At 38.1% G+C, this 288,358-nt stretch overlaps 2 protein-coding genes across 4 annotated transcripts; one reads left to right on the top strand and one right to left on the bottom strand.

Moving 5' to 3' along the window:
* Window positions 1-67,937: 67,937 nt before the first annotated feature.
* CASQ2 (calsequestrin 2) lies at window positions 67,938-163,163 on the top strand. Its single transcript, XM_074188515.1, has 11 exons — window positions 67,938-68,420; window positions 103,918-104,002; window positions 108,592-108,692; window positions 109,328-109,439; window positions 113,597-113,670; window positions 121,902-122,032; window positions 128,123-128,168; window positions 138,229-138,283; window positions 155,233-155,333; window positions 159,544-159,618; window positions 160,851-163,163. The coding sequence occupies exons 1-11, from the start codon at window positions 68,187-68,189 to the stop codon at window positions 161,076-161,078; spliced, it is 1,242 nt and encodes a 413-aa protein (XP_074044616.1). The 5' UTR covers window positions 67,938-68,186; the 3' UTR covers window positions 161,079-163,163.
* A 164-nt stretch (window positions 163,164-163,327) lies between these two features.
* VANGL1 (VANGL planar cell polarity protein 1) lies at window positions 163,328-240,824 on the bottom strand. Of its 3 annotated transcripts, none has more exons than XM_074188513.1 (9): window positions 240,764-240,824; window positions 224,244-224,464; window positions 214,475-214,607; window positions 209,552-210,159; window positions 186,033-186,166; window positions 184,951-184,989; window positions 184,476-184,608; window positions 179,143-179,377; window positions 163,328-175,194 (listed from the first exon to the last, which is right to left on the bottom strand). In XM_074188513.1, the coding sequence occupies exons 2-9, from the start codon at window positions 224,312-224,314 to the stop codon at window positions 174,934-174,936; spliced, it is 1,614 nt and encodes a 537-aa protein (XP_074044614.1). In that variant the 5' UTR covers window positions 224,315-224,464; window positions 240,764-240,824; the 3' UTR covers window positions 163,328-174,933. The 3 variants fall into 3 exon arrangements, with proteins under 3 accessions (XP_074044614.1, XP_074044613.1, XP_074044615.1); XM_074188512.1 differs by having other exon boundaries at window positions 224,244-224,509; window positions 240,764-240,802; XM_074188514.1 differs by lacking the exons at window positions 184,951-184,989; window positions 240,764-240,824 and having other exon boundaries at window positions 163,329-175,194; window positions 224,244-239,976.
* Window positions 240,825-288,358: the final 47,534 nt, after the last annotated feature.

Here is a 288,358-nt window from a genome sequence, read left to right as displayed (position 1 = left end):
ATATTTAACAACTGGTTCTCCTTTCTTTCTGCCCCTCCCCTTCAAGGAAGCAGGGCACTTTTAAGTTTAGTTTGTACTATTAACATTTTCCCTATCACTTCTTTGTTTTAGATGATCCACAAAATAATATCCTGATTTCTAGCATTTGCCCTTTTGGAGATGTGAATAGTTACAATAAAAATTTAACAATCAGCCCACCTGAGCTAGTCTAAGATGGCACCAGTAGATCTTTGTGATTCTTTTTTTCATAAAGGAAGAGAGCAAGACTATTTGAGGAGAAGGTATCTGCTTTTAATCTATGGAAATATGATAGGAATATAAGGAAAGAAATAGTCCAGGAAATCATAGGAAAAAGAAGTAAATGATGGTGGTTGTTGCCCGTTTAGAGGTTCTGGGGCACAGAGGTGGATATTTGCTGATCATACATTACAAAGGTCTTCTGTTTTCCTAGTGTATATAGAGGTGTCTAGGTGGTCAATTGGATACAGCTCTGACCTTGGTATCAGGAAAGGAATTCAAATCTGGCTTTGAACACTCACAGCTTTGTGAACCTGGCCAAGTCACTTGAACCCATCCCTTTCCTCAGTTTTCTCAGCTAGAAAATGGTGATGATAAATAGCACCTACCTCCCAGGATTGCTGATTGGATCAAATAGAATACTATTTGAAAAGTGCTTAGTAAACCTTGAAGATGAAAACACCCCCCCCATATAATTTTGTGTTGTGTGTTTATTAAATATTCCAGATATCTTGGAGGACATCATACCTGATGCCCACTACTGGCTTCTGGTGATTTCAACAGATGAGTTCAGAAAGAATCTAAAGAATATTACTAAGGATTAGAAAAGTTCTGGGCAGCAAGTTGAGGATCTTGGGGACACAGGTGGTGTTTTTATTGCTGCATCTGATTGAAGGCAAAAGCTTTATGAAGAGTTAAGACAGATTTGGAAAATGAACAGGTTGCTAAGGAGATGGTTTGTGAGAAAAGGATTTGGGTTGATGGATCATGACTTAAAATATCAGAATAATTAACCCTTTGCCAGGGATGGAGGGTACCCCACAAGGGCTAGTGAAACTATCTGGCTAGAGTCTTGCAAATCTAATGAAAAGGCTGTAAACTGAAAAAAGGAAGAGAGGAGAAAAACTTTCTAAATATGTTTGCCAAACTAGATACCAGAAAGAGTAGCTACAATGTAGATTGTTGCTCCCTATTACCTATAAGGGACTAAATCCAAAAAAGAGAGACAGAAAAAAATCTGTGGCTCAGATTCCATAAACAAATGTATTAAAATATGCATGAGGCACAAATTGAACTAAATATCTTAAGGCAAGAAAGTCTATTTAGCCTAATGGGCCTCTCTGAAACTTGGTGAAAGGGAACGCTGTGGTTCTAGAAGACTATGCTTTATTGAAAATGAATGTACTGAGCTATTCTTGTATAAACTATATTAGATTATTTGTTTTCAAGGGGAAGGGGGAGGAAAGGGAGAAAAATGGAACTCAAAACCTTAAAAATGATTATTAAAAACTATCTCTGCACGTAGTTGCAAAAATAAATAAATTTATTAAAATTTTTAAAAAGAAAGAAAATGAATGAACTCTATGGGGGAGGAAGTAAGGGAGGAAGGGATATCATTTATAGAATATTAAGAAAATACATTCATATGAGGAAATTCAGTAACCAGGCAGCAGAAGCAAGGTGGAGATCATTTGGGTGAAAATCACCAGAGGTGGTAACAGCAATATCACCAGGGGAGTATATTATAGCCCATCTGGGTATAAAGAAGAAAAAGATGACTTTCAGTCATGAATCCTATACTTGACAAGGAAGCATCCTATAATAGTAATGTGGGATTTGAACATTTGAATATTTGCTAGACTACTCTCTCTGACAAAAGCAGAGCCATTAATATTTCTTGATTTGCCAGGATAATTAAGTCCTTCACAAAACAGAATGCCAAGGGAGGGGAACCTCTTGGTATATGAGTATCTATCATCAATGAAGAGGAACTGGTTGCTGAAGAAGAAATGATAAGAAGCTTTGGGGAAAGTGACAGCTTCATCTTTGAATATGAAAAATGAGAGAGGAAAGCTAGAAATCACGTGTTATTCAGCCTAGATTTTGAGAGAACAGATTTCAAAGGCTTCACAGCAAGGACAGATAGGGTAACATGGCCCTATATTCTTCAGGGAGGAGCCAGTTAAGGAAAGCTGGGAGGCAGAAGAGAGGTTGAGCCTGGGGGACTACACATCCAACAGAGATTTCAAGCTGGTCCATCAGAGATCCCCAGACTCAGAGGCGCAATATACTTGGGAGCCCATGCTTCTGAGGACTGAGTTTGGGAATCAATTCCTTTTGTCATGAAAGGCCCAATATTTTGGCTGTGCCTCATTCTCTTGTCATTTGGGGATGTGGTTATGGGAATTATTGCCACATGTGACTTCAGACCAGCTCCCAGGGACTCTATTACTATATTTGTCATTCGTTGCCACTTGGTTTTCCTACTTGAAGTCTTAGAATGATAAGAGATTCCCAAGTTTCAGGTAGGCAGATGCAATAAAGAGACTGCCAATAATTGTAGCAACAAGAACAATAATTATGACAACTGAAATTTATATTAGGACTTGGGACTCCTGTTTATACTAGCCTAGCTTCAGGATGCATGGTAGAATGAATCTTGGATCACTGGTTCCACTCACATGGCCCCCACCCTAGCTTACATCATCATCACCTTTCACTGGGACCACTGCAATAATCTTCTGGTTATTCCTCCTGACTCAAATAATTTTTCTAAAGCACAGGTCTGACCATGTAACACAAACACACAAATACACACACACACACACAAAATAAAAAAAAACTCTAAGGCTCTCTATTACCTCAAGGATCATTTTTTTAAAAAAGTGTATTTTAAAATACTTGTCAAATAGCTTTCTGTACTGGTTAGAATTGCTGTTGTGCAGTCACAACCCATTCTTTGTGACCCCATTTGAATTTTTCTTGGCAAAGCTACTAAAGTGATTTGTCATTTCTTATTCCAGCTCATTTGGCAAATGAGAAAACTGAGACAAATAGGGTTAAGAGACTTCCAGAGGATCCCACAACTAGTGTCTAAGACTGGATTTGCATGATGAGTATTCCTGATTCTATGTCCAGAGCCTTATCCACTCAGTCATCTAGCTGCCCTCTTGTTGCTTAGCTCTTCACAAACCAGCCCTCCTACTGACTTTCCTGTCTTCTTATTCTTTAGTTGCCTCTATAGACTCTGTGATCTGCACATACTGGCTGACTTGCCATTACGTACAAAAGATGCCCCATTTCCTGATGTTGTATCTTTCTGCAGTCTGTCCTCCATCCTTGTAATGTTCTCTCTCTCCTCATCTCTGACCCTGGCTTCCCTGACTTCCCTAAAGACTTGGTACTAATCCCACCTTCTTCAAGAGACTCTTCCCAGGGCTCTCTTTTGCTAGTGCCTTCCCCTTGGGATTTCTTGGCCTTAACTCTGCCTGGATTTTGTTTATAAACTTATTTGCCTCCCCCATTAAAATATAAACTCTTTGACGGTGGTAACTGTATTTTCGCCTTTGTTTGCATCCCTAGCACATAACACAGTGCTTGGCAACAATAACAACAAAAATAAATACTCGTTGGCAGGCAGACAAGATAGTTACTTTTACTCAACCAACCCAAAAGGAAGCCTTACTTTAAAACAAAAGATGTTTAGCCAAGAAGCAAAGCAAATTAAGCGACAAGTTTCGACTATTCCTAGAGGGGACAGTCCCACAGATTGATACAGCATATTATGTGGAACTCATACATGTAGATAAAACATAGAAAAGCAACATATCTGCCACATATACGAAGGGACACAGAAAGAACACAATGCCTCACCTGAAGCCATGAGAGCTACCTCAAGGCAATTGGCCAGGAAAGATGGTCTCAGGCTAAAAATAAGTTCTCATCCAATCTATTTGATGATTCCTCAATCTCTTTTACTGGGTTATCATTCATGTCCTGTCCTGGAACTCAGGGCTCTGTCATAGACTCTCTTTTTTCCTGCATTTCCTCTCTTGGTGACCTCATCAACTCCCATAGATTAAACTATCACCTCTATGATGGTGATGCCCATATCTATACATCCAGCCTTCAAGCCCTCATTTCTCTCCTGAGCATCACCAAATGCCTACTAGATATTTCTACCTGGATTATAGATAAGCAATTCAAGCTCAGTGTGTCCAAAACAAAAAACATTATCCTTCCCTCTAAGTCTACCTCTCTTCTTAGTTTTTCTTGCCTTCTTGAGGCTATCATTATTTTTCTTTTTTCTTTTAATTTAATTTTTTTCAAATTACTTGACAAGGAAGTTTTCAACATTCATCCTTTTGCAACTTTATGAGTTCCATATTTTTCTACCACCTTCCTTCCCTTTCCCCTCCCCATGGCTGTGAAAATCTGGGAAAAGTTGTATATATAAAATTATATTTAACAATTTCCATATTAGACATGTTGTAAAAGAGGAATTAGAACTAAGGAGGAAAAACAACAAGAAAGAAAAAAGTATAAAATTTTTTTAAATGAACATAATATGTTTTGTTCTGTATTCAAATTCTGCAATGGGTTTTTTCTTTTTTGCTTTTTTGGTTTTTTTTTCTAGATATAGTTACATTTTTCTTAACAGGTCTCTCAGGGTTGTCTTTGCTCACCGAACTGTTGAGAGGAGCTGTGTCCATCATAGTTGATCCATCTCGAAATGCTTCCATTAATGTGTATAATGTTATCTTGGTTTTGTTCACTTTATTCAGCATCAGTTCATGCAAGTCTTTCCAGGCTCTTCTAAAAGTGAGCCATCCATGGTTTCTTACAGAACAATACTACTGCATAAGATTCAAATATCATAACTTTTTCATCCATTTACCAGTTGATAGGCAGTCCCTCAATTTCCCATTCTTTGCCATATATTACAAAAGAGTTCCTCGAGGGGCAGCTAGGTGGTGCAGTGAATAGAGCACCGGCCTTTACCTAATCGTGTGGCCTTGGGCAAGCCACTTAACCCCACTGCCTTGAAAAATATAAAAAAAAAAAAAAAAGAGTTCCTCTAAATAGTTTTGTACATGTTGGTCTTTCCTCCTTTTTTCACTCTTTTTGGAATATACATCTAGGAGTTATCAAAAGTTATGAACAGTTTCATTGTCCTTCTTCTCTTGGCTGCATTTATTCTGTTTACACAAAAACTTTTTAATTTAATATGGTCAATATCATCCATTTTGCAATTTATAATGTTTTCATTCTTTTCTTTGGTCATAAACTTCTCTCCTCTCCATAGCTCTAATAGATAGACTATTTTTTGTTATCTTAATTGGGGAAGGATATCACTTTTTACATCTAAATCCTGGACCTATTTCAACCTTATTTTGATATAGGGTGTGAGGTGTGAGTATATGCCTAATTTTTGCCATACTATTTTCCAGTTTCCCTGGCAGTCAAATAGTGAGTTCTTATCCTAGAAGCTAGAGTCTTTGGGTTTAATCAAATGGTAGATTACTTACTATTTACTACTGTTTCTTTTGGAAACATTATCTTCCCAATCACTGTGGACCCCAAACTCAGAACCATCCTCACCTCTTCACTCTTACTCATTCTCTATATCAAATCAGTTGAGTCTAACTGATTCTCCTTGTATAATACTTCTTGTTATCAGGGCAGCAAGGTGGCACAGTGGATAGAACACCAGCCCTGGAGTCAGAAGTACCTGAGTTCAAATCTGGCTTCAGACAATTAATAATTACATAGCTGTGTGGCCTTGGGCAAGCCACTTAACCCCATTTGCCTTGAAATAAACCTAAAAAAGCCAAAATATTTCTTATTATCTACCCTTTCCCCCTTTTCCTCATATTCATTAAGTCAGGTAAATAGAGATAGAGTCATGGATAGAGCACTGGATCTGAAGTTAGAAAGGCTTGATTTTACAATCTTCTCTCAAACACTTACTAGCTGAATGACTTTGAGAAAGTCACTTAATTTCTCTCTATTCCAGCTTTTTTATCCGTAAAATGGAGATAATAATACCACATGACACCCAAGATTGGGACAGGTGGTAAAAAGGATAGAATGCCAGACCTGAAGGCAGGAAGACTCCTCTTCCTGAGTTCAAATTTGACTTTAGATTCCTGAGAGCCTACATCACAGATCAACAATTGCCTTTTAGATATTTCAGTCCAGACATCCTGAAAACATCCTTAATTCAACATATTAAAAACAACTCATTATTTATTCCTCTTACTAATAGTGTGACCCTGGGTACCTGCTTGCTTCAGTTTCCTCATCTGGAAAATAAACTGGAGATGGAAATGACAACTCATGCCAGTATCTTTGCTGAGAAAACCCTAAGTCAGACACAACTGAAACAAATGAACAAATCACTATAGAGATGATAATTCAACCCTTGAGAATTGATGAAATCACCATGAGGGAGAATGTAGAAAGATAGAACAAAAATACAGCTATTGGCAAGCTGAAATTCCAAATATGTAAGGATATAGTAAGAGAGCACCTGCCTTCCTCCATCAGTCTCACCCCTTTTCCCTAAAGGAGGAGACCAGCAGTACCTGTATCCTTTAGGCTGTTGTATAAATCCAGGCCCAGAACTCTCAGAAAGAAGTGAGAATGAGGGGGCAGCTAGGTGGCGTAGTGGATAAAGCACTGGCCTTGGAGTCAGGAGTACCTGGGTTCAAATCTGGTCTCAGACACTTAATAATTACCTAGCTGTGTGGCCTTGGGCAAGCCACTTAACCCCATTTGCCTTGCAAAAACCTAAAAAAAAAAAAAAAGAAGTGAGAATGACATTACTTATGTTCAACCACTCCTACAATCTCATCCCTTCCTATAACCACTACAATGAAAGAAAAAACCCAGGCTCTGCTTTGTTCTATCTGCAGCACTCCTTAGAGACTGAGTTTCCCTGTCCAACTGCCACCCTCATGGCTTCTCCTGTATCTTTTTGTCTCCCTACAAAAATTAATTGTGGACCATTGAGGAAGAAAATGTATTCAGTACTCACCCTCACCCCACATTCCCTCACCAGGTTCTCTTGGTCTTATCTCCCTAAATTGTACTCTACCCAAGTCTCAATCCATACTTTTCATTTTGCCTCCTGGAATTCCTATTCCATAATAAACAAATTCCTTCCTTCTTATACCTCTTTCTTTCCCACTCTTTCCATTTATTAGCACTTGTTTAGAATAGGCTCTCCTCTGATGACAATATATTCTGTTTAGCACAGTCTATATTTGTTTTCACACCCTCCACCACACTTGTCCTGGAGAGGAAGTTGAAAGACAAGACTTTTGAAGTTCACACATCAAAATTTTCTACCTAAACAAAATTAGGGTAGCTGTAATATCAACCCTTAACTCAGTCTCCATTTCTCATAGAACTCAGTACCTGACTTATTGTCTTCCTTTCCTGTTCAACTCCTAGCTAAGGGATTTTAATTTTTAATGTAGATGTTTCTTTAAACTCACTAATCTCACATTCCTCAACTGAATTAAGTCCTATGGCTTTTATGGTTTTACTCCATCTTAGTCACACATAGGGATGGTCACACACTAGATTGTATCATTACTAAAAAGTTTCATTTTCCTAGTTAGAATTTCTTCTTAAGTTCTCATATCTGACTAAGCATCCTATTATTTCAACTTTGCTTTTGCCTGCCTCTAATGGCTCTTCTTTGAACTCACAGTCTCCTCCAATCCCTCCATCCCTGAGTATTTTTTTCATTACCTCATCACTTTCTTTTTTCTCTAACTTCAATCCAATAGTTGACTATTTCCACTCAACATTATCTTATCATGACTCTTCTCTTGCCAGTTCTCAGCTTTGGGTGATACCCATACCTTCCATCTTTCCTGCTTCTCATGAACTAATTGACAAAGCTCACAAATAGGCTTAGTACATTACAAGTTTGTGTAATCCAAGCTCAACTGGATCTCACTAAAGCAATTCAGTCTTTTTTTTTCTTCTTACTAATTACCATTCACTTCTCATGGAAGCTATCATAAGTCTTCTTTACTCAAGCCCTCCTCACCTCCTCTTTGGTGAAGTCCTTGATTTTTTTACTTTTAAAAAATTTTACTCAATATTTATTCCTCAAATCCCCATAGCAACACCTCCTACTGTCTCCTTCATTCCTATTGTCTCTAAGGAAGAAATGCTTCTCATCCTTGCTCAGGTCATCTCTTCTATATGTGAACTTGATCCTATCCCTTACCATTTTGTCCAAAAGTCTGAAACCTTGAAGATCCAGCACTTTCCAAATCTTTCACCTCTCCCTATCAATTGGTTTCTTCCTACTGCTTTTAACCTGCCCAAGTCTCTCCTGCACTCAAAAACCAAACTTCACTACTATCCCTTGAAACTATTGTCCTATATCACTCTTCCTTTTCTCAACCAAGTTCTTTGAAAAAGCCATCTCTCCTTGCTGTTTCCATTTTCTCTCCTCTCTTCTCAATTCTGCAAGATTATTCATCCATGAGCTTCAGTCACAAATCAACAATTTATTGAACATTCCAGACATCCTGAAGATATCTTTAACTCAACATATTCAAAATTCATTATTTGTTCCCCTAAACCATCCCCTCCTCCAAATTCCCTTTTTTCTCTCAAAGGTATCATCATCCTTCCAGACTCCCAGATTAGAAATCTTGGCATTCTCCTGGCTGCCCCATTTTCTTTCCCTCATATATGAAATGAGTTGCTAAAACTTTCCATTTCTGCCTTCACAGAAGCTCTTTCATCTGACCCCTCCTGCCTGGTCCCAGAGCTGCTTCACTACTTCTTACCAAGAATATTGTAGCAACTCATAACTGGTCTTGTTTCCTCAAATCTCTCAATATTCCAATACCTTTTATATACTGCTGTCCATATTATCTTCCTTGAGAGCAGATTGGACCCCAGTCAGATTTGAATAGTCTTCCATACAATTTTTTTTGCCATTAGACAGAGAATTCTTCAGGAACCCCTCTTTCTTGGGAAAAGGTATATGTAATGACTGCCAGGGCTAGCCTAGAATCAATTCAAATTGACCTGCAGGGCTGAGCATTAAATTTTCAGGTTGAGAGTTTCCACCTCAGAACTCAATCCCTCCAAATCAGGGTTTGATTTTTGTTATCCTGATTATTTACATTTAAGAAGATGTCACTGTAGATGAAACTTAAAAATGTAACTGCAAACATGGTTTTCCCCCAGAGAACTCAATTTTTAACAATTACCAGAATACCCCTATGTCTACTTCTCTGGATTCACAGGAAGCAGGGCAGTGAGATCTCAGGGAATCAGGAAACAAAGAGAATCCTGGGAAAGATTATCCCACCCATAACGAAAAGGAAATATCCAATAATAGGGTTAGGAAGTGGGGGGTTTCAGAGGCAGAAAAAAGTACTCCCCATGTATGTTTCTGACTCCTAGATTCAAGGACCCAACTGCTAAGCCAAGATTCCTTTTAGCAGTAGAGATGGTGGAAAGAAGATGGGTCTTGGAGAAAGAGGGATTTCCTAGAAAAACTTGGAGTACTCAGGGAGGAGTGTGTGTGTTAATAGGGTGGCAGGTGACTCAGAGCTGAACCTCACTTACCTCCCCCTCACCCCACATCCCTGTTAGCTGTATCAAAAATGGTATCTCTGGGTCAGACACAGGCCATTGTTTCAAATTGCTTTCCAGAATGGCTGGACTAATTCAGAACTCCACCAAAAGGGTATCAATGTACCTGCTTTCCAATAGCCCCTCCAACATTTATCATTGGGGGGATCAGTTTAACCAAATGAGTTGAAACATTTATTTTCATTTGCTTTTCTCTAATTATTAATTATTTGGAACATTTTTAACTATGATATCAGTTGCTTTAATTTGCATCTCTCTAATTATTAATAATTTGGAACATTTTAAAATATGACAAGTTACTTTAACTTGAACTTCTATAATTATTAATGATTTGAAACATTTTTAAATATGAACGTAGGTAGCTTGTCTTTCTTCCTTTGAAAACTTCTTTTTTTAATCAATAATCAATTGGAGAATAGTTCTTAGTCTTACAAATTTCAATCAGGTCTTTCTATATCTTGGAAGTGAAACCTCTATGAGGGAAACATTACAAAGCTTCCCCCATCCCAGTTAAATGTTTTCTTTCTAATTTAGCTGTATTGGATTTGATTATGCAAAACCTCTTGATTTTGTTTATGTAAAATTGTACATTTTGTCCTTTGTAATTCTTTATCCCTTGTGGACTCATAAACCCTTCCCCTTTCCATAGATATTTAGAGCAATTTCTTCCTTGATCTTCTAATTTGTTTAAAATGTGACTTTTTATACCTAGGTCATATATACATTTTGAGTTTATCTTTTTTTTAAGGTTTTTGCAAGGCAAATGGAGTTAAGTGACTTGCCCAAGGCCACACAGCTAGGTAATTATTAAGTGTCTGAGACCGGATCTGAACCCAGGTACTCCTGACTCCAAGGCCAGTGCTTTATCCACTATGCCATCTAGCTGCCCCCTGAGTTTATCTTGATGTAAGTATTATACCAAAAAGTATTAGTCTAAATCTAATTTCTGCCATACTGCTCAAAGCAAACCTGCAAAGGGTGGGCTGGAAAGTAATCCCTAATTCATAATCAGACCTAACAATCACAGGATATGCTCCAGGTTCCAGAATTCTTGGTAATATATTTCCTCATATCTTGATTTTTATAGTTTTTTATAGTACCATAATATCACATTCTATTAATATACCATAATTTATGTATCCATTCTCAAACTGATGCTCTTACACATTGTTTCCATACTTTTCTCCTATTGGGTCTTTTTTCTTTTTGATGATGTCTTGGAATTAAAATCAGATGAGTGCTGGAAAATATTTAATAACTACCTCCCTAAGGAAAATATACATATATTTTTTGCAAGGCAATGGGGTTAAATGACCTACCCAAGGTCATATAGCTAAGTAAGTATTAAAGTCTGAAATCAGACTTGAATTCAGGTCCTCCTGACTTCAGGACTGGGGTTCTATCCATTACACCACTTAGCTGTCCCCAAAATTCATATCCTTTTAACTATAACCTGAATTATCAACAGGTTCTGAAATAAAACCAAAAAGTCAAATGTGAATTGTAGTGATTGACAAATTTCCAAGATTTAAATGTGTACATTGAAAATTTAATGAGAGACTTTGACAAGCATCTTTGAGCTGACTTTGGTTGAAAGGGATGATCTAGTGATTCTTACTGTATATCAATTGGCAAGTTAATCTACAATGCTTTCACCAGTCCACAGTTTCATCCAGAAGACATTAGGATGCTTTATATAATATTAAATTAAGCTTATTGCAAGTTTATGTTAGGTTCTTAAAACCTAGGCTCAGATTTCTTTCACAGGGGGTCACATATCTAATTTTGTGACATTAATTAGAAGATATGATTCTTTTAACAAAATTTAATTTTACAAATAGCTTTTTATTCATTTGTTCTCATAAAAGAAGGACATCTAGCCAGATATGTTTCTCAACTGTTTTTTTTTTTTTCAAAAAATAAAAAGAAATAGTCAGCACTCCTGTTATTTGCTCATGTGGGGAGTTTGCAGATTACCTATAATAAGTTTAATACTGGGCCAACTTTCCCATATTGCTCAGCATGCTCCTGGACAGCAATTCCCACCCCACCTCCCTCTAGACCATCACTAAGTAGGCAAAGCATATGTAGGTTAATGTGGTGTGTTGGAAAGAGTACTGGCAGTCATATATCCCAAGGAGATCAAAGACAGAAAGGTTCTGCGTATAACACAATATTCACAGCAAGATATTTTAGTAGTTAAAAAAAGGAAACAAAGTAGATAGCCATTGATATCAATCCATCTGCCAACATATATTTCCTAAACGCCTATTATGTCTAAGATACTGTAACTGAGCAAATTCTGATACATGTAATGGAATATTATCATACATTATATCAAACAACAATATGAGAAAATGTTGGAATAATCATAATTAACTGATGCAGAGTTTAAAAAGCAGAACCAATAGCTGTTGGAGGCAATAACCACAGTAACAAATAGGAAAATAACACTCAATTATTAGAATTCACATCAAATACAATGACCCATTTAGGTTGCAGAGGACAGATGATATCCTGCTTCTCTCTTCTCCTTAGAAAGCTGGGGAAGGGGCGGCTAGGTGGCGTAGTCGATAAAGCACCGGCCCTGGAGTCAGGAGTACATGGGTTCAAATCCGGTCTCAGACACTTAATAATTACCTAGCTGTGTGACCTTGGGCAAACCACTTAACCCCATTTGCCTTGCAAAAAAACATAAAAACAAAAAACAAAAAAGAAAGATAGGGGAATACAGGGGCATTGATAGTGAGTTTGATTTCACTGTTTTTCTTTCTTAACAAGAAATGTTGGAGGATGGGATAAAAATGTCTTAATAAAACAGTTTTAAAAGGAAGAATAAATGAATAGAAAGATCACAACACTGAGCATCAGAAGATGAATTCTAATCCCTGTTCTGAGATTATCTACCTGTCTGACATTGAATAAATTACTTTACTTCCCCAAGTAAGCCCTAATTTCCTCATCGTCCAAATGAGGACAGTGGACAAAGTGATCAGGTGCCTTTCACCTCTAAAAATAGAGTATTTTCAGTTGAAGGTAAAATTTTCATCATTTGATTCCATAGCACATTATTCTCATATATAATTATTATATTCTAGTTTAAATTTATCCATATGAATGGCTTATTTTCTTTTTGTAAACTTTTCTAGGCAGATAACCTGCTTTATTTTTCTGTGTCCTTTTTTGGTGCTTAGTAAAATTGTTTGGACAAAATAGGCACTTCATTGAATAAATGAGTGACAAAGGTAGAAAAAAGTGCAAAACAAAAGAACTAAATCTCTTAATTGGCATAGGAAAACCACTATAAAAATAAAATGATAGATCCCAAACCAGATATAAATGATTTTTCACCAACTATTGTTCACTATTATCTGCTTTCCCCTCTATTTGAATGGATAATTGAGAGTTGACTGCACAATAAAAGCTTACAATTAAAAGAAGACATTTCTAATAAGGTTAGGTTAGTTGTGGTTAAAACCCTATGCTTGACTAAATTTCAAAGTAATCACTTTATTTTTTTGAACTTAAAGATCCTTGGAATTTATGTCACATCGATTTATCTTCGTTAGTTTGTGAGTCTACTGGGATCATATCATTTCTTCTGTCTTGTGTGTTCCATAAGAGAATAATAATACTTATCAATTTTTTTGATCTTTCAAAATTCCCAACATTTATCATGATGATATTTCTTAAAACTTAGCTTGTTTATGATCTTCCTTTCTCCTTTTCTCTTTCTCCCCCTCTCTCTCTTTTTCCCTCTCAACATTCCTTTCTTTCTTCTCCCCCCTCCTCTCTTTTCTCTTCTCTCTCTCTGTCTCTTGAGCTTTTTTTTAAAAAAATAGCATCCCTCCTTCTACTACCCCCAGATCCTATTCCTTGGGGTTCTCACTTTGCAACGATATTAATTTCTTTTTCATCTTCATTTTCGGGTGATTGATAGCTTCAGAATTAGCTGGGGTGGGAGCAGAGGGTGGGGGACAGTGAAAGCAGTATTGCTTCCAATGACCACAAGAAGGGGGCTTTAGAAAGGATCAATCAATACAGGCTGAATTCACACCATAATAGCACAGGTTGATTTCATTTCTTTGGTCTAGTTAATCGATCAATTCAGTATAAATTTCATGTTATTTGATGTCTAGTTGAGAAAATTAATGCAGTGATTTGGCTGGATTTTTCATCTCCCCCAGCGATATTGTAGTACAATAGTTTCAACTTGAATTCACTGCAAAACCATGGGGTTTTTCCTTTCCTTTCACCCCAGAGAATCTGTAAACCCAGCAGACAAATCTTTCTAGTTTGTATACTAACATTGAGAAGCCATTTCTGTTTTCTAGCTTAAAGGAACTGTTCCAGGGGAAATTATTCTCTTGCCATGAAGTGTTCTCCATTGACCTCATGGACAAATACTCAAACGAGGAAGCTAGTGGAGAAGACTGACCTCATACAGAAATGGGAATGGGGGGGGGGGGGGGATAGGCATGGAGATCCCATCATTGGGTCCTGATATTAATTACCAGGACCTTGAACTTCATGAAGGAACAAGCAAAAAACTGAACTCCCAGAACCCATTGTATAAGTGGGGCCACTCAGCAGATCCTATAATCAAATGGATTTTTGTCAGAGTTTCCATTTTTATTTTCCTCTGGATTTACAAGTGTGCTCACTGAAAGAAATAGCCTTTGGGCCTAATGCATCTTTTTTTATGATGATGATTATTTCTTTTTAACCTGAGCCTACATTGGCCTGGCTTTCTCTGGTCTGAATAAAAGCTTTAGCACAGTATAAAAGGGCTGCATGTGCTGAAATGTTGCCCAAGGATGTTTGTTATTATTCCTCCCCCCTTGACCAGCAGGGTCTCAATTCTCTTTCCCTTTCAGCCTTTTGTTTGAACAGATGGGATTGGAAAAGGGAGGGAAAGAACGCCATTCTGTTCTCATTAACTCTCCCTACACATATACCAACCTGAGCTTTGGGGACCCCAAAACAGGACAGCTCCCCCTCCCTCCATCACCACTGAGACCCTCTGTAGTAAGGTACAAAGAAACCCCAACAGAGGACATATCACCATGTCAACCACATAGTAGTCCAACAAAATAGGAGGCTGTATTTTTTTCATTTCTAAATTACAACTTGGTATATGGATATATACATATATGTGTGTTTGCATTATAATTAGTTGCACATGCAAAATTTTGAATGTACCAGGCCCAAAGATACTTTTATTCTGCACAATGTTCACAAAAACCCTGCTGATTATTTTTCATCTTCCTGAAAAAAAATGCCTAGGTCCTTCTTAGCTGTACTTCAAATTGTATGGTTATGGTATTTTCTTTTGTTTTGTTTATAAAATGTTGTCCATGTATTGAAAACCATCTCTTTAGCTACCCTTACAAAATAGTTTAAGAGACAAGTGTCCAATTTATAGGAAGCACACCTGGGGCAAATGAAAGCTTTTATTTTTTTATATTAAAAATTAACTAAAGAAAGCCATTTCCCTTCAAGTGAGCTTACCCTGGACCCCACCCACTCAACCCCATCCCAGCTCTGTGGTGGTGTTTGTTCCAGAAACTGGATTATGAACTGGTCTAGCCTGTGGGGGGGAGGGTGTCTCACATTTGCCTTAAAGTCTCAGTCTCTTCTCATTACTGGGATAAAGAGAGAAAGGTAGAGGTAAACAAAGATTGAAAAGATGTTTTCTCACGGCCAGATGCTGCTAGATGAGCCTTTTACTCTTTAAGCTGTGGGTCCCAGCAGTAGGGGGGGGGGATTATGATGACCCTGATGTCTCTGTCCTGTAATAGATAGATTTCTCTTTCCTAGCACATCCTTGCATCCAGTATCCAGTCCCCAGAGGAGGGAGATGCCATCTCTCTACTGAGGTTTCTCTAAGTATGGGGGATGCAGAATAAAGAACAAAACAGATTTCCCCAGGAGGATATTCATAGAGAAATCCCAAAGAGGGGAGGGGGGTCAGCATATGTTTGTGTCAGAAGATAAAAGCAGTTCCATGCACAGAAGGTACCTTGGCACTTCTGTCATATCTTCCACCGAGGCTTGTCAGATGTGTTGTTAATACGATTTGGGCAAGCCTCTAAAAGAGAGATGGAATTATGCTGCCTACACCTGGGGGAAACTGAGATAGAAAACAACATAGGTCCAAGTTTGAAGCCCAAAATCAAACCAAGGCAAGCAAATCACTCATAGTAAACTACTGGAATTGCCAGCAATAGGTATTAGCTGGTACCCATACTCTGCCAAACAGCCAGGTAAATAAAGAAAAAACTGACTTGGACAGATTATTTCCAACATTATGGTGTTTTTTTTTCTGTCGACAAAGCATTTTGATATTTGACTGAGTTGATCCATTTTTCACTGGCTTGTTTACCATTGCACAAAATGGCCATAGACTTGTACTTTCTCAAGGCAGCTCTGAATTATAGTTTTTGACATTTTCACTTTTAAAATGGGTTCAGATGCTATAGAAGGATGCAGACAGAAGGCAGAAAAATTGGCCAAAGGATTGAGGGAGGAGGGATAAATGTGTGATAAAAGGCAGCAAATCCCAAGGGAGGTTATAGACATGGTCTGGCAGGGGTCAGTCCTGTTTCATATATTTATGAGTGGTATGAAGGGAGGGAGGAAGAGGTGGGAGTGAAATCTGCAGAAAGCTCTTTATTTGGGAGAATTGGAAAACATGGAGAAGAGAAAACATTAAAAAGAGAGGCACCTTGTGCATTTGGGAAAGTAGTCAGAAAAAGAATCACATAGGGTATGTTAGAAAAGTGTATAATGAGTCATCAGAATGAAATGCAACTCAAATGCTGGGGTTAAAAAGGATAGAGTTGTGAGGGGCTGGAGGAAGGCAGGCAGGCAGGAATCCTGAAAAGAGCCCTGGAGGTGATAGTAGAGAATTAATCAGAAAAGTCTAACCTAGATTATTTTTGGACCATATATATATAGAGGTTTTCTTTGTGGAAGGGCAAAATTGAGCTTCTAAATTTGGGAAATTATATCCTTAGAAAATTAAATTACATTGAGGATAAAGGATGCTAAACCAAATTCAGATCAAGCTAGCTATTTTAGGTGGAGATGGTACAACTAAGAGTGAATTAAGGAAAGACTTAAAGATTGACCATTCACCTATTATCTTACCTATGTGACTTTTAGTAAGTGACCTAATCTTTAGTAGTCTTGATTTCCTCATCTACAAATTGAGGAATTAGTTTCCATGACTTTAAGATTCCTTCTAGCTCTAGTTTTAAATTTCTGATTCTATGATTATTGTGTGAGGGCAACTTCAATTGTCATTGCTTCTCCCCAAACTAGTCACTGTGCCTCCCTCTATTGCTTAGACCCGCAATCAGCCCCAAAACTTTACTGACAAAATGCCAAACTGATGCCTTTGTTTCTGTTGTTATCCTTAACTGAGTTTTCTGGCTAGAGCAAATCATTTAATCTCTCTTTTTCTGATCACTTTCCTAAATGTACAACGTGCCTCTTTTTTTTAAAATGTTTGTTCTTCCCCATGTTTGCCAATGCTCTTTTTGTCTCTTTAAATTAGAGATGATGATGATGATGATGCTATTATTGCCTACCATAACAGGCAGCTAAGTCTATGAGCCTTGGAAATAGGAGTACTTCACCCAGCCCATCCAGATCAAGTGAACTTCTCTAACCCAATGTGGAAATCTTTGTCCCATCCCTGTAGAAATGTAAACTTGCCTTCTTAGCAGTAATGGCTACTTGAAAGCCTTTGTTACCAAAGTCCTTGTCACTCTCAAATGGTTTAATATTAGAAATAGATACGGTTTATCGATGGAAATTACACTAAATGAAGATTCTTGGCTCTCTTTGCTGATGCACCCAAAAGGTTAGGGGGGCCCTCACAGATATCTTGGAACTGAATCTCTTGTCTTTCTAACTGTATCTCCAGGTCTTTACAAGTTTCTTTGTATACAACAAATACTTAATACATGTTTTTCCTGTTACTGATTCATTGATCCTTGGCAGCAAAAGGTGTGATATAGGGAATGAATAGAATGTTAAACCACAAGTCAGGAAGATTGAAATCTTGACTCTAATTCTTTCTATGTGACCCTGTTCAGGTCATAAATTATCTCAACCTCAGATTTCTCACTGAAAAAGCATTAATAACAACACCTGTAGCACTTATTTGGCACAATGGTCAAGAGAATAAAAAGAAAAAATGCACATCAACCATTTTTATAATCCTTAAAGTAGAATAGAGATATTAGATGAAATCATTGACATTCCCAATAAACATCTATTAGAAGGTAGGATGCAGGGGGCAAGAACCCTGGATTGAAAGTTCAGACCTGAGTTCACTGTTACTCAGGGCTGATGAGAACTTGTGATATGAGCCGATGATTTTTTCTTACTGAATCTCAAAAAGCACAGTTTGGTTGGAACATAGTCTTTTTGTATGAAATGATACCAGAAAGGAGAGTAGGACCAGATCTTCAAGGGCCTTCAATATTGTGTAATGATTTTGAACTTGAGAATAAGCAGTTACAGAAGATATTTTTGGCCCGAGGAGTGACAAGAAGAAGGTTAAAGTAATAAACATTAGTCTGGCAGAGGTGTGGAAGATAAATTTGAGGAGGAGAGGTCACAGAGTCACTGTGATGAGCATCTCTCTCAATTTTGCTAGAGAAGACTTGTCCTGGGACTTGATTGCTGAGGATGGAGTTAACACATTCCCCAGAGTTGCTCCATCCCTCAAAGTGTCTTTGTGCATAAGGATTATGTTTTTACTATAGAATCATTTTTCAGCATAGTTCTCCTCTGTTTTGTGCCAGTTGTGCCATATTTATTCATGGCTTAATTTTGATCTATCCCAGGGGTCTAAAGCATGAATTCTCAAGGGTCCAGTAAGCAGGAGGCTTAAGAAGAGCTAGGAGGGGCACCTAGGTGACACATGAATAGAGCACCAGCCCTGGAGTCAGGAGGACCTGAGTTCAAATCTGACTTCAGATACTTGGTACTTACTAGCTGTATGACTTTGGACAAGTCACTTAATCCCATTGTCTTACCAAAAAATGAGAGAGAAGAGCTAGGTCAAAGAAGAAATTGTATCTTGATGCTCAAGACATACCAGAGACTGGAATCTAGGACATAAGACAGAACAAGATGGTGGCACCAATGACATAAAATAGGAGTTATCCTGATCATGAGGCATTCTTTACTATTTCCTGCTATATTGAGAGAAGCCTAGACCCAAAGTTTGAGAAAGAGAGTAGTAATTCTATGGTAGAAGTTGTTTTCGGTTTCTAATATCTGGGATAGGTATAGCAGAGTGGGGACTATGAGCACATTATCAGTCTAGAGAAGGCTTTGATTAAGCCTATCAAAGATCACATAAAAATGCTCTAAATCTCTATTGATTAGAGAAATGCACCTCACACCTATCAGATTGGCTGACATGAAAGAAAGAAAAATGCTAAATACTGGAAAGAAAGTAGAAAAATAGGGACACTGATACACTGTTGGTGAAGTTGTGAATGCTCAAACAACTGAGAACAATTTGGAACAAAGAGCTACAAAACTGTGCATTCCTAGATTTATATCCCAAAGAGATTAGTCAAAAAGGGAACAGTACTTATAATTTTTAAAAATACAATAAACATATTTATAGCAGCTCTTTTTGTGGTGTCAAAGAATTGGGGGGATGTTCATCATTTAGGAAATGGATGAACAAATAGTTGTATGTGATATGATGGAATACTATTGTGCAATAAAAATCAGTGAGGAGAATGATTTCAGAAAAACTGTGCTAACTAATGTGAACTGATGCAAAGTGAAATGAGCAGAGAATTATACATACTAAAAGCAAGATTGTAACAATGACCAACTGTGAAAGATTTAATTACTCTAATCAAGACAATTCCAAGGACTCATGATGAAAAATGCTATCCCCTTTCAGAGATAACTGGTGAACTCTTAGTGCAGATTTTTCACTTGATTTTGCTGGTCTTTTTTTTTGCAACATGACTAACGTGGAAATGTTTTTCATGACATTTATTTCTTGTGCTCTTTTTCTGTCTTACTTGACTCTTCTTGATTCCATTTGGATCTTGGCAAAGATACTGGAGTGGGCTGCCATTTGCTTCACCAGTTCATTTTACAGGTGAGAAACTGAGACAGAGTTAAGTGACTTATACAGGGTCACATAGCTAGGAGGTGTCTAAGGCTAAATTTGAACTAAGGAAGATGAGTTTTCTTGATCTAGTGTTCTATCCACTGTGCTACCATCTTATTGTTTGTCTTCTCAAGAGAGAAGCTAAATGAAGAAATATAAATATATATAAAATATAAAAAATATAAAAAATGCTGAAAATAATTTTTAAATGTAAGGCTTTGATTTTAGGTGTAAAAAAATGTATCTCATGAGACTTTTCCCAACTAGAATAATAGCACTAATTCCCATTTCTATAGTACTTTTATTCACAGCAACCCTATAAGGGAGGTGATATAAAATAAAGGAGATGGGAAATCTAAATATATTTTCATTTCTTTGTGGATAGAAATGATTTGTTAGAATCATTAGTGCAGGAATTGATTTCAGGGCATAGTTGACTCTTTTTCATAGTCAACAACTCTTGAACAAGGAAGTGTTAAGCTATTGTGATGGTCTGAGTCCCACTCAATCAAATAACTGGAAATCTCTACCTTTAAACAATGTGAAAGGATATTGTTTAATGAGAACTTACAAGTATATGTACCTCTTCAGAAACTTTTTGTCTTTTTAAGCTCAAAATTTCACTGGAAATCCATATGTGCATGCATAAAAATCACATATAAATTAAGGATATCATTATTTTTATAATATAATTTCAATTAATCAAGCATTTTCTCCATTCCCATCACAATTCCCCAATTAAAAAAAAGAGAAAAACAAAACCTTTCAAACAAAACTAATGCTCACATTATCTATGCCTCCAAAATGCAAAACTAAATCTGTATCCTGAGTCCATCACCTCCTTGTCAGGGTATGTGAGGTCTAGTTCATCATCTCCCCTGTAATCATGGTTGGTCATCATACTGATCAAAGAATATTATCCTTACCAATAGTATTGGTATAAATACATTCTCGAAATGTCAATGTAAATTGATTACAAATTGGTGCTTTTCCTAAGGCTGTATTGATCTTATTTGTTAAGAGATCAAATAGGTGGCACATGAGAATAAGGAGAGAAACGGAGAGACAGACAGAAAGAGAAGAGTGAAAGACAGACCAACTCAGAGAAAGAGAAGGGGGAGAGGGGGAGAGGGGAGAGGAGGAGAGGAGGAGAGGGGGAGAGGGAGAGAGAGAGAGAAATAAATTTGGTGGGAAATTCTCTGAGTTTCTTCCCTCCCCATTATTTCTAGGCTGGTTAAATCCTAAAGCACCTCAATTCCACCTAAGGTTTGGAAGGGAAATAACAGTTTTTGAATGCTAGTCTCCTGGCTCAAAATCCAGTACCATATTTCTCTAGAGTTTGCTAAGTCCATCACTCGAGGTCAAACAAGCAGAAACTTCATATCTGCTAGTAAAAAATGACATAGATGGGATGGTATACATGCAGAAATATTTTTTACAACATGGCTATATAGAAACATATTTTGTATGACTTCACATGTATAATTTCATATACATGTTTATATATATGTACCTATTGTGTTGGATTAGATCAACTCAATAGGTCTCTTAAAAGTTGGAATTTTATAATGTATTTGAACCATAATGAGCTAATTCTATTAATAGAAAGCACCTTCCTCAATCCAGTTTTATGACCTATTTTACATTTTTCAAGACTTATTCTTACAATCAGAGATTGAGACAGCATGCATATTTAAAACTACTGTTAGGAAACAAGTAGAAAATGAAAACCCTGTTATCACAAAGACCTTGTATGTCTTTACCAAGAAGAGGTCATGTCTAAGTCCAGTAATATCCTTTTTTGATAGTTATTAGACTGATCCACTTGGGGAATACTGTTAGTATAATTTACCTAGATTGCCTAAATTTTTCCAATGCATTTGACAAACTCTCTTATTCTTGTGGATGAGATGGAGAAATGTGGCAAAGACAATTGTCCTAAATAGAGATGGGTGGATTTAGATCTGGTTGAGTAGTTGGACCCAAAGCATAGTCATTAAGGTTTTGACATGAACTTGGGAGGAAGCCTTGAATAGATGCCCTAGGTATACATCTTTGGCTCAGAGATGTTTAACATTTTCACCAATAATTTGTATAAATGCATATCAAATTTTCAGATGACACAAAGTTGGGAGGAATTGGTACTCTGTTGGATAATAGTCAAAATTCAAAACATTTCAAAAGGTTGATATTTAAAAGATCAAATTTAATAGAGATAAACATAAAATATTATGCTAGTTTTCAAAAAGTCAGCTTCCTTAATTCAAGATATAATGATTTATCTGAAAAAGATATGGGATATTGATCTACTAAAGCAAAGTAACATGGCAGCCAAAACCCAAACATACTCATATCATCTTAATTGCATTAATAAAAGAAATGGAGTCCAAGGGTTGGTAGATGATTATCCCACTGTAATTTAGTCTGAATAGAACAGTATAAAATATTGTATTCAGTTCTGAATACTGTATTTTAGAAAGGATTTTGATAAGTTGTAGAGCATCGTGAAGGTTTCTGGGATAATGAATCAGCTGTTGAGCTCATTCTTTGTTGGGATCAATTGATAGGGAAAGGGGGAAGAGGGGTTTTAACTTGAAGAAGAAAAAACTTAAGGAGGGACCTGAAGAGCTATCATTTAGAAGAGGAATAATAGCATTTATAGTTAGTAAGAATTCTTTTAATGTCTAGACTAGCCACCTTATTTTACAGATAAGAACCCTAGATTTTGCCTCAGTTTCTCATCTGTAAAATGAGCATAGAAGGAAATGGCAAACTACTCCTATATTTTTGCCAAGAAAACCCTAAATGTGGGTCACAACGAATTGTACACAACTGAAATGACTAAAAAAAGAAAAGCTTGGTCCCAGTGCACAGAATCAACAAAGAGGGAAAGAGGGAAATCTAGGTCTGATGTAAGGAAAATACAAAAATTAGCTTGACCTAAGGTGGAATGGACTTCTTTTGGAAGCAATGGATTCCTACTCACTTGAGATCTGTAAGCAAATGCTGAATGACCACTTGTCAAGTACATTATGGAGGACTTTCTTATTTAGATATTGGTTAGGCTAAATGGCTACTGAATTCACTTCTCACTTTGAAATTCTATGATTTTATTTCAAAAGTCATATTTACAAAACAGGTAAAGATATGCAACAATCATTTGCATTGCAAAAAGATGTAAGGCAGAGTTCCTCTAATAATGCCAAAGCTGACATTCACATAGCTTTTTCTATGTTACTTCATTTAAAATTCATACTTCTATGAGGTTGCTACTCAGAGTGAAAGTTCTCATTGTCTATTTTACAAATCTAGTTTAATAGATGAAGAAACTGAGCCCTGAGGAGGGAATTATTTGTCCAAGGTGACATAGCCAGTAAAAAGCAGAGGGAGTATTTGAATCCATGACCTCTGATTTTAGAGGCAGTGCTAATTTGCTGATAGCCACATAGCTGGTTAATGACAATCAGAATTTTCCCTTCATATCCAGTGTTCTTTCTCTGATTCTCCTCAAATTCATTTATGATATATTTAGTTTCTCCCTGAAATGTCTTTAGTAGCTATTTGAAGCAATCCTGGGTCCAGTCAGAGAGACCTGAGTACAAATCTGACCTCAGACCCTTATTAACTGTATGATCTTGGGCAAGTCAATTAACCCTTGCCTCAGTTTCCTCCACCGTAAAATGGGGATAATAGTAGTACCTACCTCCCTGGGTTGTTGTGGGGAATCAAAAAAGATAATATTTGTAAAGAGCCTTGTAAAGTGTCTAGTACATAATAAGCAATGAGTAAACACTTATGATTTTCCTCTTTTCTAGAATTGGTAAAAATAAAGGCAAAACTAAAAAAATTTGCAAAGAACTTTATTATTTCATTTGATTCTCACAATACAGTTATCCTTTCCACATTGTTGGGATAAGAGGCATGGCACTCCCATGATCTAAAAAGTCCATGTAAAATTTTTTGACCCACCATACTGGGGAAGAAGTCTGAATTATTATGGTGTTAAAAGATAAACAAAAAGAAACTATAAAATGCTCCACACATATTTCATACATTTTTGAGTTTCTAAACCTTTTCTCTGTAATCTACTGGCTTTCACATGTCATTTGGGGCTTCTGCAAATCTCCCCCCCAAATTACCATTTAATTTCTTATGCCAACCATCTCATTGAAACTGAGATGGGGAAAGGTCATGATGGAGAAGGCATAACTAATTTTACAAAATAGGTAATGCAAGTATTATTATACTCCTTTAATGGATAAGGAAACTAGGGTGATTGTCAAAGATTGGCCACCATAGAGAGAGGGAGAGCTGGTGACAGAATCTCTACCCAGATCTTCTGACTTCCTATTTAGTGCTGTTTGGAATTCACCACCTTTTTAATCTGTCATCTAAAGTGTTATCATCCATAGACACTAAATCATCTATTTCCTAGGCTACTTTTCTATATACAAGAATCCAATGCCAGGGCAGGGACAGTCATATGGGCTCTCCAGTGAACTTTGAAGTATGGTGCTCTTGGATGCTTGGGTTGGTGAGCAAAGGGACTAGAGTAGTAAAAATCCAAAGGGAAATGCTTTCATCCAAATAGCCTCAGCCCTCCAAGAGTGCTACAGCTTTGGCCCCAGGACAGGCACAGAGATTGTCTAATCAGGCTCAGCTGGCAGTTAGAAAACAGCCAAACTGGCAGAGAGACTGGAAGGCGTCTCCTTACTCTTGATAATGTGGTCTTCCAAATCAACATTAAGAGCCTTGATGATGGCATCCAGGAATAGAAAACTGGCCACAGCTGAGACACAACACCTGGTCAGTGAGTTGGTTTCCCAATTCTTATTCACAGTCACTTGAAACCTCCAGCCCTCTAACATAGCACAAGCTTCTCAAAAGATAGCCTTTGGTGTCCCAAATGCCATTCAAGGAAGAAAATCCATGGCTTTCATTTGCTTATAATCCATTGTGAAAGTGAGAAAAAGACTTCTTTACAATCTGTGGTGATATCTTCTTTGCACGGACAGCCACCCAGGGCTGAATTTTAGGATTAAATCTCATTGGTTCTGGTAGAGTTCTCCTTTACTCAGAATTTTTCTTTGATTCTCTGTGGCCTACTGCATAAACCTAAGGCACTAGTCTCAACAATATGGTACCATCCCATGTCTTCATTTTTATACCACTCTCCTCAATGCATTCTAGGTGCTACCCCAAACATATCTTGGATTTTCCTAGCTGTACACCGCACTGTCACACCAAGAATGTCCTTCTCCCTTCCTATCACAAAACTGAATGTCCACTCAGCCTTTAAAACCCACTTATATGGAACCTCCTCCAGGAAACTTTCCCTGATTCCCCCATTTAACCTTATCTAGGATCTCATATATTACTTTGATTTGTATCTCTTTAATTCATTTAGTATATTAATTCATTTAGTATATTGTATAATATGACTATCATCTGCATTTGTAATTTTCCTTCAACTAGACTAAAAGTTTCATAAAGTCAACAAGCACATTTCAGCTATATTTCCTATTTCCCCCATTTATTATTCCCTACTATCTTCTGCACACAGGAGGTATTAATAAATGTATATTGAGTTGTTTGTACTGAATTAAATATCACCTCTACTTATCAATAGGATCCCTTATTGTAAAGGGCTGGGTTTTTTTTATTTTTTTGTTCAAATATGACACACAGAAAATGAAGTTTTCTAAGGTACTAAGCTTCCCATCACTGGAGAATGTTTAAGGAGCTGAATGATCACTTTTTAAAAAGGGATTTATTCATTAGATACTTTCCAACTCCACAATTTCTTTTTTTGAAATCCCTTTGAGAAATTTACTTAATTTTTTATTTCTATTTTGAAACATTCCAAAGTTTCTTGTTATTCTGAGGTTATATGCCTAATTTGTCTTCCTGTCTTTAAGAAAAACAATCCAAATACTATTTTACTGAATCTTTTGCTCTTATATTATCATTTAGAATATCAGCTTCTCCCTCAACTCAGTGAGCTATCACTTGTAGCAGATTTAAAAAGAAAGAGAGGAAAAGTAATTTGGCCAAACCCAATCCATTAGTTATTTATGACAATATGCAATATTCTATATTCCTAGTTGCCTTATTTCTACAAAGAAAGGAGTGAGGCATACTTTCTCAACTTTTTTGCTATGAATCAATCTTGTCATCATAATTATTCAATTTTCAGCTGTTTTCTTTCTATTTTTTTCCTGGAACTTGCTTTTTAGTAATAGAATAATTCAACTTAATCACTATGGATTTGGGGGTTTGCAGCCTTAGATTTGCTTTTTGGGCTTTGTTCTTATTTTTTTTTATTTAGAATATACCTGAATTCTTCCAATTGGAATTTTATTTTCTATGTTCAAAAATTTTGGGTAATTCTCTTCTATTATTTCCTTCATTATTTTTGTCCTTTCATGTTCTCCATTTTTTTTTGTTTGTCTTTGTTTTTTGAATTTTTGCAAGGTAATGGGGTTAAGTGACTTGCCCAAGGTCATAGAACTAAGTATTAAGTATCTGAGACTGGATTTTAACTCAGGTCCTCCTGACTCTAGAGCTGGGGCTCTATCTAACTGTGCCACCTAGCTGATCCCCCTCTCATGTTCTTCTGGGAGACCTATGGTCCTTCCATTATTTCTATGACCTGTTTTAGAGATCATTATGCTCACTTACATGATGAGCATATTTTTTAAATTATTGTTTTTCTGCTTTTCTTCTTTTTAAGCTTTCCTTCTCTTCTATGTATTTGCATTCCCAATTTATTATTCTCTCTTTCATTTTTATGTTGAGGTTTGCCATTGCTGATTCAATTTTTCTATTCTACTCTCTTAATTCTCACATAAATTCTGTTATTGTAATTCTCACCTCTCTTTTAAACCAATCAGGACTAATGTGTTGTGGTTTCATGGTCTCAGATTCCACAGGGTTCTCTGTCTCATCATGGATTGGATCCTTTATTTTGCAGTATTTATTTATACATGCCTGAATTAATTTATTAAATCTGTAGACCATATTTCCTTCTGTTGTTACTGTTGATTTATCTGTTTATGTTCAAGGTCTTTTAGTTTTCTTCTACCTGAAATCTTTGGTATTTTCACTCTTACCTCTCCCCACCCCCACCCCCACCTTATTTTTCTTATCACTCACTTCCTTATCATACTCACCCTTCTATTTGTGGTTTCCTTTGGAGTTGGATCTCAGAGTTTCAGTCTCCTGAGACTGGGCAGTTCATGGTTCACCAACCTAGATCTATCTATCTATCTATCTATGCCCCAACTGACTTTAAGATGGTCAGAAGTGGCCCGGGCTGGATTCTGTGATCTTTCCCTCTGGCATGGTGTAATGCTGCAAAGCTTCCTTCAATGCAGGCTGTCCTGTCCTGCCATCCTGTCCCATTCTCTCTCTTCCTCAGGTCTCTAGCCTGGTACTGGCATTACAGAGTCTGTTTTCTCTAACACCAGTAACCCTCGTGTTTCCAGCCCTGGTGTTCAGCAAATTTTTGTTCCCAAAAGGCTGTGTCCAAGCTAACTGTTGAGGCCCAAGCAAACTTCCTCTACTGATAACATGGGAGGCAGGGAAGTCATGCTTGACCATCAGTTTGACAAGTGGCCATCAGTTTTTGAGATTTTTTAAAAAAAATTTCTTTTGAATTCTGGTTTTCTTAGACATTTGAACTTGTCTTATCTTTGGCATATCATTGTTATTTTGGAGTTTTAAGAGTTCATGCAGATTGGTGAAAATGTCTAACCTGCCATCCTGTCACTCAATGATCATGAAGTCCCTGTTTTATTTCCTTTGTTGTCATCATTGTGTATATTGTTTTCTTGGTTGTGCTTAATTCATTCTATATAATTTCATATGTCTTCCTATGGCTTTCTGAATTTTTCATATTTGTTGTTTATTGTGATTACAGTAACATTTCATTATCCTCATCTACCACAATTTTTGTATTTAGCCAGTCCCCAATCAATGGGCATCTACTTTGTTTTCAGTTTTTGTTAGTAGAAAATCTTCTATCTTTTCCAATGGGGTTCTTAGTTCTATTTTCCTTTAACACATAATGCTTGATTATTGTTCTAAGTCCTTTTGTATAAAACTTGGTCATTTCCCCTTCCAGCTGTTCATTTATCTGTTTGAGAACTGAGTTTTTATTCAGGCTTTCTCCATTGTTTTTTTCCATTTCCACTTTTTTTTCCTCTCTATTCCCAGTAGTTGGTATCCAGTGTTCTCCCTCAATGTCTGGTCCCTCCTTTTTATATGTACTTCTTTTCTTACGGACCAAAATGACTGAATTACCTCAGCCTCTTCATATTATGAAGTACCAAGGCCCAGCTGAGACCCTGAACAATATAATCTTTAGCAGGAGAGTACTGCAGCTAAGTTTATAAAACTCCTTCCCTCTTCCTAGCTCTGTAGTACCAGGTCCTCTTTATTTTATTCATATTTGCACCCCTTTCCATTCCCATAAGACTGGGAAGGATGAATATTTTCCATATATTGTAGATAAAGATTAAATCACTCTCATCAAGAGAAAGGATGGAGTTATTTCCAGTCAGTTTTAAACACAAACCTGGTATTTGTTATGCTAGAGCTGGCAATGGTTAGGGTAAGTGAGAAATTTATGTAGGAAGGAAATAAGAATTTAGTAAATGCTAACTATGTTCCAGACAATGCTAAATAAATACTTTCAAAATATTGTCTCATTTGAACCTTGGGAGATAGATATTATTATTGTGTCTGGGGTTAGATTTGAACTCAGGTTTGATTTGGAATATGATTATAGATAAGTCATCAGCTCTATTTCCTCATTTATAAAATGAAAAAACTGACTTAAATTATCTCCAAAATGCCTTCAAACATCAATTTCTATAATGCAAATATTATGCATTAAATTTAACTGTATTTATGTTAAGAGCTACTTCTCCAAATAACCTCAATGATTCCAAGACTTGGCTTTTTTTTTGACTGATTTCTGCAGTAAATATAGACCAGAACAAAGCCTCCATTCCTAATGCCCCACAGTAATAGGGACTCAAGAAAAGAAAGAACACAAAGGTGAAAATTTTATAATATTTCTTTAGCACCACCCATGGGAGAGGATGCTTTTATCCTCAACAATCAAAACTAGAGCTTTACTGATAACTTGCCAAGTGTTTGGACACAAAGAGAGGCAAAGACATCCCTTGCACTCTTGCAAATACTACTGTTTCAGTACTGCCCTGGGGGGCCATGAGTTCCCCCAGCTGAGAGATCTTCAAGTAAACACTATAAGACCATTTGTTTGGGATGTTGTTGAGGGGCCTCTTCATTAGTTATAGGTAGGAGTAGATGGTCTTTGAGATTCTTTCTAATTCATAGTTTCTGTGATTGATCTCTGTTTCCTTTTATTCTTAACATTCTGTATATGAGTTGTTGAATAGGGATAATATGATGCAATTAGCAGAAAAATGTCACAGAGGACTTGGATGATGCCATTGGATGATAGTGTAAGAAACCCTTCCAACTCATAGACAGATTACGACCCTCATTCAAGGTCATCTTTTGTACCTGCTCCCTATACACTGGAAAAACATCTACTGAAGAAGCCATCAGAGAACTCATTAGTTATTTCATATACTGTGTCCCTGTCTGATGAATACTAAAGTAAACTTAAGTCATGTGTCATCCTTTATAGAAGATGACATCTCAAGGTTAGCATCACAGAAATAAAAACTGTCACTGGACTCTGTTTCCTAGGCAGCACATTCTCCAACAATGCCAAGCAGAAAAGTGCACTGAGAAAGTCAGTCTATCTCACAATTCAGTTACCCACAGATTTGGATGATACCATATTCCATAGCAATAGTAAGGGTAACCAATTAGAAAGATGGAACTTGGACCACATGCAAGCATCAAATCTGCTATTTTGAATAGAATTTTATCATCAACCATTACCTTCTGGCCAAAAATATTTATTGTATTGTCTGTGAGGGAATGTATTCTCTAAACAAAGCTTTTTTATCTTTTTGAGCCTAGTAAAGGACTCTATACACAAAAAATTAGTAAATATCTTTAAATGGATAAATAAACTTTGAAGTGGTGGTCAAGATTCTGTAGCTGTTGGGAAATATTATCTCCATCTTCTTGGGCAGAAATTGCTCTATGGAAAGAAGAACCAAGAATTTTTGTAGGAGACATTCAGTTATTCAATTAGATATCCCACTTTTCTGATCTCCTAGCAATTAGTTGTTAACTTATCATATTCATCTCATATTCAATCAAACAATTAACTGCATTAAAATTGCTATTATGTTCAAGGGGCAACCTTTCTTATTTAAATTCGGTTTTTGAATTGTGATTTAACTTTTCCTTGTGAATTTCATATCTCCTCAAATGAACTACAAGTGCCTTGAAGGTAAAAATTTCTTCCTGTTCACTAACCAAACTTTACTTAAAATTGCCAATTAATAAAGTGTCCATTCTTCCATTGACTGATGGGGACATTGTATATAGCCATACAGAACGAGTCTCCCAACATGAGAGATGCTGTAAAAAAACTCATGTTTCTTGATGATCTCCTCCTTAGGTTACTACATCTAAATCCTTAGATTTAAAGCTGGAAGGGACTTAGGGACTCATCTAGTTCAATGCCCTCATTTTATAGAGAAGAAACCCAAAGTTGAGAGAGATAGTGACTTGCCTCGGTCACATTGCTAGTGAGTATCTAAGGTGGAGATTTAAATCTAGGTTTTCCTGACTGCAAGTCCATTGCTTTATCCACTATACCACACTACCTTTTGAGAAGCTTACAATTCACTGAGGGATGAAGAAAAAGCATAGATATGTATGTGGAAAAACAAATAAGCATAGTACATGAAAATGTGAGAAGGGCAGAAGAGAGGACTAGAAAATGTTATAATAATCACAAAGGAGAGATTCTAAGTAGGCTTATCAGGGAAGGTTTTGTGGTGGAGATGATCCTTAGATCTCAAATAAAGAAAAATATTTTAAGAGGCAGAGTTTTAGGGCTATCATGAACATACTAAGAACCTAATGATTGCATAAGACTAATACTATTACACACACACACACACACACACACACACACACACACACACAGCAATTTCCAGTTAGTGGTTAAATCTCTTCTGGACAAGATAAACAGCCTATCCTAAGTATTCCTAAAAAGATGTACCATTGGCACACTCACTAATCTAATGCCTCAATTGTGCCAAACATAACACTTGCAATCTCAATACACAAGCCCAAATCACAAAATTCTTTGTGACTCCTCAGGGCAAAGAATAATATTTTACTGTGAACAAAAAAGAAACTTTTGAGAATTACTATGCTATTTATGGAAGATGAAGAGAGGAGAAAAGATGGAGAACTAGCTTGAGGATCATTTTGCCTGAAATGTAGAGTTTGTGACAGGACATGCTTAGCCTATATATCAGATTACTTATCATCTCAAGGAGGAAGAAGGGGGAAAGATGGAGGGATAGAATTTGGAACTAGAAACTTAAAAAATGAATGCTTAAATGCTTAATTGAGGAAAAATACAGTATTATTTTAAAAAAGATAAAGGAGAAATAATGAAGGTAGCAGAGTATTTGATTACTGGATGTAAAGTCACAGAATCTGAGTTCAAATTATGAATTTGCTATTAAATGTGTGATGTTGGGCAAATTAAAAAAAAGAATATAGGACAGGCAGAATTGAAATAAAAAGGTAGATGGGAACAAATTTAAGGAGAATTTTAAATGCCAAGGTAGACCATGTATTTTATTCTATAAACACCAAAGAACCCTGAAGATTTCTGAGCAGGCAATAACATAATCAGACTTGTTTATTAGGAAACTTATTTTGGCATCTTTGGGAAGGATGAATTGAAGAGAGAAGAGACTGGAGACAGGAGAACAATTGAGACACTTGACCCCTAAATGCTATACATTCGAGTGAAGAAGAGGCAGTAGATATAAGGAAGAATCTGAAGGATTTGGCAAATGATATGAATGGGTGGTAAGGGAGAAAGAAGAACAAAAAATGACTCAGTTTTGGAGTCAAAGATCGGGAAGATGGGTTGAACCATAAGCAAAGTTTCTTCAACAGCGTTGCAGTTTAATGGACAATGCTGAATTTGGAATCCGTCGACTGGATTCATATATCTGGTTCAAGACATTGGCTGAGTGAACATTGATAAACCTCTTAAACCCTCTAAGTCTCATTTTCATTATCTGTTCAAAAATAACAGTATGTATCACATAGGATCAGATGATATAATATATGCACAGTGGTTTACAAACCTAATGCAATATAACATTTTTTAAAATATATTCCTTTTCAACTTAAATGCAAAAAAGAGAAAATTTCCATCAACACAGTATAATATAGAGAACTCAGAATAAAACCATGAATTTCCATTGCAGACTATTTACACAAAAACAGAACAAAACCATGTAAAAAACATTGTTTTCCAAGGGTGCCATTATCGCCACTACTATTCAATATTGTATTAGAAATGTTAGCTTCATCAATTAGAGAAGAAAAAGAAATTGAAGAAATTAGATTTGGGAAGGAAGAAACAAAACTCTCACTCTTTGCAGATGACTTGATAGTCTACCTAAAGAATACCAAGAAATCATCCAAAAAACTACTGGAAACAATTAGCAATTTTAGCAAAGTTGCAGGTTATAAAATAAACCCCTCATAAATCCTCAATTTTTCTATATATGTCTAGCAAGATACAGCAGAAAGAGCCAGACAGAGAACTCCCATTCAAAGTAACCTCAGACAATATAAAATACCTGGGAGTCTATTTTCCAAGACAGACTCAGAAAATTTTTGAAAACAATTATAAAACACTTCTCACACAAATTAAATCAGATTTAAATAACTGGGCAAATATCAACTGCTCATGGATAGGTAGAGCTAATATAAAAAAATGACAATTCTACCAAAACTAAACTACCTGTTTAGTGCTCTACCAATCAAAATTCCAAAAAATTACTTTAATGAGTTAGAAAAAGTTGTAAGTAAATTCATATGAAGAAATAAAAAGTCAAGAATTTCCAGGAATTTAATGAAAAAAAGTGCAAAAGAAGGGGGCTTAGCTCTACCTGTTCTAAAATTATTTTACAAAGCATCAGTCATCAAAACTGTTTGGAATTGGCTAAGAAATAGAGTGGTGGACCAGTGGAATAGACTAAGAGCAACAGCAGGAAATGATTATAGTGATCCGCTGTTTGATAAACCCTAAGAGTCCAGCTATTGGAATAAAAACTCTCTCTTTGATAAAAAAAAAAACTGCTGGGAAAATTGGAAGTTAGTATGGAAGAAACTTAGATTAGACCAACACCTCACACCCTTTACCAAGATAAGATCCAAATGGTTACAGGATTTAGACAACAAAAACAAGCATATTAAAAGATCAAGGACTACTTTACCTGTCAGATCTATGGAAAGGGGAGCAGTTTATGACTACGGAAGTGATGGAGAACATCACCAAAAACAAACTAGATGATTTCAATTACATTAAATTAAAAAGCTTTTGCACAGATAAAACCACTGTAACTAAGACCAAAAGAAATGCAGTAAATTGGGAAACAATCTTTACAACTAATAATTCTGACAAAGGACTCATTTCTAAAATATACAGAGAACTGAGTCATATTTAAAAAAAAAAAGCCATTCCCCAATTGACAAATGGTCAAAAGATATGCAAAGGCAATTTACAGATGAGGAGATCAAAGCCATCCATAGCTATATGAAAAATTGCTCTAAATCATTAATTATTAGAAAAATGCAAATTAAAGCCTCTCTGAGTTACCACCTCACACCTCTCAGACTGGCCAATATGACCAGAAAGGATAATAATCATTGTTGGAAGGGTTGTGGGAAATCTGGGACACTATTACACTGTTGGTGGAGCTGTGAACTCATCCAACCTTTCTGGAGAGAAATTTGGAACTACACCCAAAGGGCAACAAAAATGAGCATACCCTTTGATCCAGCAATACCACTACTGGGTCTATACCCTGAAGAGATGATGAAAAAAGGGTAAAAACATCACTTGTACAAAAATATTCATAGCAGCCCCATTTGTGGTGGCAGAGAATTGGAAATCAAGTAAATGTCCTTCAATTAGGGAATGGCTTAGCAAACTATGGTATATGTATGTCATGGAACACTATTCTATTAGAAACCAGGAGGGATGGGAATTCAGGGAAGCCTGGAGGGATTTGCATGAACTAATGCTGAGTGAGATGAGCAGAACCAGAGGAACACAGTACACCCTAACAGCAACATGGGGGTGATGATCAACCTTGATGGATTTGCTTGTTCCATCAGTGCAACAACCAGGGACAATTTTGGGCTGTCTGCAAAGGAGAATACCATCTGTATGCAGAGAAAGAACTGTGGAGTTTGAACAAGGTTCAAGAACTATTCCCTTTAATTTAGGGAAAAAAACAGATATCTTATTTTCTGATCTTGTTATCTCTTATATTTTTTGTTTCTTCCTTAAGGATGTGATTTCTCTCTCATTACACTCAATTTGGATCAATGTACAACATGGAAATAAAATAAAGACTAACAGATTGCTTTCTGTGGGGGGGGGAGTAAGATTGGGTGAAAAATTGTAAAATTCAAATAAAATCTTTAATAAAAAACATTGTTTTCAAAGCTACCCAGCTTTTCTGTGCTTCCTTCTAAGTTTTCTTTTGTTCTCTGCTGTGCACTTTTTTCTCTCTCCCACCCTAGAGATGGCTACAATTAAATACAAATTTCTGTCTCTGTCTCTCTCTCTCTCTATCTATCTATCTATCTATCTATCTATCTATCTATCTATCTCTATCTCTGTCTGAATACATTCATCCATCCATCTATCCATCTATCTATCTATCTATCTATCTATCTATCTATCTATCTATCTATCATCTCTGTCTATCCATCCATGCTATGCCTACTTCTATTTATCAGTTCTTTCTTTGGAGGTAGATAGTATTTTCCTTCATAGATCCTAATTTATGATATTAAAGAAATATTAGTCATTCAAAATTGTCCTTAGGACAATATTTCTGTTACTATGTACATTTTCTCATTGCTGTTCATTCACTTTTCATTATTTCATTTAAGTCTTCCCAAGAAATATATAATATGAACTATTTCTATTGTTAACAAAATGTATACGTCTTATGACTTTTCATGGGTATAATGACCAAGTAATCCTTTTCTTCTATCCTAACTCAGGTATGGGAAACTCAAACTTACAAATGGAATCTGGCCTTTGGCTTTATTTCATCTGGCACTCAAGATAAAACTGGCATTTGTGTGCTATGAACATGGTTGGAAAATTCTATCCTCTGTCTTTTGCTTTCCCAAACTTCAACAATACCCTAAGGTTTTGCATCCTCTTATTCATATTTACTCCTATTCATTTCAAGTTTCAGATCTTGATGCCCCACAGTTAATCTGGCAACAGACTGGGTTAGACCTAGACTTCAGATTACATCTGCTCTCTTCCCATTTTGAGCCTGGGGGTTTAACCATTGCCCAGTCCTCCTTTCTGCTAAGACACTCACTACTGTCCAAATTTTCAACACAAACAGCTTACAAAGTCTATGGCTCTGGTTGCTATCATGCTTCCTTTAATCCTGGTCCTGAGTGCATTTCTGGTTAAACAATGAAGAAAATGAAAGAAGGAGTTGTTCATAGTCAATGATACATGTGGTGGATGTAGATACCATCTAGAGAGACCATAACACCCCATCACAATACTGTCCATAAGAACCTGTCCACAGTCAATGCTATTCATGGTAGATTGAGACACTAGCTTAAGAGACCACAATACCCCATCATAGGTCAAAATTATCAGAAGATCCTAAAGTATCTATAGCCAATGCTACACATGGAGGATGAAGGCATCACCCAGAAGAACTACAATGCTCTATCAGGGTCTATGGTTATCATAAGAGCCTGAAACTTTCTGCCCAGAAGTTTGACGACTATTTTATCTTTAAAAGAATTTTTTTTTTGCAACACAGCGGGGTTAAGTGACTTGCCCAAGGTCACACAGCTAGGTGATTATTATTAAGTGTCTGAGGTCAGATTTGAACTCAGGTCCTCCTGACTCCAGGGCCAGTGTTCTATCCACTGTGCCACCTAACTGCCCCACTGCTTTATTTTTTAGCCACTACTACTTTATCATCATTTATATCCTCAGCTATTAAACTCTTTGAGCTTATTGATTATAAAAATCTAAATCTTTCCATCCATCTCTTCAATGAATCCTTATAAAGAATAAAAACTTTACATCACCACATAGGATCCCATCCAGATCTAATAAAACTCTTAATATTCTAAGAGAATAGAGTCCATATGCTAAGACCTTTCTTAGATAATGCTCTTCAAATGGCCATCCAGGAAGCATTTATTAAGTTCTTTCCATCTGCTAGGCACTGTGTTAAATGCTGTTGATGCAAATCCAAGCAAAAAGAAAGATAGTCCCAAGATCATGAGAAGCTTACATTCTATTGGGCAAAGACAAAACACAAAGAAGAAAAAGTATGTGGGGTCTATAAAGGTATCTATCCTGGTAACATGGTTTTGAAATCTAGAAAGTCAAGAATAGAGTTAGTTAGGGAATTGGAGCCCTGGGTGGACTGGGGCCTTACATAAAATGGAGGTCTCAGAGGGAATTCAACAATGAGTGAAGCCATATGCCCCACCCCCATCTTTTACTTAAGTTGAATTTTAAAATTCCAAATAGATGACTTTAATAGGGGTAAATGTTCATTTACCTAAAATGTTCATCCCAACATTCTAGCCTGTTGAGATTTTTTAGACTTCCAGCTCTTCTTTTCTGTTATTTTTGCAAGGCAATAGGGTTAAGTGATTTTCCCAAGGTCACACAGCTAGGCAATCTTTGAGTGTCTGAAGTTGGATTTGAACTCAGGTCTTCCTGACTCCAGGGCCAGTGCTCTATCCACTGAGTAACCTAGCTACCCCTGGGATGTTAACTAATTTAAATAGCATTGTGTCATCTACAAATTTGATGAGTGTGTTCATTATTTCCTTATCCAAGTCTTGGAAAAAATGTGAAATAGTCAAGGACCAAGTCTGAATCCCTGAGGAATTTTCCTGAAGACTCTTTCCAAGTGTGATTGAATCATTAATGACTACTCTTTTGTTCAGACTTCCAAGTAATTGTAAATCTACCTCAGAACCATTGTCCAGGGGCAGCTAAATGGTGCAGTGACTAGCACCCTGAGTCTGGAGTCAGGAAGAGACTCATCTTCATGAGTTCAAATCTAGCCTCAGATGTTTTACTTGACTGTGTGACTCTGGGCAAGTCACTTAACTTTGCCTCAGTTATCTCATCTGTAAAAGGAACAGGAGAAGGAAATGACAAACCACTCTGCTAAGAAAACTCCAAATGGGGTCATGAAAAGTTTGACAAACCTGAAAAATGACTGAACAACTATTTTCCAGTCTGCATTCTTTCCATCTTGTCCACAAGAACAGCATGAAAGATTTTATGAAAGTTTCAGCAAACTAGATCCATGGCATTCCCCTGAGTTGCTGGTGTATTAATTTCTGGCACAAAAGTAAAGTTAGCTCGCTATGACCTCTTGAAGACACATGGGTTCTTTTTGATCCCTGGGTCTTTTTCTAGATATTCAAGACTACCTGGCCTCTATTTTATAGGTGCAACTCAATTTCTTTTTTGAAAATCTGAGTATCTGATCTTCCCCAGTCCCCCAGTACTGTTCCTTTTCTCTAGGGTCTTCTGCATATTACCAACAGCAATTTCTTCTGGTTATGCTCTTCTTAAATTCAATTCCTAAAATCTAGTTTGCAGAAATGAACACAATCATCCAAATCTGACTTCATCAAGGCAGAGTATAATAAGACTATCATATCCATTATTCTGGACTTGCTTACATCAATCCAGCCTCAAGTTACATCAGGTTTTGTTTTGTACTATTTTATCATTGTTTTTGTGGGGGGGGGCACCATATCACACTATTGATTCCTATTAAACTTCTAAGCTACTAAAATCCTTGTTCTTTTACAGAATGAATTTTCATCCACTCATGTCATTGTCTTTCCCCATTCTATACTTGTACACTGATTGCTTTAATCTGAGAGCAGGACTTTAGATTTACCAATTACATTTCATATTATTCAATTTGATTCTTCTTTCAGTCTCAAGATTATTTTTTATCTTGATTCTGACATCCTTCAGATCAGTCATCCTTCTAACATTATTATATACTCCACAAATTTGATAAGCATGCCACTTGTAACTTGAAGTTTCTGATAAAAAATGTTGAACAGAATAAGGGCAAAGACTGCCCTGAGGTATTCCAGTTGCTTTTCATCAACCCAGTCCTGTTGATAGCTATCTATCAATCACTATTCATTAACTCTATTCATTTAGCCAACTCTGAATCCTCCTAACTATGGGTAAGATGGAATTTGTATCCATCCATCTTTTCTATAAGAAAATAAAGAACTACTTATCAAATGTTACACTAAAATCCAAATAGATATATTATATCTCCAATATTTTACTTATCTATCAATATAATAATCCTATCAATAAAGGAAATGAGGTTAGTTGACATTTCATAATCTCCATAGTTTTCATGATTACTGACTCTTTATGATCATTACTTTTTCCAATTTTTTTCCCCAAATCATTCTTTTAAGAATGCATTCCCAGGGCGGCTAGGTGGCGCAGTGGATAAAGCACCAGCCTTTGAGTCAGGAGTACCTGGATTCAAATCCGGTCTCAGATACATACTAATCACCTAGCCCTGTGGCCTTGGGCAAGCCACTTAACCCCATTTGCCTTGCAAAAATCTAAAAAAAAAAAAATACAATCCCGAATTTTGTCAGAACTCCAACTCAAATCAAGTTCACTGACTCAGGTCCCATTCTATTAGGTCCAGGAGCTTTGACATTCTCCATTTCAGACTTGGAAACTTTGTCTCTCTTTAGGCAACCTGGAGGTCCCCACTACCAGGAATTCACCATATTTATGTTGAATTTGGTATAGATACCTTGCCAGCATAACCCACTGTAATGAAGCATTCCCAAACTTAAGAAAACCACCATCCTTAGTTTTCTTCATCCCCGGGATTATATACTACCTGAATTTGTACCACTATGCCCAGGCTGACCTATAGTTTTGAGAATTTGCCTTTCTCCCTTTTTAGAAAATTGGGCTCTGTCATAGCCTGAGCCCAATTTCCATTTCTCTTGAAGTCTTTAGATGCAGGAGCACTTATCCTCTCTGATAACCTATGATACATCATCATATGATACATACATTCATCAGGGATAAGCAACTTGAATTTATGGATAATAGCTAAATGCTTTCTAAATGTCTTTCCAATTATTTAGGGCATCAATTTCCTTGTAAAATATTATATTCAATTCCTAAAAGTCAAAGGTCTTGATACAAATACTTGGAACAGAAAACAAAAGTATAACATGAGTTAAAGATTTCTGTCTCCTCTCTATTGTTTATTATCATGGACCCATCCATTCCGAGCATTTTTATTCCTTCTGTGAATTTCCTTCTATTCTCAACAACAAAAGACAAACAAGAGCAATGACAATGACAACAACAATAAAGTTATATAGTCCTTTAAAGTTTACAGAGGACATTATATTATCTCATTTGATGCTTATAATCACTTTGTGAAGTGGATGATATTATTCTCCTCATTTTATTTACCTGTAAAGTAACTGCTATTGAAAGCTGTAGATGATTTACTCACCATCACAAAGCTAGTAAATGCCTTCCTGACAGGTCTTCCTGACTCTCCCAAATGGGGAGGCACTAAAACCCTGGATGCTCAGGAAGGTCTTATATATAAGAAGAGGTGATCCTGAACTTTGAAGAAGCTTTGGGTGCTGACATAGAAGGAGGTACTATCTGGGGGACAGATAGTACCAAGTTCCAAGACACCAAGAGAAGAAAAGAAAAACACAAAAAAATAGTAGATAACAGCAATAAGGTTATTTGATTAGATTGTAAAATGTGGGGGAGGGAAGATAAACAAGTCTTCCTGAGTTCAAATCTGATCTCAGACACTTAATGAGTGACTCTGGGCAAGGCACATAACCATGTTTGCCTCAGTTTTCTCATCTGTCAAAGGATCTGGAGAAGGAAATGACAAACCACTCCAGCATCTTTGCCAAGAAAATCCCAAATGGAATTATGAAGTGTTGGGCATGATGGAAACTGACTTAACAACAAAAGTTAATTATTATATTAAGTAAACATTATTATAATAAATAATTATGACTAGTATAATAGGTTGGGGCCAGTCAGTAAAAATCTTAAATTCCAAATCAAGGAGTTTGTGTTTGATCCTAGGGAGATTGTAAGCATGGTAGGGGCCATACATGGTCAGACCTAGACTCTAGGAATATCATGTTGACAGCTCTGTGATGAGTGGATCAAAGAGGGATTTTACTGGAGATAGAAACACCAACAAGGAGGCTATTGAACAGCTCATGTGTTAGAAGTCATGAAGGCCAGGGTGAGGATGGTGGCCATGAAAGTGGAGAGAAGAGGACAGAGGCAAGAGATAGCATGTGGATTGAATTGACAAGCTCTACACACCAGTTTTGTGATCTAGCTTTATAAATGAATATGCTTTGGCGTACATGCATTTGATACATTTTTATAATTGCCTATATGTCCATGTGTTGGTTTCATGATGCCATGAATAAAATATGAGAATCATGGAACCAGGATTTGATTATTGATTCCACCATGGAGAATGATGGTTGAAAGTGGGCCTGTTGCCAAAAAAACCCTTCCTGGCCATTAGACCTATCCCAAAGTGGAGAGAACATCTTCTAGCAAAAGAAGACAACTCTTTTCATGTTGTAGATGGAGCTTTTGCTTGTGTGCAGGTGGGACTACATGGCGTTTGGGGTTCATTTCAACTGTGAGATTCTGTGAGAGGGCCAAAATGATCCCTAAGCTCCCTTCCATATCTACATCTATGATCCTATGATATATTAACAAGTAGTGACTTTGGACAACTCACATCATCTTTAAATGAATGAGTGTGTATTTATTTAATTAGTGGTCTCAGAGCCCAAGTCATGTCAATTGTACTAACCATCTTATAAGTTTATTGAGACAAAAATGTTTTTTTCAAGCTTCAAAATCTACAAAAAAATTAACTAGTGTTATGATGATAAATGAAAATTTCAGTATAGATTTGTGTTATTATTATTCCTACTTTTTAATCTCTCGGGGTCATGGACATGTCAGGACATAGGAACATATTAAAACTGCATCAGATCATCAGACATGTGCCAGGCAAATGGCAAGGGGATTCCAGAGAATTTCCAATATGGACTGCTGATGTAAAATGGGCAGAAATCTTGATCTAAGGACAATACAAAGCCTGACTTTGAGAAGAGTGGCAGAACTATGAGATTCTGGAAATGCTTGGTAGGCAACCACAGGAGATGGGGTAACCATGCTGAGACAAAGTTATCCTGTAGCTCATGAGGCAATGGGGACAGGCTACATTTTATGGGCAGCAACTACAGCCCCAAACCAAAGAGCTGATTTTATATGTTCCCAATATGGAAAGAACTCCTGTTACACATTTGTGTTTCAGCCACATTTTCACATATACAGAATGCCACCATCAACAGAATGATCTTCAAATAAGGGCAAAAATATGGCATTAGCCAAGACCGTAGCTATTAATATCTTTGGTGAGAGGAACAGAACAGGCAAAATAAGTGAACCATATTTTGATTGCCTAATGGATTTACTAGTTTGTGAAATCCTCTCTATTGAGTTTAAATCCTGGTATGCCATGCAAGACTTCTTAAAATTCAAATATATTTGTTGACAGCTAAACACACTTTCATTTACTAATAGTTATAAAGACAAAAAGCCTTTATACTTGTGCAAACCTACAGTTTGATCAATATCAAATTAGACCAGTGGTTCTTAACCTGGGATCTATGAACTTGTTTTTTAAAAAAATCGATAAGTGAATTTCAATGACTTTCTTTGTAATCCTCGGTATTTCATTTAATGCATTTTTTTTAAAAGATTGTTTTGAGAAGAGGTTCATAGACTTCACCATATTGCCAAAGGGGACTATGACACACAACCAAGGTTAAGAAGCCTTGAACCAGAGAAAGAGCTGGTGAATTTGACAGCTTGGCTGCTGTTATGGACATACTAAATGGGTAAGGCTAATTCTAATACTAATGATAACTGACATTCACTTGTAGCCCTTAAGGGGCTAAAAAGCCTTTTAAATGCAGTGTCATTTGATCCCCATGAAAATCTTGTAAGGTAGGTGCTATTATTATTCCCTTTTTTTTACATGAAGAAACTGAGACTCAAAGATAAGTGACTTTGCTCAGCTCCATACACTATTAAATATGGCTCCTGCTAAAATCCAGTAAATTTTGGATTTTTGAACATTAAGTCTATAGAAAGAGTTGGATATTTATTTATATGCTGTCACCCCATTACATTGCAGAAGTTAAAAGCTTGGCTTCCCCTCAATCTGGAAAATTCATATAAAATTTTTTGACTCCCTTCGTACCAGAGGAAGTCTGAATTTTTTCTTTTTCTTTTATGGTACTATATTTATATTACCTTATTGTAAAATTTGGATTAAATATTTGGTCATAAGATATATGAAGGTCAGTGTTGAGTAAAAATTTGTTTTCTATGTCCTCTGTTGGTCTTCTGCAGATTCTACAAAACTCCCCCCCCCCCAAATTCTCATTTAATTTCTTATGTCAATTGATTATTTATTGAAACCTTGATGGAAAAGTTGTAATGTGGAAGCAATGACTATTCACCTTTGAGATAATTATCCATTGTCTTTATCTACTTTGTATGTACCTTGTGAATTATATGTTGACTCCCCCAATTAGAATGTGAGCTCATGGGGTGGCTAGGTGGCACAGTGGATAGAGCACTGGCCTTGGAGTCAGGAGTACCTGAGTTCAAATCTGGCCTCAGACACTTAATAATTACCTAGCTGTGTGGCCTTTGCAAGCCACTTAATCCCATTGCCTTGAAAAATCTAAAAAAAAAAAAAAAAAAAGAATGTGAGCTCCCCAAGAGCAGGAATATTTGTCTTGCCCGGGTTTGTCAAAGAGTAGGTGTTTCATAAGAGTTTGGTAATAGAATGGCTAAAATATACTTCTTCGATGCTCTATATTTCATGGATGCATGTTTTTGTCAGAGCAATCCCTTCTCCCACACAGGTCCTAGTCTCAGCCTTTCTAGAATTTAATAGATGATTTCCAAGAGTTATGTTGAGTAATAACTTACATTAACAAATTATATATATGTATATATATATATGTGTGTGTATATATATATATATATATATATATATATATATATATATTATGGAACTGCAGCTCACCTTTTAGGGAAATGATTGGGTTGAACATTGAATAAACAGGTCCCATTTTACAGATGAGGAAACTGAGCCTGAGGGAGGTTAAACAATTTATCCAATCACCTGACTAGTAAGCAAGAGAGGCAAGATTCAAATCCAGCTCCTCCTGAGTCTAAGGTCAATGCCCTTTCCCCTACACCTTGCAAATGTGAATTATTATCTCCTGAGGATAAGACATGTTCATGGAGCTGGAAAACTTTTCAACTCTGTCCACTCACAGAATCACAGAACCTGTGTGGAAAAGGACCTCAGCTCCCAGGTAGTTCATACTACACTCCAATAAGATGTCCTTCTGTGACATTCCCCAGTGCTCATCGGTTTTTCTCTAATGAGGAGAAAGCCCACCACCTCCTTAGGGAGGCATTTCACTCCATCTTCTGTAGTTATTCATCAAGACATATGCCTATAACTTGGCTTAATCTTCTCTACATAACATTTATTTAAGGAAGGGACTGTGAACAGTTTCTTATGTATGACAGTCATAGGAAAACAAGGTAGATGACTTTGCCTAGCTCTAGAAATCATTCTAAATGAATTCTTTAAACTGGAATGACTATGTCCAGCCTGACTTTCCGTTTGATTGATTCTTCAGGGTCCTTTGGCTTGACTTGAGTTTGGATGAAACTTTACTTCTAAACACAGACCTCTTCTCTTCCCTCTATTCACTCATTCTCCATCTTGTCCTCTCCATCATCTTTTGACCCCTTCCCCTGGAATACTTTGTTTAGATGATTATAGATTATACCTTAAGAGACAATAAGAGTATTTTTAAAAATATATTTTATTTGGGGCAGCTAGGTGGCGTAGTGGATAAAGTACCAGCCCTGGAGTCAGGAGTACCTGGGTTCAAATCCAGTCTCAGACACTTAATGATTACCTAGCTGTGTGGCCTTGGGCAAGCTACTTAACCCCGTTTGCCTTGCAAAAACAAATATATATATATACATATATATATATATAATTTATTTTTTTATTTCAACTACATAGGATGGTGGTTTTCATTCAACTCTTTTTGCAAGATTTAGAGTTTTATATTTTTCTCCCTCCCTCTCTTCCCTTTCCCTTCCCCCAACAGAAAGCAATCTAATTTAGACTATACATGTATAATCTTGCTAAACATAGATCCATATTAGTTATGTTGTGAAAGAATAATCAAATCAAAATGGAGGAAAAACAATAGAAAGAAAAAATTATACATAAGACAACTTTTAAAAATTGAAAAGAGCAAATTTTGGTCTTCATTTAAACTCCACAGTTCCTTCGTTGGATTTGAATTATATTTTCCATCACAAGTCTTCTGGAATTGTCTTTGATTATTGTACTGCTGACATGAACAAGTCCATCATAGTTGATCATCATTCATTGTTGCTCTTAGTATGTATACTCTTCTTCTGGTTCTGCTCCCTTCACTCAGTATCAGCTCCTGCAAGTCTTTCCAGGCTATTCTGAAGTCTCATCCCTCATGATTTCTAATAGAATAATAGCCTTCCTTCACATTCATTTATCAAAATTTGTTCAGCCATTCCCCAATGAATGGACATTCCCTCAATTTACAATTCATTGCCCTTACAAGAAGAGCTGCTATAAATATTTTTGTACATCTGGGTTCTTTACCTTTTTTGTGATCTTTTTGGAATCCAAATCTAATAGTGGAATTGCTGAATCAAAGGGTATGGGGCAATAGGGTTTTGTGAGCTTGAAGTATAAGGAAGAGCTAGGTTCAAATATTCCTTCAGTTACTAACTGTATGATCCTGAGCAAGTCATTAACCTCTGTTTGCTTCCATTTGCTCCCAGGATGGTGGTGAGGATCAAATGAGACAATGCTATAAAGTGTTTTGAAGACTTTTAAACCTTAAGAAGCCTGTAGGGTGTTCCCAAAGCCTTGGTGCTGATTTCAGCTTCGGTAGCTAGGTAGTTTAGTGGATAGAGTGTCAAGCCCAGACACTTGAAAGGAACTGAATTCAAATCCAGTCTCCATCACTACCTGTGTGACCCTGAGCAAATCACTTAACCCCGGTTGCCTCAGTTTCCTCATTTGTAAAATGAACTACAGAAGGAAATGACAAGCCATCCAATAGTCTTGCCAAAAACAATCCAAATTGGGTTATGAAGAGTTGGGTACAAATGGATTGCCTAGAAAAAAACAATAGCCATGACTTGACTGTGTCCTGCATCTCTGCTTTTATCCTTCTACTTAAACTCCCCACCCTTCCAAAACTCCTTCTCCATTTTAAGGATCCTCAATAATGCTTCCAATCACTCAGTTTTGTAACCTGTGTCATCCTCATCTCACTCTCCTCTCGCTACAAATCCAGTCAGTTGTCAAATCTTATTATTTTTACATCCATAGTAACTCACACAGATACCACTCCAGTTCAGTCTCTCATGATTTTCTGTCTGGACTATTGCAATAAACTCCTTATTAAAATCCCTGCCTCATTTAACTTCACTCCAAGCCATCTTCCAGATAGCTGAATTGAGAGAGAGAGAGAGAGAGAGAGAGAGAGAGAGAGAGAGAGAGAGAGAGAAAGGGAGCATCCACTAAGTGCCAAAAACTAGGTTTTAAAAAAAAGTGCTTTTTAAGAAATATTTCATCTTATTTTCACAATATCCATGGGAAGTAGGTGTTATTCTAATCCATATTTCACACATGAGGAAAATGAGAAAAATAGAAGCTAAATCATTTGCCCTGAAACACACAGCTAGAAAGTATCTGAGGTCAGATTTGAATTCAAATCATCCTCCAAGTCCAAGATCTATAAACATTCCACTGCTGCCACAACCACAAAAAATGATTTTGTACTGTGCTCATCTGACCTTAACTCAAAAATATTTGAGCACCTCCCTCATTATGGATTCTAGGATAAAATATTTCAATTTAAAAATTCATATTTCCCTGCAAATTTTATGAGATACATGATTACTATTATAGTAGTTCATGGATCTAATTTCTAAAGATACACATTTTGGGGGTGAACATTCAATTTTTATTTTTTCAACAACATGCATTGGTAGTTTTCATTCATTCAAACCTCTTTACGAGGTTTAGTTTAACATTTTTCTTCCTCCCTCCCTTCCCTCCCCCTCCCCTTGACAGAAAGCAATCTAATTTAGACTATACATGTATAATCATGCTAAACATAGATTCGTTATATCATGCTATGCTGTGAAAGTAGAATCAAATCAATATGGAGGAAAACAAAAAGAAAGAAAAAATAATACATAAGATAACTTTTAAAAAATGAAGATGGAGGGGCAGCTAGGTGGCACAGTGGATAGAGTATTGGCCCTGGAGTCAGGAGTACCTGAGTTCAAATCTGCCCTTGGACACTTAATAATTACCTACCTGTGTGGCCTTGGGCAAGCCATTTAACCCCATTGCCTTGCAAAAAACCTAAAAGAAAATGAAGATGGTTAATTTTGGTGAGATGCACAATCAGAGATGTTTGCCAATATCTGGTCTAATGACGTCTTAGCATTTCTTAGAATTCTCAGATCCCGGGTCCTATGCGTCTATGATTAGAGAAACTAGGAGTTGAAACAGAGGGATCCCACTGGCTTCTCAGAGTTAGCACTTGTCCTCTAGGTAGTATCGCCAAACAGTGATAGACATTAGCACTTTTCTCCTCCTTCTTATGCTCTAATCAGTTCTTTGTTCCCCAGTCCCCAAGCTAAACCGGTTGCCCCTGGAGGGAACATAGCAAAACCAAGGTCAATAGACAAAGGGACAATTTTCCAACTTGTCCACTAGGTGGAGCATTTTAGCTAAAGAAAAGCCCTCTGAAGTTTGCCATTCCAGCCACATCCAGCTAGGAGCTATTCGCTTGGAAAGGAGAGTTAGCCTCTGCTTGGGAAGGTTTCCCCATCGACCATTATGATATTTTTCCTTATCAGATGACCTTTACTGAGTGTCTTCATCACAATCGTGGAGCTATAGCAGGCACAAGGTAAATAATAGATGAGCCTGGAGGGCACCGTATCCATAATTGATAACATCATCGTAGGCACCCAGCCATGAAATGTCAGGGTGAGCAGGACCTGTACAGAGCATCCATTCCATTTCCACAGATGTTAAAACTGAGGCCCAGAAATGGCAAATGCTTTTCTCATGATTACCTCCTTAATGAGGAGCAGAGCCAGGTATAGAAATCACATCTCTGCAAGACCTATCTAGGGTTCTTACCAGGGGATAGCATTGTCTCATAGATTCATTCAAGGAGACAAATTCATTCATTTGTACACCGGTTAATGTAGCTGTAGCTGGACATTATTTTTAAGAGGGTATAAGTGGGAGGGGAAGATAGATGGTAGAATAGATAGAGTGTTGGGCCTGAAGGCTCTTCTCCTTGAGTTCATCTCTGACCTCAGGAACTTACTAGCTGTGTGACCCTGGGGCAAGTTGTTTGCCTCAGTTTCCTCATCTGTAAAATGAACTGAAGAAAGAAATGGCAAACCACTCCAGCATCCTTGCCAAGAAAACCCTAAATGGAGTCACAAAGAGTTGGTTGTGATAGAAATGATTTAATAACAAAAATAAGTAGATGGAATAAAAAGTCTTACTTTTGTTTAGTTTCTTATAGAGTAGCAATAGCCATTGCATTACCATCCCCATCACTCCCCCTCAACCTCAGACTGTGGTATCTTCCATGACATGTGACCTAGAAACCGAAAGAAAGAAACACTGATAATCCATGAGATTCTATCTTTATAAATTTGAGCTACCTATTACATTAAAAAATAAATCACTTATAGAAGTTTCTTCATTTTTTTTCTATCCCTTGCTTAGAATGCTGCTAGGCCCATTCACCCCACTTCTATCCTCTACCCAGTCCTCTCCTACACTGCACTTGTATTTATAAACTTTATACTGATAATATAAACTTGTATTTATGACTTTAAAAATCACTACCATATTGCCAAATGAAAGCTTATAACTCATATAATATGTAAATATAGAATTTGTTCATACATAAATAGTATATACAATATAAATATAAATGTTACTGATCTCAAATATTCTGGGAAAGATAGTAGTAGCTGGTGCATTAGACATCAGTATTAGTTTAAAAAAAGATTTTAATGTGCTAAAATCAGGAGGTTAAATGAATAGAATTGATTTACTAAGACAAGAGGGGCAGAACTATATGTAAGATATTAACTGATAGAAGACTCACATAAGCAGAACCAACTAGCAATTGTACTATAAAACATCCCTAGAGAGTTACCTAGGTCACTGAAAACCCAAGATGCTTGTCCCTGATCACACAATGAACAATGTGCCAGAGGTGGGATTCTAACTCAGCTTTTCTTTCCACTATCCACAAACTATGCCACTGATGAAATGGATTAGGGACAAACAGGAAATTCTATAATTGGTCTTAAAAAATGAACAAAAAAAAGTCCAACCCTAGTATGTCAAAGGAAGCATGGGCTAGATAGCAGTTCATGTGGAAAAGATAAGGAAGTTTTAAAGCAAAGATAGCCAAAAACCCCAACAAAACAAAACACACACACACACACAAACAACCAAAAACAATTTTAAAAAATACAAGAAACTCCAGTTTAATCTTAGGCTTCTTAATGAAGCCTAGATCAAGGGAAGTTCTATCATATTTTGCTCTGATTAAATTATATCTGGAATATATAATAGGAATGAATAGAAATAAGACTGAAAACTCTGCATACACCTTTCATTATTATTATTATATTTTTAAATTCCAGGTACCACATTTTAGAAAGGACATTGATAAGTTGATAAGAATATCCAGAGGAAGAGGATGAGGGTGGTCCAAAGACCAATCATGCTCTATGATTTGGTTTAAATTGTTTTTTATTGTGAACTAGAAAAATATCCAATAAAAGGAGTGTTTTCATGTATAAAGCCAAACAAAAAGAATAACATGAAACTGATTATCTCTATTACATACAGTTTTAAGTATTTAATAAAATTAACATGTAACCTGCTATATAATCTATGTTCTCCCTTCTTTTCAAGGAGTGAAATGTAGATCAAGGTGGGAAGCCCACAGCACAAGAGAAGAGGTTAGAGTTCGCTAGGAGCCCGAAAGAGGAACAAGACTAAAAAAGGGACAGAATATTCAATAATCAAATGAATTTGTGGAAGTTCCTGCCAAGTTGAGAAGACCTCAAGGCTAAGTCTGGTGATGAGCTGTATCTGTAATTAGAGGAGCAGTCTAGGCAAGCACAGAGAGGATTATCACCATGTTGGCCATGGTTGGTGTGTGTGTGTGTGTGTGTGTGTGTGTGTGTGTGTGTGTGTGTGTGTGTGTGTGTGTGTTTACCATGGTAACTTGTGGACTATCTCCTAAGGTGTGGGCTATGTGTCTGTCAGTGAAGGACAAGCTTAGCTAAGCAGGAAAGGATTATCACACTGTTGGAGAACAGGCAAAGGTTTTTTTTGTTTTCCTTTGTTTTGAGAGAGAACAGTAACTCATTAAGACTCTGCTAAAACATGTGGAAATGGGTATTTGATCTCTTTCTTTTTTTAAATAATATTTTATTTTTCCAATTACATGTAAAGACAATGTATAACATTAATTTTTTAAAATTTAAATTCCAAATTTCCTCCCATCCTTCTCACCCCCCAAATCTGATATAGGTTTTATATGCCCAGTCATATAAAACATATTTCAATATTACTCATGTTAAATCCCAGATATCTTGAATTATTAAAAATATTCTCATTGTAATTTAATTGGAGACAGTCAACAAAGCATTTATTAAACTCTTACTTTGTGATGGGCATTCTGCAGAGCACTGGGATATAAGTACTAGAAAGAAAGACAATACTTGACCTCAGGGAGCTTATAGTCTAATGAAGGAATCTAATATATAAAAGAAACCTGAAAGGCAGGGAGGAATGGAGAAGGCACTTATGAAGGGGTGTCTTGGAGAGAAAAGCCAACAGAGTCAGGAGCAGATCCCAGAGCAGAATGAAGGAGTGAACCTGATCTCCTTGGGTACTTTCCTTAAAAGAATGATTTCAATAAGAATGGACCAATTAGAGGAAGAGGTCATAGGGTAACAGTGATGTTTCAGGGTGAGAAAGCTGCTGGTTCCTGATGGAAAAAGAAAAACATAAGGGCTCCTGCCAAAAGGAAGAGGAAAAAATAGTGGGAATACAGAACTTCCTAGAATCAGTGCAAAGGACATCGGCAAAATTAATGAGAATAACATTTTTTAAGACAGTGAGTTAGTAATAGAAACTAAAAGATGATCCTTGACTCAAGCAGAGAAATACAATTATTCCTTTCACATTGTGACTTTCCCCATCACAATTTCAACATCAGAAATTAAATGAGAATTTTAAGAGAATTTTATAATACTTCAAAGGCCAGCAAACAATAGGAGTTTAGAAACTTGGAAATACATGAAATATATGTGGAGTAGCATACAGTATCAACATATTTTATCTTTTAGTACAGTGATAATTAAGACTCTTCTGGTATGAATTTTAGGCAGATTTTTCAGATGAGGGGGCAGTTAGTACATTTTTAACCTCTGTCATGTGGAAGGGGTAATTGTATATTACTTTTCCAATGAACAGAAAACAAAACTAACCCAAATTAGATATAAAGCTCCTTGATTGGAATATTTGAACTTGGGGTGGCTAGGTGGCACAGTGGATAAAGCACCAGCCCTGGAGTCAGGAGTACCTGGGTTCAAATCTGGTCTCAGATACTTAATAATGACCTAGCTGTGTGGCCTTGGGCAAGCCACTTAACTAACCCTATTGCCTTGCAAAAAACCTAAAAGAAAATAAATAAAGTTGGAATATTTGAACTTGCTTTTCAATATTTTGACAATACTATTAGCTCTCTAAATAATTCTATATATTTTATGTTATACATTTTAAAACATTATTTTGAGAAGTCCATAGATTCCTACAGACTGCCAAAGGAGACCATGAAAAAAATCACTCCTGAACTGGAGAGTGGACATATGCTGAATTAACTCAAAGAACTATTACCACAAGGATTATAAAGATCCTACAGGAAGGAACTTTGGAAGAGTGAATATTTCATCATCCACCAAAAATTTCTTAGATGCATGGAAGGTTCTATTTGATATTTTGAAATCTATGCCCTTCCCTGTGGTGTCTGTGGTGAGACTGAATTCTTTATAGTTGAGCTAAGCTGACAGAAGAGTCTGAAATTATATTTATGACACACTTCAACTATGTAGATGTGGATGAATTTGTCAGGAATATTAGAAAGGACATTCATAGTTAAGATATGGATTAGATTAGATGACCATTCAAAACTTGGCCAACTCTCACATTTTCATTCCATAGATCAACCCCAAAGTTCTCTCACACTGTAATATATATTCATTATATATAATAGTCAATACACCTTAATAATAAATGATGTGCAGTAAATACATGTCCAATGCCCAAAAGAACATGTGAGGCATAATCATCCAAATTTTGCTTGAGAACAAAGAAACTTTATATTGGGTTTTATAATGACAGAATGCTTTTGTGGTAAACCACAAAAACTGAACTTTTGGAAGTAAGTCTTTCTTATAATAGGCTGATTCTTCTCTAGCTATGGCCCTTTTCCTGCCTAATGCCCTATCATGTTTTTCTGGAATCTTCAACTCCTAGAACCTTCCATGGTATACTTTCATGTATACCTATGCAATTTCACTAAGGTGGTATGAAAGGGGAGAGCTTCTTGCCTGCGACTTCAGAGGAGGAAAATAATTGGAACTATCCAATGCTTAGGGAGGCAATAGAATCTCATTCACTGGAGAGCTTCAAGAAGAAATTGGATGACTTGTTAGCAAGTTTTTTCTTATATTGAGCCAAAATCTGTCTTTCTGTGATTTCTACACATGCCCAAGAGCTCAGTGACACAGATGAGACCCAGTCATTTTATATGGAAGGGAGCCATCTCACTCAGCTGCATCTGATGCATTTGGAGATGAAACAGGAAAAGGATGACATGATTTGAAACAGATTTCTGGACATTTTTAAACTGATCTTTTCTTATTGGCAATAACAATAATTATACCTATGATAATAAATGTATATCTATAAGAAATTTAGGGGCGGCTAGGTGGCGTAGTGGATAAAGCACCGGCCTTGGAGTCAGGAGTACCTGGGTTCAAATCCGGTCTCAGACACTTAATAATGACCTAGCTGTGTGGCCTTGGGCAAGCCACTTAACCCCATTTGCCTTGCAAAAAACCTAAAACAAAAAAAAGAAATTTATGAACATATCTATAAATGTTCTTGAAATATCTTCTACATAAATAAATAATGTTTAGTAATATAGTAAGCAAAGGCAACAAGGTGCTAAAGTGGATAGAGGACCTGGAGTCAGGAAGACAGTTCAAATTTGGTCTCAGACTCTTACAAGTTATATGATCCTAGACAACATTCTGCCTCAGTTTTTTCATCTGGAAAATGGTGATAAGAATAACACATTTCCCTTCCAGGAGTGTTGTGAGTATAAAATGAGATAACATGTGTAAAGTGCCTTACAAATCTAAAGATGCCAGGGAAATGCTAGCATTTATGATGATGAAAGGGAAGAAAAATAAGCAGGAGGAGGGAGTAAGAGAGGAGGAGAAGGTCATGGAGGAGAAGGTCATGGTGGAGAAGGAGGAGGAGGGGAGGAGGAGGAGGAAGAGAATCTTGTACAGGTTCATATTGGACTAAGGGAGCTATGAAGTTCCTTCAAATGCTGAGATTCTGAGAATCCCAAGCACATTCATAAGCTTCTTACAATGCCAAGTATGTCCCTGTATGTAATGCTATTGCCCTTTCCAAACAAGGAGATATAGTTTGGTACAGCAGATAGAGTACTGGTGTTGAATTCTGGAAGACCTGAATTGAATTTACTAACTGTAAAATCCTGGGAAAGTCATCAAATCTCTTTAGGCCCCAGTTTCCCCATTTGTAGCATGCAGGATTGTACTCAGGTTTATTCCATCTCTAAATCCATGACCCTAGAAAGAACTCATCTAGTGAGAACTGAGTGCATTATTTCACTTTTTGAATGCGATCCAATTCTTTTGAGAACCAACATTTTCTAGCTGATTCACTGCTCCCTCTAACTTCACTGCATCCAAGTGACATACAAGTCACAATTTGCTTTTTCATCTAAATCTCTCGGTCGAATCATTTCCCTTCTCCTGCTTCAAACCTCTTCTCCTCAATATACCCATCAGCTTTCAGAGATCTTAGTGCTATGTCCCATTGGTTTGTATTTCTCCCTTTCTCTAAGTTTTCTCATATGTGAAAGCAACTTACAGAAACACCCAACTTGCTTATAAAACACAAGGATTACTTTATTCACATCCATCAAACATCTTGAGAGGTAAGCAGCAATATAAATTTAAAATAGTTATTCCTTTCCAACACATCCCCCTAGTGAGGAACAAATATTTATTATATTAAATAAATATGTGCAAAGCACTAGACTGATGAGAAAGCAAGATAGAAAGGAACAGAGATCTTGGCAGAATTCTCTTGGAAATCTACTATTTCTTTCCATTACCCTCAAAGAGTCCCTGTTAGCAATTGGAAATCATGACCTGACCTGAGTCTTGGGAGCTATAATAAAAAGATCTGGTTTTTGACAAAAGCCTATTTGTTGGAGGTCAAGGTCATTCCTGTGATGTGATGAATTGGTAATAACTGGGAACTGGGCTGGTGTTAACCTCCATACCCCTCCCACTCTGAAATGCTGATGCTTGGACAGTGACTCAAGAAGACAGGTGGTGGAAGAGAGGGAACGTGGCTCCTCAACTGATGTTAAAAATGACCTGTGTTTTATAGACATGTAAGCCTTGTGTCAGAGATTCTTATAATACAAGATCAGATAATTTTTATTTTTAATAATATTTTATTTTACCTCAATTACATATAAAGACAATTATTAGTGTTCCTTTCTACAAAAAAATTTTAAGGTTCAAATTTTCTCCCACCCTCCTTTATCTCCCACCCCCTAACATGTCAATAAGCAATTTAGTATGAGTTATACATGTATAATCATCCAAAACATATTTCCATATTAGTCATATTGTGAAAGAAAACAAAGATCCAAAGGGGGAAACATGAAAAAAATAAAAAGAATAAAAAATATTAGACTTAGATCTGCACTAAGACTTTATCAGTTTTTTCCTCTGGAAATTGATAACATTTTTTCATCATGAATTATTAATAGCTCATTCATTCACAGTCCATCAAACAATATGGCTATTACTGTTTACAATGTTCTTTTTCTGCTCACTTTGCATCAGTTCATATAAGCCTTTCCCATATATATTTATTCATTTATTTACTTCTCTAACTAAAAAAAAACAACTAGAAAATTCCCTAGCTGACTGTACCCTTTGCAATTTACCATTCCCTTTGCTTATAAGCTCATAAAATTAAAGAAAAAAAGTTTTATCTAGGAAAATATAGAAAATAGCAGAAACTCAAATAGAATGGTTAGAAAACAAATCTTTCCCAAATATCTATATAAATTCTTGGGCATGTTTAGAACAAAATAGTCAAGTCATCTCCTTGTAGTTCTCAGGTAGTCCAACATTCTCATCCTGAAATTTCACATTATTATCAACAGAGGGCACCAGACATGAGTCTACCCCAGGGCTCCTCCTCCACTTCTGCCTTGCTCCCTAGCCACCTATACCAAGTATTACCCTCAGGCAAATCTAACACCTGGAAAGGTTTGGATCAAATGAGATAAAGCGTTAGCACAGTGTTTGGTACATAGTAAGCATCAATAAATACTTATTCTCTTCCCTTTTCCTGCAGAGTCAAAGTTTTCCAGTCAATGGGAGGAGCATTTGCCAACATAGAAGGGAAGACTTCTGGAGTTCTCTTTATCCAACAGAAAACCCATTTTTTCTGATTTCACCAATTCAAATGAAGAAATGCATTTAGCTCAGATAGGGTGACCAAAAATTTTGAAGTCTTTTCCCTTTGACACTCCAAAATGGCATTCATTCCCTAAGGGAGCACTCCCCTTCATCTGATCAGGAGAGGATAAGGTACTCCTATTTCTTTCCAATCATTTTTCTTAAATACTTAAGCTTGCTTGGGAGATAGAAACAGGGGGTAAAGAAGCCACTTGTTTGTTAATTGAAACAAGAAGTTTTTAAATCTAGCATCTATTCCATAGGGCTATTGTGAGGCTCAAATGAGATACCATGTGTAAAGGGATTTGTGAATTCAAAAGTACAGCAGATGACTGATAACAGTCATCCTAATAAATACCAGAGTTATGATTCAAATCCAGGGTCTCTGATCCTAAATGTAGTTGAATCCTCCTACTAATCTCTACTATACTACACTGGATTTAGAAAAATGTAGTTCTGAAAAGGAGTGATATGATAAAAATTCATAAACTGATAGGTGACCACATGACCAATCCATAGAAGTCTGCCACATCTATTGAAGAGGATATTTAAGCACCAGAACTCAAGTGTTATAACAGACCTCTGTGGTCATAGAATTAAAATCGAATTGGGGCTAAAATTCCATGCTGCCCTCACTGGGAGCCAGTTTTATCAACAGAATCAGAAATATAACAGGTTACCCTTTCCACCTCCCATCTCATCCTCAGCATGAAAAAGAGTTGGCAGAATATTAGATGAAAGAGTCCTAGAATGCATCTTGAGATATTGGTAAGAAAAACATCTACTCTTAAGATCCTTTCTCTTATGCTTTCTGCCTTGGTTTCCTCATCTATATAATGAAGAGATTGAAATTTATGGTGTCTGAGCTCCCTTCTAGCTCTAGAATTATTTTCCTAATGGGGAAATGCTGTTAGCACAGTGGGAGAGGCAATGCAGCAGGAAGGGAACAGGTGAAGCTATTTACGTCAGAAGGTTGCCTCCACCCTTGCAGAGCTACATTTAGCTTAGATATTTAAGCAGTCTTGCTGACATGTGAGAGACTGACCTTTATATATGATTGATGCAGAGAACCATTATATGTGGAGGAGAAATATATATCTTACTGTGCTTTACTGATGTCCTGAGCTTTGTGGGAACACTGCCAAATGAATAAACACTCCAGAGTCCAGGCACGTCTGTCAGATAAAGTCCAAAATGACTGTCCCTGCAGGTTCACTGCATCTAGGGCCATTTCAGTCATCTCACTCCCAATCTGGTCACTGGACCTAGGAAAAAGTGAAATTTGCACAGTTTCCCCTCATTCAAATCCAGTTCACATGCGTGTCACGGCATCATGGCCCTCTTGGAAAAGGAAGGACAAACAGCATAATAATCAGTAGACAGAGAATTAGAATTATCTTAGGTGATTTCAGCTAGGAGAACATGATCAGTAGGGTCTGGAAACCATCACCAGACCAGGGACTGCTTGGAGGAGAGAAAACATTGGAGAGGGGGTGCTTTTCAATATTTTTGAGTGCTAGAAAATTAGAGAAGAATATCACTTCTTGATAGATGGTAGCTGTTAAATAAAATGCTAGTTCCCTGGAATCTAGATAGTAACATATATCTTAATACCCTCTCCCCTTCCCATTTTTTTTAATTTGACATGAACTAATTTCAGGAAAAAAAAAATTAAAATCAAAATTGTTAGTGAAATACCATCCTCCCCCACAATGGCTTCAAGCTCCATGGCACATCACAAAAGTGTGAGTCCATCAGTTTACTCAGACTAGTTGACAACAGTGAGACAGCTGCCATCAGGCACCATTCCCGGGGGCTCATTGGCATTTTAAGTAGGGAGTAGATCAGGTTCAGAGAGTGTGCATATGCCCTACCCTAAAACTGGTGAGCATTAACATTGCTCCTAAGTCCCCATCCACTGTCTGGGCCAGAGACTGTTATCAAAGTCTTCCTTTTCTCTCTCCTCATTCCCCTCCTCATCAAGGACTTGATTAGCTATTGCTATTTAATAAATTTAGCTATTTAAGTCCATGATGAAGAAAGGCATGGGGAAGAAGAAAAAAGGAAGAAAGTGGAAAAACAGAGTTTAAATGATTTGCCCAGGCTCACACAGTTAGTCTGAGGCCATATTTGAATTCAAGTGTTCCAGATTCCAAGTCCAGTAATCTATCTACTGCTTCTTAAATACTGTAGGTGCTACATCATCTTTTCCACCTTACCCATTTGGAAATTATTAGAGAACTAAGGAAGTAATGGACAGAGATACAATTTGAAGTTGTTCTGGGAGACGTCACTGCTTTCTTCCAATTAGGGAAAAATCAGGGATCAAGGGGGCAGTGCTGCTAGAGGAATAACTCCCCTTGAGTCATTTTTTTCCCTCTCTTTCATCATATAACATATAAGACAGAGTAGTAGCATTTTTCATTCTTATATCCATGACACCTAACCTAGACTCCTCCATTTTCTAATCCACATGATTAGGAAATATTTTCTAAATGGAACTGAATGGCATTGAGTTTGTTCTACATTGTGTTTCATTGCCTTGAGTTGAGTTAAAGTAGACTTTAGAGTTCAAGGAGAAGAAACTAAAGAATCAAATTAAGTCTTTCTCTACTTTTAACTTGAACAACCTTTTCGGAGAACCATAGTAAGGAACCTCAGGAATCATTTCAAAGATTGCAGACTGAATAGGACCACAGAGACCATCTGTCCTTAACCCTATTTTATAGGTGAAACTAGTTGAATTAGGAAAAACTGCCCTAGGGGAAAAATAAGATACTAAATAAAAAATAAACCAAAATTTTATTTACCTTGGAAACTAGAAATGTTAGTCCCACTACTCACAACTGTCTAAATGAGTCATCTTTCAGGCATGGCTATTTTCACTGAACCGGCACAGAGATAGCCAATGTACTGCATAGGCATAGAATGAGTAGGGGCTACTTCTTTGGTTTGCTCTAAAGGGTGCCAAAGACCTGAGCGTCTATGATATTCCCATCCCTGAGTTCACTCCATTCCCACCACTGAGGTCACTCTATTCAATTAAACAAAAAAAAAGGTAACATAGCTGGGAGATCCTGGGCAAATCATTTAAACCTATTTGCCTCAGTTTCTTCCTCTGTAAAATGGAAATGGAAAACCACTTCAGAATCTTTGCTAAGAAAATCCAAATGGGGTCACAAAGAATTGAAAATAACTGAAATGACCGAATCACATAAAAGTTTCCAGAAAGGAGTTAATGACATTAAGATATGTACAAAAATCTATGTTTTCATTCTTATTTTACATAAATTATTTTTCTAATAAAAATGCAGATGATCCTAAAAAACAATAATTTGTTCAGTCATAGAGAGCAAGTATCAGAAAAAAGCATTTGAACCCACCTCCCTTGATTCCAGAGTCCCAGTACCTTACTCTCCTCCTCTAATTGGACTTTCTACCTGGTGTCCACACAGAAAGGAGTTGGGTTATTGGTAGTGTCCAGTTTAACCTGGCACAACCCTTAATGCTTCAGCCAGAAGCAAGGCCACATGAGTATGATGGCAGAGAGTCTTCCATAGAAGCTATCAATCTTTCTTTAGTCGTATAATTGTGATTCTGAGACCAAATAAAGCTATCAGTGAAAGAAGGTTCATAATGAACCATATATGAAAGGTAAACCCTTATCAGATGAAATAGGAAATGATCAAGCTGACCAGATTTGGCCCTGGATACAGTGGGAGACCTTGGTCCTTTTAAGCTAAGACCTTTGATAAGTCATTGGACACAGACAGCTCCAAGAGAAAAAGTGAAACTGGTGACTTTGCACAGTCCTCCTTCACTTAAATCCAATTCACATGGCATCAGCTCCCTGAAGTCCACGTCCTCTTCAAGAATGAAGGAGAAACCAACAACAGCGAAATAGGAAATTAATGTCTGATTCCCAGTGTCGAGTCCCCAAATAGTCAGAGGCAAAAGGACATGCCTCTATATGCAGCAACTCTATTAGCAGATCCAAGAATAAAAACAAAACCTACTAGGTCACCTTTATATAGCTTTCTAAAGTTCACAAAATGTTTTCCTCACAAGCACCTTTATGGGTGAGGCAATGGGAGTATTATTAACCCTGTTTAATAGATAAGTAATCTCTCCCTCAGAGAAATCAATGAATTTCCCCATGACTTATATGACTTTAGTTTTACAAGTCAAAATAAAACACAGTGGGAGTCAGATCAAAGGCAACTTATGAACTTGTTCAAATCAGAAGTGACTATTTATTAAGCTCAGAGGACCAAAAGTGCCTGGGAGCTTTTAAGTTAGGTTATAGCTCACTCACAGGATGCCTCTAGGGCTGGCTTAAATTCTAGTCTGCCGGGGCAACTAGGTAGTGGATAAAGCACCGACCTTGGAGTCAGGAGTACCTGGGTTCAAATCCAGTCTCAGGCACTTAATAATTACCTAGCTGTGTGGCCTTGGGCAAGCCACTTAACCCCACTGCCTTGCAAAAATCTAAAAAAAAAACCATTCTAGTCTGCCACTTCTTGAATGGGGGGCTGCTCCTATTAGAGATGGCAGCAGGAAGGCAAACAGCCAGGATCATGATGTTATCAATACTAAAACTAAGGGACAGTCCCTTCCCTCAAGAATTTTGACTAGAAGCTAAGATTAAGGTGAGTTGATAAAGAAAATTGTAAGTGTAAAATAGTATCAAATTATAGCATAGGTACAATCTATAAAATAGGATCCTCCAAAATAATACTTGTTTAATATTTCCATTTGACTGCTTTAATAAAGGATCTTTTTTCCTTTTGTTTTGTTTCTTGAGTTGAAAATGCATGACTAAAGTGGACTTCTAGGCAATCTAGGATTTGAGGTAAAAGGTACCTATGGCTAGTCCTGTTTCTCTATAAGAACGTAATTGAATAGCATGAGTATTTTGAGAGATGGCAGCCTTTAAAGGATATAGCTGAACTATTAAGGTTATAAAGTGACAACAAACATCATAGAGAATGAGAGGTACCTAGGATTCTGTGGTCTTAGATCCATTCCTCAACATCTTCCTAAATTATGACCCTGTAATAGTCCAGTGGAAATAGGAAGTAAAAACATAAGTCATCAAGGAAATGGAAGTAGATCCTGAATGAATGGATGAATGGGAGGATGAATGAATGAATGAATGACAATATATGCTGAAAAAAAGAGATGAGATTAATAATAATAATAATAGCTGGCATTTGCATAATACTTAATATTTCTACTGTGCCAAGTGCTTTACAAATATTATCTTATTTGATCATTAAAACAACCCTGGGAGGAAAATTCTATTAATATTTCCATTTTACAGATGAGGAAACTGATATATATATATATAATATGTATATGTATACGTATACGTACATGTATACGTGTATGTATATGTAAGAGTCAATATGGCTTTGCAAAGAAAGCACCTTACCCAGGTTTGAATCCTCTCCTTTAGCACTTACTAAAAGGGAAGCTTTTTTAATCACTAAAACCATCCAAGTCACCATCTGTAAAATGAGTGTATTGAAAGTATGTTTCATCTCAGAACTGTTGAGAAGAATGAATACTAGATCATATGTAAAATGATTTTTATTATAACTGAATGACTGGGCAAACCACTTAACACCCCTTCCCCAATAATAATAACTGAATGACAGAGACTTCAAATGAAGATTACTTAAACAGAATAATTATGATGGGTTTAATGAAAGAGGGAGTAGAAATATGGGGAGTCTGAGAGTTCCTCACAATATAAAATGAAGAACTGACATAAAAAGATAAATTATACACTAAATCTTTTCCAATAAATATGAGAGTGGAACAGGATGCCCATTCTCCCCACTATAACTTGATGTAGTCCTGGAAATGCCAGCAATAATAAGACAAGAGAAAGTAATTAAAGGAATAAAGATAGGTAAGGTAACTATCCCTGATTTCTGATGATGTGATTGTTTACTTGGAAAATCCCAGGGAATGAACAAAAACACTATTTGAGAAAATTAGTAGCTTCAGCAAAGTTTCAAATTACAAAATAAATCCTCAAAAATCAATAGCATTTCTACTGAATATTAACAAAACATAAGAAGCAATAAGTAGAAAGGAAAGTGTCATTCCAAATAACTACAAAATATATAAGATAGCTCAGATCAGTCTCCCAAAAGGCAGAGAAGTCTAAAATAGCCTCCATTACAAAGTGCTTCTTAAAGAATTAAAGAACAGGGCAGCTAGGAGGCGTAGTAGATCAAGCACTAGCCCTGGAGTCAGGAATACCTGGGTTCAAATCCTGTCTCAGACACTTAATAAGTACCTAGCTGTGTGGCCTTGGACAAGCCACTTAACCCCATTTGCCTTGCAAAAACCTAAAAAAAAAAAAAAACCAGAATTAAAGAACAGCCTTAAATAACTGGAAGAATATTCAGTGCTTAAGGTTATGCCATGCTAATATAATAAAATTCCAATATGGCCAAAATTAATTAGTACTTTTAATGTTAGAACAATAAAATTACCAAGAGGATACTTTACAAAGATTAATAAAATAATAATAAAATTCATTTGGAAAAACAATAGATCTAGACTATCAAAGGAAATGATGAAAAGAAGTAAAGATGAAAGAGGGATAACACTTTCCAGACATTAAATTATAATATAAAGCAAAAGTCATCAAAACCATTTTTATTGAGAAATAACAAAGAGATAAATCATTGGAACATTAGAGAGAGGAAATTCAGAAACAATAAAATTCAATAATCCAGTGTTTGACAAAGTAGAAAAGCATAAGTTAATCCAGGGAAAACCTCCCTCTTTGAGAAAAACTGCTGAGAAAACTAGAAAATAGTTTAGAAGACATCAAATAGACCAACAACACAAAACATATTCCGTAATGCAATCTAAATGAATATGAGAACTTAATATAAAAGATCATATTATAAAATAATTAGAAGATAAACAAATCACATGCCTCTCATAGCCATTGGTAGGAAATATATTATTTTAAAAAATATTTTATTTTTTTTTACAATTACATGCAATGGTAATTTTTACCAATTATTTTATTGCAATGTTTTGAATTGTACATTTTTCTCCCTTCCTCCCTTCCCTCCCCTTCCCTGACAGAAAGCAATCTAATATAGATTTTACATTTATAACCATGCTAAACAATAGGTCTATAGTGATCATGCTTTGAGAGAAGAATCAAATTCAAACTGAAAAAGAAAACATTGGAGAGGGGGAAAAAGTGACATATTACATAAAATAACTTCTAAAAACTGAAGATAGTAAGTGTTGACCTTCATTTAAACTCCACAGTTCCTTCTCTGAATATGAATGATATTTTCCATCAGAAGCCTTTTAACATTGTCTTTGATTATTGTACTGCTTAAATGAACAAGTCCATCATGACTGATCATCACCCATGCTGTTGTTAGTGTATAATAATGTTCTGGTTCTGCTCCTTTCCTTCTGCATCAATTCACGCAAATCTTTCCAGGCTTTTCTGAAATCTCATCCCTCAAGATTTCTTGATGATAGTACTCCACCACATACATAATACATAATACCACAATTTGTTCAACCATTCCCCAATTGATGGGCATCCTCTCAATTTCCAAGCTCTTTGCCACTACAAAAAGAACATGTGGGATTTTTAGTCTTTTTCATGATCTCTTTAGGATATGGACCCAGTGGTGGCATTGATGAATCAAAAGGTAAGCACAGTTTTATTGCCCTTTGGTCATAATTAGGAGATAAATTATTAAAAGAAATAGAGGTAATTACAAAAGATAAAAATAGGTAACTTTAATTTGTTGAAACTGAAAAGCTTTTGCACAAACAACATTAAGGCATCTAGGATAAGAAGGGAAATGATTGAATGGAAAAAAAATCTTTGCATCAATTTTTTTCTGTTTAAGTGAGCTGATTAAAAATTCTAGTCTTTAAGCCCCCAAATGAAACTGGGATGGTTTCCTATTAACAGTCAGTACCAGTTAAGTTCTGAGGCAAAAATTTTTAAAAGTGTTCTCCTGATGTTTTTCCAATTTGACTGACATTCATATAGTCTTTTTTGCTTGTAATTAATGAGAGATTCAAACTCAGGCTTAGTCAAGCAGGGCAGTTGGGGCTATCATTGGACATCATTTATATATGTGAAATGGGAGAGTGGGGCTAGAGAATACAATGTTCTGAACCCTTGGTCTTGGGATGACCAGGGTTGCACAACTCCCTGGGGTTCCCTCACCCATCTGGTCTGAGGCAGTCACTCCTGCCTCATTGCAGGCCTGATGCCCCTTTTCTTAAATTCCACCTTCCCTCTGCTACCCATAAGGAGGGTCGTCCAGACTTTAAGGGGAATGTAGGCCTCCCCAATATCCCAGAATGATTCCATCTATGGTCAGACTCTTCTCTGCCAGACCCCTACCCTAACTGCTATCTGGCTTTAGGTAAAAGAAAGAATTCCTCACTCCCACTTTATTTCCAACTCCCCTTTTGTATTAGAACAGTGTTCACGTCTGACAACGTCTCTTAAGTAGAGCAGTTTCTAAATCAAGGTCACCTGATGAGGTAATTCAGGACAGCTTTGGAAACCTTCCCTCAAAAAAGTGAGACCCAAACTGCCTCGTTCTATAATCTCTTCTGAATGTTCTTAGGAAAGCAGGCCTCTTCTTAAGGCCAAGCAATAGTCCTAGTTTTGTCTCTGTCTCTGAAGTTACTTGGTACATTGAATAGAGGGCCAGGTCAAGAGTCAGAAAGACTCATTTCTGAGAGTTCAAATCTGGCCTCAGCTACTTATTAGCTGTGTGAAACTGGGCAAGTCCCTTTACCCTGTCTGCCTGTCTGCCTCAGTTTCCTCATCTGTAAAATGAGTTGGCAAAGCAAATGGCAAACTACTCCAGCATCTTTGGCAAGAAAACCCCAAATGGGATCATAGAGAATCAGACATGACTGAAAAATGACTGAAGATCACAGCTGGAAAACTTTGAGAATGAATCTGTTAAGAATGACAAGACTTTCTTTATAAACCTGAACACAACTAGCTTCGATCAATCAAAAAGTGTGTGTGTGTGTGTGTGTGTGTGTGTGTGTTTGTGTGTGGGGGGAGTGTGTGTGGTATATGTGTGGGAGTGTGTGTTTGTGTGTCTTGTGACTCTTTCCCAGAGATATTGTTATCAAGATAGGCAAGACCCCACACCATACAAGAAAGGCTTGGGTTCTTCTAGTTTTATAAGATCTTCAAAAAAATCCTCCCTCTGGAGAGAAACTAAAAATTTGAATGATAAAGAAGGAAAAAGAGCTACAGTCTAGTCTTCCTGTTGAACTGGTAGATAAAGGAGTCAAGGCCTAGTCCAATTGCATTTAAAAACAGGAGGGAAAGCAGTCCAGATCAGACCAAGAAGAAAAGCAGAGTGCCAATCAGTTGAGATGAAACTGGCAGCCAAAGTGAAATGGAGAATATGTTAAGGATAAACCAAAAGAGCAGGATTGGTGAGACTACTGGCATCTGGTACACAGTATCTTTTGTCTCCTTGATTCCCCAAAGTGCTGTCCAAGGAATCTTTACCTGTTCCACATTACCCTGATGGACCACTTTGGTCCATGGTTCTCCCTCTGAGCAAGATGGGGGAAGAGGGGGTGAGGAAGGAAAGAAGGAAGGAGAAAGAAATTCTACATCCCTCTAAAGCTGCAAGTCATATTCCAACACACTGTACTTTCAGTCTTGTCTGTGTTTCTATACTATTTGCAGTTGCTATGAAAATATAGCCATTTGTCATGATTTTAATTCAAGCTTATTAAGTGCACAGTTTGAGAAAGGAGAAGTAGATTTTCCCCAAAACAGGTTAATGGGGGTGAGGGACTAATGAACCAATTAAAGAGAATTTCTGAAAGATAAAGTCTCAGAGCTTCTCCATTCTATAGATTACTTTGTCAACCCAGAAAGAGACTTAATGAGGGAATAAACCAGAAAGATCTGGATTCAAGTCCTGACTCTGAGGTATCCTGGCTGTGCAACTTTGGACAGCTCTCAGAGCCCCATGGAAATCTCTCCAGTTCTAAGTAGTGATATAATTATAAACCTTCATTGGCAGAGGAAGTTTATTCATCTTGAGTTCCCTAAATCTATGTAATCAGTGGTCCAGTACAAATGAATGTGGATGTGTATATATGTCTCTTTGTCTATCTCTGTGTTTATATTAGTAATAGAAATATAGCCTTTCATATATGGAAACAGTAAACGTGAGCTTGACCAGACTTCAAGAAATAGTAAAGGACAGAAGATCCTGGAGTATTGTGGTCCATGGGTTCATGGAGAGTCAGGCACAAAATGTGTATATATGTATAGATAGGTATGAAATGTTACTCTTCAGAAGACAAGAGTTCATTATCATCTTCATGACACTATAAGAGTTCATTAAGAACAAGGGAAAAGCATGAAAAAGGTTAAAATGACAGAATTCGGGTTCATAAAATCTTAGATCTAGACCTGAAAAGAACTTTAGAGGTCATGTAGTTTTACTCTACCATTTTGTATGTAAGAATATTAAGGCAGAGAGAACTTACATATTTTGCCCAGGGACAGTGGCAGAAATGGGATAGAAATATAGATTTTCTAGCAATAAGGGGAGTCAGATTCTACTTTGGGTTTCTGACATTCTCTGGAATCTCATTTTGTGTGTTGCTGTTGTTTTATTCATTAAGTCAGTGTGGAGTCACATGCATTATTGGAAGGTTTGAATGTTTTCAGAATATAGATTACAGACTGAGTCCCCAAATCTGTGAATCAATATATATGTATATATATATATATATATATATACATATATATATATATATGATAGAAAGAAAAGATGACCCCTATTTTTTCCATCATTCCACATCATAGAAGAACATTCTCCTTCTCCTCATGAGGTGAAACAGTATATTGTCTACATTTGGTTACCTAGAAAAGCCTAGGCTGGATGGTAATGGGGAGACAGTTGTTCAGTTGTGTCTGACTCTTCATGATTCCATGGGCCATAGCACTCCAGGACTTTCTGTCCTTTACTATCTCTTGAAGTCTATCCAAGTTCACGTTTATTGTTTCCATGACACTATCTATCCATCCCATTCTCTGACATCCTCTTTTCCTTTTGCCTTTGATCTTTCCCAACATCAGGGTCTTTTCCAATAAGTCCCATCTTTTCATTATGTGACTGAAGTATTTAAGGATAAGGGATATATAATATATGGTATTATAATGTAATGTAAAAGGAATACAGTGGGAAGCAATAAATATATAACTGAATAACTCAGAGATCATTGAAAGCTTGCTTTTCCCAGAAAACTATCAATAATTGTGAACTGGTCCAAGCTGGAATACAATTTAGAACTATGTTTCTGGTGATACACCATAAGTAGTCAAAGATAGAGGGATGTTTTGAGATATTTATCTATTTATCTGTATCTATACACCAAGACAGTAATACCTATTCCTTTGAGGAAATAGCAAAATAAACAAGCAAACAAACAAAAAACTGGAAACAAAATGGGTGGTCATAGCTTTTGAGACTGGCTGAACAAATTGTGATATGGTATATGAATATATTGCAATATTATTATCTCATATGAAATGAAGACTGAGAAATCAAGAGTAACGAGGAAAGAATTATTTGAATTTCCACAGAGGCAAATCCATAGAACCACAAAAGAAAATATATACAAGGATTACAATAATGTGAAGGAAAACAATTCAAGGGGTGGCTAGGTGGGGCAGTGGATAGATCACCAGCCCTGGAGTCAGGAGTACCTGGTTTCAAATCCGGCCTCAGACACTTAATGATTACCTAGTGGCCTTGGGCAAGCCACTTAACCCCATTTGCCTTGCAAAAACTAAAAAAAAAACCTTAAAGGGACATCAATATTCATATCAATATAATGACTAACTTCAGAAAACTGATGCTCCAACATACATTCCTTTGCTCAGGAGTCAAGTGGGGGAAGACCATGATTGTATAATAAGGAATACATGGTCTAACACGTTCCATTTGGCAGTTTGATTTTCCCAACTGCACTCCTTTGTCTAAAAAAAGCATCAGTCAACTGGGTCAAGACAGTTAATGGAATTTGATATCATTGTTAATAAAAAATAAAGCATCAGTAAAACAAAAAAAATTCTTCCCATTTTTATCCCATCATTGCTCAAAACACCCCCAATGGTTATTGGAACTATGGTCTGGGCATGAGCTGCTTGAAGGTGAAAATTAGAGGACTGTTGGGCAAGAGTGGTGACTGGAGTTTGTGAACCTGGATTCACTGTCTTCTTAGGCAAGCCGTTGAACCTCCAGGGATACCTTGGTTTCTTCATATGTAAAATGAAAGGGTAGAAGTAGGTGAATTCTAAGGTTCCTTCCAATTCTAAATTCTATAATTCTAAGAATTGACTGAATTGCCCTTCAAGCCCCTGTCCAACTCAAAGATCCTGAACCTGTGGTATATATTGTGATGCTTTCCTCAAATTTCCATTAGCTAATTGAAGCCCTAGCACCTTATCTTTTTTCTCCTCCCTTCTTTCTGTGTCCTTTATAGCCATCTCTCTCCTTTGTGCCCTATCTTCTTTGCCCCCCCACCTCCATAGTGTCAGCGAATCCCTCAATAGTGTCATATCTGTCCTTTTTATTCATTGCATGGTTTATTTTTAGCCTGAAACAACTGCATCCTAAAAATGGAGTTCCTCACGACACAGGAGTTGGGCCAAGCTATGTAAGGTATCTGGGGTTTGGCTTGACAACCTCCCCTGCTTGTCTCTTTGTACACACACATGTGTGTGTGAGAGAGTGTCTGGGGCTCTTTGTCCTGAGTCCATAACTGCAAAGTTAACTGAGCTGGAAGAGTTTGGATCAAACAGCAGAAGGGCAAAAGAAAGGCAAATCCTGCATAAACTGGTCCTGGCCCTTGGCTTCAATACCACTTTGTTTTCTCTACTACACTGGATTATTTCTCGCAAAGAACAGGTAGAGAGGGTCATCCTCAATGAAGTTAGCTTCTCTTTTCCTAGTGGGTTTTTACCTGCTGCCTTCTTGCAGGGCAGAAGAGGGACTGAACTTCCCCAGTTATGATGGGAAGGACCGGGTAATAAACCTCAATGAGAAGAACTACAAGCAAATGCTGAAGAAATATGACCTGCTCTGCCTCTTCTATCATGAGCCGGTGTCTTCTGATAAAGTCTCCCAAAAGCAGTTCCAAATGAAAGAAATTGTCCTGGAGGTAAGCAGAAGATGTGCCTACAAAATTGCCCAAGTGATCATATAGACACATTATATGGGCGTGTGTATGTGTGTGTGTGTATTTATTTACTCAGGGGAGGCTAGGGTGGGAGCATATGAGGAGAGCACATTAATATCTAGTGGTGCCTTCATCTCACATCTGTTTCAATCCAAATGTGTCTCTACAGTACTAGTTGGGTCACAGAAAGAGCCACATGACCAAGAGACATCATTCAGAAACATGGCTCAACATGATGATGATGTACAGTACTCTTTGGTCCTTCTTTTGGCAACCTTTTGGTTCTTCTTTGGCAACTGTTTTCCCCAAACTTCTTTTTCCTGTGCCAGTCTTGGTCCCTTCATCTTGAGGGAGGACTTTCACCCCACTAAGCATGGGGAAAGGAAAGGAGTTGACATTCAATAGTCTGTCCATGGTCTCTGGCAATAGGTTGAGCAAAAGATTTATTCACTACAATGGATTGGGGTGAGATTTGGCCATTACCTGTGGATGATTTTTACTGGACTTCTTTGGTCCTCCAGAACCAGGAGTTGACCTTTGCCCTATTCATTGTTAAGTTGGGAGAACAATAGAAATGAGTCTTGTTCTATCTCATTTTATTGTTTTTGTTCAGGCATTTGAGACTCATAATTTGGTTCAAATCTACAGTGGACGAAATGAGTGGAAATTAACTTGAGTTTTTTTTTCATTAAAGGTCTTTTAGTTGGGAGAATAAAATTCTCATTTCAGCTGGTTCATATAGACTGGCATGATGCCAAGTTTCTAATCTACTTATGAATATATGAATCATCCTTTCTAGGTCACCTAGACATCTTAAGATCTATCGGTCACTGCCAGTATCCATGGGAGCCAAGCACTCTAGGAGGTTCTTAGATTCCTTTTCAGTCAAAGTTACACTCTCCTTCTTAATGTGCCTGCCTAGCACAACCCTGTCCACATGGAAAATACCGACTGGGGATTAGGGTAGGCTCTCTACTCTCTATTATCTGGTTTACTCAGAATGTTCTAGTTAATCCAAGAATAGCAGATCTTTGGTGAATGATAAAGTTACCATTTATAGAATACATGGATCATCGGCTTTCAAAGAATTATAATATAATAAAAGCACAAAAGAACAAAACTAAGCTACCGCTGGTCTCTGAGGATGCAGAAAGTAAAAACCTTACTATGCTTTGGAGTCATGACTAAAATAATAATCCCATTTTGCCTAGCATTCTAAGATTTATGAAATACTTGACTTTTGACAAGCTTACAATGTAGGTAGTAAAAATATTAATATCCTTACTTTGCAGAAGTGGTCACTGAGGTTCATATTCTTATTCAGTTACAAGAATGGTCATCTGATATTAACTCCAATGTGCTTCCTATTCCAGAAAAAAGACATGTTTTTAGAAGCTTATGATGTTCCCGGTATGTTCTAAGTGTTTTAAAAATACATCTTATTTGATCCTCACAAAACAATCCTGGGCGCTAGATTTATTATCATTATTATTATTAATTATTATTGTTATTGTTATATTATTTTACAGTTGAAGAAACTGAGACAAATGGCAGTTAAGTGACTTACCTAAAGTCATGCAGTCCCTAAGTATCTGAAGCTGAAATTAAACTCAAGTCCTCCTGACTCCAGATCTCTAACTCTAACCTTTGAGACACCTAGCTGCCTCTATTTTATGACTTAAGAACAAGTGACATGGTATGGGAAATGAGTCTTGAATTTGGAGTCAGAAGATGTAAATTTGAATTCTGACTCTGAGGCTTCCTCCCTGGGTGACCTCAGGTTGTGGTTTCCTCATTGATTAACTATTGGAGTTGGATTCCATCATTCCAAGGTCTCTGCAAGCTTTAAAACAACTTTACTTTTGACTCAGTTTCCTCAACCATAAAATGGGTATAATAAGTGCCTACCTCACAGGCTTGTTGTGAAAAGGAAATAAGAGTATATTGTAAAGCATTTAGTACAAGCCTAGAACTTAGTAGAAAGTGCTTAATATATGTTTATTCCCCTTCTTCTCCCTTGTTAGATGACTGACCCTCTTTTTTGGGTCATAGATTTCTGAAATGATATTTTTTCCTTCCATTTCTTACAATTGTTGAGGTCTTAAGATGACTATAATGATGCCAAATAATGATAACAGCTAGTATTTACATAGTGTGTTTAGGTTTGCAAATGGTTTTACAGATATGATCACTTGATCTTCACAAGTCTGGGAGGTAAGTTCTGTTATTATCAGAGCCAGTATTCATTGCACCATGGGCTACTTTGCTTCTACACAGGAGCATCAATTTTCCACTGAACTGACAGGATCAAGATTTAGAGATAGAAGGGACCTGACAGTTCTCTAGTCCAACTACCTCATTTTACAAATGAGTACGCCAAGACCCAAAGAGGTCAAGTAATTTAGAAGTCTAGGTTCCTGACTAGCTGATTGATAATTATATCAATAATTATTAAGAAGTTAATATGAATAAGTATCTCAAGTGGGATTTGAACTCAGATCCTCCTGATGCCGTGTCATTGCACTACCATCCTTGTCAATAAACTAGGGTGACATCATAGAGTAATGAAGACAGCTCTCAAGAGACCTTAGTTCTAATGTTGGGAATGGTTCTGCCATTTATTAACTGAAAATATCTCGGTCAAAGATCTTGAGCTGTCTCAATTTCTTCATATAGTAAATGATGGGTTGGGTTAAAGGATCTCTAATTCGATTCCACACTTTCACAAGAACCTGCTTCATAAGACACAGGCTATCTGGAGAGGCCAGTTTTTTTTTAAACTGAACGATTACATCTTTTTGTTTCCATATTGACCAGATTCTAACCCCAGTGTCCAGAGACTACTCTGTCTCTTACAGACTATTGAGCTGGAAAAAAAATGACTCACTACTATCTTTTCTTAGATATTCCTATCAGGATATTAAAATATTTGTGTGGACCTGTGATCTTCTTGAAGCAGACTCTCCCTCCAATGGTACAGATCACAACCCATTAGCTTCCACTTCTGAAAGATATTAATATTTGCGCTACCTATTTTGCAAGCTTGTCCAAGGTCAAGTATTTCATAAATATTAAGAATATTAGGTAAAATGAGATTATTATTTTAGTCATAATTCTGAAGCATTGCAAACTCTTTGCTTTCTGAATCATCAGAGATCACTGATAGCTTGGTTTTATTCTTTGTGGCTCTTATATTTTAATTCTTTGAAAGCCGATGATCCATGTGTTCTATAAATGGCAACTTTATCATTCACCAAAGATCTGGCTATTCTTGGATTGACTTGTAGTCCTGCATGACTCTTGTCCCTGAACTCCCATAAGTTCTCCAGGAAGGTCACCAGATATTTGAAATTCCTTCCTCTGGCACTCTTAAAATTTCCTAAGGAATAATATAGCCTACAGGTGTTTAGGCAGGAAGTCAGCTACCTAGAATTTATTAACTTTTTACTTTGTACTGAGCATTATGCTAAGGACTGAGAACACAAATATAAGTAGAAAGATAGTTTGGCCTCTCACATAGAGAGAAAAGCTTAAAAGAAAGCTTAAAAGATGAGGGAATCGAGTTCTTAAGTGTATACTGCAGAGGAATGAGTTAATCCATATGTGACACATCTCTCTTGACAAAGGTTGGGTGGTCCCAGTGTCAGAAGTTAAGAACTGAGTTCAAATCCAGACTCAGACATTTACTATCTGTTTGACCCTATGCAAGTCATTTAACCTCTGCCCAAGTTATCTCAACTGTAAAATTGAAATAATAATAGCAGCTGCCTCATAGGCTTGCTGGGGGGATCAAATGAGATAATATTTGTTAAGCCCTTAGTACATTGTTTGGCAAGTTGGTGGCAAGTAGTTAATAAATGATTATTTCCCCCTTGCTCCTTTTCTAGTCATATATTTCTATGATATCTTTATTCTATTTTATATTATTCTAATTTATTTTATTATTCATTCTATTTTATATTATTCTAATTTATATTATAAATTCTATATTATTTTTTCTATTTATTTTATTATTTTATTCTATTTCTTACTCATAGTTCCCAAGTGTCAATATATGATGGCCTATTTATGCCCACCATGTGTTTTTCTTTACTTTGCCCTTGGAGTCATCCATGATTTTAATTCTTTGGAGATTGTTAAAGTCTATGATTTGCATTTATACAGAAAAATAATGATCTTGAAAGGTGAGATTTGATGTCATGGAGAAGTTTGGGCTCATGTGATTAATTGATTGAATAAAAGGATCATCTAATTTCCCACATAAAATACAGCCTAGTCTTTTCCTCCCATTGGTTCTCATGATTGTATATCTACACTGATTAATGGGCTCTTTGAACTTTCAATCCAACTACATGTCACAGTTGAGATAATAGACATTTGTCATCCACTTGGCTTTTCCTCTGTAAATAGTTAGGCTGAACTCTTTCAGTTGGCTATGAATCTCATTGAGTAGACTATAAATGTTCTCAGACTTGATATAATTCTGACAATGTCATCTACACACTAGAGCATCTACCATTATATTTAATTTAATTTATTCATTACCACTACTTCTTCATATAAGAATTCCTGTTTTTTAATGCATCTCAAATACTGCCTCTCCCCCCAAAATGCTGCTTCATCTTCCCCAGAAAATATAGCCTTTTTCTTAACTCCCTCTTCCTAACAAGGGCACTCCATTCGTTCAATCACCCCAATTCACGACTTGGGCATCATTTTTGCCTCTTCGCTCTCCCTTACCTTCCCCTATACCTAATAAATGTGCCAAGTCCATATCTTTTGAATCAGTCCTATTCTCTCTTCTCACCTAGTTTACCCTTGAAATTCAGAAACGTGTCTACCAGAGTAATGTAAGATGAGGAAACTGAGGCAAATAAAAGTAATTTGTCCAGGGTTACACAGCCAATAAGTATTTGAGGTCTGATTTGAACTCAGATCTTCCCAACTTGAGACCAAATCTCGATCCACTTCATCACCTAGCTACCATTGTCTTCCTGCCTCATCCCTCCATTATCCAATCTGTCTTTCACACAGCTTCCAAACTGATAGTCCTACTACAGGGCTGACTTTGCCTTTATTGATTAAGAAGCTCCATATTGTCTTTAGGATAAATATATAAATTCTTCTGGTTAGTATTTATTTCAAAATTTTGCTCTAACCTATCTTTCTAGAACCTTGACTCCATGGTCTGTCCAAAATGGACTACTTCATGTTCCATAGACAGGGCTTCCAAGGTTCCAATAAAAACCTCCTACTGAAAAGTTTCCCTGATCCATCATGACTATTAATACTCCCCCTGGCCTCAACGATTTTTTTAACAACATATTTTGTATATTTTTGTCTCTATGCATACTAATTCCCCACCCTCCTCCCCAGTAAAATAATTCTTGAGAGCAGAGCCTATTTCATTTTTGTTTTTATAGTCACCATGCCAGTCACTATGCCTGACAGATGTAGTGTTTAATACATAGCTGTCAATTGAATTGAATGGAATCCTCGGATTCTGCAGAGGAGAGAGATGTTTTCATTGTTTAGGGTGGATAAAAACAAAGTGATTAGGAGACCTACCTTACAGATAAGAAAATGATAAGCTTCTGCCATCATCTGTCTCACAATTAGTGTAGATTTCAGGAGGAATGATTCACTGTGGTCAAGGCCAAGGTCCAAGTATCTGAACTAATAACTTTCATCCACTTGGAAAAATTCCCCATCAAAATTCCCCAAATGCCCTTGTCAAGGAAAGAGACTTCTTTTTTCTGGGAGCACCCAAGGCTATGGTGATCCCTTGCCTGACTATATTCTAATTCCTTAGTGGGGAGTCAGAAGACCTGGGTTTGACCCCTTGTTCTGCTACCATCTTGCTATGTGACTGAGCAAATTTCTTGGCCACTCTGAGTCTTAGTTTTCTATCTGTGAAATGAAGGATGGGACCAGATGACCTCCAGCTTCCATTTCTAAATTTTTCACCTGATATTTTCTCCAATATTGTCATTTCCTCCATATGAATACTAATTTAACTTCTCTTCTCCTTAACTTAACTTTTAAAAATCTTTTCTGACTCCTCACAAACTTCATCTAATTCTGACCTTTAATACTCCTGCCAGTATTCTTGAAGGACCATACTATGCTTTTATATTCATCCTCCAGTGAATCCAACTTTGTCCATTTTGTTTACATTCTAAGTTGGTTGATGAGTTTCCCATTTGCCCACAACAATCTGTCTCTATCTCTACCTTTCATTAAATATCCATTTAATGTCTGTCTGTCTGTCTATCTCTCTTCTTTCTCTCTTTCTCTTATTCCTCTCTTCTCTCTGATATCTATATTTATATACATTTAGCTCCTTTCTCTCTCTTCCTTTCCTCTTTCTCTCTCTTTCTCTTCCTCCTCTCCCTCCTCTGACATACGTGTTACATATCATTTAACTTCTCCCTCTCTTTTTCTCTTTTTTTCTCTCTTCTTTCTCTCCCTCCTCTAATATATATATATATATATATATACATATATACACACATATATATGTATATATATAACATATACCTTTAACTTCTCTTTCTCTTTCTTCTTTCTCTCTTCTCATTCTTTTTCTCTCCTTTTTCTCTCTCACTTTCTCTTTTCACTCCATTTTTCTTTCTACTGTCTCTCTATCTTTTTGACTCAGTCTCATCTCTTTTTTATTCCTCATTAGAATTATTTCTCTGTGTATTTTCAGACATTCATTCTTTACTACTTCTCATACTTCTTAGGCTAACATTGCCTAGATAATTTAAGGTCTAAAACTTTTGAGATCTGCTCTCTCTAAATCTAGAAGGTACAGCTTTCCAATCTTTATTGGAAATCTTAGATAGAATGGTTTCTTCCTGCAAGGTTTCTACCATTACCCAGCCCCTCTTTTTGGCTAAAAATCAGATTTAAAATAGCAGTTACTCTTCTTGGTTTATTCACATTCCAAAGCTCTGAAGATTCATGTTCCATTTCTTCCCTGTCCCATGTTATCTGATTAATGTTGGATAAGTGGTTTACCCTCTCTCAGCCTCAGTTTCTTTTTCTATAAACTGAGGGGATTGAAGTTCCTCATGAAGTTTCTTTCAGGGAAACTAGGTGGTGCTGTGGATCAGGAAGACTTGAGTTCACAATCAGCCTCAAATACTTGCTAGCTACGTGACCCTGGGCAAGTCACTTAATGCCATATGCCTCAGTTTCCTCATCTGTAAAATGAACTGGAGAAGGAAATGGCAAACCACTCCAGTGTCTTTGCTAAGAAAACCCCAAATGGGGTCACAAAGAGTCAGACATTACTGAAAAAGATTCATCAACAAGGACCAAAGTATCTTTAGCTCTAAAACCATAGTCCTATGATCCACCACTCTAAGGAACAGCTTTAGTTGTATATATTAAATACCTACAATATATATTCCTTGGTAACTAAGAGAGGAGGGTAAGTACTCAGAAGAGATATCAAAATTCTTTGTGGTTTTTGTTATTTCAATCCTATACTATTCGTCATGAACTCCATTTGGAGTTTTCTTGGCAGAGATAAAAGATTGGTTTGCCGTTTCTTTTTCCAACTCATTTTGTAGATGAAGAAAGCAAGGCAAACAGGATCGAGTGACTTGTCAAGAATCACACAGCTAATAAGTGTCTGAGGTTGAATTTGAATTCTGGAAAATAAGTCTTCCTAATTCTAGGCCCAGAACTCTACCCACTGTGCCACCTTGGAGCCCGCTATTCTTTAAAAAGGCAATTATGAAAAACTTAGGGATCCTGTCCAGTTAAATGATCAGACATAGTTCCAGAATACTCATGAAAATGTCCCCTTCCCCCTGCCTCCTGACAGAGATGAAGTTCTAATATGAAAAATAGGAAATATATTTTTGGACACAAACAGCATGTTTTATTTAACTTTGATTATCCAATCCAGGGATTCTGTGTTTTCTACCTCTGTGTGTGTGTGTGTGTGTGTGTGTTCCTTTTTTCTTCTCTGTCCTTTCTTTCCTTCCTTTTTTCTTTCCTTCATTCCTTTTTTTTGTTCTGTCCTTCCTCTCTCTTTTCTTCCTTCCTTCCTTATTTTCTGGCCCTTCCTCCTTATTTCCTTCCTTTCTTCTTTCCTTTCTCTCTAATGAGTAGAAAAGGTAGGAGGCAGAAAAAAAAGGTTGAAAAAAATGAAAATTTATTAAAACAAACAAACCATAGACAAAAATTAATCAATGCCTGCATAGTTTAAAAAGCACCAAAAAACTCCACAACAACTGTCATTCCTCATGTCCAAAGTTTTACTTTTAAAGTTTTACTCTTTTACTCGAGACTTTGGCCAATGTAAAACAAATTTCTCATGGAAAAGAAATATTTTAAGTTTTCATTAGTCATTTACACCCTAGTACCAATGCATTTCATATTCTTTCTTAAGAGTAGTTTTTGAAAGGGGGTGGTAATGGAACAAAGCTTGGGAGTACTAAGTACCTAAGCAGGGTGAGAAAGAAGATAATGGGGAAAAACAAAGGACAAAACAATGTTATAGCTGAGTACACTAAATACAAATAACAGTTATAAAACATTAGATCGGGGTGGCTAGGTAGTGTAGTGGATAAAGCATCGGCCCTGGAGGCAGGAGTACCTGGGTTCAAATCCCGTCTCAGACACTTAATAATTACCTAGCTGTGTGGCCTTGGGCAAGCCACTTAACCCCGTTTGCCTTGCAAAAAAAAAAAAACCCTAAAAAAATAAAATAAAACATTAGATCTAGGAGAGGACTAAAGAATTGTTTAATCTAATTGCACAATATTTGCAATTTTGCCTAGCACTAGCCCTCCTTGATGTCCATAGGGCAGTAGTTTTCATTTTTTAATTTCATGAATCCTGTTCAACAAGAAAATGTCTTGTGAATCATGAGATAAGTTAACATATTATGCATAATAGTCTGCAATTATTTACTGTGTAAGTCACCATTAAAGAATTTTTTTGCCTAAGTTGTGAAAGCCCTAAGAAGTTATGAACCACTAAATGGGAAGCATTGCCATAGGGGATTATGTCCTTCAGAAAATGCGTTGAACTCCATTTCTAGAAGAATGCTTTGTCCCTAACCTCACCTCTCTCCTTTCACATAGTACTAACTCTTAGCACTAAGCCATGACTGTGATAGGACCTAGGAGGCCATGTTTCCAAGGAATGTAAATTTAATTTTTTAAAATAGATTTTTATTGATATTGTTACATCACCTAGATTTGCATTTGTATATCTCTGGGGGAGTAACCCCTAATATCAAAGATCTGGGAATTCTCAAATGAAGAGAATTCTTGTATGACCAGCAGTAGTTTCAGCCAAGATGGTAAGTTTAGAAACTTAGAGTGACTAAATCCTATTAATAGTGTGGAAACATGAAAATCTTAGAAGAGGATCCGGGTAAGTAATATAATTCCTCTTTGCCTCTTTTGTTTCCTAATTCCCTTCTCTTCTCCAGACTGTCACTTGTCTCATTTTTCAACCATGCAACTTGTAAAAGTCCTCCAATGCTACCTTTACTATAAACTTCAGAATCCTTTTCCCATTGAGTCCACCCTACCTAGCTACCAACAGGAGGGGTTGTTCCCCAGTTCCCATCATGCATTTTATTCGAGCAAGTCTTAGAATTCTAGATAAATAACATGACAGTGAAAAGAACACTGGACTTGGAAACACCCAAATCTGAGTATGAATCCTGATTCTGTCACTATAGAGTTTTGTGTCCCTATGTAAAATAAATAATTTCTCTAAGAATCAGTTTCTTCATCTACCTCCCTGGGTCTCAGTAATTTTCATCTGCATAATGGATCCTTTTACACTAACTCTAGATATATGATCCCTAAAATGAAGGCAATAGAGGCTACCTCAAAGGCTTATTGCAAGAATAAAAAAAAATAATATAAATAAAAATATTTTGCAAATCTTAAGGTATCTATAAATGCTAACAATTATTATTCCAGGTGTGGAGTCTAAATGTGATTTCAAAATGTCTAAATCGATCGTCCTTAGCTTAATGTAGAAGCACCAGGAAGTGATCTTTTTGTTATCTGATGTTACAGCACTTTTCTCTCCTCATATAGTTAAACATATTTAGTAAGTTATTTTTAATAGATTTTATTATTACTTAAATATTTTAATCTGTATTCTCTTCTGTCTCTGACATGTCTTTTACTCTGAATTCAATTGCAATTTTAGTTTATTTATCTTAATACTTCTCCCTGCTCTTAGTACAATGGTTGCATAGTCAGTGCTTAAGAAAAGTATTTTTATTTCATGTGACTGAATTAGCTAATTAATATATTATAATTGGATCATGAATAGCTATGATTTCACCTGGGAGCATCTAACCAAGAATAGGACTCTGTACTTGATGCTTTCAAAACAAATACTAATTGGATGAGTAGATGGATGGATGAATGAATAAATAATTGGATGGTTAGTACAAGTGATTTGTTATATAAGATCTGGGCTCAGTATTACTTGGGTGGATTCTCTATTTCACCAATGCAGGCATTCCCCATTTTGATACAGTTCACAACTCATATAAATCTTTTTATTGTATGTTATTGGAACATAAGGTTTTTGAGGGCAGAATATATCTTGCTTTTCTTTGTTTCATTGGTGCTTTCCTGGCACTTAACCAGTGCAAAATAATGCTTTTAGGGAAGGGGTTTATTAATTTTCATTCATTCATTCATTCATTCATGCTATATAATTCTCATCAATGTATTTCAGATCTCTCTGAGAGATACAAGCAATTAACTGGGATCTTTCCTCTGTGACTTTCAATGGTTCATGAATATCAACACAATGTTCAAAGCATTCATTTGTTAAACCTTACTCTGGTTTTTAGGACCAATTAATGTACTTTATTAACTTTAAATTACTATTAGTTATGAATTATTATTTTCCTTATCATCTTTAGTGGATAATAGTTCATATGAAATGGTTCTGGAGCTTTTAGTGGGCTTCAGGGTAAATATGAGTTAATAGTGTTACAAGGCAACCCATAAAAGCTAATGTGATTTTAGGCTGAATTTAGAAAGAGGATTGCTATACTCTGGCCTGATTAGACCGTGTCTATATTATCAGCCTCAATCCTAGATACCAAATTTTAGGAAAAACCTGCATAAGGTAGAACACAGTATAGGAATAACCAGACCATGCCATTTGAGGGTCAATTGAAGAAACCCTCTGGTTTAACCAGAAGAAGAGGAGAGTTGAAGGAGGCAACTTATTATGCTGTAAAGGTCCTAATTTAACATCTAAGGAGCTGAGATTGAATTCCAACTTGACTACTAGTAAGTGAACCATTTTATCACTTTTGATCTCAGTTTCCTTGTCTGTAAAATAATGGAGTCAGACTACATGATCTCTAAGGGTGCTTATATTTCTAAATTCTACAGTCCTATGATATGATGGCTGTGTCTATGCAATGAAAGGGTTTTCTGCTCTGCTTTCAAGGGTAAAATTAGAAGTAGCAGATAGAGTTTGCAAAGGCAAATTCTAGCTCATTGTAAGAAAACTTCTCAATGATGAGAACTGTCCAAAAATGGAATGGATTGTCTCAGGAGGTAGTAAGTAGCCCTTCACTGGAGACCTGCCATCAGGTCTTAATAATGACTATCTGCCTTGGATACTGAAGATCTTAGGCTGGATTAGATGATCTCTGAGGTCCCTTAAATCCTGGGATTCTGTGAGTCTATGAAATTAAGGCAAAAAAAACCCCAAATCAGTGGCAGGGTCCAAGGTGTGAATTTGAAATGATCTAAATAAGTTGTGAAAGTCCCAAGAAGTGAATTTTAGGAAAGAAAAGAAACCTACCAACTGGAGGTTTCCATAAATGGAATGAGCTGCTCCGTTTGTAGTCTTTGACTTCTTGGATGATAACTTTGCCCAATGTATTGTAGAAATGAACCCTGTATAAATATGAGCAAGATTAGATTGTCTCTGAGGTTCCTTTGAAATTGAAGATTCTGTAGTTATTTTGTAAGAGATATGACAGAAAACAAGCATAAAGCAATAAATTCAAGGTGTCCAAAGCAGACACCTAAAATTTTCTCCCTAAAACTTGGCTCTCCTTTCTCCATTTTCAAGATAAGCAGACTTGAAACTTTGGAGTTGGGTTTGTTAGTTTTCTTTAGTTTTTGAAAGGCTATGGGGTTAAAGTGGCTTGCCCAAGGCCATACAATTAGGTAATTATTATAAGTGTCTGAGTTAGATTTGAACTCAGGTCCTCCTGACTCAAGCACAGGTGCTCTACTGACCACCTAGATGCCCCTGGAGTTGGTTTCTGCTAGCACTCCTTTAGCTCTGAGCTCCAAGCAATTACATGGTCCTATCAGTTTTACCTACAAAATATCCTTCCATTCATATAGCCAATCTCTCAAGTTCAAGCCTTAATCACTAATTGCCTACACTCTTATAACAACTCACTCCCGAGCCTACATGCATTTGTACTCTTTCCTCTCTAATTCATTCTGCACACAGTTACACCAATAATCTTCCTGATATACAGGTCTAACCATGCCACTGCCTTGATCATAAACCCTCAGTGGCTTCCTATTAATTCATGGGAGTATAAATGCAGAGCTCAAAAAGAACTAAGGGGACATTCAGTCCAATCCTTTCATTTTACAGATGAGGAAACAGAGATTCAAGTCAACATGCATTGAACAAATGAATTCAGATCACCTGATTCCAAAATCATTACCCTCTCTATAGGCAGGCATATTTATCAAATGTGCCTAATATGCCCAAGAGCCCCCTTACCATGGGGGGAATTGTCCAGGACCTAGGGACTACTGAGGATGAAAATGACTTTCTGGGTCTGTGAGGAATCATGTTGATGTAATCATTGAAAATGATGCTTTCTGAGGTGGCTAGGTGGCACAGTGGATAAGAGCACTGGCCTTGGAGTCAGGAGTACCTGAGTTCAAATCTGCCTCAGACACTTAATAATGACCTAGCCGTGTGGCCTTGGGCAAGCCACTTAGCCCTATTGCCTTGAAAAATTTAAAAAAAATGATGCTTTCTTCATTACTTCCCACATCATAGCTTTCATGAGGTCCTGGCGCAGAAGGAAATCTAGGGCTTGATTCTCTATAATCTGAGCCACTTTTATGCCCCTCTTACATGCTCTTTCCTAGAGGCTCTTTTACGTGGTAGAGCCCAGTTACTGTTGAGACTAGGCAAAATGTCTGCCCTTCTCCTTCCTATGCTCAGAAATACGTTCCTTCTTCTTGGGAACTCTAGTCAACCACACCTAGACGTGTATCAAAAAAATGACCCTAGAATGAGAAGACTAAATTCCAAATTCCACCTCTACACTTATTACCTTAAAGAAACAAAGACTTCATTTTTCTGAGCCTGATTTTCCTTAGTTGCAAAATAAGAAGGGGTTGAGGCAGGATAGCAATGCACTACTGGATAACTGCTAAATTCCATTACAATTTAAAATATATGACATTAACTAGACTTTTTAAGTTCAGTTGTTTATATACTGCTGAAGGGAATATAAATACTGTCATTGCTCTCTGAATTTTTTTTGCCTTGAGGCAAAGCCCCAATCACTCTGCCCTAGTTATGGGTTTGATTCTAGGATCCTTTTGCTGATAATTTTAACTCATCATTTAAGACTGAATAGGAATGGTGAGAATATAAAGTACCCTTAGAGTCTTCTCTTTTATAAAACTTTAATTTGAACTGTTGCCCGATGCCATGTTGGCAGCTGTTCTGAATCAGTTTTTGACTATCTTATTTACTTTCAGTTAATAAAAAAGCCTGCTGCCTACAAGGTACTATTTTTAGCCTTTTATTTGGCTATGGATGGTGCCCCTTGCGTGCTAGGACATTGCCTCAGTCTCTTTTAGACTTATCATCAACCCACAGAACTGTTCTCCCTGCAAAATGATCCATCATCATTGAAATGTTTTCTTGAATGCCCTTCACAAATGCAGCCATCATCACGTAGCAATTCCCAGCTGACTGTCCCTTCATCTTTTAGATAATACTCTTAGTCTAATAGGTAAGCAGAGTTTTTTAAGTGACCAGGATCATGTTATCTCTTGTTTTATCCTCAGGTATGAATGTGTTGAATAAATTAAGTCTTAATGGACCATTTGGATGCTTCCCAGGAAGTGGAGAAAAATTTTAAGACTATACCATGGACTAAGTTTCGTTCCATTTATTAAGCTAGATCTCCTAGAATTCTCCAAATTAGTTACTCCTTTAGCCAGTCAATAATATGCTTAGTAGCTAGGGAATAATAAAAATAAAATAATAGTAACATGCTTGGAATCTCAGGAGAAGACATAGTCCCTACCCTTATCACCTTACCAGACACATTTATACCATTTCAGTTGACCCTTCAAGGACACAGACTATGCCCCGTTTTTTTATAATATTGACAGAACGTGTTGTTCTTATGAACAAAGGCTTAGATTTATAGTGTGTTGGTAGTTCTATGGATGTTTGAATTTTCTAAAAGTCTTGGATTACACAAGAGAACCCAAAACCCTCAGCTGCGGATAGACCTTCAGGGCTACATTAGTGCAAGCTATTATTCTTATTAGGTGGGAAGGGTCACTGAACCTGTCATTTCCTCAGAACAGGACTCCTGGCATGGAAATTCCTTTTGCAAATGCAGCAGTAAGAATTAACTATGTGTACCTATGGATTCGTTTCGCAGCGACTATCAACATCAACTAAATTTAATTTTTAATATCTATATTTCTTTTTTAAATTTTAAACTAAAAACATTAAAGTAAACAAGCATTTTCATATTAATACCAGAACAGGAAAATAAGATTGAACATGAAACTACAATTCTAAATCCAATTTGGTTTTCTTTTAAAATCAATATGTAGCTTTCAAAGTTGTTTGTCTGGCTCTTTCTAGTCTTTTTATCCTCTTTTGTGAATTTAAAAATGTTTCAGGCATCCTCTTTTCTTTTTCTTCTTTCCAAATATCCTTTTTTTTAGCTCTCCCTCCCATCCTAACTCCACAACTACTTGTAGCAAATATGCCCATTCAAGTGAAATAAATTCCAACTTCAGCCATAATGAAAATGTCTTATTTGCATCTCGAGTCCATCATCCCCCATCCATCATGGACTTCATTATTTCTCTTTCAAATTTTCTTTACAATGCTATTGCTATTGTATAAAAATCATTCTCTTGATCTCGCTTTACATCAGTTCACACAAATCTTCACAGGTTTCTCTGAAGCCATCCTTTCCATCATTTCCTATGGTCCCATGGTATTTCATTATACTCAAATAGTATAATTTGTCCAGTCATTTCCCAAATGATGTGTGCCCCCTATGTGCTTTGATCTAACAAAAAGTGCATAGCTGCATTCCTAAATCTTAAGAAAAGACAAAGGAAAGCTATTGAATTCAGTGGAATTCCCAATCTGAGTAATGAAAGCACAGAAGAGCAGCACAAATTCCAGATTTTTCCAAATTGTCCACTCTCCAAAAATGGTATTCACCAAACTTGCACCTGCTCCTCTCTTTAAAACAGATGAGGTCAGGTTTATTTTGGATTGGCCAAATGACTTCATCCTCAAGTCCTGCCAATGAACTTTCAGAAGGAGTTACTCACACTTCATTTGTATCTCTCTGTCCAACTGGGGTGTCATTGAACTCTGTGTGTGTGTGTGTGTGTGTGTGTGTGTGTGTGTGTGTGTGTGTGAGAGAGAGAGAGAGAGAGACAGAGACAGAGACAGAGACAGAGACAGAGAGACAGAGAGACAGAGAGAGAGACAGAGACAGAGACAGAGACAGAGACAGAGAGACAGAGAGAGAGAGAGAGAGAGAGAGAGAGAGAGAGAAAGAGAGAGAGAGAGAGAGAGTTTGTTTGTCATGGACCTTGAAATGATCCAAAGTGATGCTTAAGTGAGAAGCGGGAGAAGTCAGGCAATTGCTATTAGAACTGGGATAATTTTAGCAAATCAAAAAGTGTAAAAGGCATCAGCTTCAGAAAATAGAGAGAGTATAAAAAGAAATTGTCCCTTATCAAAGATCTGTGATTTCCTCCTTTTTTGAGCAGATAGCACATAGAGAGAAGATTGTCAGGAGCTGCAGTGACTGAAAAAGTTCATTACCTGATGGACAATCTCCTGATGACATGTATCTACATTGAGGCTGTTTTTCAGATGACAGATAAATTCTGTCACCAAGTTACACTAGAAACCTTTCTAGCTTAATAATAGCTCGCATTTATATATATTTCAAGGTCTGCAAATCACTTCACAAATAATATTTGCATAACAGCCTCAATTGTTATTATGATCCCCATTTTACAGATGAAGAAACTAAGGCAAAAGGAGAGGTTAAATGATTTGGTAGTGTCTAAGGTGAAATTTGAACTCAGGTCTTCCTGACTCTAAGTTCAGTGTTTCACACACTGTGGTGTGCACTAGCTGTCTGTTTAGTAAAAACCTGCCTGAACTTGTGCTTCTCTGATAAAGCTCAAGAATCTGGAACATCCTCACTTAACTTCCCAGAGTTTCAAGGAACTTTTTTTAATTTTTTTTTTTAGGTTTTGCAAGGCAATGGGGTTAAGTGACTTGACCAAGGCCATACAGCTAGGTAACTATTAAGTGTCTGAGGTCAAATTTGAACTCAGGTACTGCTGTCTCCAGGGCTGGTGCTCTATCAACTGTGCCACCTAGCTACCCCTCAAGGAACTTTTTTAAAATTTCTGCATCAGTGGAGGGAATTTTTATTTTGGAACTTTCCTGAATGCATGAAATCAAAGGACCAGATATTTAGGAAATCTTTGCCTTAGAATAAACAATGGAATGAAAATGAAATGAAATGAAAATTTTAGGGGAAAATATTTTATTATCAGATTCTTGAAAAAGAAATTGTAAATAAATGAGTGGATAAATGAACAAATAGGCAAATAACTAAACAGAGAAGAGAAGGAAAGGAAGAAAGGGGAAGGAAAAGGTAGGGAAAGAAGAAATAAAGGAATTGGACTGGAAGATTTACAAAATCAATTCCATTTCTAATTTTATGAAAAGAAAAGAAAAATCAGTAAACCTGATATCTCAGGCTATAACATTCACTTGGGTAGAGAGATTTTTCTGTATAATTATTAGGTTGACCTTAGTAACTAATCACTTTTTCAATATTTTCATTGGCTTTTTTTTAAGGTTTTTGCAAGGCAAATGGGGTTAAATGGCTTGCCCAAGGCCACACAGCTAGGTAATTATTAAGTGTCTGAGGCCAGATTTGAACTCAGGTACTCCTGACTCCAGGGTCGATGCACTATCCACTGTGCCACCTAGCCACCCCTTCATTGGCTTTTAATCACAACTCCTCTATGCTTTCTTGTCTGTTTTTGTTGAATTATTCCCCCAAAGAAGAATTATCCAATACATTGGGACTTTCCTCCAGATCTTTTAATAGTTTGTATTTACTGCCCATCTGTATAGGATTCCCCTTACATAAACAACTCAATTTCTTTTCTGATCATATGTGTCTTTGGAAATGCCTTTTTAATGTCACCTCTCATATGCTATAGCCTTTCATCCAACATGTAGTGCTGTAATTAATATGGCATGATTGGGATTTTGCCCCAAAGGATAAATATCTTCCAGGGGTGTACATCCTTCCAACATAGACTGACATTTCCATGTTTTACCACTTGGTTTTCTGTTATCCAGTATTTATAGTACTGCGACTACTTTGGGCTGCAGTTCTTAGAGTCCAGCCACTATGGTGTCCTTTACCTAAGTCCCTACCTTTTCCCCAAACCCTTTAATGGTTAGGTAGCTCAACAGATCACATGCTAGACCTAGTGTTAAAAAGACAGTTTCAAAACCAGCTTCAAATACTTCCAAGCTGTATGACTCTAGGAAAATCACTTAACAGGACTCCCTCTGTTTCCTCAACTATACATTCTAAGTTTTTACAAGGACCAAACAAGATCTTATTTGCAAAAAACTTAGCATAACAATTAACATGAGGGGCGGCTAGGTGTAGCAGTGGATAAAGTACCTGAGTTCAAATCGGGTCTCAGAGGCTTAATAATGACCTAGCAGTGTGGCCTTGGGCAAGCCACTTAAACCCCATTTGCCTTGCAAAAACCTAAAACAGTAATAATAAAAATAATAATAATAATCACAAAAGAGATAAGTAAAAAATGTCTATTCTATCCATTTTCTCTTCCTCATGTAAAACATTGACTGGATTTTGTAACAATCTACTTTCTCTTCCCATATAGCTACAACCAAGGCCAGATTGTCCTCTGCTGCCCTAAACCTACCATCAGCTCCCTCTGCAAATGAATTTCTCCTAAGTACTAGACCACAAATTCACACTAATTTTTCCTCTATGAACTGTACATTTGGACTTTTCTATCTTTATTTGGAGAGCATTCAATTAATTGGTATAATGGGTAGAGTACAAGACTTAATGTGAAAGAAACCTGAGTTTCTAGCACTTACAATAAATACTACCATCAATGTGATGGTCATCATTATCATTGTTATTATTTTCATCACTATCATCATCATTATCATGCCATTATCATCATTTTATCATCATTGTTATCATCCTTATCGTCATTATTATCACCACAACTTTCATTATTATCACAATCATCATCACTGTTGTTATCATCATCAGTGATATTATTATTATATCATCATTATCATTGCTATTTTATCAGCAACATTATCATTGTCACCGTCATCATTGTTTTGTTTTGTTTTGGCAAGGCAATGGAATTAAGTGACTTGTCCAAGGTCACACAGCTAGGCAATTATTAAGTATCTGATGTCAAATTTGAATTCAGGTCCTCCTGATTCCAGGACCAGTGCTCTAACCACTTAGCTACCTAGCTGCTCCACTGTCATCATTGTTAAGAGTGTCATCATTACCATTATTATTATCATTTTCATTGTTATTATTATCATCATTATCATTGCTTTCATCATCATCATCATCATCACTACAGGTGTCATAATTTAAAAGATACTGGAGCTACAGAGATGAATTGTTGTATCTGCTCCATAGCTTAGACTCTCTAAAAGTTCTAAGTCAAGCTAACAGTCCATGAGCACAACATAGACCCCCCCACCCCCAAACATCTACATGGACCAATATGCTACACATGCTTCTCAAAAGCCTTCTAACCTATAGGATATATTTGGCAGGAGAGAGGGTGCTAAATCATTCAATCAAATTGTCTCTATGTGGCCAAATTAAGAGGGAAATTGCCAGACCTTCGTTTTGCCTTATAAGCTATGTGGGCCCAGCCAAAGTCATTAATGAGCTAGCCAGGTTGGAGAGACTCCTTGCCAGGAGCTCCCTGCTGTTGCTTGGGCTCCCTCTCTTAGCTGGCCTTCTCTCGCCCATCTGTTCTGTTCTATGTGCAGGGCTGTCTGAGCCAACAGGTATTCTAACCCACCCAACTCTCCTTCACACATGTAGCCAGTCAGCACTCTTCCCTTGAGAGTACTCAGAAATGTCATTGGAGACAAACACGTCACCTTGCTGGGAGTGGGATGAGGGAAAGAGGCATTGTGGAGGGCATTTAAGGAAAGGTGAGTATGAAGCACTCACCAGGAAGGGATCTCATGAGGATCAAATGATATCGTGCAAACAAAATTTCAGTGAAAAGTATAAAAATATAATATAAATGAAGGGTATTCATATTACTGAACTTTAGCAACATTATACCCCATCTTCCAATAAGAAGCAGCAAAAGCAACTCATTACTAGAAGAAGTCCTATTATTAGTCCTAGAGTAGAGAAAGTATAAAGAAGTGACCTCAGGTAGAAAGGGGACTAGTTCTGGAAGACAGCTCCACCTGACTCACTCCCTAATGAACCACACAAGCTCTTCGACCCCTTTTCAGCTGCTAATAGCCCTTACCTGATTGGGGATCCTGTAATTCACAGCCTGCACCTCCTTCTGTCCTAATCATCCATATCTTTCTGACTACATGGTATGGTAAATAGAACAGTGGATTTGGGAGTTCAGAAATTCTCAGTCTGAATACTAGCTCCTTCATTCATAATCTAGTGACTTTGGAGAAGTCATTAACCTCTGTGAGGCTTACTCTCTCCATATGAAAAATAGGGCTAGCAATACTTACCTAACTTCATAGATTTTTTTTAGGTTTTTTTTGCAAGGCAGTGGGGTTAAGTGGCTTACCCAAGGCCACACTGCTAGGTAATTATTAAGTGTCTGAGACCGGATTTGAACCCAGGTACTCCTGACTCCAGGGCCAGTGCTTTATCCACTGTGCCACCTAGCTGCCCTCACTTCATAGATTTCTTGCAAGAAATGCTCCATGTTGACCTTACAGCACTAGGTAGATATTCCATCCCCCATCCCCATTTCTTTGGCTTGGCTTGCCTATCATGATTATTTCCAAGGTTCTTTCAAGAGAGACTTCATCAGACAAAAAGAGATAATATAAAAGGAAGACTAGAGTCCAAAATTGTTGAGTAACTGAGCACTGGAATCATCCTCAGTCATCCTCAATCAGGGCATAGAGAATGGATCAGTTTGAATGGTTGTCTAGCCCGCTTTCCTAACTCCCTAGCATCCAAATCTGATTCAATATAGATAATACAAAGGGGTCTATCACAGAATCAATCTGACCAGAGGTACATCTTTTCTTCCCTTTTGATAAGCAGTAATCTCAGAGTTGTTTGAGTGTGTAGTAGATCTTTTTGGACTGGCCTTATTTCTTTGTAGGAGACATTAACTATCCCAGATTAGCTTTTCCAACTACATTTTATTATCAGTATTAATGTTATCATTAGACAATAACACTTTAAAAAGGGATATTTTATATATGTGTGTGTGTTCATAAATATATATACATATATATGAGAGAGAGAGAGACACACTGTGTCTTTCCAACAACCATGTGAAGTACACATTGTGGGACTGAATAGACTGAGATGAAATTTAATAATGTTATTCTTATACTTGAGTTTAAAAAACAGTTTCTCAAGTGCAAGATCAAGGTGGGATGGTTAGAAATCAGGTCATATAAAAATAATTGAAGATGTTAATATAAAATTAAATATGATTCAATAATATGATAAGGCAGGGGTTGGGGGAGCCAATTTTCTACTAATTTTCACTGAGAAATATAGCTTTCAGGAATGAGAAAGCAGTAGTGTAGAACTGTGATTGGTCTCAAACACCATGTTTTAGGAAAGACATTGATGGAGAATGTCTGGAGCAAGCCATTAAAAATGGTGAAGAGCATTAAATTTATGACATATAAGGAATGACTGAAGAAAGTAGGTATGCTTGGTCTAAAGAAAAGAAATCTCAAGGGGCTGTAATTGATGTCTTCAAGTATTTGAAAGGACTGATCCATGAAAAGAGGATTAATCTAATTCTATCTGTCCACAAAAGACAGAATTAAGAGAAATAGGTGGGAAGAACAGATTCAAATACAAATTTAGACAATGTCAATAAAAGCTTCCAGATAACTGGAGCTATCTAAAGGCAGAATGGTCCTTCTCAAGTGGTAGCGGGTATTAAAGATTTCCTTGGAAGTGTTCAGGCAGAGTACTGAAAGATAACATTATCCCATTTTACAGATGAGAAAACTGAGACAGAAAAATTAAATGATTTTTCCAAGGTCAAATGATGATGATATTTGTCCTTTGTTACTGAAAAAGACCACAACATCAGGGAAGTGGTGTTATGACAAGCACATGACTTGGATTTGAGTGAAGGGTTGCTGTGCTAAGTCACCAGCCTCACCTTCTCCTCCAGAGCCAGTGGCCAGATATGAATCAGGATAACTGGAGATGGCTGTTCAAGAGACAATCCAAAGTCAAACAGCTAGACAATCTCTGCAGTTAGAATAAATTCAGGTTTTTCTTCTCTTAAGGACCAGAAATTTATTCACTATGTTGAACTGCTATAATGGGTAATAGTTATTAAAGGGCCCATAAGACAGGCATTATTATCTAAATTTGCATCTATCCCAGTTAGAGCTTCCTCCTCAGAGAGCATAAAGAATTTTTAGAGCTTAACCAGTAGTTCCCTTGTCAGGTGATCCTTCTCAATAACTGCCTCTCCCTTCTCCCAGTGCTTCCTTCTTTATTACTCTTTCTCTCTCACTCTTTTTGTTTGAGATCATTCCACCATAATCAATTTACACTCATGCCCTCTGCAAATGTAGACTTCATCTAATTACCCTAAATTGATAAATTTCCCTAGCAGTTATATGTATCATTTTCCCATGTAGGAAATTTAAATAAATAAAATGGAACTTCTCTCCCAAATATTTTATTTTTTCCAATTACATGTAAAATTTTTTTAAAAGTTTTGAGTTTCAAATTCGCTTCCTCTGTCCCACCCATTCTCTTTCATTGAGAAGGCAAGCAATTTGATGAAGATTATACATGTGCAATCATATTTCCATATTAGTCATGTTGTGAAAGAAAACAGAGACCAAAAAAAAGAATGAAAATTTTCAAAAGATCCATCAGTTCTTTCTCTGGAGGTAAATAGAATTTTTAATCATAAGTCCTTTGGAATTTTCCTAAATCATTGTATTGTTGAGAATAGTTAAGTTATTCACAGATGATTATTGTACAATATTGCTACTACTGTGTATGGTATTCTCCTGGCACTGGTTGCCTTTGATACTTTCAGTAGTAAGAACTTATGTAAAATTCTGTCAAAACTGGGTTACCTAGGGGGCGGCTAGGTGGCACAGTGGATAGAGCACTGGCCTTGGAGTCAGGAGTACCTGCGTTCAAATCCAACCTCAGACACTTAATAATTACCTAGCCGTGTGGCCTTGGGCAAGCCACTTAACCCCATTGCCTTGCAAAAACAAAAACCAAAAATTGGGTTACCCAGAGTATTATTATACAGAGTGTTGTAAGTATTTCTTGCCACCATGCCTGCCTGGGTTCTGGATCCTCAGTCATCAATTGAGTCAAACAAAGCAGTGTTCTTGCTCCCATACTTTTTATCATGATGTTTTCAGTTATGTTATCAAATGCTTTCACTGAGGATGAACATGGCCTCAAGGTCAGCTACCACACTGATGGTAAATTCTTCAACTTGAAAATGTCACAAGTCAAGACCAAAGTAAAGGGAGTTGATGCCTGGTCTTCTGTTTGCAGATGATTGTGACCACAATGCAGCCTCTGAACTGAGATGCAAAAAAGTATGGATTCTCTGCTGCTTGTGCTCATTTTGGTTTAGCAATTAGCACCAAAACAACAAAACAACATGTGCTCCATTAACCAGCACCATACCATCCAGATGTGGAACCTTTGGTTCCATAAAGAAGTTCACTTACCTTGGCAGTGTACTTTCCAGGGATGTACACATTGCATTGGCACATGCATTACCAGAGCCAGCGCAGTGTTTGGGAGACTCCACAGAAAAGTGTGGGAAAGAGTGCTTTTAGACTGACTACCAAATGAAAGCCTACAGAGCCATTGAAACCCATTGTTCCAATACTTGTGAAACCTGGACAGTCTACCAGCACCATGCCAGGAAACTGAATTGCTTCCATTTAAATTGTCTTAGGAAGATTCTGAAGATCACCTGGCAGGAGAAGATACCAGACACTGAGGCTTTTTCTCGAACTAAACTGCCAAGCATTCAAATTCTGTTACAGAAAGCGCAACTCCAATGAACCAACCACATTGTTCAAATGCTAAATGTATGATGACCAAAAAAGACTATTACATGGAGAACTTATACAGGGCAAGTGCTCAGACAGTGATCAGAGAAAGCAATACAAGGACAATCTCATGATCACTCTTAAGAACTTTGGGATTGATTGTGTGACATGGAAGATACTGGCACAGAATCATCCAGCATGGTGAACATCAGAGAATGTATTGTGCTCTATGAGCCAAGCAAAATTGATGTTAACTCAAAAGAAACACAAAATGAACAAATTTAAAGAATTCACCCCAAAATTCACATGAACTATTTGTACTCAACCTGTGGTAGAGCATTCCAATTCATATTGATCTGATCAGTCGAACTCTGACACATTGTAATTTGACTCTAATAAAGTAATATCATTTGATCTTCTTTAAGAATGAAAGACAACAACCAACTCCTTCTAACTGATCTAATAATGGTAAAGTTCTCAGGAGATAAAAATATCATCTCCCCATATAGGATTGCAAATAGTTTAACTTTATCAAGTTCCTTATGATTTCTCTTTCATGTTTAGCTTTTCATGTTCTCTTCACTCTGGTGATGGAGTGTCAGACTTTCTATTCAACTCTGGTCTTTTCATCAGAAATGTTTGAAAGTCCTTGATTTCATTAAATATACACTTTCCCCCTTAAAGGATTATATGCTCTATTTTACTGGATAGGTTATTTTTTTTTTAGATTTTTCAAGGCAGTGGGGTTAAGTGGCTTGACCAAGGCCACACAGCTAGGTAATTATTAAGTGTCTGAGGTCACATTTGAACTCAGGTAATCCTGACTCCAAGGCCAGTGCTATATCGCCACCTAGCCGTCCCCTGGATAGGTTATTCTTGATTGTAATCCTAGCTCCTTTGCTTTCTGAAATATCATATTCCAGGCCCTCCAAACCATTAATGTAAAAACTGCTAAATTTTGTGTCCTCCTGACTGTGACTCCTTGATATTTATTGTTTCTTCCTGCTTGCAATATTTTCTCCTTGACCTGGGAGTTCTAGAATTTGGCTATAATATTCTTGGTAATTTTCAGGAGGTGATCAGTGGATTCTTTCAATTTCTATTTTAACTTCTGCTTCTGGAATATCAATTTTACTAAATAATTTCTTGAAAAAAAATGATATCTAACTTTTTTTTAATCATGACTTTATCAGGACTTTAAATGACTTCTCCTCAATCTATTTTCCAGGTCTGTTGTTTTTTGATGAGATATTTAATATTTTCTATTTTTTCATTATTTTGATTTTGTTTGATTATTCCTTAATGTCTTATGGAGTCATTAGTGTCCACTTGTCCAATTGTTAGGGAGCAATTTGTGCTTCTTTTTAATTTGACTGATTCTGATTGTTAAGGAGTTGTTGGGATTTTTTTTTCAGAACATTTCTGTATCTCATTGACCATTAGGTCAATTCTGTTTTTAAGGTGTAATTTTTCAGCACTTTTTGTACCTCTTTTACCAAGCTGTTAACTTCCTTTTCATAATTTTCTAGTATTACTCTAAAATTTCTTTCCCCAGTTTTTACTCTACCACTCTTATCATTTTCTTTAATGCTTCCAGGAATTCTTGCTGAGCTTGGATCCAAATAGCATTTCCCTTTGAAACTTTGCTAGTAGCTGTTTTCACATTATTGTATTCTGAATTTTGTCTTAGTCTTCCCTGCCAACATAGGGCATGACTTGGGATGGATGATGCTAAGTGCCTCATAAGAGATCTTGAATACCAGGAGTTTGGGTTTACTAGAGAAGTATCTGAGAAGAGATGTGGTAGGATGTATATAGAGCTTTAGAATAATTAACCTAGTGTGATCAGCTATTTGGAAATAAGAGAATGTGTAAGCAATGAGAAGTTAGGCAAGAGTCAACAAGTCCTGAACATAGGACTGGCAGCGTGATGGAGAAGAAGGAACAGAGGGAAGAATCAATTGGCCTTGGTAAATGATCAGAATTGGAGGAAGCAAGGGAGGAGTTAAAGAGAAATCCAAGTATTTGAGGTTACATGACTAAGAGAAGAAAGGTAGGAGAGAAGAAAAAAGCAATGATTTAGAGTCAGGAGATCTAGGTCTATTTCTTGGTTCAGTCCCACCTTACCTGTGTGAATTAATCAGTTCACCTTCCCCCTACCCCAATCTTCACTAAATTACCCATAAAGGATCTGTTCTTCACATTGGAGGAGGCTTTCTTCAGGTTCTTTGAACATCTCAAAATTATGATTATAGCTAGTTTTGCTGTTCTTCTTTGTTCACTTGCTTAAAAAAACTCAAACAAATAAAACAACCAATTCTTTGTTATGAGAAATGACTCTCTGGTTGGGGAAGGAGGAAACAATTCAGAAATGTAAGTTATTTAAAAAATAAAAGATAATAAATATTAATGGAAAAATTCTTAATTAAACCTGACTTATTATTGTCCTTCCCCAACCATCTCTTCCTCCTAGTTTTTGTATTTATATCAAAGTTACAACCAATCTCTAATCAAAATAATTCACATTTATATTGCACTGGAATCTTTGCAAATTCACTGCTTTTCCCACCACTCTATCGTCAGTTGTCATCAGTTATTTTTCTCTTATCAAGGAAAGAGAAGTGGGGAGGTCACCTAGTGAGAATGAGAGACAACAGATACATTTGCCTGGCATTGTCTCCCCCCATTAGATTGCAATCTATTAGAGAGCAGGGACTGCCATTATTAATTGTATTCTCAAAGCTTAGCACAGTGTCTGACATGTGTAGGCATTTAATATATATTTATTGGATTGGATTAGAATAGTGAGAAAGAAATTAAGTTACAAAGCATTAAGAAATGCATGGATTATAAGATTGCATCAACATGTTTGTAGTTGGCAGATGGAGAAATTTTAAATGAAGAGGTAAAATAGATAAAAATAGATAATAATAGGTGGCATGTATGTTCTGTGGGGTTTATAAGGCTCTTTACATATTTTTTTTCATTTTTCCTAACAGCAACCCTGTCATGTAGTTGCTATTATTAACCCCCATTTTACAGATAACAAAACAGGGAGGTTAAATGATTTTCCCAGGTCACACAACTAACTCAATTATTCCTGACTCCAGATCCAGGGCTATGTTTAGGTGGGGTATAGATTCACTGAACTTCGTGTCTGATCCCTATTTGGAAACAAAGGGCAGTACCTCAAATACATCCAGGGACAGCTAGTACAGTAACTGGCCCCCTTCTCCTTCTACCCTTCTCTACAGCTCTGTAGATGCCTAGCCTATGAAAGGACTCTGATTTCTCACCAACAGCTGCACCCCATGAGTCCTCCCTACCACACCCTTTGGCAACAAGGAATAGCCTCCAGGGCAGACTGAGCCAGGGCAAAGACTGTCACACATGGCCAGGATGCCATCTTTGAGAATGGGGGAGACTCCTGGCTCCCCTTGTCCATAAGGACTTGTGGGTGCGTAAGGGAGAAAGAAGCAGGGGGAAGAATGTATGTATCCTATATGCATCCTAGCAGCTTCAAAATGAAAAGTGGGGGGCATGGTGGGGAATATCACTCTGATCTTTTGCACAAATTAAATGCTCCTTACTCTAGTCATTAAAAATATCCTGTGTTCCTACCCTTCCTTCCTGTATAAGCCATGAGCCAAGTGACTGCTTCAATCCCTCAGTCTCTTATGGTGCTTGGCAACTGGTCAAACAATACAACAATTGCTTGTAGGCCTCAGAAATGAGAGCAAAGCAAGTTCAAATGAACTGACATTTATCTTCAGTAATCTTCTGTCACTTTTAACCACCCTCAAATTAGACCTTGGGCTATGTATAGCTGGAAAAAAATGACACGTGATGTTTCAGTGGGGGGGGGGGATGTTGGGGAGGAGGGTGGAGGTCCTATTTGATGGCATTTACTTCAGTGAATAAGGCTGCGAAAGTTTAAAGTTGTAGCCTCTGAGTTAAAGATATACCAGGTGGTAGGATTTTGAAAAGAAAAAGATCATAGAGAAGGTTTTTCTTTGGAAGTTTGGGGGATGCTCTTGGGAATGTCCACAGTTGGTCCCCCATGTCATAGAGAAGTATCCAGTCCAATTCTACAAACATTTATGGACTATCTTAAAGACCACCCAAATGGCCCTTTCCTACATCAAGTTAGAAACCAGCTATTTGTATCCTGATCCCTCATGATACTTTGTGCCTCTCTTTTTCACATAGCACATTCTTTTCTGTTTCATACTTGTAGTACTCAGGTTCTTTCTAATATAAAGCCCCAAACACTTCCCCAATCAAAAAAAAAGAAAAAGAAAAGAAAAGAAAAGAAAGGAAAACTTCCCTAGGTCCATAGCATTTTTTTTGTTTGGTTGGTTTTTTTTAGGTTTTTGCAAGGCAAATGGGGTTAAGTGGCTTGCCCAAGGCCACACAGCTAGGTAATTATTGGTCCATAGCATTTTGCAGGTCAGTATCCACTCAGAACTGGAGCTTGTGAGCCCCCACCAATGTGTTTTCTTTTACTAGGTCAACCAGAGGACTCATCATTTCAAAGCAAAAGATATTTAATCAAACATAGCAAAATTAGTGAAAACAGTTTCCCCTAATACACAGCATATATCCTCTCATGGATTTTCCTACTATCCAAGGGGAAAGAGGCATTGAACATATATCAGCCTAGAATGCTAGCAGAGGGGCACAATATAGGGAACAAATAACCAGGGCCAGACCCTTCCCAGACAAATATGTGTACAGAGAACAGACAGGATCAGAGCCCACCCAGGGCTGGGGAGCTCCTACCTTGGGTCTTCAGATCGCTCTCTGCTGCCATCTGCTGGGCATCTCTGCTCTCTAAGGAGCATTTTGCCTGTGCTGTGACTCTCCACTGAAGTCAAGTCCGCAGGATTGTTTCTCCTGCTCTTTGCTACCACCAGCTGGTCATATGCTGCTATCAGCCTTTTTATTCCAGCATCTAGGGGGAGAGACTCTCAGTTCTTTCATTTATCTATAAATACCAATGCTGTAATTAGCTCTTTTATTATGCGACCCAAGGAGCTTTCTTTCACATTACTTTTCTATATTTAATGTGATCTGTGTTGCTTATTCTAAACTTTTATCTGAGTTAAGGTCCAAAATTCCTTTTAATGTTAAGTCTATAATGTATACATAGATATATGTATACAATAGTGTGTGTGTGTGTGTGTGTGTGTGTGTGTGTGTGTGTGTGTATGAGGAACCAGGTATGGGACTAGGAAGACCTAGATTCAAGATCCACCTCTAACACATATGGTATGATTCTGGGTGAGTCTCTTAGTCTTTGTCAGCCTCAGTTTCCTAATCTGTAAAAAAAGAGATGATGATAATAATAATGATACTCTTATCCCATGACTGTTATAAAGATAAAATGACATAATATTTATAAAGCACTCTGCAAACCTTAAAGTGTTAGCTAATCTAATTATCATTGTTATTGTTTGAGTTTTGATGGACTCTCAAACAAGATCATCTAGTTAAGGTTCTCCATTCCAAATTCCACAACCTCTATACTGTATGTAGTAAACTCCTCTATAAGCATGATGAGATTGTGTCATTTGCCATGAAGAAAAATCTCAAGATATTTCACCTAAATAGGAGATTCCTTGAGTAAGAGTTGAGAGAGAGAGAGTCCATTAGCCAAAGGGCTATCATTGAGGGAAAAAAAAAAACTCTAATCTTATTCTACAGTGTCCCAAAGGAAAACAGGCTGACATTTTAAAAAGACAGATACAGGTTTGATTTACATAAATGAGAGCTATCCAAAATTAAAGATGTTGCCTTGAGTTTCCCCAGGGACCATCACCAATCATCTTGACATATCTTGCTACTAGATCCCAATGATTGGAGGAGTGAGGCTGATGACTTTGCACAGCTTTGCCTCACTTGAACCCAATTCTCTCACAAGGCAAGACATCGCCCTTCTGATATCACCGGTCCTCTTCTAGAACAAAGGACAAGCAACAAAAGTAGGTTTCCCCACACTAGAAGGGCTCAAGCAAAGATGACACCATTTGTTGGGTACATTCTGATAGAGGACATTCTGATTCTGGTATGGATTAGACTATTTTCTAATGCTGAGATTCTGTCATTCTTTGAATTAAAAATCATTCATTATCTATTTATTTAAGAAGAGCTAAAAACAGCTCCCTTGCAACCCTCTCCCACTTTAGCTGGAGTTATTATCTGTACTTTGATCAAACTAAATATTTTCCAAGAGAGAATGCAGTTCAATTTTTATGTATTTCACATAGATCAGGAGCTTGCTTAGCCTAGGTTTAGTGAGATTTTAGTGTGACCACATTATGGTTTCATTTTTGAAGCTATATCTTGGCTATTTGTTCAAGCAACTTGCAAAGAGTGGCCCTTATGGATTATAAACTCCACCACAAGGGGAAGGCCAGGGTCTTATATATTTTTTCTATTCCACCAACATATGTTGCAGCTGTACCTGGTGAATGCTTCAAAATGTTTGATGACCAGCTACTAGGAAATCAAGGACACCCTATTACTTATATGGAGTATGAAACCAAAAAGTCCCCAGAGATCCATCAAGGGCTTGCTCAAGCTCACAAAAACTGGTTGTTAATTTTCAGATTGAGCATTTACACTTGGGAAATGGGTAAATGTGACAAATCATGACCTGATCTATTGTTTTGTTGATTGTCTAGACTTTAAAAAATGCTAAATATAGTATGCTGTGGAAATGCTTGTTTTATTCCATAAATTAAAAATAAAAAATTTTTAATTAAAAAATAAAATCCTAAAGATGAAAGTAAACATCTTTTAAAAATTATGTCTTTTAAATATATTTATGATGTTATGTTCTTTTAATAAAGTTCTCCACTTTGTAAAATAATGATGATGATGATGATAACAACAATAAAAATCCTCTTAAAGAAAGGTATGCCATGAGTCCATTTTTGGGGGAGAGACCTCATTGTTAAACATTTAGCAACCCACTTATGGGTCAGTGTCATGTTGATGGAAAGCAGAGCAGATTTTATCATAAATATCAAACAAATATAACTCTCCCTAGACCATCCCTCACATTGTTTATTTCGTGATTTCAAGGGTAATAGTGTGGCAGATGTAATTACGAGAGTTGATGTCTAAGAAAGCCCGGGCTCAAACTCCACCTCTAACATTTACTAGTCATAAGACCTTGGACAATTTGCTGAGAGATGTCAGTCCCTTCTATATTGGAAATAGCATTAGCTCTGGAGCCAAAGGGTTCAAATGGCACCTCAGATTACTTCTTATTTGCCCTTGGGCAAGTCCCTAATCTGCCTATGGTTGTCAGATTTCTCAGCTGTAAAATGTTTGGGTTGAATTGGTTTGATCACTTCTTTAGATGACCTGCGAACTATCTATTTTCCACTCCTCATTCTTATGAGTCAACTTTCGCATCAACGAAAAAGGTGGAGAAAGAGGAAGCCATTCTGTAAAATTTGTTGTTTAATCATTTTTCAATCGTGACCAACTCTTCTTTGATCTAATTGGAGTTTTCTTTGGCAAAGATACTGATGTGGTTTACCATGTCTTTCTCCATCTGTAAGATTAGCCAAAACATTAACCAAATGTGATGAGGTACCCCACATACCTCCCCACTTCTGAAAAAAATACACAGAGGGAGGTATATTTTCTCAATTCTTCTTCAGGGACAGATTTCATGGTTATTATAATTATAGATCTATGTTGCTTTTGGCAGGAAGGGATGTTTTTCCATTTATATTATTCTAGCCATTATATAGACTTTTTCTTGGTTATTTAGTCTTTCAGTAGTTCATTTAAATCTTTCTATGTTTTTCTGAATTCTTCATATTACTCTTGTATAATATATGCATTTCTTATTCCCTTATTTTCATGTGCCATACATAGGTTTAGCCTTTCACTTATAGATGGGTGTGTACTTTGTTTCCAGAATTTCACTCTTTTAAAAAAGTGTTGCTATGAATATGTATTATAACTTTTAAGAGGCTAAATACTGGTTAATTTTCTAGCTACTTCTTTTCTGAACCTGTTTCTAGTCCTTCCTATAAAGATTCCTCCTCTCTCCACCCCACCCCCAACTCATGACTGAAATTACTTTCTCAGATCTTTGCAATGCAAATACAGCTATAAAACCAGTCACATGTCTGAGCTAATCAATCATGTCATGGACCCTCCAGTTTTACAAGGATTCAATGAATGAAAAGCAAACTGCTTGACTCTGTGGGGGAGCTGAGAAAGAGTTCCATCCCTTTGGAAGAAGACAGGCTTCTGGACCATCTTCTATCTTTATGCCATTGGGTTCCGTTATAGAGGAACCACTTTATAATTCCTATTACAATATAGTCAGTTTTAAAGGGATTATCTACATTCTTTGACTGAGAGGGCATCATTTAGGCTGAACTAGAATGAAATAAGCAGGTCTCTCCTCTGCCCACCCACCCCAGTATTCTGGAATCTTTTTATATCAAAAATCTTTATTGCAATGGGATTTCTTATCATGATCTGACTTGTAGTGCCATATAAATATGAATAACAATGCTATTTATCAGTAGTTATCATTATCTTGTTTATGGTGCTTTCTTATTGTAATTAGGCTGGGGTTATAAGGATTCCTTATTTTTAAACCCAATCCTCAAGACCTACCTCAAATGGTACCTTCTTTGATTTGTGTCCTACCCCCAACCTTTTAGGAATGATCTCTTCCTCTTCTTCAATCCACTTAGGATCTGTTCTTTTTTTGGTTGAAAGAGTTTCTTTTGTACCTGATTTATCTCACCTCTGGAGTATAAGCTCCTAGAAAAATAGGGACCATAGGGGGCAGCTAGGTTGCATAGTGGATAGAGCACTGGCCCTGGAGACAGGAGGACCTGAGTTCAAATTCGACCTTAGACACTTAATAATTGCCTAGTTGTGTGACCTTGGGCAAGTCACTTAACCCCATTGTCATGAATAAATAATAAGTTAAAAAAAGAAAATAGGGACTATGTCTTGCTCATTTTTGTGTCACCATCACCATGCAAAGCATATGATAAGTACTTAGTAAATATGTGTTGAAATTGCATGAATTTCCCTCTGAAGAGTTCATAGTATCATAGATTTAGAACTCAAAGGAACCATTGAAGTCATCTGGTCCAACTACCTAATTTTACAGGTTAGGAAATGGAGATCTTAAAGAAGTGAAATGAATTGCCCATAGTCGCTCAAATAAGGAAGAACAAGATGGAATTTGAACTGCACTCTCTTACATTCAAATCCAATGCCCCATCCACTATACCACACTGCCTCTTTTCAGAACCACTAAAAGGTAATGTGGTAGGAGAGACAATGGAATGAGAGCATGAGCTTTACAGGCAGAAGACCTAGGTCTACTTCCTGACTCTAGGACTTCATAGCAATGGTATCTGGCATAGAGTGTTACATAAATACTAGTTATTAGGTTATTGCTATTATTAGTAGCAGATGCAGTTTCTATGAATCTGAGTTTCCTCATCTGTAAAACAGGCACAATCTTATTTTATTTGTACCATTAATGAAAAAAGCAATTTGGAAGAATGTAAACTGAGACTAACAAGATATCAAAGACACAACAGGCTTGTTGTGAGTCACTTTGATGTAGTGGAAAGAATGCTAGACTGAAATGGGGATTGAAACCCATCATTACTACTTACTACTTGTATTAGCTTGGGGAAGTTAGTTACCCTCCCATTAGCCGCATCTCTGAAATGAGGAGGATGAATGAGCTGACTTTTCCCCCAGCCCTAAAACTATGATCATCATCCTTGCTTTAACCAATACATACAGGTGAGCACACATAATTCATACCTGAGAATATAGCCAAGATAATTCCCCATCCCTTTCTGATTGATCCTTGCTTGGGGGCCAACCTGGGTAAAGGCACAGCAATGCGACATGAAGCTCAGGGAACAGCTAGGAGATCAATTTGCCAGATATAAAGAATACATGAAGGGGAAGGAGATGAGTCTGAAAAGATCAAAAGGTGTCTATCTGTCCCTCATAGAGGATAGTGATTGGTTGTCCATGAACATGGAATGTGGAACAATTTGACACATGTGGGTCACCCTTGTTTGGAGAATTGTGTTGATCTGTTGAGAACAACAAAGAGCTCTCACCTGGCTCCCTCTTCTCTCCCTTCTTCAAAGTCAACCATCTCCATAACAACAACAATGTTCAGATAATAAACAAACCTTGAAACATCTGCAAAGAAGATCTGGTCACTACGTGTGCTTTGTCCACTTGTCTGCTTTCGAATCTGCTGTCTTCAGGGAGCACTTGGAAGTGGGGAGAGGCTGGTACATACTTCAGCTATTGTCAGCAGGTGTGGCCTTGCTATCTTCAACGTTGAACCTGGCCTGCCTTCCTAGTGTGGCGATAGGATTCAAGGTTAGGGAGGTGCTATCTTTGCAGTGAGTGATGACAAGACTGGAGTGGGAGGTGAGAGAAAAATGTGGAAATCTCAGCACATACCAAGACCAGGTTGAAACAGACTTCTCTGGCTAATCTCTGACCTTGTGGCCATATCTATCCATCCATGACAAAGGAGGGCAATTTGCTGTTTATGAGGAAATCCTGAGACACAAATGGGATGAGAAAATAATCTGACTCATGAATTTGGGTGGAAAAAAATTAAGAAATAATTACTACAACCTAACTGAACCATGAGAGTTGATAGCTATTCCTGGGGGTGACAAGGTTCAGTGAATAAAACATTGGGTTTAAGAGTCAGGCAGACTCAGGGGCAGCTAGATGGTGCAGTGGATAGAGCACTGGTCCTGGAGTCAGGAGTCCCTGAGTTCAAATCCGGCCTCAGACACTTAATAATGACCTAGCTGTGTGGCCTTGGGCAAGCCACTTAACCCCCATTTGCCTTGCAAAAACCTAAAAAAGAAAAAAAAAGAGTCAGGCAGACTCATATTCCCAAATTCAAATCTGATCTCAGACATTTACTAGCTGTGCGATTCTGGGCAAGTCACCTAAACGCTGTTATTTCCTCTTCTACAAATTAAGCTAGAGAAGGAAATGGCAAAACATTCTAAGATCTTTGCAAGAAAACCCCAAATGGAAGTCATTTGGTGGTATCTCATAAATCAACTATGAATCATGAAGGTTAACCTATGGTTGTACATCCTTGGACGGGTGATTGTTCCCAATAGATAGGAATCAACTCTGATTGGTTTACAATTATGAATGAATGAATATTATAATGAGAGAAAGACCTATTCTAATGAAGGGCCTGACACATGATTTTGATTATGTTACTCATGGACAAAGAGAGACCCATCTCATGCCAGACCACGCCCACCTTGGGCAATCTATACAAAAGGTTCTATAAGAATGCCATTAGATAAGATGGTCTAGGTGGAGTAAATTTGGGGGCAAGATCACAAAAGTTCTTGAGAAGCTGGACTCTAAATGAGGAAACAGATGGGGGAAAAAACCTGGATCCCCCCCACCCCCTGATATTAATTTGCTATTGTTATAAGAGAGAAATTATTTCTCTCACTTCCACAAAAAAATGTGTTGCTATAAATATATGAGATTTTTCTTTCTGCCTTCAACCTTCTTGAAATATATGTCCAAACTATGGTATCTGTGGATCAAAATATCTGAACAATTTAAGTAACAATTTTTCTTGCAGAATTCCAAATTGCTTTGCAAAAGGCTTAGAACAATTCATAGCATCACCCATAGTACCCTTCCTAACCTTCCAAAACAGACTATTTTCAACTTTGGTCATCTTTGCCAATTTGGTGAGCTTGAGGTACACACTCAGAGCTATTTTAATTAGTTTTCATCTTTCTGTTTTCTTCAGCTGACAGCCCAGGTCCTGGAACACAAAGACATAGGTTTTGCCTTGGTGGACTCCAAGAAGGAAGCCAAACTTGCTAAAAAGCTAGGTAAGTGTGATTTTCAGAAGATACCAAGGGGAGAAACAAGCCACTGAACATTTGTATTATTTTCCATATGAAAATCTAACCACTTTTAAACAAAATGAAAAATTTGAAAATGTAGCTACCTTTAAACAAAATTTGAAACAAAATGTATGATTTTGATACTAGCTGAACAGTCTATGCAAAAGGGAAAAGAGAATTCAGCCATGAATAATTATAAATTATGTAAAATTCTGATTAATATAAATTATAGGCATGAACAATAAATGACATTTATATAACATGAGGGTTTAATTTATTTAATAATAGCTAACATTTATAAAGGTCTTTACGGTTTTCAAAGATCTTTACCTATGTCATCACATTTGATCCTTATAACAATTGGAGGAAGTATTATTGCAGTTATTTATATCTTCATTTTACAGATAAAGAAATTGAGATTGAGAAACCATGATAGTAAAGGGTCAGAGGTAAGATTCAAATCTAGGCCTTCCTGTTTCCAAGTCCAGAATTCTATGTGCTCTCCTACCTCAATGCTACATTATATAATTCTTCAACCATATAGAGACTTCTGGCTCACCCTGGATAGATTCAGGGCTGTGCTAGTAAATATTTTAACAACCAGCTCTCCAAAAAAATAAATAAATAAAAGCATGTGTGACCAACTTATAAGTTTAATCTTCATTACTAATACTTTCTCCCTTGCTTTCTTAAGTATAAACAATCAACCAAACAATAAATCAATCCCAGATTTGTAGCATCTGCCTATTTCTTAAGAATAAATGTTCATATTGAAAATGTAATCATTGGTTCTCATGAACCAAGGACAACTCATCCAATCTAGCTTCAGTATACCCCTGGAAAGATTCCATAAAATAAACATCGAATGTTGTCCTTCTGTTCTATCTTAAATGATATCCTTCCCCACTCCTTGCTTGACATCAGCAGCAAAAGTTTGGATGTCTGGAGAAATAGATACTGAGATATGAGATCTTTTTTTTGGAATGTCTCCCAGGGCAGCCTACAAGATCAACTTTTGAATCTCTCCTCCCTTTTTCTTGGCCTCTGGGCTAGACCTTTCAAGGAAGGGGAGCATGGAGGCCTCCGGGTTCTGAGTCCATGCCATCACATCCCAGGGTGCTGTCACTAGCAAGGAGAGTGCTTGCTTGGGTCAGACTTGGTTAAATGACTGGAACAGAGCCAGAGTCAACATAACATGTAGATTTACAAATGAACTTGAAGATTCTTATTCTAAAAATGTTTGCAGGAGGAGGTATGTTTTACCCTCGGGTGACTTCCTCCCCTTATTAATACAGGGAAGTTTTGAATGTTAAGGTCCAATTACCTCATTTCACAGAGAAGGAAACAGAGGCATAGAGAGGTTAAGTGATTTACCCAAAGTCAAAGACCTATGAAGCGTCAGAGATTGAATTTGAATTCAGGTCTCACTCTCTCCATACCCAACAATTCACAAATGAAGAAACCAAGGGCTAAAAAAAGGGGAAAGGACTTTCACAAGGTCAAATAGTAAATGGGAGAACTGGGACTTCATATTCCGAATCCTACAATGTTTTGTTTTGTTTTCCTGTTATAAAACACTCATGGGTGAAAGCATACTCACACACACACACACACACACACACACACACACACACACACACAATCAGACAAATATGCATTCTAAACAGCAAGCTTTTCTTCTTGGCCAATGAAGAAAAATCATTTTAAGAAAGGATTTTAAAATAGGACCCTGGCAGAAAGGTTAATTGAATTTGGAAGATGTAAACATAGAAAAATAGTCATATGAGTGTTCTTCAGGTACATGAATGTTTATCATTCCAATGATGACAAACAGCTGTGTTCTATTTTCATGGAAGCTGTAACTGGGGACAGACAAAAAAGGGACACTATTGTAGCAGGATGTATTTAGGTTAGACATCCAGAGGAACTTGAAATGGGGAGACACAAGTAGGTCATGAAAATAGATGGTGTCATCTTCTTCCCTGGAGACCGTTTATGGCAAACACCCAACTATATGGAATTCATAAATGTAGCCTTTCCCAAGGGCAAAGGAACAAATTAGGTTAACAGACAAATGACCATCTGTCCCCTTTCCCTGGAGCCTAGAAGCATTCTAATAAAGCCTGCCTTCTTCCTTCCCCACAGCCAGTCATATCCTCACCCTACTTTTTTTTCTTTCTTTTTCATGAAGATTTATTATTGTAGGAGAGTCTTGGGTACCTCAGCTATAGGAAAAACATCCAGAGGATAGAGCAGAATGGAGAAATTGAGGCTATTATCTCTTTAAAATGGACAGGGTCAATTGGATGTACTTTGCAGAATTATTGTGGGAGAAGTAAACACTTAATATGCTGTAAAACAATGAGCTTATACAATATTAGAAGTATTGCTGGCTGGTGGAAACAGGTTGGGACTGGGTGGACTCGATAGAGGCACACATGCCTAGGCCCAGTGGGGTATTCCTTCAGACTCTTTGATTCCACTTCTGCAGCTTACTGTAGCTTTCCCCATTTGTGCCAACCAGAGAACTTTATCAGCATTAAGGACTAGAGCAAGGAAAAGAGGATCTCAGAGTTTATATCAATCTATCAACTGAGCAGCATTTATTAAATGCCTTAGATAAATATGGGAGTGTTTTTGTAATTATAAATATATGAAGTTACATGTATATAAACACACACAAATATATACATACATATAGATACATGCATGTATTTATTTATTTATTAGTGTGGTGGTAAATCTTTGACAATCAGCTAAGTAATATGCCTTATTAAAATTTTCTCCATTGCTTTCTTTTGGACAATCAGCAAAACAAGAAATCAAGTCTTTATCCATTTCTGAAGTTTAAATACTCACACTGAACATTGCACAATTGACCCTTACACCTCTGAATATGCAAAATACAAATATAAGATGGCAAGGGAAGCACAAGCAGGTGGGATTCTGGGAAAAGTTTCATGAAGAATGTGGCATATGAGTTTCTGAGAGATGGAAGAGGGTATTACAGACAAGGGGACAGTCAGCACAAAGGCTCATGGGTGGGAAAGAAGATATCGTGCATGTCAAATAACAAGGATGCCAGTTTAGGGAACTCAGAGATTATCCAATTACAAATCTATAATGTGAACAGAAGGACACTTAGATGCCTTGCCTGGGATCACACAGACAGCAAATGGAAGAAATAAGATTTATGCCCGGGTGAACTGATATCAAATCCAATGAACGTTTTATTGCACCTGAATTCCTCCATGCTGCAGAATGCTCTGTTTTTTGTCCTGAGATGCAGGAAATAAAACCACAGAGAGCTGAATGTACCTTAAGAGCGATGGTACCAGTGTTTATGGAGTTAGGTGACTCAGTGGACCAAGTTTGGCGTCAGCAAGACCTGAATTCAAATTTGTCCTCAGATACTTACTAGCTGTGTGACCCTGGGCAAGTCACTTAACTCTGCTTGCCTCAGTTTCCTCATCTGTAATATAAACTAAAGAAGAAAATGGCAAACCACACTAATATCTTTGCCAAGAAAATCCCAAATGGGGTCCTGAAGAGTTGAACACAACTGAACAATAAAGTTTTGAAAAGGCTTTGTATATTTTACTGATGAATAGGACCTAAGAAAATGAGTACTTGTGTAGCTAGAGTCAGTGATGACTTCAGTAATTTGGTTCTAGGGAATATGCAGTGTGTCATTAGGCATCTATTTAGCACCTTCTGTGTATAGAACAATATAGGAGGTGCAATAAAGTATCTTTATGAAATTATGGACTTTCCAAGTTAGGGATGAACTTAAGGTAGAGAAAACGTTACTTAAGAGAAAGTAACAGCTAATTTATAGGCAGCTTGGGGGGCATAGTCACTCCATTTGGGATTTTCTTGGCAAAGATACTGGAGTGATTTGCCATTAACTTCTCCAGATCATTGGACAGATGAGGAAACTGAGAAAAACAGGACTAAATGATTTTCCCAGGGTCACCCAGTTAGTAAGTATCTGAGGACAAATTTGAATTCAGAAAGATACATCTTCCTGATTTCAAGCCCAGTACTTTTTCTACCTATCTACCCCAGAGTCAGGGGGACCTAAGTTCAAATTTGACCTCAGATACTTTCTAGCTGTGTGATCCTAAGAAAATAATTTACCTTTTGTCTGTCTCAGTTTCTCCAAGTGTAAAACAGGGATAATCATAGCATTTACATAGCAGGATTATTGTGAGGTTCAAATGAGTTAATAATTACACAACACTTTGAAAATCTTAAAGTTTGAATCTTAGAATATCAAGGATATTATTATTATTCATTGGGGAGGAAAGACACAAAATAGATTATTAAAGGTCAAAAGAAAGTAATAATAATTACAACAGCAGTAATAATACTTAATATTTACATACACAAATGTATGTGTGTGTATGAAATCTCATTTCATTTGAAGAATGAAGAGAAGAGAAATCGGTAAGTTTAATCTGAGAAGGCTTCAGGAAGGAGGTGAGTTTCAAATTAGGTCCAGAAAGAACTGATAGAAATGGACCAGTCCATGGGAAGGTTACCTTCTTTTCTTATCTCATTATTTCTTCTAGGTTTTGATGAAGAAGGAAGCCTATATATCCTTAAAGGTGACCGCACTATTGAGTTTGATGGAGAATTGGCTGCTGATGTTTTGGTGGAATTTCTTTTAGATGTAAGCATGGATTCACATTATCTCTGGATGGAAATATTTTGGCTAGAATATATCCTGGAACAAAGCTCTCCAAGAATTGAGAATTTGCTAAGTGATAAACTGTGAACAATATTTATGATATTTATGTTGATCTCAGTTTCCTCATCTGTAAAGATGAACTGGAGAAGGGAATGATAAACTACTTCAGTATCTTTGCCAAGAAAACCCCAGATAGGGGATGACTGAATAACAACTAAAAATATATATGACATTTTTGGCTTTTCTCCTGTGTTAAAGAGACTCTTCCATCTCCTGGGAAGCCTATATCTCAGTCTTATTACATTTAGTAGCTCTTCTGTTTGTGTTTGTTTAGCTATTAGGCTTTTTACAAAACATATTTGATGCCTTCCATTCAAGGACAACTGATAATTCATTGATTCAGTTCTTGCTTTCTTCTGATATTACTGGGGAAAAGATTGCAAGCAAAGATGGAATATGGTTAGACCCAAAGTCACACAGAAAGTGTCTGACCTGTTTTCCAAATCCAAGTCTTCTAACTTCAAATCTGGCTCTCTTGTCACTGCATTATTAATACATTCATACATTCATCATATATTAATGCATTATTGCATACAATGATATCTTGGTTGTTGCAGCTAATTGAAGATCCAGTGGAGATCATCAACAGCAAACTGGAAGTCCAAGCCTTTGAGCGCATCGATGACTACATCAAACTCATTGGCTACTTCAAGAGTGAAGACTCGGAGCGTAAGTCATTTAAGAACTTCAGGCTATGAGCTTGAGGGACTGACTTTTCTCACTGGGGCAAGGAAAGAAAAGCATGAGGGATTTCCAATCATGCAAACTGACAGATGAATCTGAACTGGAAGAAAATGGGTAAGGAGTTGAGAAAGTTCTTCCCCAGGAACATTTTCATTGTTCCATAGATCCCATCAGTGTAGACTTTACTCTAAAATTGTAGGTAGGGACGGCTAGATGGAGCAGTGGATAAAGCATCTGCCTTGGAGTCAGGAGGACCTGGGTTCAAATCCAGTCTCAGACACTTAATAATTACCTATCTGTGTGGCCTTGGGCAAGCCGCTTAATCCTATTTGCCTTGCAAAAACCTAAAAATAAAATAAAATAAATTGTAGGTAGTAGGGGGTAACAAGGTGGCACAGTAGATAGAGCACTGAACCTGGAGTCAGGAGGACCTGAGTTCAAATCCAGCCTCGGGCAAGTCACTTAACCCCATTGCCTTGCAAAAAACCAAAACCAAAAAACAAATTGCAGTTAATGATACATCCAGACTTTCTCAATTATAGTATTATATATTTTATTATGATAGATAACATATTATAATAGTTAATAGTACAAGATGTAATGCTAGAGGGTAGTGTAATATATAAGACTGGAAAGGGAGGGAGCAAGGAGGTCTCGATTATAACATGCTTTGAATGCCAAACAGAGAAGGACCTCTTAGAAAAGATGAGATTTGAGCTATCCCTTGAATCAGGAAGCCAGAGACACTAGGAGCAATGGAAAGGAGGGAGAACATTCCTGGGTTAGGGAAACACCAAAGAGGATGATGGAATATCACACACAAGGTAGACCATTGTTGCTCTGTTGTAGACTATGGAAAAAGGCATACACTGTAAGAAAACTGGAAGGGTAGGATTGGGCTAGGTTATGAAGGGCTTTGAATGCCAAAGAGAGAATTTTGCTTTTGATCCTGGAGCTAATAGGGAACCACTGAAGGTCAGTGAGTGCAGGTTATACTGCGAAATGGTCAGGCATGTGTTTCAGGACCATCACTTTGATGGCAAAAATGGACTAATATGGACACCTTTCCTATGTCATTATCAAAACAACAGAGGCCTCTTTAAGCTTAAAATCTACAGTTGAACAACAACGTTCTTCTAGCTCCTACTTGTGATGAGGCAACCAAGGAATATAAGAAGTATAACCTAGAAAATTGCTCATCATTCTCTTCCCTACCACCCAGTCTCATATATAGCTTCAGTCCCTTTGAATTTATGACTAAGAGATGAAGGAAATAGGGAAGTAATGTCAAAGAAGGTGTTCACTTTGAGTACACTAATGATTCCAGGCTTTTCTTTGAATTTAGGAAAATGGAAAGGCAGTGAAGAAATCTTTATTGTTGTCATTTTTTTAGCCATGTCTAGCTCTCTATGACTCCATTTACGATTTTCTTAGCAGAAATGCTGGAATGGTTTGCCATTTCTTTCTTCAGCTCATTTTACAGATTAAGAAGTTGAGGCAAATAGAGTTAAGTGACATGTCCAGTCTTATACAGCTAGTAATGTCTGGTGTCAGATTTAAACTCAGGAAGATGAATACTCTATCCTCTGGCTGCATGGTATCAAAGGATATAAAGGATCAAAGGGTATGATTATTTTTATGGTTTTTGTGTGTTGACTGCCATGTTGTTTTCCCAAAAGAGTATAAGCTTGCAATGCCACCAGCAATGACTGAATGCACCTATATTGGGTACATTTGATTTATTCTCTTTTTTTCATATGATTAAAGAGCAGGATCAGAAAAATGAACTCAAAATTGAGTTGTTGCATGCTTTGGGGTGATGATGATGATGATGATGATGATGATGATGATGATGATGATGATGATGATGATATGAGCCAGGTTCTGCACCAGACACTTTACAAATATAATTTTATTTGATCCTCAAGACAACCCTAGATGGTAGTTGCTATTTTTAGCTCTATTTTTGCAGATGAGGAACTGAAACAAACAGGATTAACTTATTTGCTCAGTGTCATACAGCTAGACTTGAAAATGTTTGAGGCTAGATTTGAACTACGGAAGATGAGTCTTTGTGATTCCAGGTTGTCTTCCTCCCCATTGGTCCACCTAGCTGCTGCCACAAAGGAATTAAAATATCATTTATAATAAGTAATCATAGAAGGCTAAAAACCTACACAGCATAAAAAGATTTGAGCTCATTTAAAAAGGTTTGAATGGTCTAGTAGACAAAGTCCCCTAGTTTCCTAGCCTTCAATTAATTAGATTTGTCATTGGTTTAATTAGAGTTTTGGAACTCTGAACCAAACTCTGTTTTTAGTCATGAGTGGATGGATAAATACATAAAATTAGTTAATCTGGTGTTGCTTCGGTGACTTCCTCTATCCTACCTATCATTCCATTGATTTTCCATCTACCCATTCTCTCTCATCCAGTCTCCACCTTCTCCTACCTTTCCCATCCTTCCTCTCAGTCATTAAAACACTTCTCGTTTCTCTACTTTTCTGAAATATTTTGTGTATTTTTCTGTATGTCTGAGTGGGCTACATAAAGTTTTTTCTCAATTGAGTTTGTACCTAGACAATATCTATTAACAACTATACTTTCTTATAGAAGGAAGCAGAAATACCAATTCTGAATGACAAATTTTCTCTTTAAAAAAGTGACTGGGCTTCAATATGCCACATATTTGTCACCTGAAAGCTCTGATGGAAATTTAGGTCCATAGAAAAGTTTAAGAATAATGTTCTTTCAAAATTCCTTGTAAGAGATCAGGTCAAAGAAAGAGAAAAACCCTTTGTTAGTCTTAGGGGAGGACAAAGAAAGAGAGGTGGGTAGAATCTTCTAGAAGAAATCTAGACAAATAAATGCAAAGGTCTAAGAAGATTTTAACTACTATTATGTAGCCATAAATTACAGGGCAATTTGATGGTTCAGTGAATAGAGCTTTGGGACTAGAGTTAGGAAGACCTGAGTTCAAATTCCATCTCAAACACTTGATAGCTGTTGAAAGTCACTTAACTACTTAACTACTGTTTATCTTAATCTCCTGAAGAAGAAAATGATAAACCACTCTACTATCATGCCAAAAAAAAATCCCACAATCTAAGGGGTCACAAAGAGTTGAACACAACTGAACAGTAACAACAATTACTAATTAATTTGACTTCATAGCAAAATGAACTTTTCAGTCCTCATACTATTAACTACATTCCTCATAGAATGATAGATGGAACAGTTAGAGTTTGTATTTGAGGGATTTTTTTCCCCAGCCCCTAACTGCTCCCTTTTTTCCAACTGTCTGCCTCATAGAAAAGTGATTATGAGTATTACTTTTGGGGACAGCTAGGTGTCGCAGTGGATAGAGCACTGACCCTGGAGTCAGGAGAACCTGAGTTCAAATTTGACCTCAGACACTTCATAATTACTTAGCTGTGTGACCTTGGGCAAGTCATTTAACCCCATTGCCTTACAGAAAGCAAAAAAAAATTTAATTAAAATAAGATTATTGCTTTCTCCCAAGAAACTTCAATTAATTAGAATGCTCCATGAGAGCCCCAATAGTTTCATTTCTGTTTTTTTTTATCCCTAGAACCTGGCAGAAGACCTGCCATATAGTTGATCTTTAATGATTGCTATTAATGGGTTGATTTAATACAACTAAAATCATTTTGTATGTTTAAACATTGACTTATAAATAACCTCTTGTAAAGGAAAATAAAGAATATTATAGTATATAGAGAGTTGACCTCAGAAATAGGTTCAATTTTTGATTCTGACTCAGTTACTTGTATTACCTTGGGCAAGTCACTTTATTTCTCAAAAGCCTAGGAAACTCTTGAAAAAAATCTAAGTTGTAGAGAGAAGATTGATCTGTATTGATAGGAGTTCCTGAAGTCAATGAAATCATAGATCTAGTTTCTTTTTCCAATGTAAATATTGTTCTTACTCTAAAATCAGATGTGAGATTCTTGTGAAGAAGCATTTTTTCCTGATTTTTATGCCTAGGAATAGTAAATGCTTAGCAAGGGTCTGTTGAGTGATTGGCTGATACTCTAATATCACTAAAACATTAAATAAGGGGAAAAAATTTCTGGAGTATAGATACTGAAAATTCTTTCCTTTCATCTTTACCCTCTTAGATTACAAGGCATTTGAAGAAGCAGCTGAGCATTTCCAGCCCTATATTAAATTCTTCGCCACTTTTGATAAAGGGGTAAGTAGACATCTGTAAGAATGAGGCATTAAGCTTCCTCTTTCCTTTCTTTCCCTTCTCTTTCTTTCTCCTCCTTCCCCTTCTAATTAGCCTGCAATCACATTATCTATTTCCCAAGAAACCAATCATAGCAAGTAAGGAACAACTGAATTAAAGAGAGCTGTTAAAATGACTTATCTCAAGAAGAGCCTAACTAGGGCAGCTAGGTGGTACAGTGGATAGAGCACCTGCCCTAGAGTCAGGAAGACCTGAGTGCAAATCCAGCTTCACACACTCAACCTAGATGTATGACTTTGGGCATTTCATTTAATCTCATTGCCTTGAAAAAACAAAAACAACAACAAAGAAGGGCCTAACCATCTTAGCATCATCACCACTTTTAAGTTTTGAAAAGGTTAAAAGAGTCCCTTTCAAGTACAAAATGCCTTTGACCTAGAGGAACCCTAAATCCTAGGACGTCCCAAGATTGTAAAGGCCCATCTCAAATGATATCTGCTATGAGCCTTTCAGAAGAGGCTATGATGATTTTTTTTAAGTTAGAGAAAGCTTCCAAAGTAGACAAGGTGATTCTGAGTATTTCTATATTGAATTTCCCGCCACAGAAGGAATTGTCCTATTCTCCAGAATTTTCCTAGAACTTATTAATAAGCCCAAGAAAGTTTCTGTCAGAATGAGACCTCTTCACAGTCCCTGCAAACATGGCAGTCAAGTGGCAAAAGGAAAGGAACACATGGAAACTTTGTGCTCAGCTTTACTTAGGAGTAGTTGCAGGAACAGCTAGGCGGCATAGTGGATAGAGTGTTGGCTCTGGAATCAGGAGGACCTGAATTCAAATCTGTTGAGTTCCCCTGCCCACCAGGGGATGGATTCGGCTCAGGAGAGAAAATAAAGCGCATTAACACTCAGGTGGGGAATATCAGCAGCACAACTGAAAGACCCATTTTATTGAAAACATCAAATAGTTCTTATAGAAGAAAACTACAAAATTAGCATACAGGATAAAAACAATGATGTAATTTTGTTATGGGCAGGAATTAACCTAACAGGATGTGACCCAGATCTAGAAGTCCAGAAACAGGGCTTATCAAATAGTGAAGCTAAGAATGATGCAATTGTGTTATCAAATCAGAGTTCTGTGGAGGCTTTCAGCTCAAGGGTCACCAGAGCTTAGGTTTTGGGGCTATAACTGGCCTCTTGATCACAAACTCACTTGAGCAGCCTCTACACGTCCCTCTTTTCTGTTTATACAACAAACTCACAATTGCCCAACCTGATGCTCAGCCTGGATAACACCATCCTGAACTCTATTGATAGCATAAAATGTGGCTTTTGTTTACAGAAAAAAATACTTTGAAAAAATTTAGGAGGGGTAGCTAGGTGGTGCAGTAGATAGAACACCAGCCCTGGAGTCAGCAGTACCTGAGTTCAAATCCGGCCTCAGACACTTAATAATTACCTAGCTGTGTGAGCTTGGGCAAGTCACTTTAACCCCTTGCAAAAAAACAAAAAAGGAAAAACTTGGTAAATAACAAAAGAGAAGCATAAAGAGAATTAATATAAAACATAATTGTATAATACTCTGGGTCCGATGCCCAAAAAGGGTGGGATGATGAAACCACTTAATTATCTTATCAGCTGTCTTTTCAGGAATCAAATCTCGTTGGGAGGCTATTTGGATGTCTTTAGCCAGTTTATACAAATCTTCAATACCAAAACATAGTTTTTAAAATGAGAAACAAACAACAAATGATCAATATCATAATTACAACAAAGCTGAAATTATTATTTCTATTTCTATACCATGTAACCATGTTCCAATTACAGGTAGAGAATACAACCAATCATACAATTTGTTGCTTAAGTATACATACATATGTTCTTCCCTAACACAAATTGCTTATTACAGAAGTTTGTAATGAATTAATCAAATGATAAAGATTTTCATAGTCTTCTTCTAAGCCTTAATTGCTACAGTAACATTTTCTGACAATTCTTGAGTATATCTTGCTTCTATATTCTTATTCATCATTTCTTTACATACACATGTTCTAATAATGCAATTGTAATAGTTAATATTACACATCCAACCTCAGTCATTTAATAATTATCTCACTAAGTGACCACAAACAAGTCACTTAACGCCATTACCTTAAATAAAAAAAAAATTTAAAAACATAGTTGGCAGCCAGAAGGCATTTTTGAAGCCTCTCTAACTGCTCCTAGCATATACCAAAGGATTAGAACACTGTCCTAAGATGTTCTCCTCAACATTATGGAGAAGGCAGGACACAAACAATACCTGAGACAATTTATAGGAAGGGTCAAAATGACCCTTCAGAAGGGCACCTTCAGAAGGAGTTAAGTTTTTAGATGTCTTTCAAAGTAGATAATGGACACATACTTGAAAGAGACCACTGGAGGAGGGAATGGTGTATACAAATGTGTGGAGGAAGGAAACAACAAGCAGTATATATGTGTTTAGAAGTAAAGGAAAGCAAACAGAATAATTTGGCTACAGTTGAAAGACAATTTTAAGGAATGACAAATTATGATGATGGAAAATTTTGGATAGGAAGTAAATGGTATCCTATCTGGTGTTTCTAGAATGTGTGTGTGTGTGTGTGTGTGTGTGTGTGTGTGTTGATATTGTATGTGTATGAGGTGAAGTGGAAGGCAAACAATTAATTTTGAACCTTGACTATAAGAGTTTTGATTTCATATGATTTAATTCAATTCAACAAGTATTTCTTCATTATTTGTAACTGCTTTGTGATGGGTGCAGAGGATGCAAAGATAGAAAGCAATGTGGTGGCAGTCCTTTAAGGACCCACTGTCCATGAGGAAGAATAAAGTACATAAGCACCCAAAGATGTATAAAAGAGAATATGATTGGGCAAAGAGAGAAAACTTTGAGAAAATACTTAGAGGGAGAGCCCAGTTTCACCTGTGGTGGTGGCTGGAGGTAAGGTAGAGTTTAAAAAGGTTTCATGGTAAGGTGTCTAGGTGGTGCAATGGATAGAGCACCAATCCTGGAGTCAGGAGGATCTGAATTCAAATCCAGACTCAGACATTTAATAATTACCTAGCTGTGTGGCCTTGAACAAGTCACTTAACCCCATTGCCTTGCAACCCCCCCCTCCAAAAAAAAAGGTTTCATGGAAGTTTTGACACCTGAGCTGAGCCTTGAAGGTAAAGAAGTAAGAGAAGTAGGGTATATTCTGAACCTAGAGAATAGCCTGTGTGAGGAGAGGACAGGATAAAGTTCTAAAAATAGGCATGAAGGATAAATTCTGACAATAGGCAAGAAGCCGTTTTGGCTGGAATGCAGAATGTGTATTGGGAGTAGAATGAAATAAAACCAGAAAGTCAAGCAAGGACTCCATGATGCCGAGTTTGAATGCCATCCCATGGACACTAGAGAGCCCTGAAAGGTTTTGATTAGATGAATAATAAGAATATATTTAAGGAAAATGACTTAATTCTGTCAAGGATGAATTGTTGGAGAAAGGTAATGGGACAAGGAGATCGATTAGAATGGTTTTATGAGTGTCCCAAATAGTAAGTCACTAGATTCTTGTATATACAGAGGTGACTTGATGAAAATTTGGGGGCAGAAATGCTTTCAGTGTTGTTCAGGGTGGAATTAGAACAGGGACATATTTAAAAACAAGGTGAACCATTAGAAAATTATTGTAGTGATGAGGGAATGGCCTTAAGGGATCATTGGGGAAAGGAAAAGACAAAGATGTTGTAAGGAATGACTCAGTTGAAGGACATTGTGACCCACTGAAGAGAGGGAACTAAGGAGAGAGGAGACTGTCAGACACAGGATGGCTCCCAGATAGCAAAGCAAAGTTGATAAAGAAGACTAATGTTGAGAAATCTTTACTTCCAAGCTCAGAGGCATGTTGTGCATTGTTCTGAACTGCTTTAATTTTTCATCAATTGAAACATTGCCTAAACAGACTCACGGGGATGGGCTGACCATTTTTAGAGTAAGCATTGGCATTACTATCTGCCCTTGTGTGATCACCATATAAATGCCTTTGTGCTTTCCTCTCTTCTGGCAAAATCCATCACTACCATTAAAATAAATAAGTGGCTAAACTACTTAGTTATATGGTCACCAGAGGGCCTATTCAGCTCTTAATATAGCATTCTCAAATAGTGTAATAACACTGAGGAGTCAGATCAGAGCCCGGCTCACAGTAGACTCTCAATAAATATTTGTCAAAAGAATGAATGACTTCCACTTCAGGTAAAGAGTGAATTCAATCTCTTTGCTTCCACGGGCATTAGGAAACATGAAAGCAGGGGCTTCCCGGGGGATACCGAGAGGGTATTTCCAGGAGGAGGCAATGGAAGTCTTGGAAAAACTTTGGTTGGGGAACCTAGAATTTATACAACATCTGGACCTTCTACCCAAACATTCCATCTGTGCTCTAAAATCCTATCAGCCCAAAATAAGGGCAAAACACACAAAAGTATTTATCACTTCTAATTATATTTAAGACCACTATTTGGATTGGCTTCTTCCTGCTTCCAAGAAGCAGGAGGTCATCACTGACCATCATTGACAATCTGTGACTAGGCCTTGTGGAAAGCAAAAGGAAACCAATCTGAACCGTCCATACCCTATGAAATTTTCTTTTTTTGTTGTAAACTTATCATCAGATATATTGCACTATACAAAGTTGATCAAAAAAGAGACTTATAGATGAAACTATATGGGCGTACATTTTTTTTTGTAAGGCAATGGGGTTAAGTGGCTTTCCTAAGACCACACAGCTAGGTAATCATTAAGTGTCTGAGGTAGGATTTGAACTCAAGTCCTGATTCCAGGGCCTGTGCTCTATCCACTGCACCACCTAGCTGCCCCTTTGTACATTTAATGTGCTACATATAATATGTATAATGTTTGTACATATAATGAGCATTATATGTAAGATATATACACATATTATATATAATGTATATTAAATATATTTAAAAGAAATATATATATATATATATATATATATACATATACATCTATGTATATGCACACAGGTGGGATCGATCATAGAGCTGGAACTTTACAGAGGAGGAAACTGAGACCAACAAGGTGTTATACAGTTAATAAGTGACTGAAGTAGACTTCAAAATTCTTCTGAATCTCAGTCTATCCATTGCCTCTTGTTACAGGACCCAGGCTAACAATCTGACACTGATCTAATCCGAACCATTTTAGGCAAATCCCTTAGTCTCTCAGGTCTCAGTTCCCTTCCCATAAAATGAAAGGACTGGATTCCACAGCCTCTACATATGTATATTTCATTTAACAAGGTAGTGACAAAACTTTTTTTTATATGTCCTTCTGCATGTTTTTTCTTCTATGTATTTAATAAAATGCATTTTTTGAAATCTTTTTTTGAGTGCCCCTCTCACCACTACTTAGACCCTGCCCACTAGCCTACCCCACCCCCACACCCCAGGAGAAATTCTTCATTTTCACGAATACAGAAATAGCTTCAAGAAAGACATAGTCCTAATTTCTTTGGGAGCATCAATGAGAATATTGTCTCTGAGAGGAGGCAGATCCAAATTCCAAAGGAAACACACATGGAGAGAATCCAAGAAAATTGTACTTAAGTATTTCCCTCTGTTGCTTTTTTCCCCTCCTTTTCCTCTCCATGAGTGGTTACTTTTTCTACTATCCAGGCTAGATCCAGAAAACCAGGGTCCAGTTTCTATATCCTACCTGAGGCTGGAGGGTACTAAAGGAAGACGGAGACGTACATGGGGCAGGGGGAGGTGGGGGAGATAGACAGACAGAGAGACAGACAGAGACAAGAGAGAGAGGGAGACAGATACTAATACACAGAGATACTGAGACAATCAAGGAGACAGGAGAGAGAGAGAGAGAGAGAGAGAGAGAGAGAGATATGGAGACAGAGACAGGGAGAAGACAGAGACAGAGAGAACAGAGACTGAAAAAGATAGAGAGGAGACAATGTAGTCTAGATAGGCATTGGCTAGATTTGAACTCAGAAGTGGTTGAAATTCTGGCTTGCCTGCTTTATTGCCTGGAGGACCTCCCCAGTTACTCCTGCATCTTAGCCTCAGTTTCTCATCTATGTGAAGTTCCTATCTTGAAAATGAGGGGGTTTTGCCTAAAGGACCTCTGAGGCTCCTAAATCCTGAAGCCATGAAGAGGCAGATGGAGAAGCCCCCAGCCCAGCCTCCTGCCCCTCCCAATAGGCAGATCCAATCTCCTTCCTCCACTTCTTTTCCCAGCTCTCCCCGCTCTTTGCTTTTGAGCCAAATGAGTTGCTTTTAACAAAAGTTACTGGGTGGAGGCTGGAAAAGTGCTTATTAAAAACCAAACAAACAAAAGCAAACAGAAACAATTGATTCTCCCGGGCCCTGGGAGCCCAGTTCTTCACAACTGATGACAAAATGCAGGGCTTTCCCAAGGTCTTGCATTTGAACTCTAACTCTCCCCACCACGCATACTCACAAATCCAATTTGTGCAGTGACTGGTGGCCGCCACCAGGGGTCAGCCTAGAGATCTGTGCATCTCCCCAGTTATTTATGGCTCAGGTCCTTTTTGGTTTTTTGTTGGGTTTTTTTTTTCACATACCAGCACTGTTTGAAAGGGAAGAAATCACTTTGGTTTTGCTTTAGAGCTTTTCACACTCTTAGTCTCTTCCCAAAGTAGGCATCAGATGTCCTGGGGGCAGGGACTCCTGAGGTAAACATGCCAGTGAGGGTGTGGGAGAGATGAAATGTCACCCAGGCCATTGACTGGTCCGCCATGCTTTTCATCTGATGCCAGGAGCCATTCAACTAATGATGTGGGTCATCAGACGAGATGGACCCATAGAAAAGACTGGAACTTGGCACCAGGAGACATAATTCTCCAGTTGGTCCTCCAACTCAAATAGCGAGGAGGCTACATACAGAATTAGAGCAGGGGAAGGATTGGAGGCTGATCGTTGTTAACAAAGCCTTTTGTCTGGAGTGCCAGGGAGTCTCAAGAGGCTCAAGTCAATCACACACCCTCACATTCCAGAACATTGTTTTCAACTTTCTCTCTTTACACCATCCTTCTCTAATGTCTTGCAAATTAACTGGTGGTATGCTGAAAAATAAAATTATGATAGTAAGAATAATAACACATTACATCGATTTAACACTTTAAAATATTCAAAGTGCTTAATTTTGTGGAGAAGAGGGGAGGTCTAAGCCTATGACACCATTGACTTAGGGGTCTCTGGGTAAGGAAATTATACTGAAATCAGATCAGCTATAGCTATAGAATTTATAGAATGAAGACAGCTAATGCCTACTATGTGAAGGGAATGGAGAGGCTGAGAGCATGAAAAGCTCTAAAGCAAAGCCAGGTCATATAGTCAGCATATGTCAAAGGTAGAAAACTTGAATCAGGTCTTCTTGACTCATTTGATTCTCACACAACCTTCTAATGGAGGTATTACAGGAATTAATCCCCATATTACACATAAAGAAACTGAGACATAGAGTACTATGGGACTTGAGGATAACTCCATAGCAGGACTGGTTTGAGGCAGGATATGGATGTAAGTTTTCCTGCTTCCATATCAGCATCTTATCTCTACACTATTCCCTCTCTCTCCTGAAAATGTGATTGAATTTGTCAGATTTGAATTCCAGTTACTCCTTGATTTTATTATAATATTATATAATAATATAGCCCAAGTATGTAATGATTAATATTATATAATAATGATTACTGATACAAATTTGACAAAATATTTCACAGTTGTTATCCCATTCGATCCTCCTAATTCTGAATAAAAGACCTTGATAGAAATCCCTCCTCTGCCATTTACTACTTGGGTAATTTGCCTAGGCCTCAGTTTCCTCTTTTAAATAATTATTGGGGTTGATTAGATGATTTCTCAAGTTCCTTCTAGCTATCTATAAACCCTATGAAATAGGAGCTATTATTATTCTCATTTATAAGAGAGACTAGAGAGGCTTGCCAGTTGCCCAAAGTCGCAAAGCTAGGATTGAGAGGGCAGATTTGATCCCAGAAAGGAACAATCCTGAGTCAGTGTCAATTTTGCTTTTTTATGACTCTCACCCCCACCCCTACCAAAGTAACTGCAGAGAACGAAAGCCCCTTCCCTCAGAGACAAATCAGTCATAGCTATAGACTGATTTGGAGAAATCATTCTGGCTTAACATCCCACCCCCATATCCACAGGTTGCAAAGAAGCTAACCCTGAAGATGAATGAGGTTGACTTCTATGAACCATTTATGGAGGAACCCGTTCCAATCCCGGATAAACCTTATACCGAAGAAGAGCTTGTGGACTTTGTGAAGGAGCACCAAAGGTATGTCACCAAAGGACATTCCTCAAGGTCTAGGGGAGCCCAGTGTTTTGGGAATAGGGTAGAGCCTCTCCGGTGTCAGCCCCTACTGAGCCTGTACCAGCAGGGGACCACCAAAAGTGTGAAAATTATCTTTCTGAATTTAGTGGTGCTTGTTTCCAGGTCACTGAATAACCTATGACATCTGAATGTAAGAAATCCTTACAAATAAAGTCAGACTGCTTCATCTAAAAGGCAAACTCCCATACTGCCAGACTACAGGAAGGGTCAACCCTGGGCACATTTGTGTCTGTGTTGATGTTTGCACCTGGGGGTGACTGGTTTTGAGTTCAGATCATTGAACTTAGATCAGGAAGACCTAAGATCAAATTCTACTTTAGATACTTGCCAACTGAATAAACAACTGTCTGCCTCAGTTTCTTCATCTGTAAAATGAGGCTACCTCTCAGGGTTGTGGGGAGGATCAAATGCAATATTTGGAAAATGTTTTACAAACCTTGTAGTGCTATAGAAATGCTATCATCTTTGGTGCCCTCATGCTAAATTCATCACTATAGTAAAGATGTTATAGACTTTGTCTCAGGATGTTATGAGTAGAGGGGAGGGGGTGACTGTACTTTTATTTTAGCAGCATAAAAACTAGCTAAGAGGCACAGTGGATAGAGCAAAGACTCGGGAATCAGGAGGACCTGAATTCAAATCCGGTTTCAGATACTTGATTCTTACTAGCTGTGTGACCTTGGGCAAGTCGCTTCAGCCTGATTGTCTGACATCTCTAGTCATCCTGATTCATATCTGGCCACTAGACCCAGATGGCTCCAGAGATGAAACTGAAGCTGGTGACTTAGTTCAGTACTCCCTCACTCAAATCCAGTTCACTTGCTTGTCATGACATCACCTTCCTGAAGTCACGGTCTTCTTTGAGAATGAAGGACAAACAACGACAAAAACAACTAACTGACTTTAGTTAATAAAAATAAGCAAAACAGGAAGCTCCTGGCTTTTTTTTTAAAGGAGTGAGCTCCTTCCTGATGTGCCCCAACCTGATCTCTTCCTTTCTCAGCAGCAGCCTCCAACAAAGCATTACATCCCATGAGTTCTCCCCGTTCATAGAATTTGTCTTTAAAAGTGGATAGGAAGAGGGACAGGTAGGTAACACAGGAGACAGAGCGCCTACCCCGGAGTCAGGAGTGACTAGTTTCATAATCCAACCCCTGGCACTAATTAGCTGCATGACTCTGGGAAAGTCACTAACCCCAGTTGCCACACACACACACACATGTTGACATGAAGGTTCAGTGGTACGATGGACAGAGCACTTGGCCTGCCCCAAATATGTTTCAAATTCCTTGCCCCAAGAGCAAAATGATTCATTATGAATCTTGCTACACACTTGTTTCTTTTTCATTCATCTTTTAGTGTTTTCTTCCATAGTAGCCTCATACTATCTTTCATGTTGAGGGCACGTGGTCCTTCTCTTGAAAACTTGTTCAGGGTCAGCTAGGTGGCACAGTGGACAGAGCACTGGCCCTGAAGTCAGGAGGACCTGAGTTCAAATCCGGCCTCAGACACTTAATAATTATCTAGCTGTGTGGCCTTGGGCAAGCCACTTAACCCCATTGACTTGCAAAAAAAAAAAAAAAAACTAAAAAAACACACTTGTTCAATAACTCATTCCTTATAAGACTGTGTCTTTGCCATCAGAGACAAACACAAAACTTCTGAATGTCCCCAAATGCAACTGATCCAAAAAGAGCAATTTTAAAGAGAAGCTGTAGTGCACATTTCTCACATTCTCTCCTAGACAACAACTATGAGCTAAGATATTAGTGATTGCCAATGGGTTAATATGCTGCTCCTTTAAAATACATACTCTCATTTTTACAGTAGCCCCCTGGAGACAGAACACCTTATTCCTAGGGATAAAAATAACTAATAAAATAATATCTCTAATGATAGGAATTCCTTTTTTGCATTTTTATTAGAATCTTCTGTTTTTACATAGACATTTCCCAATGTATTCCTCTCCTCCTCCCTCCCAGTGAGCAATTTTTTTTTTATGAAGGATTAAAAAGTGTGTGGGGGGAGGGTATAGGGAACAGTTCGGCAAAACTAAACATCCAAAAACAAAACAAAACCAAATCTATATGCAATCTTCCAAACCCATGATCCCCCACCTCTGCAGAGAGAGAAAGGGAGGGAACCATCAACATTCTGGCAGAACTGTAAGGGAAAGCTTGATTAGGAAAGTCCCAAGATGAATCAACAATTTCAGGGAGTCTAAGAAAAGGTCCTTTTTACTGAGATCTTGGAGTGGGGGGTGGGAAGTGACTTTTTCAGAAATGAATTTCACAGGGTGGAGAATACTGTATATTGTCATTCAGAATACCTTTGGGAGAAGGGACAGAAGTGGATCATTGTTCTTCCAGCTTTACAAATACAGACCACCAGGCAAATACCTGAATGCAGTCAAGAGGACTATTACACCATATTTCCAGGCTGCAAATTGAGCCTAATGGTATATTGGGAAAAGATCTAGATTTGAAATCAGAAAACCTGAATTCAAAAACTGGTTTTGCCATTATCTATTGGATCTTGGGCAAATCACCCAATTCCTTTGGGTTTCTATTTCCTCAACTATAAAAATCTGGCATATGGGGAAATTCAGGAAGATGGTAGTGGTGGAAGGAGAAGAACATGGTGGAGAGTATCTGGGTGAAGGTCAATGGAGGGAGAAACAAAAAAAATATTTTGTCATTGGGATCTACCATATGGACTATTTGGACAGAAAGAGAAAATAGGTGAGGACTTTGGAAAACAGATCACAAGCCAGGACTAGACATGATATAGTGGTGTTTGGGGACTTCAGTTATCTGGACATCTGCTGGAGGTCTCTGCCAAAAGCTGAGCAATGAATAACTTCTTGACTTGCCATGGTGTTAAACTCGTCCTCCAAAAAGTGGAGGGACCAGCAATAGGGAAGTCTACTTTGTATATGAATTACACTAACGAGGAGGATATTTCTTACAGTGGAAGTGATAGGAATACAGCAAAGGATAACTTCTCCCTAGAGTTTTTGATAGAAAAGGGGAAAAAATTGGGGGATGATCAGATACAAACCCTAGGTATTGAAAAAGTTGTTTTCAAAGGGTTCAGTTTAGTGATAAGTAGATTTTTATGAACTAAAGTTCTATAGAAAAAGTCAAAGATATTATTCAAGAAAAGTTTCATTAGCAAAGGAGGAGAGCCAGTCCTGAAAGAAGGGCAAAGAGAAGGAATGTGATAAGTGCTTTACAAATACTGTCTTATTTGATCCTCACAACAACAACCCTTAAAGATAGATTCTGTTATTAACCCCCACTTTACATTTGAGGTATAGAGGGAGATTTGGAAGATGATGATGGATGCCTTCAGTCCTCTTAGTAAAATAGAGTTCCTCCAGCAAAGGGGATAAGGGTGCATGAAGTTGGGGGGACCAAGAAATAAGATGTTTGGAATAGTTAACCTTGGAGAATTCTTTCTTAGATACTGTGTGACCCTGGGCATACTATTTAAACCTCTGTCTGCCTCAGTTTCTTCCACTGAAAAAAATGGAAATAATGATAACACCCCCCCTCCTAGAGTTATTTCAAAGATAGCATAAGATAATATTTATAAAGTAATTTGTAAACCTTAATGTACCATATAAAGGCAAACTATTATTAGTTATACAAAAGAGTAAGGATCCAGTGGAACTGTAGCATGAATTTTATGAAGTAATAGGAGATCAGGGCTGGGTACAGAGAAGGTCCATGGTAGAAAATGGTGTGGATCTATCAGAGTTATAGCTTATAAGGACAAAATCAGGAGCCAGAGTGTCTCAGGTATGCCTTCAGCTGAGTACCTCCTCATTGGAAAACTCCAAGTAGATGCTAGATGAGAACTTATCAGACATGTTATACGCAGAATCTATTTGTGAACTTGGGGGCCTCTGAAGTCCCTTCTAAATATCAAATTCTAATGTCTAAGAACAAAAAAAAAATTCCAAAACTGGGAGCTTGGGAATGGGTGGGATGATTTTTCTAGTTGGACTATAAAGGGAAGTTTTTGAATCCTAAGCAAGTTTGGGAGGCACAGGGACTCCAGGACCAAAATTCTTTCCCCAAAGGACCCTGGTTATGATGAAAATAAAGAGAATGTTCAGGAGGAAGATATGAGAAGAGAAACTGGGGAACATGGAAAGCTATTCCACTGTCATCAGATAGGACATTTAATAGTTCTATATTCAGCCTAATTTAATTCAATAAGCAATTATTAAGTGAGAACTAGATGCTGCAGAAGGGAGAGCAATACAAGATGTCAGCTGATTGGATATGGAGTGGGAGGACTGAGTAGGGAGAGGCAAGGGGAAACAAAAACTTTAACTTTGTGAACCTAGAAAATCAAAAAAATAACAGAGACCCCCAAAGAAGCAGGGAAGTTAAGAAGAGTGGTAGACTGCGACCATAGGTTACAGTTGGGCTGAGAGGAAGGAAGAAATAATAAATTCCATTTTGGAAATGTTGAGTTGAAGATGCCTCTGGGACATCCAGGCCTTGCAATTGGAATATTTTGAGATGATTGTAAGCGCTAAAGTAAAACAATGCCTGTGGGTGGTTGAGATAAAAATTGAGGTGGAAGTTGAAGTGTTGTGTGATTTAGGGGAGGCCATGATGTTAGAAGCTCATTTATGAGAATATTGAAGTCATCAAGGATAAGGAATGGCTAGAATTGGGTAGAGATGGAGAGGAAAATCAAAGTTATTGAAAAAATAAGAGAATGACCTGGAGGTAGGGATGCACTGGAATCTGCTTGAACTGGCTTGCCAGGGCCAATTGTTAAATTTTCAATATAAATATTTATATCCTAGAAATCAACAAGCTACAAACCAGGGCTTGACCTTTTTTAATTGTCTACACTTTAGAAATGATGGAGAATATGTTAACAAATGTAGATTATATGTGATATAAGAGAGCTAGCTGTTAAACATTTATCAGTCCACTTGCATAGAAGTGGCTATGGATGAATAGATGGTTGAATGATGGATAGATGAATGAATGAATGAAAAAGGTATTAGTGAAATATTTACTGTATAACATTGTGCTAGCCACTGAGGATACAAATAAAAAAAAAGCGAAATAATCCCTGCTCTCCAGGAGTTCATATTCTAACAGGGATAACAACATATGTGGCATATTTTAATGCCAAATCAATGTCAAGACTCTATGGACCTTAGGGTGTTGAAAGAAAGCAGATGATAATGAATCTTCTTTAATGGTATTTGCACTAAAAATATTAGTTTCTAATGTTTAACCATTTGATAGTACAAAGGCTGTATCAAGAACTTTGTTTTCTGAGTCTTCAGTAACATTGGTAGAATAGAAAGTTTGAATATATAAAAGATAAAATGTTGGATTGAAGTCAGAAAGAGCTAAATTTGAATCCTATTCCTGGCACTAGCTATGCAGTCGAGGGCAAGACTCTCAATAGCTCTGGGTCTTAGTTTCTTCATCTGTAAAATGAGGGTAATAATACCTAGAGTGATTGAATTAAAAAATGGTTGTGAGGTCAAATGAAATGATATTTGGAAAATGCTTTGCTAACTTTAAATCCTCATATATGTTCATCATTGCTGTTAAAAATGCCAGCAGCAAGGATCTGTTAAATATAATATAAGCTGTGTAAACTTTAAAAAAAAAAAAAGAAAGTTGGTGAGTTATAGAGGCAAGGGCCTCTTGTCTTGATGTGCTCATCTTGGTTTGTCCCAGTGTGTAAAACTTTATGATCTTTGGGTGAAAATACCCTATGGAAGATGGTAGTAGCAAGAAATCTTAATATAATTCTGGAGGATCTGAGTATGTACAGACAGGATTCTTTGAATGATGCATCGCAGCTCTTTTCCCCCATAGCATGTTGCATGGGGGGGGGGGGGGTTTCCCTTACTCTTTTGGTCCTTGGAACTGCACCTATCTTGAAACCTCTTGTCATCATGTACTTTTCTCAAGCATATCAGCGGGTTAAGGCTGCTATTTTGGAAATAGGAACTCTAAATAAAATGTTTTTCTTTCCCTGCAGACCCACCCTACGCAGGCTGCGCCCAGAAGATATGTTTGAAACCTGGGTAAGGAAATGGAAATCCCTTTATACTTTTTAAAGATGGGCATGCCCACCAAAGAGAAGAGCCCTTTAACTTCAGATTGCAATCACCCAATCTTGCTATCCATACTGTATGAAGGCTATTGGATGTGAAGTCAGAGGACCTCGCTTCTAAATCTGCATCTGCTTTTCACTGCATGGGTCAAAAAAAGGTCTTAGAAATCATCTAGTTCAATCTTCCCATTATACAAATGAGAAAACTAAGGTCCAGGGAGGTTAATATGCTTTACTTTGTAAACCTCTCCAGACATTCAGTAACTGTGAGATAAGAGTATTGACCTGAATGATCTTTTGGGTTCCATAAACCACATGATCCTATGAATGGCTAAGCAATATTTATGTTTGGAGAATTCAATAACTTTCAGACTCCAAGCTAGGTAGCATTTGGCATTCATCTAATTTAAGGGCAGCTAGGTGGTACAATAGATAGAGCAATGGACTAGGAGTCAAAAAAAGGCCTGAGTTCAAATCCAACCTTAGATATTTACTAGCTGTGTGATTCTGGTCAAACCACTTAACAGTGTTTACTTTAGTTTTCTAATCTGTAAAATGAACTGAAGAAGGAAATGGCAACTTATTCCAGTATCTTTGCTAAGAAAACCCCAAATGGGGTCATGAAAAGTTGGATACACCTGAAATGACTGAACAGGAGCAAACTTAAGGTAGTTGCACTCATTAGGTTTCACACAATATTTCTATCTCTTCATCCATTTTCCAAAGTTTCTGTTGTGTTCTTCGCTTGCATCAAGTTAATGTTTTTGGATTTGGAATCGTTTGGTACTTTAATATCTTGTGTGGATCCTAGAAGTCCATGCCATAGGAAGGAGTTTTAGGTGAAACTGAGAGGGCATTATAACCCACTCAGTAATTAAATCCCCTGGATGGTATCCTTGATGGGCCTATATTCTAACTCTGCTCTTATTCTACCCTACTAGATTGGAATCTCCTTGTCAGCCAGAACCAGCCTCATTTAGCCTTGTTTATTCAAACCAGTGCCTATCATGGTGCTTTATACATATTAGTTATTAATAAATTAGGTGCTACTTGAAAGAATGAGAGAATGTTCTAGCAAGTTAATTTATAGTAAGGTATCACTGTTCTTATTTTGAAGTTGTTTGCTGCCATTTTGTTCTCTCGGGAGGGGACAGGAATTGCTACTTGATCTGCACCTGTGATTTTTTTTCCTTTGGTGAGGTAATGGGGTTCAATGATTTGGTCACCCACTTTTGACACATACTACAGAAAGTAGGTAATGAGGAAAGAAACAAATCAATATGATTAAAAAGGGGAATTCAACAATTAAAAGGTGGCCAAGGAGAAGTTTCCTCATCTGAAAAATGGGCATAATGTTACCTTCAGTACTTTCCTCATAGGATTTTCATGAGATCTTTTAGTGAGCAGCAAAAGATATAATGGTTATGAAGTATTTTTCAATCTTTAAACTGTTGTTTGGATTGGTTATTTTATTATTTTTTTACACAGCTAGTAAATATCAAGTATCTGAGGACAGATTTGAACTCAGATCCTCTTGACTCCAGGACTGGTGCTCTATCCACTGTGCCACCTAGCTGCCCCCTTGGACCTATGATTTCATCCATGTGGAGAATTCTTAGCATGGCTCCTCCCTCCATTGATCTATATCAGCAACTTCTCATTAATTTAAAGTTTTAGGAAGTTGCTTAGGCAATTTGAGAAGATCAGTGATTTGCTCGTGGAGGAAAGAAACAAATCAATATGATTAGAGAGGGGAATTTAATAATTAAAATGGGCCCAAGGAGAAGTTTCCTCATCTGAAAAATGGACATAATGTTAAGGATTTTCATGAGATCTTTTAGTGAGCAGCAAAAGATATAATGGTTATGAAGTATTTTTTAATCTTTCAACTGCTGTTTGGTTTGGTTATTTTATTATATTTTTACATTGTATTATATATTATATAATGCATCTTATATATTATCCTGGTTATTTTTATTATATACATACAACAAGAAAGACCTTGGAGAGTGTCCTGTGCTGAACAGACATATGCATTGTGAAATGTCCAATCTTGGGCAGATCAAATAGTGGCCAAAGTCACAGCGCTGGATCTTTACACCTTATTTCAATGACAAATATCAGCAAACATTCGCACAGCCTTTGGCAGTTTGCAAAGCACTTTACAAACATTATTTCATAGGATTCTCACGATGATCCTGTGAGCGTCACTGTCCCTGTTTTTTCAGATGAAAAATCTGAGTCTCTGGCAGTTTTGAACAGAACACAAGGTGTAGAGTCAGGAAGATTTCTCTTCATGAGTTCAAATCTGCCCTCGAACACTTACTAGCTGTGTGACCCTGGGCAAATGATGTTACCTTGTTTGTCTCAGTTTCCTCATCTGTAAAAATGAGCTAGAGAAGGAATGGCAATGCACTCCAGTATCTGCCAAAAAAAGAAAAATCCAAATGGGGGTCAAAAGAGTCAGATATACTGAACAACAATTGAACAAAAAACTGATTACCCAGTACCCAGCTGGTGTCAAAATACCAGTAATATCAAAAGCAGAATGTGAATCTATGTCCATCTGACTCTCTATGAATGAAAGAGTAATTATCAATGCCTAGGTGCCAGTTACTATGCTAAATTGGGGAGGAAAATACAAAGGCACAATTCCTACATTCAAAGTTTGCATTCAGTGGCTAGGTGGAATAGTGAATAAAGCACCTGCCCTGGAGTCAGGAGTACCTGGGTTCAAATCCGGTCTCAGACACTTAATTACCTAGCTGTGTGGCCTTGGGCGAGCCACTTAACCCTGTTTGCCTTACAAAAACCTAAATATAAATAGATAGATAGATAAATAAATAAATAAACGAAGTTTGCATTCTATTAAGGTAAGACAACCACAAAGTTATATCTGTATACCCCCCCCCAAAAAAAAAAGCAAACAGAAAAAAAAAAATTAAAGCTATGCTGGAGTAGTTGAGGACTTATTTATCATTTTAAAAATATGTATTTTCTGTGGACACCAAACTTTAATGTATCCCTTTACTGATATTGGCAAAGTTAATGATTTCCTGGAAACATTTGGTGCATATGACTCCTGCAGCTTTGAAGGAGAATATTCAAAGAATGTACAGGGGGAAGAGGGTAGTTCAGGGTCAATGCTAACTTGTCATCACCCTGGTGACTCCACCCTGAAAACATACACACCATCCAGGAGAGTAGCCAGCCAGAACCCTGGGCGGAAGTCCAGACAGAATTTGATTGGTTCATTTTTTAAAAAGAAAAAAAAAAGATTCCTGCCTGTGTTAAAACAGTAGAAATAGTTCCAAAGAAGGGCATGCCAATAGCAAGAAGAGGCACCAAGACATTCTATGACAATGACTCAAGGAGTTTGTTAGATTTAATTAAAATTCATTTGCTTTTGTTTGCTTTTTTCCCCTTATCACAAATTTGTATATTCATGAAAACAAATTTCTGAATTATGTGTGTGTGTGTGTGTGTGTGTGAGAGAGAGAGAGAGAGAGAGAAAGAGAGAGAGAGAGAGAGCAGGGAGGGGAGGAAGGAAGGAAGGAAGGAAGGAAGGAAGGAAGGAAGGAAGGAAGGAAGGAAGGAAGGAAGGAAGGAAGGAAGGAAGGAAGGAAGGAAGGAAGGGGAAGGAAAGGGAAGGAAAGGGAAGGAAGGAGGGAGGAAGGAATGGAGGGAGGGAAGACAGAAGGAAGAAAAATATTCAGTCCACACTCTCAGTCCCTCCATTTTCTGTCTGGAGAAACAGCATTTTTCATTATGAATCCTTTGGAATTGTGGTAGGTTATTGCAGTGACTAGTTACTAAGTCTTTCCAGTTGATTATCTTGACAATATTTTGAGCACTGTGCAGATTGTTCTTCTAGTTCTCACTTCACTTTGCATCATTCCCATATTGTTGTTTTTAAAATCATATCTTTCATCATTTCTTAGAGCACAATAGAATTCCATTGCATCCAAATATAACTGTAACTTGCTCTTTCATTCCTCGGTTGATGGACATCCCTTCAGTTTCCAGTTCCTTGCCATCACAAAAACAGTAATTTTGTACATATTGTCTGTTTCACCTTTCTTTGATCCCCTTAAAGAATAGCTCTAGTACCAGTATTGCTGGTTCTAATCATGTTTGTCCTTCATTTTCGAAGACTATGACATCAGGGAGGTATTGCCATGAAAAGCACATGAATTGGATTTGGGGGTGGGGGGGAAGGTTGTGCTAAGTCACTAGTCTCACTTTCTTTTCTGGAACCATTTTTGTCCAGTGGCCAGAGATGAATCAGGACTCCTGGAGATGGTCCTGGTTCCAAGGCAATGAGGGTTAAGAGACTTGCCCGTGGTCACACAGCTAGTAAGAGTCAAGTGTCTGAATTTGGATTTGAACTCCTGTCCTCCTGACTCCAAGGCTAGGTGTAAGATAGATTTCATGGTTAACCTCTCTCTCTCTCTCTCTCTCTCTCTCTCTCTCTCTCTCTCTCTCTCTCTCACACACACACACACACACACACACACACACACACACACACACACACACAGACACACACTTAACTGAAGTAGTGCCTAGGAGCCCCTGGGGTGGAAGCATGAACAAGGGAAACCCCTTCACACAAAGTCACCCAAAGGAGAGAGTCCATATTCTTCCCCCAGGTACTAGCCTTGAGTTCATCCAGGGGTCTTTCCCAATCCTAGGGAAGGGGGATGACAGGAGCAACTCAGCACTTGGTAAAATTGGGAGATGAGAGAGATTTACAACCTGAGGAAGCCAAAAGAAGCAACAAGCAGAGGCCTGTTCTCTGGCATGTTTTACTGGAGGTTTGCTTCTCTCCCCCCCTGCCCACCCCAGGGCTAACAAATCTTTTAGCACATGGCAGGTGATATACACACACAAACAAGTACATATGATCATACCCCCAAATATGGGGTAGCCACACAACACATGCATTGTACAAAAGTGACACACAAATGAATAGAAAATACACACCAACAATACACCCACACGCATATATATATATATATACATACCCACATTCATCTGCACCTATATATTACATACATAAATAGGCATAAATACACATGAATACAGATGCACACATGCACACAGACACACATAGATACATACAGACAGGAGGGCACATGTTCATGGACACATGTGGTGTGTCACCATACATATAAACATTCATGATGTGGCATGCCATGACCCAGACAATAATGTATCTGTAGCTCATGAACACCCTTACACATGCATTCAATATGGGCATGTATGCATGCAGATATACATGTGGATACATATTCAAAGCATGCTTGTATCGTGAATGTATTTGTCCATATATATTCTAGATGTGCACACCTCTGTGTATATCTATGACCCATGCTTGTGTCCAATTGGATCCATGTTTGTGATCATGTGTGCACATAAACACATAGACCTACACGTATTGTTGTTTGCTCTTCTTCCCTCCATTGGGCAGTACTGGATCTCAGAGTGCCTTCCTGAAAGGCAGAGAGAAAGGAAGCCAAGCTCGAAGGGGTTAATGCCTCTCCCTTCAATATGTGATAGATGGCAGGAGACAGAGAGCCCCGGCAGCCTAATGAGATCTGATCAGGGTATGGGACCTGGCAATAATAGAGAATGTAAAAGAGTGAAACTTCACACTCTTCCCTTCTGTTTGCTGTCTGGTTTGTATAATAATCCTGCCCCCAAAACAAATGCTCCTGTCAAAATTCAATTCCCCAGAGAAGCAGGCTAAGGCCATGCCCACTCTCTTGTTTTTAATAATAATATTTTCCATTTAATCTCTTTTAGAATTTTTGGCGGTTTTGTCCCTTCCAAACTCAAAGGAAAAAATTAGCATTTAGATGGGATTGTGCTACATTAAAAATCAATTGAAATGGAAACAGGAATCATGGGAGGGATGAGTCTCTGGGAGTTTTCCCTTTCTTTCCCTTTTTTTTTTCCATAGGATGATTCTGCTGTGACATTCAGGCTGCCCAATGAACACCTCTTCCAGTGTCAACAGTAATCAGTATTCATTCTGCTTTTCTCTCTTCAGTCCCTTGGGTGCCAGGCTTTCACACTCGAGTCCCTCTTAGCCCCCCTGAGGCTCACATTTTTTTTTATGATATTGTCCTCTCGAAGCTTTCTTCTCTCTTCTCCACTAACATTAATAAATACTAACACCCTTCTGGATCCTATTCAAGACATATAAGAAGATGAAATGAACCTTGCCCTCTGCAAATGAGCTGCCCTCCCTGGTTTCTCTGCTTCATTCCCCACCCCCAGCTCCTACCCCTCATCCCCCCACCCCCAACCACATCTTTTACAGAAGGAGCTAAACTGTCCAAGGAAATCCTCCCTCTTCCCTTCCCCCAGTTCTTGTCTCCCCACTGGAGCTTCCTGTAGGTCCATCTCGCAGGAGACTGGAAGCTCTTAGAGGACAGGAGTTGCTTCAGTTTTTTCATTCTCATCATCTAGCATGATGTTTGTCCTTCCCTCTCGAAGAAGGCCATGACATCAGGGAGGTGATGCTATGATAATCACAGGAATTGGATTTGGTTGAGGGGAGGCTGGGCTAGGTCACTGGCCTCACTTTCTCCTCTGGGTCAATCAGGAGGATTGGAGATGACCCTGGATGCCAGGGTTAAGAGACTTGCCCAAGGTCACACAGCTAGTAAGAGTCAAATGTCTGAGACTGGATTTGAATTTCCAGCTTCCCAACTCCAAGACAGTGCCCTATCCACTGCACCATAAGAGGCTTTATACATGCTTTTTAAAGTGAATCACATTTTATCTCCATCTCTGAGAGGGGCCGCTCTGCAGCAGAAATAGTAAGAGTTCTAGGGTCAGAGGTTTTGTGTTCAAATCCCATCTCTGAGGTATATTTGCTGTGTAACCTTGCCCAAGTTAATGAACCTCTTTGGGCCATCATTTCTTTATTGTTGAGACTAGGTAGGGAGGAGGAGTATTGGACTAGAGCAAGGGTGGGAAACCTTTCAAGCATTTAATTAATTCACCCCTAAAAAGCTCCTAGATTTATGGATTTTTGAGTCCTGCCTGCAGTTGCCCTGGCAGTGCCAGACCAAATGATTTCATGAGCCTTATGTGACCTGCCCACTCCTGTTCTAGAGAGATGACCTTTAAGGTCTATTGAATTCTGGTTCTTCCTATGGAAAAAGCACTAGGCTAGAGATAATTGGCACCACATTGCACAGAGAACCCAACCAGGAAGACTTCTGTTCAAATCCAGCTTCCCTTACTAGCGGTGTGACAAGTCATTTTACCTGTCTCCCTCATTTGCTTCATCTGTAAAATGGGAATAATAATAGTATCTACCTTCCAGGATTATGGTGAAGGTAAAATGAGATTATATTTCAAAACACCTTGTAAAACTTAAAGGACTAGGGGCCGCTAGGTGGCGCAGTGGATAAAGACCCGGCCCTGGCATCAGGAGTCCCTGGGTTCAAATCCGGTCTCAGACACTTCATAATGACCTAGCTGTGTGGCCTTGGGCAAGTCACTTGACCCCATTTGCCTTGCAAAAACCTAAAAAAAACCAGCTTAAAGGACTATATCTACATTTTAGTTATTATTGTTGGTCTTTGTTGTTGTTTCCATCATCACTGTTGTTGTCATGTTCAAAAGTCCTGGGTTCGAATTGTAGCCTATGCTTATTGTCCTCAGTTTCCTCATCTGTAAAATTATGAGAGTCAATTAAATTAGGAGTGTCCAACTCAAACAGAAACAGGGACCACTAAACTATGTATATCAATCCCTGTGGGTCACATTAACTTAGAAAATTAATAATAATATTTATGTTTTTACTGTATTTTTATTTATTTTGTATAAATTACCCAATTACATTTTATTTCTGGATGCACAGCAGATGACACGTCAGATATCTCTGAACTAGATGACTTTATAGGATCCTTTTGGCACTAGGTCAGTGACCTCATTGGGCTGAGGATTTTAGAGGATGAGATTTAAAGCTGGAATGAAATTGTTAACTCTAATTGTACCATTTTATAGATGAGAAAACTGAGGCTCTGAGAGAATGTCTTGCTCATAAGGAGAAATGACTGGTTCAAAATTGTAATATTGGAGATAGGAGTAAAACTTATGTTCTGTGATCATTTATTCAATATTCTATTCAATGTATCACACTTAGTACTCTCCCTTAATGTCTCCGGCAAGGCTGGAAGGGAGGATTGGAGGGAGGAAAGGAGAGATGGGTAAGGAATCTAATGGACCTCCAAGAGAGCAACCTAGAGACCAAAGCAGGGAGATACAATCTTGGTCCCTAACTGGTCTGTACTTTTCTAATTTCAAAAGGAAGATGCATGGGATGTTTTCATAAACTGGAAGGGGCTCCATTAGATTCTGTCTTTGCATACATTTCCAAATTTTCCAAAGATGGAGAAGGTAACCATTTTGTGAATTTAACTAGCTAGCCAGGAATTATTTTAATAACTTTAACTGCTAGGAGAAAGGGCAGAAGGCAATATAGAGCAAACAAGAATGAAATACAACAGTGAAAACCATTTATTAAGCACTTACTGTGTACAGACCACAGTGCTAAACCCCAGAGGAGATGTAAAATTTAGATCAGACATGCAGGAAAGGTCATTTGTTTTCTTTTTTTTCTGGCTGTAACTTTTCCCCCACTTTTCTGACTGTAACTTTTCCCCCACCTCCCTTCTCGAGTGTTAACCAATCACATATGTGTTTATTTTGTAGTGCAAAAACTTTTGTTATACAGAACTGAGTAAATCATCTTTCTAACTATACCCATATTCATAGACCAGGCTATCATACCAGATCTCTATAATCTGACTTCTCCAAGAGAGAAGGGGGGGAAGGAAGGGAGGGAGAGAGAGAGAGAGAGAGAGAGAGAGAGAGAGAGAGAGAGAATGAATTAGGTCATTAGGTACAGTCAGAAAACATGAATTTGAATCACAGCCCAACAATACCTTGAGTCAATCACTTAATTTTTCTGACCTGATTCTTCATCTATAAAAATGAGGGTTAGGGATCTAGGACCCATAAGTCTCCTCCAACTTTAAAACACATGATTATAATTTTAAGATCTCTACCTGTGGTTCATTTCAAAAAAGAAGTTTGGTATTATGGAAAGAGTCTTGGAGTTGGAATAAAAAACCCATAACTCTCTTATTTAGTATTGATGGTGCCTTAGGCAAGTCACTTAACTTAGCTGAGCCTTAGATTCCTCAGCTGTAAAATGCAATTAATACTTGTCCTACCTACCTCTCGGAACGGAGAGACTTAATCGAGATCATGTTTATGAAGATGCTCTCTGTAGTTCTAGTATATGCTACAGAGATGCAATTATTACCATTGGCAATAACAAAGAAGTGTTAATAATAAACATTACAATTATAAGTAGAAAATGATGACAAAATGTTATCACAATCATTTCTAATTGCTATCAGATAGTTTTCCAGCCCAGAGGAAAGGAAAAAAGAGAGAAACAGAAAAAAAAGGAAGGAAGGAAGGAGGGAGGGAGGGAGGGAGGGAGGGAGGAGGGAGGGAAGGAAGGAAGGAAGGAAGGAAGGAAGGAAGGAAGGAAGGAAGGAAGGAAGGAAGGAAGGAAGGGAGGGAGGGAGGAAGGAAGGGAGGGAGGAAGGAAGGAGGGAGGGAAGGGAGGGAGGGAGGGAGGGAAAAGGAAGGAAGGAAGGAAGGAAGGAAGGAAGGAAGGAAGGAAGGAAGGAAGGAAGGAAGGAAGGAAGGAAGGAGGGAGGGAAGGGAGAAAAAGAAAGAACTTCTTAAGCTTTTGCCAAGTACCAGACACTATGCTAGTTACTAGGGATAAAAATACCAAAGAAGACAATGTCTGTCCTACTGGAGCTTAAATCTTAATATGAATTTCCCCCTCTTTCTCTTCCTTTCCCTTCCCATATCCATTAAATTCCCACTTTCTTAAAATTCCTGTTTCTGATTCTTTTCTCTCTTTATTAAATATTATTTATTCACGTCCAATTTGGAGCATAATTCTTGATTCTTGTTGTCTACAGGAAGATGATCTGAATGGAATCCATATTGTAGCCTTTGCAGAGAAGAACGACCCAGGTAAGAACCTTTCTCCCTGGGACCCTGTTGCATTACACCTGCCAGAAGAGTTGATTTGGTTGCATCCTGGAGTCCTTCCCCCCAAAGCTGCCTTCTCATCACCAAGGATTAGGGAACGTGGGAGAGGGTGGGAGACAGGGAAGAAGCACCCTGTCCATACTAGTAGCCCAGATGAAGAATGCTCCTCCCATCCTGCCCTCCAGGAGACACTGAATACCCTAGTGATAGTGCAGTTGATTTATAGTCAATTATCAATTATCTGTGCCAGCAAAGGGGAACATAACTCTGCCTCATCAAAATGCATATGATAGATGTTGAAAACTACTTTTGCATGTAATTGAAATAAAATAAAATAAAATAAATGAATATGACATACTCAATTGCCAAAATATAATAGGAGAGACACTGAGACTATAGTATAAATGATAAAACTTCAAAGATTTTTAAGTGTGGGGGAATGCATAATTTTTATCATACTAATTTTAAAACACATAACAGCATAGGGAAGTATATAGAGGGTTGGCCTCTGAGTCAGGAAGACCTGGGTTCAAATGTTGCTTCTGTGATTTCCTGACTGTGTGACCTCTGGTTCAATTGTTTGAGGCTTAAATTTCAGAGAAGTTGCTCCTTCTACATTGGTAGAGGGAGTTTCCTTATCCAAAAATTTTCCAAGAATTGACAACAAAATCATAGATTCCCTATCCTCTATGATATTAAAGAGAGTCATGTGTCTTAGTGATGATGATGATGATGATGATGATGATGTTTGTCATTCATTGACAGCCATTTGAATTGAATTTGGGGGGAGGGGTCTGTGCTAAGTCACCAGTCTCACTTTCTCCTCTAGAACCATCTAGGTCCAGTGGTCAGAAATGGATCAGGATGACTGGAGATGGCCCTGAGTACAAGACAATCAAGATTAAGTGATTTGCCCAAAGTCATATGGCTAATAAGTATCTAATTCTGGATTTGAACTCAAGCTAGACTTCAGGTCTGGCACTCTACCCACTACTCCATTTAGTTGCCCCAATTGTGTCTTCACAGATTAAAAAGTCAATGTCAATGTTAAGAAGACCTGGATTCAAATCTTACCTCTTATACACTAATTGTATGACTTTACACTAGTTCTGGAGTCAGGTGATCTGGGTTCAAAGCCCACCTCTAATCCTTACTATGTTTCTTTGTGATAGAGGAGAAGGGAAAGGACAAGAGTTTATTAAGCACCTACTATATTCAAGGGGCAGTGAGATGGGGCAGTGAATAGAGCACTGGCCCTGGAGTCAGGAGGACTTTAGCTCAAATACAACCTCAGATACTTGATACTTACTAGCTGTGTGACCTTGGAAAAGTCATTTAACCCTGATTGCCTCACATCCAAGGCCATCTCCAGTAATAATGATGTATGTCTAGTCACTGGACCCAGATGACTCTGGAGAAGACAGTGGCTGGTGACTTAGCACAACACCCCCTCATTCAAATTCAATTCACTTGTTTGTCTTGGCATCATCTCCCTGATGTCATAGATCCTCTTCCAGGATGAAGGACAAACTATTATCATCATGTGCAAGACACTGCAAATATTATCTCTTCGGATCCTCACAACAACCTTGTGAAGGAGGTGCTCTTACTTTACAGTTGAGGAAAGTGAAACAGGGACTTTGCTAGGGTCACACAGTCAGTAAGTGTCTGAGGCCATATTTGAACTCAGTTCTTCCTGACTCTAGGCCAGGGCTCTATCTACTTTACCAGCTTAGACACTGGGCAAATAATTACATTTCCCAATGCCTCAGTTTCCTTGTCATTATAATGAAAAGATTGAAAGAACCTGAGGTCCTATCTAGATCTAAATCTATGATCCAAGAATTTTAGGAAGTTCCTTGACTTCCAAGTGACCTCTGGCACTTCTTTAAAACTAGAAGTTAAAAAGTGGGTTCTTCCTTGTTTTGGCAGAGGGAATTTTTCTCTACCATTTGCAACAACAACAAAAAAAGACATTAAATTCTCCACTAAAAATCTATTCTAGGGGTGGCTAGGTGGCATAGTGGATAGAGCACCAGTCCCAGAGTCAGGAGTACCTGAGTTCAAATCCAGCCTCAGACACTCAATAATTACTTTGCTGTGTAGCCTTGGGCAAGCCATAACCCCATTACCTTGCAAAAAAAAACCTAAAAAAAATCTATTCTGATGACTCCTCAACACATGGGTCACCATTTCAGTGACTTACTACCTCTGGTAGATCCTTCCAAGCTTACAAAGCTGGTTGATTGACTGTTGGTCTGACAGCTTGCCCAGCTAAGTCAAAGAAGTTCTCACAAAAGTGACTATAGGGGGCAGCTAGGTGGTGCAGTGGATCGAGCACCAGCCCTGGAATCAGGAGGACCTGAGTTCAAATCAGACCTCAGGTACTCAATAATTACCTAACTATGTGGTTTTGGGTAAGCCACTCAACGCCATTGCCTTGAAATAAAAAAAAAAAAAGTGACTATAGGACCATGAATTGGGTTTTAGCAAATCACAAGGAGCATCTAATAATTCACAGATGTGTGGTTATCTTCACTGGTAAAGGAAGCATCCATGATAACAAAATCTTTTATCTTTGACAATGATATTAAAAATAGTGACCTGATTAAATCATTTGTATGTATATTAAACATGGAAGTTTATTGGATGGGCACATCTGTTTATCCCATAAAATATTCTGCTTAGGAAGTTGACTAGAGAGAAATCTAATCTAGTCCCCAAATTGGATGGAAAAATGGGCAACACAGCTTATTCCTAGACTGTCAGTTACTGCTAGGTGAGTGACATTTTCATAACCAACAGGTGGTATGTTGTTTCACTGCATTTCAGTGAAGTTGTAATGGAGAGAGAGAGAGAGAGAGAGAGAGAGAGAGAGAGAGAGAGAGAGAGAGAGAGAGAGAGAGAAATGAAGACAGAGACAGAGAAAGGAAGACAGAGAGAGAGTGGCAGGCAGACACACAGACAGAAGCAGAGAAGAGACAGACAGAGACAGAAACAGGAAGAAGTCAAAGAGGAAAAAAGAGGACAGAGGAAGAAGATTAGAAGGAGAAGAAAGAGGGTGAGAGAGAGAGAAAAGCAGAAGGGGATAAGGAGGAATAGGGAGAAGAAAAAGGAGAAAAGAAATGAGAGAAATGAGAGAGAGAGAGAGAGAGAGAGAGAGAGAGAGAGAGAGAGAGAGAGAGAGAGAGATTTAGAAAGAATTAATTAATTGTTGGGTTTCTCTCTGGCAAGAATTGTGCCTGGATTTGAGATTAGTGAATCTAAATTCAAATCCTGGCTCTGGGCCTTAGTTCATCTATAAAATGTGAGGACCACACTGAATTATCTCTCGGTTTCCTTCCAGTTCTAAATTCATGACCCTATGAGATATTTGCAATGGACCTTAAGGAAAAAAGATAAACTCCATGAGAACAGAAATTTCTTTAATGCTCTATTTTTCCCACACTCTGGTTGCTATTATGAAAGAATGAATATTAGAGTTAGCTTTAAAGGAAACTTTGCTATAATTTAAGAAAAGAGGGAGGAAGGAAGAATTCCTCTTGAGTCTAAGTAAGTTCTTTCTGAGGAACCTTGGTTGTCAAATATCCAGGAGATTCCACTCTCTTTACACATGCTGTAATCTCCTTCTCCTTCTCCTCCTCCTCCTCCTGCTCCTTCTCTCTGTCTCTCTCTCTGTCTTTACCTCTGTCTCCCTCTCTCTGAGTTAGAAATGAAAGGAAGCCAAGAATCATCTAGTACAAAGATGATTTTTGAAATTTATTTTTTATTTAAGGCAGTGGGGTTAAGTGATTTGCCCAAGGTCACACAACTAGATAATTATTAAGTATCTGAGGTCAGATTTGAACTCAGGTACTCCTGACACCAGGGCCAGTGCTCTATCCACTGAGTCACCTAGCTGCACCCACAAAGATGATCTTTAAAGATGAAAAGTCTATGGTTCATAAAGGTCAAGGATTAGTGAGTCAACTCACATTTATTTAGCACCTCCTGTATAAGCAGTAGGGATAGAAGGAGACAAAAACATCCCCTTCTCTCAAGAAGTTCAGTCTAATGGGGAAGAGGACATATAAACAACTATGTCCAAACAAGCTTTAGACAAGATAAATTGAAGGCAGGTCTAAAGGGAAGATGTCCACGTGAAAATGGACTAGGCAAAAAGTTGATATTTTAGCTGGAATTTACTTGAAGGAAGTCAGGGAAGCCAGAAGCTGAAGATGAGAAGGGAAGGCATTCCAGGCTTGGGGACAGCCAGAGAAAAGGCCTTGGAGGAGTCTTGTGTGAGGAACAGTAGAGCCACTAAATTGTAGAGTACTACCAAGAAAAAATGACTGGTAAAGGTAGGAAGAAGCAAGTTATAAAAGACTTTTAAAAACCAACCAGAATTTTACATGTGATCCTGGAGGTAATAGGGAGCCACTGAATTTTGTTGACTAATGAGGTGACATGGTCAGAGTGGAGCTTCAGGAAAAAAAAAAAGACTGGAAGCTGAGTAAAGGACGGACTGGACAAAGATAATCATTTTAAAAATTTGAGTGTTTCTTGCACTGTTCTAGAACCAGAGTGAAAAAAAAAATGCCTGAGAAGCCAATTGCCTAAGGTTTACAAGCTATATCCAAAGAGAATGGGCCTTCTGGTGTTGTATGAACAGGGATGAAATCATCATTCACAGCAGCCACCTGGCCAGTCTCCAGCAGGCTTCACTTCCTCCTCGGCACCCCCACCTCATGCACACACCATCCCCCTCCTCCCAGGCCCGTGACTGAGCCTGCCCTCCTCTAGCAGAACAATAGAACAAAGAGGCCTCCCTGAAAGTTGCACCAACCTGTTTGACCGAGATTGGGGTTGTAATGAATCAAGCTCCTGAAAAAACGCCTTTCACCTCCTCCTTGCACAAATATCCCTGGGCCCAGATTCTGCCTGCTTCCCATGGGGGCCCAGGGCAGGGCCGGGGCAGAATGGGGGCAGCTGGCAAGGCAGGCTGTCCCTCCCTTCACTGGAAGAAAGGACTCTTATCCAGAAATAGAAAGGATTTTCTGGGTGGGGGGAGACCCTGGCTCTAAGACTGGTCAATCATTGACATCCACATTCCCTGGGTGGCAGAAAGACCACTTTCTTTCAAAGCATCTTCCCTTCCCCCCTCCCCTGCCCTTCCCCCTCTTCTATGTGTCCTTTTGGTCCTGAAGAAGGGGCTGCTTGGAGAGGTGAGCCCCCACCACACACACACACACACACACACACACACACAGGCATGTGTAAGCTCTCTTGAAACATAAGGACCATGGTCAGAAGTGGTGCCATGAGGCGCCTGGGAAAGGGGGCTCCCACAATGCCATCACAGAATTTTTGAGTTGGAAGGAATCTGGGAGGTCATTTGGTCTAACCCTCTCTTTTGACAGACAAGATTCAGAAAAGTCAAATGCTTCAAGGTCACTTAGCCAATTGGTTGGTGGTAGGACTGGAACTCAGGATTTCCAGCCTCTCCCCAGTGTGATCCTGGACAAGCAGGTCCTTCACTAGGACTCTGCAACTTAGTGGCTCTACTGTTCCTCGCACAAGACTCCTCCAAGGCCTTTTCTCTGGCTGTCCCCATGCCGGGAATGCCTTCCCTTCTCATCTTCAGCTTCTGGCTTCCCTGACTTCCTTCCAGTAAGTTCTAGCTAAAGTGTCACTTTCTTGCCTGGTCCTTTTTCATGTGGACATCTTCCCTTCAGACTTGCCTTCAATTTACCTTGTCTGGACATCGTTGTTCATATGTCGTCTTCCCTATTAGACTGGGCTTCTTGAGAGAAGTACAGCCAGGTGGAGGAGGGGCAATGCCAGGAGGAAGAGAAGGGAGAATGGAGAGAACAAACTGACCATAAGGAGCCGAGTATGGTCACTTCCAGTCAATCTCAATTCTTAATGATGACAACTTTCTCTCTTCTACCTCCTCACCAGGCCCCTTTTCAAGGAGTTGGATTCTCGGCCTGGATAAGAACTAAAAACCTTCGAGCTAACCATAGTTTGTCATAGGAGCTGGACATTAAAGCTGAAAGGGCTTACAGAACCCTTCACCTAGCACAATCCCCTTATTTTATAGATGAGGAAACTGAGTCACAGAAGGGTGTCACACAGTTGGTAAACTGCAGGCTAGAATTTCCACCCAGATCCTGATTACAAATCTAACAATCCTTCCACCTCTCCCCATGCTGCCTGGAAAAATCCTGGTGTCAGGACAAATGGGTGGGTTCAAATCCCACCTCAGTCCTTAAAAGGTATGCTTCCTCACTGACAAAATGGGGGAAATAATAGCTCCTACCTCACAGGATTTTTCTGAGGATTAGATGGAATGCTATATGTAAAGAACTCTGGAAACCTTCAGGTGCCATATAAATGTGAGCTATCAGTATTTGTTTTGTAAACTCCATAAGCCTGGTTTCCAAGTATTTCCTTGCCTAGAAAAAGAACACTGGGCTTAGATTCAGAAACTATGGTCCAAGTCTCAGTTGTAAAACATGAGAAGAGTCACAGCACCTCTCCGAGCCCCAATTTCTTCATCTGTAAAAATGGGGATAATAATACTGGCACTATGTACCCCAAGGGATTTGGGGAGACTCAAATGAGATAACCAATATGAAACCACCCAATAAATGCAATCTGTTATTATCCTGACCCTTCCAGTGGCCTCCAGTAATTCTAGAATGCAGGCTGCCTCAGCCCTTCTCAGACCAGAGAAATACTTTAAATTGTTCCGAGAGGTCTTGGTTGTATTAAGATGCTATAAATCTTTGACTAATAGGATCTCCCCCTGTCAGGTCTCCAGAAGGTCTAACCAGGAAAGGACACTTTCCCAGGTCTCTGGATACTTTCAAGATTTCCTGGATGAGCTGCCTTGTCTTTCTTCTCCAGTGATCTCCCCCCTCCCCTTCTCTGGCTTTCTGTGTGGTTTTTTGAGAGCCGGCTTGGGTAGCCGCTCATTTGACAGGTTCGAAAATGAATGCATCTCTTCCCTGCCGACCCCCAGATGTGTCTGAATAAATTTGACATCTTCTTTATAGGACTTGATGAAAGGTTTTGCAAAGTGGTGTTTCTACATGAGTGCCCCCTAGATGGATATCCTCCTTGGGAACACAGAATGTGAGTGCTAACAAGCTTGAAATGGAAAGATGGGCCAGTCTCTGTAGCTAGGGCAGATTAAGTAAGGGATCTGAGAATGGTGACTCTCTAAGCCCTTATACCATCGGAGCAGCAGCTGCTGCTTCTGGAATTTTGATTTTATTTTTTACTTTTATTTTTTGAGATAAACTGTGCAAATAGAAATTCCAGGGCTAATTGTTAAGTTGTGCTGCGAAGCCAAATGTTCATTTGGCTTCGCAGCACAACTTAACAATGCTTAACATTTTTTACAGGGCTTTCTACTTTTCAAAACATTTTTGCATCTATTATCTTGTTTATATGGCTTCAAGTTTACAAAGAGGTATAGACTTGGAGTCAGAAGTCAGGGTTCTGGGTGGCTAGGGTGGCACAGAGCACCGGCCCTGGAGTCAGGAGTACCTGAGTTCAAATTCGGCCTCAGACACTTAATAATTACCTAGCTGTGTGGCCTTGGGCAAGCCACTTAACCCCATTGCAAAAAAAACTAATAATAGAAGTCAGGGTTCAGTCTATTCCCCAACCAGGTCTTATTTCAAGCAAAATGATGATAATATCGCTCAGAAGTTTGTGAAAGAAGAGCTTTGTAAACTTTAAAATGCTACAGATACGTGAGAGGAAGAATAGAGTAGGGATAATTGAGTTAGAGATCTGATATAAACTGGATATGTGATGCTAGAAATTATTTAATCTTCTGGTGTCCCAGGGAATTTTCTCAGACTGTAAGTGACAGATTAGGTAACAATCTGTATTGATAGAGTTTCCTAATGCAAATAAAGTCACAGGTTCTTCTCCCCTCACTATTTCCCATTAGAATGAGCATTATTGTCATAAGTCCTTTAAGCTAATTAATGATGATGATGATGATGATGATGATGGTGATGGTGGTGGAGGTAGTGATGATGATGATGAAGAAAATGATGTCAACTGATATTTATCTAGCACTCTAAGAGATGCAATATTAATTATCTGGGAGGGAAAGGAATGATGACTGGAGATGGTTTGGATACTAGGCAATCAGAATTAAATGACTTGCCCAAGACCACAGTTAGTAACAGACTTGAATTCTTAACCTCCTGACTCCAAGACCAGTGCTCTATCCACTGCACCACCCAGCTGCCCTACATTAATAACTCCAACTTAAATTCACCTAACTACACAAAATATTTGCAAGTCATCCATTGGCATATAAATTAATTGCAACTTGATGAGATATTAGTAGGGATTGGTTTGCCCAAGTGATACTCAGTAATGGCCCACATCTCTGTGATCTCTCAATTAATTGAAAGAATATTAAACCTCACTAACTATGGCATATTGCTGATTTATTACCAAAAAACAATTGATTTGGTAGAGCCAAATTCTACCTTAAAAGTTCTTTTAAAGCAAAATGTCTCTCATCTATGCACTAATTCATTCAGGGACTTCTGGTTAAGATGGAAACATTAAAAAAAGAGAAAAACTTGACCACATATACTCTAGCAAAGATTTTAAAAAGGCATCAAAAAAAGATACAACAGCACTTTTATTCAAATATTTTCACAAAAAGAGTTAGAAATTTAAAGTATTGAAAGAAGCATCTTGCCAATAAAACTAGTTCTAGTTCATGTGACTGAAAATCCAAATCAGGGGTGAGGGTGACAAGAGACAGAGAGATAAGAAAGTCCATTTTTCAGAGTGCTTTAGAGACTTCCCAAAAGACAGGGTTAGCCATTAAGATCTTTACTTTGGGGGCAGTGTACCTTAGTCTGAAAAAAAAAATCTCAGGTTATTAGTAGATGGCAAGCTCTATATTGGTCAACAGTGTCACCTAACAGTCAAAAAGGCTAATGGGATCTTGGGCTATGTTGAGGGGCATAGCTTCTCTGAATGGTCTCTTTACACTCTGCCCTGGACAGATTATATAAGTAGGCTTTGTTCAGTTCTGAGCACAGAGGGTCAAAGAAAGGCTTTGGATAAATTGTAGAATGCTAGAGATAGGCAATTGGTGTGGTGGAAGAGATACAGTTCATGTCATATGGAGGTTCTATTAAAGGGCCTGGACATAAGGAGTCTGAAGGAGTTAAGACTTGATGGAGGCATGAGAGCTGTCTTCAAGTATTTAAACGGTTGTCAAGTGGAAGAGAGATTATAATTGTTCTCTTTGACCTTAGAAGACAGTACAAGGAGCAATGAATAAAAGTTTCAGAGAGGTAGATTTCAGATTGATGACAGGAAAATAATTGCTAACAATTGAAACTTTGCTAACAGGAAATGTGCTGCCTCAGGAGGTAGAGGGTTTCCTCCTCTTTGGATGGTTTCAAGAAAAAAAAAAAGCCTGGATAACCATTTCTCTATTAGATTTGTTGTTTGTCAGATTCTGGTTTTGATTTAGGTTGACCCTGTGAAGGCCCTTCCAATTCTGAAATTATGTGATTTTTTTTTCCAGCTGATAATTCATTTTATGGATGGGAGCAATGAAGTCTATGGCCCTATCACCAGGGTTTTGTGGAAGTCAGCTCTAATGTGCTTGCAAAAATTATTAAAAATTTTGAAGTATTTACTACTCCGAAATCTATGATCACTATATGAACAACCTGATTTATTGCTTTTGCTGATTATCTAGATATAAGAAAGTCAATGCAGTTTAAATTTAAAAGTATGCATACATTTTTTTTTAGAGAGTTAGATTGTTAAACATTTCTCAGCACGTTGTTTTGTTCTATAATGCAGGAGAAGGATCAGAGAATGAAGTTATCACCAGATTGGAGGCTAATAATCATAATAAATAATTATTATAATAAGCAATGCATTTATAAAGTATTTTAAACTTGACAAAGTGTTTTACATGTTATCTCATTTAAGTATCACAACACTCCTGCATGCCACCCCGGATCTAATCTAATCCTGGAAGATATATATATATATGTATTGAGGGCAGCTAGGTGGTGCAGTGGCTGAGCATTGGCCTTGGAGTCAGGACAGGAGTTTGAATTCCACATCAGACACTTGACACTAGCTGTGTGACTCTGGGCAAGTCACTCAACCCTGGTTGCCATCTCCAGTCGTCCTGATTCATATCGGGCCACAGAACTCAGATGACTCTGGAGGAGAAAGGGAGACTTAGCCCAGCACCCCCTCACTCAAATTCAATTCATGTGTTTGTCATGGCATCATCTCCCTCATGTTGAGGTCTTCTTCAACAACCAAGGATAGACATCAACATATGGACACACACAATGCATATATGTATACATATGCACACAATACACTCAAATATCTTTGGAGACAATACTTATATTTATATTCATAAATATTCATATATTCTTGTTTATGCATGTGTGTGAGCAAATCTATATGCACATGCATGTGTGTGTACATGCATACATGCAGAGAACACATTCTAACCATATATCTATTTCTTCCCACGTGATATGTGTGTGTAATATGTCTATGTATATATAATTAATATATACCTGTGCATACACAATTAGTTAGTCAGTTAATGCTTGAGAAGGCAGCTTGGTGACCAGGATAGGATCCTGGACTTGGCATTGGGAAAATGCAGAACCACATTTACTTGCTGAGTGACCTTGGACAAGTCATTTAGCCTCTGAACCTCAATTTCCTCACCTTTGAAATGAGGCAGTCCCTACCAGCTCTTATGGTCTTAAGTGCAAAATTAAAAAAAAAAAAAGAGCATCCTAGAGGGATGATGGGAAAGAAAGAAAGGGAGGAAGAGGGCTTCGTAAGGACAGAATTCAGTCAATGTGTCACCCTCTTGAGGTGTTTCTGCAGTCTCCCTGGATATTTGGGTTACTTGATGATTCGTGGAACAAATCTCTAAAGCAATCCCCAGTTTGTGTGATTCGTGCTCATTTATAGACATAACAAAGCAAAGAAGCAGGAGCAGAGCTAAACTATGATAAGACTTTGATAGAGAAAAAATCCAATTTCAAAGAAGGAAGAGAGCAAGACTAAGTCACTTGTACCCAGCTAGCCATGTTTCTTGGAGATTTCTTCTTCAAGGGACAGGAGAACCTGAGGCTTTGTAGGTGTGTTTGCTCTTAGGCTGGTTGCCAGCTCCTAAGACATTCCTTGGCTGTGTGAGGCCTCAGCTCCTGCTGAATGGGACTGTCCCAGGCCAGGTCCCCAGAAAATTAACAAAGCCTCAGTTCCACTAGTTTCTGTCTGGGGAGGTTGGGGTCATAATGCCATGTTTCTTTTCCCATGAGAAGTCCAGTTCCCAAGGAGACCTCTAACCACTTGCTTGTTCTGGGGAGGCAGCAGCCAAGTAGAATAATCACCTCATTGGGAGCTCATCATTTAATCTTGGCTAGAGAGATCCCAAGACTCAAAGTCTGGGTCCATGCCTGAGGCCAGAAGCGTCTCCCTGTGTCAGAGGAAATAAGCATCTTTTGCGATCTGTCCTTTTTCATTTTGTCTCATCTCCTTGGTACCTAATAATAAAGGAGAAAATTCTTGCCCAAGAGATAACTGCCTGGGTGTTTTTAGACACTCTGGTCCCCTGAGATTGGAAAAATATGAAGCTAAGTGAATAATGAGAGTATTAGGTCTGGAGTCAGGAAGACTCATCTGCCTGAATTCAAATCTGAACTTGGATACTTGCTAGCTGTATGACCCTGGACAAGTCATTTAACTCTGCTTGTCTCAGTTTCCTCATCTGTAAAATTAATCTGAGAAGGAAATGACAAACCACTCCAGTATCTTTGCCAAGAAAATTCAAAAATGGCCAAAAAGTAGACAATAGATTCACATTTAGTTTCAGAGGTCCTATCTCCCTCCCTTGCAAACAATTACTCAAAATTCGAGGTGGGAAATCTCCCCTTTTCAAAAAGTGCCTTTGAACTGTCCCCAAATCTCACTGAAGCTGATTCCTTTTCTCTACTTATTCATGAAGCCTCTCAATTCTGTTGACAGGATAATCTTAGATTTGCTGTTTCTGCCAATAAGTAAAGATACTCTCTGTACAGCTCCATTACTCTTAAATCTCAGATGAGACTTATGGTATTTTTTTGGGGGGGAAGTAGGTTTATATTTGGGGCCTCTGGGGAAAAATATTTTTAAAAAGCGAGAAAGGGAAAGGCCTCCTCTGTGAATTGGGACCCAGACAGATCACCAGTGGAGATGATAGTTCCTCCTTTGAATGCCATGTCCCTTCCTTCCCAGGAAATACAGGGACTTCCCAGGAGGCTTTTCCTCTGCTCCTAAGCATGATGAATAAGAGATATGAGTTGATTAATATGGGATACTTTGTCATTTGTTGATTTAGCATTGCCTTTAGTGGACTGGAAAGTAAGGGGGGGCTTTGGAGTATGTCAGCTTGTGAGTGGCAGGTCATTCCACTGTACTGTTTGCCTTCCTTTTAATAAGAGCATAGGAGTTGTTTCCTAAGGTTCTTTGTAGTTCCATCATGTAGGATCGGGAAGTACTGGCCTGGAACAAGATGATCTGGGAACATTTAGGGTAATTCAGGGATGTTGTCCCGAACAGTCCAGAGATTTAGGTAGCACAGCACACATACCGCAGGAGAGGATTCCTTCACAACTCAGAAAAGCAATGCTATTTAATAATATAATTATTATTATAACAAACATGTATATAATACCTACTATGCTTTCCACATGATATCTATATAGAGCCTACTATGTAAAGCACTCTTAGTCCTTACAACTCTGGGAGGTAGCTGTTTTTATTGTTACCATTTTTTATAATTGAGGAGACTGAGGCAAGTGACTTGGTCAAGGTCACACAACTAGGAAAGGGTCTGAGACCAGCTTTGACCTGAAATGCTCTTGACTCCAATCTCAGTGCTCTAACTACTCACTGCACATCTTTATTAAACCAAAGTCATTCTGTATAATGAGTAAAATTTTAAAATGACTTCAACTAATTAGGAAATATCTCTATTAAAAATAAATTAGATTCAAGAAGATGGGTATAAAGTGATACAGGGAGTAGACAATAACAACAAACATTTAAAACCTCATGTATATGCCAAATCAGGAAAGCACAGGAACAACTACAGATAGAAAAGACCTGAAGACCATAGGGAGCCACAAGTTAGTCATCAGTGTAATAGGAAACAATCTTATGTTGATTTGTCTGCTAAAAAAAGAAAAAAATGTGACAACCTAACTATGCACATTTATGATTAGATTTCTTTTCTTTCAATGAGGAAGTAAAATGTGGAGAAAATGGGCTTTTGTTCAATTAAAAATATTTTTAAAGAACATGATAATAATGATAGAGAAATAATCCTGCCCAATCACAAAGGGTATGCCATTGTCTTAGTTGCTTCATAAAACTTTAAAAGAATATAAAATCAAAGTATTCCAGAGAATGGGGCGTGTGGAGAAGAGTAAGGGTTAGGAAAATAAGATAGAAGCAATGAAAAAAAAAGATTTTATCAGAAAAAAATTAAAAGAAATGAAATTTTTTAGCTTTTAGAAGAGAAAAACTACAAAATGATCTAGCTGAGTTCCAGGAATAATCCTTTAGATGAAGTTTGTGCAGTGTGTGGTAGGGGTAGGGAGTAAGGGAAGAGGAGTGAGGAGATGGGAGCTAAAAGCAGAGAATAGCCAGAAATGAATGAAAGAATTTCATTTGATAAAAGGAATAGTTTCTTGTCTATCAGGGAAATAGATAAGAAATGAGCTATTAGAGGAAAGCTTTGGGTATCCTCCACAGTCCATACATGTACTACCTTATCAAAGGAAGAAGCTGTAGGGACGAGGTGAATGGGGAGTAGCAGCTGAAGGCAGAAGATGTCTATCTAAAGAACTCATTCCCAGTTTTGAAGCTGGAGAAGCAGAAACCAGGGCAGGAATAGTGGAAGTTTTCTACTATTATTATCCCAAGGGGCATCAATCACTTTGAAAACCACCCGCCCTGAGTGGTTTGATAGTCACCTGACTGTATTTGTTATTGTTGTTTGTCCTTCTTTCTCAAAGAGAATCCTGACATCAGGGAGGTTTTGCCATGGCATGCAATTGAATTGGATTTAAGTGAGGGTGCAAAGTTGCCAGCTTCTCCTCAGGAGTCATCTGGGTCCAGTGGCCAGATAGATCATGATGACTGGAGATGGACCTCCACCTGCCTGTAGGTCTACCTTGTAAAGGTAGAAGATTAGGACAGACGATTTCTGGAGGTTCATTCATTCATTCATTCATTCAACAAATAATTATTGAGTGCCTGTGATATGGGGCTGAATCAAGTGCTTATGAATACAAAGACCAGTACAATACAGAGAAATGCAAATGCACTAAAGAATATTAACTTTATAAAAGCACAAAGTATATTCTTGCCTTCATGGAATTTATTTTCCATTAGGGGACAGAAAAAATACATACACACACACACAGAAACACACACAGACACAGACACACACACAAATAAACAGTTCATGGCAGAATATATTTCCACAATTATAATGAAGAAATTTCTAATCCCCAAATGAAATAGGTTATCTTGGGAACTAATGAATTTCTCAGGCCTAGAGGTCCTCAAGCTCAGATTGGAAGACCACCTTTTAGGGATTTTTGGCAAGGAATTCATATTCTAGATAGAGACCAGCCAAGATGACGTCTAAGCTATCTTTATGCTGTGATTCTATGATGTTATGATAGACTTGCCTGTCATCCTGGCTGGTACTTGGATCCAGACTCTCCCTTCAAGTTACCCAGGTGCTGGATTCTTTTCATTTTTAATTGCACAGTCTTCTAAGAGATTCTCATCTAAATGCTCATTGAGCATCTCAGCTTCTCACCCCCGAGGGACCTGGAGGTAAAGCAATTTGAACAGACTCTTCACTTTACATAGCAAAGCAGAGTTGGAGCTGTTGAACTGGTCTCACAGGATATCCAGTTGCCAAAATTAAAAAGTTCAAGGTCAGCTTATATCTGAGTAGAGAGCTTCTCTTTCTAGTTAGAAAAGTCATCAAGGTATCTGGCTAAGAATTACAGCAGAAGCAGGGGTGGGGTGGAGGCAGGCAGGGAGGGGAACAGTGGTCCCTGTGACCCTCAGGCTGGTCCAACTGACTTTAGTTTCTCATTTCATTTTGAATCATCAGTAAGTAAAGTGTTGCCCTTGAGTGAATTCAAGAAAGCTCACCAATCCCTACCTTATGCCTAGGACGGACGCATGACTGAATATTTTTCTTCTATAAATCTATATCTAACACATGCTAGTTAAATTAGTTGGTTTTTAAGTTCTAATGTTTCACTGGTGTTCACTGGCTAAGAACCTTGTTGAAGGATCATAGCTTTAAAGCTGGGGCATAATTCTTTCATTTGAACAATAGGAAAACTGAGGTCCAAAGACATTATGGGTCAGATCACACAGTGTCAGAGACAGGGACTGAGCTCAGGTCTTGCTGACTCCAAAGGTAGTACTCTATCTACTGCACTAAGCTGATCTTTTATAGACTTAGAGCAGAGCTTATGTACTTGGGGGTCTGCAGATTTTTTTAAAAAGATAATTATAGTTAGGGTTACAGATCTAATAAGTGGCTGAGATCAGATTTGAACTCAGGTCCTCTTGAGTCCAAGATTGAGGTTCTATCCACTATACCATCTTGCTGCCCCTGGTGCAAACTTTTTTTTTGGCAAGGCAATGGAATTTTGCCCAAGATCACATAGCTAGTTGATTATTAAGTGTCTTGAGCTGGATTTGAATTGAGGTCCTACTGATTCCAGGGTTGGTGCTCTATCCACTGAGCCACCTAGCTGTCCCATCTGCAAACTTAAAAAATATAAAATGACAACTATATTTCAACATCATTGGTTTCTTGGTAATAGTATTTTATTTAATGCATTTCAGAGTATTTTTCTAAAAAGGCATCTATATGCTTCTCTAAACTTTCAAAGGGGTCCTCGAAACAAAAAGAAGTTAAGCCTTGACTTAGAGAAAAGTTTAGTCTAGAATCATAGAGAAGGATCCCTTTTCAATTCTTATTTTATTTTATTTTTCCAATTATATGCAAAGGTAGTTTTCAACATTCATCCATTTACAAGTTTATGAGTCCCACATTTTTCTACCACACTCCCTTCCTTCCCCCTCTTCCCATAGCAGGGAACAATTTGGTAAAATTTGTACATGTACAATCATGTTTAAAATATTTCCATATTAGCCTTGTTGTAAAAGAGATGAATAAGAACTATAAGGAAAGGGGCAGTTAAGTGGTGCAAGTGGATAGAGCACCAGCCTTGGAGTCAGGAGGACCTGAGTTCAAATATAATCTCAGACACTTGATATTTACTATCTTTGTGACTTTAGGCAAATCACTTAACCCTAATCCCTTACCAAAACATAGAAAGAACTAAGAGGAGAAAAAACTATGAGAAAGAAAGAAAAAACATAAAAGAAGTTTTTTTGTGTGTTTTTTTTTTATAACAGAAGTTTTTAAAAGTGAACATTGTTTGCTTAGGTCTGCAGTCAGACTCCATAGCTTTTTCTCTGGCTATGGATGGCATTTTCCCTTAACAGGATTCTCAGTATTCTCCATTTTCACAAATAGAAGAGTTATCTCCATAATTATATATCCATTAAAAAATAGAGCTTTTGCTTCATGACTATGGTTCCCAAATCATTTTTGTAGAATTTTACTTAAATATCCTGCAATTTATATCTTTTGCCCAGTGACCTTAGAATACCTCTATTTTGCAAGTCACTTAACCCCATTACCTTGCAAAAACAAAAAAAAAAATCCTTTATTTTTATGAGTTTCCATTCTCTCCCTTCCATCTTAGAAGCATCATGGATATATGTGCTCTTTAATATTATAAACATTGTTTCAGATGGTTTTGAGTTCCTGGAGATCCTGAAACAAGTTGCCAGAGACAATACCAACAATCCTGATCTGAGTATGGTATGGATTGACCCAGATGATTTCCCAATGGTAAGATCTTTATTCTCCTTTGTAGTTTAATATTTGCTAGCAATTTTGGTGCCTGAAGCATGGGTCATAAAATGCATCCTCAAATAAAAATTTTAAAAGAGAACTTCAGTACATAGGGGTGGGGAGTAGGCAAGACATCATGAGGCAGCTACTTGCATGGGAAATTGTGGGTTGGGAGGGTAGAAGGGAAGGGCAGGGCTCAGGAGAAACTCACCTGCAGTCAGGAAGCACAGTCACTAATTGCTTCCTATTTTAACTAATTATTCTTGTTAACTAGTTGCTAAATTTAGCTATTTCCCCCTCCCCCCCCCCCATGTTTCTGTTGTATAAGTATAAAGACTGTAAGCACTCCCTAAATTTTGCTTTCCCCTGGCAAGGTCCATGTTGCCCTGGCTTAGTTATAGTTCATTTTCTTAGGGTATTGGGGGAGAAAAGGTACATGAACATGAAGCATAAGAAGAGTAAAATAAGAAAAATCATTTGTTTAGAGTGAATGTGGCTATTGGATCTAAATGTGGGTGTCTTGATCATCAGGGACAATTCTGAATTTAGTACCTTGCAGAAACACAAGAAGCTGAATTGGCAGAAAGCATTCACCACTTGGATATCAGAAGCTGGAGACACTTTTTGGGCCCCTAAAGTAGCAGCTCTCTATTTTTTCTTAGCTTCAGAACTTCTTTTTCTCTCTCTTAAAAACTAATTGGGGTGGCTAGGTGGCACAGTGGATAGAGCACCGTCGCTGAAGTCAGGAGTACCTGGGTTCAAACCCGGCCTCAGACATTTAATTACCTAGCTGTGTAACCTTGGGCAAGTCACTTAACCCCATTGCCTTGCAAAAAAAAAAATTAATTGACAACCCCTTTATCTCTCAAGAGTTTTTCCTTATGTGGGTTAGATCTATTGATATTTACCATATTTAAAATTAAAAGTGTTATAAAATTATGATGAAAATTGTTTTATTATAGTAAATAGTATTATATAGTAAACCATATATTTACTAAATATGTATATATAAAGGAAAAATATAATAAATAATATTTTTTGACCTTTGGGATCCTTTGAAAGGATCTTGGGCACTCTCAGTTCCTATTGCCCTAAAGTATGGACTTGGAAGGTAGGGCAGAGGAGAGGATCGTTTTTCCCAGTAGCTTTTTTCTTTTTCTCTTTTTAAAATTATTTTTTGAGTAGAGGAGGTAATCACACACTGAGGCAAACGATGAGTGAAGGGGAGCAGGGATACTATTTTAGACAACTGTTCTTTGTATCAGACATCAGGCCCCTTTGTCTTTAGTTTGAAAGTTCTTTTCAATGTGTTCATCTGAGTGTTCCCCCAGTGGAGAAAGGCCTGCCAAGGCAGAGGTGAGGCTGGAGAGTCTGAGGGAGCAGTCACTACTTTCCATCACTCCTCCTGGGTCTTATGGCCTCCACCCAACTTCCCCCACTCCCACTTCCATCCCAGACACAATAGGCCTGGGTGTTATTTCCTCCTCCCAAGTCTAGCTATCTTTCTGTGGAGTCTGGAGAGTGGGGGGGATGGGAAAGGAAGAGCTGAAGTTCCCCCGGGGGTCATTGTTTCTAGACAACTGACCTCCTAGGCCCACTTGGAACATAAAACCTGGTGCATCAGAAGGGTCAGTGGGGTGCATATCAGAGGATTTTAGGCAGAGAGAGGGGAGCACCTCAGAGGACATTTGGTTCATTTTACAGAAGAGGAAACTGAAGGAATGAAGCATATTTCTTTTACTTTTAAATTTTGTTTATTTTTTCTTTTGCAACATGGCTAATATGTCTTGCGTGACTTCAGATGTTATTGCTTGCTTCTCAAATATCAGGGAGGGACAGGAACAGGGAGAGAATTTGAAACTCAATAAATTTTTAAATGAATGCTTAAAATTTTTCTAATTTAAATAAAAATTTCAGTTTGAACAAAGACCAAAGACTATTACCTTCAATTTAGAAAAACAAAGTTATCTTATTATGTAATTTTGCTATCTCTTAGACTTTATTTTTCTTCCTTAAGAATATAATTTCTCTCTCCTCACATTCACCTTAGATGGATACATACCATGGAAACAATGTAAAGACTAACAGACTGCCTTCTGTGGGGGTGGGGGAGGGAAGCAAGATTAGGGAAAAAAATTGTAAAACTCAAAATAAATAAAATCTTTCATTAAAAATAAATAAATAAAAATTTCAAATTTTAATTCAAAGAGAAATTGGAATTTTAAATAGGAAATTTAATTTTAAAGAGAAATTTTAATTTTAAAAATGCCTAATTTTCTAATTTCAAAAATGATCAAAAATATTTTATGAAGCAAATATATAAAGGAAACAAGCAAAGATAAATTAATTGCCTTATCAGAACGCACATTATATAGCTGTGTGGCTCTAGGCAAATCACTTAATCCTTAACCTCACTGTTGTAAAAGGAGGCTAATGACAGCTGAATAAAAATTTACTGTGAGGATTAAGTGTACTTTCCAAACCTTCAAGTGCTGCTTATCATTATTGTTGATGTTGTTGTCGCTGTCATCGCTGTTGTTATTACGTAACCTCGATGTCTGGGATATGAACCCAGGCCCTCCTCTGTCTCTAAATCCTTCCCCTGTGCCAAATGTGAGTCTCGTTGCCTTCTTTTTCCTTCCTCTTGACTGATTCATCCTTCAACCTTCTCCAACCACACATCCTACTCTCTGCCCTCTCACCAGGAAAGGTACATGTACCCCACTATGATAGGCCAACACCCGACATCTTCTCCTGCTTCCGTCCCCCATTTTCTCTTTTTCTTCTGATGAAGGGGTAAGGAGATTCCGGAGGACATAGCCATACCAAATTTTACATAGGCAGCCAGGCTCTATGTGAGTCAGCTTCATTATTTCCAGTACCTACTCTTGACTTGGGAAAGAAAGAGAGGAGTCTGCAAACAAATTATGAGAAGCCTTCAGCCTGGTCCAAGAGGACCTTTATCTTTGCCTCTGGTTTTTTGAGTAAGTCATAGCCCAAGATTAAGTACTGACTACTGTCAACGGCAGTCAACTTTGCTGGCTAACATTCAATCAAGTAATGAATAGGCTGGGTTTTCTCATTACCTGGGTGTGTCCCCTACGCACTTGAAGTATTAAAAACAACAAGTCTTGAAGGGTGCTAACATATTTGGTTCATTCTTCCAAGTCTGAACAATCACCGGATCTAAAGCTTATTTGGCCAAGTTGATTTAAACAAAAACAGAAACAAACAAGAAAAGGACAATCATTGGCAAGACCAAAGGGCCTCCAGATAGAGATTTATCAGTGTCTTAGTGATGTGTATGACTCATGATAAAAAATACATTTCTTAACACTCTTTTATTCCAAATGCAATCAAACTTTATTAAGCTTTTTTTTTTAGCTCTAGCTTTGATCTAATTGAACTATTTTATGATTTGAGGTCACCTATCTTAAGTTCCAGATTATGACCTTGGTCAGCAGGGGAAGCTTTCAAACATCTTCTTAAACCATTCACAATTTTCAGCCATCTTCATCGTACCCTCTTCTTGTCAGTTTAGTCTTGCAAAGCTGTGCAATTATAATGGCATTGGTTCTCTTCTCAGATGATAGTTTTTCTACTGTTCCCCACACTTACTATCCTCATCTCCATCATTTCCAGATTCCCACCAGACTACTAGCCTACCACTAGACTGGTAATAGGGCAAGCATCCAAGTGTTTCCCCAAAGCTAATTCAAGGGATCCGGATTCTCCCTTTTTTGTTTCTTTCATGCCAAAACATTGTCCATCTCTTTGGATACTGAGATTTCAACAACCCTACTATTTCCTCATATAGAAAATAGTCACATTAAAGGAGAGATGGAGACAAACATCTCAGTTCACTATCCTTTAATTCATTAGAGTACCTCATATCTCAAGTGAATGAACATTGGGCTATGCCAACTATATACTACAACTATATTAATCTGTTCCTGTATTACATGAAAACTTCATACCTTTTAAAATATATTCCTCCTATTTTTTCATATATTAGAACTGCCTCCTAGGGTATACCATTTATTTCCTTTAACCCCTCAATTTATACCCAGGAGTAAGGGAAGAAAACTTTAAATAAGTTTAATTGGCTTTTACTGAGAAACCATGTGAAAATAGTTGCAAAATAGCAGGTTTGTCTAGCTATATCCAGTGGTTTTGATGATGAACAGTGTATTCTTTGTTGTCACAGCTCATTGCCTACTGGGAGAAGACTTTTAAGATCGACCTGTTCAAGCCACAGATTGGAGTGGTGAATGTAACAGATGTAAGTCTCAAACACTGAAGGACAGTGGAAGAATCTTCTACTTAGATTGTTCTGTGTCTGGACGTTAGCTGGAGAAGTCTGGTCCAGAGATCATATAACATAGAGTTATATCTGAAAAGAACCTTGGAGGCCATTGAGCATAAATCCTTCATTTTGATGTGCCCTGCATCATACAGCTAATGATAGGATTTAAATTCAACCTTAACAAAAAGGGAGGGAAGAGAAGGAGGGAGGAGTGACAGAGAGTGAGAGGAAGGAAGGGAGGGAGAGACAGGAAGAGAGGAAGGAGAGAAGAGAGTGAGGAAAGAGACAAAGAAAAAGACAGAGAGAATCATTACTTCTTCCCTCTCCTCCCCAGCGTCAGAACCCAGTGCCATGCTACTTTTACCTGGCTAAGCTTTCCTCTCTAGTGCCAGAAGTAACAGTGGTTACAAACACAATCCTGGTCTTTAAGAGAATGTTTCTCTTCTGCCTCAAGCTAAGTAGGGATAGCTGAAACAGAAGGAAAGGGACCTTTGCCTTCTCTCTTTCTCTTGGAGCAGATGGAATATATATTATTGTTATTCTGTGCTCAGGAATTGTCCATTTCTCAAAGCCTCCTTGTTTGAATTATGACAAGGAAGATGAAGTGGGGAAAAGAGGGGAGGTGGTGTCCAGGATCTTACCAATACATAGCTAAAGGTCTGGATTTTTGGAAACTCCTGAGTCTTTGAAAGTAGAGAGTTCTTTTTCTAAGTGTAAGTTGAAGGAAATAATCTGACTTATTCAGGTCCCTTGAAAACCTCTGAAAGACTTTTAAGTGAATCACAAAAACAAAGAGAAAGTCTGGAAAGCAGAAAGATTACTGACAGGGAATATAGAAGCTCAAACAAAATTTCATCAAATGGATGAAAGTTGACAGCTATTGCTTTTTTGAGGCAATAGCCCTTGGGAGTTGGGGTAACCTGCTACTCTAAGAAAAAGATGGGGTGACTCTTTGTAAGGGTGTAATAAAGGAAATTCATGGACTGGTTTGAGTAGGTTTAGAAGATTTTTGATGCCCTTATGACCTCTAAAATTATCTTATTCTCTTAGTTTCATAACTGAAGAGATGGTATTTAATTAGCCAGAAGCTTCAGACCTCTTCCCTGAATATGTGTTCTATTTTTTGCCAGCTAGGACTACTTAGACCAGTCTGTCCTCAATAGCTTCCACCCTACTGTCCATTAACTCCCATTGGTTCTCTACTGTAGGCAGACAGTATCTGGATGGACATACCAGATGATGATGACCTACCTTCAGCTGAAGAACTTGAAGATTGGATAGAAGATGTACTTTCTGGGAAAATAAATACAGAAGATGATGACAATGATGCTGAGGATGATGATGATGATGACGACGATGATGATGATGACAACTCTGAAGAAGATGATGATGATGATGATGATGATGATGATGACAGTGATGATGAGGATGAATAGCTCCCATGCTGAAATTCTCACAGTCACTGAATCATTTTTATTCATTATTCTTTAAAGACAGAATGGGAGATAGGAGCAGGCAGATCCAAAGAGTTCCTTCCCTTATTTTTAAGACTTCTTTTTCTACTCCCTTGTTATCAAGAATGAGAAAACTCAGCAATTCTTTTCTAATATATTGTGAAGAGGTTGCTGGTAAATGGAGGTTGGGAACAGGAGAGTGAAAAGGGGGACAGGGAATATGTCTGGTTTTAATGTCCTGATTCATTTCTTAAGACCAGACATCCCAACAAGACAAGAAAAACCACTCACGATTTACTGCAATTAGCAACTTGCTCCTCTTATCCAAAAATACAAGGATTGTGGCAGAGCCAACATCTGACTATCTTGAGAAAAAAGGTCCCCTCATATCTATTCTCAAGTGTACTTTTTAGAGTTGACTATGAAGATAATAGATATCAGGTTTTGAAACATTCACCAATCTGGAGTAATCTTAGAATCAGATGCCATGGGAAATACTCCTTAATTAGGTAAATATTCTCAATTAACTTAAGACCCCAAACTCAAGACAGTTCATGCTCAAAGAAATGAGTGAAACCTTGAAACTTGTAACTTTGTTTGCTAAAGAGTTCATTTATGATAGTTCTTTTTTCATTATCAAAACATCTACTTTATTGGATGGCACTTATAATATTGGCACTTTTCCAAGCCATCCCCTTTTCTATGCCCTTCCTCTCACTTCAAAAGCTCTATGGATGAGCCAGATATAATCTTATGGCAAATTTTGTACCTTTGTATGCCTGTAGTTTCTTCTCTGTCATTGCAGTTTTCCCTTCATGGTAAAAAAATTGTTTTTTTCTGACATCCTATCAAACTGGACTTTCTATTAACACTTCTAGACATCTCTAGTGCAATCAGGATGAAGACATATAATTGTGACCCTGAAGCACTGTGATATCCTGAAGTGCCTTCTGAATCATCAAAGAAAGTTTAAATTATGAACAGTTTAGTTGTAGTGTTGTGTTTTATGCCTCTTCTAATTCTTTGAAATTTGACAATTTATATATGAAGGCTATTAGCCAAATTATTTTCCTAATGAAAATTGTTCTTTACCTAATCATTTTGGGAAAACAGAGTTAGCCCTATTTCCTCATGTATTTCTCTGCTGTATGAGATTCGGCTGAACTGTTCCACAAGATGATGTGGATGCTTTGCAAGGTCTATAGAGTAGGTATGCTTTCTCACCCTTAGCAGAATGATATTTGGACCCTTTTGGAGAATGAATCAGTAAAGTAGTTGTTAAAGTTGTTATTCCAGATGGACTTAGTCCACAACCTTATGGGGTCTCTACATCTGGGATTATACTGACCACTTCATCTTTGAGCTTTTAGTCTCAAGATGATATACCTACAGATACACCACCTTTAAACTGTGTCACTGTTTTAGGACTCCGAGTATTCTAAGATGACTGAAGAGGAACAAGTGAGAATCATATATAAAGAACCATCCAATATATATGACTGGAAAAGACCACTTGTTTGCCTTATGGACATGAAAAGAATCAGAGAATGACTTGCTTCCGAGACATTAAGTGGATTCTTTGGGGAATATTTTAGGGAAGACAATTTCACAGATCATAAAGATGGGGACGGGTTGTAGTAGACATTGATGAGCTTGTGGACTCGTCAGAGGATCAACTGATTCATGCTCCAATTCTTTTTTGTTTTCTTTTCTTTTCTGTTGGGACCTCAGAGCAGCAATTAGTCTTGATCATTCTCAAGGAATGAGTGCAACAAAACTTTTCAACCAAAGTAAAGCAATGTTTTTCTTGTTGTCCTTTATAGTATGACTATATTCATGGATGGGTTCTAGTCATTTTTTTCCACCTATTTCATCCAGTGGAGCCTAGAACAGTGTGATTACTCTAGTCTCCTTTTGAAAGTATTAGTCAGGATAATAATAAGCATTAGGAAGATAGGGTCACCCACCCATCATGTTTTGGAAAATGGTTCATTGTGTTATTCTCAAGAATTGGTAAGACTTTTAAATTTGTCTGTAAGAATAATAATCCTATTTTAAAATTTCCAACTGACTTTCATCATCTTTGTAGTAAGACTGCTTGGATCATTTCTTCATTTTCTTTGAATCTATGAGGTAATCTTTTAGCTGAAATCATAAGGATGATGTTTGTCCTTCTTTCTCAAAGAAGACCATGGCATTGGGGAGGTGATACCACCACATGGATTAGATTTGAGGGGTACTGTGTTAAGTCACCAGTCTCACTTTCTCTTCCTGAGCCATCTGAGTCCAATGGCCAGATATGAGTCAGGATGACTGGAGATGGCCCTGGATTTGAAGCAATCGGGGTTAAGTGACTCGCCCAAGGGCACATAGCTAGTGTTTATTGTCTGAGGCTGGAGTCCAACTCCCATCCTCCTGAGGTCAGTGTTCTATCCTCTGAACGTGGTGCAAAAAGATCAGATTTGTAGTCAGGTAAACTGAATATTAGTTCCAGCTCTGATATTTCCTGTGGACTGCCCTATGATTTAGTCTCTTCATCTATAAAATGGGGAGAATCATACTTGTGCAATTGTTTTTGTTTTTCCAGGGAAAAAATCCAACAACAAAGGATGGGTCTATTGTTCAGTTGAGCATAAAAGCCTTTAGGTATAGATTGCCCCCCACCTTGTTGCACTTTCCTTACTGGAATGTGATAACCCTTGAGGTCCCATTTGGGAAGCCTGTTATGAAGAAATTCAGACTGTTGAGAGACCTCATCATGTTAGTCACTAACATATCTCTAGCTCTGACTCAAGCAGTAGCAATGTCCCTGGATTAAGACCTTCCATTCAAGGATTCGATTTCAGGCCTGGAGCTCCTGGAGCATTTGGTGGGAAACCGTGGTGGTTTCTTTCCTCAATGTCAACTTCCAATACACCTCTCTCTCCTTTTAATAATAACCTAATGAATTCATTGAATACTTGCAGCCCTATGAGAGAAGTGTCCAATCTAGGGATAAGAGAAAAAAATGGCTACATTTATAAGCCATAGAAATATTCCCTACTACATTCTAGTTCTGAAAAATACCTTTTGGTAATAGTGCTTGTAGCTATAAAAACTTGTTCCATAAAGCAATCTGTGAGGTGGTGTACTACGGGGCAGAACATGGGCTCAAATGGGTTCAAATCCTGTATCAGACACAGAATCAAGAGTGAATCTAGAGCTGAAAGGGACCTCCGATGTCATTAATCCTTACTCTAGGCATACTTCTCTATCCGTTGTATCATTTTCTAAGGGCCCAGGAAATTAATTGACTTTCCCAAGGTCACATATCTAACAAATGTCTTAGGTAGGATCCACTCCACAATGCAAACTATTTTAAGTCCTATCCTCTCTTGAACCTGTTTCCTTATCTGTACCAAAAGGATAAAAAAAAAAAATGCTAGCATTACCCTATCTCTCAGGTACACATTTCAAGAACCATAGAAATGAGTTCTTAAATGACTTTCAAGTGTTATCCCTGGTCCTAACTCTTGTGAAGAAAGAATCTGCTTGTATGCTGTATGCTACTACATCTACACTGCTGACATAAAACCATAAGTAGCTAAGAAATGTAAGGCAAGCAAGGAAAGCATTGATAAAAGGTTAAATTTCTTGTGGGAGTAATTGTCTTCAGTTTTTCTCAATGCTAACATCATCAAAACCAAACTATACCATTCCCAAAAATGAGCCTTGGAAAAAGATCCATGTGCATGACACCTCATTCCTTTAGTACGTCTCTGCAGTTGCCTTGGCTACTTCTAAATCTCTCCTAAATGATGAAACTTCAAGACCCAACTCATGTCACAGGCTTCCCTGACCCTCCCCCAACAAGCTGATCCTATCCCTTCTGAATTTCCTGGGCTACGTCATATTCTATCGTATGGTTTTGAATCTTTACATTTCACTATAAGCTTTATGGATTCATGAATAAGCATTTCTGACTGTCATTTTCCATTTATTTTTTTTTGTGGGGACATGAACCTCCCCAATCAGGGTTTTCCCTTCGCCAGCCACAGAAGTAATACTTACTAGTCTGGTTCCTGTTTCTGGCTTGTTTCCCTTGCTCAAGGAGGAGCCTGGAGTCATTTCCATAACCTGGCTCATTTGTCCCAAAGTAGAAGGCAGAAAGGGACTAGTTCCAACTGGTAACTAGTAAGGTTGCCAGCAACAGAAGATGGAAGTCATGCAAGGGAGGATACCTGTCTAGAGCAGTAAGCAACCAGTACAAACAAATTCTGCCCTTTTCCCTAGATTTTGCTTTACTAAGCAGCTGTTCTCAGGCTAATACTGCAACTTATGCAAATGAAATAGATTTTTAAAATGGGGGTAGGAAGAAATAAGAGGATCCCTTAAGTTTGATTTTTTTCTGGGTGCTTTACCATGTAAAACAAAACCTGAGTAATTATCTGTAAGGCCTGATGCTTTTAAGGGAAGCTGGCACTATCATTGGAAAATAATGGCAGATATTCAGGCTCTTTGGGGGTGGGGGGAGACAATAAATAAGGAATCTCTAGAGAATCTTATGTATAAGAAAGAAAACTGCCACATTTAAAAGCCCTACAAATACTATCCACTAGATTCTCTAGGGATCTAGAGAAATACTTCCAGCATCATTGGGAGAAATTGTATCAGAATTACAGGACATGATATCTAGGGTCCTTTATATCAGGAGGGAGCCACTGACATAAGGATTCTAACACCATTTATATCCCAGAATTCATGTGAAATGTACAGAATTATATATCAATTTAAACATTATTCCTTTACAACAAAACTTAACATCACATGGAGTTTAAATTTCTATTCTACATGTAATTAAATGTATAGAATTTATAACACAGAAGCTATTTTATCTGAGTACTGTATACTGAAAATATGATTTTGCATCCATATATCAATTTAAACATTATTCCCTTACAACAAAAACCTAACATTGCATGGAGTTTAAATCTCTATTCTATGTGATCATTAAATCTAGATTTTATCATTCCAATAGTCTTGAACATGTTCCTTCACCTCTATCTGTAAAATGGGGCAGGTCCCCTGCCACTCCATACCTAGAAGTCTTTGCACCTACCTTTATCAACAGAATCATAATCAAAGTGAAAGCAAAGATCCCATGTTCTTTGAAAACCAACTTCTTTTCAGGACAAAATTAACATTGCATCAAAAAAAGGTGACACTGCATAGTTAGGATTTGTTTATTTTCCAAGATTTACAGTACAAAATATGCAAAGTGTAAAATGTTTTAGTTTATCGGGAGAGGAGTGGAGGGTGGAAAAAACAAACAACAAACTAGGATTTGAGGACCCAAATTGAAACAATCGCAGGACGCTAGACTTGTTTTCATCACAGACCCTAAAATTTTGCTACTAATTTACAACTATAAAAGATTTCATTTAATAAAATTTATGATTGCAATTAAAGTTACATGTGCAGATAGATGCTGGTTAGTTAGTGTTTTGTTGTTAGAGGCTGAAGACAAAAACAAAACCCGCTTCACTCCACACAATCCATATGGGAAATGTGCAATCAGACTTTGCCATATCCAGTGACCCAATGGGTAGAAGGTGGAGGTTATAAAATTCATTCCCAGGGAAGAGCTGGATTGAAGCTGTTTTTGAACAAATGATTGTGGACTTTGGGTTAGTAAACTGCTTTTGCTGGTGCTGCATCCTAAGGCTTTAGCCCTCTGCCCATGGAGTGGTGGCTCCAGTCAGGACTGGCCAAGCTCATTCTGGCTCCTAGGTGGAGGTAGATGCTCTCAACTATGGACTGAGGCTCATCTTTGTTTTGTCTCTATTGCATTCTTCCTCCTCTCTACTCCAGAGTACCAAATGTAATTGTGCTTCTCTTGCCCATAAGGTGAACATGCACAAAAAGTTAAGCAGAAACAAAATTTTACTTTAAATGCACTAATAGACATTTTTTTTAGGCATACCACAGTGAATCATTTTATGAATTGAATAAACTCTTCCCCAGCCCACTTCCCAAATCTCCTTGGCAAAGAATGTTCTTAGACCCTATGGGCTACCATAGCAAAAGACTTCATCAGAAATGACCAGCCTATTGGTGCCAAATTCTCCGTATTAAACATAACCTGTGTACTCTCCATTGGGATCCACAGGCTGCTAAGAGATCTGGAAGGATGCCTATGGCATTGTTGAAAGGACCTCCAGTTTCAGAATTGCAGAGTCCCAAGGAATGGGCAATCATCACTGGAGGGCGTCACCACTTCTATGACATCAAAGATCTATGGAGGTATTAGACTAGCATTTAGGCCAGCATGATGATGGTCCTTCATTCTCGAAGAAGACCCATGACATCAGGGAGATGATGTCATGATAAGTACGTGAATTGGATTTGAGTGTGGGGGGGTGCCGTGCTAAGTCACCAGCCTCATGAATGCATGTTCAATGCTCATTATTTCATAACTAAAACCTGCTAGAATTGAAATGGGGCCACCAAGTCTTTTCCATGTGGGTTACTGGAGTGGTTACTGGCACAGCTGTAATTCTGGGTCAGTTTTCACTCAATCAAAATGAGCCACCCATGGGGGAAATGCCCTGAACCCCCATTACCAATTCCCTGAGGCACACAGTAGCCCCACTACTCCCACCTTAGGATGGGAGCTTTTCGAGGCCGAGTGTTTTTTTTAACAGAGCCTGATCAATTGTAAGAATGCAGAAATAAACACAAATCAATACACACTCCACATAAAAGTTCAAAGAGGGTTATACATTCATTTCCTTTTCACACAGACATTTCTCTAGAAAGAGGGAAAGGCTCTCTGAGGGGAAAACCTTGGAAGCTGCTCCCATTTCTCCTCCAGTACTCAACATAAAAACTCCTTGTTCTTCTAAGGGCTGCTTGTGACAAAAGAATGGACTAAGAAATGGAACTTAATTAGGGAAGTCCATTGAATTTCTTACAAGGGTAACTTTGATCCATACATGGATTATTAATAATTATTATTACTAATTCCCTTACCAAGCAATTCTGTAAGAATCAGTTAGTTCAGGTTCCCCAAGTTGGAGGGTCATTTAGAAATCTGGGAGGTCTTAAACTTTGACCCCAATAAAAAGATTAATTTGGTATGCAAATGAACACAAGTCCAAAAGGTTAAGGTTTCAGATGGGGATATGGTGAAATAAGGTTAGGAAGAGAAAAAAAGTCTGCACATTCCACAGATCCCATTTCAGCCAGTAGTTTAAAGTCCTCCCTCATTTAAAAAAATGAAAAATAAACATACATACAAACAACAACAAACTACAGCATACCTGCCAAAGAATAGCAGAGATCACAGATTTGTGTTTGGCCTCCTTTTCTGGTTTGGTCAAACCAGTGAGAAGGGGAAAAGAAGGGATAAGAAGGGAAAGAAGGGGAAAGAAGAGAGGGTAATCTCAAGACTCGATCCATACACAAAATGAGTATTAGAGAATCGATTCCATTAATTCCAAATCTTTCATTCTGATTTCCTCTTTTGTCCTCTAAACAGATCTGAGTTTAAGGAGGCAGGAAATAAGAAGTAGCATGACTTAGTGGATATATTACCGAAATTGAAGCCAGGAAGACCTGAATTCAAATCCCACTTCAGAAATGATTTGCTATATGACCCTAGGTAGGTCATGGTCTATCTATGTCCCAGTTTCCTTAATTATAAAATGAAAAGGGGTCAAACTCAACAGTCCCTAAAGTCCCTTCCAGCTCTAGATGCTTATTTATATCTACAGGATGGTCTATAGGATATGCAGAAGGCAGACGAATATCCCTGTTTCCCTGAGCGCCCGACCAGGCCAGCTCAATTCTTCATATTTATTTCTCCACCTCCAAGACAGGGGAGAGGAGAGTCACACTTAGAAGTGGTCTGAGAAGCAGAAAGGCTCCAGGCTGACACCAAAGACCCAAGAGAGATGATCTTCTCACCTAAGAGGAAGGAGATGGGACAGAATTGCCATCAAGTGTGAGAAACATAGGCCCAAGTTCATTGTGGGTAAAGAACATTTAGAAATTCTTTCAGAGGGAAATTCAGATCTGTGGCTCCCACTTTCAAACCAATGTGATCAAGCCAAATCTTTGACATTGGTCTCAAGAAGAGATCCAGGACAGTGATATCAATGCTTCCCTCTTTCCCAGACCTCTAAGTTTTCAATTGGGTTCAAAGCAAATGTTCTCTTCACCAATAAAATAATGCAAGGTTTTTGGGGGTTTTTTTTGCTCTTGCACAATTATTTTTGCAAAATTATTGGCCATTTTTTAACAAAAACACCATCCACATGCATAGCACAACTACATTCTAGTTATAGCTAGATGATGTTGTAGTGCGCAGAGCCCTGGTTCTGGAGTTAGGAACCTGAGTTCTAATCCAGTTTCAAACATTTATTAATTGTTTGACCCTTAGTAAATCAACTAACCTCTCTGAGTCTCAGATTCTTCAGCTGTAAAATGGGGATAATAATAGCATCTAACTCCTAGGGTTGCTGTGAGTCAGATCAAATGAGATGATATTTTTAATAACTTAAAGATCTATATAAATGCTACTATTATTATTATCTACATCTAATTTCCCAAGTGCCTTATCAAGGTTCAGGTCACGGCTCATTACAATAAACTTAAACAAACATTTCATCTGATAAACCTTTCAACTGATGACTGTTTCATCATCTTAAGTTTCAAAAAGTATTTTGAAAATCTTAAAACACTAGAGAAACATCAGCTAACACTCCACTAGGATTCTGTCATGTCATAATAAGTAAGAGGCTACTGAATCACAGGATTAAATAAATGTAGAGGGTCATCTAACCCAACCCATTTAAAAATGAAGAAACTTAAGTCCAGAGAGCATGACCTGTCCAAGGTTATTCCTGGATCTGAACGGGAAAGCCAGAATATGAACACAGGGCCCTTGTCCCATTGTCATTCTATTACACACTGATTTATTCATCACAGTTTTGGGAGAGGGCAAAAAATAAAAACTTTCCAAGTACTGGAAGCATGAACCACAGCTTCACTCTGTACTTTTCATGGTCCATAATACATACTACCATTAGTAAATAATTTAAGACTAGCCATCACACTCATGTTTTACAGGAGGGCAGATATGTTCCTAGAAGGTTCCAATGTAGTGGATGTTATACAATAATAGCAACTATTATAATAGAATTTGATCTCAATTATGTTTCACTAATATTAATCTTATTAGGGTCTCACTAATATAAGAAATGTTCTACCTGCAGCTAATTTTATTGACTCCAAGTTTGCCCTCATGGACTGGATTCCTATTCTACCTTGTTATTATTGGGAGAGACCAATGTGACAAAGCTTCAGGTACTAAAAAATGGAAATGGAGGAGTGGGAAGAAATAAGTAGCAAAAGGGTAGGGAAGCATTATTTTGAAAACAAAATCATTGAGTGACTTATAAGTATCTCTCAAAGTGTAGCTGGAGAACCACTGAGAGGATACACAAATGGGAATACAAACATGGATCCATATGTATATACATATCCTCACCTACATCCCATAGATATTCAGATCTGGGTTGTCTTTCACATATGTATTAGAATCACAGAAAGGACATATCAGCAGACACAGATGTTCAAACACAAGTATACTTGTTCTATTATGGAGACTGATTTACTATTCTCCTTAAGTACTCTTTGCAGAACTCTTTTATCCAGCCCCAAGTGGCTAATATATTCTGTCAGTCCATAGTTATAGGGTAGATGTGTATGGCAATCAATTTGTACACCAAGACAAAAATAATATGGAGATAGACATAACACATACACTCAGGAGTCATGGGTAGACAGAAATGAGTACATTTCCTTTTTGTAAGAGAAGAACCTAAGGATGGATAGAGGCTCATGTAATGTAATCATGTAATCATAAATACCATTACAGCCCAAATCTCTGCTTAACAAAAAGGATTCTCAAACCCAAGCCTATTAGCAATACTTAATACAATAAAATTCTAGTCACATCAAAGAATTTGAGACATTCTTTGTTATATATTATATATGATTTTGGCTTATATACATATTGGAGAAAATGGGAGTCAAAAGATTATGAGAATGGGGGTTGGGAGATTATCTGAGTGATCAGAAAAGTTAAAACTGAAGATAATTTGGAACTCAAAACTTAAAAAAACCCAAATGTTAAAAAAAATCCCATATAATTAGGGGAAAATAAAATCTATATTAAAAAATAAAAGATTTAAAATTTTAAAAAAAGCCATGATAGAATATTCGCTTTTAATTTGAGGTAACAGGTACAGTGGAAAGGACACCTGATTTTAAGAAGACTTGGGTTCTAATCTCAGCTCTTTCACTACCTGTGGCCAAGTCACCACTCTGCATCTCTTTCTTCATAAAATGAGGAAAACAGACTAGATGATATTTACATTTTGTGCCAGCTCTAAAAGTAAAGGATTTCCATTTCTCTTGAGTTCAGTCCTTCATCTTTCTAAAAAAAACAAAGGCTTGCATGCTCCGAGTAATACTAAGGAGGTTTAAAAACAAAAGGCTTGGAACACTCAAAAGAGAGGCTGGTGCTTAAGAAGTAAGCCATATCGTGACTTGTATACTAAAGACACATTTGATTTTTGAGTAATCACCAGGGAAGAAAAATCAAAAGTACATTGCCTCATTGTCTTTATAAAGTCTGGGAGAAGTTTTTGCATCTCTACTTTGTAAACTTGTTCAAGGCAATTTGAAGCTTCTTTTAGCTGACCTGCAGATCCTTTACCTTTCTTATTTGATATACATGTGTGTAGATATACATGTATGTATGTATGTGTATGTCTGCAGTTCCCAGTAACCTTTTGAAAAAAATTTGTCACAGAATCTGACAGAAGGATATTATAAGAAAACTCTAAATCCTAAAGAGATACAAATATAGTATCAAACAGTGCAAATGGACTTCAACTTTATCACATCCATGAGAAACTCAAGCTAAGTTAGTCCTAAACATCCAGGTTCCATTTTTTAAAAGTGATTCCTTAGCAAACTATGATGTCCTTTGTTTGGTCTTAGTTCAAGGGGAAAATAAACTTCTCAGTGCTGGAAAAACACAAATGATAGAGTGAGAGTGAGAATGAACTCACCTGAATGAAATCACCACTTTTCTTAAGTTGGAGAAATTCAAAGGAGAAACTGATAGTGGGCAGAAAGAAAACCTAATTTAGCTGTTTCCAAGTTAGCTTATGAAAGGGCTGCTTAACAAACATAAAGTTCTAATTTTCCAAGGGGTGGAGGGTTTTGGTTCATTCATTCATTCATTCATTCGGTTTTTGTGAGGCAATGGGTCACACAGCTAGGCAATTAAGTATTTAAGGCCGCATTTGAACTCAGGTCTTCCTGACTCCAGGGTCAGTGTTCTATCCATTTTGCCACCTAGCTCCCCCAGGGACTTTTTTTTAAAGCTGTATGACCTTGGACTAGTCACTTAATCCCTCCATTGCCTTGCAAAAAAATACAAAAAAAAATAGTAAAGACCAGAACTTTAGTCTTGTCAGCTTCCCTTTCAATTAGGACATAGGATTCTATGATCTGTTAAAAGGAAATTGGGGGGGGCAGCTAGGTAGCACAGTGGATAGAACACCAGCTTTGGATTCAGGAGGACCTGAGTTCAAATCTAACCTCAGACATTCGACCCTTGGCAAATCACTTAACCCCAATGACCTTGGCCTCTTTCCCCCCAAAATAAGTAAATGGAAATGTGTTTATTGTCCAGCAACTACCCACATATTCTATACTTAGTACTAGAAGATAACTTTATATAACAAAATTCCATACCAGACCAAACAATCTGTTTCCTGAGAAGGTGGCTGAGCGTTTTAAGCAACTTCCAGTTTCCAGGGGATCTTGAGAGCAAAAGCCCATAGAAGAATAGCACCACAGTAAAGTGGTATGTTTTTCCCACAAGTGGGGGTAGGGGTACAGGGGCATGGAGAATCCTAAGAGTTATGTAGTGGATTCTGACACTGAGTCAACTCCCCAAGGATTCTCCCTTTCCTCTTACCCTATTTCACTGCAAAATTAGAATAACACTGTTGACAAGTCTAATTTTCATAACAGGTATCAAATAAACCTCCAAAAACACCTTCTAAAGATACACAAGGAACTGAACCATCAAAAAAGTGTTCTTAAAGTCAATAAACATTGGTCAACAAAAGCATCTTGAACAATGTAACAGAGATCCTGAAAGACCAGGCTGTAAAGCAATACTGAATACTTTAAAATAAAACTGTCAAAAATCTGAAAACAGGAGCTGGAGGCAAAAGATGCTCCTGCTCCACAATGGCCCTGGCTAAGAGACACAGTGTTGAACAGCTTTGCTCTTCCAGCAGTGGCTTCAGAGGGTCTGGCTTCTTTCACCACATAGCTGGTGATCAGGTACAGACAGTTCCAGCAGTCACATTGCTGGGAAAGGAGCCCCTTGAAAATAAGTTCCATGTAAGCCAATAATTCTGGTTCACCTGATCCCTCTTTGATAACTTCCTCCCACCCAGGCCACCACAGAAAGAGTTTAAAGACCACAAGAGGTGCCAAAATAGCTCCCTTTCTCCTTTGTAGTAAAATTAGGAGGCACAAAGCCACACAGTGAAGATGGTCAGAAAATAAACAGGAATTGGGTGCAGTTAGCTGCCATTACAGTGGATATGGTTTGATATTTCCTAACAGTGGAAGCTTAGAGGAAGGTGCTCCCTCTCTCTTTATCTCTGTCTCTTCTCACACGCAAAGTTACATGAAGCTCGGCTATATCTGCCCATCACAAAACCAGTTTAATAATCGATGTCCGTGACCCACAGTAGGTGGCTTTATAATCACTTGTTGAATTTGAATGGAATTTTTCCCATTGTGGCTATCTCAGAAGAAGTAGGGATGCAGGACTAATAGCAGGAAAACATAAGCAGCTATCATGAGTGTGTGCAAATCCACAATAGGTGCAGATGAAGAGGGCTCATGGAAGCCCATACTCAAAAGACTGGAGCTTCACCCTACCTACTCTTCCCAGCTTTAAGGAGAAGGGCCAGAAACAATAGCAATAGACCAAAGGTTGTTCCCAGGCAAAGGGGGAGAAGGGTTATGTAAGACAAATAGCAAAGTAGTTATCTCTGAGGAGTGAGGAATGGGGGTGAGGGGAAGGGGGCATCAAACAATGCAAAAACCACAATATGATAGTGCACTTATTCACTGTGATTTCTCTGAAGGACCTGAAGGCAGCAAAGATGAAAAAAGAAAGGCATTTTCTATAAGGCCTATGGCCCATGATGGTGAAGCAGTGTTAGACCTTGATATACAATTCAGGTGGGTAGACCAACTTCTCGTCTTTCCTGGGCCAGTCAGGGTTACCTTGCTCCAAGTGAGAACTCTAGGCCCTGCACTGTTGGGGACATACCAAGAGCAGTATTATAAAGAGAGGCGTTTCTCTAGGAACCTGTGGGAGAGAGAGTATGGAGAGGACAGGTGGAGGAAGGGGAAGGGGGATTTAATGACACCAAGACAGAGGATGAGCTGCTTGCTATAAGGCAAGGTTCCCATGAGCACGCCAACTCCAATTTGGTTTATAGCTATCTATAAGTCTCTGGCAAAAAAAGTGAGAAGGCTTCTGTAGGAGGGCCAACTACTGGAACCATGCCTCTTGTCTCTCTTCAGGACAAGTGTCCCCTACCTTCTTCCAAATAAAGTGCAGATGGTCAAAGAATACTGGTCTGTCATCTGCCAGTTTCAGTCAGCATTGGAGAAACCAAAACCAGAGAAAAATCCCACAATATAATATATATATATATATTTAAAAGCAACAAATATAAAACCTTTAAACTGATGTCTCAGATTGTAAGCGTAGGACAAATTTATGAGATTTGGGGTCTATGAATTCCTCAGAAAGCACGATGAATGGGATTTTCTTCACATTAATGACAAGGCTGAAGTCCAAGCACTTAAGTACAAAAACAACTCCATCCCTCAGTCCATTTGTGACAGCTTCTTCACTAACAAGTGTCCACTGCTTAGAGAACCATCGATCCTTGTCATACTGCAGGGTTGGGCCAGCATTGAGGTAACGTTCAAGGAATGCCTGAAAACAGAGGAAAAGTTCATCAGGAAAAGAGAAAAATCTCATCTCCAGACTTCTGTCTGGTTTTGTTCCTTTTCACTGGACCATAACTTTGTCCCCAGTGGAACTCAGAGCTCCAACCCCCATCAAATAAAACATTTCAATTAGAACACATCCTTATTTCCCTGCTTTTCTACCAGTTCATTGAAATATACTGGGAAAGGGGAGGGGCTGCCCTAGAGCCCTCAATTGCAGATTTCTTCATACCTTTTTAATATTTATTTATACTTTTAAAGAATATTTCGTCACCTAAGCCCCCCCTTTTTTTAGTTTTTGCAAGGCAAATGGGGTTAAAGTGGCTTGCCCAAGCCCACACAGCTAGGTAATTATGTGTCTGAGGCCGAATTTGAACTCAGGTACTCCTGACTCCAGGGCCGGTGCTCTATCCACTGCGCCACCTAGCCGCCCCTAAACCCCATTTTTTTTTAAAAGAGGATGACAGTTGGTGTATGAGTACATGTTTAACATGTTTGGGCAGATCCATGTTTAATGTTTAGGTTTATGTGATGGACGATGGTAGAGTGGGTGGTTGGTTGGATGGATTGAAAGATGCTGGAGAAACAGAATACCCTGAATAGCAAAGGAAAGGTCACATGGGATGAAGTATTACAGAAGGTTTGAAATTTATACAAATGAAAAGTGTGCCTATACCAAGGAAACCATGATTCCGTAGAAATATTTATTCTGCCTATAGGTTCTTTCATATAGATTTGTTTGCATGCCCCCCCACCCAGCTCCATTAGATTGTGAGTTCCTTGAGGATAGGGACTGCCTTTTGAGTCTTTTTGAATCCCCAGAGTGCACAGGTATCTGGTATAAAGTAGGAACTTGATAAAGGTTTACTGGGTGATTGACTAATGACTAACCCACTATATTCACAGAAGCAACACAAACTAAGATTACAGCAAGGTGGCATAGTAGATAGATGGGCCCAGAGTCAGGAAAAGCTGAGTTTGAATCCTCCTTCACACACTTACTGGATGTAAACACTGAGGAAGTCATTTAATCATTCTTTGCCTCAGTTTCCTCAAATGTAAAATGAGGCTAATAATACAACATGTATCATAGGATTGTGAGGCTTAAATGAGATAATACATAAAATACTTTTCAAGTCCTAAAGTACTCTATAAATGACAGGATTGTTATAAATTATAGCCAAGAAAGATTGGGAAGCCCATCCTATCCCACAGATATGTGGACATCTATTTTGGCATAAGAATAGACAATATTTGAAAAAAAAATAAGGCTTTAACCATCTAGCACTTTTTTTATTAATGTCATAACACAAATGACTTTAGGATTAACTAGAGATGAAGGAGTCTTACATTTACTGTTCTGTCTCTGGTTAAGGATGCTCCAAAATGTTATCATTACCTTCTTTTTCTGTCATCTTGTCATCTCACTCTATTTTGATTGTGGGGTAGAAAAACAGAATTGTTGTTTTGTTTGGTCTTATTTTTGCTTGTTTTATTCCCAAACTTCTTGGTAAGACTCTCAGATTATTCAAAGTTGTATTCAAATCACTAGTCCTTGTGAGGGTATTCCATTTTTATATCTCAATACATTATAGTATAGTGACTAGAGGGGTAATCTTCAAAGTCAAGGACTTTGAAAGTCTTGGGTTCAAGTCCCAGCAAAGCCACATAACAGATGAATGACTGTGGGCAAGTTAATTAATTCCTCAGTGGCTTGGGTTAAAGTTAGAAACAGTTTCAGATCTATCCTAGAAGAGGGAATTTCTTCTCTAGCTCATTATCCTGATGAAAATGATATGTGAACCAAGAAGATATCCTAGGACAGTTCAAAATCAAGGAGAAAGGGGGCGGCTAGGTGGCGCAGTGGATAAAGCACCACCCTGGAGTCAGGAGTACCTGGGTTCAAATCTGGTCTCAGACACTTAATAATTACCTAGTTGTGTGGCCTTAGGCAAGCCACTTAACCCCCTTTGCCTTACAAAAAAAAAGTCAAAATCAAGGAGAAGCAGCTCTGAGAAATGATGAATTTATGTAATTTATATAGGTGTAGTAAATAGGGGGTGTGCAATTATTTTAAATGACCAATTAGAGAGGTGGATAACCACTATCTAGAACCATAAATAACTCCAGTTCCATTGATATAACTATCCCAATAGTTGGTCTGTGGTTGCAAGCTGTGGTTTTTCGCCATGGTCCTCGGATAAGATTCTCCAGATATTTTCATTTATGTTCAAATCACTTGGAAGTTGGTCTTTTTAAAAATCTTTTTGTGTTTAACTGGCAACTCTACTGCCTTAAACTTCTATTCCATGAGAGCTAACCTATAGTCTTCATCAGGGTAAAGGAAAAGTGCTATCTTAGGAACTGAGGAATAGAGTGTGTTCTATTGTCCCACTAAGGGCTTTCTGGAAGCCAAAGAAGGGTAAACAACCAAACAAATAATAATTTCAACAATGGCAACCAACAGAGATGTGTTAACAATAGTGATAGGAAACTTCAAAAGATGAAGGGGAAAGGAAATAAAATCAGAAATAAATAAGGAAGAACTTGATTTTTTTCCACATTAAGGAATCAAAGAAAACATTCATCAGTGTTCTTCACAGTGGGTAAATATTGAGAGTGATAAGAGAAAAGGAAGGGCTTCTCTCAGGCTTGGGTGCAGCCATCAACTAAGTTAATAATGCCTCTATAAACAGGACTGCTAATTAGAGATGTGTATGCCAAGCCTTCATGTTCATTTCTTTAATTAGAGAGGTAATCTGGCACAGTTAAACAAACTCTGGCTCTAGAATCAAGGTCCTGGGTTCAGATACTACTTGGAACACTTATGACGAGACCTTAAGGATGTCACAAGCTCAAAGGGAGCTCATTTCCCTTGCCTCACTGGCTACTGGGATTCGTTATGTTTCTAAGATGTATGATTTTGAAAATCTATGAGCCCCACCTTCAAAGACTAACAAACTGCCTTCTCTGGGGGTGGGGGGAGGGAAACAATATTAGGAGAAAAATTGTAAAATTCAAAATAAATAAAATCTTTCAAAAGAAAAAAAATACACAAACATACTGAGATATACTCATACCCAGCATGCCCTCCTCAGCAAATAATACAGGGCTATCCCAGCCAAATCAAGATACTAAAGTTTCAATAAAAAAGATGGTTGGATAGATGGACACCAATATAACTATAAATTGCAATATCTTACCACACTTGAAAGCAGAGTTAAAAGGTATAATTTGTTGCTTTTTTTAGTAATAGGTATAATTTCTCTTTTCCTTTTCCTTCTTTCTTCCCTTTGCTCCCCTCTATCTGAAACCAGTTTTGAACTCAGAGATGAGTCTTTTTAACTCCAGGTCTCACAGTGAGGCAACTAGGGCTAAGTGACTTGCCTAGGGTAACAAAGCTAGCTAGACTTGAACTCAGGAAGATGAATCTTCCTGGTTATAGGTCTAGTACTCTAAATTTCTATTGTGCCACCTAGCTGCCTAATCATTATATTTGTACCAGACTTATTACAGACACTTAAACAATTTTAGCCTTATTACATCTGAGAACCACCAGCCTCAGCATCCCCCTGTAACAAAGTTGAAAGTATGTGATCATAACCAACAACCATTTTTATTTTTGTTTACCTGCTTATTTTTTTTTTTAGGACTTTGATATTCTAACTATCCCTACGATTTCAGAAAGGTAACAGGAATGAGATGTTATCTGCATTCTATTCTCTAAGTAGAATGTAAGCTCTCTGATGGCAAGGACTGATTCTTTTTGGTTTTTGCACCAAACTGTGTCTAACACCAAAATAGGTACTTAATACTGAATTAGATATTACTGCTGGGGAAAACTGAAGGTTAGAAATTAAAAAAAAAAATGAGGTATCCAAGCTGTTTAAGCAGCCAAGGGGGTGGGAGCAAGAGACAGACGCTATGGTTGTACCTTGGGGGTCATGTTGTTGGTGATGCAGAAGGCCAGATGCTGCAGGATGCTCTCCATAGTATGATAGTGCTGCTGCCGAGTTGTACGGAGGTACTTCTGTAAAGCCCTGGCCATGGATGGGAAAATGGCTTGGGCTGCCTCTCTGGGGTCCATCACTTCTCCAGGGACCTTCTGCTGCTCTTCTGCCTGGAGACGGCGGATGTGAACAAAGGCCTCCTCTACTGCGACCACCAGCCTGCAGGACCAAAGGGATTGATGTATAACTTAAACAAGAACATCCCTAATTCTATGAAAAACTGAAGTTATTTCCAGTCTCACTTCTCCCTCCTTCATTCCTTATCCCCACCTCTCCCAATAAGCAGAAGCACTAGCATCTTCTTTATTTGTCAATCTCTTCAGCAAACAGCAAGATGGCATAGTGAAGGAACCACTGGGTCTGGGGTCAGGAAGACCGGGGTTCAAATTTGGTCTCAGACTCTTACTACTGTGTGACCTTGGCTCACTCAACCTCAGTTTCCTCATCTATGAAATGGGAATACAGAACCTACCTCCCAGGGTATTATTGTTAAATACTTAGCATAGTTCTTGAAATATGGTAAGTTCCATATAAATGTCTTCTTCTTATTATTATTATCATCATTATTACTGGAGCAAACAGGTGACACAGTGAATAAAATGTTGGATCTAGAATCAGGAAGACCTGAGTTCAAATGCTGCTTTCACTACTAGCTGTGTGGTCCTGAGTAAGTCACTTACGTCTGCCTGCCTCAGTTTTCTTATCTGGATCATTATAGCTTCTACCTGGCAAGTTGTCACTAGGATCAAATGGGGTACTATTTGCCAAGTGTTTTACAAACCTTAAAAGCTAACTTTTATTATTAATTTTTGTTGATATTTATTTACAGAGAGCCTAAGAAATCTTCAACAGGACAGTTGAGATGATTGCTCTAATAGGGGCATGACTTAGAATTCAGAGTGGGAGGGGGCCTTAGAGGTCATCTCCTCCAATTATCAGATAAGAAAATTGGGTCCAAAGATATTAATGATTGCCTACCAAGAGCACGACTAGCACGAGAAGGTGACATCCTCCAGTTGGCCTCAGAAAAATATTCAGAAGAATGAGGAACTGCCTAAGTGACCATGGAGCCAATTTCAATGGATCAACCTGAGTTTCGAGGCTCTGCCTAAGTAGGAGCAAGTCTAACTTTTTCAATTTTATTTACTGTTACCGCCTTCCCTATGCTTTGGATGACTTGTTATCCACTAGAACATGCCTAATGCTTTCCTAATTCAAGACATCTCTACACACACTGCTTTCTATACCTGGACTGCCCTTCTCTTGCTTCAGTCTCTTGGATGGTCACCTATCTGTTAAATGCCTTCTGATCCTTTCAATTAAGAATGAGTTTTTTTTCCTCACTTGACACATTCTCCCTTTGCTATTTCCACATATTTGTGATTTCATTAGTTCAACCCAGTTCAGTTAAATCTATTAAGGTACTACTTTGTGTTAAGAATTAAGGATACAAAGGACAACCTCAGGGAGGATGTATTTCTGGGGGGGGGGGGAACATGAAAACAAAATAATACAAAATATAAATACAATTTGATTTCAATACAACATCTATTGGTGGGGGTGTAGGCAAGAGGGAGGGCTAACAACTTGAGCAATCAGGAAAGGCCCCCTGAAGGAGACAATATTTTTTTAGGAAAAACAAGGCAGAAGTGAGGATGGAGAATATTCGGGGGCAGGGGGAGGGAAGAATGGTGTATGCCTTGCCAATGAGGGGCTGGAAAACATTTAAAAATCATATACAAGTTCCTTAAACTTTGTGTTTAAGGTCATGCTGGCCAGTTTCCCAGGGTCTAGGGAACAGAGAACAACAAAGAATGAATCTGAGAAATGAATTTGAGTCACAAGGTCAGAGATAGCTGTGTTTAACAGCATTTTCTAAACCAGATAGTAGCATACCCCAGCAATATTAAAATGTAATAGGGAAATATTTAATAAAACAAATAATACAACAAAATATAGATAGTGTTTTTTTAAAAAAAAATCACGCAAGAAGGGAGGAAAGTTCTCTACTGCTACAGGGAAGGGATCTCAGAAGTTATCCAGTACAGTCTCTTCATCATACATATGAGGAAATGGAAGTCCAGGGAATGAAGTTAACTTAACCAAGGACACACAGGGCAAATAAAAGTCAAGGGTATGACTTGAATATGGTCCTTTGCTTTCAAAGCCTTTGCTTCTCAGCCTGAACAAGGGAGTGAAGAGAAAAAAACAAAACTAAGGAGAAAAAGGTCTTCTCTTCTTACTTTCACCGCCCCCCCCCCCACCACTCTCCAGTCTCCTCAGGGAAAAGCTGTCACTTCAAATAACAGAAATTGGTAGAAATAATGAGCTACTTCAGAAATGTATTCAAATTTGGCCAGAAGAAGTAGAGACCCTGCCCACCCCAGAGATGAGGTGACAGCAAGATTGGAGGTTCCTCCTCCCTTGAGTCATCACCCCTAGCCAAGGGGTTGTGTGTCATACCAATTGTCAATACTGTGAGTGGTTGGAGAGTGAAGGCCAGGAACCTCAGACATATAGCTACAAAAGCTACAGGGAAAACGGTGTTTAGTCTCTTTATGTCTCTTTTTTCTTTTCTCTTTAGTCTTCCTTACTTTTCATGTTTTCTCTGGGTGTGCCCTCTCTGAAACCCCTCACCCCACTGTTCAGATCACTATATAGTCTCCCCTTTCCCTTGGTTTTCCACAAGTACCAAAAAATAGAAACGTTTTTCTCCAAGAACTACCTATTAAAAACCTGAAAGATATTTTTATTACTCTATCCTATCTTTCCCAAGATACTTTCCCTAAGTTTCAGCCTCCATTAAACCCCAGTCCAATGTCATACCCGCGCTCCCCCCCCTTCCATATGTATATTTAGGCACTTATATCACTTTTGACATATGGCTGCATTGTGTGAGCATTTAAAATTCACTTGTTAATTCTTTACCATCTCTCACTTATAAGAGTTATCCAATAATTTTGCATATTTGTCCAAGGTCTAAAAATGTTCCTAAAGTCATTAGCATATATTTTATCTACCTGACAAACAAACTCACCATACATTTTTTATAAGTTCATTTTGATTTCTAATGTACTGCATATTTATCCATGGGCCAAAGTTTTTCCAAAGTCATCATTGTGTATTTTATCTTCTTGATAAACAAATTTACTATAAATTTTGTTTAAAATATATTTTGAATACAAATTTACTGTCAGCTTGTCTGTAGGGAAAAAATTTCCAAAAGTCATCAGCATATAGTTTATTTATTACACAAGAAATTTACTATAAATTTTATTTTAATTTATTTTTATTTTGATTACAAATTTATTGTATATTTGCCCATGGGCTAAAAACTTCTCTAAGTAATCAGTGTACAGTTTATTTATTTGATAAATTAACTGTAAATTTTGTTTGAGATTCAATTTGTTTACAGATTTACTATATGTCATAGCTAAAATTTCCCCAGAGTTGAAGGGTTTATGTTTTGTTTACTTGATAAACAAAATTATGCTACATTCTGTTGCTGTTTGTCCTTTGTTCTTTTCTTTTCTTTTTTTTTTTTTAAAGATTTTTGCAAGGCAATAGGGTTAAATGGCTTGCCCAAGGCCACACAGGTAATTATTAAGTGTCTGAGGCCAGATTTGAACCCAGGTACCTCTGACTCCAGGGCCAGTGCTCTGTGCTACCTAGCTGCCCCTGTCCTTTGTTCTTAAAGAAGTCTATGACATTAGGGAGATGATGCCATGACAAGCACATGAATAGGATTTGAGTGACAGAGTATTGTGCTAAGTCTCACCAGTCTCATTTCTTCCAAGAGATATCTGGGTCTAGTAACTAGATATGAATCAGGATGACTGGAGATGACCCTAGATGCAATGTAATCAAGGTTAAGTGACTTGCCCAGGGTCACAAAGCTAGTATCTAAGGACAAATTTGAACTCAGGTCCTCCTGATCACAGAGCCAGTGCTCTATCCACTGTGCTACCTAGTTTTCCCTATGGTAACTTTTAATTACTTGATAAATATAAAACCTCTTTCAAGGAAGATTCCTCTGTGTGCAGGTTATAGGATAAATGTTCTAAGCTGCATTACTGCCAACATCAAAAATTCCTAAGATTTTTGAAATGTGATGTGTACTGAAAGTAGGCATATAACACCACTCAGAAATGGTAGAATAATGGAAGTAAAGGCATCAAAAGAAGAAATTCAGAGTTGTGTCCTCCCTTGTTCTAATCCATCTAAAGAATGGGAGCAGAGACAAAATCTTAGGGACCTCTAAAAGTAATCCGGTCAAATCCCTCCTTCTTGTCCCTGGACAAGAATTCTTTCTACCCATAAATCCTATGAGTGACCACCCAACCATCTAATAAGGGCAAACCTATTACTTCCAAGGAGCCCATTCTACTCATGTATAGCTAATTGTTTGGAAGTATTTCCTTTACAGCACCTACACTAAACTTCAATCTCCTACTTGAAACTTTCTCCCACTTCTTTGAATTCTTTCCAAAAGGGGCAAGTAGAACAAATCTAATCCCATTTTTAACATAATAATCCTTCAAAAGCTTGAAAAAAAGCCATTGTTCCAAGCCTTCTTTCCCAAGTCTTCCCCTTTTCAAGCTAAATCTCCCCAGTTCCCTTCAATCACTCCACATTTGACATGAACTGGAGGCACTTTCACTATTCCAATAACTCCCCCCCTTGGAATTCTCTGCAATTTATCAGTCTTTCCTAAAACATGGCCGGCATGTAAGGGATGTGCCTCTGCAATTAAGGATGATGTCATAGTCCTTGGAACCCTTGTGAAGAAGGACGTCAATAAGATCCAGTGGAAAGACTGATAGATCTAGAATGAGAGAAAGGACTTGGATTCAAATCTAGACTGGGATGCGTCCTCCTTCTACGTCCTCAGGGAAACCATGTAATCTCACTGAGTCTCAATTACATATCTATGAAATGGGAAGACTTAATGAGACAATTTCTGTGGTCTAATCTATGATCCTAAGAACAGATTCTTCAAAACTCAGAAGACACTTTATTCATAAAATGTCATTTTATGAAGCCTTGAGAACCATTTTATTTCAAGAAACAAAAGGTTAGTGTAAATAAGGGTAAAGATTGATAATTTGATAATAGTAATAGCCACAGCAACAAGTACTGTTTGCACAGGTGCCTTAAGGTTTTCAAAGCACCTGACATATTTTCACATAATAAATGTTTATTAAATTGAATTGAATTATCTCACTGAAGAAGAGGAAAGTGGAAGAGAGTCATATACCTGGCTCTTCGTTTCTTTACCCGTCGTTCATGCTCTGCTTCTTCATAATATAATTCATTATGGCTGGAGTCTCTGCGTCGAGCAGCTGCTGCTATCATAGCCCGAGACTGGCCAGTAGCATTGTTCCCTGGACCTTCAAGGAAAAAGTGGTAGAAAAGCAACAACTTTACTATAGTGGATCTCCTAAACACAGGGCAAAAGAGAAGCATCAAATTCTGTCAAGACCCTCCACCCTATGAGAAACTTCTTCATATAGTTGAACATAAATCCCAAAGGAATAATCCCAATTTAATGCCCCACAGAGTGGAGCATCCCCTAAATCCTTATCTAATATGCCCAGTTTAGGACAGGAAAGAAATTCTTAATAAAACCCCAATTGGATCAGTGAAAAGCGAAAAAGAATGGGATGAAGAATCCTAGACAATTAAAATGTTTGCAAAAAAAAAAAAAAGAGTGCGCTAAGGATGTTACTTACCATCCGTTATATATAGTTTCAGTTTGGCCATAAGGGCAGCTGGAACATCACATTTCAGCAACAAAACAATGAGAGAGCATGAGAGGGAGGGGGAGAACAAGGACAGACAGAGAAAAAAGAATGTCAAGAGACATGGAGACACCAACCACACGTAGGAAAATAAAAGTTATGCTGGAATGTGTCATGGCAGCCACAATATTTAGGAAATATACCAACACCTCAAAGACATGCAAAAATGGCACCTCAGGTCAAAAGATAGGTAGCCCATGTATGAGTTGAACATCTTCATTTTCATCTCTGAGTTAAAATATATCTAACTTTTTTTATGTATCAACTAACAGCAGATTAACCCAATCTCAAAGTTTCTATTGCATATTTAGACTCTAAAAAAGATGCCTTCAAAATTTACCCTCCAGTTTAATTTTTTTTATCAGATTAAGAAACCAAATAAGCATTTTTTTGAAAAATAAAAAGCAAAGAATGCATTCAAATCTAACACTGTCCTTATAGCCTTTGTCTTGCTGAGAGCATTAAACTCTTCTGGTACATGCAGAAAGAGAGGCCCTGTTCAAAATCTCTCTTCTAGACTTCTATGAATTCCTACAACTTGATCTCCCAGAAAGAACTGACAAATTCCTGGACTTCTCCAAATATGATGAGAAAGAAGTATGAACTAGATATCTGTTGTATTCACTGACTTGGACAGCTATTTGAACCTGAGTATTTCTCCAAACTTTCTAAAGTGTTCCCTTCTTAAGAAAGGTATCTATTATAAGATATTACCAAAAGAAGGTAAGAAACATGAATGTCATTCTTTATAAATTTTTAAAATGTGTCAAACTATTAGATTCTTTGTGCAATACATGTAAAATGTTAACCAAATTCTTTCAAAATAAATGTTTGCCTATTACTTAAAACTTATCTGAAATTAGAATGCTGTAGAAGACAGATACCAAGGGATGGTGGAACCAAACTGACTCTAAATTTTCAACTTAACAATTTCTTCCTTATCCCCACCCCATCTGTCCCCACCCCCCACCCCCCCAAACATACAACCTCAGAAACCACTTCTAGAAACATACCATCTACATTGTAGACTTTTAGGCCAGCCATGTGCTTAGCTGCTCGGGATTTGGAGGCTGTTAAGAGGGTTGGGTTATAGATGGTGAAATCTTTGTAGTAATTTTCCAGAACTACCAATGCTGCACGCTGTATGCTGAGAAGAGAGAATAAAGTTATTTCAAATGTTTTGCAAATGACCAGAAATTTTGGAGTTTACTTGGAAGACAGACTGGCCATAAGAGGAACAGCTGGATGTCGCAGTGAATAGAACACCAGCCCTGGAATCAAGAGGACCTGAGTTCAAACGTGACCTCAGACATTTAATAATTACCTAGCTATGTGATCTTGGGCAAGTTATTTAGCCCCATTGACTTACAAAAAACAAACAATAGACTTCCCGTATCAGAAAAAAAAAATCTCCTTCTTTCTAAGTTGTTTTCAATGATTTTTGTTTTGATTCCTTGTTTCTTTTCTTTCTCATCTGCCATAAGCACTGAAAAATCCTGAGATCTTACCCAGTAATTTCTCTCTTTTTTCTTCCTTTTTTGGAAACAGTCTTTCTAGGCCTTTTCACCTCATCTCTCTCTCTCTCTCTCTCTCACCTAGCTTTAATCACTAAATGAGTGATGACCCAGTCAAACTGACCTGGGAAACACTTAGCTTTAAAAAGCAAATGTATCCCATTGCATCCAGGGCCATCTCCAGTCATCCTGATTCATATCTGGTCACTGGACCCAGATGACTCCAGAGAAGAAAGTGAGGTTGATGATCTTGCACAGCACCCCCTCACTTAAATCCAACTCGTTTTTGCATGTCATGGCATCACCTCCCTGATGTCAGTCTTCTTTGAGAACAAAAGGGCAAACAACAACAATGATGATGACAGAATGCCTGGGACTTGGCTCATATGCCATAGCTTCGCTGGAAGGTTCCCTGCTCCTTGCCTTTAGCCATAGAAGGCAAAGCTGCAGCTCAGTATGGAATAATAACAATGATCTAGATAGTAACTTGAGCCCCAGGTACTTAATGGTATCCAGCCTCCAGAAGACTGGGTTTATAGACAATTGCCTTCAGAATATAGTCTAAAGGCTTTGAATTCCAAGCAGAAGGTGTGTGTGGGGGGTGTCAACTGCATCTCCCAACAGACCAACTCTCTCTTTCTCTCTACTTTGGCCTCTTCTCCCCCCACTCTACAATGGGAGGTGGGGGGGAGGGGGCAAAACTTGGATCCATAAACTGTTGGGAACAGGACAGAGCCCAAACTTTCTAACATGCTAGGCTGATTTTCCTCAGCTCTACACCTGAATTGACATCATCTTTTTTGAGGGTTCAGTTGACTACTTTTTAGTAATCTGAACATGCAGGGCTCTCAATAAATATTAAGAAGATGGAACTTAAGTGAGAATAGCCGGTATATAAAGGACAAATGAGGTAGCTAGATGGTTCATTGGGCAGACTGCTGATCTAGTGTCAGAACAATCTGAGTTCAAATCCAGTATCGGAACGTTACTTAGCTCTGTGTTCTTTAGCAAATCATTTAACCACTGTCTGCCTTAAGTTATTCATTTGCAGAACTGAGAAAATAAGAGCATCTACCTCCTAGGGTCCTTGTGAGCATCTTAAAATGCTTTAAAAATACTATTGTTGCTGTTGTTATGGCAGGATCTGGTTGACAGCATGGAATTTACAATTTCAAAGTGTCATTAAATGATTATAATCAAAAGTCCTTAATCAGAAGATTCCTATCTACTGGTAGATCTCAAAGTTGGAAGCTGCTAAAGGAGAACAGAGATAATAGTGCCCTCTTCTACCTTCATTCAATTTTATTTCATCAACATTTATTTAATATTCACAAGGTGCCATGGATACAAATTTGGGTAAGATAGTCCCTACCCTTAAAGAGGTAAAAGATAAGGGACTTGACTGTGAATATTTTTTTCAGTGCTTAGTTCTGTGATGAGATCTTTGAGCTTATTCAGTCTAGCTAGTTTTGTTGTTGTTCAGTTATTCAGTCTTGTCAAACTCTTCATGACCCCATTTGGGATTTTTCTTGGCAAAATTACTGGAATGGTTTGCCATTAACTTCTCCAACTCATTTTACATTTGATGAAGCTGAGGATTAAGTGACTTGCCCAGGTAAAACAGCTAGTTAAGTGTCTGAGGTCAGATTTGAACTCAGAAAGATGAATCTTCCTGCCCCCAGACTCAGCACTTAATCCATTATGGTGCCACCTAGTTAGTTTACCCAAGAAGTTAAGTAGCATAGCAGAGATCCCAAATCAGGTAGTCTAACTTCAAATGCAACACTATGACAGAAAAGCTTCACAGAAATGACATGGGACAATGGCTCTTTGCAAAATGATCAGGAATCCTTATCTTCATAGATGAGGACAAACACCCTGAAGCTGCATTTGATTCTGCCCTCTTGCTCTAAAACTGATGGAACTTTCCTTCTTACTAAAAATGTTTTTTTCCCCCTTTATAGGACTGAAAATTCTAAACAAAAGCAAATATTTGGAATGTTGTTCTTAGGTTCTACATGTTGGGTTGGCTTTGTCTTTCAATGCGAATGAACTCTGGATGAGAAAAATTGCAGAAGTTGGAGAAACAGGACATCTTTCATCCTGAGAAGTAAAGAAGATAGCACTGAAATGAATCCACATCTCCCAGACATCTTCCCTCCACACCTCCCAGACCTCTTCTACCCACACAACGAAAAAAATCACAATGTGTAGGACAGGAAAAGTAACCAGTTATTTCTGTTCCATAAGAAGATACAGTGAAGACTTAATCCTTTTTAATATGTACACCTACAAAAACTCCAATGTGTTTACACATACATAATATAAACACCCTCACCTACAAATTTCTCCATTATAGATCACTGTTGCAAGTATTCACAAAAACAGCTATATTTATATTACACTTTAAGGTTTTTGCATCCACATATATTCACATATAAGTTACCTCATTTGATTCACTCAAGGACCTTATGAGGTAGGTCTTTTTATTATCCCCTTCTTACAGACAAGAAAACTGAGGCTGAGATACAGAACTAGAAATTAACTGAGGCAGGATTCAAACTCATGATTTCCTGACGCCAAGTGTACTGGCATGGAGGACACCAGGATACAGGGAGTACAGATCCTACCAAGTCTTCATTTCAAACTAGATTAGAAAGTAATGTCTTGTCACATCCCCCAGAATAGTCAGATGTTCTGGGGAAAAGAAAGGCAAAGAAAAGGACTTGCCTGTCTGTGGGAGGATTTGTGAGAGTATTTATTTAGGAGAAAAAAAAAAAACCTGAACATGGAGGAAAAATTGTACACAAAGATCTCTTCCCTTACCCTACTCTCAAGGGAGATGTCAGGATGATTCACCTAATAAGAAAAGACAACTGGCCAGCCTCTCAGAGCTGCTACCAGAGGTAAGAGAATCTTCTGAGTTTTAAAGTCTCTCCAAGAAATTTCAAACTCTCATTCAGGTAGAAAATAATTTATATACCTTCTCTATCACTGGAATATGAAGTATTCCCCCAAGTGAATTCTATAGCACATTTTGTAAAGGAGACAAAATTTAAAATATATGTATATACTTAATCATTTTGGATGGATATAGTTCTAAATGTACTGAGTTCTAAAAGTTTTAATTTTTTCTTGATGAACTCAGTGTCATGAGTAATATCATAGTAATTGTATTGTATTATAAAACAGTGAATCACAGAACCAAGGATCTTGATCTCCTCCACTAAATGGTCTGAAGAGTCCTTCCTTTTGAGTATTTTATCTTGTTTTCATACTCTCCATCTTTTCTTGTGAAGTTGGACTATTACTTTTTTTTTTTAACGTTTTTGCAAGGCAAGGGGGTTAAGTGGTTTGCCCAAAGCCACACAACTGGGTAATTATTAAGTGTCGGAGGCCGGGTTTGAACCCAGGTACTCCTGAATCCAGGGCCAGTGCTCTATCCACTGCATCATCACCTAGCTGCTCCTGGACTGTTACTTATTGCTGGAGCTAGCATGTTTACCAATAGCTACCTTCCAAAACCAGTGCCTTTTAATATGTGACTTCTAATCCACTATTAGCAAATTGCTAAGATTTGTGACCAAAGGAAAAATATCATAGTATCTAAGAATTGTACAGGAGCTCCTAGGCCTATCCAACTCAGACCCATCTACAAATGCTAACACATGAAACTCTAATAAGAACAAGTTGACTATACATCTGGAGAAAACCATTCTACTTTAAGAGACAAATCTTATTGTCAGGAAATTTTCCTAATGTCCAATCTACTACTGCTTCTTTGTTATTTCCACCTACTGCTCTTAGTTCTGAGATTTTAAATAAATCACTCTTTTAGCTATCTTTTCCTCATTATTCTTCTCCATGCTAAATAATCTGAATTCCTTAGACTGCTTCTTATATGGTGAACCATAGTTGGCACAGTAGGCCGAGGGCGGAGCCTGAAGTCAGGAAGATTCATCTTCCTGAATTCAAATCTGACCTAAGATACGTTAAATGCATGATCCTGGGCAAGTCACTTAATCCTATTTGCTTCAGTTTTCTCATCTATAAAATGAACTGGAGAAGGAAATACCAAACTATTCCAGTATCTCTGCCAAGAAAATCCCAAATGAAGAGTTGGACATGCCTAAAATGACTGAACAACAACAGATCTCTAGTCTCATCATCCTGGTCACTTTCTAATGTATACACACTCCAATTTACCAATGTCCAAGGAAAGAACAAAATACTAAACTGTAGACACACCAAGGACTCAAAGAGGACTATCACCTTCTGTTTTGGATATGATGTCCCCTTTTTTGAGTCTAAAGTAAATGTTAATTTGGTGTGGTTAGCAATTTCTTACTTTAAAACACAATTACATCTCACCTTCAAATACTGCTTAAAGGAAGACCTTTGCATGGAAGCCTCCTCTTGCAAAGAACATGGAAGCAGGACTGAAGTGGATGGTATTCACTTTGCCATGATGTATGTACATCAAGGAGGTGATAAGGTTGGGAAGCAAAAGAATGCTAACATTTTCTGAAAAGTATTATTTGTATGATACTCTCATACTTCTTGCAAAAGAAAATAGGCATACTGAATTACTGGCGTCTCTAAAACTTGAATCTTTATCTTATTAGCCCATCTAATATACAATATTTTTAATGTACTATAATACATAGAATTGTAGAGATCTGTTTTGGTTGTTCAGCAACACTTGCATATACCTCTAGTTGTTCCAAGTATTTTAGGTAATTCATAGTAAGAATGTCATTCTGCATTATCTTTATAACAGAGGAAAAGAAGCAACCTGGTTCTTACGGAGATATTTTCAGCAGGAGATAATACTATCCCAGGCCATGAAGACATAACTGATTGCTTCAAAAGCCACTGGATATCTCCTTTTCAGGAATCTAAGGTTGCTCAGAATCCCCTCCTGTTCTGGAATCACAGATATACCCAGTAACTGATACAGTTAAAGGAAATAGTTGGTGCCCTTGACCTCTACTTCTTTCCCATTCCTCTACTGTTACCCCTTGGTTCCTATCTCTTTCAATCTAAATCTAAACTATTATTTAAACCTAGGTAGTATAGTAAATAAACTCCAGAGTCTAGAATCAGGAAGAAGTGAGTTCAAATCCAATCTCAAACATTTATTAGTTGCATGACTCTGGGCAAGTCACTTAACCTGTTTGCCTCAGATTCTTCATTTGTAAAATAAGTTGGGGAAGGAAATGGCAAGCCACTCCAGTAGCATTGCTTAAGAAAATCCTAAATGGGGTCAGAGAGACTAGGATGAGACTGAACAAAAACAATTTTTTTTATTATTAGAACCTATATTGTACAATTTTATATATTAATGAATGACAACAAAACAAATGGAATAACAAAAAATTCTAATAATTTTAGTTTAACTAAATAATAAAAGATTTTTATAATTAAACAATTGAATAAGATAACCCATTATATTATTATAGAAACTGAAGGAAACAGAGTCAAGACAGAGTTCTTATGGGCATCTACAATTTATATGTCTAATAGGTAGTTAACAGGTAGGAGAATAGCCATCAAAATGCAATTCAACACAAACTTAGAAAAGGGGGATCAATAATTTTTTTTCACATTACTACAACAGTCATTTAAAAATAAACATAATCTTTCCTCCCACAAAGAAAGGGAAACTTCAAGAAAACAATAAATCTTTGTGACTCCAATTGACATGATTAGTTGCCTCCCATTCTAAAAATACTTTTCCTTATCTCTGTCACCCCCCTCAAGTATCATCCTTAAGTCTCTTCCTCTATCTTTACCCCCCCCCCCCTTTTGCAACTCTATGTTTATTTCTGGCAATTTTATGTCTGTTTGTGAAGGAAATCTGGAGAACCTAAAAATTTCTGACCTGCTCTGCCATCTTCCCAGAATGCTACTACTGCTCAATGAAGAGCTATCTACACTCACTTGCTCATCAACCATTCATCCCCGTTAATCTAGTTTTCAATTCCATTGATCTACCAAAACTGACTTCTCCAAGTTCACTAGTGACATGTTTAATGGAAAATTCCATAGCATTTTCTCATTCATCTGGAGTATTCAATCACGCTATCCTGTCTGATATTCTCTTCTTTGGTTTCTATGAAACTACTCTCTCCTGATCCTCCTCTTACAGTCTAATGGCTTCCTCTTAGTTTCTTTCCCTCATCTTCCCATTCCATAAGTTGTAGGTGTTCCCTAAGGCTCTGTAGGCTATTCTTTTATCCTCCTCATCTGTCCCACCACCCTTGGCACTCTTATCTACTCCCAGAGCTTCAATTATAATTTCTGCAAAGATATTTTCTATATCCATAAGTAATATTCCTTCTATAAGACTGTAAGCACTTCCAACCCAGAAAGTCTTCCCCCCACCTGTATATCTTCCTTAGCATATAAACAATGTCTTGAAGATAGAAGATACTTAGAAAATGATGAATTGAATACATACAAACCAATATATAAATCAACACAAAAGGTAAACAAAACCATAGATCCAAAAAATTACAGATTATTTGAAAGGACAGCAAAGATTTTTCCTGTTTTCAAGAACCTTAAGATAGTATCCTGTACAGATATAGATCAGTGGTTTGGCAAAAAGCTGGTTAAATCTTGAGTATGACTTGTAAGAAAAGACCTGCAGGACAGGACAGGGAGCAAATGAAGGAATCAATCAATGAAAAAAGCAGTTATTAAGTACAAAAAAAAGAGCCAGAAATATAAGTAAGTAAAATAGTTCCTGACCTCAACAAACTTATATTATTCACATACATACACATACATACACACACACAAAATATTATATATTATATTAAAGAAAACAACATTAAATTGAGTCTGTATTAAAAACCATGTTGGGGTAAGAGGATGAGAACACACATGGCAACATGGTTCAGAAATGGCCAGTAAGTGGTGTGGGAGCCTAGTTCTGGACAAGATAAAGTAAAAGCTCAATTGTGAGAACCAAAGATTCCAGGAAAAGGATGAAGAGGAAGAGAAAGAGGGTAGAGTAAAGAGAGTATGATTTCAAAATGGTCAGAGAGTAAAGCAAACTTTGCCCTGATAGAAACCTTAGTTTAGGGGCCGCTAGGTGGCACAGTGAATAGAGCACCGGCCTTGGGAGTCAGGAGTACCTGGGTTCAAATCCGACCTCAGACACTTAATAATTACCTAGCCGTGTGGCCTTGGGCAAGCCACTTAACCCCATTGCCCTGAAAAATCTAAAAAACAAACAAACAAATAAATAAATAAAAACCTTAGTTTAAGAAGATGAAGATCTCAGGGTCATCCCAATTGTTCTGGTGACTTAGCACAGTATCCCCTCACTCAAATTCAACTCATTTACAAGCCAAAGAATTTCAGAGTTGGGAGATCAGAATTCCTCTAGCACTATGCCACCTGAAATATAAATTGATTCTACTTTCCTTAACAAAAGGCTCTCCAGCCTATTCCTGAAATGGGAAACTTCTTTGGTTCCTTCTTGAAGAAGTGTTTACCTTCTTAAAATTTATTTTATGGAACTAATAGGCTAGGAGTCAAGAGACTTTCCTCCTGGTACAACCATGTTGCTCAGTACTAACAATAGTTACCCCAAATCATAGATTAAAAGCCAGAAGAAATTTTAGAAACCATCAAGACCAACCTTCCCCATTTTACAAATGATCAATCTGAGGTCTAGCAGGGTCACAGGAATAGTAATTGGGTGGGATCAGACTTGTTCCTACACCAATACTTTTTCCACTGTACCATAATATGTCTAGATATGTATGGGACCCTGAACAAATTATTTCTCCTTGTGGGCTTTAGTTTCCTCTTTTATAAAATGAGAAAACACAATCTTTAATGTCTCTTCCAGCTGGATATTGTCCTTTGTTCTTGAAGAGGATCAAAATGATCTCACTATGTTGAGGTCAATGTACAATGTGTTCAACTATGGATAATCAGTCCAATATGAACTTAGAAGGCGCCACCATACCTCAGTCACCAACAGTCCAAATTTGGAGTGGAGATGTGTCTAAATTTGCATTTCTTCCCTTCTAGCTATAACATTCTAGAAGCCTAAGACATCTCCTAATAACTGAACACATGCCCCTGTATGAGACAATCTAATTCATTTCATATCATTCTATTTTTTTCTAAAATAATTATTCCTTCAACTGAATTGAAACCTAAAAATTTCTATCTTTTGGTTCTAAATTTGTCTCTGTGACCATGAAGAATATATCTAATCTATCTTCTCAATCTAATATTTCACAACTTGAAATAGTTAAAGACAACATCTATGCCCCTTCCCCAAAATTCTTCTTTTCTAGGAATAGTAGGTTAGCAAGGCAATGGGAAGTCAGTGAAGGGAGCACAGTGTTCTCTTACTAATGAATTCCTTGACACTCCATCTAGCCTTCTTTTAAGAGATATATGCTTGGGATAGGATAAGAGTTTTGACCTTGTAAATTAAGTTTTTGGGAGAATTCCAAATTGAGTTTGTTTAGCTTCTTTGTATACACTCCCCTCTCTGGGGACCAGCTGGTCACCATGTCTGTTTACCTGATAGCCACATGCTCCCAAGAAGAATCAACAAAGGTTATTTCTGCATGGATCTGTGTCTTTGTTAAAGAAAAGTTGGCCTCAGATGTGGAGGGGAGGGGTGGAGAGAAGAAAAAGCAGAGTTGGGTAAGGCCAGATGGACCATTGGTGGCAACATAAATATGACCACTAACCCAGTGCAAACTAAATATAACTCTCAAATACCACAAATGACTGCTATGAGAACTGAGTACAAATCCTGCTAACACCTCCTGTCTTTTAATTAAATGTTAGACTTAAAGCCATCACATTTGAGATGACAGTTTATTCAAGCCTGAGATAAAAAGACTAGTAATGAGAACTCTGGAACAGCTGGAGAGAACTCTTCTTTCCCATTGAGATCTAAGTCAGACTTTTTAAGTGAGTAAACTGGGACATCTTGGCTTCCTTGGGACTTTTTGGTAATGGATTCTGGAAGACAGGAGGTCACAAAGCCATGGGAATATAGAAAATTTGCAGGAAAATTATAACCTAAGAAGATGACAGGTAGTAAAGATCATTAAAATCTATCTCCTTTCCTATTCATCCAGGGTGTGGTTGCCAATAAGGTTTTCCTTTCCCTAGATGTCACCTGGGTGCCTTCAGGGATGGCTCCCCAAGCTCAATTAGGTGTGTGTATGTGGGAAGTATCAACCATGTATTTTCTGGAATCATCATGAGTCTAATCTCACTACAACAACATCTCCAACAAGAGATTATTCAGTTTTTGTTTAAAAACCTCCAGTTCAAAGAACCCACTACTTTCTCTGAAGCAGTCTTTTCTTCTAGCAGTTTCTTCCAATGGTCCATGTCCAGTGCTGACTAATGCATGGTTTTACTTATCATTTTATTTACAGTCTAAAATCATCTCTCTTGCCTCTTTTTAAAATATAACTCACATTTAACATGATGTCTGGCATACTCAAGTTTTTTTAAAAATCCTCATTAATCAATGACTCGAGCTTTGGAGTCTGATCACATTTCCACACAACAACTCAATGAGGCAAATGATGCAAAGAAGGTGGATGGCCATTTTAGGGAAGAGGTCACTGAGGTAGGGATTATCTTCACTGGATCAGGAGTATTGGAATTCAACCCTTAGAACTTTAGATTCCAAGTTTATGTTAGACCTTGAACTTTCTTTAGGAGGCAATTAGGAGATAAAAGAGAATAGTGAAAAGCTAAGTACACTTCTGCCTCAGTTGTTTTTTAGCTGTATGGCCGTGGGCACTTTTTCACAGGATTGATGAAATGATCATATGATATACATTTATGGAGGGCCAAAAAGTTATAAAAGTCTAGCTTTTAGGAACACATTCTTGAGGGACAGGGACCTGGTATCTTCCAGTTTTCCTTTTATGCCTACACACAGTTCTAAATAGTGCCATACATGTAATAAATCACCTGGCAGCCAATGCATTCTTTGAATTTCTAAGTTTAAAAGAACTTTCAATCCAGTCTGCCTTCTCCCACAAAATTCCCTTAATACAATATAGCTGATATAGTATTGGTACATCATGTATATATGCCATGATATAGTCATCTTGATGACCTTTGATGGGAAAGGGGGGGAGGTAGGGAAATCCCAACTCCACCTCATCCAGTCCATTCCAGATCTGGACAGCTCTGAGGGTTAGGAAGGTAATTTTCCTGACAAGTCTAAATTTGTCTTTTTGGACAAAATAATTAAATTTTTTTCCCTAGAGAAAAAAACTAAAATTCAAAGGGGAGGGTGGGGTGTGCTGAGACAAATAGAGACTCTTCCCTTTTAAACCTTTCCAGTAAAATCCATCCCCCAAACTGGTTTGGATAAGGGGCAATTTCCTTTCTCAATACAGAGAAAGAACTTGGGGCGGGGGATGGAGAGCAAGGTAAACCTCAGTCAATAAGACCCAGACATCATTAAAATGAGAACAATTTCCTCCCTGGGGTGGAGGTGAGAAGGACTGGTAACAAAGTGCCTGGCTAGTTTGGGGAACACCCCCAGGCACAGCCCAGAATTAACCTGAAGCTACACAAGGCCCAGATCTCTAAAGGGCCACACAGGAAGTGGGGGGGGGGCCCTGAAAGTCAGATTCCCTGTGGCTAAGGCCCATCCAGACTAGAGGTTGTGTGACCGGTCAGAGGGATACTACAGGGGCCAAATTCTTCTGTTCATCCAGTCCCAAGAGCCATAAATTGCCTTTGGCCGAGCTTTGAAGTTCCCTCCAAACCTCCAGATAAAAGGCCAAAAGATGAAGTAGAAGGAGATGGGGGTTGGAGGGAAGAGTCAGAGGCCTGAAGAATGAAAGTACCTAAAGAGGAACAACTGAAATCCCAGAAAAGCCTGTCATGAGAACCCTGGAAAGTCAGGAGCTCTCTCTGCAGACCCTTCCAAACCCCTTTTAATTGATGTAACAACTGATGGACTAAATTTTTTTCTTTTTCTCCCCATCATTGTAGGTTGTTTGGAAAGCTAAAAATCATGAATTCATCTATTTTAGTGGGAGCTAAAGGAAGGAAATCAGGAAACAAAAGCTCACAGATTCTAATCTTCGAAAGGGCTGAGCTGAGTAGGTCAAGACAGATAACAAGGGGAAATCATACCAAGCAAGATATCATTAACTTTGGCAAGACTATTATGACAACAATAATAAATTCACATTTATCTAACAAGACACAGCAAGTAACAGGGATTTATGAAGAGCTGACTCTTTGCCAGTCACTGGGCTAAGTGCAGGGATCTAGTGGGAGAAAGAAGAGGAAAAACACAATTCCCACCTTCAAGGAGCTCACATTCTGATGGGGAAAACAGTATGTAAACAAGGTAGATCAAAGACATGGGAGTGAATAGAGGGTAGGGAAGCTTTGAGAAGAAGGTATTAGCAGCTAGGGAGGGGGAAGAGATGGAAAAGGTACAGATCCTCATTCATACAATCCAATGATATACACACACATACACATACACACAGAGACGTAATTATATGCCTAGACATAGACACATATATGATATGCATACATATACTTACATATACATAAAATATGTATACACATATAAATACAGATGTAGATACAAATAGTATATAGTTATATGTATTTATGTTGCTACCCCTGATAGAATGTAAGATCTTTGAAGGCAGAATGCACCTCCTTTTTGTCTTTTCCCCCTCAGAGTCTAGCCCCTAGTTAGCACTTAACATCAAATCTACATACTACTTATGGGACTTTCCTTTATTTTGGCAAATCCCTTTATTTTCTGAGTCTCAGTTCTTTATCTGCAAAATGACAGTGTTCAGACTAAAATATCTCTAAAATCTCTTCCAACTTTAAATATGAAAGCCAATGAAATATACATCAAGGTCGTCATAAACCTTAAAAACCTCTATAAATGGAAGTATCTGTATTCTCTTTCTCACTTTATTCCTCAGTAATTCAGTTACCATACATTAATGAGGAGAGACAATTTTTAGTTCTGACTGACATTAATAGGATTGGACCAAATCCACAAAAACCACCCAATAGGTCAGGAATAATTTCTAAGCCCTGCTGAAGTTCTGTGGAGAAGAATCTGGTCCTGGATCCTCCATGGCTATCCACAGAGTAACTTTAAACCCACTACAACCAGAGCTTTTTTGCTTTAGAACTAGAAGGGCCCTTAAAAATAGGTAATCTTGTCCAACCTATTCATTTTACAAAGGAGGAAACTGAAAGCTACAGTTTTAGAATCTGAACCCTGATCCTTTTATTTCCAGTGCTGGCGCTGTTCCTCACCTGGTAAGGTTCAGACAATGAAATAAATCAATGGAAACAAAGTCTTTATCAAGGAAATTGTTACCACATTGGGTGGTGGCCCCAAAAGATACCCTCCTTCATTGTGTTGGGTCTAGGCTGCTGAGAGTGAGATGGGAGGTGGTTCTTGGGCATGGGGGATGGTTTCCAGTCAACATCCATGCTGGTTCCTTTGAGCCTCTGCAAACAACACAGCAGAAGCAGCCAGATGTTTGAGCAGCCCCTCGGGTACGACTGCACGATACAGCAGGCTGGTTCTGCATTCATGGGTCTGTTCTCTCTGACAATATTGACAAGGCTTTTTCTTTCTGAATGGCTAATCTGGTTATTGCCGCTATGTCTCTCCTGTTACTTCTCTTTTCCGTCCTGCTGTCAGGAAGATTCTGGCAGCCTTCTCCCATTTGGGATTATCAACCAAAGATCTTTCTCTCCCTGAGACAGGTATGAGCTTTCCCACCAAAGTTGACCTGGACTAATCATGCCACTGTGTCCAGGCTTCCAGGGACAGTCCAGCCTCTCATCGATGCAATTCAAATGCCAGGAAAGACATGGCTCTCTCTTGATGGCACTGGTCTTCTTCAAGAAGGAAGGACAGTGAGTAGAGAGAGCACTGGTCCTGGAGTCAGGAGGACTTGAGTTCAAATCTGGCCTCAGACAATAATTACCTTAGCTCTGTGACTTGGCTAAGTCACTTAACCCCATTGCCTTGCAAAAATCCCCCAAAAAAGAAGAAAGAAGAAAAGGAAGAGGAAAAGGAAGAAGAAGAGGAGGAGGAGGAAGAAGAAGAGGCGGAAGAGGAAGAAGGACAAACAATAGCTATCCTCAGTAGACCAGTCTATAAGGTCTGTCATGCCTTTTTTTCTTTTCTAAAAAAATAACTCAGCTTCCCCAAAGTTCAAACTCACTGAACTAAATCACTGCAAAACAAAGCAAGTGCATCAAAGGCTGTTGGTTTTTGATGACAAAGATGATACTCTGTGTAAGGCTAGGATTTCACTCTCACCCCAATTTATGATCACAAAAGGTAAAGTTACCTTAAATGAAATCAATCAACAGAGCCAACTAACTTAATATTAAGGTATTTTCCTATAACTTTATGTATGGACAAGTCCTTAATTTGAAAAATCATGGGGTTTTTTTTGGGGGGGGGAGGAGAGAAGACCACTTGAAGAAAAGGCAAATGATGCCAATCAGGAGAAATACTATGATTGGTTGAAAAAAAAATAACATACTACCCCTAGACCTAGTATGTGTTAAACAGGATGCTACTTTCAGAATCAGAGAATCCAATGGTTAGAGGACCACCAGCCAAGTCCCTGAGAGGGAATCACTTGTGAGGAAGAAAAGAGTAGTTTTTTTCTTCTTCTCTCTTGAAAGACAACTGCTCAAGGGAGGACTATGTTTTAGGGATGTGACCTCCTCCTAGGAGAAGAGACTGAGATTCTTGAAACCCAGAAGAGCACTATTCCTAGGGGAAACTTTATGAGGACTCCATAAAGGGGGGAAAGTAGAAAAGTCAGTAGCCAGGAGCCTTTGGGCCATGTGTGAACCCAATAGATAGGCCTTGACATCATTGCTTTATAAGTTTGAGCCCACCTCCCCAGAACTTTATATGTAAGGGAAAAATATGCCCCCATTTAGGGGGATATCTTTTTGTACAAATTGTTCTTATTACAAATACCTTTAATAAAAGCTAAGTCTGGATGACAAATTGTTCAAGTAAAACAGACAGGTTAGGGCTCGTGAGAAAAAGTACTAGAAACCAACTCCTTAGGGTCACTCCTAGAACCTAGTAACACTAATCTGCTTAAGACCTGGTCTGACAATGAAAATAAGAGTATGAATTGGGGAAGGAGATCTGGAGAGAAGTAACATGTGCAAGCATGTATATTATATGTGTATATACTCATATACATATAACATGTATATACTCATACACAGAAGTTACTATATAGGCTAAGACTTTCAGAAGTATTCAGAAAACATTGAAGGGGCAGCATTCTTATTATGATAAGTCCCTTATATTACTGGTATAAGGGGGCCTATATTCATTTATATATGATCAACATGCAAAAAGTGAACTTGTTACTCACCAAGCATTCTTGATGATTTACCTAAGATGGTCCTAGCAGGATCAGTGACACCTTATAATCTCTACAGGTATCAGACATCCTGAACTCAAATCCATCCATACTGGATTGGATCTACAAAGAAGAAACCCATCTGGGGGCAGTGCTGTGTGGTATAGTTCTAAGGCACAAGAATAGGACCAATCATTTTTCCTTAAGAAAGACTCCTTTATAGTCCAACCTTCCCTATCAAAAAAAAAAAAAATCCCAGTACAATAAAGACTTCCAATGAAAAGGAACCCATTATGACCAAGGACAGCCCACTCCCCTTTTTTCCTGACAATTATGCCTAAATTAGCCTCTTTAGAAAAAAATAGATTAAAATTGTCTATAAAGAAATAATTCAGGGGCGGCTAGGTGGCATAGTGGATAAAGCAACGGCCTTGGAGTCAGGAGTACCTGGGTTCAAATCCGGTCTCACACACTTAATAATTACCTAGCTGTGTGGCCTTGGGCAAGCCACTTAACCCCACTTGCCTCGCAAAAACCTAAAAAAATAATAATAATAATTCAAGTAAAAGTCTAGAAAAATATAACTTGCTAGTGGAGGGGGGGTGAAGAGGGAAGAGAGATGCATAAGTAAAGGTTTCATGAAGGATATGTCATCTGAACACTAAAGAATGAAAAGAGGAGGAATAGGGACTGGTATGAAGAAAGACAAGGAGTTCAGAAAACATGACATTCAGGGGATGAGGTGTCTTGTTTAGCTGTTAAGAAATAAAACAGTGTTTTAAATAAGAGACAGAAAAACAAGTTTGAAAATTGGAAGTTGGGGTAGACTTCATGGGGTGATTGTTGAGTTTTCAACAGTAGGGTGCCATGATCAAAACTATGCATTAAAAATGGCAGAGGGAGGAGGAGGAAGAAGAATGCTTAACTAACAAGGGTTCAAACTAGGGTAGAGGGAGGGGAGAGGTCAGTGGAAATGGTGGTTAACTGAATTTGGTAATTAGAGAGAAAGGGTAATCAAATATAACATCATTTCACCTCGATGACTCAATCTCCTCATTTGTAAAACTAAGGGAATTAGACTGGATAATTTCAATATTTTTTTCTAGCTCTAATCCATAATCCTTTAAATTGAATGATTTTGCACATGGTAACTGGATACAAGTGATGCCACAAACTAAATTCAAAAAGAAAAGATGATATATCAACCTCAGATGCCCACAGAAGTACACAGATAACATCCAAATTGGACCTTTTGGATTCTGTAAACCATGGGACTCTAGTGATATAGAAAATATAATAAATGACTGGGATATCTAAGTCTGGAATTTGGCAGCAAATTCAGTGGGAGCTTATAGTCTGAGAGAAAATGTATAGAATTCAAGAGTTGGGAGGGAAGAAAGGGATAGAAGAATATTCACTGATAATGGGGTCTAAAATGGTCACAAAGATAGAGTCAAACTGGAATAAAGAGAGGCATCATCATGGAGAAACTGAGGCAAGGATATTAGAGGGATATTAATATGGCCATTATAGTAGTTGAGAATTGAATCAGATGGAGAAGAATAGTCAGAGAAAAGATAAATACCATATCTAAGCTGAGGCACAATGACAAATACGAACTTCTTATCCTTGGAGCCACTTAGCAGTCATTTGGACAGATGTTCATACCGGTTCTTGCTAAAATGATTACTTTTCCCCTCAATTAATGACTGGCCCTTGCATTCTAAGGTGAGCATAATACAAAGGGACTAGGTCAGAGAGATTGCCTTGCTTCCTCTTCATATCCATAAGCAGAAGTTAGGAAGGGAAGTCTCCATTCCTGGTCCCTGCCCAGGAGGCAGCTGTACAAACAGAAGAGATCACTGTCCAGAACCTTTCACTCTCATCAAAGCCCCTTTTAACAAACACCACAGAAGCTAACCACTAACGGCAGCTCCATTTCCTCCCTAATAATCCCTTAAATCCCAGATATATTTAGATTCTGATCTCTAACACATGCACTGACAATTTAGCTCCCACTGATCTTGGGGTCTGCCAGTACCTTATTCTTGGATTTATATTTGAGAGGGGTACAGATATCCACATTGGATTACCATTAACAAACAAAAGTAAACACACACACTCCCTGAAAATTTAAGGTTTCAAATTGTCCATTGTATTTTAAGTAACATGAATAAAAACTTGTACAATTACTGCTGGTCCTTCTACTTCCCCAGTCAAACACAAATGTCCACAGCTTAAAGAGCACTTATTTTAAAGAGGTGAAGAGTGTTAAAAGGAAACCTTTTCCTGGAGTCAACCCCTCCCCCCCCTCAAATTCTGCTGGCCCTGGATTGATTTTTGAGAAAATGTCTAAGACTGGAAGAACACACAGTCCAAGTCATTAACCCCCTCATCCTCCCTGACTGAGACAGAACCTAAAATCAGAGATCTCACTCCAGGAGGAATTACAGGAGGAAGGCACCTGGCAGCAAGATGTATTTGTTTCATCAAGCTTCCTTTACAGAGAAAGAGTGTTGTCTTGTACCCTAGTCCCAAGAGACTAGGGGAAGCAGAGCCTGTGGATGAAAAGGTGACTGTCTTTGAAATTATATAATTGCTATAGTTGTTCAGTTATATCTGACTTTGGCCCCATTTGAAATTTTCTTGGCAGAGATACTAGAGTGATTTACAATTTCCTTCTCCAACTCATTTTACGGATGAGGAAACTGAGGCAAACAAAGTTAAGTGACTTGTCCAGGGTCATACAGCTAGTAATATATGCCTAACTTAAACACTATCATCTTTCTCATGGCAGAATTGTAAATTCAGAGTGCAAAGATATTGATTAGATGCAATCATTCCAATTTAAGTAATAGGACTTTTAAGAAATTTAAGAATGGAAGACTGGAAATTGGAAGTAGCCTCTGAAATCTTTTAGTAAACTTCCTCACTTTACAGATGGGAAAACTGGGGGGGGGGGGGGTCAGAGAAGTCAAAGGTACTTGGAATCCTGAAAGCCCAGAGGTTATCTAGTACAAGTCACACCTACAACAGAAAATCCCTCTTCAGGATCCCTATAAAGGTTCGTCTAGTTTCCCCTTGAAGATCTTCAGGGATAGGGAATTCATTACCAACCAAATCAGACCACTCTATTTTGGGATAGCTCTAGTTGGTGAAAGGGTTTTCCTTTCCTTAAGCCCAAATCTTCCTCTTCAGGGCTACTATAGCTCATTTTTCTACCCTCCAGAAGGCAGCTGAACAGGTCTGACACCCCAATTTTTCAAGGTACTAATCCTGGTCCCTCCCCATTCCCTTTACCCCTTCCCCTCCAGCTCTTATCTCCAAGTTAACCATTGTCCAGGAAATAGCAGGTGCCACTCAGATGTCTTCCTGGGTTTCATGATCTCCAGAAATTTCTCATTCTTCAAGATAAAATCAACTGTGGAATTCACACCGCCAGCCCCTGGAGCCCTCCCCTCCCCTCCTTCTGTTTGACAAAGGCAGACATTGGAGAACTCTCAGGTCCTCCACCATTTAAGGAAGGAAGCACTGGGAATTCACCTCTTCATTCACAGTTATTTTCCACCAGAAATTCATTAGTATATAAGATGAAATCAACTCTAAAACCCTCACCTCCATTTTCCAACCTGGGGCGCCAAAAGATGTCATTACACTTTAGAGTTAGTTAGCCTCTCCTTCCTTCTCCCCTCAACCCCTAACTTTTTAACTTTTTTTTATGTGGCATCTCCTACTTTTTCTTTATGGAAACAATGAATTTCTTTTTTCTTTGGAAATATAGTATTTTCCCCCGAGTACATGTAGAGCTAGTTTTCAACATTCATTTTTGTAAAAATTCCTCCAATCATCCCTTCTCTCCCCATTCTCCAAGACAAGAAATCTGATATAGGTTTTACATGTACAGCCATGTTAAAGAGGGATCAGAACAAAAGGGTAAGAAAACCATGACAAAGGAAAAATTGTTTAAAAGATGAATTTAAAAAGTGAAAATAATGAAAATGGATCTGTATTCAGACTATAACTTTTTCTCTAGATATGGATGGCATTTTTCCATCCAAGCTTTTTAGAACTGTCTTTGCTCACTGTACTGTTAAGAAGAGCTAAATCTATTATAGTTAATCATCACACAATGTGTACTGTGTGTTCACTGGTCTCCTGGTTCTGTTCACTTCACTCAGCATCAGTTCATGTGAGTTCAGATTTTTCTGAAATCTACTTGCTCATCATTTTTTATAGAAAAATTATAACCCATTTCATTCATATACCACAAATTGCTCAGCCATTCCCCAACTGATGGATATCCCCTTGATTTCTGATTTTTGCCACTACAAGAGTGCTATAAATATATTTTTGTACATGTGTGTCTGTTCACTTTTTTTTATAATTTCTTTGAGATAAATGTCTCCTCCTTTAGACTGTAAGCTCCTTGAGGGCAAGGACCTTTTTATTTTTTTCTGTATCCCCAGAGCTTAGCATAGTGCTTAGCCCAGAGTAGGAACTTTATAAATGTTTATTCACAATAACTCAGAATAAACAACTTGTTCAAGGTTTTATCTCCAGCCAGGACTAGAACCCTGACCAGACCCTTTTCTATCATGGTACCTATGAAGAGAAGAGTTCACCAATTCTGGGCAATCACTACCTCATTCTTTCTTGGCCTTGGGATCAACTAACAGACAGAAAAGTTCAGTCAGCAGCTGGCTGTCTCTCCAAATTATTAGAGTAACTTTAAGCTCCCCAGAGAGCCTCCCTCATAAGTTTCTAATTTGAAAACCAAAGTGTAGACCAAAAAAAGCCAGGTCCTGGCCAGAGCTGGAGGGGTGACAAGCTTAGCTTTGTCTCCAATGGAGTTGGATTCTGCTCACTGACAACAGTTTCCTCCTGTTTTGGGGCTCAAAGTCGCCAAGAAACATAAATGTCCCTTTCTGAACACCACCAGGACAGGCTCACAATCCAACTCCCACTGTCAGAAAAATACTTTCAAAAGACGCTTCTTTGAGAATGCTGGCTTTTTTCTTTAATTTGTAGTCAACGGTCATAGCATTTTTTTTTAAATAAATGATCATCCTTCAGTGAGCACAGCTCTGTTAGAATTCTGGCTTAAGACTAGTCATGCCATGATAGCTAAAACCACATGTCTGGATTCATTACAGCAACTCCTCAGTTACCTGGAGCATCTAGAAAAAGAATTGCTCCAGACAGTTAAACTAAAAGTTTGCCCTTAAAAAAAAAATCACCAAATTTTTGGTCAGTTTAATCAACTTTGTTAGAAATCTTTTCACACCAAAAAAAAGGTATGATGATCATCTAACTTTTCTTGATTATTAAGGATCTTCAAAGGAGGTACTAGGATCCTATGGAAAGACTGTTGAATTTGGAGTCAGAGACCACGGATAGACACTGCAACCTTGAGCAATCTCCGGGCCTCAAGTTTCCTTATGTGCAAAATGAGCAGGTTAGAGTAGATGACCTTCCAGGTCTATATCTATGGTTCTTTGATGAAGACTCTTTCTCATCACTACAGTCTAGCTGGCTTTACTGGAGGCTTTTTTTTACTGGAAGATAACCATATGTCCTACATCAACCTAAAAACTGAACTTTTGTTGAGTGGGGTGGTTCATAGTTGCAACATCGAATAATAGCTAGGATTTTCATAGTGCTTTGTGGTTAGAAAAATATAAATATTTAGTTCATTTTGGCCTCAGAACAACCCTGGAAGGCAGATGCTCTTACTATCCCCATTCTACAGATGAGAAAACTGAGGCAAAGAGGAGTTGGAGTGACTTTCCCAGGGTCATTTAGCTAGTAAAACATGAGGATTTGAACATGTTGTCTTCCTGACTCTAGGTCCAGTGTGTTAGACACTCTACTACCTAACTACCTATGGTTCCTGATGCCACAGATCACCAGATCACTTGAGCTGCAGTGGGGTTAAAGATTCTAAGGTATCTGTATTAAGTGTGACTCCACTATGGTGAGTCCCTAGGTCACTGGGCCACCAAAAGAACAAACCAGTCCAAATCGGAAAAATGAAGTCACTTCTGTGCCAGTTGGCAGAGGGATCAGGATCAGGGCAGGGTTGGCTGCTGAGTTTCCATCCAAGAAAGATGGGAAAACCAACTCTCAAAAAACAAAAAGATTACTAAAGAACTTTCAGGCCAATCTGCCTGAAAAAGTCACCTTAGCTATGCAATGAAAGCAAAAAAAAGAAAAAAAGAAAAAAAAAAGAAAAACAGGTCAGTCCCACAGGAGCAGCCTTAAATAAAATGCAGAGGTCTGTGATTCTAGTTTGTCCAGACAAAGAAAAAGGATGTGCTATTCTGGATCTCTCAGATTCCTTTTATATCATTTTTTTCTCCTTATATAATCTTTAAACATTTTAATCTCCCCCACCACCCCCCAAACTTTGCAAGTCTCTTAGAGGGCATATTTCTGGCCTGGTGGTTTTTCCAGTCCATGCCGTGTTGGCTCAGACTTCTCCAAAATTTGTGGGCTGTGTAGCCCACATCGAGCCTAGGGGAACTGATTTTCACAGTGGCCTTCCATGCCAACGCCTTCACTGGTACCTACTGGATACTGTCTTTGATTGAGGTCTGAGCCCTCACAGAATGAAGTACTGCCGATAAGGAGGAATGCCACACAAGTCTCTTTTTCTCTAACCTAGCCTTCTATTCCACCATGATCTCCATGTGGAAACAAGAGAGACTAAATTAGTAAAATCAAAATGGAGAAGAATTCTCACATGGATTTCTCCACCTGGCTTTGCAGAGGAGATGAGCGTATGGACACTTTACTACAAGCTAGAATCCCTGAGATGAATCATTTTTTTGTAGAGACTGAGAAGTTGACACTGGGGGTTGGGGAGTAGAGGAATGAATGGATGATTTATAATGGATAATTATTCTGATTTGAGCTCAAAAATGCCTGGTTGCACTCCTTCCTTCCACATACCCACTGCCCATTATGATTACTTGATGAGATCCCATAGCTGTTGGCATTTTCACTTTAGAATTTCTGAAGACAATTTTTTTTTAAGTGTGATTAGGAAATCTCTCTATCTCCTACTCCCTCACCCCCCATTCCCAGTCTTACCTCCCATTTCTCCAAAGCCATGCTGCCTAACAAGTCTGGGAAACATGAACAAATTCATAATCTTGCCACTATCAACCATTCTTACGTCATTCCTGGAATTCCTACCCATCAGTCCCAATTTTGCCTCCTGGAGCAATATAACGACCTTTTTTCTTCTATCGACAAAACAGTTTTTTTAAATTGCTTTAAGAATGTGACTTCGTCTTCTTCATTGGGTTGCCCAGTCCTAAATGATATTCCAAGTTAAAGCACCATGCATTCAAGAGTGACCCCAGCCTTAATAATTGCCTAGCTGTGTGACTTTGGGCAAGACACTTGTGTGTTTGTGTGTGTGTGTGTGTGTGTGTGTGTGTGTGTGTGTGTATGTATGTGATGGAACACTATTGTTCTATTAGAAACCAGGAGGGGTGGGAATTCAGGGAAGCCTGGAAGGATCTGCATGAACTGATGTTGAGTGGGATGAGCAGAACCAGAAAAACACTGTACACCCTAACAGCAACATGGAGGCAATGATCAACCTTAATGGACTTGGTCAATCCATCAGTGCAACAATCAGGCACAATTTTGGGGTTTCTGCATTGGAGAACCAGAGAAAGAACTGTGGAGTTTGAACAAAGACCAAAGACTATTACCTTTAATTTTAAAAAAATTATCTTATTATGTAATTTTGCTATCTCTTATACTTTATTTTTTTTCCTTAAGGATATGATTTCTCTCTCATCACATTTAACTTAGATCAATGTATACCATGGAAACAATGTAGATAAATAAAATCTTTCTAAAAGTAAAAAAAATAAATAAAATAGAAAAAAAAGAGTGACCCCAGGAATCAAAAGGTGTCACAAAGTTGATGGAAATGTGCTCATCTGAGAGACAGCTGGTCTTGGCTCCAGTCTGAGGTCTGGCCACATTCCTAGCTTCTAAATCGGAGCCTCTGAATGCCAGTTGTCAATATACCCTTTCATGTACCTTTGCCAACCAAGAGCAATGTGACAGCTGTCATACACTACCTAAACATATAGTTATCTAATATGCTAGAAGGAGGTTTTTGAGGAAAGATTGCATGGATGATCACTGATTGGGGTAGACCATGGCAGAAAGAGATTCTGGGCCAGGCACATATCTCAGCTGGTCCCCTTCATCTCTAAGACTCTGGGATACTGTGCATTCATTTCTAAATGACTTCTGCCAGTGATAGCAATCTCTAACAGTTACCACTCACGCACCTGATACTTGATAGCTGGGTTCAGTAGCTGATGTGTCTGAGACTGCACACCCAAATTCTATTAACTACCACTCTGGAGAATAACTGCCTGCTGCAAAAGTTAGAAGATAACCTCCCCCCCCATCTTTAATAGAAATGAGATTCAGCAGCTGCCTCCTCTCCCCATCATGCAGCGCACAAGAAAAGACAGACATCAGAATTCCCAGTTTTATCAGAAGCAGAAGCAGTTGTTTTCTGGCAAGTCATGAAACTTAATTTTCATGAATGTCACAACTTACCTCAAGTTCCCCAAACTGTAAAAGCGTGACTCGCCATCAGTTGACCGGACCACCTTCAATGTGAACATGGGTTGGAGCTGTCGTAGCTCTAGCAGGACAATTGCTAGATAATGAATGAAGAGAAGGGCATCCACGAGGGAAACCGCATATTGCACAATGCCCTGGTAATTTCGGTCCTTAGAGTCCAGGATGCGGACACCATAGAAAAGCCAATAGGAAACCACAAACAGAAAAATAAGGACCAGTAAGAGGGCCCGGAATACAAAGATCCGAGGCATTTCCACCGTCTGATGACGGAAAAAGAGGGCCCAGGTCCCGATGAGAAGGATGAGGAGTTTGAATGCCACCGAGATGAAGAGCCCTTCGCATATCGTGCCACATGGTTCCAGCTCATCTCGCCATAGAATTGGGGGTAAGAGAATGAAGGCAATGGGAGTGAGGAAAACAAGAAGACCCAAGACTGCAGCCACTGTCAGGCCAAGGTAGCGTTTGCAATCCAGTCCAACGCTATCCTCCATGTCCTTGCTGATCCTAGCAATGTCCTCCTGGGAGATGCTGTGTTCAGAAGTGCCGGTGATAGCTGTGGTGGTCTCTCCCCAGTTGTCATCCTGGCAGAGCAGAAGAGGTAATGGGAATCAACCATTGCTGACTGAACCACAAAGCAGGAAAAGTGACTAAGAAGCCAGGGAACTCAACTCATCCCCAAACAGTAAATACTCTGACTTGAAAATATCCCCATCAGGTCTTCTAAACCCTGCTTCAGACCTTCTAATGAGGAGAAACCCCTCATCTTATAGGGACTTAATTCATTCTGTTGAGCTAGAAGTTACCTCAGAAGACATCTATTCCAAATCTCTCATTTTACAGGGGAAGAGAACCAAGGTCCAGGAAAATGAAATGATTTGTTCAAATCCAGAGGAATGAAATATCACAAGAGGGATTTGAATTCAAGTCTTTTTGACTTTGGAGTCAAGGATCTTTCCCTTATACCACAAATTAGTAGCATGTCATTTACAATGGCTAGGAAGTATTTGGAGGTATCATGAGCCATTAGTAGAATATCTAGAAATACATTTTTGAGATATTATTTCTTCATTATCATGGGGGAATGGAGGATTGTTTTCTATGTAATTAAGGATGACTTCTTTGAACACTAAATTTTAGGGGTAGGAATTCTTAATATAGTGATCACAATAATATTTTCTTGATATCCCAGGATTAGATGACTTTGGAGTTGAACAAATTTATGTGACATTGGATATGTCATCTCAATTCTTGGGGTCCGACTTCCCAAATCAGAAAGAAGTTTGGATAAGAAGTTATTGAAGGTCCTTTTCATCACTAAATCTTTTTATTCTTTGCTCATTATTAATATCAATTATTCTATTCTAAAATAGTGATGCTTTTCAATGGATATTAAGGTATATAGGGATAATTCTTCCTCATACTAAGAGGATAGAGGTCACTGTACTTTTAGTTCTTGGGTCTCGTTTTGTAATTCTTCAGTTGTTTCCTCAAGTCACAGTGTCAAAGCTGTCACTTCTCCCTGCCATCTGGCTGTTCTTGCAGCTAACTGACAACTTTCTAGAGCAGGGGCAGGGAAATATTTTCCAGCCAAGGGTTATCTGGATATTTATAGCATCATTAGAGGGCCATACAAAATTATCAACTTAAAAATTAGCCTGCTATATTTGATCAAACATTTAATTAATTCGCTCCTAAAAAGTTCCTAGATTTATTGAATTTCAAATCCCGCCTGAGGTTGCCTTGATAGTGCCAAATGACTTCATGGGTCTGTAATATGGCCTGAGGGTTAGATGTTCCCCACCTCCTCCATTCTAGAGGCTATAAAACCATAGAGAAATCTCATTAAGATTATTCATGAAGTAGAATAAATAGGCCCTGTAAGCTATATTACTATGTAGGCAAAATTGCAAATGGGTAAGGGAGCAAGGAATAGAATACAAATGTTCTGGGTAAATGCTTCATTCTATAGTATGGTAGGAGCAGTACCTATTTTACATAGAGTGGACTGGTTTTTCTGGACCAGGCAATGAAGGCTTGATTTATGAGTATGGCTTCCTTGCCCCTTGGGTCATAAAGGACCCAGCTGATGAGGAACTGGTGCTCTGGAGATTTTATCAGAATTCCAATTCCCCTATGAGTTTGCCTTCCTCACCAGACTACTGTCAACTTCTGTGGTAAATGCAAAGGCAGAAGAAGGAGTAGTGAACTGAATGCTATATGAATGTATGTGTTTATATGTATTGCATATGCATATATATGAATAAGTGCTGGTATGTCTATATATATAAATTATATAAAGTATAAAAATGTAAATTACACACAAATTACACACACACACACACACACACACCGCATTTGCTTAAAACTTTAAGATTTGCATAGCACTTTACAAATTTTATCGAATTTTATTCTCACAACAACCCAGGAGATAGGTGCCATTATTATCCTCATTTTGAATGAGTCTTACTGATTCTAGATCTAGCACTCCACATATTTTATCACCTGGGCAATCTCTTAACTGTCAAATCTCATAATCTTTTCTCAGGTTTTATTCTTCTTGATCTCTCTTTAGCCTTTGACACTGTCAATCACCCTCTTTTTGATTTTCTCTTCTATCTGTGTTTCCATGACCCTACCCTCTCCTGTCTGACCATTCCTTTTCAATCTCCTTTGCTGTGTATCCACACAAACCATGTATGTCTTCCAAAGCTCTGTCCTGTACTTCTCTTCCTCTTCTCTTTATTTCACTTGGAGATCTCATCAGTTCCCATGAATTCAATGTCATCTCTAGGCTGGTTATTCTCACAATCACCTGTCCAGCTATAATCTCTCTGCTGACCTCCAGGCTGGTATCTCTAACTTCCTACTGAACATTTCAAATGTCATGCCCCAAAGACCCCTTAAACACAATGTGTACAAAATTGAATTCATTACTTTCTCCCAAAACCTTCCTCTCTTCCTAACTTCCATGCTGTTGTTAAAAGTAGCACCAACCTCACCGCTACGCAGGTTTGCAATTCAGATATCATCCTTGACTCTTCACTCTCTCTCACCATCACCCTATTGCCAAGTCCTGTTCTTTCTGCCTCTGTAACAATACTCTTAGATGTCTCTTTTTCTCTTCTGACACTGTCCCTCCTCATCACTTCACAACTGGGTGATGGCAATAGCCAACTGGCTGGTCTCCTTGCTCAAGTCTCTCCCAACACTAGCTTATCCTCCATTAAGCTATCACATCAATCTTTCTAAATTAGAGGTCTGATCATGTCACATTCCTGTTTGGTAAACTTTAATGGTTCCCTGCTACTTCCAGAATGAAATGAAACTCTTCTATTTGACTTTTAAAGCTCTTCATGAACTGGTCCCTCCCAACCTTTCTACTCTTATATCTTCCTCTTCTCCGTGAACACTGGCCTCCTTGTTGTTCCACCAACAGGACTCCCCTCCTGTTGACATTTTCATTCGCTTTGTCCTTTACCTTGAATGGTCTCATTCCTCATTTCTGCCACTGGTCTTCCGTCAAGTCTCAGCAACAGCTTTTCTCAGTTTTCCTTCATCACAAGGTTTTCCCTTTGAGATTATCTCCTATTTATCTCTGATCTATAGTTTGTTTGTATGTAGTGTTTTGCATGTTGTCTAACCCATTAGACTATGAGCATAGTACACAGCCTGACACTTGGGAAAGTTCAAGTATGGGGTCTTAAGTTGACTAAGATCACTGCCAATGCTCTGGGGTGCTTCTGAGACTAAGAGCCCAAAAGGGTTTGATGTAGTTTGATCGTAATGTATAAACAACATTACTATAGTACAATACTAGTCAGGGCAACATCCTAGAAGACACGTCTGCACATACACATGTCTCGTTAGGCGAACATATGTGCACAACTTTGGAGTTTGATTTGCGTGTCTGCTGGTATCTATTATCCCTTGAATGGTTTGCTTGAGGAGGTGGTGGTGTCTGACTACACATATGCTTATGTGTGGTCTGTTTATGCATGAATTTCTATCTGGGAAGCTGGGAAAGGGACCATGAATCTACAGATGCAGTTTCCAAATGAATATAAATTCTATAGCTACTGATTCTCAAGAATGCTGCCTTCACTACTCTCTCCACTCCCTTCCAATGCTAATTGAAGTCCTCTGTCTCGATCACTTTTTAAAAAGGTGATCTCTTCAAAGGAGGAAGCAGCTCAAGGATTTTTTTCTTTCTATATAGAAACACTGCTCTATTCTGAAACAAATTACAAAATCTCTGACTAGAAAATCATTAAGTCTGAACTGTATGTTTATAGTCATTCCCTTGACTTTATCCCCAATAGCACCAGAGGTGCTAGAAAACCCATTACCTCCCAACACAGTCTATTCTCCTTTTGGGATAGCACTAATTATTAGGAAGGAAGTTTCCTCCTTACTTTGAGACTAAATCTATCTCTAAAATTACACCCATTGTTCCTAGAGCAGTTCTTTGGTACCAGTCAGAATAAAATAGCTATCCTATCTCCCTCAAACCTCCTTTTCACTAGTTCTTTTGACCATTTATATGATCTGTTTTCCAGTCCTTTCATCTGTGGCTCCATATTCTCTAGTCAGTTATTCTTTCCAAATGGCTCCTTTTCTTTGGTTTTGCCTAATAATTCTGGATTATTTCTTAGCACCCTGCAAAGTGTAGGTAAGAAACCTCTGACTTAGCAGCACAACCACTGAGTCAGAGGATCAGACCATCCACTTTTAAAACAAACGGAGAGAGCTGGATAAAAATGAACAAACAAAAAAATAAATTTGAAAACCACAGGAATAAAAGAAAATGCACTAAAAGTTGAGAAAAAAAGATGAATTGAAATGAGCCTCTGCTGGGTAATATCATCCTTTCATTTCTGTTCCCTCTTTTATCCTTACCTGTACATCTTCTGCTCGAGTGGAATCATTCCCCAACAGTGGTTCTGCTGGAGGGGCCTGAATGGTGACAGATTTTTCAGAACGGCTGCCATCTTTACTTCGAGGGGATTTGTGTCTCTCTCTATTTCTCTCTCTGAAGGGGGAAAAAAAGATACAAATAGGAATATGGATATAGAGATGAATAGATAGATAGATATAGACATGAATGTTGTGCTGTAGATTCAGTGTATCCAATTCCTCATGATCCAATGGACGTGTCGAATGGGTTTTCTTGGAAAAGACAAAGTAATACACCATTTCCTTTTCCAATATGTCCCCATTTTATAGATATGGAACTAAGGTAAATAAGAGTTAAGTGACTTGCCTTGGATCACATAGCTATTAAGTGTCTAAGACTGATTTTGAACTCAGATCTTCCAGATTCCAGACCTGGTGCTCTATCTACTGCATCCCCATCTGGGCCAATAGCTATAGCTATATTAAGACAATTTGCTACAATTTCTTTCATGATTATTCTCTTGCTCATCAGAAACTCATAGGATTAAGTGCATGAAGGAACTTTAGAAATCATCTAATTCTTGGGCGGCTAGGTGGCGTAGTGGATAAAGCACCGGCCTTGGAGTCAGGAGTACCTGGGTTCAAATCCGGTCTCAGACACTTAATAATTGCCTAGCTGTGTGGCCTTGGGCAAGCCACTTAACCCTGTTTGCCTGGCAAAAAAAAAAGATCTAAAAAAAAAAGAAATCATCTAATTCTAACTTGAAATTCAACATCAATTCATTCTGGATTTATGAAAATGTTATTAATTTTGATGGCACTATACTGCCATCACTATACTGCCCAAGAATCAAATTTATTTTCTCGTGTGGAATATTCTTTCTGATAACACTTATTACCTGTGTAACTATGGGAAAGTTCTGTTCTTGTTTGGGCCTCACTTTTCTCATTTGTAAAATGGCAATGAGACAGTATCACTCTCACACAGGGTTGCTGGGTGATCCCATGAGTATAAATATGAAGAAATTCTTGACAAACCTTACAGTGCTACATAAATAAATGTCAACGGTTATTATACTTCCCTGGTCAATAGCAAGCACTAGAAGATAGCACTTTTTCTCAATACTACATCTAGGCCATTGGACCCAGATGGCTCAGGAAGAGAAAGTGAGGCTGGTGACTTTGCACAGCAGCTTGTTCATGTAAAGCCAACTTACTTTCATGTCTCAGTATCACCTCCCTGATATCATGGTCATCTTCAAAAACGAAAGACAAACACAACAACAATATCTTGATTTGGCAGGGATAGGGAAAAGGATTCTAAACCCTTATCAGATAATATGGTTTATATTATCAACTTTATGTTTAGGCCTAAAAAGTCATTTTTCAATGATACCAGCTGATCTAAGAAACCCCTAAATATTCTGAAGTAAGGAAAAATAAATAGGAAAAATGGCACTGTCTTCTTTCTTTAAAAAAAAAAAAATATGATCCAACTGGTTATAACCACTTAAGGGAAATAGGCATTTGATACCAGATGAACGTTCTGGGTGGTCGTCCAAGGATCCTTGAGCACATTCTGCAGTAATCCAATCTGGAGGTTACAAAAGGTATCAATCACTGTGGCAAAACCCACGGAGAGATGGGGTCACAACCTGTGCATTAAACACAGATGGAAAATGGCACTCCTAGTCACAGCTGCTGACTGAGGCTCAAAGGGCCTCCACCATTCAGGCCTCTCAGTTGGCCAGAGTAAATAAATAAGTGGGCTGCTCCCCCTTCCCACGGGATCCCTATATTCCTCAGCCCAGCCTCAGACACCAGTTAAAAGCTTGCCCTCATTTCCAAGAGTGATCACAATGTACTAAATGGAACTAATAGTTTTTTTTTTAAAAAAATATATATATATATATAAATACATATAAATATATGTTCTTTTTTTAGTGAAAGTCATACAGCTTAGAACAAAATGAGATTTGTCCTATTTGTACCCTGGTCTACACTCCCCTCTAAGCAAGATACCAACCTTCTATTTATTCACTTAATTTCTCTATGCATAAAATATATATAGTACAAAATAATTTCAAGAGAAAAAGAATGAACTTGCCAACTAACCAAGACATATTCCCATTGGACCCTCCTGACTGTATATCAATCACAAAGCATTTATTAAGTGCCTACTATGTGGCAGACATTGTATTAGGTGCTACAGATAAAAAGACAAAGTCAGTTCCTGCCATAAAGAAGTTTGTTAGTCTATTAGATGCCCCTGGAAGTTTTGTACAAGTCAAAAACCTAATAAATAATCAAGAAACATTTATCAAGCACCTATCATGTGTTAATCTGGGGATAGCAAGAAAGACATTATCAAAATTCACAAGAAATCACAGATTCAGGGCAAGGGAGATGGGGTAGAAGGAAAGAGGAAACTGAAAAACAATTTAGTCTAATCTTATTTTACAAATCACAGAATTGAAACACTGAGACATGAATTGATTTGTCCAAGATCAAACTACTAGCAAGTAGCAGGGGTGAGCTATGAACCCAGACAACCCAGTGGACCCTAAATCTGGAGTTCTTTATATTACATCTACATACTGAGTGCCTGGATGCCACTGGAATGACTATGACAGGTAGTGGTCCTAAAATGAGCCTGCCCTGAGAGTAGAAAGACCGGGACAGGTACTCTCCCTTCCAGTCCTACCTGTTTCTAAGGGAACTGAGAGCAAAGAAGAAACAAGAAATTCTCTACTGTCTGATAATTCTATGATAAATATCAGGGTGAACCTGATAAAGGGATGATTATTTGATAAAAGGAAGTTGTTTTATCTTATGAAATCTAGAGTCCATTGCTATCTACAACTCACTAACTGATCTAAGCTTTAGTGCCAGTCAAAAGATATCAATGAATGTCTTCATTTTCTTCTTTTTTCTCTTGAGTTGTGTTATACAAATGGCTATCAAGTGTTTTTTTTTGTTTGTTTTTTAAGGAGGTTAACTAGCTAAAAGCTTTCTCAAATTAAGTTACCAAAGGGCACCACTGCAAGGGCTCACTGGACAGGCTAGGGTAACCCTCCCCTCACAGTAAACTAGTCTTAGTAACAGTGTTTGTTTTTAAAGGATGTGACCTGTAAAAACAACTTTCCCAGAGGTCACCAGTAAAATAGTTTTCCTTGGTCTTCCAAACTTCCCCAATAAAACAACCCAAAGTTCACGAATATTCAATACAGTGTCTTCCCCATTAGAATGGAAACTCCCTGAGGGCTGTTTTGTTTTTATCTTTATATCCACAGTACTTAGCATAGAGGGGCACCTCATCTTCCTAATTCAAATCAGGTCTCAGTGAACACTTTCTGGTTATGTGATACTGAGCAAGACACTTAACCCTGTTTGCTTCAGTTTCCTCCTCTGTAAAAATGAGTTGAAGAAGAAAAGAGCAAACCACTCCAGTTATCTTTGCCAAGAAAACCCCCAAATTGGGTCATGAAAGTCTGAACAAGACTGAAACAATTGAACAACTATTTAGCATAGTACCTAGGAATCAACCAATCAATGAATCAACATTTATCAAGTGCCTACTATATATTTGGCACTGTGCTAAATGTTGGGCAAAAAAAGAAGCAAAAGACACCCTTCCCTCAAAGAATTTACAACTTAATGCCATATAGAAAGTCCTTAATAAATACTTGATTGATTAATGAATACTAGTGGGAGGTGCTTGATAGTCAAAAGAACTTAGCACTCCTCTCCTTGACTTCCACAACAGGTAAGAAACATATTTCATAACAATTACAATTCTTTAAAATTTCCTAATCCAGAATCATGACTTTGAAATGATCCCAGAGTCAATATAATGCGCAAGGTTGTATACAATGAAGAAGCCCAGGACATCAGTCATCTCTCTGCAGTATATTACTACAGCACCAGATACCACAGACCTTAAAACAAAGTGAAGACCTGCCAGATATCCTCAGGAGTAGAGGATATTATTCATAGGACCATCTTGAAGGTTGTCTAGTCAAAGCCTTCATTTTACATATAAGGAAACTGAGGCTATGGAAGAATATGTGACTTGTACATGATCATACCAGTAATAAGGAGCAGAGGCTGGATTTGAATCCAGACCCTCCAATTCCCTGAAACAAAGGCTGATCTCCATTATATCAGACTCTAGGCATTTTCTCAAGCTGTCTACTGCTGTTCTCACTGCTGCTCTCCATCTAGTGGATGTAGTTTTAGGGTTAGTTATTTAGCATATAGTCGGAGGATTAAATCCCAACTAAAATCCCATCTTCTACAAGACGTCTTTATCAACTTTTCTTCATTCTAATTCTTTTCCCCCTTGTAAATGTTTCCTACTTACCCTGTATTTAATTTATCAATTATTAGATTGTGAGTTCCTTGGCATGATGGTCTTTTGTCCAGCTCGTAATACAGTGACTATCATATAGTAGGCAGTTATTAAGCACTGACTGACATCAATATTTTGCCATCCATCATTTGATGGCAAGTCATGGAATACCTCAGCCCATGAAGAATTAAAGTTGCAGATCTCTATCTAATATGCCCAGGTCCCTATCTCCTCTGCTACACTGACTGAGTTATACATATGACAATGATTTGTATCTCAATGGGTTCATAAAATAGCTCATATTTATATAACTATTTGTTTGCAAAACACTTTATCTTATCTCCTCTGAAATTTATAACAGCCCATTGAGGTAGGTATCATTCATAATCCTATTTTTCATAAAGGAATTGAAGTTTGGAGAGCTCAAATGATCTACCCAGGGTTACTAGAGGAAGTCTGAGATCCCCTCCAGCTGGGAAATTCTGTGATTCAATGACTTGTCCAAGGTCATATGGCTAGTAAGCATTTAAACTGAATCTGAATCCAAGTCCAATTTCAGTGTTCTATGCATTATACCAACATGTTAACATGGATGCAGATAATTGTATTTGTATAACCACATGCATATGAGGAAAAAAATAACAAAATCTATAAGAGTATCTGAGTGAGGTTTGTATTGTGTGCATCCAAATCACATGCATGTCATGGCATCACTTCCCTGACGTCATGATTTTCTTCGAGAATGAAGGACAAACATCATTATCATGTACATATGTGTCACCATGGAATATAAGCTAAGCTGAGGACAGCTACCTACTCCTTCCTTTCTACAACTACCCCCAGTTCTAGGGCTCTTCCCCATGTAAGGAAAGCCTTTTCTGAGAATAGCAGTTTTTTTACCCATCCTGTTTCTTCCCTCTCATAATAGCTTTACCATCTCCACTATCCTTCCCATCCCTTTGCCTTCATAATCCCTACTTTTTCTCTCCCTTAAAATTCAGCATACACCTTCTTCTAGGTCCTGCCTGATTCTGAAGCCTTTTCTAAATTAATCTGAATTGATCTAGCATCAGCTCCAAGTCTGTTCCCATTTCAACAAAGTTGAAAATAAAACCATTCTTCATTTCCACTGAATTTTGTTCCAGTTCTTCTATCCTTCAAATCTCAATCATTCCAGGGCTCTTCTTTAAGAAAACTGAAGGAAAACTACTAATCTACACAAAAACAATGGCAAAACTGCACTTTCCTACCCAACATTCCCAGCAAGCTAACTGGAAACTCCCCTGAGACCACAGCTTTGCAGCCAGGCTAAAAAATTCAGACAACAGCTAGACAGTTCACATTTGTCCATCAACCTGGAAACTGGACTACGCTCAGAGGGTAATCACAATGTCATCAGGAGTATCAAGTTCAGAACCATTTTATCATTCCCCTTTTGAAATCCAACTCCTACTGAAATTACCAAAAAAAAACCCCAAAAAAGTATAGCTCCTTTCATATCCAACTGTCCTATTCAGATCTATTCAAATTCTGAGCATGTCTAAAAAAACAAAACAAAAACCTTGACTCAGTTTGCATAGATATATACACACCTGGGTAATGTTCTATGCTTGACTGGATCGAGGAACTTTCTCATTAACTAGCCCTTGGACAGATTCTATTCTTGCTCAGAACGCTGATAAAGGACACATTGCTATGCACCATCTATAAAATATATCTCTTGCCCTAGAGAGTTGACAATCTCTATACCAGATAATATACCTCAGTCACAGAATTCACTCACCCAATAGAGTGGTTAAACCTCGGCAGGGATGGCAGCTAGTTTATTGTATGTATCTATAAATCCTATCAAAGACCAGAAAGCTTTAAAATAATTTCATGGAATTTGAAGCTGGAAGGAAGAGCATCTGGTCCAGCTTCCTTGTTTTATAGAGAAAGAAACAGATTCATGACTTTCCCAAGGTTATTCAAAAGAAAGAATTGAAACCTAATCTGACTTTAAATCTTATGCCTATAAAAGAATGCTACTAACCTCTGTCTCCTGAACTCATCAGATATATGAATGAATTCATAAACTAGTATATATGTATATTTGGCATTAGCAGAATATCAAGGTCTCATAGAATCACTGAATATTAGAGGGGAAAGGGATCTCCAAGGCATAGCTGCCTGAATGCTCTCAACGACAAACCCAAGTACACTACAGAGCAAAGCAGGTGGGGATAAAAGAAAGAGCCCCTAAAAAAGTAGAATCAGGTCTCACTTTCACACCCTTCAAGTGTGGGAACTTGCCAAGAAATTTAGCCTATAAACCTTAATTTTCTCTTCTGTAAAATGCAAGTAATGAAACCCAGACTACCTACCTCTCACAGTTAAGATATTATATCAAACCACTCTTTGGACTGGGAAAATGTTAGGCAAATTAAAGGTTTATAGGATCATAGATTTACAGCAGGAAGGGGCAATTTGAGATAATTTGGTCATAAGGGTATTAGGATCAGACTTAAATATCATTTTAAAAGCCATTTAGATCAATCTGTTCTTTTTATACATGACAATACTGTGGCCCAAAGAGTTTAAATAACTTGCCACAAAGTGGAACCTGGCTGTTCTTTCCATAGTACACACTAACCCTCTAAGGATATTCATTCTACAGATGAAGAAACTGAAGTTCTGAGAGGTCCAGTAAAATGACCTTCATCATCCAAATGGTTAGTAGAGAAGTAAGGAGGCAATGAGGTCCACTATCTCCAAAACCAGTTTCCATTCAGGCAGAATGCCTATCAACATGGAGATACCTCAAAAAGCTGAAGTGTAGGACCAAGGCCCTTTACTAAGCATGAGAGTATGCCATTCAAGCTGGCATTAGGGAACTGCAAGTGATTATTCACTCAACCCCAGCAAATGTCTTACAATGTTTTCCTTGTAGAAAGCATACTTGTATTCTTGAAGATCAGAAAATCTGGTTCAGTGCTGTCTCTAACACAGTATAAGATCCTGAACCTGTCATTTATCAGTTTCAGGTCTCAGTTACCTCATCTATAAAATGGGGAGAATTTTTACTTTACCAACATCACAGGATTACTAAGGCAAATGCTTTGTAAGCCTTGAACACTTAAGTTTAAGTGTTAATTATTATGTACATCTGAGGGGTGATAAATTGCCTATATGAATGAATGGAATATCAATTAGAATAGGATATGTGTGCTATAGAATCAGAGCAAGACTTGCTTCAAGAAAACAGAAGGGGGAGGGAAGGGCTTCTTGGAAGAGGTGGTACTTTGGTTAAGCCAGGAAGAAGAGATTAGATGTCAACAGACTAAGAGAGAAGAAAGAAGAGGGAATTCCAAGCTAAGAAACAGTGTAAACAAACTATCTTCCTCAATTGTTGAAAGCCCTTTCTTCCCCCCCCCAAAAAAAAGCACAATCAAATCCCTCAAAACTCTTGTTTATATATTTTGGGAAAGAAAAGGAAAGGTGAATATGTTGACAAAATAAATGCTTTCCAAGGATTTAAGACTGCAGCTGTTATCATTCTGAGCTGCTTATCTAATTGTTTACATTTATCCTCTAACTTGTCTCAGCATCTGAAAGGGCTTCCAGAGTTCCATAGCATCTTCTGTGTTGTAATCAGTTTTGTTTTGTTATGATTTATTTGTAAAACCTCAAACTACCCAATCCAAACTAATATTCCAAAAATGAAAGTACTGCAGTTTTAGTTTGGGGGCTTTCAGTTACAAGTCTACTCTTCCATCTCCCTTTACTTCCCATTTCTAGTCAAAATGTCTTTTCTAGGCTCTGAAATGCATACTATATTTTCATAACAAGTTTGGGGACAAGATCTGTGATTTTATCTAGGAAATTCTTTCTATGAATACAGTTTAGTACTTTCTCTGCATTTATATGAGTTGTCTGGTATACTTGAGAGGTTAGGAGTCTTTTTCAGGGTCCCAAAGCTAATATATATCTGAGGCAGAACTCTTTGATTTTCCTGATTCTTTGGGAAATCTTTTATCCCCTATTCCAAACAGTCTCCATCATTTTATTTAAAATAATAATAATGATAATAAAATAAATAAAACCTTTAATTAAAAAATAAAATAATAATGACAACAAAGTGCTTTCACATACATTATCAATTTGATATTCCTTAAACTCCCTGAAAAGGCAATAAAGCAGGAATTATCAGCCCTATTTCACTGAAGAGGAACCCATGATCCAGGAACCCATTGTCCAAAGTTACATGCTCAAAGCTAAAACTTGGCCAAGACTTCTGCATGTTTGCTTCTCTGTTTCCTGCTATACCATGATACCATTCCAATTTATTTTGTCAGTCTTTTGACCATGGATCTTGCTTCTTCTGAGCCCTAACTGAAGACCTCAATTATTGATTCTGAAGTTCTATGGAACGAATGCATTTTATTTGCCCCATACGCTACAGTAACCTACACCTTATTAGAAGTTCAGAGACTTACCATGGCTAAACAAAGCACTCCACCCTAGCACCATGTTGAACAGGTCATCCCTTTGATCCAAGTAAAATTAGCTCCACTGCTTATAATAGCCCTGAATAGCCAAGCGCTGTTTTGATATAGACCTTATATAGGCCAGTAAGCTTCACTCAGAGAAAAGACCTTTGTTCCATAGCCACAGGCTGCATCACCCAGGAGGGAGATATTGATGTAGGCTCAGGCAATAAGAGCAGTCAGAACCAGTGACCCAGCTCAAGCAATTGGTACATTTAGAAGAGCTCTGGTTTTGCAATCAGATGACCTGGTTTCAAATCCCACTCTTCTTGTGTGACCTGTACCAGGTCACTCTCCTTCTCTGGGGGAGCCGAGTTTCCTCAGGTGTCAAATGAATGAGATAGACAAATGATCCCAAAAAAGCCACTTCAAAGGCTAAATCTTAGGATCTCTATTAGGATCTTGGGACCCAACATAGATACTAAGAAATGAACCTCAAAGTCCAGCTCCTAACACACCTTAGCTAATAGGAACAATCTCATGACACGAAAGAAAACAAATTAACACCTTCCCTTTTCATTTATATTTTTGGTTAATTGTTGAAGGAGGGGAAGGATCCTCTCAGAACTGAAAGAAACCTTGCAGCTGAAGGAAGAACCTTAATCTAAAATCAATTATGAGAAGAACGAGAGGCCATTCACTATCTTTTGCTATAAAATCTAATTTGGCAGGGTAGTCACTCCTCATGCATTTTAAAAGCTCTTTCAAGATCCAGTTACTGGTACTGTCAAGGGAGACAAACTCCCAGCTCTACCAACTCTACCGCACTCTAATTTGGAAATGTTTTAACCTGTGAAACAATTTCAACAGCATCAGTGATAGAGGCAGCTCTCAAACACACACTGGAATATTTCCCAGATAAGAAAGAGGTGAATAATCAATAAGGTTTACCTACCCCTGTCTATGAGATTTCTTGGAGTGACTTGAATAGTAAGAATATCCAGAGTATGTAGATTCGGTATCCATAGCAGAGAGCACCTTGCCCTTGGGGAAGGGGCAGGTATTGGTTTTCCTTGGGAGAAAAGGACCACCGATATCGTGTTTTTCACGGCTGGCACTCCTGAGAGACGGGGGAGGAGTCTGGGAATTGAAGGAGTGATCTTCCAACTCTTCAACCTCAAGAAAGGCAAAGAAAGAGAAATCTTATTCTGCAACATTCACCTAAAAGGGGAAAAAGGAAATATTACAGCAGCAGCATCCAAAGGGCAGCAACTCAATATTCTGAATTTTGATTAGTGAGTATGTGGATAAAAGGTAGAGAGGCAAGTTAATATTCATGCTATCTAAGCATCTAGAAATGAATCAAGCTCCAGGTTTTCTCCTCATGCATTTCCCAGTTACCATACACGTTCTATATGTGAAAAGGATACTGGGAACCACTTTTTCCTCCAAAAAATCTCTCACAAGAAGAGATGACTTCAATCTAATTTTATACTGTAAATAGCTTGTGGGTATATATAGTGTATATATGTATGTATGTATGTATGTATCCTGCAATTCAGTATGCCTGTATTGTCTCCTCCAACAGACTCTCAGCTTCTTATTGTCTTGCCACTGAATTTCAATGGAAGAGAGGGAGGCTGAGGACTTGGTGCAAATCTACTTCACTTAAATCCAATTCACAAGCAAATCAAGATGTCACGAGATGTCACGAGACCTCTTCAGATGAATGAATGAACAAAAGTTTCTTGAGAGTTTGGATTGGGGTGGGGGTGGGGGGCGGCTAGGTGGTGCAGTGGATAGGGCACTGGCCCTGGAGTCAGGAGGACCTGAGTTCAAATCGGGTCTCAGACACTGCCTTTCTTTGTATCTCCAGTGCCTAGCACATGGTAGGCATTTTGTAAAATGTCCAACAGGGACATTACAATGAATGAACACACTTTCATCATTTATCAGTTCAGAGATTGAGAAAGTCATAAAGTTGAAGCTGGACTCCCAAGTCACAATAACCAGGGATCAAATTCTATCTATATTCCAAGTAAACTTCCCTTTCTCTTACATCTGTTTCTATTCATTTAAAATTTTAATAATTTGGTAAAGCTGAAAGAATCCTGGTTAAAAAGTAAGAAGACCCAAGTTCAAATCCTGCATCAGACATTTACTATTTGTATGACTGTGAGACTGTGCTTCATTTCTAAAACTAGACTAACCACACCTACTACATAGTAGTTGAAAACAGTGGTGAGAGCCACTAATCCCTATGTGAAGCTCTCCACAGGGTACATATTGATTTAGTTCTAAAATTAAATTTTAACGCATTTTTATCAATTTTGTTAAATAATTCCCAATTACATTTCAATCTGGTTTGTCCTGTACTTGGGAATGTTGTGGGTTATGTATCTGATACCTCTGGTTGAGGAGACTTGAATGAGACAATTTTATAGAAGGCACTAAGTGTGCTGGCAGAGGTAGTAGTGGTAGTGATAGAAATATCTAAAGCTAACTTCAGATTGAACCCCCTCATTTTAAGTATTTCTTCCATCTCAAATTATATTTAGCAAACTATATAAATGTTGTATCCACCCAATTGATTGTAAGTGTCCTGAGGGCAGGGACTAGTTGTTTTGCTTTGTTTTTTTTTTTAATCTTTCTTTCCCTAGCTGCTAAATAAATGTGTGAGTTGACCAGTCACAAGGGTACTAAAAGAGTAGCACTGGGGTTCTGAACTCGGATCTGGCTCCAAATCCACTGCTTGTTCCAGGCTAAGTCTCTACTGTTCTATCCACACCCAGCACTCCCTACCAATGGGTTAGTTTCCAGAACAAAAACTGTCCCAAGGATAGCCCTGCCAGGTTTAACCTCAGCAGCTGTGCACAGATCATTCTCACAGATGCAGCAAAATGTTAAAGCCCCTGAATTCTTGGAAAAGGAAAGAACCCACCCTCCAGGATCCAAAAGCCCTGCTTCCTTCCTTGTATCCCATCCCATTGGAACCGTGGTTCCATCTGTCATCTGCTCTCCTTACATCACCATCCAAACATAACAGCTCCTGTTCGAAGCTCCATATGGGAGCTGGGAGAGAAGACAGACAACACCAATGAGCTATGTGTGTGTCAGAGAAAACTAAAGATTGCAAACTCAGACCAAGTAGAGATAAAACAAATAGAGGCAAGCTGCCCTGACTCCAGTTGCTGCCTCCATCTCTGGAAGCAGGCTCCTTATACATACCTGTCTAGATCAACTCTATAAACTGGCTTACACTTTCTCATGTATTTTAACAATTCATTAAAAAAATTCTTATTTTTAAAATGCATCCATTCTGCTGAAGAATCACAGAAACACAGGACCTGTATACATCCTTCCCTTTAATTGATGTGTCTATCACTCTTTCAGTGTTTCATGAGCTCCTGTGGGTTTATTGTCTCTGTGCAATTGAGCAAAGATAGATAGATAGATAGATGATAGATATAGAAATATATATACCAATACACACAAATATATGTTTTATATATATGTATGTATTTATAATTTCCCTAAACTAACAGAAGACAGGGGCTATTTCTTTTTTTCTATTCTTTTTTTTTTAATCTGTGTAGCTCCAAAACTGCCCTTGTTCTTCCACCTTCCTGCTAAGTTTCAGATCTATATTGTCAGTTGCCTCCCAGATATCTCTCTTTATAGGCATCTCCAGTTTAGGATGTATGAAATGGAACCTTTCCCCCAAGCCTGCCCCTTCTTCTAAAATGTCCTTCTTCTATAGAGGGACCACAATCCTTCAGCTCCTAGCTCTGCAATCATGCCCAACTCCCCACTCTTCCTAATTCCCCATATTTGATCATTTACCGAGTCTCTTCAATTCTCTCTCACTACATCTCTTCCATCAATTCCCTTTTCTCCATTCACATGGGACCCCTCCTCTTCTACCCCACATCTTTTCCCTCTCCAATCTACACAGGACAAACCAGATTGAAATGTAATTGGGAAATATTTAACAAAATTGATAAAAACCTATGGCACAGGTTTTACTGTGTTACTCCCATACTCAAGAAGGTTCAGTGACTCCCTATTACCTTAGGAAAAAAGACAAACTACTATTTAGTTTATAAAGCCTCTCTCAATCTGCCCCCAGTCTTCCTTTCTAAATTAATTAAACATTGTTATTGCTGTTGCTTGCCCTTTATTCTATTCTCAAAGAAGATGGGAAGTGATGCCATGACATGCCTGTGACTAGGACTTGGGTGATGGGAGTGCTGTGTTAAGTCACTAGGTTCACTTTCTCCTCATCTTGGTCCAGGGGACCAGATATGGATCAGAACAACTGGAAATGATTCTGGATGAGAGGCAGAGTTGTGACTTGTCCAAGGTCACCCAGTCTGTGGGCAGATTTGAACTCAGGTCACCTGATTCTAGAGTTGATGCTTTATTCACTGTATGTATTATCATCTAGCTTCCCATTCGACATTATTCCCTCCAGAGCTTTATTTATAGTATCACCTAGTTTCCCATTAAACATTATTCCCTTTATAGCCAGGGTTCTTGCCCTTATACCACACTGAATCCCTAGCTTTCTTTGAAGTTCAGGTCAGCCACATTCTATCTGAAGTCTTTCTTGATCTTCCCATCTCCCCAAATAGCAGGCCGACCCCAATTACCTTATACTTAGTTTATATGTACACACATATGCATATAGATATATATACACACATATACAAACAAAATATATATTTGTAAGTCTATATGGATATATTCTTATACATACAGAACACATATATATATATATGTATGAAGATTACATATATACCTATACACAAAAATATGTGTAATGCATACATAAAATTTCCCTAAATTAAAGGAAGATGGGGGCTATTTCTTCCCCCCTCCACTCTTTTTTTGTCTATGTAGCTCCAAAGCTGAGCATAGTGCAGATTATCCAGGAGATGAGTAATACATGACTTTGGATCAATTGATAGAAGAAATTTTAGAACTAAGTTCTACAGAAAAAAACAACAGATCTACTCATTCAGAAGAAAAGTACAGCCTTCAAAATAACTACAAGCAAAAACAGCCCAAGAATCTTCCAAAAAATTCAGTAGGGATTCACTTCATTTTGCTGCAAACTTGTCAAGGAAATTTAGCTTTATAATTCCATAGCTGCCACTAGCAACTTATTATATTATGTCATGATAAGTATGCTTCCTTTTATTTTAGACTTTTCTATGATCGTGTCATTACATGTCAGCATGAGTGAAGGACTGTGAGGTAGGAAGACTTGGGTTCTACTTCTGATATTTTACTCTGGGACAATTGGCAAGTCATGCTCAGCCTCCTTTGCCTCGTTTGTGAAGTTGGAATAATTATGTTCTAGCACCTACCTTATGGCATTATGAGGTTTGAATGTGATTACATAAAGTGTTCTCTGTATACTTTCTTTCTAGTGCCAAACAATTTTACTCTTATTAACTGATTGGAAAGTATCAGGTCCAGGGATTTAGAAGTCCTGGATTCTTAAATATGTGGTCCTAGATAAATCACTTTTCTGTGTTTCTTTATAAAACTGGGCTAATGCCTCTTCACCACATTTTGTGGATGAAATAAGAAAACACCTGTGAAAGCTGTCTGAAAAGAATCACCCATTCTGTCTTTGAGGGAGCTAGACTAGCCTCTAGCCTCTGCTGTCTCCTCACTCTTCACTCACACCTGGCTGGAGAACTCACCATTTACTACCTCTCCCAATCCTGGTTTATCCTGTCACCAATGGTACTCCCAAATGACTTGCTAATGGGCCAGTTTCTTGTTAGGTTTCATCTTCTCTGATCTTTCTGCAGTCTTTGGCATGGCTGTAATGCTGAGATTGTGGGGACCACACCCCTTCTGGTTGGCCTTGCCTCCCTTGGTTTCAGTAACTGCTTTTCCCTTTTTCTCTCATGTTTCTTAATCTAGGAAGATTAAGGACTTTCTGCCTTCTAGTATATGAAGTATATTTCAATTCAAGGTGCACTTAACTGATACTCAACTGCAGACTGGACGTTATGCTAGACAATAATACAGCAACAAATTTAATCAGCCCCTGATCTCAAAACTTGAACTTGAACCTAGGCCTTCTAGGATCCCGACAAATACAACAATTAATGAAAAGCAGTACGGTTCTCAAATAGAGTACCAAATTTATTTTGCACATAGAATTATCCCTTTCCACATCTTGACCTTCCCATCGTGGTTTCAATATATTGTGGATCAGCATAAAAAATTAAATGGAAATTACAGGGAGTTTTGCAGAAGCTAAAGATGATACAACTCCACCAGCAAAATGACAAAGGAAAAGCTTTAAAACTCAATAATACATAAGCTATATGGCATTATATATAATATCAACATATTTTTATCTTTTAACACCATAATAATTCTTCACTGGTATGAAGGGCCAAAAATTTTTATATGGATTTTCCAGATTGTAGGGGGGTACTATACCCCAAACCCCCAGAAGGCTAACTGAATTAATCTGAGAATATAATACTTCTTTCTCTTTTAGGAATCTTCAGAGAAGGAAGGTACTGTTCTCAGTGAGTCTGCATTCCTAAAATTAGGACTATGCCATTGGTTCATTTATCTTTAATAGTTAACCAATTAGTTCAAAGCAATGATATTAATTGCATCACATAGCAAGGCCAGTAGATAGATAGAAGACAAATAAATTGAGTGAATTTATTAAACACTTACGGGTACCGGACATCATGATAGGCCCAGGCAATACAAGTCACATGCAAGGATATGGTGGGAAGATAGCCAGGAAGTGGCAGGGAGTCCTAGGTCCTAGTCACATAAAGCTTTTGATCAGCTATCGGATCTGGGGGAGCCAGGGCAAGAGTCCAAATTTCCAGTGGGTAGAAACTATCAGAGTATAGGTACACTATTCCCATAAACTTGGAGCATATGCTAACACAAATGTACTCAGCAATAGTGGGAAGAGTAGGCAGACAGACTACAAAGAATACACTGGTAGGAATCATGGATGGTCCAGGCAATTGCCATTCCAAAAATGAAGTTGCTCACTGGTCACTGCATCTCCACTAGTAGATCTGCTGGGTGCCAAGGGCCTTTCCAAAATAGCTAAACCCTTAAAGACACAGATTCATGATTCTTTTCCTATCTAAGATCCTTGATTCATAGAGTCTATTCCCTTCTGGGTGTGGACAATGAGCTAAATAAACTAGGGCCAAAGGGATGGGGATTGGCCATCCCAATTCCAACCTCCCAGAAGACAGAGAAGATTAGGTTCTTCTTTTCTGCTTCCAATGTTCACCCTCCTTGGACCTTCTCCTGCCTCCACCTACTCCCTAGAACAGAAACTCTTAAATTGTTATCCAAGATCTTGTTTTAAAATATTTTTATAATCATATTTCCAAATAGTTGGCATTCTTTCTAATCCAACATATTTTATTTTGATATATTAAAAAACATTATTCTGGGAAGGGGTCCATAGGTTTCACCCAATTGCCCAAGGTATTTTGTTGATTGTATAGGCTTAAGAAAGTGATAAAGAAAACATTATTAATGAAGATTTAACTTAAAAGCATGTCCAGTGCTTTTTTTTTTTTTGAAACTCAGTGGTTAAATGTTATTAGCACATGCTTGGATACAGGACATACAAAATAATTAAGAACCTCTGCTCTAGGATGTCTTGTTCTCTAGAGACCACCAAGAAATTGTCTAATCCTAGCCGGCTTAGTTCAAATTCCATTAAACTGGAATAAAGAAATGTTTACCCTTGTAAAAGGATAACCAAGCAGAGGTGCTCTTTGCCTTTCTTTGGGACCCTAACAGCAACTTGTCTGTTATCTACCCATTACATTCTCTGATTTCTTTAGGTTAAATGACCCTTATTCTAGGCTGGAATCCTTATATTATGTCGCCCTTCCACTCCCATAACTTTCTAACCAAAGTAGCTTTCCCTAGCTACCATTTTCCAGTCTATGTTGTTTCCTCCTTTTAAAATGCAATCTTCCAGAGGGCAAGGGTTATCTCTCAGTCTATATATGTATTCCCTATATTTGGGGGAGCTAGAGCACCAGGCCTGGAATTAGGAAGACCTGAATTCAAATCCAGCCTCAGACATTTACCAGCTGTGTGACCTTGGACAAGTCATATAATCCTGTTTGCCTCAGTTTCTCATCTATAAAATGAAGTAGAGAAGGAAATGGTAAACCACTCCAATATCTTTGTCAAGAATACCTCAGATGGAGTCACAAAGCATCAGTCACAACAGAAATGACTGAAAACTCAAAGCACTTAGTAGTGTTTGGCAGGGAGTAAGAAAGCTTTTTCATTCACTCATTCATTCATTCCCCTTCCTCACCCATTTCTACAATGCACAGAGGCAGCTAGGTGGAAAAATGAATGGAGCACTGGACCAGGAATCAGGAAAACTTTAATTCCACACCAGTCTCTGACACCAACTAGTAGTGTGACCCTGGGCAAGTCACTTAACCTGTGTGCCTCAGTTTCCTCAATTATAAAATGAGAATAATAGCAACTTTTTTGCACAGGTTATGGTAAGGATTAAATGATTAAATTTGAAAAGTTCTTAACACAATACCCAAGACATGGAACACAACACTTAAAGAATTATTTCCTTCACCCAACCCACTGCCACCCCAGTCCTGAGCCAGCTCAAGTCGGAAGATCACAAAAATACAACCCAGTTCCTCCTCTAATATACCATCCTTAGTCAAAGAATTTACAGGAGCTCCAATGAGAAAAATGCAGAGCAGCCCCAAACTGCTAACTCATTAAATCCAACTGTAAATTAAGGAAAAGGAAGGAGGGTAAAGACAGCACCAAACCCATAAAAACTCAGGTTAATTTATTTTAAAATAGGCTTGAGAATCAGGACAACAGGTCATCTTAAGTAGCAGGAAATATGCCCTGAAGGTTATCACTGTAACTTTGGTATTTACAAGATAATTGGTTGTGCTCTTAAGGTTATAACAGCTACAGGAAGCAGGAGGCAGAGATGATCAGGAAATACAATAAAAGCAAAGAAAGAGAACTTTTCCTCAAACCAATAAATATTTAAGCACCTACTGGGAGTCAGGCACTTCTAAGCAAGGGGTATGCAAAGAAAGTCAAAAGACAGCCCTTGCCCTCAAGGAGCTGATAGTCTAATACCCATAAATAGTAACAGGATGGGATCCAGGGCAGAAACACAGAATCCAGAAGATATCTTTATGACACCTCAGTACACTGGCAACAATTTAATTTTTAAATCATAAAATTGTAGGACTGGAAATATACATAATAGAATGTGGAGCAGCTAGATGGCACAGTGGATAGAACATTGGCTCTGGAGTTAGGAAGACCTGAGTTCAAATCCAGTCTCAAACATGGAATATTTACTGTTTGACCCCAGGCAATCCCTTAACCCCTACTGCATCATTTATCTACCTACCTACCCAAGTATTAGAATGCTAAAGGGACCTTGGAGTTCATTTCAAAGGTTACTTGGGGGCAGCTAGGTGGTACAGTGGATAGAGCATGGGCCCTGGAGTCAGGAGTACCTGAGTTCAAATCCGGCCTCAGACACATAATAATTACCTAGCTCCCATTTGCCTTGCAAAAAAAAAAAACCTAAAAAAAAATTAAGCATCAAAGGTCACTTGGATATTTATAACATCATTCTAGGGTCATACAAAATTACCAATTTAAAAATCATCTAGCTCCTTGATTTATTGAATTTCAAGTCCTACCTGTGACAGTACCACTGACCTTGGACCAGCCATTCCCCACCTCTGATTTAGTAAAATTTATTCCTTTTTACAGATTGTGTAAACAGATCATTTGCACTGGTTAGGCTCTATTCCCATCTCCATTTTGTTCTCTTAGTAAACCTATTCAGTTCTACCTTGTCATCCTCTTTTCAGTCCCTTTATTCTAGTACTGATCTTGCCCTGGAAACCTCAGCCTTGGATGTTCTCTGTTGCCTTAGCTTCTACTCATGCTATTGAACAAAGCTGGAGAACATCACAAAAAAAACCCTACTGACTGCCTGGGGCCATGACAAATTTGTCCTATATAATCTCAACTGGATCCTCACTGCTGCAAAAATAACTCATTCATTTCAGAGGCTTTTCCAAATCTTTTCATTGTTTCTCACTTCTGAGCTATGTGACCCTGGGCAAATCACTTTCCCTATTTGCCTCCTTTGTAAAATGAACTAGGGAAAGAAATGGCAAACTACTCTAATCTCTTTGCCAAGTAAACCCCAAATCACCGACAAAGAATCAGATTCAACTAAAAAAGGACTAAACAACAACATCCATTTAGATTCTGTTACCAAAAGATAAAGCTCTCAGTAAGGACCTTCTTACCCTTTTTAAACTAAAAAGCAAAAGGTTCACTGGCTCCTCCTAGAATTTTTACCTAAAGTTATATTTACTTTTATGAAGCAAAACTGAAGCAGTACCACTTAAAGGATAAGTCAGGTGTTCCTAACCTTTTTGGGGTCACAGATCCCTTGAAAGTCCAGCAAAAGCTACAGATCCCTTCTCTGAATAATGATTTTAAATATACAAAATGAAACACAAAGGAAATCAATGACATTGAAATATAACGATCAAAATATTTTTTTTGGGGGGGGAGAATGGGGCCATAGACACCAGGTTAAGTAAATAGAAATCCACAGCAAAGGGGATAATGAATAATGGAAATAATAGCTGCAAAAACAATGAAAAGATTTTTAAAAGGTTTGAAAAACTGATGCTCTCTTTCAAACAGAGTTTCTGTTTGGCTAGGTTTTAAAGGTGACTATTTACCTTAGGAAGATCACAAAAAAAAACAAAAAACCATAGACTGAATTTGAAAAGTCGAGGATAACTCACATTCTCGTGTGGATGATCTCCCAGTATAACAATTTAGAATACAAGTATTGGTCCTTCTGAGTTCTTTTGAGTGGTATTACTGGCTTTCTTCCCACCCCCAACTACCCTTTAATGAGTAATTTAATGTTATGGAGGAAGAAGCCCTGAGCAAAGTCTAAGCTTTATTCATGTGGAGGTTCTCCAAATGTTCCTAATCACAGATGACTTTGTACAAGCTGTATTGAGCCCCGGGACACAATGATGCCTCTTTTAATGAAATTCCTAGAAACATGAAAGACATTTTGCTTTCCATCATTGATACTTGTAAAGAAGCAGGTGAAAAATATGAATTGCCCAGGCTATGGTATGACATGTTGCAAGGCAAGGAGCCTGTCAAATTAATCAGTGAGTGGTCACACTCATGTGCACAGGAAGAAACACTTAGTCATTCTACTGATGATAAGCCTCTCCAAACTCAGCTAGGTTGGTCCTTCTAAACAGGGAGTCTAGTTCTAGGACTATACTGAAAGGCTTTTCAGCATGATAGACCATCTGGGGGCACAGTCTTCAAGAATTCAAGGTCAATGCCACATCAAAAAAACCCCACAACCTACATATCTTATGGTACAGTGGATGTGACCCCTACAAGTCACTTAACCTCTTGTAGCCTCAGTTTACTCATCTGTAAAATAAGGGAGCTTAACAGAATGACTCTAAGGCCCCTTTCTAACTCTAGATCTACACACACACACACACACACACACACACACACACACAAACACACAGAGTTGGTGCCTGTCTACAGTGAACCAAGTGAAGAATTGAAAAGGAAAAGATGAGCTGCATTAAATTTGGGTGACTATTTTCAACAATCCCAAACTGTGGGATACTGTAAAAACTAACATTCCCCCAGTAAGGCAACATGACTGGGAATCATAGAACAATCTTGGAACAATCAAAATTAAAAATAACCTAAAAGTCAATGTAAAGACCATTAGTGGGCAGAAATCAGCAGTAGTAAGCTAGCAATTATTTATACAAGATAAATGATATAAAAGGCTGGCTTCCCCCGACCTTCAGATCTTATTTTCCCCACCCCATGATGCCCAAAGTCTGATTCCCTTTAACATGACACATTATTGAAGAGCTCTTTTGCTAGAAAGGGCATCTAGGTGACACAATGGATAAAGTGTCAGATCTGGAGTCAGGAAACTTGAGTTCAAATCCAGTCTCAGACACTTACTAGCTGTGACCCTGGGCAAGTCATTTAACCCTGTTTGCCTCAATTTCCTCATCTGAATGGGCTGGAGAAAGAAATGGCAAATCACTTTAGGATTATTACCAAGAAAAACCCCAAATGGGATCATGAAGAGTCAGATGAGACTGAAACAAATGAACAAATCAATACCCAAGATATTAAAAAAAATGAGGCCAATGGAGTACTTCTGAATGGATTAGCTATGAAAACTTATAAGAAGGAAGAGTTAAGAATGGTAGAAGGAAGAGAGAAAATGATAATCTGGAGAGGCTCCCCATTCCTTATTAACTGTGGAATCTCAGATAAATCCTGTTACCTTTCTAGGATTCATCATCCTTATTTGTAAAATGAGCCACCTTCCTGTACATCTGTGGAAGGAGTCCCCACCCCACTGAAATCACATCCATCAGCATACCAAATGGGAGGATTTGCCTTTAAATATATGATTTGAAAAAGTTAGCTGCATTTTGTGGGTTTTCCTTATGTCTTGAAGCAAAAACAATCTTCCCTATGGGAATACATACATCTTCAATTTTATAATCATTTTGCCATTCTGCCATTATAATAATTATGATGATTTTACCACTGGCCATATAAAAGAATGTTTTACATTTAGCTTCACAACCCAAAACATCTCTCTGGTAAACCAGAGGACAACTACAGTTAGGGAAGCAATGGATACGAGGTAGCTGCACCAGCTAGCTACAATGTACATAGAACTTTGCTAATACTTTAGAGATTCAAGGAACTTTAAGAACCATTTTGCCCATCCACTGATTTTTACAGACAGCTAATCTGTTGTTTGTTGTTCAGCTGAACCCAAATCTTTGTGATCCCTTGGACTAAAACATGCTGATGTTGTTCAGAAGGTTTGGGGGTTTTGTTTGTTTGTTTGGTTTGCAAGTTACTGAAGTAACTTGCCATTTCCTTCTCCAGTGGATTAAGGCAAATGGAAGTTAAATGACTTACTCAGAGTCATATAGTTAGTAAGTGGCTGAGGCCAAATTTGATCTCAGGTCTTCCTGATTCCAGGCCCATTGCTCTATCCACTCACTGACCCACCTAGCTGTCTCAAAATAAGACCAATATTAGTATTTATATAGTACTTTAATCTTTGCAAAGCATTTTACTTATGTTTTCTCAACTGATTCTCACCACAGCCCTGTGAGATGGGTACCATTATAATTCCCCATTTAATAGATAAGATGACTGAGGCAGACAGAGGCTTCTTAAGCGACTTGTCCAGAGTCACACAGGTAGCTAGGATCTGAAGGCAGATTAGTTGGCCCAGTGTTTGGAGCAGGAAAGTTCTTCCTTAGTTCAAGCCTAGATTCAGATACCTATTAGTTGTATGACCCTGGGCAAGTCACTTAACCCTGTCTGCCTCAGTTTCCTTGTCCGTAAAATGAGTGAAGGAGACTTCAAATGAAGAAATCTCCAAATGGAATCATGAATAGAACATGGCTAAATCATAACTCCTTGACCCCAGGCTCAGAACTCAATTCACAGAACTCCTTAGCTGCCTCTGAAACTTCAGAAGGTTAATTAACCTCCCTAGTTTAAGGTAGCAGAAACTTAAATGTTTCCTTAGAGAGTGCTATCTACCACCATGCAATTTTAAAGTCTGACAAATATGAAGCACCCACTGTGCCAGCACTGGAGGAATTAGTTAGATAAGCCATAGCCTCGCTCTCTTGGAACCTGCACACCTATAATAATCATTTTGAAAATAAGTTCTCTCTTATCTATTCCTTTTCACTACTCTTAATCACTGGTGCAATATCAAGCATGCCCTACTGCCAGGGTGGGGAGAATCAAGGGAGAAAAGGAAGAGAGGGAGAAGAGAGAAAAGAAAAACTGGGGGGGGGGGGAGGAGAAGCCCAGGAATGCCTATGTTGGCTTAGAATTGTGAAGAGAGAACGTGTGGCAAAGATTTCCATGAATTTTGCCAAAATATCTACAGCATATGGATAACTCATAAAATCTAGGATTGGAAACAATATTAAGGATCATAATAACCAGCCCTTTCATTTTATATATGAGAAAACAGATCCAAAGAGGCAAGAGGCAAAATGATTTCTCTATTTCTTACCAAGAGCACCTGGATTTGAAAACCAGGTTTGATCATAAATTCAAGGCTCATTGTGCTCTACCATAGGACTTATCTCCCCTGGCTTGGTGACAATGTTCAACGATGTTTATTGTACATTCAAGAACCCAAGTCGCTTCTATGAAATCACTCAAAAATGAATGCTTCTTTACCACTGGTCACATGTAAAGGAAACAGCAAGTTTCTCCAACCTCCACTGAAATAGAGATGAAATCTCTCTAGGGTCCTTTTGCAACACTTTTATCATTGGTGTATATATGTTTGAACAGCAGTAAGTGGTTAGGATTCTATTTTCAGTTTCTAGTTTTGGGTGGTGTTATTTTTATCTGTCAAATGATTTCTATTCAGGTGTGCCCTCTTCCTCCCCCTCTTCTTCCATGCCTTTCCCTAGGGTGTCTGACACAGGGAAGGCTCAGCATAGTAAGAGATGATAATGATGACAAGAATTGAAGCCGACAGCAGCGAAACATGCCCGTATCCTTAAAGGTAACACACTAGACGGGTGAAAAGGAGATCTCTGCTAGAGAGTCCATCCCCAGTAAGTCAAAGCGACCCTTAGGGGCAGCTGGTCGGCCTCTGTTCCCGCCCACCCTAAATGCAACCATCTCAGAAACTGCACTTTCATTGGCCTAATTCAATTCCTTTCATTAGAAATTCTACAGCAACACAGGACTCACAAGAGAAAGTTCTTGACTAATGGGTGGATAGCCAAGTCATAAATTCTCCAAAACCATCATCTATCCATTCTTCCAGTTTCATTTCCTGACCTTAGATACAAATGTGGCCAACAGTCTCTTAATGATAAGGGGTATGGGGGGGGGGGGAGCCATCAAAGCCAGGACTGGACTAAAGAATTTTTTATTTTACAATAGGCAAGTCTACTTTTTTTTTCCTTTAGGAGTCCACAATTTAAATTATTTTTATATATCCATGGAAGTTCAAATTCATGAATGTCTAAGAATATACTAGCTGGCAAAAGATGTCTCCAAATGTGGCTCTCACAAAATTCTTACTTTCAAATTAAGAATCAGCACATTGGTCCCCCATCATCAAGGGGGGGGGGGATACCACCTACACCATCTTCAAATTAGGAATCAACACTTTGGTCTCCCATCACCATGGGGAAACACCACCTACATCATTTTCTAATTACATTGTGAAGCCCCCCAAATCTGAGAAGGCTATAGACATGGATTACATTGAGTGTGTTGTTTCTTTGAACTGGAGAACAGGCTTCCTCCCACAAATCAAAGCCCCAACGATATCACATTGACTTAATTCAACCCTAAAAACTCTAATTAGTGGTTACATAAAATGGCTAATTATGCCTCCCTAGATTCAGACAGTTTCTGCCATCTCACTTAAAGACTCTTAGGAGACGTGTAATCAAACAACCCACCCTTTGGAAAGAGAATGCTAATTAGCATTGTTGATTAGTGACACTAGTTATAATATTTTCAGCAGCCCCTGCAAAATTTAAAAACATGTCAGTGAAAACACCAGACTTTTTACAACTTACTTTCTTTTGAAAAAGAGTAGCTAAAAATAGCCAGGCATTTCCCACTGCCCTTCTCAAGACAGTTAGCAAAACAAAAAACAAAACCAAAAATCCCACCAATAATATGCCTGCTAACACCTCCTGGCTAGCGGCTCCGTGTACCACCTAACACTCTCATTACAAGTCAGGATTCTGCCAACTTTGCAGATATGCAATGCAAGCAGTGAATGCATTCGATTCAAGAAGCATGGAGGTGCCTACTATGTAGAAGCCACCGAGTTTTGGGAAGACCAAGGGCAAAACTGGGAAAAATTGCCCAGGAGGAACACACACACACAGACTGACCCAGAGACCCACAAACACATGCATACACCAAGGGCAAGAGTTGGAAAAAACTGCCCAGGAGGAACAAATACACACACACAACATGGGCAAACATGCCTACAAGGAATACACACATACACACACGGAAGACACACCACATATACACATGCACACACCTTAAGAGTAAAACTTAGAAAAACTGCCCATGAGGAACAAGAACACACACACCATAGATACACACCAAACAAAACTTGGAAAAACTGCCCATGAGGAACACACACAGAAACACAAAAGGCAAAACTTGGAAAAACTGCCCAAGAGGAACACACACACACACACACACACACACACACACACACACATACACACACACACACACACACACAAACTTGGAAACTACCCACGAGGAAAACACACCCACACCCACACCCACACAAACACAAAGGGCAAAACTTGGAAAAACTGCCCATGAGGATACACACACACACACACACACACACACACACACACACACACACACGCAGTGCCACAAGCACACACATACACCAGAGGCCAAACCTGGCTGAGTCCCCACGAGGAGCGCGCACAGGCACACACCACCCACCCGGGGGGGCCGGGGGGGGAGTCGGCTTCCAGGCCGGCCAGGCCCTCTTTCCTCCGGGGCTCCACTCTTCCCGAAACCCGGCTCAGCCACTCCGGGGCGGCTTCTCCCCCGTCCCCTTTCCGTGTCCTCGGCGGTCGGCGCGGTCCCGGGCTGGGGGCGGCTGGGGCCGGGCGCTGCTGCCCTGCCGGGGCCGGGGCCGGGGCCGGGGCCGGGGCCGGGGCCGGGGCCGGGGCCGGGGCCGGGGCCGGGGCCGGGGCCGGGGCCGGGGCCGGGGCCGGGGCCGGGGCCGGGCGCTGCGCCTCCGCCGGCCTCTTTCCGCTCCCCCCACTCCGGCGTGTTTTGAAAGTCAACTCCTACCTGCCTGTTGCGCCCAGACGCGCGGCGGGGCTCGGCCGGGGTGGGGGGCGGTCTGGGGGGGCTCCCTTGTGCAAGGGGAGGTGTGCCGCGCCCGGGCGGCCGCGGGGTCCCCGGCCGACGCTCCAGCGCAGGCCCCGGGGGCGCTTTGTTCGCTCTCCCCGGGGTCCGCAGCCGGCCCTCGTGGGGCCGAGCCCCGAGCTTGGCCGGCCGGCCCGGGCCTCCCGGGAGCCGCCGCAGCGGAGCAGCCGCTTGGGACGCGCCCAGGGACGCCAAGGTCCCGGTCTGGCCGCACTCCGGGCGCCCCGAAGCCTGCGCTCCGGAGGAGAGCTTCCCGAACCCCCCAAGAGAAGGGGCGCGGGAAGGGGGGGAGAGGGGCTCCCCGGGCCGGAGCGGGGGAGAGGGGGGCCGGCCGGGCACGGAGGGGCGCCCCCGGAGCTCCCCGGCCCAGGCCCGGTGGGCTCCCGGGCTCACCTGGTCCCGGCGGCCGCGGACGCCCCCTGCGCGGGGTCTCGGCGCCCGGCTGCCCCGGCTCTGCGGCCTGCGCTGGGCTCCGCTGGGCTCCGCTGGGCTCCGCTGGGCTCCGCTGGGCTCCGCTGGGCTCCCGTGCTGGGCTCCGCCGCCGCCGCCGCTTTCCGCTTCCTGTCCCGGCACCGCCCCGCGCCCGAGCGCGAGCCAGCCAGAGCCCGACCCGGCGCGGCCACAAGCCAGGGAGCCGCCGGCAGCGCAGCCAGCCCGGCCCGGCCCGGCCCTGCCCACCGGCGGCCGCTGGGGCGGAGTCCCGGGCCCCCCAGGCGCGCCGCCCCGGGGACCCCCCCAACACGCGCCACCCCAGAGTCTCTCCCAATGCGCTCCGCCCAGGCACAGGCTGGCACCCCTCCTGCAGAGCCGCCGGCCCGGGGCCACTGACCCCCTACGTCCCCTGTCCTATCTGCCCCGTCGCATCTACGGAGCGGCAGAGTGCCCAGCACTTAACTAATGCCAGCTGGTTTCGGTAGGATCACGACTGGATGGGAGGGCATTGGGTGGCACCGCTTTACAGCAAAGGTCAGCAGTGTGCTGACCTCCACTCTCCTTTTGGCCCCTGCTCCTGCAGGTCTAGTAAAGGGGTACAAGTATTTTTCTCTGTTAATAACAAGAAGAAATAATTTAGGGCAGCCCTGACTTCAGAATCAGAAGGACTCAAGTTTGAATCCAGCTTCAGACACTTGATACTTATTAGCTGTGTGACCTTGGGCAAGTCATTTAACTCTTCCTCACATTCAGGGCCATCTCCAATTGTCCTGATTCTTAACTGACCAAAGAACCCAGAGGGCTCAAGAGGAGGAAATAAGGCCAGTGACTTAGCATAGCATCCTTCTCACTCAAATCCAGTTCATGTGCTTGTCATGGTATCACCTCCCTGACGGCATGGTCTTCTAGAAGGAAGGACAAACTTCATCATCATCATCATCATCATCATGAAGTATTTACTTGTATATCTACCCTTATACAAAGCACTGGAAACGTCCAGGGAAAGAGTCAATTCTAACTTCTGCCCTCATGGAGGAGACAGTCTAGACAAGAACTGTAAGTAATTAAAAGAGCTAGGTTTTTTTTTTAAAGCAATGCCCAGGATTCAAATATAAGCAAATTCAAATTTGTTGACAAATATTTATTAATGAGCAAGGTATTATGCCAACAGCCCCTTCCCAAGAATGATGCTGATGATGTAAGTCTGTTCTTGAAGAGGGTGGGGGAGGTGGGCCAGGGGATGCCATGACATGCAAAGAATTGATTTTGAGTTAGAGGGTTGCTTGGCTAAGTCACTAGCCCCACTTTTCTTTCTAGAGTCATCTGGGTTCAGTGGTTAGACATGATCAAGTTGACTGGAGAAGGCCCTGGTTGCAAGGCAATCAGAGTTAAGTGATTTGCCCAAGGTCATAGAGCTAATAAGAATCTGAAGTCAAACCTGAACTCAGGTCCTCCTGACTTCAGGATCATTGTGCCAGATAGCTAAAGCCAATCTATGGCTTTAGCCAACCAAAGGAAGGCCCTGGATCAAATTTTCTTGACTCTTAAGTCAGGTTCCAGGATGGCACCATGCTAAGTGCATAGAGTTACAGAGCTTAGGAAAAAAAAAATCAAAACTGTTCCTGTCCTTGAGGAAATTACCTCACAAGCCCCTATTACTAAAATATAATAGTATAAAAAAAATCAAAACTTCACAGTTAGGAAGCACTGAGTGATCAAAACAGGTGTTCTATGGTCTATGACTTTATTCACAAGAGAGGGTTTTAGAAATCTCTTACTAGCACTTTATACACAAGTTTTATACATTTGATACATTTTCTTTTCCCCATTTTCAGCTGAAGTGGCTAAGTGGTACATTGGATAGAGTAGCAGGTCTGGGAACCTGAGTTCAAATCCAACCTCAGATATTTACTAGTTGTGTGACCCTGGGCAAGTCACTTCACCCTATTTACCTTAGTTTCATCACCTGTAAAATGTTCTGGAGAAGGAAATAGCAAACCATTCCAGTATCTCTGCCAAGAAAATGCCAACTACAGTCACAAAAGAAGGACAACAATAAACGATCATATTTCCTCATGTATAAGACACTCTCATGTATAAGACTCACCTTATTTTTGGGACCCAAAATTTGAAAAAAAAAATGTATTACATAAAATTATTGAACTCCAGTTTTATTCATCATGAAATTCAAGGGCCTTCTGCTCAGAGCTTTCAGACATCTTTTAGGCAAGTCCCAGTGCATGGACACATGCTTAGTCCATTCCATTTCATAAACCTGAAGTACCAATTGTGTCCTCCTTTGAAATCAATGACTTCTTTTTCATCAACCATTCTTCTTGCCTCCTGCTGAACCATCTTTGTGGACACAGGAATTCCAATTGCTCTTTGCTCTTCAATCCATCTCTCCAATTCCCTTTCAAAATCAGTCCATTTGTCTGATTTGCCTCTCATGGCCTTCTGGCTGGGGCATTTTCAGTTGGATTTCTTCTTCCTGTAGCTAGTTTTAGATTGTTTTCTCAGTTGGAGAAGGACCAAACTTATGTTCAGCAGCACAATTTCCATTCACTTTTGCAAACTGGATCACTTTAAACTTGAATTCAACACTGTACAGAAATCTTTTCTGAGCCATTTCGGAGCAGAACAAGGCAAAACATCACCTAATATACCGGTAACAAATGTAAAACAATGAGCACAAAGACAAGCACAAAAAAGTGGGAAATGCAAGTAAAAAAATCTGCAACCACTATACAAGATGCTCCCAGTTTTTAGACCTCAAATTTTTTGTAAAAGGGTGTATCTTATACATGAGGAAATATGGTGATCCTAATTGACTCTAGGTTGTCTCTGTTTCTTCTAACTCATGGAATTATTATTTTTTTATTTGGTCTTCCTTTATGCACTTAAGAGAGTCAGCAGGTTAACCTTGGAATCAGAAAAAATCCAGTCCAAGGTTTGTCTCTGATATCTACTGGCTTTGGGGTCCTGGACAGGTCATTTAACCTCTTAATTTCTTGGACAATTGTCTATTTCTGAGTTACAGAGGACACATGTAGGGGTCAATGAGGATGGAAGTTTCCATACAATAGCATCCTTTGATGATAAAGTCATAGGTCAAGTAATCCATCTCTAATTCTTCATCCCCATTCACTTGACATCTTGTCATTTTGTTGAACTGTGTGTATGTGTGTGTGTGTGTGTGTGTGTGTGTGTGTGTGTGTACCTTGATTCTCCTCTACTTGGATACCATAGAAGCTTGGTGCCATAGAAAGAGTGCTGGAAGTGAAAGGATATAGTTTTGAATTCTATTACTGATATTTATTGTAAGTTTATCTCTGGGCAACTCCCAGTTTCAATGGGACTTATTTTTCTCAGCTGTAAAATGGGAGGTTAAGCTAAGTCAGGGGTGTTGAACACAACACCATTGTCGTACAGCCCATAACAGTCCTGACTGCAGGCTGAACCAGATTAAAATGCAACTGGGACATATTTAGCAAAATAAAATAATTATAAAACATAGATAACATTACCTTTTAAAACTGTCAACATGCTGTCACAGAGATCTTTATATAAAAGTTGGTGATCCTGTTCCAATCTGGGTTTGACATTCCCAAGCCAATAACCTCTAAAGCTCCTTTCTGCTTCTCTCTTTCTGCTTGTCCCGGACGATGGTTAGCTCTCCCAAGGCAGGGATGGGGTTTTTAATCTGTTTTCATCTTGCCCCTAGGGTTTAACCTAGTTCTTGTCCATAATGAGTGCTTAATAGATGCTTATTGGATTGAATTGAATCGAAAGCACTATTTTTGGAGCTTTAAAAGACAAGCTTCTATCTATTATAAAATTCCCTTTTATGGTTTATCTCATGTTCCCTTCACACTTTGCCACTGTTCCATAGCTCTTACCACAGTCTTACCTACCTATAGGAATAGGTCCCTACTTCTATCTGGGTTTTGGGAACTGGGGCTATGATTAAGGGCTGTCTAGTCCTTCCTATTGTACCAGTGAAGGGGAAATTCTGCGATTGGCACAAGACAGATCAGAAGGAAAGTATTTGCCAAGTATGTTTTCATTAATCAAGAACTTAAAGTCGGAGGTTTGAAGACAATCAGATACTGATCACATACTATAGTATTCTGACTATAAACAATGCCATCTAAGGATATGGCAGCATTATTCCCATGACCCATTGGGCAGCTTCTGGGAAACTAAAGTCCTTGTGTTCCGGGGAGTATGTTTGCAAAGCTGAACAGAACAATTCAATCACCTTACTGAGGATTAGAACATCTAGAGACAGGTCAGCCAAACTATCTTGTTTCCAAGTTGTGGGAAGAAAAATCACCATACTGGTGTTTTATCTCACAGTGATGAAATGCCAGGATGCCTTACTGATATGAAGAGGACCCACATCTTAAAGGTCAAGGACTTCCACAGCATCCAGGAATCACCAAAAGTCTAATTTCCTATTTGGCCCCAGGGTGATGATGGTTCTGGAAAAGATAGTGAGATATCTTTGCACGTTCCCCTCATTACGATCAACATAATAATGTTCAAGTCATATCATCATTCGTTAGATACCAACAACAATCATCAATCATCTATCTACAGTCATGCTATTTGATAGATCTGGCACAAGTTGGCACTTATTGATAAGATGACTGATAGTACATAATAAAGAACAGAACTTAAAGTTCCAAGTAAATGAGATCATAGATTGTATATGCATTCTATAACTGTTTGGACAAGAGGATTTAGGTGAATGGGGGACTAGAGAGGAATCTTTAAGAACAGAATAGTATAAACCAATGTTTGGATGGCAGGAATGTCCTATTTAAGGAAAGTGAGTAGATTAGTTTGGCTGCAAGATAGGATTCAGGTAAGGGAGTTGTGGGAAACAAGGGATAGAAAGGAATGTTATTATCTAGTAGGACTTTAAATAACATTAGTCTTATAGGAGATGGGAGGTCAATGAGGCTTATAACATTTTTAAATAAGACAGTTTACAACTAGATGGTGCAATGATAGGGAGTTGGCCTTGGAATCAGAATACCTAAATTCAAATACTACCTTAGGCTAGTCACTTGATGCTGGGCAAGTCATTTAGCTTCAGTTTTCACATCTGTAAAATAGGGATTAGCACCAAACTCCTAGGGTTGTTTGAGCACACATATTTGCAAAGCATTTTGCAGATCTTTTGGCATAAAACTAATTCTAATTATTATTATTTATTGGGATGAATTTGACAGAATGTATTGGGTGTAAGATATTATAAAGAGAAAATTTATAGGTCTTGCCTGGATTTGGTGCCAACTGAAAAAGAGGAGGAATCAAAGATGATTCTGCTTTCAAATATTACTGATGGGAAAAAGGTATATCATTGATAGTAACAGAGCAAGATTAGGAAGAAAAGCCAAGTTTTGAGGGAAGGTAATTATTCATTTTTAGACTTGATTTTGAGATAACCTTGGGACTCCCAAGAAGGAATGCCTAGCAGGTAGTTAGACATGTTTATTGTTTTTGTTCAGTCATGTCCAACTCTTCATGCCCATTTTAGATTTTCTTGGCAGGATGCTAGTGTGATTTGTCATTTCCTTCTCCAGCTCATTTTACAGATGAAAAACTGAGATAAATAGGGTGAAGTGACTTGCCCAGGGTCACATAATTAGTTAAGTGTCTGAAGCCTTGAAGTCTTCCTGACTCCAGATCCAATATTCTCTCCACTATGCCACCTAGTTGCCCAGTTAGAGATGTCACATTATGCTTTACCACACTACTTGACAGTGTTCTCTGTGATCAGGGATTAGCTTTCCCTCTGTGTAAAACTAACTGGTCAGCTGGGGAACCTACCTGATTACTTCGCATTTGCTAACACCAGTGTTTAAAACCAACTGAATTAACTTCAATAGTTGGTGAGATGCTGGCCTCCCACAAGAGAAGAATATGCCCTGGGACCTATCATGATTTTATCTGACTCCTTCCCTCAAGCCCATCTCCTCTGTTAGGTCTGTGGTGATACACAGTTGAAAGGATCAACACCTGTATCTTCCATTACCCAGTCACTCACTGAAAAGGCAGGCTACCAGACTCTGCAATGAGGCACTCCCTTTCTGTCTTCTAGGCTCAGTTGTGTTATATTTCCCACTGTTAACACTTCTTATCAGTAAAATGTACACAAGCTGAATCCTGTAAAACCCAAAAGTCAAGCTTCTGCAGAACAACATTTGGATTCAAGGTTTAATTATTACAAACATAATTTTATCAGACTGAATAGTAGAAAATTAGTTTACACTCCAGACTATATGTGGGGTGGGATCATATTAAGAACAATTACTTTCTGGATCCTAAAAGTCACCCCTTTGTGTCTTCCCTTTCTCCATTATGTCCCTCCCCTTCAGTAGACCCCTTTGGGTTGTTCAATAGTTAGTTCATAGAAACACCTGAATTAAACTAATTATTTAGATTGACATTAGTTGACATTTTTTCCTATCTTAGACCCAACTCTTAGCAAGTCACTTACCATATGTTTGCCCATTTCTTTATCTGAAAATGGAGATAATAATAGTACCTACTTCCTAGGATTGTTTCTTTTCTTTTTCTTTTCTTATATGTATTATTTTTTTCTAACTACATGCAAAGGTAATTTTCAACATTCAACCTTTTGCAAGTTTTTGAGTTCTAGTTTTCTGCCACTTCACCTTCCTTTCTCCCTCCCCATGGCAGTGAATAATCTAATATAGGTTGTACATGAACAGTCATGTTTAACATATTTCTATCTAGGTGGTACAGTGGATAGAGCACTGGCCTTGGAGTCAGGAGGATGGGAGTTTGAATCTGGTTTCTGACACTTAACTCTTACTGACTGTATGATCTCAGGCAAGTCACTTATCCTTGATTACCTAGAATTCAGGGCCATCACCAGTCATCCTGATTCATATCTGGCCACTGGACCTAGATGGTTCTGGAGAGAGTGAGGCTGGTGACTTTGCACAGTATCTCCCTCACTCAAATCTAATTCACGGGCTTGTCATGGTGGTCTTCTTCCAAAATGAAGGACAAACATTATTATCATGTTGTGAAAGAAGAATTAGAACTGGGGGGTGGGGGGTCATGAGAAAGAAAGCTTTAAAATATGAACATAATATGCTTTACTCTTCATTGAAACTCCATACTTTTTCTCTGGATGTGGATGGCATTTTCTATAACAGGTCTCTCAAGAATGTCCTTGATCTCTGCTGCAACTATGCATTCATTATAGTTGATTATCTCACAATGTTACTGTTAATATGTACAATGTTCTCCTGGTTCTGCTGACTTCACTCAGTATCAGTTCATGCAAGTCTTTCTAGGCTTTTCTATAGTCTGGTCACTCATTGTTTCTTACAGAACTATAGTGCTCCATCACATTCATATACTATAACTTGTTCAGTCATTTCCCAATTGATGGACATCCTCTCAATTTCCAATTCTTTGCCACTATAGAAAGAGTTGCTATAAATATTTTTGTACATGAGGGTCTTTTCTTCCTTTCTTATGATTTCTTTGGAATATAGACTTAGTAGTGGTATTGCTAGATCAAAGGGTGATCAGTTCATATATCTATCAACAATGCACTAGGGTTCCAGTTTTCCCACAGCCCCTCCAACATTGATTATTTTCATTTTTTATCATGCTAGCTAATCTGAAAGGTGTGAGGTGATACCTCAGAATAATTTTAATTTGTATTTCTGTAATCAATAATGATTTGGAACATTTTTCCATATATTTATAGATAGCTTTAATTTCTTCATCAGAAAACTGCTTGTTTGTATCCTATGATCCATGGTTGCTTCAAGGATCAAATGAGAAAATATCTCTAAAGCACTCAACACAGTGCCTAGCAGATAATAAGCACTATATATGTTAGTTATTACTTTTTATTATTATAAACTTTTACCATTATTATAGGATTATAAGTTTATAAGATGGTAAGCTAGGAACAGCCTTAGAGATCATCGAACCCAATTCCATTTTATAGATGAGGAAAGCTACTTAGAGAGCTGAGGTGATCTGATTAAATTCATTGTCAGCATGCACTTATGAAGCTCTAACTAGTGCCAGGTTCTTTGCTAAGCATTCAGAACACAAAGATAAAAATTTGGAACCTACTTTCAAGGACTGCCAGGTGGCACAGTAGATAAAGCACTGGACCTGGAGTCAGAAAGAGCTGAGTTCAAATCCAGCCTCAGAAACATACTAACTGTGTGATCTTAGGTGAGTCATTTAACCTCTGCCTTAATCTGCTAGAGTGAAAAAAAAATTATAAACTACTCCAATACCTTGGCCAAGAAAATTCTATGAACAGTATTAGCATGATTAAACCTTCAAGAAGTTCACTTTCTAATTGGGGAATCAATATGAAAAATATATATATATATATATATATATATGTATGTATGTATGCTATAAGAGATATGTCATTGGCAGGTAATCTCAGAAAGAGGATACTAAAATGGAGACTGGGACAGGGAAAAGGACTCCAGTCAAAGGTAGGATTTAAGCTGAGTATTGAAGGCAGTCAGGGAAATCTAGAATTTCAAATCTAGAACCTTTGACTCCAGAGCTACTCCTTTTTCCATTACACAGGGTGTTGGAACATGGGGTGGGAGAGAGAAAACAGAACTTTACAGAATTTATATTAACAAATAAAATAGGCATAGTACACTATCCACTAAATTCTATATAACAAAGATAGAGTACAGAACTTGACTAGGGTGAAATCTTTCTTCCCAAATACCAGAATTCTATGGTCTCACCATCCTCGAAGTTAGTTGGGTAACCCTAGAAATACCACCCCCTAGGAACCCTGATCCCTACCAATTTACTCTACTCCTCTCTATACCAACCCTGACCCCATTTGATTGTGCCCTTGGGATATCCACTCAATTTACAATCAATTTTCTTATATCTTCTAATTTTTCCCACTAACATTCTTTAGACTTCCATTTCTGAATTGTGATATCTGACATACCCTTGAGAGTACCATATGTCTTACACCCTCTTTCTTAGGGAATACTATTTTCTCTTCTTTACAGACCCAGGATGGGAGCTCATCAGCTTGCAAACTCCTCACTCTAAATTGCCATTTCCTTAGAAATTATCTCATTCAATATATGCTCTTGAGATTAGTTTTAGCCTTCACTCCTATGATCTGCTCTAAGTGATTTTTTTTTGTCTTTGTTGGAGGTCAGATGGGGGGGCGGGACTTTTTTTTTTTAAAGTAGGAGAGGTCTCTGGAAAGAGGCAGTGGGAAAAATACATTTGTTGTTATTCAGTCATTTCAGTCATGTCTGACTCTTTGTGACTCCATTTTAGGGGTCTTTTTTTTTTTAGGTTTTGCAAAACAAATACATGGCTTGCCCAAGGCCACACAGCTAGGTAATTATTAAGTGCCTGAGGTCAGATTTGAACTCAGGTACTCCTGACCCCAGGGTCGATGCTCTATCCACTACACCACCTAGCCGCCCCATTTTAGGGTTTTCTTTTTTTTCCTTTTCTTTTTTTTATTCTCATTTTGTACAAGTTTTTTTTACATTAATAAAATATTCTTGTTTAAGAGCAAACGAAATACCCCCCCCCATAAATATAGACGTGCTTGAGCAATAAAGTAAAGGGGAGAGAAAAAAATTAAAATTAAAAAAATAATAGTAATAATTGTAGGTATGGCCAGGTGGCACAATAGACGAGGCACCAGCCCTGGAGACACAAGCACCCGAGCCCACATCCAGCCCCGTAAACCCAACAATCACCCAGCCAGGTGATGTGCAAGCCACCTGATCCCCACTGCCCTGCAAAAACCAAAAAGAAGGAAAAAAAAGACCCAAAATAAAATAAAATAGTAATAATAGTAGGGGTGGCTGGGTAATAGTAGGGGTGGCTGGTAGGGTTTTCTTAACAAAGGTACTAGACTGGTTTGGCATTTGCTTCTCCTTTCTTTACAGAAAGAAGAAACTGAGACAAATAGGGTTAAATGACTTATCCAGGGTCACACAGCTAGTAAGATTTTAAGGTTGGATTGGAACTCATAAGATAACTTCCTGATTCTAAGCCTAGTACTCTATCCACTTAAAAAACAGAAGATTAAAAATTGAGAGAAGAAAAAAATAGTGGATGAGATAAGAGAGGGTGAAATCAAAGTAGTAAGTGAAGGGAAGGAAGAGTTAGCTTTGGCAAGAAGGAAGCCTGCTTCATTCTTATAATATTATGATGAAGAAGAAGGTGGAAGAAGTTGAGGGAATTCTGAGGTGTGGACGAAAGTTAAGGGAACTTCTGACTAATGCTTTCAATCTTCTGCTAAAAGAATGGACAGATTTGAGGAGAAAAGGTTTGTGGCAACTTCTATAAGGAATATGATAGTCAATAAGATATGAATAAAAGGTTTTTCATACAGTAACGAGGACCCAAATAGGATATGATAAAGGATTTCATTACACATGATGCCTCATGTCCAATCTCTCCGATCTTGTACTGACTGTTTCCCATTCCTAGAATGTCCTCTCCCTTAACCTCCCCTTTTTAGAATCCCATGTAAGACTCACCCCTTTCTCCAGGGCATCTTTTCCAGCCGCCTTCACTTTAAGATTACATTTCCTCTATCTGACTTTTCTCGGATACACATTTTACTCTTGTTGGAATGGAAGCTCCTAGCTGTGAATTTGTCCAGTCATTCCAGAAAGATATTTGAAATTATGGGAAAATGACAAAACTGTCCATATCCTTTAGCTCAACTCTATCACTTCTGGGCCTATCTTACAAAAAAATTAAAGAGAGGAAAGAATCTGTATGTATAAAATTATTTATAGCACCTCTTTTCATGCTGGACTCAATTGGAAACTAAGGGACTTTCTTCCTATTGAAGAATGGCGAAACAAAATTGTGGGATATGGATGCAATAGATTCTTATTATATTATACATTAAGAAAATTTCAGAGGAAACTGGAAAGATGTTTGTGAGCTTATATAGAGTAAACTAAGCAGAACTTGGAGAAAAATGATAGCAACATAATGAAGAAAAACAGCTTGGAAAAACTTAAGAACTGATTCACTCAGTGATTAACTTTAAGTCCAAAAGAATTAAATGATACTTAACAGAAAGGTAATGAACTGAAAATGTGGAATACAATGTATATTATTGGACATCACTACTGTGGGACTATATTATATAGCTACAAACTATCTAGCTCTGATATTAATAGCTAGTTTTTACATAGTTTTTTTTTTAGGTTTTTTTTGTAAGGCAAACGGGGTTAAGTGGCTTGCCTAAGGCCACACAGCTAGGTAATTATTAAGTGTCTGAGACAGGATTTGAACCCAGGTACGCCTGACTCTAGGGCCGGTGCTTTATCCACCGCGCCACCTAGCCGTCCCTACATAGAATTTTAAGGTTTGTACTTTTCAAATAAGTAATTTGATCCTCTCAACAACTCTTCCAGCTAGGTGCTATTATTATCCTCATTTTATACTTGAGGAAACTAAGGCAGACAAAAGACAAGTGACTTGCCCAGGGTCAAACATCTATTAAAAGTCTGAAGTTGGATTTGAACTCAGGTCCAGTTTCAGCTTTTTTAGCCATTGTGCTGTTACACATTAAACGTTCTCATTGATTTGTGCAGCTAGCTGTGTGTTGAGGTAGATCTAGAAATCAATGAAACTTTATGTAGGATTTATATATTCAGCTATATGTTGAGAAGCAACTAGGTGATGCAGTGAATAGCACTGGGCTTGTAATCAAGAAGACTCATCTTCATGAGTTCAAATCTGGCCTCAGACATTTAGTAGCTGTGTGAACCTGAGCAAGTCACTTACCTCAATTTCCTCATTTGTAACATGAGTTGGAGAAGGAAATAGCAAAAATCACTCCATTATATTTACTAAGAAAATCACAAAAGGGGTTGACAGAGTTGAATATAACTGAAACAACTAAACAATAAATGTGTTGAAGGCTTTATTATTTTGGTTGTTCTAATTTGCTTAACATGGTAGAGGGTGAAGAATACTAGGATGATGATGATGATGATGAGGTTTGCCCTTCATGACATCAGGGAGGTGAGGCCATGATATGCACATGAATTGGAGTGAGGGGGCTATACTAAACCATCAGCATCACTTTCTTCATTGGAGCCATTTGAGTTATATGGATCAGGTTGACTGGAGATGGCCCTGGATGAGAGGCAATCAGGGTTATATGAGTTGTCTGATGCTTGTTGATTAAAAAATAAAAATCATTAAAAAAAATTTTAAGTTAGAAATAGAATGTATCCTTGCTTCAGAACAGGGATAAGTTTGGTTTATTTTTGTATCTCCTATGTTTAGCACAGTGTCTAGAGCTTAGTAAGTAATGAATAAATGCTTGTTCATGGGTTGGCTTTAGTAAACTCAGGTTATTTGCTTTCCTATTTCCTTCAACTGTTCAGAATTTAGAGAAGATAAGAATAATGTTATTAATAACTTGTGGACCAATATGGAAACAACAGAAGGATAAGCTTGGAAAAGGCATCTATACTTTATACTTCTGAATCCTTTCTTCCCTGGTTTCCAAAATACTTAACTAATTTTCTTCCTATATATATCTGATCATTTCTTTATTCTTTCTAACGCCTTTCTTCATTCCTCATCCTCCTACCTTCTCAAGTGGTTATTCCACTCTGTCAATTGGTCCTTCTTTCTCTCTTTTCCTTCTTTCCTCTCTCCTTCCCTCCCCTTCTCTCTCTCTTTCTCTCCCTCCCTTTTTCTCTCTCCCCATCTTCCCAAATTCATCCATAGGAACTTGCAATACAGTTTCATCTACAGTCTCATTGTAAATTATTAGTGAATCTATATCTCTAGTCTTGATCTCGTTCTTGAATCTTGGTTATTCATTTGCCTACAGAGCATTTCTGGAACCTCAAACTCAATACATTCAAAACTCATTATTTTCTTTTCTCCAAATTTGGGCCACGCATACTTTACTCTGTTGATTCTCACCCATTCCAAACCTTGGAATGTCTCCCTTAACTTTCATATTTAATCAGTTATTAAATCCTGTCAATTCTACCTCCTTTAATACTTGTCACAACTATTTCCTTCTCACTATTTTTATTTTCAACACCCTAATAAAGGCCCCAAATCTAATTCATTAGAACTGATTATAACTATAAGATTAATAGCATGCATAACCAATGGAACAATGGTTAAAAAGACATGAATGGATAGTTTATCAGTATATAAACATAAGCCATTAATTACCACACAAAAACTTTACTACAATTGGATATGTGTAAATAAATGCATATTTTAAAATACCACTTTCTACAAATTGGATGGCAATATGCATCCCCCCAAGTGATAAAAATAGTGTATGTGGAAAGAGGAACCTTATAATATAGTTGATAAGAATGAAGACTAGCACAAATATTTAGAAAAGCTCTAGAAAAATGTACAATGAATTTCTAAAGTGATCATTGCTAGAACTTTAATCCCCAAATGACATTAAAATGAGAAAAAGAACTATCTATATGAAAATATTCATAGTTCTTCTATTTGTAATATCAAAAACTGGGGGAGGGGAACTTTCAACTTTAAAAAAATAATAACATTAATATAGTAAAATATCATAGTGCCATTAAAATGATAAATACATATAAGAGGCAATATGGCCTTTTGGATAGAGGAATGGCCTTAAAATTCAGAAAGAATTTGGTTCAAATCCTGTATGATCAACTTAAGTCATTTCTTGGTATCCCAGGGAATATTTTAAGACTATAGGCGTCTGGATCTACAAATCTGCATTGTTGGGAAGAGTTTTCCATGTTCCACATTCATAAATGAATATACAAAGAATGAATAATGCCTCCATTGAATGATACAAAGAAAAATTACAAACTGAGCATGGGAGACTTCTCTCCCTCCCCCCCATCATGCTTAGGCAGAGAGAAAAACTACTCCAGTTAACCTCCTCAAAACCATAACCCATGGGACCCCCCACACACTGATATTTATTTTAGCTCATCAGTCAGAGGAGACTTTAGTTCCAAGCAAACATATTAGTAACATGTTTCCAGGGCACATACATGACCAAAACAACCCAGACTTCCATCACTACAAAGATGGTGATATCTGTTGTCTGGTTATATTCTTATGCTGATCTATGATAAGTGATGAATATTTGTTTTATGCTTGGGTTATCATCTTCTGGGCAATATTTCCCCGATGTCCTTGTTGATTTTTGTGGTGGGCATCAATTCCCCACTCTCCATTTTGTTTCTTCTAATCTCACAGTTGCTAAACCTCTCTCTATTACTATCTTCTGAGATTCAGTTCTTGAGGGACTATCATGGAGAGATTAGTGACATGACAAGGAGAGATTAGTAGCTTTTTGGTTCATTGCCAAGGCTGAGTCACCACACTTAATGACTAACAAAAGCTAATCAGAGTACCACAAACTAAAATTAAGTGTCTTCTTTTGACTGCCTGGGTCTGATGTTGATTTAAAGTCCATAATCCCTAGCTAACATCTGATATAAAGTTAGAAAATTTCTTGTAACATAACTCCTATTTAATCCTTTTGGGGGATCTTATGCCCCCAATTTGATGACTCTAAAAACAAACTACATAGAGCATGCTTGGAGACTGTGCCTAAATTCCTCTTTCCTCCTTCCTCACATGCATGACAAATTCTGTGAAGAAGAGACACACAATTTCTGACCCATTTTCCTCCATTTAATTTTATATTTTTTCTAGCTATAAAATTCTTGAATTTTGCATTGTCAGTGCAAATCTCCCTGTCTTCCTACCTAAGGAAATTTGGAAAGATAAGAGACAGTTCAAAGTGAAATCAATGGAGCCAGAATTGTATATATACTGATTACAACTGCACAAAGATAAAAGGTGGAAAATTAAGAAGGATGGCCCAAAGTGAAGAAATTTAGACAAGACTAGAAGGAGTCGTTGAAGAAATTTAGACAAGACTAGAAGGAGTCGTTGAGCAAAAAAGCATTTTCTTTGCTTGTTTACTATTTGTTAAATCATTTGGGTTGGACTTAGAAGCTACAATATGGTGCTAAGATTTTATCTCTTATTCTGTGTACCTTTTAAAATTCTTTTTGTGGGTACTTAGTTTTTTTCTCTCTCTCTTTTTTTTTAAGTTTTTTTTTTTTTTTGCAATATAAATGGAGTTAAGTGGCTTGCCCAAGGCCACACAGCTAGGTAACTATGAAGTGTCTCAGGTCATATTTGAACCCAGGCTCCTGACTCCAAGACCTGTGCTCTATCCACTGTGCCACCTAGCTACCCCATTTTTTTAACAATTTTTTTAAAAAGCAATCTTTTTTGTCAATGTGATAATATTTAAAGCTCTTTAAGGAAGGTTGAAGGGTAAGTCAACAACAGCAGGGGAATGACTGGGTGGAAAATGATGCCAATTAAAATGGGGACAAATGGTTCCAGGGGAAAATTAGACTTGGAGCCAGTCATTCTGAACTTTTTTCGTGGCTGTGCCACTCATTACCTATGTAATCTTAAATAAGTGATTTTTATCTCTCTGAACCTTAGTTTTTCCCATCCTAAAATGAGGAGGTCAGACTGACCTTTAAGGGTCCTTCCAGTTCTGCCTAAAGGTTTAAAGTTTTCACATCTGGTAAAATGTAGAATACCCCTAAGCATGATAATGGCCACTGCTAATTGCTTAGCAAATATGATTTTTTTTTTAGGTTTTTGCAAGGCAAATGGGGTTAAATAGCTTGTCCAAGGCCACACAGCTAGGTAACTATGAAGTGTCTCAGGGCCTATTTGAACCCAGGTACTCCTGACTCCAAGACCTGTGCTTTATCCACTGCGCCACCTAGCTGCCCCTAGCAAATATGATTTACACCAGCAGCTAGGTGGCCCACTGGATAGAGTACTAGTCTTGGTCTCAGGAAGCTCTAAATTCAAATCCAAGCTCAGACACTAGCTGTATCATCTTGAGTAAGTATATTAACTTCTATCTACCTCAGTTTCCTTATTTGTACTATTTTGCATCTCTATAAATGAGGATAATCATATAATAATAGCATCTACCTCCAAGGCTTGCTGTTAGGATGAAATGCAAAAATATTTCTAAAGTACTTGGCAAACCTTAAAGCACTCTATAAATGTTAACTATCTTCATGATCATGATCGTCATCGTTATCAGAGACTTGAGTTTGAATTCGTAATTTCTACCAATTTGTTGTGTGATCCTGAGTAAGTCTTAGGGTCTCAGTTCCCAGATCTAAGATAAATGTAAGAAGGTTAAGTGGTTTTCTTATAAAACTAAAATTCTGCAAAAGACAATAATGATGGCACTCGGCACTTTGGAGGAAAGGGCAGTGCCACAAAGGAAGAAAAGAGACAAGAAATTTGGAAGCTCTACTCAAACTTGTTCATCTTTGGGACTTCTCTTTGTGGGGGCACTACCATTCACACTGCCTTACCTCTCCTATTTATGACTTTGTCTCATCCTCCTTATCTCCCTTTCCACTAATGAACAACTGACAGGCACATTCTCTTCTCTATACTCAGTCACCAATCTTGGACAAGTGTCTTTTAATTAAGTGTCTGAACTCTCACCATTACCTTCTAATGGATGTCTATACTTACAGCCCTCCATCCTTCCTATGTATCATACACTCATGCTACCCTACTTTAAGTCCTTAATGCTAAGATCCGATTTTATCACTTCTTTACTTAAAACTTTTCTTTTCTTTTTTTTAAAAGGTTTTTTTTTAAGGCAATGGGGTTAAGTGGCTTGCCTAAAGCCACACAGCTAGTTAATTATTAAGTGTCTGAGGTTGGATTTGAACTCAGGGACTCCTGACTCTAGGGCCGGCGCTCTATCCATTACACCCCCTAGCCAGCCCAACGTAAAACTTTTCAATGGTTTCCTGGTCTAAAGTCTAAGGAATAAGGTCTTATTCCCATTTTGGCCTTGGTGAGCAGTTGGTGAGAATGCGTCTCAGTTGATCAATCACAAGTTGTATGATAAGTATGAAAAGAGTTTGAAAATTATTTGTTGAAATAAAATAATAGTAGATAGGAAACCTGCTTTGGCCTTGGTTAGGTCTCTTCTCAGACCCCACCTCCAGCCCCTGAACCTTTGACTGGAGGGCCTGATAAACTCCAAAGAATCTAAAAAATTTTTCCCTCCCATCTTCTCCTCAGAATCTTAATATCCTTCCACCAAAATAATAGAGGCTAGTGGCCATGTTTCTATTAGGAACTAAGGACAGCTAGAACAGATTCATTATGTTTAAGGGGAACTTCCTGGATACTCTTTGAACTGGAGAAAAGGATTTCTAACAAATAGGACCTGTGAATTATCCTTTCATATGTACTATTTAATATTAAACCTGCTTTTCCTTTGTGAAAGCGTGTGCTCCAGACTTTTTTTGATGGGGGGAAATACATGCTACCAACTGTTCATACCAAACTACTTTATAAATACCATCTTTCTAAAAACTAATTAAGTCTAAATTCCTTTGAACTGTTAATCTTTGAAAGAAGCATATTGGTGGTGGCTCAACTTGATGACTTTACACAAACACCTCCCAGCTCCTCAGGGTTGCTTCCTGAGACCCCAAGAAGGGAAATGTAAGAGAACTGTAAAGATCAAATTAGATGATATTGATAAGGCACAAAAATCTAACATTAATCAATAGTGAAGGAGACTTGGAAAGGCTTCCCTTAGGAGGCTGAGTTGAACTTCGGGTTTTTGCAAGGCAGACAGGGTTAAGTGGCTTGGCCAAGGCCACACAGCTAGGTAATTATTAAGTGTCTGAGGCTGGATTTGAACTCAGGCACTCCTGACTCCAGGGCCAGTGCTCTATCCACTGCACCACCTAGCCATCCCTTTTCTTTGTTATCCTGAGACACTAGGGAGCCACTGAAGATTCTTGAGGTAGGGAATGTTGTAGATGAGTATTGCTGGGCCCCACCATTATGACTAAAACTGGGTTAAGGAGATCAAAAACTCAAAACAGACACATTCTCAGCTTCTCTCATCCAGCCCAAATGAAGCCTACTTCATGAGTCTTAGTTGAGACTTGTTTGGGCTCCAGCCTCCTCAACCCACCTTTTGGCTTGCTGCCTAACTCCTTGTGCTTGGAGCTGTGGACTCTGGGTCTGCTCCACATCTGCTCATTAAGCTGCCCCGCCTCTTGGGGTGGGTGCTTCCCATCAAAGGAAGTTGGAATCCTCAGACCCTTGTTGATTCACCCAAGGCTTGTGGGTATTGTCTTGGCAGTACAGATCCCTGCCCATCTAACCTGATTTGAGCCCATCCTGCTTTAATTCTATGATGGCCACTGACAGAATCACAGCTAAAAATGTTCCTGAATGAATGAATGGAAGAAAAAGAATTTATTAAATGTTTAGTATGTGCTAAGCCCTGGGAATACAAAGAGTTATAATGGGGGGGGGGGAGAAGGGGAGAAGGGATGGAGGAAAGACAACACATATAGGAAATTTGAACTGTAAGAGAGAAAAGTTCAATGTCCTTAGCAGAGAGAAAATGCATCTTCTTTAGTATCTTTTCCATTAAAACACCTTAGGAATTTTCAGTGTTGAACATTTGACAGTTCCAAAGACTCTGATCTTAAGAATTTTCTTCTCCTGGTCTGAATCTCCATATGAGTTTTGTCTCTGCTCAATAGTGACTGCAAGGGCCAAGCTAGAAACAGGATCTATGATATATGTGTATGTGGAGGGAGAAGGTACTTGGGTTCCAGGTCCTGGGCTATCTCTACCAGTCCCTTCAGGGTGGTGCTAGTTCCGATGGTTTGAGCATCCTCACACAGTTCTCCCTCAGAATGTCTTTTTTTTCTTGTTTGCAAGGCAATGGGGTTAAGTGACTTGCCCAAGGTCAGACAGCCAAGTATTAAATGTCTGCAGCTAGATTTGAACTCAGGTCCTTCTGACTGGGTGCTCGATCTGCTGCACCACACAGCTGGTCCTCTTCAGGATGTCGCCTGACTTGCCTACCCCTGTTAGTTGCATTTGATGTTGCTGGCATTGGGGATGACTTCTCTTCTTCATAAGGATTGTGTCTCTTGTTGGTATCTACAAGGACAGAGTTGAAAGTAGGAATATTAGGGTCAAAGCCAAATCATGAGAGTCTAAGGGTATATATGTATATGCAGAAAGACCAGGAGACATTGAAATAGAGATGACAGAGTAAGAATGAGGGAGACAAAGGGAACAACTGTGCATGGTTATAGAGGAGCATGAAAGAAATTGTGTAAACAGTGTATGCCAGAGGCTGTATCAGAGTAGGTGGGTGTAAGACATAAAGAAGGAAAGAGGGAAAATTCATCAAACACCAGGAAGCAGAGAAATGGGAGGAAGCAGCATGAAAATCAGTGGCAGCTGTGGAAAGGGACTGATTCTCCTTTTCACCTTCTGTGCTCCCAGATGGTACCATGTTGCTTTCTTTACTTGCTGTCTATCTCCATCAGTCACGGTGGGTGTGTAACAACCTGAATAGTCCCAACCAGTTGCCCCAGGAAAGAGAGTTGCTCACAGCCTAGGCACAGATCTAATTATCTTTGTAAGCTCCAATACTAGTGAAGAGGGTTGCCTGCATTTGAGTGGGTATAGGCAAACAGGTAAAAACTTCATGGAAAGAAACCCTCATCTGGTTTTGCTGGAAGGCAGGGAGAATTGCATATCTTTAAAAGAATTGTCCCTGCTATTTCTGTTTTGACACTTACAACATATATGACTTTGGACAAGTTGTTTTTTTTCTGTGCCTCAGTTTCCTTCTATGTAAAATGAAGGGGTTGGACCAGATGTCCTGTAAGGTTCCTTCTATCTCTGAATCTTATGGTCTTTGGACTTCCAGGAGCAGGTTAATGGGGCATAACAATGGGTAGCTCCTGTTAGGGTCTGTAGCAAGGTCCTTAGGGAAATTCAAAGTCAATGGCACCTGCCAGAAGCTACCCAGAACTACAAGAAAAGGCACTCACCGAGAAACTTCAGGAACTTGTTGAGAACTTTGTCTAAGGACAACTCTAAGTGAAAGCCTCTAGGCAGGTCTCTGAGATAGGGTAGGTCACTAGAGGGGATTCTTTATTGTCCATAAGATTGGGGAGCTAGGTGGCACAATGGATAGAGTGCTGGGTCTGGACTCAGAAAGTTTCATCTTCCTAAATCCAAATCCAGCCTCAGACACTTAATAACTGTGTGACTCTAAGTAAGTCACTTAACATAACTCTCTTTGCCTCATTTTCCTCCTCTGTAAAATAAGCTGGAAAAGGAAATAGCAAAACACTCCAGTGCTGAGAAAATTCCATATGGGCTCACAAGGAGTTGGACATGACTGAAAATGAAATAAAAAAAAAAACATTTTCCCTAACCTATTAATATAACTCTCCTTCTTTGATGTTTATAAATACTTTGTCTGAAAGGAGAATTATTGCCAACTCATTGGGTGGTGACTTTCCCAGATTTTCTGGGTGGGAGCTTTGAGGCAGGGAGGTGAGTAATTCCCAGAAGTCTACTGAACTCCATTGTGTTCTGAAGGAGCCTTTAACAAAAAGGTTAATTAAATTCCATTTGTATATCCCACTGTAGATTAACATGTCTCTTAGATTCATGCTGATTTTGTACCCTAAATATAGAGATCACTCATTCTAGAATACAACATTTAAGTTTTTCTATATTTCAATAGACTTATAATCACATCAATATAAGTATTCTCTACAATCACTATGCACCTCCCTATCTTGGGTGACTTCTATCCACGTCCTTCCATAAATTCACCATAATGGGAGTGAAAATGGGAGTGTACCACTCAACATCTTTGAAGCATTCCTTTCATTTGCTTTTATATACCCTATAGTCAGAGGGATATAAAAAAAATGGTATCCTGGATTGCAGCCTGCATTGGGTTCCTAGACCTGCTCCTCACTCCTAAGAAATCTTATAGAGAAACTATCTGGTCCTAACTCTCAAGGGGCCTGGGATTCCAAATCTTGCCACTAATAATTGTTTGTCCTTCATTTTTGTCATTCTCATTTCTTTTTTTTTTTTTTTTTTTAGATTTTTGCAAGGCAATGGGGTTAAGTGGCTTGCCCAAGGCCACAAAGCTAGGTAATCATTAAGTTTCTGGGTTCAAATTTGAACTCAGGTCCTCCTGATTCCAGGGCCGGAGCTCTATCCACTATGCCACCTAGCCACCCCATCCTTCATTTTTGAAGAAGACCATGACATCGGGGAGGTGATGCCATGACAAAAACATGAATTGGATTTGAGTTAGAGGGGGCTGTGCTAAGTCACAAGCCTCACTTTTTCCTCCAGAGTCATCTGGGTCCAGTGGCCATATATGAATCAGGACAATTGGAGATGACCCTGGATGTGAGGCAAACAGGGTTAAGTGACTTGCCCAAGGTTACACAGCTAGTAAGTGGCAAGTGTCTAAGGTCAGATTTGAGCTCCCATCCTCCTGACTCCAAAGTCAGTGCTCTATCCACTGCACCACCCTGTTGCCCCAATCTGGGCACTAGCTTAGTGTTTAGTGGGAGAAACCCATCAGTAGGATGGCCTCAGTTCAATAAAATCATACTGGTTTAAGACTAGACCCTTATTAAATCCAGGAAGAACAAGATAAAATGTTCAGAACTTGTTCAATTAGGTTGGCATTCATTAGCAATTATTTCAGGATTCTCAGCTGTCTCTTCTATGAGTCTTCCCTCTCCTCTTCCTCTAAGCCCCCCTTTTAAATAACAGGCCCCAAGTGAATTTCCTTTCATATTTAGTCATGCTATAAAATATTAAATTTTAGATTCCCCATTTCTTTATATCTAGAGAGATAGTCTTTCACTTATTCATGGAGCAAAACAGCCTAAACAAAACAATATCACAGACACCAACAACAAAGTCTTAGAAATCTATTTCCTTACAGGGGATTAAGTTATGAAATGTGGAATTAGTCACAAAAGACATAGGTGCAATTATTGTACAAACTTGCCAGATCTGGACTTCTTGAAGATAATCTATGATAATCTATTAACTATAACTCAAATGTTCTCTACCAAAAAAAAACAAAAAACCTCTCCCATTCAGGGGCCGTAGGGTCTGACATTAAGGATTCTTTTTTCACATTCTTTTTTCTCTTTTTAATTTAATTCTCTTATTTTTATTATTTTATTATTTTAATTTAATCCAATTCTCTTATTCACTTCATCTCCTAATATATCCTCTTTCCCAGACATTCATACCTTGTAACAAATGATAAAGAGAAAAATGCAGTTCAGAAGAACCAATCAACAACCAAGTCTGACATTATATGCATTGTTCAAGCACCCATAATCCTCCCCTATTGCAAATGAGGGAAGGAGGCACATCTTTTTATGTATTTTTCAGGACCAAAATTAATTACCAGTGTTCAGGTATGTTTTTTCTTTTTTCCTCTAATCTTTGTTTCTATTTTTAGGTTGGTTCTGTTCATTTCACTCTAGATAAGTTCACACAAGTCTTCTTATGTATCACTGTATTCTTCATAGACATTATTTCTTATGATGAAGTGATATTTCATTACATTCACATGTATCCCAAATTGTTTATCCCTTCTCCAGTTGATGGGATTCTCCTTTATTTCCAGTTATTTGCTACACCAAAAGTACTGTTGCTATAGTTTGCCCAGTAATGCAAATACTCCTAGATCATAGTTAATTAAAGTTATCCCTACAGTTATTACTTTGTGAAGTTCATTCCTTTCTAAATGACATATAGACTGATAGGGTTGGGGACCTTGGGGTTGGGGGTTAGGGAAGAGAGAATTCAAAGACTCAAAAGTACATTTGGGACAGTTATCTGAGAAACTGTTTACAATTTTCCCCCTCCCCCCAATTATCTGCTTTCCTTTTGATCTTGGCTACATTTGTTTTATTTGCTCAAAAACATTTAAATTTAATGTAATTGGGGAATGACTGAACAAGTTATGGCATATGATTGGGATGGAATACTACTGTGCTCTAAGAAATGATCTTAGAAAAGCATGGAAAGACTTGCTCTGAAAACTGAAGAGTGAAATGAGAACCAAGTCAACATCATATATAGTAACAGTAATATTGTTTTGAGGATAACTTTGAGTGAATAAGTCACTTTGACTATTACAAATATTCAAATAATATTATGTAGGATATATGAAGAAAGATGCTATCTGCAGTCAGAGAAAGAACTGATAAATAAAAGTATATAGAATAATTTGCACACACACATACACACACATATACATATTTATGTCTGGGGAGAGAAGAAAAAAGAAATTTACATGATAACTTTATTATATATTTAAAAGTAATAGCAAGTAGTATATAATAGCTTTGTAGTTTCAATTGCAATCATCTTTTTTATTATTCTATGTTACAGAAATGCTAGTTTTATTCTATAAATTAAAATTTTTTAGACTTATTTTTAAATATAAAATTTTAATTTAATATGGGAAATTCAGTGTCAGAAGTATAGCAAATGATAAGAGAATGGTTCTTCTGAATCTAAGCAGTAAAACCTTCCAGTATCTACTCTCTTTGACTCCACATCCTGTCACAACACATCTTCTTAGGAATGTTTAGAACTCAGATTTTTGTCTAAAAGAACAGGGAAAGAGTCACAAGGTATCATGAAGTATGCAAACATTGCTAATTTGAGGCCATAGCACATCATCCTTGTCAAACCCCTCATAGGATATACAATGACATGGGGTGCAACAATTTTCAAGAAAACCTACTTCAAAAACTATCCCTAGGGACTTATATAAATTAAGATAACACAAAAATACCCAGGAAAAAAAAATCCATGTAACCAGACTTCCCAGAACTGCCCTTGACCAAAGTTTTTTTTCTGGTTTTCTTATTTTTTCATTCTGATAACACAGTTTGATCTGCCAGATAAGACCTAATTTAGAAACACTGGTTCAGAAGCCTGGGTTAGTTCAGCTTATATAGGCTAGCTATTGGCAGCCTTGGGTGTCGAGATGGGGAAATTAATTTTTTTCTTTAATATTATTGATAATAGCTTTTCTTTACTTGTTCCATAGGTCAATTATTCTGCTTTCCTAATTATGAGAAAATATGGAGTATATTTTGAGAGTCTGTGAAAGATGTCCTTACCTAAAATATGCCCTGTACAATCTGTTAGACTATAAAAAATATTCACCTTTACAACTGAGCTTTTGGATCAAAGCAGAGTCTCCTGATGATTCTTCTGTTTTTTGCTTGTTTGTTTTGTTTTGCTTTGTTTTTGCAAAGCAATGGGGTTAAGTGACTTGTTCAAGGTCACACAGCTAGCATATATCAAGTGTCTGAGACCAGATTTGAACTCAGGTCCTCCTGACTTCAGGGCAGGTGCATTAAAGACTCTTATTAAAATATATGCAAATTTCTTGAAGGAGGGGCAGAGAACATACATACTTCTTTTTCTGGCAGATCCCTTAAGACTACCTCTTAAAGCTATCTCAGCTTCCTTCTGTTTTTTGCTAATTTTAGTTCCTGTTCCAAGTCCAGGTAGACTTGTTTTCTTGCCTGTGAGTGCTAGTTGGTTGGCATTTAGAACTACTTCTTTGGATGACAGCTAACAAGTACTGGGCTGGAAGTAATGTTTGGAGGGTATTCAATGAGGCTGTTCATGAGGTCAACTCTAACCATCACCTCTCATATCTTTAGCTAAGAAATCAAAGCAAAATAAATTTGAACAGTTCTATCTTCTCTTCAATCTGTCATAATCAGGTGTATAGAAGCTGTGAACTCATATCATGGTAAATTGCTAAATAAAGTATTTTAAAGGCTTACTATATACAAGACATTTTGCTAAGTGATAGGTTACAAATGCAAACATGACTGTCCCTGACCTGCAATAACTTATATTTTCATGAAAGAAGATAACACATTTAGGGGTGGTGAAATGGGGGAAAGGAGAGAAAGATACTCTCAGGGGCAATGTGGCAGCTAAGGAGATGAAATCCAGAGAAAGTGGAGATGAGAGTCAAATTATAAAACAAGGCTGGGGCAGCTAGGTGGCACAGTGGATAGAGCACTGGCCCTGGAGTCAGGAGGACCTGAGTTCACATTCCACTTCAGATAATTATACTACTTAGCTGTAAGACCATGGACAAGTCACTGAACCCCATTGTCTTGTAAAAAAAAAAAAAAACCAAAACAAAATCAAGAGTTAAAAATAAGGAGAAAGCCCCAGAATAGAGTTTTTTTTTTGGGGGGGTGAGGGGAAGAGGAAGACAATGAAGCAGTAAGAAGAGGGAGGTGACATCTGGAAAGTACCAAAACAGGAGTGAAATGAAACATGGCATGGGTTCTGAAAGAACTGGCAGATGGGATTTATCAGATGCAAATGTCTGTGATCTTGAAAAGATTGTCAAAGATAAGAAAACAGTGATTACACAGAGCTAGCATGAAGGTATCAAGAACATTTATCACATTAACTTTATTTCCTCTATTGATAAGATTACTAGACTATTAGAGGAATGCTAGAGATAGTGTTTATCTAGATTTAAGCAAAGCATTTGGCAAAGTCACTCAATCTGTTCTTGTAGAAAAGTTAGATTTACAATTATTTGCCTGGTTATTAGCAAATAGCAGTAATTATTCATTCAATGTCTATTTGGAAGGATGTTTTTAGCCCATTGGATCCCATGGTTCCATCTGTGTCCTTGTTTAATATTTTTATCAATTAATTAGGTTAAGGCATAGATAGCATCTTAGTCCTGATGGGGATGGTTCTCTACTTCTAGTAGTGGCTGTCCCTCCATCCCCTGACAGCAGGAAAGTGATATCATGACTTGCACATAAGATTGATTAAAGTGGGTGGCTAGGTGGCACAGTGGATAGAGTACTGACTTTGGAGTCAGAAGTATTTGAGTTCAAATCCGGCCTCAGACACTTAATAATTACCTAACTGTGTGCCTTTGGGCAAGCCACTTAACCCCAATTGCCTTGAAAAATCTAAAAAACAAAAAGAAAGATTGATTACAGTGAGGGGGTATTGTTCAGAGACACCGTTCTCAGTAGCCCATGTGAGTCCAGTAGCCTGACATTGTAAGATCAGGATGGTTGATGATCAGTGGGACCTTGACCTTTTAGAGTCAGATCATAGCACTGAAGTTCTTCAACAGTATGGTATCAACAAGTGACACACTTGACAGTAGAGTAAAACTAATCCATTTTATGGCAACGAATAGTATAGTAGATAAAACTGACCTGTCACTCAATGGTCTATTCTATCCCATTTTACAACAATACTCCCCCCCTGAACCTAAAGACTTAGCTACATCTAGCCTGATCCAGAACCACTTTCCATTGCTAGTTCCAGGAACAATAAAAAGCAATACTACCTTTCTTGGAAAAGATGGTCATTAATTAACTTATGACTCCATTCACCATCCCTTTCACATTTACTTATTTTGGCTATCACATCGCATGATTTAATCATATTGAGCTCCAAATCTTTTAGGTCCCTTAGTTTTGTGAACATTATGGTATATGTCAGGAAGAGTCCCATGTCTTGAATCCTCTATTCCTGGAATCCCCTTATGCCTGCAATACTTTCACTCAACACTTCTAACTCTTAGAACCCTCAGCAACTTTTATTAATTAATTAACTTATTTATTCATTCATTTATCTATTTATCTATTAATTAATTTGTCTATTTATTTATTTATTTTTAGGTTTTTTGCAAGGCAAATGGGGTTAAGTGGCTTGCCCAAGGCCACACAGCTAGGTAATTGTTAAGTGTTTGAGGTTAGATTTGAACTCAGGTACTCCTGACTCTAGGGCTAGTGCTCTATCCACTGCACCACCTAGCTGCCTCCCAGCACCTTTTAAGGCTAAGTTCACATGCTGCATTCTAGTATTTGTTACAATGCAATTACTCTATTTTATTAAAAATATATTTATACATATATACATACATGTTTTACAGTAGCATATTATGCTATATTGTATTATATTACATTATGTTATAGATGTTATGTTATATTATGTCATATGTTACTCTATATCATATGATATATATCTTATAATGTTATATTATTCCATAGTGTTATATTATTAATGTATCATATTGTGTTATATATCTATATACCTGCTATTCCTTCCCCCAAAATTGTATGTTCCTTGAGGAAAATAATTATTTAATTTTTGATTTTATAAATCCTTGTTGAATGAAATCCAAATTGACTTAAAAATCAGAAAATCTTGGTTAAAATTTTGCTTCAGCTCAGTCTGGGCACTTTTGAGCAAGTAACTTCATTTCCCTTAGCCCTAGTTTTTTCATCTGTAAAATGAAGGAGTTGGGCTAGGTAAGGTTTTTTCACCTCCAAAATCCTGTTTTTGAACCTAAGTATAGGATTTTACATTTATGTGTGCTCATAATTACTAATTTCATTCTTTTAGCTTTATTACACCATTCCAGTCTGTCTAGAACTTTTTTTTAAATCATCCCAAAACATTATTGCTTTTTTGAGTGTGTGATTATTAATGGTGTGATGCATCTTAATATTTCTGGGATGATTTTATGTCCATTTTTTTTTATCATGGTCAACTTTCCTTTATGGGATCTTCATTCCAAGGTAATTCATTAATTGAGGTATCAATGCTCCATCCTGTTGCTGCTTGAATCCTTTCAAAGGACTTGCCTTTGAACAAGAAGGTCAACAAATTATTCAATAAAAATTCTCCCCAAAGACCTTTGTTGCTATGAAAGGAGAAAACAATTCTAAAGATACAGGCTTGAAAAATATTCTTCAAAGTGTGTTCATTAGACCATGGGAAAGCACTGATGAAAAAAGATTGGCCTATGCAAATACAAGATTGCATTCCTGTTTTTAATAGGTAGTTAAAGTTTAAATTCTAAACTCTGACAAAATTTTTAGGAAGAACCCTGTTTGTTTGAGATAGGCTTTTTTTTTCCCCATCAAGGAATTTGGGGTGGGTTGGGAGATGGGGGTTGTAAGGTGAGACCAACAGTGTTGGTAATGGATTTGTGACAAAGACTCAGGACCTGGGCAAGACCTGCTACTGATTAATTAGTGTAAAATGGGACAAATACTTGCTCAGGTGAGTTGGAAGCAGATTTGAGACCCAGGTGAGAAGAGGAACTGGATGGAAATTGAATGGAAAGTGGAAGGTTGAAGGACTGCCTTCTCAATTGAACAGACAAACCCTAAAGGGGAAAGGGAAGTCACAGTTAACTGTCACACAAGTTGACAAAAGAAGCACACATTTGTGGTTAATAAGGCAAGTTAAAATGAAAGAAGCTGAGTTAAAGGTAAAAAAGGAGTTGAGCAGAATTGAGCATTCCTTCCAAAAGGGGGAGTTGATGCAATCTCCTTGGGATGTATGAACAGACAGTTGGGATATTCTGATTAATTCTGACATGAGATGGAATGTTCTGTCCTAGCTTTTGTGTGATTGCCATTTAAGGGGAAACCTAAATTCATTAGGACTTCAATCCAGGAATGAGTAAAGAGGGAGGCAATATTTATAAGGTATTATGGGCTGATAAGGACCTCTTCTAGGAAGAGATTGAGTACAAATTCCCCTAAGCCCTCAGGATCTTTCTGTTTAATCTATCTGCTGGTGAAGAGTTCGATGCTGGGAAAGGATGATAGTATAGGAGTATTGACTTGGGTCCCTGCCCCTTAATCCTTTGTGATCACAAATGAATGTAATTAGACATCAAAGACAAAGGTTCCTTCAATTTAGCATCCTCCTCAAGTATTCTTACCATTGGTTATCCTGCCATCCATTCAAAATAATGAGGGGAATTCAACCTCAGAGGTTTCATTAGCAAAGTTCTCCTTAAAACCAATATCCTAATTAGAATCTTGGGATCATCAGGTTTTGTGGCTGATTAGCAAATTACTTCATCCGGACCTTCAAATTGCATTCTGCTTATGCAGCAGCAACAAAAAGCAAAACAGTCAACCAAGCAAAAAGCCATTCCTCTTGTTTACCCCTCTGTTTTCTTATCTCTGTCTACCTCAGTCTTAAATCATCTTCCACTATGCCCTCTGAAACCCCTGTTCTTTTAAAAACAAACAAAAAACCTATTTCCTCTTCATATACACAAACATTTACACACACATAAATATACACATATATATGTGTTTGTATATGTGTGTGTGACAGGTAGGGGGTATCATCATTATTCTTATAATTTTCTACTGTGTTTGACTTTTCCAAATTGTAGTACAAATATCAAATGTCTTCCACCTTTGATGGCTTTCTCTCTCACACCCAGAATTCAGTCCCTCTCATAACCATCTTAGAGATTTCCTTGCTTCCTTCAAATCTCAGTTTGTTGCCCCCTACAAGAAACATATCATGAGCTCCCCAATCACTAGTGATCTCTTTTCAGAAATTATTTTCTATATACTGTAGTTCCTATTTAATTTTCTACATATTCATAGTATATAGAATTTAAGTTCCCTGAGGACAAGGGATCTTTTTATTTTTTACTTTATTTCCAGCTACCAACACTGTGCCTTGGACAGGATAGGCATTTAATAAATGCTTATTAAATCAATTAGAAATATCATGTTGACTCTGCTGATCTTTTTTCTCATGCCCCAAAATCCTAGCTTGTTCATCAGTGTGCACTTTAAATGTTCAGGCTTTTGGGTGCCTTAAGAATGGTAAGATAGAGTTCTATATTTTGTTCTTCCTACAAAAGTCAAGACTTTCAGTGTTTGCTTTCAAAATTCCTACTTTGATCAAAGTGGATCCAGCTAGGAAAGACCTGAAGAAAGAAATGTTTTTAAACAATACTTCACAAGTTTTAGAAGCTTTCAATTCTTGTACATATCTGGTGAAATTGTCACTACAAAGAAATTTCTTTTTGGTTTTTGCAATGGGGTTAAATGACTTGTCCAAGGTCACACAAATAATTAAGTGTCTGAAGTCAAATTTGAACTCAGGACTGGTTCTCTATTCACTGCACCACCTAGCTGCCTCCACAAAGAAATTTCTTATACTTTTCTCTCTTTCTAGATATATCAATTCTATACCTCTTTGATTACTAGAATAAAATCCTTGATAGAACCCATACTCTCTGATGCTTGAGTAGTAGCATTATCCTTTGGATATATTGTATATAATTCTCATTCAAATTTCTTACAGATACTTGCTAATATTTCAGACCTATAGACTTTATTGTGTATAGATTATAAAATTCTCACTTGAACCAGATGAACAAAATCAGCATGTTGAGTTTGACAGCAATAGAGTAAATGAAACAGGTAAAAGTAAGAATAATAGATATTGATATGGCACTTACAGATTTGTAAATCTCTTTCACATGTTTGGTTCTTTAAAACATAGAAGACCTAGGGGCGGCTAGGTGGTGCAGTGGATAGAGTATGGGCCCTGGAGTCAGGAGGACCTGAATTCAAATCCAACCTCAGACACTTAATAATTACCTAGCTGTGTGGCCTCGGGCAAGCCACTTAACCCTATTGCCTTACAAAAAAACCTAAAAAACAAACAAACAAACAAAAAACATAGAAGACCTAGTACTCTGAATTTTTGGCATGAATCAGTCAAAGGCAAATTCACTTATGATTTCTGTGGAGGAAGGTTGTAAGAGAGGAAAAGGAAAAAGGACTTGATCAGAATAAAGAGAATATATAGATGATTTGAAGAGTTGGGAAAATAGGTAAGAAGGTGAATTTGAGATAAAAAAATTGGCAAAATGTATATTGAAGAAAATTCTAAAGAGCTCATCTTGGCTTAGAGTCACCTTTTAATTGTAAGAGAGTCAAGATCAAGCACAATTAAAGAGGATATAGGGGATTAAGGAGGATAAAACACAATTAGAGAGTAGATCATGAAGAGGTAGATTCAAAAACAATAAGGAGAAGGCAAGGTAAGTAAGAAAACACAAATGTGCAAATAATTAAGAAAATTGAAAGCCTGGATCCATAGGTGGAGGTAAATTGGCTGAACAATTTTTTAATGTTTAAAATTTAAATCGTCTGTTAAAAGTTTTAATCAAGTATTTAGTGTTGAGATGTAAACACAAAATTAGTTTCAAGAATGAAGCAGAAAATCTTACCCGTTATGGAAATCAAGGAAAATTGTATAGCAAATTGCATTGAGTATATAATATTTGAATTTCTGCTAGTGTTAGACAGCTATTATTCATACTCCAAGTGTAGGCTGATCTCTGGGAACAAAAGTTCAAAGGACTAAAAGCGTGATTTTCCATGCTTCAGGTTGTTGGAGGAAAAGAAGGGTTACTAAAGGAGATAGATGTGAATAAAAGAAAAGGGGAGTCTGAAGCAGAGGAAAAGAAACTTTACCCCTTTCAGGATGATACCTAATAAGAACAGGTTATACAGAGAAGAAAGGGAAGGAAAAGAGTACCTATACTAGTATTTCTCCAAGTGTGGTTCAAGGACTTCTTTCTTTTTCTTTCTTTTTTTTTAGGGTTTTTTTCCCCAAGGCAAATGGGGTTAAGTGGCTTGCCCGAGGCCACACAGCTAGGCAATCATTAAGTGTCTGAGGCTGGATTTGAACCCAGGTACTCCTGACTCCAGGGCGGATGCTTTATCCACTGCACCACCTAGCCACCCTCTCAAGGACTTCTTTCAGAGCATCTGTTTTCAGAATAGTGCTAACATGTTTTCATTTCTAATATGATAAACATAAATAGGTATAACCTACATAAACAAATATTCTTTGCAGTTTTCCATAATGTTTATGAGTTTAAAAATTTTAGAACTGCTAACCTATACAGTGTGCTTCAAAACACATCAAAGATTCCTGTGATATGTGAAAGCCTTGAATGTTTTGTGTCAATGTCAATGATAAATCAAGCCTTAGAAACTTAGGTGAGATTATATTATGATGAATAGAAGAAAAGAAGAGATGTAGTTGATGATTTTCTGCTCAGGGATGCCTTGTAGTTTCTGTGGCTCTACTTTATCCTTCTTATGAAGTGAGAGAAAGAAGGAGGAAAGAATACAAAGAAAGGAGGAAAGGAGGGAGAAAAGAAGCAAAGAAAGAAAAAAAGGAGTATTTCCAGGTACACAGCAAAAAAGCAAAAGGAAGATATTCTATGAAATAATAAATCTCCATTTCATACCATTTAAAAAAGTTTATAATACACACTACACACAACTTTCATAATTGCCTCACTTGTTTTTCTTTCTTCTGAACTTTCTTTTGTTTTCTTCTGGCATTTAACAAATATTTCAGTGGTCCTTTTTTGGGGAGGTCTCATTATCACTAACCTTATTTCTCCCATCTTTCCCTTTCACTTAAAAATCAAGAGAAATATTTGTTGCCCATACAAGAAATAAGCATAACTAAATAAAATGAACTCACACAAATATGTATGTCTCTTTATCTTGTGTCCATCATCTTCCTGTCTAGAGGAGGATAGCATGCTCCATCACTGATCCTCTAGAATCATGATTCATCATTACATTAATCAGTATTCTTGTCTTCCAAAATTATTTTCCTTCACAGTGTTGGGGTTTTTGTATAAATTGTTCCAACTGTCCTCTTTGTGTCACTTCATTCTACCCAGAATTCTCTGACATGTAATCTTTGTAATTTCTTTTTTTCTTTTTTAAATTTTATTTATTTAAGGCAATGGGGTTAAGTGACTTGCCCAAGGTCACACAGCTAGGTAATTATTAAGTGTCTGAGGTCACATTTGAACTCAGGTCCTCCTGACTACAGGGCCAGTGTTCTCTCCACTTTGCCACCTAGCTGCCCCAATCTTTGTAATTTCTTATCAGAACCTGTTTTTCTCTCCCCGTCATAATTATTTCTCTTTGTGTCTTCAGAATTTCAATCTTGAACATATTCTATCATATCTCAACTTATTTCCCTTATAGAATGTTATTTTAAGGAATTTTGCCTATTTTCCTTTTGAATATTTGTGTATGCATTGAAGAGGGGCTAATTGTACAGGGGACCCTTGATTAACTGACCACCCTCCAACCCAAGGGGCAGTTGTGATATAAGGGTTCATCCCTTTCAGATTTTGGTCAATGTAAATGACAGCTCCTTTACAATGACCATTCAGAAGTGGAAAGGAGCCCACCCTTTGCAAGCTGTAAATGGTCTGCTTCAAATTTCCAAAGAGATCAGCTCTTTTATTTCATTATTACTATACAGTCCTTTAAATTTAAGACTTAAACTCTGAAAGGGATAAAACATCAAAACTCCTTGTTCCTTCTCTCGCATAATTTTAGCAGCTGGTTGGGGGAGGAGCAGAGCTCCTTAGACTCTCTTCTCCCTAAATCTATTGAAGAGAATTTTTGGAAAGAATTTGAACCAGTGGGAGTTGGTTGGTTTTGTGCTGATCTTTCACTTGGGTCTCTGACGTATGCTCATAAAACTCAACTTTCTCTATCAACTTGCATATCTAACCTGCTCTTGGATTGCCTCAAGCCCGTGCAGGTCTATTACTAGCTTGGTTATACTGGAGTCAACTCAAACTGGCTCAGGGCTGATAGTTAAATTTTTAGTGTGAATATTTATTGGAAATCAGTAATGGCTATAAATCTGGGCTTGATTTATTATTTTCTTGATTGTCTAGGTAAGAAAGTGATGGAGAAAAGTTGTTAATGCAGATAGAATTTAAAAGTGTGTTATGCATACTTTTTCTGGGAGTGAGTGGGGGAGATCCAGTTGTTAAACATTTGCCAACACAGTCCTGCTCAAGCCTGTGCAATTATAGCACTTGGAACCTTTTACCCAACAACCCATTCCTCATTGTAGTTAGTCTAAGGTTGTCCATCTCTTTTGCTTTCACTGTTTCTTTGTGTAGCAATCTTTCTTCAGAAAGCAGGAATTCTGAAACCAAGTCTTCTCTCCATCTAAATATAGAGAAATGAAGTACAGTCTTGCTCTCTATGCATTTTCCACATTGCTAAATTGTCTTTTTGGTCATTCTTCCTTCTTTCCTTCCTTCATTTCTTTGTCTTCTTTTTTTTAACTAGAGGGAAAGGTAGGAAGAAAAGAAAAGAAATGATTATTAAGTGAAATAATACAAAAAAGAAATGGTTGTTAAATACAAATTAAATTAAATTTTAAGTGCTCTTTTATTACACTTCTCCTCGTGCATTATCTGTAGTCCAGAAATTTTTCTCAAAGTGAAGGACTAGTTCCATTTCATCTTTGTATTATAGATCATATTATAATGCCTTGGGCAAAGTTATTAAATATTTCTTAAAGACTCCAGGTCAGGAACCAGCTCTTCTATGTAATTCTGGTTTCCCAAGCTGAAAGTTTTATGCTTTGCCCTCAGAGTCCCCTAGACACTTTGTCTGATCTTCCTTTTCTCATACTGAATTCCTGCACTATATATTGCTTCTACCTAGGGGGACCCACATCTTCTGGGTGGCTAGAACTGCATCATCAGGTTTTATCTTTATATCTGCAGCACATAACACAGTGCTTTGCACAAGGGAGTTGCCTAATAAATGTCTATTAAATGAATAGATGAATCTCATTACCAAGTAAACTATTATTCAGTGAAAGAGGATATTCCTTTCACTACCCTTTTCTATATAGGGGCTGTTTGATAGTAACTTTGCACCAACCTGATCTTTTATTTACCCAACATTCTTTATGCATATACTTTTTATGATGCAATGCACTTAATTTTTTTATAGGTTAACAAGTATGTTTAATGATATTTTACTAAGTGGAAAAGAATTACTCTGACATGGAGGGGTCAAGCCTGAGCGCCAGACTCCTCACCAATGGATGAGCAAATGCTCTGTCTTTTTTTCCTAATAATATTATATTTATTTTTCTAACTACATGGATTCTCATAATTTTATTTTGCAAATACTTTAAATGAAAACAAGATCTCAATAATAAACAATGGAGGAAACTGGATTGCATAACTCAACTATCAGATTTACTCTTTAAATTTATGCTCTCCACTTTAAAAACACTTTCTTTTACTTATATCTTTTGTTTTAAAAGAATTTTTCTCCAGGACATCCCATCCATTTCCCTTCCTTTTTCCAGTTACTTCTTTTTAGTATTGACTCTTTTTTTTTATTTTTTAGGTTTTTGCAAGGTAAATGGGGTAAAGTGGCTTGCCCAAGGCCACACAGCTAGGTAATTATTAAGTGTCTGAGACCAGATTTGAACCCAGGTACTCCTGACTCCAGGGCCAGTGCTTTAGCCACTGCGCCACCTAGGCGCCCAAGTTACTTCTTTTTAACAAAGAATTTTAAAAGGGTGGGGGCAGCTAGGTGGTGCATTGGATAGAGCACTGGCCCTAGAGTCAGGAGGACCTGAGTTCAACTCTGGTCTCAGGCACCTAATCAGTACCTAACTGTGTGACCTTTAGATAAATAAATAAAAAGGGGGTGGATGGGTGGGAGAGGATCTAATTCAGTACACCTTTCACATATCCATCAACCAAATATTATATTATATTAGGTGCAGGGATCTGAACCCAAAACTCCCCTATCCCTACAGAGGAGAGAAGGAGGGTGCATTCCACTTTTTTAAAAAAAGGCAACTAACAGGAAAACAAGTTGAGATAGGTCATGTCCCAGTTGTTCTAGGGAGTCTTCTCTGATCCCTTCTGTTCTCATTGGTAACTCTTGTCTTGTTGGAGCTATCTAGATGGTACAATAGATAGGGTGACAGGTTTGGAATTAGGAAGACGAGTACAAATCTGTTCTCAAATACTTATTAGCTGTAGGATCCTGGGCAAATTATTTAATCTCTGTTTACCTCAGTTTCCTTATTTATAAATGGGAATAGTAATAGAACTTATCCTCCATGGCTATTGGGAAGATCAATTGAAATAATAAAGGAACAGGTGCTACATAGATGATCGGTGCTACGTAGTTAATAGATATAATAACATTATGCTCAGATGGAGTCTGTGCCCCACAATTTCATGTATAATTTATACAAATCATATACTATTTAATACTATTTCTTTTTCAGCTTTGTCTCTCCAGGGAGATCAGGTATTTTTCATTTATATTTCCCTTAGTGTCTGTGTGTTGTCATTGTGTGTCCTTTTGTTCTCAAAGAAGACCATGACATCAGAAAAATGTTGCCATGAAAAGTAAGTGAATTGGATTTGAGTGGGGGGAGGGGCTACTGTGCAAAGTCATTAGCCTTACTTTCTCCTGTGGAGTCATCTGGGTCCAGTGGCCATGTATGGATCAGGATGACTGGATAAGAGGCAATAGAGGTTAAATGATTTGTCCAGGCTCACACAGCTAGTAAGTGTCAAATGTCTGTTATGAGATTTGAATTCAGTTCCTCCTTACTTTACTGTGCCATCTAGCTGGTATCTATGTGTAGCATAATGCTGACTGCTGATAGGTACTCAATAAAAAAATATGCAAATTGAATATTACATTTTTTAAAAAGGTAATTTCATTTGGAACTATGCCCAAAGGGCAACAAAAATGTGCATACCCTTTGACCCAGCAATACCACTACTGGGTAGTGGTAGTGAAGAGATGATGAAAAAGGGTAAAAACATCACTTGTAGAAAAATATTCATAGCAGCTCTGTTTGTGGTGGCAAAGAATTGGAAATCAAGTAAATGTCCTTCAATTGGGGAATGGCTTAGCAAACTGTGGTATATGTATGTCATGGAACACTATTGTTCTATTAGAAACCAGGAAGGATGGGAATTCAGGGAAGCCTGGAAGGATTTGCATGAACTGATGCTGAGTGAGATGAGCAGAACCAGAAAAACACTGTACACCCTAACAGCAACATGGGGGCAATGATCAACTTTGATGGACTTACTCATTCCATCAGTGCAACAATCAGGGACAATTTGGGGCTGTCTGCAATGGAGAATAATCATCTGTATCCAGAGAAAGAACTGTGGCATTTGAACAAAGACCAAGGACGATTACCTTAAATTTAGAAAAAAAAAATACTGATTATTTATTGTCTGATCTTGCTATCTCTTATACTTTATATTTCTTCCTTAAGGATATGACTTCTCTCTCATCACACTCAGTTTGGATCAGTGTACAACATGGAAACAAAGTAAAGACTGACAAATTGCCTTCTGTGGGGGTGGGGGGGAGGGAAGTATGATTAAGGGAAAAATTGTAAAACTCAAAATAAATAAAATATTTAAGGAAAAAATAAAACTAAAAACATTAAACTTATTTTAAAAATTAAATTAAATAAATTAAGTTAAATTAAAAATTTAAAAAAGGTAATTTCAAAACAAGTATATAGAAAGCAAGCACATACACATAGATAGCAATACTTCAATATTCCAATGCATAGGTATCTCACTGATGTGGCATTTCTCCCAGCTGTGCAGATAATGACCCATGCCTGTAATAATGACCTTATTAGCTTTTGTACATGTTCTTCCATTGCATGCTACAGGAGGTCCACCCAATATGTTCTTGGTCTTCCTTGTGTTGCATTGACATTCGAGAATAACAGTGGAACATTGAAGGTGGTTCACTAGTTAACTTTTTCTATGTGATCAGTCCCCTTTCTTTTCTGATCACTTTCTCTTGGATGATCCTAACCCTTGTGGGTGATATGTTGTAGCCTGCTTATACCTACAATACACAGAATGTTCTTTGGGTGAACCTCAGTTTCTTTGGAAATTGTAGTACTATATGACTCGAAGCCATACAACAGCAGAAGAATTTTGGTGCAAAAGACAAGCCTTTGTTTTAAGGAGAAGCTTGAGGCTATTAAAAGAATGGTCCAATTTCTCAACAGCAAAGTCAATCCAATCCAAACACTAAAACTTTTCATATTTTGTGTAACAACATGGTGAAGTTGGCCCCCTGATCCTGTTTGTATTCTAAAATATTATGTTACAAGGGATATCAGAAAGATTATCTTAGAAAGTAAAATATTTGTGTCCAGCATTTGGTTCCAGAAGGCTAATGTATTGGTTAATTTTGGGAGGGAGTGTGTATTGTTTTATTTTAAAATTTCTCAAATATAATTTTTGGAGGCCTAAGTAGAAAAAACATTGGATTTGAAATCAGGGCAACTGGCCTTAAATTCCAGTTCTGCTTCTTACTAGTTATGTGAATTTGGGCAATTCATTTTCCTCTCTTTGAGCCTCAGTGTCCTTGTCTGTCAAATGGGTGCATTGGGTGAGGTGATATTGAATATCTCCCTGAATGCAAAAATCTTACATTTCTATGAACATGTTCCTATATCTTCAACATTTATAATAGTGATGGATATAAAAAAATGATAGCTCTGGATATGATCATCAAAGAAAATCTTTTATTTAGGATCTATGTAAAGAAGCGATGGTGTGATATAACAGAAAGTTCTTGTGGAATTTCTTCCCCAACCCCTCTTCATTCTAATACCTCTCTTTGTTAAGTATTTCCTATTTATCCTGAATATTATTACTTGCTTTGTATGTATTTGCTTGCGGGTTGTTTCCCTCATTAGATTGTAAGGTCCTTGAGGGCAGACTGACTTTTGCTTCTTTTGCTATCCCTACCACATAGTTATTGATTGGTTGAATTGTAGACAGAACACTTGGAAATAAGTCCAAGTTATATAAGCTATATGATTCTGGGAGTCATATTTTTCTGTTTCCTTTTTTGTAATAATGATAAAGAAAATAATCATAATCATCATAATAAAATAACAGAGAACTAAATATTCTTAGAGAACTCAGCCAATAAGCTCTAGCACTGAAGGTAGTCTCTAGCATTATAGTAGGCTGATGCCAGCATCCCTGGACATGTATTTCCAGTGATAATATGAGAAATAAACGGGCCAGGTGGAGAGTCATAAGATGTCTTCATTTATTGATCAGGGTCCAGGATATTTATCCTATAACTACAGCAACAAACACGTTTCTACTCCACCTGATTCTTACAATACTTATCATTCTTATCAATAGACCATGGTATTCCATAATGTCAAGGTACAGGGATCACAGGTGTTGGTCATGATTGATCTAGCTGTTTTTCAAGGCATATGGTTAGCCCTTACCTGTACAGGACATGGTCCTGGATCACAGGCAGTCATGCAGAGCCTTGGGCTTGTCACTAGTAAACCCTGGAGCTGGCCTCAGAGATCCTTGTGGAGACCGGATCAGGTATCATGCCTTTCCACAGTAGGTGCTTAATAAATTTTTATTTACTTGACTTAACTTGTACTAGATGTATCAAAAACTCTCCAATGGACCAAACTGTTGTCTATAATTGTTCAAACATAACATAGATACACAAAATCTCAAGAACAACATTTTTTGGTAGATGTTACCCTGTCAAAGCATAATTTCCAAGCTACAAATAATCAAAAGCTCCCGGTTGTGATGACCTAAGACAAGATGTCAAAATCACATCTGGGAACAGGATGAGGTCTGTATCATCCCTATTGTCCTGTCAGCTGCTAAATATGTACCATGGATGCTTTTAGTAATCCTATAGATAATAACCTTGCACCTTAACACTTAAAAGAAAAAAAACCCCAGATTTTCACACACCTATTCAACAGTACCCAGAGCATTAGATAAAAAAATAATAACAGGATAGTCACTTATCAAAGGACCACAGAATGTAAGAAATGAATTAGAATAATAATCTTAATGACTAGTACTGGTAATAGTAGAAGTAAGTAGTAGTGATAGTAGTAGTGGTGGTAGCAGTAGTAAGAGTGGGACTGGGAGTGGTTGTGCTGATGGTGGTAAATTATAATGGTGTGTAAGGGAATGAGAGAAATTTAACACATCACATAACTTGACCTGGAGACCAGAATATATATATATACATTAGAAGCTTACTTTCATAAACTAACAGATTTCAGGTTTTTAATAAAGGCTTCAAAATATCTTGGAAAATTTCACAAATGAACTGTATTGAAACTGGAAGAGCATTATCAAAGGCAAAATTATTGTTTATGATAATCTAGATATTACACTATCGATCCATAAAAATTTGAGAACTAAAGTAAAATAGATGTTATGATACCAAATATTTATAATCGCTAAACTACATTGAATGACTTTTCTAATTATAAAATTGTAGAATATAAGATTTGGATGGGTCTTCAGTGGCCAAATAGCCTAACCCATGCTGGACTCATATTCAAGTATTCTGCCTATGATTCTATTAATCAATAAACATTTGTTATACATCTATTTTGTACCAAGACCTGTACTATATACAAGAAGAGGCAATAAAACCAGTATAAGAGTTTATCCTCTAATGAGGGAAACAGCATACAAACAAACATATACAAATTACGTTGAATTATACAGAATTAATAGGAAATGATTAACAGAAGAAAGAAATTCCACAGAGCTTTCTGTTAAATCACAAATTTCTGGATCTTAATATTTTTTCCTTTGATGACCATATCTGAGTTCAGCAATTTTTTTCGGGGGGGGGGCGTTGTGGGGCAATGAGGTTAAGTGACACATAGCTAGTGTCTGAACATCAAGTGTCTGAAGTCACATTTGAACTCAGGTTCCCCTGACTCCAGGATCAGTGTTCTACCCATTGTGTCACCTAGTTGCCCCAATAGGGTCAACATTTTCAATATGAATCACCATTGTAGCTGTTGAAGACATAAGAATTCCCAGTGTAGGCTGACAAATGAGCATCCAGACTTTTAAGGAAGGGGATCTCATTATTCCTCAAGGAAATCCATTGTACTAGTAAATAACTTTAATTATGAAGATTTTTTTCCCCAGAGCTCAATTCTACATTTGTCCATTTTCAAAGAGATCTAGCAAAAGAAATTAAAGTTGTCTGGGAATAGAATGAATTGCAGGGATCTCTATGAAACTATAGGTATCCAAAAGATACTTTCTGTGAGCCTATAAGAGATGAGTTGACATCTAAGTACCTATATTAAAATAGAAAAAGAAGTTGTTTTAGGTGTGGCTAGGTGGTGCAGTGGATAAAGCACTGGCCCTGGAGTCAGGAGTACTTGGGTTCAAATCCGGTCTCAGACACTTAATAATTACCTAGCTGTGTGACCTTGGGCAAGCCACTTAACCCCATTTGCCTTGCAAAAGCCTAAAAAAAGAAGTTGTTTTATCCATTTGTCCAGTCAACAGAATATTAAATATAAAAGGATTATAATAGGATAGTATTTGTCTCAGGGCGATTTTTATTTGAACTTCATTGAAAAAGGCAAGAATAATAATGATGATAGTATCTACTTAAGGTTTGCAAAGTGCCTTATAACTCTTATCTCATTTGAATCCTATGAGATAGGTGTTTTTATTATTTCCATTTTATACTAAGGTAAATAGGTTAAAGGACTTGCTCGGGATCACACAATTTCAAAGTGTCTGAGGTTGCATTTGAACTCAGGTCTTTCTGATTCCAAGTTCAGTGTTCTACTTACTATATCACTTAGCATATTAATAATAAAAGCAGTAATAGTAATTATAGCCTTATCTAATTTACAAACAAGATAAAATGTTGTATCATGTGACAGCTGAAAATGATACATATCATTGCTATTGTAGAGAAGTATAGAACATATGTCAAAGATCATCTAATCCAATCTGTACATGACCAACAATTCTATTAACATACATTTTGATAATCGCCATTAAATCACCTCTTGATGATCTTCCAGAATCTGCCTCATTAGATAATCCACTCCAGTTTTTTTGAATACTTTTATTAAGACAAATTAAGAATTTGTTCCTAATACTTGAATGAATTTGTGAGGTCATTGATGTGGGCACCCCTTTCCAGGATGCTGCCTGCAACCCTCCATGTCTTCCCACCCTCTGAGATTCTTATCCACGATTTAATTTTTGTTTTTATATGCTCATTGTTCAGAAGAGTGTCTAGCATATAGCAGGTGCTTATTAAATGCTTACTGTTTGTTTACCTGTCCATAAATACGTTTCTTTTAACCATTGCAATTTCCCCCATTGATCTTAGTTCTTCCCTTTGAGATCAATTAGATATCTCCTTTATGTGATATTATTCAAAAAAATTTGAAAATCACTGTCTTATTGTACTGTCTTCTTTTCTTCTGGTTGAGCATCCCTGCTTCATCTGATGTCCATATGTAGGGACCTTCACTATTTTAGCAAATTGGTCATCTTTTTCAACATGTTTGAATTTCTTGAAAAATGAAGAAAATATATGTCGTACTTTCACCATGACAGATTATGGGAAACTACTCATTTTCTTTTATTCTCATAATTCTTCTGTTCAGGCAGTCTCAAAACACATTCACTTTGGGGAGGTACTAGATCACACTTTTGCTTCATATTGAGTCTGAAGGTCACTAAAGTGTTCATTTCGCTTTTATATTTAGTTATCTAGCCGCCCCTTCCCTATAATGTTCTAAAGAATAGGACTTCACATTTATCCCTATCAAATTTAAGATTCAGCTCATTATAACAACTTGCCAAGACATTTGATGATCTTCATTTTGTGACATATTTTGTTAAATTTTACTGTCAGCTATAGGTAATACTCTGCACATCTGTTAAATGTGTTACATGTTGATAAGAACTCAAGCCATGTACCAATGAAATAGAATAATCTTTCTACACTGATATCAATAATCATCATATTTTGGGTCTAGGGATCATTCCTGAATCCAACTAGATGTCATAATCTGACCTATAACTTCCTACTTTGTTTAAAATATCTAAAAAAGACATGGTTCAATGCCTTAATCAAACCAAGGTATGACATGTTCCTAATTGACCAGACCTGTAACTTTGTCATTTAGAAAAAAAATTTATGTGATCCATATAGTTAATAAAAGGCCTTGAAGGGCATTGAAGATGATCTATTACTATGATTTTAAAAAAATTTTTTAATTGAATGAATAACAATTACAAAATGAATAACAATTACAAAAAATGAATGAACAAAACAACAACAGATATTCTTTTATTTTATTTTATTTTAGTTTTTTTAGTTTTTACAAGGCAAATGGGGTTGAGTGGCTTGCCCAAGGCCACACAGCTAGGTAAATATTAAGTGTTTGAGGCTGGGTTTGAACTCAGGTCCTCCTGACTCCAGGGCCAGTGCTGTATCTAGTGCGCCACCTAGCCACCCCCTTTTTTAAATTAAAGATTTTATTTGAATTTTATAATTTTCCCCCAATCTTACTTCCCTCCCCCCAACCCCCCCACAGAAAGCAATTTGTCAGTCTTTACTTTGTTTCCATGTTGTATATTGATCCAAATTGAGTGTGATGAGGGAGAAATCATATCCTCAAGGAAGAAACATAAAGTATAAGAGATAAGATCAGACAATAAGATATCTGGTTTTTCCCCTAAATTAAAGGGAATAGTCCTTGAACTTTGTTCAAACTCCATGGTTCTTTCTCTGGATACAGATGGCATTCTCCTTTGCAGACAGCCCAAAATTGTTCCTGGTTGTTGCACTGATGGAATGAGTGAGTCCATCAAGGTTGATCATTACCTCCATGTTGCTGTTAGGGTGTACAGTGTTTATCTGGTTCTGCTCTTCTCACTCAGCAACAGTTCATGCAAATCCTTCCAGGCTTCCCTGATTCCCATCCCTCCTGGTTTCTAATAGGACAATAGTGTTCCGTGGCATACATACACCACAATTTGCTAAGCCATTCCCCAATTGAAGGACATTTAACTTGATTTCCAATTCTTTGCCACCACAAACAGGGCTGCTATGAATATTTTTGTACAAGTGATGTTTTTTTACCCTTCTTCATGATGTCTTCAGGGTATAGATCCAGTAGTGGTATTGCTGGGTCAAAGGGTATGTACATTTTTGTTGCCCTTTGGGCACAGTGTCAAATTGCTCTCCAGAAAGGTTGGATGAATTCACAGCTCCACCAACAGTGTAATAGTGTCCCAGATTTCCCACAACCCTTCAAACAATGATCATTATTCTTTCTGGTCATACTGGCCAGTCTGAGAGGTGTAAGGTGGTACCTCAGAGAAGCTTTAATGTGCATTTCTCTAATAATTAATGATTTAGAGCAATTTTTCATATGGCTATGGATTGCTTTGACTTCCTCATCTGTAAATTGCCTTCGCAGATCCTTTGACTATTTGTCAACTGGGGAATGGCCTTTTTAAAATATGACTCAGTTCTCTGTATATTTTAGAAATGAGTCCTTTGTCAGAATCATTAGAACAACAGATATCTCATCTAGTAATCTTGTTTAAAAAAAGGACATGCCCTAATGATAAAATGTAAACTTCTTGATTGGTGGTGCAGTAGACAGATTCCAAGACCTGGAATAAGGAAGATCTGAGTTTAAATCCAACCTGAGACATTTTTCTTATTCAGGCTTTGAATACAGACAATTCAGGTTTTGAATACATACCTCAAAAATCCATACCCTGCTTGCCTTAGTTTCCTGATAGGTAAAATGAATTTGTCAAGAAAACCCCAAATGTAGTCACAAAGAGCCAGACATGACTGAAAAATATTTGAACAACAACAACAAACTCTTTGAAGGCAGGACATGTATTACTTTTATCTTTTTATCCTTGACAAGTGTCTGATACATAGTAGATGATTATTGATTGATTGAACAGATGAGAAAGCAACTGTCATTGACCTTGTAATACAATGCTACCAGTGTTCATCAAATTTTAAAAATGTTCTCATCCTAAGATCTCAAGCACTCTATAGTACCGCTCAACATTTAGGACCATTCCCAGTACAACAAAGGGGAGCAGGTTTAGAGCACTATCAAGATAAGTAAACTCCTCAGAACAACAGTGCCCTACTACCACAAGGTACCTTGATTTTTCATTCTCTTTCCTTGTAATACATCCATCTCTATATTTGTAATAAAAAAATCAGTTTAAAAAACACCAGTCCAGAAATCTCATCTAGCTTTCTTTTTTATAGTCTACTATATGTGGCCTCAAAGTAAGAGAGAAAGACCAATGTCCTCAATATGCTATTGTCAGAAATTGTTGCTTCCCCCTAATTGTGGCTGTAGGCAATGAAGTCAATCTCACAACCCTACTTCTTGGAGAATTTATACTGGTTCTTATTCAGTACTCACCATTTACCCTTCTAATTGCTTGCAAGCATTCCCTTTAATACCATGCCTTTGAATTTTTCTAAAAATTAAAGTCAAATATAGCTTGATGACTCTTTCTTCTTCATTCCTTTTTGATTATTAGAGCAAAACTAATGTTTTTAGATAAATTCTAGACCTTCCTTCCTTTTCTTCCTGCCTTTCTTCCTTTCTTTTGTCCTTCCTCCTTCTTGAGTTTCAACCCATTTAAATATGTGTGTGTGTGTGTTTATATATGTATGTATATTTTTTTTACCATTCCTGACCCAAACATTATGCTCTAAGTAAAACTAATGGCTGAATAGTTTGATATTCCCTAAATCTTCTGTTAGCCCTATCTCATCCACTAGAAGTCCCTTCAGCCTCCAATATAGTTTTTAAAAATAACTTTTAAAATTTGGAAAATATGCTACTAAGAAAGAATATACATTTTTAGAAGTGTTTTCAAAAATTAGGTCTGGAACCAGTCTCTCCTGGTCCCTAGTCCCTCTGTATTTCAGAAAATTAAACCAACTCATTCCAAAACTATTAAAATTAAAATTTTTTTTTCACAAAACAATTTTTTCTTTCCATCCTACTCTCCCCCAAGAAAAGAGAAAACCAAACCCATGTATCATATCAAATTTGCATGTTGACCCTGCCATCAAATGTTCTGAATATTTAGTCTATCACCTATTTGCCAAGAGATGGGTAGGATTCTTCATCATCAGTCTTTTGGAATCGTGAATGTTGACCATTGTTATGAATAGAGATGTTAGGGACAGGTTGCAGATGATACTGAAGCAGGAGCCACTAGGTGACAGCAGAGGGCGCTGGTTGTTGTATGGGCTCTGTGGCACCAGGTGGCAGCAGAGCCTCATCAACCAGTCATATACCTGTATGATCATTTTTTTTTTCAAAATCTAGGATGTCTGGAAGATGAATAAAGAGGTTTCTGGGGAATTCCTACTTTTTCTTGGGCCACATCGCTGCTCCTTGCAGAGGCTTAAAGAAGATCAATTCAAATCTGTTTGTCTGGTACATCATCACCTGTGAACAGCCGCTTAGAGCCATTATTTATTCCCTAGGATATTCCTATCACCAGCATGAAGTGCACAGGGGCAGATGGGAAGGGCATCAAGAATTCTAGATTTAAAGCTAGTATATGCCTCCCAGTTCAGCATCATCATTTTGTAGATGGAGGCTAAAGATGCTAACTCACAAGATCACAATAGGTAGTGGTACCATCTTAACTCAGGTTCTCTGACTTACTGTACTACACTGTCTCTCAGGAGGGTTCTATGTTTGACCCACCACAAATCAGGATTTAGAGCCCAAGGGACCTTAAAGATGAGGTAACTGAAACAACCTGGCTTTTTTTTTTTACTGACTCATTCAGAAACACTATTTGTCCCAAAGAAGAGAAATTGTCTTTTGAGGTCAAGAAAAATATTTTCTGCCTATTGATTATAGGTGTCATTTTAGGATGTAATGACAAAAATCTTAGATTTGGAGACCCGACTTTAATGAGACCCAGGGAAATTTACTTAGTCTCTCTGAGTTTCAATTTTCTCATCTGCAAAGACAGGATAAAAGTGTTTGAATTATCTGTCTTGCAAGATTGTTAGGAGGAAAACAAGTTAAAATTGTATATAAATGTGAACAGTGGTTATTGCATTTTGAAGGGTAAGATAGTTGGATTATTTGTGGTTGGGAGAATAAGGGAAGTAAAATCTGATAGCAGCTTTGGTATCTCTTTATCCAGTCTTTGCAAATGTATATTTTATTCTCTATTCAACAGAGAGTTATGAAGGTTTTTGACAAGAGGAATAGGATCTATTCCCTAGAAAGGTTATTTTCTTTTTTTTTTGTTTATTTTTTTTTATCTGACTACAAATCCAGCACTCTATCTACTGGACCACCTAGTTGTCTATACAGGAAAGTTTTCTTCCGTTTTGTTTTTTGTAAGGCATTGGGGTTAAAGTGACTTGCCCAAGGTCACATAGCTAGGTAATTATTATGTGTCTGAGACCAGATTTGAACTTTCCTGACTCCAGGCTTGGTGCTCTATCCACTGCACCACCAAGCTCCCCCAGTAAATCTTTCTTTAAAAGAGTCAGAAGTATAATGGTCCTCCAAGACTGTAGAGTTCTCCATCACTAGTCACTTTAATTTGGGTCTTAATGGACATCCTTAGGGGTATTCTAGAGAAAAGATTTCCATATTGATAGCAGTTGGAGATCTCCAACTTGGAGATCTTGTGAAGCTTAGAGTATCCTTTTGACCTATCTTAAAGGTCAAAAGGACCTTAAAGATGTCTACAAGGTTTCTACTTAGTTATTAGGTTGACTCTCCACTCTCCCAGAAGCCCAACCTCCTCCCCCAATCCTACCCAGCTACTGTTTAGTTTGTTATTCAACTCAGAGGTATTTGAATTTAAAAGTATATGCTTGATCCATACCCTGAGAGGAACAAAGACAAAATTTAAATAGTACTTGCACTCAAGAAAACTTCTGTTCTATTTCCAGAGACTTCAAATACAGATCTACTGTAAGAATTTACAAA

This window comes from Macrotis lagotis, chromosome 5, assembly GCF_037893015.1.
Source record: "Macrotis lagotis isolate mMagLag1 chromosome 5, bilby.v1.9.chrom.fasta, whole genome shotgun sequence".
Taxonomy (NCBI): Eukaryota; Metazoa; Chordata; class Mammalia; order Peramelemorphia; family Peramelidae; genus Macrotis; species Macrotis lagotis.
Note: the sequence above shows the minus strand (reverse complement) of the source record. Positions and strands in the feature narration are given on the sequence as shown.

Coding starts and splice junctions, on each gene's coding strand:
- CASQ2 (XM_074188515.1), top strand. CDS start 68,187: ATGAAGTTAGCTTCTCTTTTCCTAGTGGGTTTTTACCTGCTGCCTTCT. Junction 104,003..108,591: donor CAAACTTGCTAAAAAGCTAG/GTAAGTGTGATT, acceptor TATTTCTTCTAG/GTTTTGATGAAGAAGGAAGC. Junction 159,619..160,850: donor GAGTGGTGAATGTAACAGAT/GTAAGTCTCAAA, acceptor TCTCTACTGTAG/GCAGACAGTATCTGGATGGA.
- VANGL1 (XM_074188513.1), bottom strand. CDS start 224,314: ATGGATACCGAATCTACATACTCTGGATATTCTTACTATTCAAGTCAC. Junction 186,167..209,551: donor TACAGTTTGGGGAACTTGAG/GTAAGTTGTGAC, acceptor CTCTCTTCTCAG/CATACAGCGTGCAGCATTGG. Junction 175,195..179,142: donor CCAACAACATGACCCCCAAG/GTACAACCATAG, acceptor CTCTGTTTTCAG/GCATTCCTTGAACGTTACCT.